Genomic DNA, 259,294 nt, shown 5'->3' on the forward strand with positions numbered 1-259,294 from the left:
CAATGTAATCGATTAATTGTGCCTTAACTTAAAATTCGTGAAAATTTCATAAAAATGAAGAAAGCGCAAAAAATTACAAACATATTCCACAAAAAATAAGCCTCTTAGTCATAACGTATCCAAAACAATGAATAAAATCTACAAAAAGTTATTAAATTCACCAACTCAAATATTTTTAGGTTATGAATATGGCGAGAAACCAAAAACCAATTGGTTGGCTATGGTATGGTTATGGCGTTGGCGTTATGGTATGGCACCATTAATCGATTACGTTGATTTCCATGGTTCAACTGTATGGTTGGCTCATCTGTACAATTCAAATTGTCAAAATCTGTGTATTGGTGTTGGTGTGAATGGTATGGAATGGAAACATAAAACTTATCAGTTTTTGTATGTGTAAGAAAATGTTGCCAATGTGTTGGTTTCATTTTGAGTTTGACATCTCCTTTTGACAATCCCATTCACCATGCAATGAAATAAATAAAATCAAGCGATGAGATGTGTAAACCATATAATTGAGCCATCACAAATCACACACAGAAGATTGTGCATTCACGAGTTTGAAATTGCTTCATTCTGAGCAACTATAGCACATTTGACTACTTGAGCGAATGAAAGAAAGAGAGAAAAAACAAGAAGTAAAAGAATATGACGTAAAAATTCCTCATAAAAAACAGCTGAACTAATGTTTACATGCGCAATGCGCCATAATTCCATCATGTTGAGCCATGGTTGATTTCCATAAGGTAGGTTCAATCAGCTGTTTTATCTGGTTGTGGTTATATAGTTACTAAGTCACCATTAATTGGCCCATTAACCTTTATTCGTATTGTGGCAAAATGTTGTATAAATTTGGCTTATATATGAAGTTGTTATGCTTTTTCGATACTATTTTTGCTGCGAAATTAGCACACATCTTTTGAAACTTTTGGCAACTCTGATTTTTAGATAAAGCGGAAGTCATTGGTGCTGTATGTCGTATCGCTGTAGTGGTATTCCTAACGTAATCAGCTGTTTATCGTTACGACGGTAAACCAAAAACCAATTGGTTGGCTACGATACGGTTACGACCTTAGCGGCACCAATAATCGATTGCATTGATTCCCATAAGGTTGGTCGAATCAGCTGTTATAAGGTTATACGGTTACCGATAAAATCCGTGGTTACTCACGAACGTACGTAGAAAAAACTTGTCAGCTGACACGACCTATCTTTTGAGTGTGCAATGTAAACGAAAACTCACCGACGTGCAACGCCCGTACGTACGTAGCCCGGAACGTAGAAATCAAAACAATTTAGATTTTTTCCGTAAGAACGTGTCAGCTGATCGCTCTCTCACTAGACAGAGTTGCCTAGTAAACTTTTGTGTGCTAATTTTAGACCGTTTGCAGTTTTATGCAAAAACACCTAATTAAAGTTTGAAAAATTGTGAAAATAATTCGAAATAATTATGTAAAAGTACAGATTATAAATATGTGATCTATTTATATTTATTTAATATTAATTCCAGCCTTTTACAACATCAAAAATTAAATTGGAAAAAGTTGATGTTTCCATAAGCATGCATGCAAAATGGTCAATGGCAACAGTGCTTATCTGTAAACAATACACACACAAATATGTTATGTACTTGTACATAGACGCACACATTGATTCCTACGGGCTTGAGGGTTCGCTCAAACGTGTTTCGTACGACAAACGTCCATACGTACGGCACACGTCGGTGGGTAATGGCCGCTAAAGCACCAATGTCTGCAGCTTAAAACCATTCAAGCATATGTATCACAAATCAAACCCTGAAGATTATGCATTCACGAGTTCAAAATTGCTTCGTTCTGCGCAAAAACGTTACACTTGACTGCTTCAGCGAATGAAAGAGAGAAAAAAACAAGAGCTGAAGGAAAATGACGTAAAAATTGCCCATAAAAAACAGCTGAACTAATGTTTACATGGGCAATGCGCTACCTTCAATAATTCCATCATGCATATGTATATAGAATTAAAGCATTGTTTACTATATAGTTTGGCAGCTTAAATTGAGCTTATGTTGCGAATAGAGTGGAAGGCAGTGGACTAGGCAGTCGAATGTCATATAATGAAGGAATTAATGTTCGGAGTTTTTTCAAAATTTGCCCGAAATCCTGAATCACAAAAGGGAGTGTAGTTAAGTACGAAAATAAAAAAATGTAGTTAGGTTTTGCTCCTTTTTTAGCAGAAGATTTTCATTTTAAAAATGTAATGTACAAACCAATGTTCATTCTATTACTTTTTAGCAGGAGGTTTTCATTTTAAAAATGCAATATATAAACCAATGTTCCTTCTATTACTCATTTTATCTATGGAGCTTCACATGCACTTTATAAAAACGTGCTTTTTATTTTTACGAACTTATTCCTCAATGATAATGGCGGCCACCGTGGTGTGATGGTAGCGTGCTCCGCCTATCACACCGTATGCCCTGGGTTCAACTCCCGGGCAAAGCAACATCAAAATTTTAGAAATAAGGTTTTTAAATTAGAAGAAAATTTTTCTAAGCGGGGTCGCCCCTCGGCAGTGTTTGGCAAGCGCTCCGGGTGTATTTCTGCCATGAAAAACTCTCAGTGAAAACTCATCTGCCTTGCAGATGCCGTTCGGAGTCGGCATAAAACATGTAGGTCCCCTCCGGCCAATTTGTAGGGAAAATCAAGAGGAGCACGACGCAAATTGGAAGAGAAGCTCGGCCTTAGATCTCTTCGGAGGTTATCGCGCCTTACGTTTTATTCCTCAATGAAAATAAATGAAACACATATTAATGTATTATTGTATGCAATTATTCTTAAATATTATAAATGTGTTAAAAGTAGCAGGATTAAAATAATATTGACAAATCTGATATGTCAAACTAATTTTATATAATAAAAAATGAAATACAACTATTTTTATAACATGAAGATAGATAGAAAATTTATTGGGGATTGCACTGCGACCGTTTATCTATTATACCCTCATCAGATAGCGTCACGTTCCAGGAGGATATGTCCCATTGTCTCTCCTGATCGATCACGAAATCGACATGAGTAAAAAATTATGTTCTTATTTAGTTGAACGGCGATAGAAAATCGCTTTTTTTTCTAAAATGCAAAAAACGTAAGTTTTTAATTATTTGTGTGTTGCTTTGACGTTGGCGTTGCGTTGCTTATGGATTGAAGCAATTAAAGCGCGTGTGTTCAAAGTCAGATGTACACGCAACGCAAGTGCCAAAACGACGCAAAAGTCACCTTAAGCGTATTTGCTTTAGGTGTTATTTATCAATTGTAATAGAATAAGTTATCTGAATGTAATTATAGTAATCTGGCAGCACGAAGTGTCGAGCAGGGTTTGGTGACTTCCGGTTCCGGAAGGTATGTAAAAAGAAGAGAAGAAGCCCAGCCAACGCGTTGCTTGCGATATCGAAGTACAATAAAGGAATCGATCATAATAGATCATATATCAGGTGTGGAAATCCCACAGGCCAATATTTTATTTAGTACATCAAGATATTTTAAATTCAAATCGAAATTTGAAGAAACTAATTGATAATGGCAAATATGCTGCCACGGCAGCAAATGATTAATACGCTGACGATGGCTAATGTTGTATTTGAGAAAGAGGCTACTCTTGTACAATTGCGTGTCTTGTACGACCAGGCTGTAGCTAGTCTACCAAAATTATTGGATGACGGTTCGCTGAATGGAAAGTTACAAAACGTGAACGTGCCAGATGAAAATGTACCGGACAAAAACGTGCCAGATGAAGGTGTACCAGAGGAAAATAGGCCACATGAAGACGTGCCACATGAAAGAGGGCCGGAGGAGGACATAACCGGTGTAGATGTGGTGAATGCTTCAAATGTTGATAATGATTTGCTACTTCCGTTGACCACTTTGACCAAGCCAAATTTACAGGCGAGTGGAAGCTCAATTGATAGCTTAAAGGCTGAAGAAGAGCACTTGGCGCGGATGCTAGCTGTTGCTCGCAAAAAGCGTGAACTGATTGAACTGAAGCAACAGATCAATCAAATTGATAGACGCAGAATTGATCTGCATGAGCTGGATGCGCTCATGAATAAATTCGATGGGTCAGAATTCCAAGATGTTGTTAAGTGGATTGCTGAGTTGGAGGCAGTATTTGAATTTCTGCGCTACAATGATAGACACAAGCTGATTGCTGCTCGACATTTAGTAACAGGCCATGCCAAAAAAATTCCTGGGCATTGCTCTAGTCCGTTCGTATAGTGACTTAAAGTCTGCTTTATTGCTGGAGTATCGACGAACGTTTTCGCTCCAAGATGTATTTAGCCAGTTGAAAACACGTAGTATTAAACCAGGGGAAACCCCTCGACAATACGTGGTGGAAATGCAACATATGGCTAGCCGAGCTGACATACCAGAAAGTGATTTAGTCGACATAATTATTGACGGACTCAACGACAAATCTACTTATGTGTCGATGTTATATGGTGCAACGTCAATCAGAAGTTTAAAAATGTCGATGGAGCGTTACGAAAAAATGAGAAAAACTGTTGTTACAGTGGATAATCGTGTCAAAGAGAAGCCCGCCGTAACTAGCCGTGTAGATGTCAGAGTGCATGTACACAACTCAGACGTCCACCTAATTCGTGTTTTATGTGCGCAGAAGTAGGCCATACTCGCCATAATTGTCCTCGTCGTGTATCATCAGCAAACAATCGCAACGTCGCACCTGCTGTAGGTGATGAGGAGATTCGAGAAATGAATAAATTAACTGAATGACTTCCGTAAAACAACATTGTAAGTGTTGCCTTCTATTATGGAGAAAAGTGTACTGATTAACGCCCCGATTCTGAGCGTTACCGGTAAAATAGTACCAAGAATGTTATGTAACCGAATATGTTTACCAGTTCTTTTATCCGCGATTCTGGCCCAAATGGTAACGCTGTCATCACCGAAAAACTCACCAGTGTCTGTGGAGAAATTTGAAAGGTAGTTTTCTTCGCTTTCACGGTTTTCACTTCGGTCCAGTTGGACCAAAAATGGTCCCTTCCAACCCCATTTGGTTCGCTGGTCCCTTTTCTTCAATTTTGGTCCTTTTTAGGCAGTAGCCACGATTGGTACTTTTCTTTCTTTTTCACTCAGGTAAAAATTCACAATATTGCCCCAAAAATTCGCCACACTTTCGTTAGCCCCCATATAATTTTGAATTTACTTCAATGGAACTCTCACCATAAAAAATTTCTCAGTCAATAAAATGTACCAGAACAATAACATTCACCTAGGATATAATTTATGACAGGCATTAAAAAGAAAAGTGTTGGCAAACACATTGTCGTTAATTGTTGATGAAATAACCGACTAATCAAAAAAAAAAACTCTTCTTTTATAATAATATTAATAACGGCTAGAAAATTCGATCGGTTATGCAACACTATGTAAAATATATGAAAATAAAAATTGCTTCTCGTCTAGCATAGCTTATAGCGAGCACTCTGCCGTGAGTCTAACGCTTTCAAAACTTATACGAAGAAATTCTATGCATTACTTCTCGTTTGGCACGTTGATATTTAAATCTTTCTCACCCAGCTCAATGAGTTCAAGGAGTTCCAGGACTATTGTGGTGTTAGGCCACGCAAGGTAATTGAAAACTAAGTATCTTGACACAAAAAGTATTTTAACTCGAAGACAGAAGGAAGCAAATGCAAAAGAGATTTGATTTCGGATGAAATTTTTGGTATAAAATTATTCCCGTAGGTGCTAGCAGAATCCCTAAGGCCTGGGATCAAAACTCACACTTACTGAATCTAGGCTCTGATATGAAGTTTAAACGTTAAGGAAAAAAGTAAGCATTCGGCAACACCAGAACGCAAATTTTGAACCGTTTCTTACTAAAACCTAACTGCACTATACATTTTATTTCATTACAATCAACAACATAATGCTAGAACCAAGAGCTTTGTGACCAAAACTAGGTTCACAACTTTTGGTTGGTGAAATACATAGACTTATCCTATGTCAAAATATAGTACCATTTTTGTGCATGCAATTTACATACGGGACAGCGTGTCGATAAATATGAACGTCCTGAACTTGTATTAGGTACATGAGTATTTGTGTAAAAAATGCATGGGTACCAATAGCTCTCATGGTAAACCTCAACTCATATCCAACATCAATCCCTCGCATTCAATTGTGGCACTGTACGCACTACATTGGGTTCACGTAGTATGGACAAGCATATTGTTGATTCCAGTGGTAAGGCCACAATTTGAAATGATGGGGCAACCATTATGAAACTATTGGATATTGTGAATCCAGCCGTAAAACTCTAGTAGACATCGCCAAATTTCAAAATGCTGAGGTAAGTTTTTTGTTATATTAGAATGTGTAGAATAAAAATGTTTCTCTTATCAGGTCGGCGATGGCACCACTTCAGTAGCATTTTAAGCATGTGAAATCTTAAAACAAGTTAAGCCAGATGTTGAGGAAGGCGTGCATGCACGTATCATTATTAAAGCTATACGTAAAGCATTACAATTATGCATGCTAAAATATGACATGGCTGTACATGTCGAAGCGCCAATCAAAGGAGCAACAAAGTGCTTTATTGGAAAAATGATCTGCCACGACAATGTCCTCCAATGTCCAAGAGTATCAGAAAATTGTTGATGATTGTTGTTGTTGAATGGCGTATTCTGTAGAATAAACTAGCTAAGTAAGACGCCAATGTTGTGTTTTCTAAATTACCAATTGGTGATGTTGCTACACAGTATTTTGCAGATTGTGATATGTACTGTGCTGTTCGTGTACCAGAAGAAGATTAGAAACGTAGAATGAAAGCTTGTGGTGGTGCTTTTATGACTACAGCTAATGATATTAATTCAAGTGTTTTGGGTCAATGTGATTACTTTGAAGAACGTCTGGTTGGTGGTGAACGTTTCAACATTTTCCAAGATTTGACATTAATTTCATTTTTATAGTTTATAATTATTTAAAGGTTGCGTTTATGCTAGAACAAGTACATTGATTTTACGTGGCAGTGTTGAACAATTTTTGGAAGAAACAGAGCTTCGTTACATGATGCTATAATGCTTGTGCGGCGTACAATTAAACATGATTCTGTTGTTGCTGGTAAGTCAAAATACAAATTGAAAAAAAAATCTTAGGGCCTCATTCTCTATTACGAAACGAACTTTCGATGCGGATCAGAGACGAATCGCTAGTGTATTTGCACTATGTTAAACAATGGCAACTTATCACTTGACACTTGATGGCCTGAAGGTTTAATGTGGCCACATAAATCGTTCCCGAGATGGTCGGGCTTGCACTTTAATGGTGCTGTGTTACCGGAGCGTACCGGATCTGTATCCGGCTAAAGGAACATCACATCGATAACACTCCCCAAAGCCTTCGGGGAGCAACCTTATCGCTACAAAAACAACAACAACATTGTGTCCAAATCCCGAAAAAAAAAACTATAAAATTTGTGTCAGTGAAATGATAATTATTGCTTTTGGTTGTTAGTTTTGAGGCATCGTCATCGAGTGCCTTCTGATCGTATATGCCGGTTCTTTTGCATTCTTTTACATGCATAAAGTGCCGTTGAAGCCTTCCTCACCCTCTCCTCCACGTTGAGCTTCCATGACAACTTACTGTCTAGGATCATTCCTAGATATTTTGTGCAAGGTTTCTCCCGTAGGGTCGCCCCTCCTAACTTAGGCCTGGTCCAATTAGGGACCTTGTACCTCTTTGTAAACAAGACCATATGCAACGTCATCTGCGTAAACCGTAAGTTTTTCTGGTCCCTCGTAGAATCCCCTAAGCAGTTGGTTAATGACCAGCGTCCACAGCAGAGGTGATAGCACCCCTCCCTGCGGAGTGCCCCTGTCCACTAATTTCGTGGCCGCGTACAATCCCCATTGCGATGTAATCTTACTGCAGTTTAACATGTAGTCGATCCATCTGGGTAAGGCTGGATGTACTTTAACGTAATTAAGACCATCAATAATCGCCCATTTAGAAAGCCCCGGCAATGCTTAAGAAGACTTCTAGAGCATATTCCTTATATTCCAGGGCTTTTTCTATGCTTATTACCACCCTATGCAATGCGGTGTCTACTGACTTGCCTTTGGTGTATGCCTGTTGTGTTGTGGAGAGCAGCTTTTCATCCACGTTGGACTTTATGTACACATCTATCAGCCTCTCAAAGGTTTTGAGCAGAAATTATGGTAAGCTATTGGGTCTATAATCTTTGGGATACACGTGACCGATCTTCCCCGCCTTTGGTAGGAAAGCTACACGAGCAGTTCTCCAAGAGCGCGGTACATGATTCAGTTTATGCACCCATCGAATATTATTTTAAGCCATCCCACGACCGCCCTACTTGAAACTTGTAGCATGGCCGGACATGTACCATCTGAGCCCGGCGATTTCACCACCACTACGAGGTCCTCAGTAGTGTAATTAGGCAGCATATATGAATGCAGCTGTTTCCTTACCATTACTACAGCTCGCACCCGTCCTTCCGTTTGCGCATAGTAAACGCCAAATCCGCGCGCGCTAAGTCCAGAAACCTTTCCTCCCGATGGAAGCCACGGCTCCTGGATCAGCGCGTTAGGAGGACGAGTTCGATCGACGCCACTTTACTGTGTTGGAGGTTTATCTGTAAGACTCGCAGCACCAATGAGCTGCTTGTCCCCCACCAGCACCTTCATCGTGACGTCGTCGTCCTCCCCTATCCCTTTTGGTTTAAAGTGTTCGAAGCTCCCTTCAGCCTCTTGTACCTGTTGTGCCGGGTGTTCCTCTGTGCGACTCACAGCACTATCTGGCTGTTGGTCCCCTTCTAACACATTCGGAGTGACGTGGGCTACCTCCACCTGTCTTTTTTCCCTTAGGCTTTTGAGGTCCTTTTCGACTTCGCCCACGTCCAGCATGTTAGGACTTTAATACCCGCGACTTCTTTTTCTGAGTCGCATATAAATTTTGCCTGTACCTAAGGACATTTTTCCAAGCTGCGCGTACAATATATCCTACGCCTGCTCGTTTATTTGGAAGATGTATACTGACCTTCCTCCGTAGGCCGAGATACAGCCTTCCAATCCTGTGTCGGTATGTTCGGATTCTGATTCTGCAAAAGTCGCAGTGTGTCCTCCGACTTCATCACGCATGGTATCCATACCTTAACTTTTGGTACCTTGGGGATTTGCGCTTTATCCACCATCTCAAAAAGCGCGTTCGTGCCCTGCCTTTGGAGGTTTGGAACCACTTCCTCCAGCCACCGCAAGCTCGCGATGTTGTCGCACGCTATCATCTTCATACCATTATACCATCCCCCGAATCAAAGGTTGGAAGGAGCTTACTTGGTTATTCCCGCATCATCTTAAGCATTAAGCTAATAAGCTCCTTTTCTACAGATCTCCACCTTTCACTAGTCATCTGTTCGAAAGGACTGCTACGATCAACCAGCGCCACAGTCAGTGACTGCTTTGCCACATCACTCATCTTCTCGGGAAAAGCCGGCGTCTTAGTGTTATTTCCCTTTGGCACCTCCGAGAAAGCCGGAGTCTTAGCTCCCTTTAGCACCTCCGAGAAAGTCGGAGTCTTAGCGTTATCTCCCTTTGGCTTATCTCCTACTTCCATAGTTGGAACTTCCCTCTGACTCGCAGCCTTCGAGGTAGTTGCTACCTCGCTATTGGGGCCCATCTGTCTTACAGCTTTGGGCCTACTTGTCTTGTCTATGGGACTGCCCTGCGTCGCGGCTCTGGGACTGGGCCCTTTCTGCTTCTTGAAAGCAGGCTTGTCGCCTTCCGCCGAACGTTGCCTTTTCATTCTGCCATTCGACGCTTCTTCCTTCTCATACCGGTTGCAGAACCGAGGATTTCCCGCAGCAAACCTTTTGAACTGCCTTCGACCTACTTCTACCGCCTCATGAGCCCATGCCAAACGCTCGATCTCCTCTTCTGTTGGGTCCACCACAGCTCCCAAGCGTTGTACAATTCTTAGTTGTGCACGGTACTTTGAGAGTGCTCTTTGCTCCGTACCCTTCTCCACTCTTCTCCTTTTTCATTTGTGTGCTTCTCCAACACGGAGTTCATTGAATCAGCACTACTCTCGCTCCCCGAGTCCGACGCATCGCTTAATACGTATTTGTCGTCCTTGGCTTGCGGCTCAGTCCTCTTCTTATCATCGTCCTTATGAAAATTAGGTAATGAGTCGTTCATCTTGGTCGTACGACCACCAGCCCGACAAGGCGGGCTCAGCGGTCCAGTATTATATACGTTATATACGGGGAAAGAACCGTCAGCCATAGCAGCGCCCCTTACTGTGGCAAGGCCGGTCCGGTATCGGGAAGGCTCCGTTCAAATACAGCCGAATTTATCCCCTGGCTACAAATCGTCCAATAGGCACGGTCCGCATAACACCCTGGATTAGGGGGTTGGCAGTTCTTGGTCACCGACATCCCGCCGCCCTCCTATGAGGCGAAACGGCGTAGATACCAGTCCTAAACAGCTCCTCCTCATAGTCAGGCGCTATGGAGATCGGCTAAGCCCTCACACCAACGACGATTTTCGTTACAATTGCTAGTGCATGTTCTCCAAGATGTAGATCCTGATCGAAAGTCACACCCAAAATTTTAGGGTGTAAGACAGTCGGTAGGGTAATGCCATATGGTCGACATTTGGCGCGGTCATGTTTTAAATAAGGTCACCGATGATTTGGTTGGTGACAATATCAGGTTTCGCGAGGCGACAAAACTGGAGAGATTGGGGAGATAGCTGTTTATTTTATTACAAAGCTCATCGATGTAGGAAACAATAGCATAGGCGTAGAAGCAATAGTGACTCCTGGTGGTAAAGGTAGCTATTGATATGTAGAAGTTAAGCAGAAGTTTGAATCTGATTTTTTTTAAGTTATAGCAAAAAAAGCGTTTTTTTTTTTTTTGATTTTATTAAATTTTATAAAATGTTTCTTCCTCTACAGTTCTATTTCGGTATTGGATGGTAAATATGGCTTTCGCATTTTCTCCATCAATAACTGTGAAAAGGTGGAAGAAATCTATGCGTGTAAATCTCACATATTATCTTGGTCGAGCGTTTCTTCAAAAGCTCTCTAGTGGTGATGGTGACAGCAGAGAAACCCAACTGTTTACAAATGTTACACTTCAAAAAGAATCAAAATATCTGCCATTGCGTCTACGGCTCAAATACCCACAGTATATGAATGAATCGATTGCACCTAATTGTCTGCCTAACGGATAGTATACATATTCATCAAATCGAAAATATTGCACCAAACGAACTGGGTCTGAATACTGAAACAGTACACATATTCAAAATCGATGAGGAGGCTGTGATGATGGTATAGGGTGAGTTGTTGAATAACATACGAAAACCAATTTAACCCATCTATATATTTGCATTACAGCTAAAGCTTTACAAACAGCAAAAATTGCTGGCACCAAGCAATTGGAAAAGGCAGTGAAGCATTCATCACACTGTACGGATGGTGTAAAGTTAGAAACTGCTGTTGTAACAGCTGCCACCGACACAACGGTCATCTCTACTTCGCCGAGTAGCGGCTCGTCCGACTATCTATCGAAGACAGTATAATCATATCTTTTGCCAACACAGGTTAGCGATGTGCTTGCACAGGAAAACATTTCAATTGGAAAACAAAAACCAATTAAGAGAGTTTATTTATTATTAAAGTATTTACTTTTCTTTATATGAACTGTATTAATTTAAGTTACAATTTCATGTGCATATATAATAAGGGATGTCGTGATACGATTGCTGTCGGAATTAGATTTGAAACCAATCAATACTCCTGCTAAGGGTTGCAGAATTATTGCTTGAATGATTAGATTTAGAACAATAATAAGTCTGACTCAATTAATAGTCGTACATTTTTAAGTTCTTCAATTACGACAGCAATCGGATCCACGACACCTTTGAATATTCTTGATCTGAATTTCTACTAAGCTTTAAGTTGTAGATTATTCAAATAATTGGGTTTTTTCTAAAGCTTAATATTATTTTTTTGCTCGCTTAGAAGAGATTTCAATTGGAAAACAAAAACCAATTAAGCGAGTTTATTTATTATTAAAGTTCTTCTGTTTTATATGAACTGGATTAATATAAGTTCCAATTTCATGTACATATATAATAATATTGAAAATAATAAATATTGAAAATTCAATTTTTTTGGTTCATATTTTATTCATATGGCTGCTCCAGGTAAAGTAAATCTACAGGTAAAATTCACGTTATATGGCGGTTATATAAATGGTAAAACCGCAGTAAAATTGATTGTCAAATGACTCGAAAATGTAGAGTGAAATGACGGAAAAATGACCGCCATTTGACGAGCATTGTGACGTGTGTGAGCAGCACAGTACTATGCTCACATCCTATAGGTGGGAGCGGAATGCACGATCACATTAATAGGAACGAAACGGAAAATTTGGTCACAAAACCTAATCCGCCCATGCAAAAATGACTATGAATATAACCGCTGCAGAAAGTCACAATGACCGTAAAATGACTAGTAAAATGACGTGGAGCGTTTTTGTAGGGTACTTGGTAGTATCAGTGCTTATATTTGTTTGGTCTTTTTAATTTTTGTTGTAAACACTTAAAATGACTTGATTGATTGCAGTTGGTTTGCTTTACATTATGGGAGCAACCTCCACCCTCGGTTTGTCAAAATGGTCTCGTAATTGTCTTTTTTGTATTTAATGTTATATTTTATAGGATTTATATTCACACTCATGTATGCATGAGCAACCTCCACCCTCGGTTTGTCAAATTGGTCTCGTAATTGTCTTTTTTGTATTTAATGTTATATTTTATCGGATTTATATTCATTCGTCATGTATGCATGATTGAAATGACTTTATTGATTGCACTTGGTTTGCTTAATTGTAGGAGCCACCTCCACACTGGTTTGTCAAAATGGTCACGTAATTGTCTTTTTTGTATTTAATGTTATATTTTATAAAATTTATCTTCACTCGTCATGTATGCATGACTGTACATTAAGTATATAGTGAGGGTATTTTCGATCGTTTTTTTTTTTTAATAAAATTTGCAGTTAGATGTATGCAATGACATTGCGTAGTATGTAAATTGAGCATGCTTTTTCAGCATCGATTATATACACTCCGTTAAATTGTCCCGTTTATTTTCGAGAATTTTTATTTTTCATTTGTATGTGTGTATATGAACATTTATTTTCAGTGGCCTGTTGCCAAGTGTCTTTCACGACCCGTTACGATCAATTATGTGTGTATTTAAAGCGAATTGGCTTTAATGGCGCCACGCCAGTTATTAAATATGCACGAGTTTTTGACTCCTGTTAGGAGAACCCGAAACCGCCCCAACTCCAGGTCAGGGAGGCAACGCATCTCCCAACCCCGCCAAAACGCCCGAGGGAAGCACCGCAGCCAACCTTGTGGCCTATTTTAATTTTTCACTTAACGTAAGAGGCCCGATAATTTACGTTGAGTGGAGGATGACCCGTACGACCGCTCGCGCGAAAAGACAAGACCGGAGTGCCAGGTTGCTTTCATAGAAAGACAAAACAATGTAAACTTAGAGATGTCAGAATTAGAGATAAGCGAGAATTGTTATCGTAATAATATCAATGTGGGAAAATTGATCGATAAAGATGTAAATGATTGCAATGAAATTATTTTATCTGTTGATGCAACTGAGGAAGAGAATGTTAGCGATTATATTAATATAGATCCAAAATTGAATAAAATAGAATCAGATATCCTTCGCGCTATAATATTGAATAAATGTAAAAGTACTAGCAGAGCGATTGTTAGCGGGTATTCGATGAAAATCAAATTGAAAAATGATACACCAGTGTACAGTAGTCCGAGGAGGCTATCGTTTAAGGAAAAAATTGAGGTCCAGAAAACTATTGATGAATTATTGGCTAAAGGTATTATAAGACAAAGTGAGTCACCTTATGCGTCGCCCATAGTTTTGGTACGAAAAAAGAATGGTTCATTGAGAATGTGCGTGGACTATCGGGCGCTCAATAGTTTAACAATACGTGATCACTATCCGTTACCTCTTATTGAAGATTGTTTAAGCTATCTAGGAGGAAAAACGTATTTCAGTACTCTTGATTTGAAGGATGGCTTCCACCAAGTACCAATGAGTGAGGAGTCCATACCACTGACGGCTTTTGTCACGCCAATGGGCCAATACGAATATTGTTATATGCCATTTGGACTGACCAATGCACCTGCAGTTTTCCAGCGCTTAATTAATAAATTTTTAAAACCACTTATTGATGCTGGTAGGATTGTAGTGTATTTAGATGACATTAATGTAGCTACCAAAACGTTTGATGAGCATGTTGAAATATTGAAGCAAGTAGTAGATCTATTAAGTGCTGCTGGGTTGCAATTAAATTTGTCAAAGTGTCGATTTGCATATAAAGAAGTTGAATACTTAGGATATTGTGTAAATGATAGGGGTATAAGTCCAAACGAAGCACACCTTAAGGCAATTAAAAATTATCCGATTCCTAAAAATGCAAAAGAGGTAAAACAATGTGTGGGCTTATTTTCTTACTTTAGACGCTTTGTCCCAAGTTTCTCCCGGATTGCGGCCCCTTTAAATCAGTTGACGCGTAAAGATGTAAAGTTTGAGTGGACAGATGAGTGTATGAGTAGCTTTGCAACATTGAAAGATAAATTGACAGAACCGCCTGTGTTATGTCTATTCGATCCACAACGTGAAACCGAGCTGCATACAGATGCGAGTGCTCGGGATATGGAGCGGTATTATTACAAAAGCAGGATGACAGAAAACTCCATCCGGTTGCATATTTTTCTAAAACAACTACTGAAGCGGAATCGAGATATCATAGTTTCGAGTTGGAAACGCTTTCGATTGTTATTGCATTGGAGCGGTTTCGTACATTTTTGGACGGGCTTCCTTTTGTGCTTGTTACGGACTGCAACTCGTTGGTGTTGACATTGGAAAAAAAAATTGTGAACCCTCGTATTGCGCGGTGGACCTTAAACTTCTCAAACTTTGATTTCGTTGTAAAGCAGAGGGGAGGGGATGAGATGTCACATGTAGACGCTTTGAGTAAGGTACCGGTGTGTTATATTGGGGAGAATAAGGTTGATCTGAATATTCAAATAGCACAGTCGCGTGATAGAAATATTCGCGAATTAAAGGAAAAGCTAGAAGGCGGGGAGGTGTCGGGATATGAGTTGGAGAATGGTTTAGTATTTCGCGTTAGTGGATGATACCAGCAGTTATATGTGCCATCGGAAATGGAGGAAAACGTATTGAGAACCGTACATGAGAATTATGGTCATCAAGGAATAGATAAGTGCTCAAATCAAATACAGAAGCATTATTGGTTTCCTTTGATGAGGAGAAAGCTGAATAAATTTATACGAAATTGCTTGAAGTGTATATATTATTCTAGTTTGCCTAGCAACAGAGAGCGAAATCTTTACAGTATTCCGAAAAGGCCGGATCCATTTGATACATTACACATTGACCACTTTGGACCATTGGAGTCGGTAAAATTGAAACAAAGGCATGTATTGGTGATCGTTGATGGGTTTACGAAGTTTTTTAAGTTATATGCGGTTAGACCAAGCTCCAAGGAGAGTATATGTGCACTTAAAAAGTACTTTGTAGATTACAGTCGTCCACGAAGAATCGTAAGTGATCGGGGAACAGCATTTACTTCCAATGAATTTGATAACTTCTGTAAAGAATGTAACGTGAGTCATATTTTAAATGCAGTAGCTTCACCCCAATCGAACGGCCAGGTAGAACGAGTGAATAGGGTGTTAAAAAGTATTTTATCGAAGCTAAAGGACCCAATATGTCATGCCGATTGGAGAAGGAAGTTGTCTAGGGTGGAGTTTGCAATAAATAATACTGTACACTGTGCAACTAAGCAGACTCCCAGCCAAATGATGTTTGGTTTTGAACAAAGGGGGGGAGCAAATTGATGAATTAACCGAATACTTGCATGAAATTTACTCTAAGCCCATTGAAAATTTAGAAGTGTTGAGAAATGAGGCTGATATTAACATTCAAAAATCTCAGTTGCATAATCAGAGCAATTTCGAACGAAGTCATAAACCGCCACGAGAATTAAAAATAGGGGATTTGGTGGTAATAAAAAATGTGGACACTACTGTGGGTCAAAATAAGAAACTAATCCCTAAGTATAAAGGCCATATGTAGTGCATAAGCAGTTGGGTTGTGACCGATATGTAGTTAAAGATATTGAAAATTTTCAAGTTACTCAAATACCACACAATAATGTAATTGATTCAAGTCGCATGAAGAAGTGGTTAGAGGCTGGTCAAGGTGTGGATTTGGAAGGCAACATTGATAGTCCTGATGACTCTATGTCAAATGATTATTGTACAGATTATGAGTATTTAGAAGAAGAAATTGCAAGTGATTGTACTGATTATGAATATTTGGATGAAATTAAGGATTGTATGGATCAATCGAGGTCGATTGATTGTCAGGTTGACCGAGCTGTAATAGAATAAGTTATCTGAATGTAATTATAGTAATCTGGCAGCACGAAGTGTCGAGCAGGGTTTGGTGACTTCCGGTTCCGGAAAGTATGTAAAAAGAAGAGAAGAAGCCCACCAACGTGTTGCTTGCGATATCGAAGTAAAATAAAGGAATCGATCATAATAGATCATACAATATTAATTAAAAATGTTAGATCTCCTAAAAAGTTGAACCTAGGCAAGATACACAAGCGGCGTAGCTTCGTAGACGCCTGCAAAATATAGCATGCAGCTAAGATCTCTCTACACCTCAAGATTGCTTATGCTGTGCATAATACGCGTCTATGAAGCTACGCCTCGTCTCCACCTTCTCTTGGATTATATTTTAAAGACATTTTTTTTAGCTTTAAACTTTGTTCATAATATTCATGTATATGTCTACTACTATGGCAGTCGCTTGCATACTACTATTTCATTATTTAAAAAAAAATTTAGTTCGGAAAAATGCAACCCTATCACGTACATTCTCAAACACGGTTGCCACACCATATTGCCATTTGGGACCAAAATTTATCGAAAAAAGGACCAGACCTCAAAAAAAAAGGACCAATTTTAGTTTTTTTTTTTTAATTTTAGTTTTATTTTATTGGTATACAAACAATTCGGCAAGTTACTAGAATATCGTATTTGTTGTAAAAAGGAAAATTGTACGATGTTTCAGGGGTGTCCTATATAAAATTTTTATAAAGGAGACACTTGGCTTTAGTTCAAACTGCACAAACAAAAATAAAGTGAACCTTTAGGCATCTCATTTTCAAATTTTTAGGATAAGACTATGTCTTTCACCAGTCTAACGTTGTGAACCTAGTTTTGCTTGATTGCAATGAAATAAAATGTATAGCGCAGTTAGGTTTTAGTAAGGAACGGTTAAAAAATTTGCGTTGTGGCAAACTCAATAAATCGTAAATGAAACTAAGCAATTGTGTTAATGCTATTTTTATAGATGCTTTCATTTTCACTCACAGTTTAAACTTCATACCAGAGCCTAGATTCAGTAAGTGTGAGTTTTGAACTCAGACTAAACATGAAGCGTCTTAAAAGTTTCAACTGTATAATAATTGAATGCCGATCGAAATATCTAAACACTAAAACAAGTCTTTTTCTGATAAGTTCGTTGTTTCATCAAAAATTAATGACAATGTGTTTGTCCGAACATTCAACACTTCATTTTTAATGCCTCGCCTAAATTATCTCCCAAGTGAAATGCCATTGTTCTGCTACATTTTATTGATAGAGCAATTTTCGTGGTAAGAATTCCATTGGAATAAATTGAAAATTATATGTGGGTAATAGATTTGCGGCAATTTTTTTAGCAGTGTTTTGAATTTTTGTTTCAGTGAAAAAGAAATAAAAGTACCAAAACCGTGCCGAGAAAGAACCAAAATTGAGAAAATGGTCCCTGGACCATATAAGGGTTGAAGGGAATGGACTGAAGTGACAACCGTGTTCTCAAATGCAAGCTTCCACAGCAAATACATATACATATAAGTACTTCGACATTACGAAAAACATTGACGCATTGTGAGGCTAAGTATTTTTGCATAAAAGCTTTTTGACCACCACAATACCACAGATTAAATATAAAATTTCACAAAAATAATACATTTTTTCGAAAAATCACACAGAATATCCGCAGTCATTGTTTACGAATTTAGAAACAATGAGAATGGCAAATACGAACGTGTATGAAATGTAATGTCAAAACGTATATGCACATGGTTGTATTTATATGCAAAAAAAATGCTTTAAAATCGCATGAAAAATTAAAATAAAGTTCAAAAATAAATGATAAAAACTTTAATATAAATAAAAAGATTCTTTTAGTAACAACAAAAACGCCTTATATATTTTATATATATATCAATTGGTAAGGATTATCTCACTTTAAAATTTAAGCTAAATAATCTAGTTTTTTTTTAAACTGAGTCGAGAACTGTGCGTGTGAATGTGCGAATTTCACCGATCCGCTGTTAGTTGTGCTACTTGGTAAAATTTACTATGATTAAAGTTTCTTGAAAATTTTCTTGTGCATTTATTTTTTTTGGTTTTTTCTAAGTGCTACAAGATACAAATTATCTATTTTATGGCTGAACAAAAGAGATATAAAGAGAAATTAAAACAAAGATAGACTCGTGGCTTTTTTTGGGGTGGGGATGGATGTGTATTTCTGCTTTGCTTAAAACAAAGGAATTTAAAATTGCCAGAAATAGTTTTCACAGCAGCATATAAAGTTATAGCGGTTGAGTCCGAGGTAGTTAAATCTGCTACTATCCAACGTCTAATTGAAATGTGAAATATTGAGGGTTGGAGTTTAAGAAGAAATTCCGACTTCCTCAATCCCAACGTAAACGATGTCAACAACTTCTCCAAATTCTGGAAATAGTAGTAGTAGCAACAACAACTCTACAAAAACTAAAAAACATAGTCAAATTGACGGCGGAGAATCGTATAGTGACAGTAGTAGTATCGAAGAAAATCTTGAAGCAGAGGAGAGGCGCCGGCGCATTTTAAAAAATAGGAATAGGTTATTAAATTATTTTGAAAGTTTAAAAATTTAATAATTCAATTCAGTTTTTAATTTCTGTAGAAGCTCTAATTATTTACAACGTAATCTTGGTGGTAAATCACAACATCAACACGCACAACAAAGAGCCAATATGAGTGCAGCAGGCGGTGCTATACCAAAACATGACACAACAAAGTCAAACGCACCATCAAACTCGAATGCAGCAGCCAGCAGTAGCGGAGGCCAAAATATCGGTGGCGTTGGAGCAGCTGCTATGTTATTTAGACCCGGAGATCGTATCGCTCTGTTAGTGGATAATGTACGCTTTGTTATCGAACAATCTCTCGTAACGGCTCATCCGAACACAATGCTTGGTACTATGTTCAGTTCTGGCTTTCAGTTTGTTCATCCCAATGAACGCGGTGAATACGAAGTAGCCGAAGGAATTTCACATACAGTTTTTCGTGCAATCCTAGATTATTATAAAACTGGTATAATCCGTTGTCCACCAACCGTATCTGTACCGGAATTGAAGGAAGCATGCGATTATCTTTTAATACCATTCGATGCAACAACGGTGCGATGCCAGAATTTACGTGAGTTATTCAAGCAGATTAAATTTGAAAATGTAGAGACTATATCATTTATTTTAATGAGTTTGATCAAGTTTTGAGTGCGAGTTTAAACAAAGGATCGATCACAATAAATAGTGATTGAAAAGACCTACATAAACAATCGCATGGCACGCATGGCACACATCCCACTCAGCATATAAATGATTAAATCAAAGAGGATAAATATAATAAAAGCCGTCACTTGTTATTTTTTAGACATTTACTCGATGTAAATTGTGAGGTAGTCGCTACTTTTTTTTTTGGGCGAGATGTTTATAAATGTCTTCTATACATTTGCATCGGTGGCCACCGTGGTGTGATGGTAGCGTGCTCCGCCTATCACACCGTATGCCCTGGGTTCGCACCCCGGGCAAAGCAACATCAAAATTTTAGAAATAAGGTTTTTCAATTAGAAGACAATTTTTCTAAGCGGGGTCGCCCCTCGGCAGTGTTTGGCAAGCGCTCCGGGTGTATTTCTGCCATGAAAAGCTCTCAGTGAAAACTCATCTGCCTCGCAGATGCCGTTCGGAGTCGGCATAAAACATGTAGGTCCCGTCCGGCCAATTTGTAGGGAAAATCAAGTGGAGCACGACGCAAATTGGAAGAGAAGCTCGGCCTTAGATCTCTTCGGAGGTTATCGCGCCTTACATTTATTTATCTTTTATACATTTGCATGGGGTATTTGTGTTTATTTTTCCAACTGTATTTAATTAATTATTTAATTCTCTTTCCAAGAAACACGTTTGCATAAAGTGACAACACCGCATGGATAAATTGAAGGCAATTCAAAAATGTCCCTCATAAAACAAAAGTAGCGACTACCTCACAGTTTACATCGAGTAAATGCTTAAAAAATAACGAGTGACAGATCTTATTATATTTATCCTCTTTGATTAAATTTTGAATTTACCTGCATATCAATACAATTTGATTACTCTTTCTGACTAAATAATGAGTTGTCATGCAATTGAACAAAAGAAATAATGAAATATGAATACTTTTGATCATGGTATAAATAATGGCGGAACGATAAAAGGTGGCAGCATGGTTACATACCTACAAACATAAATAAAAATTCAATGTACTTTGTTTTTGTAAATTCGATGGACAAATGTCAAAATTGTACTGCGCCGGAAGTTGATGTATCAAATCAAATAAAAAAACGTTTATAATCAGCTGATCCATGCTGCCACCTTGTATCGTTCCGCCAAGGTATAAATATTACCAGGTAAAACCATTTACTTTTCTTGACGGCCATAGTAGTTTTTTGATTTTTAAAAAAATTTTAAAATCACTCTTCTTTTGTTTGTTTTGGTCCTTTTCCTCGCGGTTGGAATATAAATTTTTAAATTGACGCTTAACCGTTTAGTAGATGCTGGTCGTTGCGTAACAAGTCACTCCAGCTAACCCTGTTTCACGATTACTGACGCCAACAGGGGGCACCAAGAGAGATCAAAGTCTTCCCCCACCCGCTTCTCCGAACCCAGTGGAGATCTTCCCATAACTTGCCCACGTCAGCAGAAACGCTGTAGCTTTTCGCAGCTTAGCTAAACATCATCGTCCGGTTGGAGTATGATAGTTCGTGGAGGCTGCATTTACCGGCTGAACGGTCAAAGTCTGCCGCCGTGGTGTAGAGCTAGTGCCTATACATCAAAAATATATAAGAAAATTTGTATAAATGGTATTGATTGTCCCTCAGCATTACCTTGGCACCAAATGTTCGTCCGAATTAGCAGATAAATTTTTGCGTCGGCACAAAACATGTATTTAGATGAGGCAGTTCGTAGAAAAACGAATACACGATAAGTAGCCTTCGAATTAGATGGAAAGCTAGACCTTAATCTCCTCAGATATATATAACACCAAATTGTTATTATTAGTAGATATGTATCTCTTCCGTACACCTTGGCGGTAAGTCGGGTTTTTCTTCTCGTCGCGCAGACGCTGGTACATTTCTAAATAATTTGTTGAAGAAAATTCCTGAGAAGAGGATCGTGGCCTGATGCTTGCTTTTGCGGGAAACCACAATGCAATTCTTGAATTGAAAATTCTAGAATGCGGTTGACCGTTGAGATTTCTTATTTTCTGGTTATTTCCACCAATAAAAAATTCGGTTTTGGATAAAATATAATATTAATGTTAGAACGCAAAAATATATGGAAATTCTATACGACATCATGACACTGGTAATAAGCATCCAAAAATACCTAGAGAGGTGTCAAAAGTCTCGTATTGACCTCGACAACAATAATCCGAAAGCGGAAAATAAAAATTTTAGATCGTTCAAAAGATATTGACGAAAAACCGAAAAATTACCACGGAGTGCTCCGAAACCGAGGGTGGGATCTATAGTATTTTTGCGCAGAATACCTTTCTGCATTGGCGGCCTTAGGCCGCGCTTATAAAAAATTACCCTGGGTGGGTGCAACACCGGTTTGGAGACCAAAACTATATCCGCGCAAAGCACTTGTGTTCACAATTTTTTTGTGGGTACTACAAAATCATCAAAATTACAACAACCACATGCAAATTTTCAAAATTTCTTTTGCAAATATCTCATGACAGACCCAAAATTTTTTACCTCCGCTTACGGATTCGCGATCCTGGATCCAAAACGCGTCTTTGATACCCCTCTTGATAGTTTTGGACGTGTATTAACAATGTTATGCTGTCGTATAGAATTACCAAATATATTACAGTTTGTTATATTGCTATTATGAAATCAAACCCAAAATAAAAAAATAAGAGCAGTGAGAATTTTAAAATTTTTTTAAACGTCATTTCGGCTCTCACCGGGTTTACCTTGTAATATTTATACCATGTTTTTGATGATCAAAAACTGAAAATCATTTTTCGATCACTTTTTGGAATCATTTTTTGAAGTCCTTTGATGATTAAATTTTTATATTTCTTAAAAAACAACAAAAGGAATAATCAAATATGCTTACCTTTGATGACCAAAAACTGAATATGGTTTTTCAATCACATTTTGGAATTATATTTGAATCAAGTGTGTTTACTTTAGATGATCAAAAATTTATAATCATTTTTAATTCAGCTTTCTGAATCTTTTATGAATATCGTTAGCTTAATGTGAAAATGTGCTAATTCACTTTTTTACGAATTTTACAGGAGACGAAAAAAATGAATAATTTTTGAAATAACCTCTTTTTTCAAAACTGAATGAGGATACCTTAGTTGCAATACTTTTGAGTGTAGAAGCTTCGAAAAAAATAAATAAAAATCATGTATGCTAACCCAGCAGCTATTTTATGACTTAGCACAATTTCCGCACTCAAAATAAATTTTTTCTCCCGACTTAGCACTTTTTACTCAATATGTTTCCCCATCACTCCTCCCCTTTAATGATTGAAAGATAACACTAAAACTATATATTTCACACAATTTGTCTTTATTATTCCTAACGGTTCTGATCTGGACTCTTTTGCCTGATGGTGCGCAGACAATAATTTATTTTTAAATTCAAACAAATGCTGTGTTGTTCCTTATTCCATAACGACAACTGCCACATACTTTATCTACAAACTAAATGCTAAATGTATTAATCGTTGTCAAGAGAGTAAAGACTTGGGTGTAATTTTTGACACCAAACTCTCCTTCTAGTCACATTGACTCCATTGTTTCAAAATTTGTTCAATAGACGTAATACCAGCGACTTTAAAGACCTTATGACGTTGAAGGCACTTTATATATCCTTGGTCAGAAGTAGTGTTGAATATTGCTCAATAATATGGAATCCTTTCTATGAATCTAACACCTATTAAATTGAGACAGTTCAAAAAATTTTTACAAAAATTGCTTTACGTATGCTTCACTGGCCAGACGGTCTCCCATCATATACCAGCAGGCACAAATTGCTTGGTCTTCAGGCTTTGAATGACAGAAGAACTTTTATCTCACTCATGCTTGCCTATAATGTAATAAACTTTAGCACGAATTGCTCTGATTTATCTAATTTGTCCATTCCAAATATTCCACTGCGTGATCTTCTGCGTAATAGATTATTTACAAAGAGCATACATAACAAGAGACGTCAGTTCGTATGTTTGGTATCAAACACTCGCTACAAAAGATTGTGGTTACTGACGACTTTGTTACTTCCCACTTTTCATTTTAATTTTTGCCGCATGTCAAAACACTAGAGCAGTGTTGCCAGAACTTTTTTGCAGAAAAAAAGCTATATGGACAAAAATTAAAGGCTAAAAGATGCGAAAGAAAATTTTCTAAAGCTAAGAATAAATATAAATAAATGTAAGGCGCGATAACCTCCGAAGAGATTTTAGGCCGAGCTTCTCTTCCAATTTGTGTCGGGCTCCTTTTTAATTTTTCCTACAAATTGGCGGGACTAGACCTACTTGTTTTATGCCGAACGACATCTGCAAGGCAGATGAGCTTTCACTGAGAGCTTTTCATGGCAGAAATACACTCAGAGTGCTTGCCAAACACTGCCGAGGGGCAACTTCGCTTAGAAAAATTTTCTTCTAATTGAAAAAACTTATTTCTAAAATTTTGATGTTGCTTTGTCCGGGGCGTGAACCCAGGATTTTCGGTGTGATAGGCGGAGCACGCTACCATCACACCACGGTAGCCGCCACTAAGAATAAAAGCTAAAAGTTAAAGGCAACTTGCCCACATTTATAAATAAGACCCAGAATATTTCAATATCACAGTGCTATTCATCATCTGATATTTGAAAATTAATGAGATAATTTCTCATAACAAAGTCGTGGCAGCATACAAATTGTGGCATAACAAAATCGTGGCAATATTTCTCACAGAATAAGAAATGGGGTACAAACTCAGCCATTTTGTAGAGTGACAGGTACCTAGTTCAAGTCGATTCGCTTGAATGCACTAAAGGTAAAATTTTCGCTGGCCATCTTATTGGCTCCATCAATGGCAAGCTTTATAAAATTACCAAGAGGCACACGTGATTTTGAAATAAATTTTTAATGTAATCGATGGAAATATCTAACCACCAAAACAAGGCCTCTCGTTCTGACAAGCAAAATCCGACATTACTCCTTTATGTGCCAGAATTGCCTTTGTTCTGCTACAATTAAATGATTGAACGATTTTTGAATCTGTGCAGTAGTGAAAAAGACAGAAATATCAAAATCGTTAATTTTGACATGTTTTATCACTATAACAAACATTTGTTTGACAAAAACTTACATACAAAGAAATAATTTAATACATATCTATAAAATCACAAAACAAAGTGATTATAAACTAAAAAAGATTTATCGGTACCACCATCTTTAGGTACACTTGTCGTACTGAGTGTCATAAGCATGCCAAATAGCTAGCAGCAATAAATTTTGTGTCCTCTTTTTTGTTCATTGTCCTCTCCCTTTTTGGTAATATGTGTAGACTTTCCAACGTGAATCTCGTTCTTTCCCTCTTTTCTATGTCTATTATTTTCGCGTTCTTTATATCAGCTGTGTGTCCATGTGATAATACGTGATGAGCAAGAGCTGTGCTGGTCTTGTTCTTCTTAATGTCAGCGTCGTGCTCTGCCAATCGGGTTCCTATTGCTCTTTTTGTTGTTCCAACGTAGATTTTGTCACAGTTCTCATTGTCTCTCCCCGTGCATTGAATCTCGTATACTACGTTGTTTTATTGTAGGGGTTCTATGGGCCTTTTTGTTCGTGTAAAAATAGTTGAAAGTGTGCTGTTGGATTTGTAGGCGAGGGATATATTTCGTTTTTGTTTCTTCATGTTATGGTTGAAGTTTTCAGTAAACTTGGGTATGTATGTGACACTGTGGTATTGCTTTGTCTCCGTTGCGATCTCTGTTGATGCTTTATTTCGTTTTCTATTTCCTTCTGATAGCTCTTGTTTTATTAGTGATGTAATTAGGTGACTCGGGTAATTGTTATTGGTGAGTATGGAATGTATTTTGGTTTTGTTTTTACCCCAGAATTTTTGGTGGCTTATCGTAAATATTTTGTGTATTAAATCTTTCGCTGTATTTATTTTATATTTTTTGGGTTGTGATGATATGAAATTTATAATACGTCCGGAGGCGATGGATTTGGAGTACCAGTCAAGTATGAGTTTGGAATTTTCCCTGTGGATAAGAACATCCAAAAAGGGTATAACCGAATTTTCCTCTTTTTCCATGGTAAATTGCAGCTTATTATGGTACTTATTTAGCGTGCTCAGAATAATATCCAGGTCGTTTCGTTTGACAATCGCAAAAAAGTCATCCACGTACTTACTATGAATTTCATCTCTATGTTGTGAAGTTATTTTAGTTCGGAGATGGTATTTTCCAGTAAATCATCCATTATTATATCTGCTATGGTTGGAGAAAGTGGGTTTCCCATTGGCATTCCATAGCTTTGTGTGAAAATTTTGTCATCGTAGATAAAGTAATTGTTGTCGTTCAGACAGAAATTCAAAAGTTTAAGGAACTTGTTTTTTGGGATGTTCGATTGCAGTTTGTTAAATTTGGTCATAATGATTTTTATGGCTAAGTACGTTGATATGTTAGTAAATAGCGATACCACATCGAATGACACTAGTATCTCGTCTTCACTAATATTTATGTTTTCCAATTTATCTTTTAGTATGTAGGAGTTTTTAATGTTGTATTCGTCCGAAGTTAAATTATTTAATATTTGACCAATGGATTTTGATAACCCGTAACATGGGACGCTGACAGATGATGCTATTGGACGTAAAGGAAGGTTTGGTTTATGGGTCTTTGGTAGACCGTAGAGTCTAGGCGCCGTGGCTGCGGTGCAGGTTAGTTGCCTTTTCTCTTTGAAACTTATTATTTTGTTTTTGTAAAGATCGTCGACTAGTTGGTTATTCTGTTTTTGTAGTGTGTGTGTTGGGTCATTTCTCGATGTTTTATACGTGTTTTTGTCTTCGAGTAACATTTCCATTTTGTGTTTGTAGTCAGTTTTGTACATTGCCACTGTCTTATTTCCTTATTTCCTTCATTACGTACTTAGCCATAAAAATCATTATGACCAAATTTAACAAACTGCAATCGAACATCCAAAAAAACAAATTCCTTAAACTTTTGAATTTCTGTCTGAACGACAACAATTACTTTATCTACGATGACAAAATTTTCACACAAAGCTATGGAATGCCAATGGGAAACCCACTTTCTCCAACCATAGCAGATATAATAATGGATGATTTATTGGAAAATACCACCTCCGAACTAAAACAACTTCACAACATAGAGATGAAATTCATAGTAAAGTACGTGGGTGACTTTTTTGCGATTGTCAAACGAAACGACCTGGATATTATTCTGAGCACGCTAAATAAGTACCATAATAAGCTGCAATTTACCATGGAAAAAGAGGAAAATTCGGTTATACCCTTTTTGGATGTTCTTATCCACAGGAAAAATTCCAAACTCATACTTGACTGGTACTCCAAATCCATCGCCTCCGGACGTATTATAAATTTCATATCATCACAACCCAAAAAATATAAAATAAATACAGCGAAAAATTTAATACACAAAATATTTACGATAAGCCACCAAAAATTCTGGGAAAAAAACAAAACCAAAATACATTCCATACTCACCAATAACAATTACCCGAGTCACCTAATTACATCACTAATAAAACAAGAGCTATCAGAAGGAAATAGAAAACGAAATAAAGCATCAACAGAGATCGCAACGGAGACAAAGCAATACCACAGTGTCACATACATACCCAAGTTTACTGAAAACTTCAACCATAACATGAAGAAACAAAAACGAAATATATCCCTCGCCTACAAATCCAACAGCACACTTTCAACTATTTTTACACGAACAAAAAGCCCCATAGAACCCCTACAACAAAACAACGTAGTAAACGAGATTCAATGCACGGGGAGAGACAATAAGAACTGTGACAAAATCTACGTTGGAACAACAAAAAGAGCAATAGGAACCCGATTGGCAGAGCACGACGCTGGCATTAAGAAGAACAAGACCAGCACAGCTCTTGCTCATCACGTATTATCACATGGACACAGAGCTGATATAAAGAACGCGAAAATAATAGACATAGAAAAGAGGGAAAGAACGAGATTCACGTTGGAAAGTCTACACATATTACAAAAAAGGGAGAGGACAATGAACAAAAAAGAGGACACAAAATTTATTGCTGCTAGCTATTTGGCATGCTTATGACACTCAGTACGACAAGTGTACCTAAAGATGGTGGTACCGATAAATCTTTTTTAGTTTACAATCACTTTGTTTTGTGATTTTAGAGATATGTATTAAATTATTTCTTTGTATGTAAGTTTTTGTCAAACAAATGTTTGTTATAGTGATAAAACATGTCAAAATTAATTTTTTCTATCATTTTTCGGTGCAGAATAAATATTTAACCCCTGATGATGCCAAGGAGTTTGGCGAAACGTTGGGTAAAAATGGAGGAAAACTAAAGTTTTTAGTGTTTTCGTTTCAAATCGAAAAGATCAGGAAAGCCTATAAACATTAAAATAATTAAAAACTGGTCAGAAAATTATAAGAATCAAAATCGTGACTACTTGCTTAAAAAGTACCAAAATTGACAAAAAGGTACCAGCGCACCAAACAGAGTCCGAAGTGGCAACCGTGGTTTTCGCCGTGTTTTTGCGGACAGCCTTAAAAAGAAATGTCAGTAACCACAATCTAAATCAGCGAGTAGTTTGGGTTCGAAGCAAACATGTTAAGTGATGTCTGTTGTTGATTTATGCTCTTTGTTATTTATCCAAATAATTCATAAAACGAATTATGCTATGACTGAACCTATAACTAGGACTATACATCTAGCAAATCGATTCAGCAGTGTTATTAATTTTAATAACAGCTTATATAAGTTTAAGCTTGAATTGTTTTCTATTTTTAACTAGTCTGTAAAAAAGCATGTAGTTATCGCCATGTAAGAACTGAAGTAGATTATGGTCAGCGCAAAGCATTTATCAAACACCAAAGGCATGTCTCAATTAGGTGAATCCAATTTCAAGAGGTTGTGTTCGCAAGCCTCTCAAGGGGTTGCCAGCGCAATATATAGTTTCTCCAACCCAATTGTCAACCTCACCTAACCGTGGCGAATCCTGTTTAATTGACAGCCGAGGCTCTGGCGACTCCAAGTTCCTCATGGAACTATGGGGTGGGGAGGGCGGTATGGCCTAGAAGGGTTAATGTGGTCATATAAATCATTCCCGAGATGGTCGCGTACCTTAATAGTGCTTTACCGAGACGTACCGGATCTACATATGTATATCCGGCAAAGGACCATCAACATCGGTAACACTCCCCAAAGCCTTCGGGTAGTGTCTTTATAGTTAATACAACAACAACAAAGCTTGCGCGCACAAAGAAATGACTAGTAATTCAGATTGATATTATTGACAGGACTTAGCACATTCTTTTTAACAACTGACGACTTAGCACATTTAGACATCATTGCCCAAAGCACGTAAAAATGAAAAATAAAAACATTTTTTTTTTTGTGATCGATGTATTTTGAATTCAGTTTTAAAACTGCATTAAAATACAATTTTTCAAAAAAAGTGACTTAGCACATTTTCACATTAAGCTAGCGAATATTTGTTGACTGAATAATGAAATTTATACTTGTTAAAATTTTACTTTTCAATGAAAATTTTATGTTTTTCACATACACATATTTTTTCAATCATGAAGCTCAGAAAAAATATATAAAATGTTTATTATTTATACAATTATATATATTCTTCGAGAAAAGAAATAATGTAAATGCTGCTCGTGACCGAAGATTTCCCCAACCATTTCTCCACCTTCGGCTTCCCCGAAAATTCATAATAGTTGGACAATACAAAGGTTGTGAGCTATTTGAACCACAGGTATGTGAAAATATCTTGACATACCTGGATACGGCTTCCACCGTATCGTATTTTAAGATATTGACGATCATAGCTGACTTTGGATGTTGTAGTCGCAGGTGTATATCGGTCAAGTTTGCTTGCGAGTGACCTGTGGTTCAAATAGCTCACTTTCGCATGCTTTATTCCCCTGATGAAATAAGATTATTATGTATTATCTTATTTTGAATGAGATATGAAGAATAAAAGCATCATAATGGCATTCAAAAATGATTCAAAAATCTCAACCAAAATGATTGAAATATGTTCACGAATATGATCAGAAAACGACTGTGAAAAGCAGTCAAATATTACTTTAAAACAATTAAAGCTCAATTTTACAAGGATATCAAATATGAATAAAAAGCGTTTCGAAATAGGAATCATAAATGATTATTTAAGAATAATCACATTTAAGGTACATTTTTCTCCCGACGATACAGTTATTTTCGAACAGAAAATCCTTTTAAATTTGAACGTTTTTAATCATCTTGGGGTATGATATTTAAATATTTTTTGATCAAAATTTTCAAAAAATGCTGGCTGGGATGGCCCTTGTACTTGTTTCAACCTTTAAATTATTTTAACTACCGGGAGTTGGGAATTTTACATACCGCATCTGGTTAGGGGGATTAGAACATACCCGCGGCAGGTATGCTTGTCGTAAGAGACGATTAAAATACCCAAATTATTGAAGGGGTTATGTAGCGCAACCCTTTCAAGGGGTTTCCAGCACAATTTATAGCTTCTCCATCGCAATTGTCAACCTCACCTTCCATTAGGGAATCCTGTTTCTTTAGCAGCCAACGTTCTGGCGACCCCAAGTTCCATGGAACTAAGGGGTGGTAGAGCAATGGCCTGCAAGATTCAATGTCATATTAAATCGTTTCGGATATGGTCAGGCTTGTACCTTAACCGGCTGTACCGTTACCGGAACGTACCGGCTCTATATTCGGCAAAAAACCAATATCGATGTGCCCTAAACTCCCCAAAGGTCGCTACAACAATAACGAGATTTCACATGGCTTTTATGAAACATTTATAGATGCATGTAGCTATAACTTCAGAATAACTGGTGAAAAAAATGAAGTATTGCCACAGTGATATTTTATTGAGACTTTATTGGACACCTCATACTGCGTTTGGCCCTCTAAACTTCAACAATAACTCGTTTATAATTTCGTAGTTAATTGTATTTGTTTATTCATTTGATTTCTTTTCATTATGATTCCGCTTATCACCCATTTTTTACAATTTCGTACCCAATGACCTTTCTTTTTACAGTAATGGCAAGTACCATCTGCCCTCTGCTTGGACATCTGTTGTTCTTGTTGTAGCAGTGCTTCGCCCATCCAATAGGTGCGACCAGTCACAAATTGTCATCAATATCATCTAACGCAAGTCTAAGGAAACTTGCTGTTTCAACAGAGGTGAACCATAATGTGAGGGGTGTTAGAGGCGTTGGTTCCACAAAGTTAAAGAGATGGTTGGTGTCATGTGGCGACACATTGCAAGCAGGACATATGTTTTGTATGTCGGGGTTGATTCTGGATAGGCAAGAGTTTAACCTGTTACAGTACCCAGATCGAAGTTGAGTTAGAGTGACGCGCGTTTCCCTACGTAGAGTGCGTTCCTCCTCTGCTAGTTTTGGGTATTGTTCTTTGAGTACAGGATTCACTGGGCGATTCCTGGCATAGAGGTCCGAAGCCTGTTTGCGGATTTCACTGATGACCTGCTTGTGCTTTTTAGCTTCATACTTGGACATCTACTGGTGACCTTCTTGCTTCTTGAAATTGCTTCTTGAAATTTCGCTCAAAAACACACCGTTGTTTAACTCAACTCGTCGAAAATTTTGTTTTCATCCTTTGACAAAAGCATCCAACTGGACCGAAACGATTCAAACTTGAAAGGAAGAGTTCTTATCATTAGCGGTTAAGCTATTGTCAAGCTCGTTCCACAGCCCTCGCAGTATTGCAACATGAGTAGATACATCTCGCCATACGTTAGTGTATCAGACAATTGCTCCGACGTGGTTAGCTTCCCATCAATCACATCCAAACATCCTTCGTGATAATCAAAAAGATTCCTTATTTTCCTTTTCCATTACCATGGGCAAATCTGCTTCTGTAGCCAAATTTTTATAATTCCGTAGTTAACTGGTTTTTTAGAATTAAATTTTTTGAATTAAAAAATATTAGACATAATTGAAAAAGTTGCATAGTGTTACAAAAGATCAACTGATCTAAAAAACTCAAGTATAATTTGGCAAAGTACATTTAACTATAATATAACTTCAAAACATTCTAAGTATTATTCCTTTCAGAAGGTCTGAAAAAATTAGAGCAATCCTAACTTAAAATTTATTAAATTAACGTTGAAACAATAGGGTATCCTACCCAACCTGCCATTCGCGCTTTGTTGTTGTTTATCATATAAAATTTTTGTAAACAAAAACACAATTCAGCTGCCTATGTGTACCGGGTTTGCTTAGTTAGTGTCAAAAAAATTATTAGCATACATGATTCAATCACAAGAGGTTTGCTCGACTGACACATTTTTTGCAAATTGCAGCCACTTTGCTCCCAAATCGAATTGACATCCGTTAACTGTGTTGTTTCTTTGCGATTTTTCGTAAAATATTAGTAGTAGAAATAGGAAGCAATCAGTTTACAAATACCCGATAAGTACCGAACTGCATAATTCCTTAGAACATTTTTTTTAATTTTATGGTGAATTTATTAACTATGCCATGATCTATTAGTGTGGCTGAACATAAGTTTTATGAAAAGTACGGACACCAAGAAATTGTTCACTTTCGTAAACCTATGAACATACGAAACCTGAACCAATTCATAATTCATCGTTCAACGTCAAAAACTGGACTAGCCACGATTCACGAGAAAATGTCATTAGTAAATAATGGAGATGCCATAACAAAATGTACTCTAGAACAGAACGCGTCCAAAAATATCGAGAGAGGTGACCTGGACAAAAATAATCCGAAGGCGGAAAAGAAAAGTTGTGTCTCTGTGTTTGCAGTTGACTATTTTCGTGTGGTTGTTGTAATGTTGTTGTGCACTGAAAAAGATTTTGTGTACAAAGGCATTTTGCGCGCATTTAATTTTGATCCCACCTCATTGGTTGACCGGCCAGGGTAATTTTTTATAAGCTCGGCTGAAGGCCGCCAACGAAACCCGGGTTAATTTTTCGGTTTTTCGTTAATATCTTTTGAACGAGATACAATTTTTATTTCCGCCTTTGAATTATTGTTATCGAGGTCAATACGCCTCTGTCGATATTTTTGGGCGCGTATTTGAAGTAGACCTTCGGCTTATGTGAACCTATGCTTATATAGGGAGTTTTTGAAACAAATTATGTGATAAGAGCATTTTTGAATAAATTTCTAACGCAAAACATTCTTCAAACAAATTCTGAAAGAATGACCAAGCCAACATAACTTTATCAGTTCACGAAATATTTAGTAGAAAATGAATTATTTCCCCAAAAACTTTTGGCGTTTACAAATTTACTATCACTACTAATACACTACCAAAGATACTTTTCTACTACAATTTTCGCTGAAGGGGATTGAATTATTCCCCGTTTTCCTTGCTTCGTAAAAGTAACCCGTCCAGATTTTTCACTTTGGGAGTGTCAAAGATATGTCATCATTGGAGAACAAACGTCTAGTAATTGAATCATGATTAGCATATATGTAATATTTTTATCATGGCTACTACAGGCTAGGTACACTCACAAACAATGTTAGAGTGTCGATATATTGCTGTTTAAATATTTGGTAATAGTCTAGTTGAGTGGTCGACTGCTAATACGCTACCAAAAATATTGAGAGAGGTGTCAAACGACGCGTCTTGATAATAATTATTTATATATAATTATTAATAATCCGAAGGCGGAAAATAAAAATATTAACTCGTCCAAAAGATATTAACGAAAAAAGACCCGCGGGTACCTCCGAAACCGGGGGTGGGATCCATAGTATTTTTGCGCAGAACACCTTTCTGAGTTGCCGGCCTTTGGTCGCGCTTATAAAAAATAACCCTGGGCTACGCCATGCCAAGTGGCTACCGCCACGGTGATGCACAATTTTTTGTGTGGGTACAAAAGAACAACAACCACATGGAAATCGCCAACTTCAACTGCAAATATCTCCGGAAATAGATAAAATTTTTCTTTTCCGCCATCGGATTATTGTTCTCGAGATTAAGACGCGTCTTTTGACACCTCTCGATATTTTTGGTAGCGTATTAGCAGTCGACCCCTCAACTAGACTATTACCAAATATTTTTGCATTCAATAATGGAATGTACCAAGTTTTAATTTTTTCTTGTCACACTTATGATACATTTTATTTATTGCCTTAATTTTCTATTAGCAATATAGCAGTATTACATATCGTTAGCTTAATGTGAAAATGTGCTATGTCACTTTTTTTGGAAAATTGTTTTTTAATGCAGTTTTAAACATGAATTCAAAATACATCGATCACAAAAAAAAAATATTTTAATTTTTACGTGTTGTGGGCAATGATGTGTAAATGTGCTAAGTCAACCTGTCAATAATATCAAACTGAATTAGTAGTAATTTCTTTGTGCGCGCATGCTTTGTTGTTGTTGTATTAACGATAAAGATACTACCCGAATGCTTTGGGGAGTGTTACCGATGTTGATGGTCCTTTGCCGGATATAGATCCGGTACGTTCCGGTAACAAAGCACTATTAAGGTACTAGCCCGACCATCTTGGGAACGATTTATATGACCACATTAAACCTTCTTGGCCATACCACCCTCCCCACCCCAGTCCCATGAGGACCTTGGGGTCGCCAGAGCCTCGGCTGTCAATGAAACAGGATCCGCACGGTTAGGTGAGGTTAACAATTGGGTTGGAGAAGCTATATATTGCACTGGCAACCCCTTGAGTGGGTTGCGAACACAACCCCTTGAAATTGTATTAACAAAATTGAGACATGCCTTTGGTGTTTGATAAATGCTTTGCTCTGACCATAATCTACTTCAATTCTTACATGTCGATAACTACATTTTCTTACAGACTAGTTAAAAATAGAAAACAATTCACGCTTAAATTGACATATTTATTAAAATTAATAGTAGTGTTATTTCGATGAATCGATTTGCTAGATGTAGAGTCCTAGTTATAGGTTCATTCATAGCATAATTCGTTTTCTGAGTTATTTCGATACATAAACTATTATGCCGAAGATCACGCAGTGGAATATATGGAACGATCACATTAGATAAATCAGAGTAATTCGTACTAAAGTTTATTACATTATAGGGAAGCATGAGTGAGATAAAAGTTCTTCTGTCATGCAAAGCCTGAAGACCAAGCAATTTGTGCCTGCTGATATATGATGGGAGGCCGTCTGGCCAGTGAAGCATACGTAAAGCAATTTTTGTAAACATTTTTTGAACTTTCTCAATTTAATAGGAGTTAGATTCATAGAAAGAATTCCATATTATTAAGCAATATTCAACACTACTTCTGACCAAGGATATATAAAGTGCCTTCAACGTCATAAGGTCTTTAAAGTCACTGGTATTACGTCTACTGCACCCAACCATTGCAACAAATTTTGAAACAATGGAGTCAATGTGACTAGAAAGAGAGTTTGGTGTCAAAAATTACACCCAAGTCTTTACTCTCTTGACAACGATTAATACATTTAGCATTTAGTTTGTAGATAAAGTATGTGGCAGTTGTCGTTATGGAATAAGGAACAACACAGCATTTGTTTGAATTTAAAAATAAATTATTGTCTGCGCACCATCAGGCAAAAGAGTCCAGATCAGAACCGTTAGGAATAATAAAGACAAATTGTGTGAAATATATAGTTTTAGTGTTATCTTTCAATCATTAAAGGGGAGGAGTGCTAAGTCGGGAGAAAAAATTTGTTTTGAGTGCGGAAATTGTGCTAAGTCATAAAATAGCTGCTGGGTTAGCAGACATGATTTTTATTTATCTTTTTCAAAGCTTCTACACTGTTGTTGGTGTTGTTGTAGCGATAAGGTTGCTCCCCGAAGGCTTTCGGGAGTGTTATAGATGTGATGGTCCTTTGCCGGATACAGATCCGGTACGCTCCGGTACCACAGCACCATTAAGGTGCTAGCCCGATCATCTCGGGAACGATTTATGTGGCCACATTAAACCTTCAGGCCATCAACCTCCCTGCCCACCCCCAAGTTCTATGAGGAGCTTGGGGTCGCCAGAGCCTCGTCTGTTAGTGAATAAGGTTTCGCCGCGGATAGGTGAGGTTGACAATTGGGTTTGGAGAAGCTATATTTTGCGCTGGCAATCTGCAGGGTTGCGCTACACAGCCCCTTGAATCTGGTATTTTAGTCGCCTCTTACGGCAGGCCTACGCGGGTATATTCTGACCCCCTAACCCGCAACTAAGGTATCCTCATTCACAGATTTGAAAAAAAGGCTATTTCAAAAATGGTTCATTTTTTTTCGTCTCCTGTAAAATTTGTAAAAAGTGACTTAGCACATTTTCACATTAAGCTAAAAAAAAATTTAAATTCAAAAAAAAAAATTAAAATTTCAAAGAATTTTCGCATAAAAATGTAAAAAAGAAACCATTAAAAAATAGCAAGTATCATTTAAAGTATTAGCGGTTTCATAAATATAGATTTTTTAATGCTTTTTGCGGATGGCTCTTCTTACGGATGTATTTAAATACAACATACAACTCATTGAAGTAGTATTGTACTGTTCGCAGGGGTACGCAGTAAAAACTTTCAAATTTATATACGCTTTTCGACACCTTTTCCAGTTTAAGTTCAGAAATTTACAATTCAAGTTCAGAAATTTACAATTCAAGTTCAGATTTTCCAATTCAAGTTCAGAAATTCCAGTTTAAGTTCAGAAAACTACAATTCCAGTTCAGAAAATTACAATTCAAGTTCAGAATTTTCATTTCAAGTTCAGAAAATTACAATTCAAGTTCAGAAAATTACGTTTCAAGTACAGAAAATTACAGTTGGAATTCAGAAATTTATAAGTAGTAGGGTGTTAATTTTCAAAAGTTATTTTAATTAATTAATTTTATACTTATATGTTACTTGCGGAAGTGTTGATGTTTCGTTGACCATGTTGCCAAAATGGTGCCTTGGGTATAGTGTACCTCAAGTTTTCTTCAAGGTGTGTACATCACGAACCTTGAAATCAAATAGAGGATATTTCTTTGCAACAAGTGCATGATGACGCTACGGCCAAGAAAGTACTACAGTCGAAACAGCAGTTTGGAAGCAGTGGAAGGAAGTTGCGAAGGTGGAGGAAGACTTGACCTCTCATGGTGCTCCCAATCGCCGCCATTTACCGCGAAACAAGGAAAGCTGGCATGATTTGTTACGAAACTGCCAAAATCGCGATTAAGTGCCAATTCATGATGAATGATGATGGCGGATAAGTTGAGATATTTTGACATATGCCGCCAAGATCTATGCAGACAGTACATATACTTTACTTCCGGGAGTGTGGACGCTCCGTTGACTGTATAAGTGGTCATATCTTCGTCATCACTGCACTCAGTGCAGATCAATGGATGTGACGCTAAGAATATAGCTGGATGGCATTGCAATTGCTTCTTATGAGCGAGAGTTTTTTTCTTCGTTATCTCGCAAAATTGATTTAAACGAGTTAAGATGTCCAATGCTTCCTTAAAACATAGATATCATCTTACATACATTTATTTCCATTGGATGGAAAAAAAAAATACCTGACAAATTTTCTGAACTTGAATTGAAAATTCTGAACTTGAATTGTAATTTTCTGAACTTGAATTGCAATTTTTTGAATTTAAATCGTTATTTCCTGAACTTGAATTGGCAATTTCTGAATTTGAATTGGAATTTCTAAATTTTAATTGTAAATTTCTGAATTTAAATTGGAATTTCTGAACTTGAATTGTAATTTTCTGAACTTGAATTGTAAATTTCTGAATTTAAATAGGAAATTCTGAACTTGAATTGTAATTTTCTCAACTTAAACAGGAAAAGGTGTAGTTATACATGTATATAGGGTATTTTAAATATAATTATAGTTATTTTAGTAGCATTTTTTCTCTCTTCCTTCTTTTCTCCCCAACTGCCTTTTATTGTTCTATATATTTAATACGAACTCATTTCCCCTTCCCTTATGTGCATACATACATACATACGTTATGTGTTTTGTATATTCATAAAACCATATGCTGCAAATTGGCGTGTCTCGTCTCAAAGGAGGTTTACTACATGAACTTAGCAACGAAGGTGCTCGCCAACAATTCGAAGTTTTCCTAGAAGACCTAATACTGCCACTAATGGTCGCGTCCGCACAACGTGGTGATCGTGAATGTCATGTTGTTGTTTTATTAGATGATGACGTTGTTGATTGGGATGAAGAATTTCCACCACAAATGGGTGAAGAATACTGCCAAAGTAAGTATCGATTTACGTAACAAATTACCTTTCACTTAACTTGATATATTTGCAAACGGGTCGGAAATTGAAATAGAGATACGGAATACAATTCGGATACTCACATTAGCCTGGTTCTAAAGCTATCTGGTTAAAAATAGCTTCTATCTAGCCAAATAACTTCTTGTTCTGTGAATTCATGAAATGAAAAAAAAAAATATCAAACAAAAATTGATTCAAATGTATGGAAAATGTGTTAAAAATAAAAGTCCGGAAATAAAAGTTAAATCCGGACTTTTATTTTTTAAAGCCAAAAAAAAGTCCGGCTTGATAACAAAGAAACGGCTTGTCCGAAATAAAAAAACTTTTATTTTGGCCTTAAAAAATAAAAGTCCGGATTTAACTTTTATTTCCGGCCTTTTATTTTTAAAAGCCCGAGTTTAACTAGTTCTATCGGACTCAGGTAATAAAAATAAGAAAATAATTTTTATCTTGATCCAAAGATATTAAAAGTCCAAAATTAATAGTTTTGCAAGGAATTATACTATAAAAGGAATAGCAATTTCCGCCCTTGGTTTAAACATTAGTTAAAGTTGACTAGAGTTGAACCTTTCCACTTTGTTCGATAAAATGTTGCTGCTTATCTCAGCCTAAGCGGCCGAAGTGACAGGGTTAAATTCTAGTCAACTTTAACTGGAGTTTAAACTCGCTCGAAAAACCCGGCATAAGTGCAAAAAAAAACTGTGTTATATTTCATAATAAAGGTATATTTATTGTAGTACTGAAAAATCCTGATTGGCAGGCTTTGATCACGTTGCTACGCTTTGAAGCTTTGATATCGCCTTGCCGCTTTTAAATTAAAATTTGATTGAGCCATGTCCGTCCGTTAACACGATAACTTGAGTAAATATTGAGATATCTTCACCAAATTGGGTACACGATCTTATCTAGACCCAGAATAGATTGATTTGCAAAAGGAGCGAAATCGGATGATAGCCACGCCCACTTTTTATATATACAACATTTTGGAAAACACAAAAAACCTGATTATTTAGTAAATAATACACCTAGAATGATGAAATTTGACGGGTGGACTGATATTGAGACTCTTGATAAAAATTTGAAAAACATTTTTAGAAAGGGCGTGGCACCGCCCACTTGTGATAAAATCAATTTTACAAATATTATTAATCATAAATCAAAAATCGTTAAACCTATCGTAACAAAATTCGGCAGAGGTTGCCTTTACTATAAGGAATACTATGAAGAAAAATTAATGAAATCGGTTAAGGACCACGCCCACTTTTATATAAAAGACTTTTAAAAGGGTCGTGACGAATAAAATAAGCTATATCTTTGCAAAAAAAAGGACCTTTATATCAATTTTACTTCATTTCCCAAGTGGATTTATAACAATAAATTGGAAAAACTTCAAATTTAAAAAAATGGGCGTGGCACCGCCCTTTTTATGAGTAAGCAAATTTCTATGTTTCGGGAGCCGTAACTCGAAGAAAAATTAACGGATTCTAATAAAATTGGGTACACAAATTTTCCGTCTAGCAGTAAAAATATTTCTAGCAAAAATAGACGAGATCGGTTAAAGACCGCGCCCACTTTTATATAAAATATTTTTAAAAGGGTCGTGGGCGAATAAAATAAGCTATATCTTAGCGAAAAAGGGCTTTGTATGAATAGAATTTTACTTTCTAAATTTAATTATAACAATAAATTGGAAAACACTAAAATTTTTGAAAATGGGTGTGGCACCGCCCCTTTTTTGTCTAAGCAGTTTTCAATGTTTCGGGAGCCATAACTCGAAACAAACAACAACAGCATTTCAAGTGTACAGCTGGGGATGTAATGTTTAGTTTCACCCGAGCTTAGACTTCCTTACTTGTTTCAATTTACCTAAACTCTCATATGCATTGTAAAGCTCGTAAATCGTGCAAACCTAGGAAGTTCATGGCTACCAAAAATTTGCGTGTTTGAGTGAGTTTATAATATAATATAGGTTATAGTTCTAGGTCTGTAAGTCATAATTGTTGTTTATAAGTAGGTGAACTCCATAAACAGGCGTCGGACCTTTATGCCGGGAATTGCCCGGTGAATCCAGTACTTAAAGAAAAGTATCCAAAACTCGCGGAAGAGGAACGCATATTCCCCAGGGAAACGCGTGTCACTCTAGCTCAACTTCGTTCTGGATACTGTAACAGGTTAAACTCTTACCTATCCAGAATCAACCCGACATACCAAATGTATGCCCCGCTTGCAATGTGTCCCCACATGACACCAACCACCTCTTTAATTGTAATCTGGATCCAACGCCTCTAACACCCCTTTCCTTATGGTCCACCCCTGTTGAAATGGCAAGTTTCCTTGGACTCCCGTTAGAGGATATTGATTACAATTTGTGATCGGTCGCGGCTGTTAAGTGGGGCGAAGCATTGCTACAACAACAACAACATAAGTAGGTTTAACCGGCGCACAGTGGGATTTGCCTTTCAGTGGACTTAGGGAAATGAAAAAAATATTAGTTAATAATACAAAAACTTTGATGAGGATCGATTTTAAGTCTCATTACATGACGTTTTTATATAAGAGTATTTTTTCATAAAGTCTTAAGCAAAAAAGTTATGGCAAATAAAAAAATTGTATGTATGGGAAAAATCACATTTTTACCGTTAACTAATTTTCCTCACATTTCCTCCAAACTTGATTAATTGATTTATATAGTTAGGGTTACATACTATGCAATGTACTCGGTTTCAAGGTTCGAAAAGGTTCGCGTTTTTTTTTTTGTTTTTTATTTTAGTATTGCGAATCACTTTTTAATTTTGGATAGAATTTAAAAACCAAAACTTTTTTTTTTGTTTTTTTTTTTAATGTTAGTATGTATTGCAAATCACTTTTTAATTCTGGGTAATATTTAAAAAAATATATATATGATAATTCATATTATACATAAAATTTTTTTATATTGAATTTACATTTAACAATCCAAAAAAGGTTAAAATCAAAAATTTCGCTACTCCAGCTTGTTCTTTAATTTTTTTTTGTTTATATGATGCTTATTATTCCAGCTTGTTCGTTAGTACCAAAAGAGTACTGAAAAGCAAAAATTATTCGATCGGTCAATATCCAAATATACATATAGGTGTATGACTAAAAAAAACAACAATTTTTATTTTTAAACTTAAGGCTTTTAAACTGTTCAAATTTTTACCATTAAGATGTATCAAAATTTTGGATTTAATAAAATTGTATAAAAATATATAGTGTCTAATATTGCCAAATTTTTTCAATTTTTCAAATAAATCAGAATTTGTCACTAAATCACAATCCATTTCGAAAACAGCGTGTCGTAGATAGTAAGTTAATAAGGTAGCCTTAAGCTAATGACTAATGAATGATTGATTTGATTCTCTGCTCTGAATTTGAACAACAATCTATTACTTGATTTGTTAAAAATATCGTTTATAGCAAAAAAATATATGTCACCGGATTAGGTTGCTTTATTGCAATTTAAGTTAGTTCGTCGCGCACTGCTTACTTTTGCTTCCACTTCCAAAAACTTAATGCCCAAAAACTTCAATAATTTTCTCGACTTTTGTTTCATGGCCTACTTTGTAACCTTTTTTATAGCAAATAAATCTCAGCGTACCTTTGATTTCATGGCCAACTATTAACTCTGTATAACCTCTAAGATACGTCGAGTTTTCGCGAATTTTGCACACATTTTTAAAATAAAATTGAGAGCTTCTGGGTTAGACCTTGATACATATCTTTATTGAGAAACAGTAAAAATTATTTTGGTGAAGCCAAAATTGCTGGAAATTGGAAAAAACCTAGATGTACACATACATATGCTCGTTAAGGTATGTCGATATGAAACCCGGTTACTAAAAGTGTCATAACTTTTTTAAATTAGGTTTTACGAAAAAATGTTATATGAGAATAAATTATGGAAAAAGATCACAGAATACGAAAATGTACATTTAATGTCCTAAGTCGCAACTTTTCAATTTCGGTCCACTGTGCGGCGTGTCTGTGAGGGCCTCATATAGACTGAATGGGTTTATAGTGTTTTGTTGATTAGTAAAAAAATTAATCCTTGAGATCTGTTATCTTTCACACATACAACTTTTCTATCTTCGTAACTTTTCGGAAGTGTTGACTTTAACTCCAGATTAAGCCGTTCCTAATATTTTTTTTTCGTTTTGGGAATTGAATCATCCAATTCCAATTGATGGCAAGAGGACTCTTAAATTACCTCTTAAAGCGCCAGGTTAACAAACGTATAAGTGTAATACATTTAACATTTAGAACATTTATTTATTTAAATATTTTCCTATCACAACAATTTGGTAAATTATTTTACAGTGCTAGTCAGGAATTGTAAATAGTTAAATTTAAAATGAATTAATATGACAAAAGAATTAACAACAAGTAATAAACAATACAACAATAATATTGTTACAATATTAGCAACACTAAGGGTACTGCCATCTCTAAGCCGATGCAGTCATGCACATCCATAATATCCACACACATCCATAAATAAATCATTATGTATCTACATAAACGAATCAATAATTGCGTCTACACCAGGCATCGGCGTTTCATACATCTTAAGATGGTGAGCAGCTCACACAGATAGCCTGCGCTCTTTGTTTAGTCAATGGTTCAGTCTGCAATGAGCAGTTGGCGTGTCAACATCGAGTGTTGATATCGCTAGTTGCGCAGCGAAAAATGTATGCACGTATTTACGTAAATACATTTTATTAATATGAATTAATTTAATATGAAAAAATGCAACTCTCCTCAAAAAGTTTTAATTTTTTTGCTGCATTCAACTTATTTAAGTTTTTATGCGAACTTTCAAAATGTCGTTTGATGTTATTTACATACGTCGCTGAAAATGTTTTGTTGCATAAACCCCATTGAATTTGCCCAAAGGCGTTGTTCAACATAAAATATTCGCTTGCCATTGTGCGTGCTTAGCCGTTGCAGTTTTACAAGCGAATGATCAGTGAATCAATTGGTTCGTACGATCAAAGCGCTCTCACTAATACATCCACACAACATTTTTGCCGACACTTGGTCTACACATATGTACATATACGAGCAGCGGAGAAGCAATGCACAAACAAATGCATATATCTTATCTGAGTTGTCACAAGAGAGGGCAATAATTTGTGCAAGTATTACTCAAATGAGAGGTTATAAACGAAGTTGTGGCTGGCAATTTTGTAGCTGATAACTAACTAGTAAGTTCTGGAATGGAAAAGCCTAGAAGTATGCAATGAGAAATCAAAAGGTATAAAAGGCGCGACAGTAGAGGCGAGAAATCAGTTTCATTTAAGCTGCCAGTCAGTTTGGTTATAAGCAAGCTAGTTGCAAAGTGTTATTGTGAAGTACTTTAATGAAAGGCTATTTTTCCATTATTCAATATTGGAGTTATTTATTCAACAGTTTAGCGATAAGAACGTTAGTAGAAGATCGCAAATAAGGGTAAATTCGTTACAATATTAGTAAAGATAAAAATAATACTTATACAAATATGATTATTAGAAAATAGGGAAAAAGAAACAATGAAACAAGATGACGAGATAATAATCATTTTTGAAGTGCCGAGCATTTCCTATTTGTAAGTCTTGCGTTCCAAAGGCGTATGGAAGTAACGAACAACTGCCGTCCAGAGGTTAGAAAACGGAATCTTATGTGCGTGGGAAGAAGCACTGATCTCGATGAATTGAGAAACGAAAGCCTCCGATATAAATAATCAGGTTCCTTTGTATATATAATTTTGTGAAGGATAGTCAGTGTTTTAACTTTTAAAAGATTGTGAAAATAAATATTTAGCAACCTTTCAGCGTGATGTGAAACGTGGTCAAGTCTTCAACCCAAATACATATCTAGCAATGTTATTGTAAGCAACAATAAGTTTATTCATACACACATTGTTACAATTTGAGTAAATCTCACATCCATAAAGGAGAACGATTTCGCTAGAAGTAGTCTAATATGTAGGGGAGTGAAGTATTGAGTTAGCCACAGTGTACGAAGCATTCCATACACTTCCTACCGTGATAAAAAAATGGTCTTTCCATGTTAAGGTCTTATTAAAAACTAGTCCTAGGTTTTCTGCAGCGTCAACGTATTCGATCACAGAATTGTCAATAACTATGTTGTCCAAAGTATGAGTAGAGATACGATCTAATAAGTGAAGTTGCATGACTCGAGAAATTAAATAAAATTTTCAGCTTCTTACAGTGTAGGGTGTGTTCGGCAGTCGAAGGCTTTAGAGTGGTCAAGAAGGGTCAGAAAAATAATCTGATTATCATCAAATCGCTCTCGAATGTCTTCTATCACAGATAGAAGTGCCGTTGTACAGCTTCTCTTTGACCGGAAACCGGACTGACAGTCAGTAATGAGCTTATTGTAATGAACATACCTCGTAATCTGTCCATGCAAAATTCCTTCAACGACCTTTGAAAGAAAAGGGAGTATGGCTATAGACCGTTACTCTTTATTTTGCTTGCGAATTGGGATAATCTTAGCAGCTTTCCAGCATTTAGGAAAAATACCAGTGGTCAGGATAGAGTTGACGAAATACCTTAAATGGGGAAGGATTATGGGAAGAATAATATTTAAGAATTTTGCATTTATACCATCAAACCCCATGGCATTCGACTTCACAGAAAGTAGAGCTTGCAGTACATCACAGTCATCGACACACATAAACGCGAAAAGACTGGAATCTATATTAGCACACTCAGGGTAGCTATATGTACAGATATTAGCGGCTGAAGTTGGTAGTCTTACGAAGCTAGCATTTAGTTCGTTAATGTTAACGTTAGCAAGATCAGACAGTTCTCCTTTGGACTTAACGATCCCGATTTTCTTGATGTGGCTCCATGTTTCTCTGGTACTCAAGGCAGCACTGAACTTATACTTATAATAATTTGCCTTGGCCGACCTTATAGCTTTGTTGACAGTAAGGCGGCGAATTGTTTTGAAGAAGGTAAGCGTTTCTGCAGTTCTGTACCTTTTCCAGTGAGAGTAGACATGGTTCTGTTGGTTTATTAAATGTTTTAGGGTGTCATTAAACCAGGGTCTACTTTTATGTTTGCATACTTTCAGTTTTACTGGAACATGATCGACAAACATACTTGCAACATTTAAATATGCCTAAGTAGCTAACACATGTCGCAAAGTAAAAACCCATAGCACAAAGATTTTTTCCTTATAAATATTAAGTCTCAATATATGGCTTGAGGCCATGTAATTTTTCAAGATTTCCGTTCCTTATATGTGTAAACTTGTTTACCAAATCGCACATTAAATGAAAAACAGTCACAACTCAAAAAATCTTAAATGTTCAGGAGAGGCAAAAAACTGTTTTTACAAACATTTTTGCGATTTAATATTCAAATTGAGTTCCCCAGTAAAGGTAATCATCTTAGAAAATGATTTAGCTAAAGATATTTTAGTTCTGTGCCGTTATTTATACAATAAAAGGTAATTTAGCTTGTGACTCTTTAGTTAAAATTTTTTCGTGAACTGGTTTGTATTATGTCAAATTTTGACGCTTTAAATATTCTTCAGATGAGCTACTTGTATTTATTTCGGAAAGACAAAACACAAAATCGCTATATATAATTGAGCTGCTGTCAGACATAGGACTATTCGAGCATCTTTATCTGGATTAAATATTTTCACAGCGTTTTAATAATTTGCAATATTTGGGCTATTAAATATTTCCTGCCGATTTTCTGCTGAATATTCTTCCATATTTCTGCATCTCTCTACAGAATTGCATTTGTATATTGGAATAATGTTCAATATATTTGGGTATGACATTTTTGAAAGCAATTTAAAAACTAAAACAATAAATTTTTGCATGAAATTAAATAAAAATGCCAATTGTCAAAATAATACATTCAAAATACTCACATTTTCTATTAAAAAATCGCACTTATGAATGAAACCAAAATATTTTTCAATAAAAAAAAAGCGTCCCAAATCAAAATAATACTCTTTACATCTGAATGAAAACAGAAATTCACAATTTTTCACAAGTCAAAATAATACTGTTTAAGAGCAAAAAAATACTCTGTTCAAGCGACGCAAGTAACATAAAAACAGGCATAGCGGTATTTTTTCAGTTAAGGAGGAATGTGATTGGCAAGAATTTTTTGCAGTCGTTAGAGATGTGTTCTGCCAACTGATTTATGGGAAAAAGCGATTTTGAAAAACTTTAAGTTGTGACTGTTTTTGATTTAGTGTGCGAAATGTTAAGTTTGCCGGGTGGAATATAATAAATTATGGGCTAAAAGTAAGCTGTCAAAAATTTAACTCGCATTGGAAAACTTTTACCGCTGCCATGTTACATTTGAAAATTTTCCAAAACCACTTGCATTCCGGGTGCAGCAGTTAATGTAAAATAATTGATAACCGTTAATTTGGTAAACATTTTAACGTGAAATAACTCAGAGAGTTAGATTACGGAGCTAAAAATAAGAAAAATGTATTCAGCCTGAGGTTTTGCGAAGTTATCTACTTTCAAAAAACAAGAAAACGTATTTTTCGTACCATTAAAAAAATTGCCAGTTTTTCATATAGAACTGCGAAAACGATTTTAATCCCATTAAATATATCCCTCCGCCCTAACCTGCCGCCATGTAACGCTTTTCAATAATAGAGCTTGATACAGGTACTATCAAAAGTAGTAGTTGATTATTTTTAAATATTGTTTTATCGCTGAAATTTCTCCTGACTCACTGTAACCAATAATCAGGTGAATTTCTGCAGTCCCGTACAAGCGCATGCTGATTTTGAATTTTTCACACACATGTACAAATATTTCAAAAGCATGTTTCTATTTTTGTTTGGGCATATACCATGTATGCCATTCGTTCTCAAAATTGTCCGTTAAAATATCTTGAATATCAATTTTTGTTGTTATATCGGCCTACTGATTTGTAAGTTCGCGGGTTTGAATCGAGCTCAAGGCCTAACAATAATTATTTTATCATTATTATTGTTATGATACATTTTTTCTTAATTGAAACAATTTTTAAATTAGAATAGAATAAAGAAAGGCCGATATAACAACAAAAATTGTTAATACATCCCAGAGCACTGGGAAAAAGTCTCAATAAAATATGACACTATGGCATCACTGCCATGAAAGAAGTCAAATTTTCACAGCTATTCTGCAACAGATGTCGTAGTGCTGTGAATATCAATTAGCAAGAACCGAATAGAAGTAGGAATAATAGGGCCGTTCCATTGGTTTATCGAGCTCTCGCTCTGGCTCAAATCTCATTGGAACAATCTGGATCAACTTTATGAGAGCTGGCAGCACTAATATAAAACATCTGTTTTGTTGAAAATAAGAAGTAGAAACGTACACACAAATTAAAGATACTGATAGAAAACGCAAAATTAAAAAAGAGAAAATGGAAGATCAATTCTTTGAAGTAAGTAATATCAAATATTTTAAAGGGATTACTATAATTTTTCATTTAATTATATATTTATAGCTGATGTGTGAAACGTCATCGTCCGAATCGGCAAACACCAGCGGGAGGACGGAGGAACTTCTAAATTGTTCTGCGAATACAGCAGACACTTCTGAAAATGAAGAGGAGCGAGATAAAATAACAAATTTTCTACAAGTTGTAGAAATTTATACTGACCAAGAATTCAGACGGCATTTTAGACTGAATCGCTCAACGGCACGCGTGTTAATTGGTAAATTTTACATAAAAAAGTTCTTTCATTATTTATACAATATCTTTTTATATAGATCGCTATAATACAAGCTCTTTTTATACAAACAAGGAGCATGGTGGTTTGCCTAAGGTTGGTGCATCCAAAGAAATATATATACTGCTATGTATATGGCAAACACGAATACATTTCGTGAGATTGCAAATCTTTTCAATATGTCCAAATCATCCGCATGGAGAGTATTAAGGAGAGTGGTCGAGTGGTTGTTGTCGATTGGCCACGAATATATTCAATGGCGAATGTTGTGGGATGCATTGATTGCTCTCATATTAAAATCAAAGCTCCAGTTTCAAATAAAGAGGCTTATTTCAACCGAAAGCACTTTTATAGTCTGCAGTTGCAAGCCGTTGTGGATGCGGATAAAATGTTTATAGATGTATTCGCCGGGGAACCAGGCTCGTTACACGACAGTCGAATTTTGAGACGTTCCAGCTTATATGAAAGAGCGACGGATGATATGGAATCGACCTTTTCTTTTAATTCGTTTTTCCTTGGAGACTCAGCGTATGGAAATTCCCAATGGTTAATAAGTCTCTTTCGTGATAAAGGATTTTTGACACCGGCACAGAGGCAGTTTAATTTTATACATTCTTCAACAAGAATTGTTGTTGAAAAGGGTTGGTGTCGAAATTCTGTATGTACAAAATTCTAAAACCAAAATTCGGCTTTTTTAAAATTCTGGTTTCTAAAATTCTGCTTTCAAAATTCTGTATTAAAATATATATATATTTTGAAAAAGTGCGCCATGCACAGTAATTCTGCGTAAAACAACTTTCTGCATAGGCGGCCTTCGGCCGCGCTTATAAAAAATAACCCTGGGCTACGCCATGCCAAGTCCGCGTGTGTGGTATAACCGTGGCTACCGCCACGGTGATGTCCTTCTGCGTAGTATACCCTTATGCGTAGGCGGCCTTCGGCCGCACTTTATATAAATAACCCTTAGCCGATCCAACACCGGCTACGCCATGCCATGATTCCGGAATTTTGACTTTCAGAATTAAACATGCAGAATTTTGAAAAAGCAGAATTTTAGAAAGCAGAATTTTTTTCAAGCAGAATTTTTTTGCAATTTACAGAATTTTGTCACCCAGAATTTTGTAATACAGAATAATGCGCGCTCCCGTTGAAAATGCATACGGACTGCTCAAAACAAGATTCCGACGATTACTTCACTTCAACGAAATTGTAGACTTAAGTTCAGTAGTCAAAATAATTATATGCGGATGTATTCTTCACAACATTTGCTGTTTAGAGCACGAAAGTATTGAAGATGAATCGTGGATAGAAGAAGAGGTTGTGAATATTGGGCGTTCACAAGACAATGATAATTCATCTGGAAATCGGCGTGGCGTAATTTTTCAAAAGCTTATAAATTTAAATGTTATCCAATTACACTAGCATTTCTCTTGCTTCAAATATAAACCATCTCTTTTGTTGAAAATTTTAATCCATATAAGAAAATAATGAGAATAAAGTTTTGTATGGTTCAATAAAAAAAATCCTCTTTGTTTTTATTTAAATAATTCAAGACAACAAAAGCTTTTGACTGTGCCGCAAAGTTTGCAATAAAAATAATACATATTTACAGTGTTAAAAATTCAACTTGAATTTGGTTTTACTAAGGTTACTTAAAATCCAAAACATAAATTTCTCTTTGGTTTGCATCAAATAAAAAAAAAATATCTCAGAATTGAAACTTTCGTAAAAGCATTCGATATACACAAAATAACAAAAATATCTCAGACTTTAATTTTGTTAAAACTATTATAAACGCAAAATAACTCAGACTAAAAATTTCTTAAAGCTATTCTATTTACACAATACAAAAAAACGAGACTTCAATTACTCTTATAAATACCTCCACTATATACAGACAAAATATCACATATTTACATTCTAACTAGATAAAAAAAGACACTTCAATTATTCTTATAAATACCTTCACCATATATAGATAAAATATCACATATTTACATGTTAACTAAAAAATTAATTTATCTATTAAAGAAATAAGTAAGGAAGGCTAAGTTCGGGTGTAACCGAACATTACATACTCAGTTGAGAGCTATGGATACCAAATAAGGGAAAATCACCTCGAAGTAAAATGAACCTAGGGTAACCCTGGAATGTGTTTGTATGACATGTGTATCAAATGGAAGGTATTAAAGAGTATTTTAAGAGGGATTGGGCCATAGTTCTATAGATGGACGCCATTTAGGGATATCGCCATAACGGTGGACCAGGGCTGACTCTAGAATTTGTTTGTACGACTTGGGTATCAAATGAAAGTGTTAATGAGTATTTTAAAAGGGAGTGGACCTAAGTTCTATAGGAGGACGCCTTTTCGAGATAAAGGTGGACCAGGGGTGACTCTAGAATTTGTTTGTACGATATGGGTATCAAATGAAAGATGTTAATGAGTATTTTAAAAGTGAGTGGGCCTAAGTTCTATAAGTGGACGCCTTTTCGAGATATCGCCATAAAGGTGGACCAGGGGTGACTCAAGAAATTTGTTTGTACGATATGGGTATCAAATGAAAGGTGTTAATGAGTATTTTAAAAGGGAGTGGGCCTTGGTTCTATGGGTGGACGCCTTTTCGAGATATCGCCATAAACGTGGAACAGGGGTGACTAGAATGCGTTTGTACAATATAGGTATCAAACGAAAGGTGTTAATGAGTATTTTAAAAGGGAGTGGGCCTTAGTTCTATGGGTGGACGCCTTTTCGAGATATCGCCATAAACGTGGACCAGGGGTGACTCTAGAATGCGTTTGTACAATATAGGTATCAAACGAAAGGTGTTAATGAGTATTTTAAAAGGGAGTGGGCCTTAGTTCTATGGGTGGACGCCTTTTCGAGATATCGCCATAAACGTGGACCAGGGGTGACTCTAGAATGCGTTTGTACAATATAGGTATCAAACGAAAGGTGTTAATGAGTACTTTAAAAGGGAGTGGGCCTTAGTTCTATGGGTGAACGCCTTTTCGAGATATCGCCATAAACGTGTACCAGGGGTGACTCTAGAATGCGTTTGTACAATATAGGTATCAAACGAAAGGTGTTAATGAGTATTTTAAAAGGGAGTGGGCCTTAGGTCTATGGGTGGACGCCTTTTCGAGATATCGCCATAAAGGTGGACCAGGGGTGACTCTAGAATTTGTTTGTACGATATGGGTATCAAATGAAAGGTGTTAATGAGTATTTTAAAAGGTAGTGGGCCTTAGTTCTATGGGTGGACGCCTTTTCGAGATATCGCCATAAACGTGGACCAGGGGTGACTAGAGTGCGTTTGTACAATATAGGTATCAAACGAAAGGTGTTAATGAGTATTTTAAAAGGGAGTGGGCCTTAGTTCTATGGGTGGACGCCTTTTCGAGATATCGCCATAAACGTGGACCAGGGGTGACTCTAGAATGCGTTTGTACAATATAGGTATCAAACGAAAGGTGTTAATGAGTATTTTAAAAGGGAGTGGGCCTTAGGTCTATGGGTGGACGCCTTTTCGAGATATCGCCATAAAGGTGGACCAGGGGTGACTCTAGAATTTGTTTGTACGATATGGGTATCAAATGAAAGGTGTTAATGAGTATTTTAAAAGGGAGTGGGCCTAAGTTCTATAGGTAGACGCCTTTTCGAGATATCGCCATAAAGGTGGACCAGGGGTGACTCTAGAATTTGTTTGTATGATATGGGTATCAAGTAAAAGGTGTTTTAAAAGGGAGTGGGCCTTAGTTCTATGGGTGTATCAAATTAAAGGTATTAATGAGGGTTTTAAAAGGGAGAGGTGGTAGTTGTATATGTGAAGGCGTTTTCGAGATATCGACCAAAATGTGGACCAGGGTGACCAAGAAGATCATCTGTCGGGTACCGCTAATTTATTTATATATGTAATACCACGAACAGTTATCCTTCCAAGATCCCAAGGGCTTTTGATTTCGCCCTGCAAAACTTTTTCATTTTCTTCTACTTAATATGGTAGGTGTCACACCCATTCTACAAAGTTTTTTTCTAAAGTTATATCTTGCGTCAATAGACCAATCCAATTACCATGTTTCATCCCTTTTTTCGTATTTGGTACATTATTATGGCATTTTTTCGTTTTTAGTAATTTTCGATATCATAGTCGGATTTCGGCCATTTTTTACACCAATATAAAGTGAGTTCAGATAAGTACGTGAACGGAGTTTAGTAAAGATATATGGATTTTTGCTCAAGTTATCGTGTTAACGGCCGAGCGGAAGGACAGACGGTCGACTGTGTATAAAAACTGGGCGTGGCTTTAACAGATTTCTCCCTTCTTCACAGAAAACAGTTATCGTCCTAGAATCTAAGCCTGTACCAAATTTTACGAGGATTGGTAATGTTTTTTCGACATATGGCATTAAAAGTATCTTAGACAAATTAAATGAAAAAGGGCGGAGCCACGCCCATTTTGAAAATTTCTTTTATTTTTGTATTTTGCTGCACCATATCATTGCTGGAGTTGAATGTTGACATAATTTACTTATATACTGTAAAGATATTAACTTTTCTTTTAAAATTTGACTTAAAAAGTGGGCGTGGTCGTTCTCCGATTTTGCTAATTTTTATTAAGCATACATATAGTAATAAGAGCAACGTTCCTGCCAAATTTCATCATGATATCTTCAACGACTGCCAACTTACAGCTTGCAAAACTTCTAAATTATCTTCTTTTAAAAGTGGGCGGTGCCACGCACATTGTCAAAAATTTTACTAGTTTTCAAGTCTGCTTCATAAGTTCAACTCACCTACCAAGTTACATCGCTTTATCCGTATTTGGCAATGAATTATCGCACTTTTTCGATTTTTCGAAATTTTCGATATCGAAAAAGTGGGCGTGGTTATAGTCCGATATCGTTCATTTTTAATAGTGATCTGAGATGAGTGCCCACAAACCTGCATACCAAATTTCATCAAGATACCTCAACATTTACTCAAGTTATCATGTTAACGGACGGACGGACGGACATGGCTCAATCGAATTTTTTTTTTCAATACTGATTTTGATATATGGAAGTCTATATCTATCTCGATTCCTTTATACCTGTACAACAAACCGTTATCAAATCAAAGTTAATATACTCTGTGAGCTCTGCTCAACTGAGTATAAAAATCACACAAAAAGATACATTCACCATAAACACGGTCACATCTTTCTCGAATCCATGAAAGCTTTTAACATGGCCATTTTTTCTTCATGGCGTTTCTGCTTAAGCTGCTGCGCCTGTTCCATTTTCTCCAGCTTCTTCTTGGTGTAATCCTCCAGCAGTTTCAGTTTTTTTCAGCAGCTTCTTTTTTCTGTTGTAACTTCATGGCCAACATTTTTTGTTTAAAATTGGGTCGGTGTCTGCTACCATTTGTTGGCTGCAAACTCGAAGAATCAACGCTTGAAGTGATTGGAATTATCTCCGAAATGGTTGACGTAGTCTACGAAGTGCTTGGTGTTTGCTGCGAATTTCGTGGTGTTGGTTGCGAACTGTTGGAATCCGAACTTGAGGTTTCATTAGGGCTCAAAGGCTTTCCATACAAATTTATAGAGTGCTTGTTGGAAATCACAGGACTATCTCCAAATATCTTGTCCAAAAGATTCGAATATGGCGCATTGCAAGGAGTAGCGCCGGTTCTTCTATTGTTGTCGCTGCTCTGTTTATACGCCCTCACCAGATTTTTAAATTTGGGTACTAGCATGTCGACAGTCGTGGGTTGGCTCTGTAAAAATAGTACAAAATAAAATGTTTTTATCAAATTGAACCATATTTTAAACATATTTTAAACTTATCAAAACACCTTGACTCTCCAAATCTAGCAGCACATTCTGCATTCCAAATTTCCTCTTGCGTGCATGGAGAAATTCATCTTTTCTCGCTATATATGCACTTAGGAACGCTCTAGTCTCTTCCATGGTCCACATTCTCTTTTCCCTAAAAGTGAAATTTATTTTAGTAACATTTAAATAGATTCGCACGTAAACAAACTATTTTCCTTAAATTTTCTTTAAGTTGTTTACCTTTCCGTGTTTTTGCTATTAAATATGGCGAAATCTTTTATGTATACACATATGTACATATATTTAATTCAGTGCTACCAACTCAAAAAATCTACTACAGAATACAAAACGAACAAAACTGCTATACGGATCAGAAATTGAACCAGATAAATATCAGGATCACAACGTTGTTGTTGCATTTGCATGTTAAATTTCTATCCGTATCTCGCTCAAGTCTCAATGGAACGTAACTAATGAAGATAAACAAACAATCGCTGTGTTAGCTGAATGGTTATAGCAGCGGCGCCTAAACGTTGCCGATGAAGGAATCTAGCAGTTCCCGAAATGGATCTATACAACGACCTTCGGCAGTTGTCTAAATTTTTTTCATATGTATTTAATTAGCGAGCTTTGCTCATATTGCTTTATACAATGGTTTTTGTAATTGATATTAGAGAAAAATTGTAAGTTTACAAACGGCGATGGGTACTAGGACATGTTTCTGAATTTCACTTCATCAGCTAGCTTTTCGGGAGCTGAGCGTTGAACTCGAATCTCCAACATTCACATCAGGGCAAAGGATATGATTTTAGGCGCGCTTTTGAAAGCTTAGTAACATTTGTTCGGGTTTTTGCTCTAATATCAATTACAAAAACCATTGTATAAAGCAATATGAGCAAAGATCGCTAATTAAATACATATGATCATATTGATATAATAGTAACAGCGGAAGTATTAAAAACAAATTTTTTTCTTTCTACTATTCTAATTTAAAAAATGTTTCAATTAAGAAAAAGTGTATCATAACAATAATAATGATAAAATAATTATTGTTAGGCCTTCAGCTCGATTCAAACTTGGGTATCTTGAATATCTTTAAAATGATGCCGAAACATTGCAGAACTCGAAAGTAGTGCTGAAATGGTACAAAACAAATCCTTAAATCATTCAATATGGAACCGAGTTAAAACCCGAACTTGTCGAAAAATCGTTGCAAACTAGTCACGGAGTGGGCCCGCTTTAGCACAATTTATTAAACATTATTTCTTAGGGCGTGTCGATTTAAAAATCGCTCATTGCTCTATGAAAATCGTATTCTAGGGATCAAAATAAGAAACTTTGCTGAAGGAACCATACCTCTAAAACGAATTCTGATATCCCCCCTTTGGGTCGAACTTTTGGGTAGGAGCAATTTCGATTCTACCTGCTGTGTCTTGTGGTGGCTTAAAAAAAACAACACAAGCAATTTTACGATCTGCAATTGTGTCACAGTGATACCTTCATTTTTTAAAACGGTTGAATAAAAAACTCACACAACTATGTTTATGACATGCAAATGCATCACAGTGATGCCTTGGTTTTAAAAGCGGGTTGTAAAAACGCTAATTTCTAATAATTTTTTTAGTTTCTTTTCTATTACTAAGTTAAATTCATTTTTTCATTTACATATGTTCTCACTAAATAAATTTCTAAAGAGAAAAATAAACTCCAAAAAGAAAAACCATAGGCATTTCAAAGTGGGATTTTTCAAAATTTGCCCCTACGACCCAAAGGGGGGACATGAGAATTCGATTTAGAGGTATGGTTCCTTCGGCAAGGTTTCTTATTTTGATCCTTAGAATACGATTTTCATAGAGCAATGGGCGATTTTTTTGCCTCCCCACAAATCGACGCGGCCTATTATTTCTAGTTTAAAAAAAAAATCCCCTCTACAAATGCAACGTTTAATGTAAAATGCATGTTGTTTGTTACAGCTGTTCACAGTACCGCTATGCATCGATTTTTCAAATATATCGAAAATCGTGACGTAGCTAAGCAAGTAATGAAAGATCGTGGCCTCAAGAAGATACGTTGTGGCATTGAAGGATATCCAACACACAAAGAGAAGATACGACGCCGGCCGGGTGGTCGTGCTGAAGTTATTTACAGTTACGTACAACGTCCTTTTATACATATGTCGTGGGAGAAGGAAGAAGCAAAAAGTCGTCATGTTGATTTTCAGTGTGTCAAATCCAAATCGGTTACAAATTTGGCTGAAGCTAATGCAGATCCACCATTGGAATTAGACGCAAGTGAGAAGCTTTTACAAATTATACACTTTTTAACAAACAAATTTTCTTATCAAAATTTTTTTCCTTCTGCAATATCTGCAGGTGGCAATCCAATACGCCCTCCAGAGGTTAATATAAATGCAGAAGCGCGTGTGCCTTTTGTAGCTGATGCTGATGGTGGTGTTGCTGGTGGTGGTGTAGTGGTCAATGCAGTTGCTGTTGACGAAGCAGCCGGTGGTATAATCATATTAAATGACCTTGAGCAAGCTGCTGGTGGCGGTACGGTTGAAGAGTCTGTTTAAACGTCGCCACAATGCAAACAACAAGATTCCTTTTGAATGCTGCACATGTCAAAAAAAAATTTTTTTAAAAAAGATAGCATTTTCGAACATACATTTACAATTTATATAGCTTATACGAATGAATCTTTTCTCCCCATACCAAACATTTTACTTACACATATGATATTAATATACATTTTCTATTTGCTAAACTAATATGTATTTTATAGTTTGATTTAAAGAATTATACAAACAACCCTATTTACATAGGCTCATTCCATTTCAAGACACCCGGTCCGCGCAGGACATGATTTTTGATTTCGATGAAATTTTAATATGTTGTTCTTTGGTCAAAATAATGAAACACTTTTTTTTGCCTCAAAAAAAAAATTTTTCGGATTGATCGACAATTGAATTCGATAAAATGCAATCGATATTTTATTCACCTATTTTTTCAACAGTCAATAACTTTGTAAAAATTAACCGATCCTCATGATCTTTATTTGAAATGTTCGTTATTACTTTTAATTTTATATAATTTTATAAACAATAGCATATAGTTAAAAAAATATGTTTTTTTTTTTAGTATTAGGCAAGGCATCAATATATGGGGGGGGGGAATGTTTAATATTCAAAAATTCATATCTCGAAAACAGCAAGTTTTGTCTAATAAGCATTTGGCCAAGTTGAAATATGAACTGTTCACTCGATATAGAAAAAGTTTAAACAAAAAGAAGATAACCTTTTTTGAGAAATAAATTTTTGAAAAAAGTCATAAATTTTTACTAAATACTAAAAAAAAATTTATTTTAAACTATATGCTATCGTTTATAATTTATATAAAAGTAAATGTAATAACGAACATTTCAAAGAAAAAATCATGAGAATCGGTTAATTTTTACAAAGTTATTGACAGTTGAAAAAATAGGTGAATAAAATATCGATTGCATTTTATCGAATTCAATTGCCGATCAATCCGAAAAAAAATTTGTTTGAGGCAAAAAAAAAACACGTGTTTCATTATTTTGACCAAAGAACATCATGCGCGGTTCCAGGGGGGAGCACCTGTCATGACCAACATGTCATCGCAAGAGGAAGAACAGAAGACATATCTCAACTGGAATCACAGGAGGCACGTATATCCGAAATTTCGGCACAAATTTCAGCGCAGATATCATCTCAGATCTCTACACAACTTGAAGAGCAGGAAGTCCGTATATCATCTAAGCTGGAAGCGCGCATGGAAGAGAAACTAACCCATTTTCATGAAGGTTTCAGCGGCAGACAGGACAAGATCGATTCCGAGATTGAAACAATGAGAGGTCGTATACAGGAGCTGCAACTAAATCGCCCAGCTGTTTTAGCAAGCAATCCGAAGGTAAAAACTCCATCTTTTGACGGCTCTGTTCCTTTCCAGGTCTTTAAGCTACAGTTTGAGAAGACCGCAGCAGTGAACAACTGGAATGTTGAAGATAAAGTTGCTGCACTGTTCATGGCGTTGAAAGGGTATGCAGCTGAGATTTTACAAACCATTCCAGAGGGCGAACGGAACTGTTATGAAGCATTGATGGGCGCTCTAGAGAGACGATACGGAACTGAGCATAGGATACAGATATACCAAATGGAGTTACTGAACCGCTTCCAGAGGCTTGGTGAAGCATTGCAAGAGTTTGCGTCGGATGCTGAAAGGCTGGCACATTTAGCGAATGCGGACGCACCCGCGGAATACACTGAAAGGGTAAAGATTCAGAGCTTTATAATTGGCATACGGGACGTCGAAACAAAGCGAGCTACATATGCAAACCCATAGCCAATATTCGCAGAAACGGTATCACATGCTCTGATTCAGGAAACAGCGTCGCTTCTGTGTAAGCCAGTTTTCAAAGCATGACGTGTGGAAGTAGAAAGGCCAGAGTGGGTAGACGCAATTTTAGAAGCTTTAAAAGGAACACAAGTTCGGAAACCCAGGTCACATTGCTCATCATTGCAGCACCGGTCCTGGTAGTTCCAACTCGGGCGGCCGTAAACGCAAAGCTGGAGGAGATAAGCAAGAGCGAGTCAGATGTAAAGATCGAAAACTTGCACCAGATATTGAATGTCCTGTGATATCTGTGTCGCAAATTGGAAGGAAATCAAGCAGTCTTACCGTCAGAGGGAATGTGGATGGCAAGGAGGGTGTACTGACTGTAGATACGGGCACATCTCATTCCATGATTCGATCTGATTTAGTCAACAGGAGAGTAAAACCGTTACCTGGAGCAAGGTTGCGTACGGTCACAGGCGAGTATAACCAAGTCCAGGGAGAAGTGATATGTGAAGTCTTAATTGGGAAGGTCATGGTTCTACGCAAATTCATTGTGGCGGAGATTGTTGATGAAGTCATATTGGGAATGGACTTCTTAGTTGACCATGACATCAAGATCGATATGCAGAGAAGGGTTATGCGTTATGAGAACCAGGATGTACCACTTTAGTTTGGAGAAAGGGTTCAGCAGTAATCGAGTACTGGTGGAGAAGACTCGACAAAGACCACGAAAGTCAAAGGTAAAGGTTGATGGATCGAATGGGCCAAATAAATCAAAACCAAAGGTACCTGCGAGAAAAACACTGGAATTGACAAACCCTAACGGACGCACTAAAACGACTGAAAGAATTTTCCAGAAAGAATGCAAGGGTGATTTCAAGCCAGCGCGCACTACTGTTGTGAAACGTCAAGACGATACTGATGATGCAAAGTCAATCCGTCAAGATCAAGCTCTGCGAAGGAGTTCTTCATTGGCCAAACAACGGAGTAGTACGATGAAACGCAGGTACGTGAGAACAATAATTCGGATGGTTTATTGGAGGGAGATTTGGTACTGTTATACAACCCTCACCGGCGGAAAGGTGTTCCATCCGAATTTCGGTGCAGTTGGGAAGGCCCGTGCAAAGTTGTAAAGAAGATCAGTGATACCATCTACCTCATACAAACCATTGGGAAACCACGAAGTAGAAGAGTGGTACATTTGGACATGCTAGCGGTGTTTAGATCGAGAGATTTGTCTGATCGGGACGATCAGACTTAGGTGGAGGGCAGTGTGACGAATATTAGCAACACTACAGGGATACTATCATCTCTAAGCCGATGCTAAGCAGTGACTTGTATGCACATCAATAAATCAATCATTATGTACGTACACACAGCGGAGAAGAGACGCACAAACACTGAGATGCTCCCAAAAGTAGGCAATTATAATTGTGGAAGTGTCGCTCACAAATACACGCGCATATGAGAAGCTGTACACGTGCATCTGTAGTTATAATTTTATAGCAGTAAATAAGTAAATTCTGGAAGCGCCTAGGAGTTTGATTTAAGACGCTATCTGGCGAGCAATAGTGTTATTCTGAAGTACTTTAATAAAGACAATTTTGCATTATTGAATAGTGAAGTTATTTACTCAACAGTTTAGTGATTCGAACGTTAGCAGAAGGTTGCAAATGAGCAGAACTGCACTAAATTCGTTACAGTACTAATATACATAGTAGTTTCTTATCACACAACGGATTTTTACCAATTTTTAATTTTTCTTGCTTCGTCTACTATTTTACGCTATCACTATATATATTTAAAAAAAATGTTCCCCCTAGAAGTGCTGCTGGAACCGAGCCTGACAACATTAAAATTTCATCGAAATCAAAAATCATGTGCTGCGCGGACCGGGTGTCTTGAAATGGAATGAGCCCATAGGTATTTATAATCACCCATACCACGAGTTTTATTTTCACTCGAAAATATTAAATTTTTGTTCACCCTATCGCAGAGGGTGGCGAAACATTTTTTCGTGTTCGAAAAAGATTTCACCTTATCGGCAACTTTGTTCGGGCGAAATGAATAGCGGGGAAACCCAAATTTATTCACTTATATTTTACAGGTGAACGAGAGAAAAACAAAAAGTACGTAATTTTTTGTTTTGAAATTTGATATTCTTATTCTTATTCATATATGTACTTTTATTATTAGGAGTAAATCAATAAATAATGCACAATCGGAAATATTGCTTGACAAGATGATCGTGGAAAAGTGCCGCACTTCTGGAAGCAGCTTACTTTATGTATATAGCCTTGGTCCGCCTGTTAAGAGTGAAGCTGAGTGGAAAAAGTAAAATTCCTTTATTGCTAAGTATTTAAATTCTGTTTTTTATGACAACGTATCTTTTTCTTGATATGGAATGACCAAAAAAGATATATGCGAACGGCGTATAAAAATGCAATTTATGCGAAGGGGACAGGAGGCGGCCCCAACATCCTACAACTCCTAGCATTCCGAACTTTTTATAATAATCGTGTGCAGTTTAACGTTGTTCTTTTAAAGTCGGCCAAAATATCCATTGTGGACAAAGCAACTATTCCAAAATGTTCAGCACTTCTGAAAGTACCTCACTGAATCAAGATTGGCTAAGACCCACCTCATGGTCGTTTTCAACGCCTTTTTGATGTCCTCCCTCTGCGAAAAAACGAAGACATGCCCTCAACTTCGCAATTGTTGGAACTCCAAATGTTTGTTTCAATGGTGGCAAGGAGTTATTAAGAATATCTAGCAAGTATTTGAATTAGTGATGTGCAGAGTCAAGCTGACTCGAGTACTTTAGAAGTACTCAGATACTAGAATATGCTAAATTTTTCGGATAATTATTCGGATACACGGACTCGAGTCCAGTACTCGAGTACTCATAGAATTCGAAAGCGGAGTACTCATAGAAGCCAAAAGCGGATAGCGATTTAATTATTGACTGTGTGACATAGAAAAATATTAACTTACGATATTTACCCTGCAAAAATTGTTGGATTACGTGTTCCATTTTCTTCACGTTGGAGTACTCTAACAATACTCCTTTGCAATGCGTTTGTGGACCACCATCAGCCGATCATTGCTCGTTTTTTAACGACCGTGATCAGGACACGATGACGATCGAACAGAGTTGCCAAAAGTAAAATATTGCATACAAATAACTGATAATAAAATTTTACTATGGCAACTCTGATAAAATGCAACTGCGCACTGGTTTTATGTATACTTACTATGGTATAGAGAAATATTAGTTTCTTTTTTCACGCAAATGCTAAATAACATAAGAATATTCGTAGTCAAAAATATAAAAGTTGTATTGCCCCTCTTCATTTACTTTCATTTTAAATTAAATTCACTCCGATAATTCTTTCCGACACAATTCCTCTTTAGTACTTTGGCATATGATCTTCTGTGGATGCTCCATGGAGTACTACAGTGAAAGTACTTTGGAAAGTACTCTCACGTATGTACTCTATGGAATACTCACAAACAAAGCGAGAGTGGGATCACCTACTCCTCTCCTAGGACATCGCAATGTTAATTGGAGCACATTTTTTGTATGAATACAGATTAGTTTTGGAACACTCCTATACTCCCAGAGGAGTATTCCTTACATTATTTATAGAGTACTCGCGTTTTTTGAAGGGTATGTATCATCAGCATTGGAGCTCAATCATTTACATTATTGACTGCAATTGTATTTTTCAAAAAAGTTTTCTTCGATTGCGTGTCACATGCGATTGAGTTAACAAAATCATGGCCCAAACGTTTGTCAGATATTTGGAGGTTTTATAATTAACTTGAAAGTAAGAAAATGGAAGGCACGGAATGTAAAAAACTTTTGTAGATTTTGGAAATACAACAAATTTGTTGAAGCCTTTTAGAAGAGTGCATTTCACTTCTATATTTGACATATGTATATAATAGAAAGAAACTATACACAAAATCAAAGCATGTACACCTTATGAAATATTTTTGATTTTATTTTTTATGTATTTTCGATTGTACTTTTAAAGTCTGAATTTTTTTTTTTTTTTTGTTTTATACTCGATAACTATATTTTTTATATTTTCTGGTCGAAATAATAAGCTCTAGTCATACTTTGGTCTGGTTGGTTGTTTTTTATAATAAAAAGTAATAAAAGATGAGAAAAGCTGTAATTTATTATTCCATGATAAATAATTTATATTATTTATAATATAAGTACATTAGGCCGGGTCGATTTGTGGGGAGGCAAAAAAATCGCCCATGCTCTATGAAAATCATATTCTAGGGATCAAAATAAGAAACTTTACCGAAGGAACCATACCTCTAAAACGAATTCTGATGTCCCCCCTTTGGGTCGAACTTTTGGGTAGGAGAAATTTGAATTCTACCTGCTGTGTCTTGTGGTGGCTTATTTTGATCCCTAGAATACGATTTTCACAGAGCAATGAGCGATTTTTAAATCGACCCGCCCTAAAGTACATACCTATATATATGTATCTAAGGATTCGATTTCCGGATAAAAAATTTATCGTTTCGGTTGAATTCGAGTATATAAGGTATTCGAGTACTGAAGTAGTCGAATACCAAAAATTGCCGACACGGCACATCACTATTCTGAATGCCGGCTTGTTTAGCCTGTATTATTGCTAAAAACTAATTGAAAACAAAAATTAACTTTTTATTCAAAAGTGCTGAAAATAAATTACAGTGGATCACTTAGCTGAAAAGGATTAGAACAGTCCCTTAATTACCTCCGAATCGCTTTCACATTTATATATACTAGTAACGCCTGTGGTCGAAATTCGACCAACTTGTATTTTTTTCAACTCAGACAATGCATGCAGTGTTGGGGGTAGTGCAATAATGCGTTAATAGTTGAGCAGTGAGTGGAAATATAGCAAAGTTAGACCAGTTACTTAAATTTCTCATTAAAATTTTGAATTTGACATAAGACGTTATACTTTTTGATTGCATTTCCTTAAATTTTCTACAAACCTTTCAAATGTAATTGTAACATTTTGGTATGGAGCTCCTTAAACAAAAATATAAAAAATATGTAAAATCAAACGAAATCGACATAGAATTGTGGTGAAATGACTTGAAATTGAATTGAAAATTTGCTTTTTCCACACCACCCGGGAGGTACGCCGTTGGCGCGCTACCGAAGTTAGGTTTTGGTGCTCGGTTCCCCAGTAGGCCTATATCACCCATATAAACTACATATACATATATCGCCCATTTACTTCAATAGCGTCATAATTCAAAAAACACGAATTTTTTGTTAAAAACGAAGAAATGTGCTAAAGGAATTTAGCCCATTTCACACCACCCGTTAGGTATGCAATTGGCGCTGTACCGAGTTTAATTTTATATAAATACATATGTAATATGTAAGTGTGACACAAAATGAAAATTTCGAAAAGAATTGAGGATACCTTCATAAAAAATAAAATAAAAATATAAAAAAATTATGTAAGGGGAAAGAAGGCAGAGTTTATTAAATTAAATAAAAGTTAAAGAAAAAAAATAAAGTACTTAAAGTGCAAAAAAATCTAGTGAAGTGAATAAACAGTTCCATATATAAACTCAATAAGTGTACTTGGACTTTTTCCGGGTTTTAATGTTATCATTGTGGAAATATGAAGATTCTAATGGTCGGATATTTAATGTTGAGATTCCAATTGAGATCTATGTAATTTATATTAAATTTGTAAAGTCTCCATCTCATAAATATATATATCCATATCTACCATAAAATATCGTCTGTGAACGATATAATACCAAGATATAACAAAGCAGAATAAACAAATTATTCACGCAAACATAATTACTAAAATAAAATTCATTTCATAACTTTAAGCGACATAAACAAATTAGGGTTATGGGATCTAAGCATCCGATATAATGGGCATATAATCCAAAAAAGTTAGCCTAATAATAAATATGTTAGGATAATATACGGCCTATGCAATACGGGCGCTATGATGACGGTTGCCGTTTTGACCTGAAATCAAAAACGTTTTTGGGACGTTTTTTCGTTTAATATGCAACGTGAAACTTTGCGATTCAGTCAAGTTGCATTTAAATAATAATAAACCAATTTGAAATATATAATAAAATAAGAATATATAATATATAATAAAATAAGAAGGAAAATAAGAAATAAAATAACTTAGCATAAAAGGCAATATAAAAAATTTAATGTTATGTTTTTGTAACTTTTTTTTTGTTCAGTATAAGACGTAATTTATCTAAAATGAGGATTAAATCTGCAAATGCAAAAACATTTTCGGGCAAATTTGCCATTAATTGTTATAAATAAATTAGTTAGTTTCAACAAAAGTTAACTCATTATTTGTGATTTCATGTTTTTTTGAAAACAACTAAAATAAAAAAACAAAGAATCTGTTAAATAAAGACATGTATTTACGTGTAAGTGAAATTTGCCACACAAATGTGCCGGTCAAAAATTAATTCTATTTAAGATTTTTTGGTACGCTACAAATTATTTTGGAACAATTTTTTAGGATTTTGGTAGAGGCTATTATAGGTAAGTGGCAACAATGGGAAACCATATTTGTATGTAGGTGAAACATTTGTGCTTTCGAATTTAGCGGGGATACATAAAGGTTTAGGCCTTTGAAATTCGCATTAGAACACTTAGATAATTGTTCCCAAAGATGGCGCGCTTGTGCACGAAAATGAATTTCGATATTTGGAGGAATTGCACGAATTTACAAACAACTTTTTCTATTAATTATAAATAAATAAATAAATGTAAGGCGCGATAACCTCCGAAGAGATCTAAGGGCGAGCTTCTCTTCCAATTTGCGTCGTGCTCCTCTTGATTTTCCCTACAAATTGGCCGGACGGGACCTACATGTTTTATGCCGACTCCGAACGGCATCTGCAAGGCAGATGAGTTTTCACTGAGAGTTTTTCATGGCAGAAATACACCCGGAGCGCTTGCCAAACACTGCCGAGGGGCGACCCCGCTTAGAAAAATTTTCTTCTAATTTAAAAACCTTATTTCTAAAATGTTGATGTTGCTTTGTCCGGGGTGCGAACCCAGGGCATACGGTGTGGTAGGCGGAGCACGCTACCCTCACACCACGGTGGCCGTAGAGTAATATTTGTTAACAAAAATAGGTCTATGCACTACGGCTGATTCATACGAATCGATTCATATATCTTTTATATGATTTTACGTATGCTAAGTATGCGAAACAGCCTGTCAATTGATTGTATGGAAATTTTGTTCGCGTATTAATATATACAGCTATGGACACATAAATGGCACAAATTGTCATATAAAGTCAATGTGAAAATTTTCCAACCGTAAATTTATTTAAATTTATCGTATTGCAAAATGCTTGTCCTAAATTCAAAAGTAGTTCTCACACTCGCGGCGCTTAAAAACTCGTTTTGTTTGCTTTGTTGTTTACCGTTATAGTTTTGTTGACAACTTCGCTGATTACAAGTGGACACATAAATGGCACAATTTACTTTTATATGCAGTAAAGGCGTAACATTCGTTAGAAGTGTACAATATTTTGCGTAGTTAATCATTTATTACTATTATTTAAAGTATTTTGAAAAAATTAACAGAAAATGGGGTCAGCTAAACACACAACAATTGAAGAAAGAAGGGGGATATGGAAAATGCATAAAGCATGGCAAAAAGTGGCAGAAATTGCAAAAATTGTGTGTTATTCTAGAAAAAAGTATACAATGCAATCAAATCGTGTGTATAAAACCCCGAAATATTGATGAAAGGCAAAACTCGGAAGCCAAGACCACGAAAGACCAATGCGAGAACGGATGATGCCATTATAAGGATGGTGAAAAAGGATCCATTTAAGTCATCGCGGCAGATAGCATCGGATATTAGTCAGTCAATGGGCACAGAAATATCCTATAGGCTTGTTGGAAGGCGGTTAAATAAGGCAAACTTGTTTGGACGCATACCAAGAAAAAAACCACTTCTGTATAAAAAATATTTCGAAAGGGTTATCCTTCGCTAGAACCAATGAGGGAAAATGTTAAAATTTTTGGAAAAACGTACTGTGGAGCGACGAAACAAAAATCAACAGGATAGGACCAGACGGGAGACTATTTGTGCATCGTCCAAAATGCCAAGAATACAATCCGAGGTTCACACAGAAGACGGTCAAACACGGCGGCGGAAATATCATGGTGTGGGGTGCATTTTCTTGGCACGGAGTAGGTCCACTCGTTCGAATTGATGGTAAAATGTACAAGTTTCAGTACTTAAACATTTTAAAAAACCACATGGAACCTTATGCCTTTGAAAACATGACCATTCAATGGTATTTTATGCAAGATAATGACCCCAAACACTCTTCGAAACTAGTTAAGAGCTGGCTTAGTGCGGAAAAAATTGATGTTTTGGACTGGCCTGCTCAAAGCCCTGACTTAAATCTAACCGAAAACCTCTGGAATGAAGTCAAGACGGAAGTGGCAAAGAAAAACTATAAAAATGTAGATGATCTTTGGTCTGCCGTTCAGGAATCGTGGTACGCCGTTCCTAACATCAAGTGCCAACAACTCGTAGAAAGTATGAGTCGCAGGTGTGAAACAGTAATCAAAAACAAAGGCTACAGCACAAAATATTAACCACTATTCTTTTAACTATGTTTTCATTCACTTTTTTAGGTTGTGCCATTTATGTATCCAGCTGACTTCGTTATTTTTCCGGAATTAAAATTTTTTTGTTTGTTAAAATTTAATTGAATATTTTTTTTTTTTTTATCGTTGAAAGTGTGAAGTAAACCTGTACAAGGAAACAAATGCTTGTTCGTTTTTTTTAATTAACGTTAGTATATCATATCAAATTTGCCTTTAAAAAATGTGCCATTTAAATGTCCATACCGTGTTACCGAATTACCTGAGTAGTAAAATAAATTATAATCATGAAATCCACAATTATGGAACTAGAAATTGCAATAATATAAGACTACCTAGAATAAGAACTGAGTTCGCCAAAAGGTCTCTAATATTTAGGGTATAAAATATACAATGAGTTACCTTCTGAGATAAAAGACTGTCAAAATATTAGTAAGTTCAAAGAAAAACTGTTTTTGTATTGTACGTCACTAAATGTGACATGAGTATTTGTGTTAATCTGTTAATTTTAACCTAAACTAGGTCTTAAAGACCGTAATAATAAATAAATAAACAAAATAAAATAGCTGTAGATAGTAGGATAATATACAATAAAATAAAATAATAAAATAAAATAAGAAATAAAATAAATTAGCATAAAAGGCAATATAAAAAATTTAATGTTATATTTTTGTAACTTTTTTTTTGTTCAGTATAAGACGTAATATATCTAAAATGAGGATTAAATCTGCAAATGCAAAAACATTTTCGGGAAATTTGCCATTAATTGTCATAAATAAATTAGTTAGTTTCAACAAAAGTTAACTCATTATTTGTGATTTCATGTTTTTTTGAAAACAACTAAAATAAAAGACAAAGAATCTGTTAAATAAAGACTTATGTATTACGTGTAAGTGAAATTTGCCACAAAAAATGGGCCAGTCAAATATTAATTCTATTTAAGATTTTTTGGTACGCTACAAATTATTTGGAACAATTTTTTAGGCTTTTGGTAGAGGCTATTATAGGTAAGTGGCAACAATGGGAAACCATATTTGTATGTAGGTGAAACATTTGTGCTTTCGAATTTAGCGGGGATACGTAAAGGTTTAGGTCTTTAAAATTCGCATTAGAACACTTAGATAATTGTTCCCAAAGATGGCGCGCTTGTGCACGAAAATGAATTTCGATATTTGGAAGAATTGTTCGAATTTACAAACAACTTTTTCTATAAATTATAAATAGAGTAATATTTGTTAACAAAAATAGGTCTATGCACTGCGGCTGATTCATACGAATCGATTCATATAACTTTTATATGACTTTACGTATAATAAGTATGCGAAACAGCCTGTCAATTGATGGTATGGAAATTCTGTTAGCGTATTAATATATACAGCTATGGACAAAGAAATTGTCATATAAAGTCAAAGTGAAAATTTTCCAACCGAAAATTTATTTAAATTTATCGTATTGTAAAATGCTTGTCCTAAATTTGGCGCCTCAGTAGTTCTCACACTCCCGGCGCTTAAAAACTCTTTTTGTTTGCTTTGTTGTTTACCGTTATCAGTTTTGTTGACAACTTCGCTGATTACAAGTGGACACATAAATGGCACAATTTACTTTTATATGCAGTAAAGGCGTAACATTCGTTAGAAGTGTACAATATTTTGCGTAGTTAATCATTTATTGTTATTATTTAAAGTATTTTGAAAAAAGTAACACAAAATGGGGTCAGGTAAACACACAACAATTGAAGAAAGAAGGGGACTGCTATTATAAATATGGTGAAAAAGGATCCATTTAAGTCATCGCGGCAGATAGCATCGGATATTAGTCAGTCAATGAGCAAAGAAATATCCTATAACAAGCCAGAAGACGGTTAAATGAGGCAAACTTGTTTGGACGCATATCAAGAAAAAAACCACTTCTGTCTAAAAAAAATATTTCGAAACGGTTATCCTTCGCTAGAACCAATGAGGGAAAATGTCAAAATTTTTGGAAAAACGTACTGTGGAGCGACGAAACAAAAATCAGCAGGATAGGACCAGGCGGGAGAGTATTTGTGCATCGTCCAAAATGCCAAGAATACAATCCGAGGTTCACACATAAGACGGTCAAACACGGCGGCGGAAATATCATGGTGTGGGGTGCATTTTCTTAAAAAAAACCACATGGAACCTTATGCCTTTGAGAACATGCCCATTCAATGGTATTTTATGCAAGATAATGACCCCAAACACTCTTCGATCTAGTTAAGAGCTGGGTTAGTGCGGAAAAAATTGATGTTTTGGACTGGCCTGCTCAAAGCCCTGACTTAAATCCAATCGAAAATCTCTGGAATGAAGTCAAGACGGAAGTGGCAAAGAAAAACTATAAAAATTTAGATGATCTTTGGTCTGCCGTTCAGTAATCCTGGTACGCCGTTCCCAACATCAAGTCCCAACAACTCGTAGAAAGTATGAGTCGCAGGTGTGAAGCAGTAATCAAAAACAAAGTCTACAGCACAAAATATTAACCACTTGAAGGCTTGTAATACAAAAACAAACAACATTCTTTTAACTATGTTTTCATTCATTCTTTTAGGTTGTGCCATTTATGTATCCAGCTGATTTCGTTGTTTTTCCGGAATTAAAATTTTTTTGTATGTTAAAATTGAATTCAATATTTTTTTTGTTTTATCGTTGAAAGTGTGAAATAAATCTTTACCGAGAAACAAATACTTGTTCGTTTTTTTAATTAACGTTAGTATATCACAGGCATGCTTAACCAACGAACCGATATCATTTCGTTACGATAATTAACGTTAATAAACGAAACAAAGTCATTTCGTTTCGTTTATTAACGTTAAGAACGTCAAATTAACGAAATGATTTCGTTTCGTTTTCTGCCATATCAAAACGAAATCAAATCGTTTATGTTGATTATTAATTTCAAACTATGCTGGCAAAGCTGATTGATGGCGGAGTCATTAAAGGTGAAAGTATTAGCCAAGCTGATTGCAACTTTTCTCATGAATTTTGACAGTACGAACATTTCTCAGAGTATTTTTGACATTACCACCAACGAATTACACAAACAAATTACATGGAGTTTGTGTGTGTATGTGCGCTCGTTGTTACCACCTTACGGCTTCACCATGGCTATAGCATTGCCAGCACAATTCAAACATAAAGTATCACGTTTTTGTTAACGTTTTTAACGTTAACGAAAGCTTTTCGTTTCGGTTAAAAACGAGATACAATTTATCTTGATATTTTCTTTATCGATAATATTTCGAAGTGTTTCAACGGAAACGGTGGAAATTTTTTGATAAACGATTAGCTTAACGTTAAGGTGCATCCCTGGTATATCATATCAAATTTGCCTTTAAAAAATGTGCCATTTAAATGTCCATAGCTGTAGATAGTAGGATAATATACGGCCTATGCAATACGGGCGCTATGATGCCGGTTGCCATTTTGACCTGAAATCAAAACCGTTTTTGGGACGTTTTTTTCGTTTAATATACAACTTTCCGATTCAGTCAAGTTGCATTTAAATAATAATAAACCAACTTGAAATAAGAGGATATATAATAAAATAAAATAAGAAATAAAATAAATTAGCATAAAAGGCAATATAAAAAATGTAATGTTATATTTTTGTAACTTTTTTTTTGTTCAGTATAAGACGTAATTTATCTAAAATGAGGATTAAATCTGCAAATGCAAAAACATTTTCGGGAAAATTTGTCATTAATTGTTATTAATAAATTAGTTAGTTTCAACAAAAGTTAACTCATTATTTGTGATTTCATGTTTTTTTGAAAACAACTAAAATAAAAGACAAAGAATCTGTTAAATAAAGACTTATGTATTTACGTGTAAGTGAAATTTGCCACAAAAAATGGGCCGGTCAAAAATTAATTCTATTAAAGATTTTTTGGTACGCTACAAATTATTTTGGAACAATTTTTTAGATTTTTGTAGAGGCTATTATAGGTAAGTGGCAACAATTGGAAACCATATTTGTATGTAGGTGAAACATTTGTGCTTTTGAATTTAGCGGGGATACATAAAGGTTTAGGTCTTTGAAATTCGCATTAGAACACTTAGATAATTGTTCCCAAAGATGGCGCGCTAGTGCACGAAAATGAATTTCGATATTTGGAAGGATTGTTCGAATTTACAAACAGCTTTTTCTATTAATTATAAACAAATAGATTAATATTTGTTAACAAAAATAGGCCTACGCACTGCGGCTGATCCATACGAATCGATTCATATAACTTTTATATGATTTTACGTATGCTAAGTATGCGAAACAGCCTGTCAATTGATGGTATGGAAATTTTGTTAGCGTATGAATATATACACCCTTATCGCGAATTTTTTTTCGCCCGAAAATATTCACAGTTTTTGTTCACCCTATCGCAGAGGGTGGCGAAAGAATTTTTCGTGTTCGAAAAAGATTTCACCTTATCGGCAACTCTTTGTTCGGACGAAATGAACAGCGGGGAAACCCAAATTTGTTCACTTATATTTTACAGGCGAACGAGAGGAAAACAAAATGTAAGTAATTTTTTGTTTTGAAATTTGGTACTCTTATAGTTATATCGTTAGCTTAATGTGAAAATGTGCTAAGTCTACTTTTACGAATTTTACAGGAGACGAAAAAATGAATAACTTTTGAAATAACCTTTTTTCAAAGCTGTCAATGAGGATACCTTAATTGCAATGCTTTTGAATGTAGAAGCTTTGAAAAAGATAAATAAAAATCACGTATGCCAACCCAGCAGCTACTTTATGACTTAGCACAATTTCCGCACTCATATTACAATTTTTTTATCCTGACTTAGCACTTTCTACTCAATATGTTTTCCCATCACTCCTCACCTTTAATGATTGAAATAAAACACTAAAACTATGTATATATTTCACAAAAAATACTATTTATTTGTCAAACTATTTCTAACGGTTCTGATCTGGACTCTTTTGCAGGATGGTGCGCAGACAATTATTTAAATTCAAGCATATACTGTGTTGTGTCTTATTCCAAAAATACAACTGCCACATACTTTATCTACAAACTAAATACTAAATATCTTAATCGTAAAGACTTGAGTGTAATTTTTAACTCCAAACTCTCTTTTTCTTGTACCATTGGCTTCGTTGTTTCAAAATTTGTTGCAATGGTTGGGCTCAGTAGACGAACACCAGTGATTTTAAGGACCCTATGACGTTGTAGGCACTTTATATATCCTTGGTCAGAAGTCGTCTTAAATATTGCTCAACAATATAGAATCCTTTCTAAGAATATAACTCGTATAAAATTGAGAGAGTTCTAACATTTTTTACAAAAATTGCTTTACGTATGCTTCACTGGCCAGATGGCCTCCCATCATATACCAGCAGGTGCAAATTGCAGAACAACTTGAATCTCACTCATGCTTACCTATAATGTAATAAAAGTTGGCACGAATTGCTCTGATTTATCTAATTTGTTCATTCCATATGTTCCAATACGCGATCTTCGGCATAATAGATTATTTATCTAAATAACTAATAAAACGAATTATGCTATGAATGAACCTATAACTAGGACTATACATCTAGCAAATCGATTCGGTAGTGTTCTTAATTTTAATAACAGCTTATATAAGTTTAAGTTTGAATTCTTTTCTATTTTTAACTAATCTGTAACAAAGCTAGTTATCGACATGTATGAATTGAAGTAGATTATGGTCAGCGCAAAACATTTATCAAACACCAAAGGTATGTCTCAATTCGGTAAATCCAATTTCAAGGGGATGTGTAGGCAACCCTCTCAAGGGGTTCCCAGCGCAATATATAGCTTCTCCAACCCAATTGCCAACCTCACCTACCCGTGGCGAATTCTGTTTCATTGACAGCCGAGGCTCTGGCGACCTCAAGTTCCTCATGGAACTAGGGTGTGGGGAGGACGGGATGGCCTAGAAGGTTTAATGTGGTCATATAAATCGTTCCCGAGATGGTCGGACTACTACCTTAATAGTGCTTTGTTACCGGAACGTACAGGATCTATATGCGGCAAAGGACCATCAACATCGGCCCAAAGGCCTTTGGGGAGTGTCTTTTTCGTTAATACAACAACAACAACAAAGCATGTACTTTTAGACTGAATGAATTAAATAAGTAAATAAAATGCGCCCACAAAGAAATGACTAGTAATTCAGATTGATATTATTGACTGGTTGACTTGCCACATTTTTTTGAACAGTTGATGACTTAGCACATTTACACACGTAAAAATTAAAAATTAAAATATTTCTTTCTTGTGATCGATGTATTTTGAATTCAGTTTTTAAACTGCATTAAAATACAATTTTTCTAAGAAAGTGACTTAGCACATTTTCACATTAAGCTAACGATATGTACTTTTATTATTACAAATAAATCAATAAATAATACACAATCGGAAGCTGAGTGGAAAAAACTGAAATTCCAGTATTGCTAAGTATGTAAATTCTATTTTTTACAACAACGTATCAGTCGGCCAAGATATCCATTGTGGACAAAGCAACGGTTCCAAAATGTTGAGCAACTCGCTGAAACAAGATTGGCTAAGACCCACTCCTTGGTCCTTTCCACATGTACTCAGTTTTACAATTGGTGGAACTTCAAATTTGTGCTTCAATGGGGGCAAGGAGTTGGTAAGATATCTAGCAAATATTAGAACGCCGGCTTGTTTACCCTGTAATATTGGCGAAAGCTAATTGAAAACAAGTAAGGAAGGTTAAGTTCGGGTGTAACCGAACATTACATACTCAGTTGAGAGCTATGGTGACAACATAAGGGAAAATAACCATGTAGGAAAATGAACCGAGGGAAAACCTGGAATGTGTTTATATGACATGTGTATCAAATGAAAGGCACTAATGAGTATTTAATGAGGGAGTGGGCCATAGTTCTATAGGTGGACGCCATTTAGGGATATAGCCATAAAGGTGGATCAGGGTTGACTCTAGAATGCGTTTGTACGATATGGGTATCAAATGAAAGGTGTTAATGAGTATTTTAAAAAGGAGTAATCCTTAGTTCCATAGGTGGACGCCGTTTCGAGATATCGCCATAAAGGTGGACCAGGGGTGACCCTAGAATTTGTTTGTACAATATGGGTATCAAAAGAAAGGTGTTAATGGGTATTTTAAAAGGGAGTAATCCTCAGTTCCATAGGTGGACGCCGTTTCGAGATATCACCATAAAGGTGGGCCAGGGGCGACTCTAGAATTCGTTTGTGCAATATGGGTATCAAACGAAAGGAGTTAATGAGTATTTTAAAAGGGAGTGGGCCTTAGTTCTATAGGTGGACGCCTTTTCGAGGTATCGCAATAAAGGTGGACCAGGGGTGACTCTAGACTTTGTTTGTACGATATGTGTATCAAATCAAATGTGCTAATGAGTATGTTTAAAAGGGAGTGGGCCTTCGTTCTATAGGTGTTCGCCTTTTCGAGATATCGCCATAAAGGTGGACCAGGGGTGACTTTAGAATATGTTTGTACGATATGGGTATCAAATGAAAGGTGTTAATGAGTATTATAAAAGGGAGTAATCATTAGTTCCATAGGTGTACGCCGTTTCGAGATATCGCCATAAAGGTGGACCAGGGGTGACCCTAGAATTTGTTTGTACAATATGGGTATCAAAAGAAAGGTGTTAATGGGTATTTTAAAAGGGAGTAATCCTCAGTTCCATAGGTGGACGCCTTTTCGAGATATCGCCATAAAGGTGGACCAGGGGTGACCCTAGAATTTGTTTGTACAATATAGGTATCAAAAGAAAGGTGTTAATGGGTATTTTAAAACGGAGTAATCCTCAGTTCCATAGGTGGACGCCGTTTCGAGATATCGCCATAAAGGTGGGCCAGGGGTGACTCTAGAATTCGTTTGCGCAATATGGGTATCAAACGAAAGGAGTTAATGAGTATTTTAAAAGGCAGTGGGCCTTAGTTCTATAGGTGGACGCCTTTTCGAGGTATCGCAATAAAGGTGGACCAGGGGTGACTCTAGACTTTGTTTGTACGATATGTGTATCAAATCAAATGTGCTAATGAGTATGTTTAAAAGGGAGTGGGCCTTCGTTCTATAGGTGTTCGCCTTTTCCAGATATCGCCATAAAGGTGGACCAGGGGTCACTTTAGAATATGTTTGTACGATATGGGTATCAAATGAAAGGTGTTAATGAGTATTTTAAAAGGGCGTGGGGCTTAGTTCTATAGGTGGACGCCTTTTCGAGATATCGCCATAAAGGTGGACCAGGGGTGACTCTAGAATGTGTTTGTACGATATTGGTATCAAATTAAAGGTATTAATGAGAGTTTTAAAAGGGAGTGGTGGTAGTTGTATATGTGAAGGCGTTTTCCAGATATCGACCAAAATGTGGACCAGGGTGACCCAGAACATCGTCTGTTGGATACCGCTAATTTATTTATATATGTAATATCTGCCAAGATTTTAAGGGTTTTTTATTTCGCCCTGCAGAATTTTTTCTTCTACTTAATATGGTAGGTGTTACAACCATTTTATAAAGTTTTTTCTAAAGTTATATTTCGCGTCAATAAAACAATCCAATTACCTTACCATGTTTCATCCCTTTTTTGGTATTTGGTATAGAATTATGGAATTTTTTTCATTTTTCGTAATTTTCGATATCGAAAAAGTGGGCGTGGTCATATTCGGATTTCGTTCATTTTTCATACCAAGATAAAGTGAGTTCAAGTAAGCACGTGAACTAAGTTCATTAAAGATATGTCGATTTTTGCTCAAGTTATCGTGTTAACGGCCATGCGGAAGGACAGACGAACGACTGTGTATAAAAACTGGGCGTGGCATCTACCGATTTCGCCCATTTTCACAGAATACAGTTAACGTCATAAAATCTATGCCCCCGCCAAATTTCAAAAGGATTGGTTAATTTTTGTTCGACTTATGGCGTTAAAAGTATCCTAGACAAATTAAATGAAAAAGGGAGGAGCCACGCCCATTTTGAAATTTTCTTTTATTTTTGTATTTTGTTGCACCATATCATTACTGGAGTTGAATGTTGACATAATTTACTTATATACTGTAAAGATATTAAATTTTTTGTTAAAATTTTACTTTAAAAAATTTTTTTTTTTAAAGTGGGCGTATCTTTCTCCGATTTTGCTAATTTTTATTAAGCGTACATATAGTAATAGGAGTAACGCTCCTGCCAAATTTCGTCATGATATCTTCAACGACTGCCAAATTACAGCTTGCAAAAGTTTTAAATTACCTTCTTTTAAAAGTGGGCGGTGTCACGCCCATTGTCCAAAATTTTACTAATTTTCTATTCTGCGTCATAAGTTCAACCCATCTACCAAGTTTCGTCGCTTTATTTTTTTTTTTGTAATGAATTATCGCACTTTTTCGGTTTTTCGAAATTTTCGATATCGAAAAAGTGGGCGTGGTTATAGTCCGATATCCTTCATTTTAAATAACGATCTGAGATGAGTGCTCAGGAACCTACATACCAAATTTCATCAAGATACCTCAAAATTTACTCAAGTTATCGTGTTAACGGACGGACGGACATGGCTCAATCAAATTTTTTTTCGATCCTGATTATTTTGATATATGGAAGTCTATATCTATCTCGATTCCATTATATATGTACAACCAACCGTTATCCAATCAAACTTAATATACTCTGTGAGCTCTGCTCAACTGAGTATAAAAATATAACTTGTTATTCAAAAGTGCTGAAAATAGTCACCTCTATTCTGCATTTCGATTACGTTCCCGTTCTCCGCTCCGCTTTAATCGAAGTTTGGTATTCTGCATTACGACGGAATCGTAAAGAGAAGAGGAAGAGCAAATGATTTTTCGAAATCATCTGTTGGTACGGAATGTGTGAACATTGGAACAAATTAAATTAAAGCAAATTTGTAAACAACACTGAAAAACGTTTATATTTTATTATCCACGCCATTTTGTACAAAAAAAAGCAATAGAATATATTGCCGCAGTGTTATATTTTTTGAGTGAAGTGCTTTCATAATTGTAAGTGTGTTTTTGTCGTTCTTTTGGCCAATTCCCTGCCGTGGCCACCAAGTTTTGTTAAAACGGATTCCTGCACGTATATAGTTGACATTTTCTGAGTTTTAAGGATGCTAATTTCATTGCACTGGCCTAAAATACTTTATAAAGGTTTATTTATTCCTTCAGCAAGGATTGTTTACGTTTTCGCTTCACCTTCCTCTACGCCGGCAGCTTGCTTTGGCATATAACTGGACCCAACGAACAGACACAAATTATAACTGTCTATTATAATAGAATCAATAGCCGCGGGCATATTTGTGGAGTTGGAAAGCAATGCATACGAAAATGGCCAGACGAGAATGGAAAGGCAAATATTGCGACATTTGTGTAATCCATTTGAGATGAGTGACGAATTGTAAGAAATTGAACTTAAAAGTGGTAAAAAAACTCTCGACTTAACAAGGATGCTTTCAAGTATGTGTTAGATACTTTTGCGGGGCAAATACGTCCAAGGACTTCGACATCGACATGTTGTTTTCACCTGGAAACATATAAAAAACAATCATCATCAAGCCTTCTACGTTTCTTAACAAGTTTTACTTACATTTTTGTTAAAATTCTGTTATAAATTAATAAAAAAATAAAAATAAAATATTTTTCCGCCAACTAATTTGCAACTTAGAAAAACGGAACTACGATCGAAATGCAGAATACAAAAAATCGAACGATTCGAAGTTGGATCGAAAGAGATTGGAACACAGAATACCAAAATTGCCAAATCGAAAAAATTCCAATCCAAGTCGAAATGCAGAATAGGGCTGAGTAATTAACACGCTTTTATTAGCTTGGCCTGTATCTATGTATGTAACGGAATCTTTGAGCTTAATTTTAACCGGTTTCTAGAAGTCTGATTGATTTGAAACTTTGCATACGTATCAAGGATCGATGACAATGCATTAATGTGGTGGTGTGGTGACATAAGGTCAACGGCCATATGGTCAATTGGCCTTATTACCACTTTGAATGGCCATAAGTTTGATTGAAACTTTGCACACGTATCAAGGCTCGATGACAATGCATTAATGTGATGGTGTGGTTACATAAGGTCAACGGCCATAAGGTCAATTGGCCTTATTACCTCTTTGAATGGCCATAAGTTTGATTGAAACTTTGCACACGTATCAAGGGTCGATGACAATGCATTAATGTGATGGTGTGGTGACATAAGGTCAACGCCATAAGGCCAATTGGCCTTATTACCACTTTGAATGGCCATAATGCACATAATGCGAAAAACGCATTCCTTTATTAATGATAGAAGTGGATGTATGGCACATCTACGAAAGAGCATACTGGAGCCCTTTTTAACACGGTTTTATTAGCTTGGCCTGTATCTTTTTTTTTTTTGCGGGGAGGCTGAAAAATGCCTAATGCACCATAATTCCTGCCGTCGCAGCAACCGTGTGTCCGTAGACTAAAAAACAGCCGCGCTTTGGAACCGTCGCCACCCCGACACCACTTTCGCATTACCTCAGGGTGGCGTTCCATATTTCTCATTTTTTAAGAGCCTACTGTTGTCCGTGCATCCAGGTTCCCGCTATTTGCCCTGACTGTCCATTCAATCGCCACTGCTTCGCATGCGCATTTCTCTGCGCTCCCTCTCAGCATCCATCAGGCGTGTCATTACTATAAATGCCATTTTGCTCACTGCAGTCCAGCACTCTTTCCTGTTGCACATATGCGGTACTCAATTTCTCGTGGTAGGTTCCTCCCCAAAGACTCCATGCAAGGCGAGTCTTTCTTCGTGGAAACGGGGGCAGTGGAACATGACGTGTTCTGCGTTTTCTAACTCCGTGGTACACATTGGGCAATGAGGATCTTCCTCTATCGTACGCTTCCATAAATACTCCTTGAGACCGCCATGTCCACTCATTATCTGCGTGAGATGGTAGTTCAGTTCGCCGTGCTTCCGCTTATTCCATTGAGCTACGTTCCAAACTAGCGTGAAAGTCCAACGCCCTTTAATCGAGGCCTCCCACCGTTCTTGCCACTTAGCTATTGTTTGTGTCCTTGCTATTTTCTTGTCTTCTTCAGATGGTCGCTCGATATTAGTGTTATACAGATCGGCCATTTCGCTTGCCAGTAAGTCCACTGGGATTTTCCGGGTTAGAACCAGGATAGCGTCGTCGGACACCGTCCAATAAGCACTTGTTATTCTTAAAGAAGCAAGTCAGTACGCTGCTAATATCTATTTTTGATGGGTCTGTTTAGATCCATACCACACTGGTGCTGCGTATAGTATTATTGAGGTGGTTACTGTGGACAATAGCTGACGTGTAGCTTCGCTCGGACCACCAATGTTAGGCATTATTCGCATAAGTGATCCATTAACTTTGGTCATTTTCTCCCCCACCGCTCTGAAGTGCTCTTTGAAAGTTAACTTAGAGTCAATGTGCACTCCTATACATTTTAAGGAATCCTATGAAGTGATTTGATCCCCGACAGTTAAGACTAACTCGTTCGCCGACCGCTTGGAGCTTACTAATACCACTTCCGTCTTTTGGCTAGCCAACTCCAGTCCCATTTTGGTCAGCCATTCCTTTATTCTTGCTACGGCGTCAATATATAATGCTTGAAGCAGGTCCAGTTTCTTGGCCACTACTACCACTGCAATATCGTCAGCATATCCCACAATTTGCGTGTTTTCTGGTAGATCAATCTTTAGCACCCCGTCATACATTACATTCCAAAGCGTTGGACCGAGAACAGATCCCTGTGGGACGCCTCCTGTGATTTTGTACTCTTTTGCTCCTTGATCCGTGTCAAAAAGAAGTACTCTGTCTTTAAGATAGCTACCTATTATTCTACGTAAGTAAGCTGGAGTGCCGAAGCTTTGAAGCGCTGCCATTATCTCCATCCAGTTCGCAGTGTTAAAAGCATTCTTGATGTCCAACATAATCAGTGCACAGAACTTCCTTTTATTTTGGCCTCCAGAGATAGCTTCTCTAGCTATATTGACGACTGTTTGTATTGCATCTACGGTGGATCTTGATTTGCGAAATCCATACTGACTATTCGATAAGCCACCTGGTCTTTCTAGAGTCAGCTGTAGGCCCTCACTAATTATACGCTCGAAAATCTTCCCAAGGGAATCCAGCATACAAAGTGGCCTATATGAGGATGGTTGGTCCGGCTGTTTACCACGTTTCAGCAATAGGACAAGTCTTTGTCGTTTCCACGGGCGAGGGAACAGTAAATAATGTAGCCCTAGTTGTGATCGCGGCTTTAAAGGCTATGTTTGGTACTTCGTCGGGTCCTGGGGATTTGTTATCAGCAACTCTTTGCAGCGTCCAGCACCTCTTGCTCTGTAATTTGCGGAATTTCCGTTCTTTCTAGATCCTCGCCTGGCCTGTATCTATCTATGTATCCATGTATTTATGTAACGGAATCTGGAGTGGAGCCGAGAGCCCCGGTAATGCAGAGCTCCGAACTCCGTTGCACCTTTTTAAGCATTTTAAGATAGGTACTTTTAGCTAGTGCAGGCCACCAGACCAAGGCACCATAAAGAAGAATCGGGCGCACAATGGATGTGTAAATCCAGTAGGTCACCATAGGGGAGAATCCCCAGGAGGTACCAGTTGTCCTCTTGCAGGTGAACAGCTCTGCTGCTGCCTTCTTGGATCGCTCCACTATATGGTCACTCCATAATAGCTTGATATCCAGAATGATTCCCAAATACTTGACTTGATCGCTAAACGCTAAGAACGTACCCCCAATTCTTGGCGGTGTAAGATTTGGTACTTTGTACCTCCTCGTGAAGAGGACAAGCTCGGTTTTATCCGGGTTGACTTCCAAACCTGTGGCGGGTTGTACTCCTGGAGCAGCTCCAGGATGTCAGCTGGGTCCGTTGGCGTCACTGGAACCCAGGCTATAGCCCTTGGTCGTGAGGAGATATCACGCGCCTCCACTACCTTGAGACGCGCACCCGGATATACCACCCCTATCAGCGTGACGGCGGCCCTATAGAGGTTTACCGACCTGGCGTCGTCACAGGCAATTTCGGCGAAAGACCGCGTCCAGCCTCCCTGTGTCTTGGCCCTTTTCGGTGCCGTGGGGTTGTATTCATCCATGGACCGCTGGTGTTTCGAGGTTTCATCACTCTCGACTAAAACTTTTAAAATTACTTGAACTAAAAAATTAAAAATAAATAATAGTTTAAAAAACTAAAAAAACAGGCTTTTATAGCTAACCGAACTAAAAAATAGAAAATAATTTTCAATTAAAAAGAGTTTATATAACAGTAGTAGAAGGTCAAACAATCATTTATAGTTAATCACCTCAAAATAAAATTATAATAAAATTTAAGTTATTAACAGAAGAATTTAATTCAGATTAAAAAGCGGTGCATTTGACTACATTTCATATCTTTCCTCTCAGATAGTTGCCAATAGAATGATTGTAACATTCAATATCAAGCACCCCACGATTTTTACTGAGAATTAAATTATTCTGTTAATAACTTAAATTTTATTATAATTTTATTTTGAGGTGATTAACTATAAATGATTGTTTGACCTTCTACTACTGTTATACAAACTGTTTTTAATTGAAAATTATTTTCTATTTTTTAGTTCGGTTAGCTATAAAAGCGTGTTTTTTTAGTTTTTTTAAACTATTATTTATTTTTAGCTTACAGTGAATCATTTAGCTTCAAAGGGTTAGGACTGTCCCTTAATTGCCTCCGAATCGCTTTCACATTTATATTCTCCTCGCGCTCAATCAATACCAACCTAAGTGCAATACTAAACATTATTTTATACATTTTTTATCTCTATTTTTGCTGTCTTTTAAGGAAATATGTGCTTGTTTACAAAATTTACACAATTGCAAGTAAATTATTTGTTCACTGCTAGTTCGCAATAGAGCATCAGCTGTTTCGAAGTGAACTTTTGTTCGCCCGAAATTGCCGATAGGCGGAAAAAGTTGATTAACTATAAATTAAATTAAATTATTCTGTTAATAACTTAAATTTTATTATAATTTTATTTTGAGGTGATTAACTATAAATGATTGTTTGACCTTCTACTACTGTTATATAAACTCTTTTTAATTGAAAAATAGTTTCTATTTTTTAGCTCGTTAGGTATAAAAGCGTGTTTTTTTTTTAGTTTTTTTAAACTATTATTTATTTTTAGCTTACAGTGAATCATTTAGCTTCAAAGGGTTAGAACTGTGCCTTAATTGCCTCCGAATCGCTTTCACATTTATATTCTCCTCGCGCTCAATCAATACCAACCTAAGTGCAATACTAAACATTATTTTATACATTTTTTATCTCTATTTTTGCTGTTTTTTAAGGAAATATGTGCTTGTTTACAAAATTTACACAATTGCAAATAAATTATTTGTTCACTGCTAGTTCGCAAAAGAGCATCAGCTGTTTCGAAGTGAACTTTTGAAATTGCCGATAGGCGGAAAAAGTTCACCCGAACAAAAAAAGTGAAGGAGAAACTTTTCCGCGTGAACTTCACGATAGGGGTGAATATGTTTCCCCATCACTCCTCACCTTTAATGATTGAAGTAAAAAATATTTTTTGGGTTTTGGGATTTGTTTTGGTCGAAAAATTTACCCTTTCGTCATTTTTTTTTGCAGGCTCGAAAATTATTTTTTTGGGTATGCGTAGTGGAACTTTTTTTCCTGAGCCCAAATCCTATCGAAAAATCGATGGCGCGATATCGGTTAACTTTCGTCCATACAAATCGACCCAGGCTAGTATGCATGCTGTTCCTCTGAAACTGAACTGAAAATGGCCAAAGGTATTTGATATTTCTCATTTCAATTAATTCCTAAAAATCCCAATGTGTGCCTTTGAAAACTTACCCTAAACCCTAATATATATTTACATTGATTTTTATTTATTTTAATTGTATTAAAAATCAAGTTTCGCAGAGTATGGCTCAATAGTCTGGAATCCGCGTTTTCAAGTCCATACTGACAGGCTCGAATCAATACAAAAACAGTTTTTACTATTTGCCTTAAGGAATTTTCAATGTGACTCTCCATTTAATCTTCCACCTTATACTAATCGATTAAAACTTATCAATCTTCCAACTCTTGCTAGTCGTAGAGAAATGCTTGGCGTAATATTTATGACAAAATTACTGAATGGATCGATTTCAAGCTCATTTCTTCTGAACGAACTGAACTTTAGTGTTCCCTGTCGCACTACGAGACACTACAAACCTCTTCTATTAAAACAATGTAGAACGAATTTCGAACTTAACGAACCTTTACGGTGTTTGTGCCAGGATTACAACTCTCACTCAAACACATTTGATATATCGGACTAAATTTTTTCTATAAAAAAGACTGTCCTTATCTCTCTTAATCGTTAATGCTGTATCTTTTTGTTTCTATATTCTATTAATTTAGGCTTTACCCTCAGCTGATGATATTTCTTCTGTAGCTGAGCAGTTTTAGATCTCGACGCTTGACAATGACTCGGCCCAAAAAAAAAAAATATATATATCTATCTATAAATCTTATAAAATAAAGTCGCTAAATGCCATGTATGCACATAACTTCACACAGAATGCTCCAATTTTAAAACGGTTTATTGCATTTGAAAGCTTAGCTACGGGAGATGGTACAGTTAATATAATTTGAAGATATGTATTATAGGGGCGTGGCAAATTGCCAAAATGTAGTAAAAAATCATATAATTTTTGTTTACACAGCTATAGCTCATAAACGGATGGTGGATTTAAAAAAATCTACTTTTCAGTAAAACTTTGAACTATTTACCTTCGATCTGCATCAAAAAAATTCTTGATTCCTTTCTTATATCAGCCAAATTGTTTAAACAAAAGTAACATTTTTACCAAAAAATGTGTTTGTGTGGTTGTTCGCTGTGAACTGTTCGCACTAATTGCTTTTGAGTGAGGATGATGCAACACATTCATACATACACAGCATTCGCTGCGTTATTTAACTTCGGGCTATATCGTATTTAATAAATACGATAATAACGTTCTTTATTTTTCAATAATTATTTAACAACTAAAATTTATTTAGAGAGAAAATATTTTTTTCATTTTGATGTTTTACAAAAAGATATATAAAAAAATTGTTTGATAAAATTAAAATAAATAAGTTGTTTTTTAACAAGTGCATGTCCTACATATTTCCCCCTCCAAAGACTTTGTTTAACGATGAAGTCTCGATCTAAAGCGTAGATGACGTGGAATGCGACTTCTTACATGAGGGTGTATTGGAACACAAATCGTTCGAGGATATTCACAAATATCAGTATTAAATACGAATGCTGGGTTGAGTCGATCAATTGATATTGATTTGGTACAATTATTAATATTGACGTTAAAAACTTTATCATTTCTGTTCACAACTAGATATGGACCATCATACGGTGACTGAAGAGACTTTAACAGCGTCGCGACGAACATATACATGAGTGCAAGTAGCAAGATCTTTGTGTACGAAAACAGAACGATTTGATTTATACGAAACTTCAATTGGACGCAGCGAGTTCATTGAAGATTTCAGTTGCTTGACAAATTCATCGGAAGGAGACAAATCATTCTTAGCGTCGAAAAAAATCACAAGGAAGCTTTAAGGAAGTTCCATAAACCAGCTCAGCAGGACTAGCATTTACATCTTCACGTAAACTTGATCGCAGTCCTAACAGCACAATTGGTAAAATTTCCATCCAGTTTTTAGTGTTGTGACACATTAAAGCAGTCTTCAGCGAACGATGCCACCGCTCAATCATACCGTTGGTACAAGGATGATACGACGTAGTACGTATTCGTTGAGAACCAAGAAGCTGTGCAAGTTCCTTAAAAAGATTGGATTCAAATTGACGACCTTGATCCGTTGTAATTTTTGAAGGAACTCCAAACCGAGATATCCACCCATGAAATAAAGCGTCTTGTCACTTGCGAAGCGAATATATTTGGCGAGTCGAACAGATTGGCGAATTCACATCAAATTTGCATTGTGAGTGGCGAATGAACTTATTCGACTGTCATGTGTCATTGCCATTCAAACAAATTTAATTAGTTCATCCGAATTTGCCGTTTCTGTCATCTGTTTTTATTATTTATTTGTGCACAAACAGAAATGTAAAAAACAAGTTTATTAAATAGTAATAAATAAAGTTAAAAATGTTTTATAACGTTGATCTTTTTTTCGAAGACAATTACAATGTTGAGCCGCGAGTTGATCTTCTTCGTCAGCGGCGTTTTATAAGAGATTACTCCAATCCCATGGAGCTTCCGTCCACAGTGTAAGTGCAGTGCATATTGGATATTCAAAAGATCTAAAGTTTTTGTGTATTTTTAGATTCATAGCAAATTTCCGGCTAAGCAAAGATGCATTTATGTATGTGCTGGAGAAAATCAAGGACAGTTTTCACTGCCGCTTGTCATCATCTGTAACGCCAATGCTAAAATTGTGTTGCGCACTCCGTTTTTTTGCCCATGGAAGTTATCAGCAAGCTGTAGGGAATGAGTTTCATTTGGGACTTGCGCAACCCACAGTTTCCCTCATTTTAAAGGAGATACTACCAATTTTGCGGAGAGAAATTTGCAGGGCGGCGATAAAAACCGAAATGACAGAAGAGGAAAAGCAACAGGCAAAGAGCAAATTTTTCATTAGGTCAGGAATACCCAACGTGATTGGCTGTGTTGATGGTACGCATATTGCGATTTATGCTCCCAGCGCAAATAGACACCTCTATCTGAATAGAAAAGGGTTTCTTAGCATAAATGCGATGATTGTAAGTTTTCAAGACATGGATACATAAAACATTGTTGTTAGTAAATTGCATATTTGAGGCTTGCGATCATGACATGAATATCCGGTTTGTGGACGCTAGATATGCTGATTCAACACATGATTCGTTTGTGTGGAATAATAGTTCATTAAAGTCATTTGGAAAATATGTATCTTAGCGGCGATAACTCTATTTATTTAGGTAATTTTGCTAGTTACATCAACACAAATATAATCGGGGTATTAAGACTTAGCTCGTTACTCAAAACTATGCGTTACTCAAAAAATGCACTACAATCCTGACAAAGTTAAATCGATTATAAACATATGTTGCGCTTTGCACAATATTTGTAAGAAATTTCGAATCAGTGATCCAGACGAAGCAGAAATTTTTACTGACGCCATTGTATCGTCGGAGCCAAGTAATGAAGATGGCAACGGTACACCAGGAGAGCGTCGCAGAAGACAAATAGCTGATGCTTTACTGTAAAACGAGTAGGGCCGTTTTAATGGCGTTTTCTTTTGTAGAAAAAAGTTTACCCTCGTGTCACCTATTGAACTTTTGACCTAGGTTGATTAGGAATTAGTTAGGTTTAGAAGAGTTATCGAGGCCAATGCCCCACTAGGGGAAATGGACAACAGTATTAATTTGTACCTATATTTTGTATTTGAGTACAGTGATACTAGTGAACTAAGGAATGTACTGAAATTACTTTTATTGTCCGTAATGAACTTTAAGTTTTATTAGCTGTATTTTATTCCCAAGCTAAAAGCAAAAAAATACAAATTTTAAAATATGAAGATTTTATTGAAATTCCTATGAATTAAATTGAAATAAGATTAAATTGAAATCATAAAAAGGACATTTGCTTAGTTTTTATTTCATTTATTTAATAAAAATCAACAATTAAATTCAGACTTATAAAATGATGAAGGTACATATATATTATTACTACAAGTAAATAAATAAAAATCAAATATTTATTTCAGACTTTTTAGTTGACGATATGCATATTAGGTTATTGCTGCTTATTTCATAAGTATAAGGCCACTCATATTAACATGTTCTATTTTTTTGTATTATTTCGTTTAGTTAATTTTTTTTTGCTAATAGAATACCAAAATAGGAGTCGTGTACAAATATACGCTCTAAACTTTGTGGATGTTTTTAAAGGTTAAAAGACGTTTTTAGAAATGTTGAAATTTCTTTTTAATAATTCAAACCTCAGAACTGAAAATATCTTTTTGTAGCCCATAGATCTGACCCGTTCGGCGAGACGGCCTTAAGAGTTACAATTTAATGGGATACAGAAATATAACTTCGGTTCAGACGTTTGAAATATTTGAAAAAATTTTGAAGATATTTCAAAACCTTTTTAACTTTTACAATATGTTCACAAAGTTTCGAGTGTCGATTTAAAGGGTCTTAATTTGGAATCCCATTAGAAAAAATTAAACTAATACGAAATGTTAAAAAAAATTAGAACATGTCAATATGGGTGATCTTATAATTATGAACTGGGGTATATTACACTTAAAAACTAGTTTAAAATAATTACATATTAATTCAGTACTTCATTAGAAAATAAAATATATAAAAATAAACACAAATTCAGTCACATAAAGAAAAAATAGAAATGAAACTGAAAGTAGTTGGACGATTTTATTATTTCCTTAGATTATATTTCAAGGTTTTCAGTTCCAACTCCTTCATTTTCATCTCCATTTTTTCTTTGTGTTGTCTTTTTCTTTCAAACACTTTCTTCCTTTTTTCTCTCTTTTTTCTTTTTCAATAGTTTTATTTGGTCTTTTTTGAGTTCGTACGTTTTTCTAGCATATCTTGCCATTTCGTCTAATTTTTCCGTCATTTTTGTAATTCCCTCGCAAAGGGTTTTTTGCATTTCTCCCTGCTTTTCAAGTGCCTTCAAGCGCATATTTTCGCGATCCTCCAGTGTCATCCTCGGACGGGGAGTCGATGAACTTGGAGTGATATTTAAGTCTCGAGGATCTTCTTCACCCTCGGTTTCGCTCTCACTCGTGTTGTCACTCTCACCCCCGTTATTACCCGGATTATTGGTTCCACGCCCGTTATCACCCAGATTATTGGTTCCAAAGGACTGTCCTATCGGGTTGGCGGCTTCTTGGAGGTTCAGTAGCTCATCCACGGATCTCTCTAGCGCAGATAAACTTCGCTGGGCGTACTGTCCTCATCCAGTGGCTACGGTCTCGCTGCGGTTTGTAGAAACCTTTTTTTTAAGCTTCAACTTATAATCTAACCAAACCTAGGACAAATATATTGACACGCAGAATACAATTCAGTTACTACTAGAGGCCTGCACGGATACGATGGTTCGGGTATATAACTAAGTAACGCTTCTGACGATTATCACGTTGTGAGTTACTTTGGAAACTTGCATCGTGATATCGTACGGTTACTTTTGAAACTAACTGGTTAAGTATCTTATCGGGTATTATGAGAAAAATAGTAGGTGGTGGCTCGGAGCTAGGATCTAACCAAACCTAGAGCCCATCTCTGCACCCTTCACAATGCCAGTAACATATCCGAGTAGATACGTTAGCAGGTAAAGCTGCCTTACTCGAGTCGATTTCCTGGTAAATTTTCTCAAACAAAGTGCCTACTTGTATATGATGGTTGAATTGAGTTGGGAGTCAAAAAAACCATCAGTAATTCGACTCATGTAAAACAGCCTTTAGTATCAAAAGTAACTCCAGTCAGTAAACGTACGATGCTACGATGCCACGATTCTGCGATGTATACTTTTGTATTATTCGTGCAGGTCTATTCTTCTTATCTTGTTCCACTCGCGCCCTGCTCCTCCTGGTCTCTCCAAAATTCCCCATGACTCTGGCGACGTCTGGATTATTTTCCATCAGCTCGACCAGCTTTTGGAATTGCTGCGGCGTTGTTCTTCTCATTCTGAAAACTTCATTTATTCAAACCAATAACTCAATTTAATTAAATGAATTACTCACTTTTATTTATTTATTCAATTTATTTACTTTTTTCAAGTGAAAACATTCAAATAAATGCCAATGCGTCCTTTTCTATTTTCAAGCGCGAACAAAATAAGCATTCGACAAATTTTGACAGATTTGGCGAAGCGAATATGATTTTTTCGCTTGTGGCAATTCGACAAATTCATCTTCGTCACTCATCGACTTTTTTTGGCGAATTCGCTAGCGATTCGCATCTCGCAATTCGAGACCGCGAAATTCGACAAAATTTTCATTCGCTTGGCAAGTAACAATATGCGTATAAGTTTGAATTGTTTTCTATTTTTAACTAATCTGTAACAAAGCTAGTTATCGACATGTATGAATTGAAGTAGATTATGGTCAGTGCAAAACATTTATCAAACACCAAAGGTATGTCTCAATTGGGTGAATCCAATTTCAAGGGGATGTGTAGGCAACCCTCTCAAGTGGTTCCCAGCGCAATATATAGCTTCTCCAACCCAATTGCCAAACTCACCTACCCGTGGCGAATTCTGTTTCATTGACAGCCGAGGCCCTGGCGACCTCAAGTTCCTCATGGAACTAGGGGGTGGGGAGGACGGGATGGCCTAGAAGGTTTAATGTGGTCATATAAATCGTTCCCGAGATGGTCGGACTACTACCTTAATAGTGCTTTGTTACCGGAACGTATAGGATCTATATGCGGCAAAGGACCATCAACATCGGCCCAAAGGCCTTTGGGGAGTGTCTTTATCGTTAATACAACAACAACAACAAAGCATGTACTTTTAGACTGAATGAATTAAATAAGTAAATAAAATGCGCCACAAAGAAATGGCTAGTCATTCAGATTGATATTATTGACTGGTTGACTTACCACATTTTTTTGAACAGTTGATGACTTAGCACATTTACACACGTAAAAATTAAAAATTAAAATATTTCTTTCTTGTGATCGATGTATTTTGAATTCAGTTTTAAAACTGCATTAAAATACAATTTTTCTAAGAAAGTGACTTAGCACATTTTCACATTAAGCTAACGATATGTACTTTTATTATTAGAAATAAATCAATAAATAATACACAATCGGAAGCTGAGTGGAAAAAACTGAAATTCCTGTATTGCTAAGTATGTAAATTCTATTTTTTATAACAACGTATCAGTCGGCCAAGTTATCCATTGTGGACAAACCAACGGTTCCAAAATGTTGAGCACCTCGCTGAAACAAAAACTCGGAAGCCAAGACCACGAAAGACCAATGCGATAAGGGATGCTGCCATTATAAATATGGTGAAAAAGGATCCATTTAAGACATCGCGGCAGATAGCATCGGATATTAGTCAGTCAATGGGCACAGAAATATCCTATAGGCTTGTTAGAAGGCGGTTAAATGAGGCAAACTTGTTTGGACGCATATCAAGAAAAAAACCACTTCTGTCTAAAAAAATATTTCGAAACGGTTATCCTTCGCTAGAACCAATGAGGGAAAATGTTTAAATTTTTGGAAAAACGTACTGTGGAGCGACGAAACAAAAATCAGCAGGATAGGACCAGGCGGGAGAGTATTTGTGCATCGTCCAAAAAGCCAAGAATACAATCCGAGGTTCACACAGAAGACGGCCAAACACGGCGGCGGAAATATCATGGTGTGGGGTGCATTTTCTTTAAAAAAAAACCACATGGAACCTTATGCCTTTGAAAACATGCCCATTCAAAGGTATTTTATGCAAGATAATGACCCCAAACACTCTTCGATACTAGTTAAGAGCTGGCTTAGTGCGGAAAAAATTGATGTTTTGGACTGGCCTGCTCAAAGCCCTGACTTAAATCCAATCGAAAACCTCTGGAATGAAGTCAAGACGGAAGTGGCAAAGAAAAACTATAAAAATTTAGATGATCTTTGGTCTGCCGTTCAGTAATCGTGGTACGCCGTTCCCAACATCAAGTGCCAACAGCTCGTAGAAAGTATGAGTCGCAGGTATGAAGCAGTAATTAAAAACAAAGGCTACAGCACAAAATATTAACCACTTAAAGGCTTGTAATACAAAAAAAAAACATTATTCTTTTAACTATGTTTTCATTCATTTTTTTAGGTTGTGCCATTTATGTATCCAGCTGATTTCGTTGTTTTTCCGGAATTAAAATTTTTTTGTATGTTAAAATTGAATTCAATATTTTTTTTTGTTTTATCGTTGAAAGTGTGAAATAAACCTTTACAAAGAAACAAATACTTGTTGGTTTTTTTTTTAATTAACGTTAGTATATCATATCAAATTTGCCTTTAAAAATGTGCCATTTAAATGTCCATAGCTGTAGATAGTAGGATAATATACGGCCGATGCAATACGGGTGCTATGATGCCGGTTGCCGTTTTGACCTGAAATCAAAACCGTTTTTGGGACGTTTTTTTCGTTTAATATACAACGTGAAACTTTCCGATTCAGTCAAGTTGCATTTAAATAATAATAAACCAACTTTAAATAAGAGAATATATAATAAAATAAAATAAGAAATAAAATAAATTATCATAAAAGGCAATATAAAAAATGTAATATTTTTGTAACTTTTTTTTTTGACAGTATAAGACGTAATTTATCTAAAATGAGGATTAAATCTGCAAATGCAAAAACATTTTCGGGAAAATTTGTCAAAAAGATTTTTTGGTACGCTACAAATTATTTTGGAACAATTTTTTAGGATTTTGGTAGAGGCTATTATAGGTAAGTGGCAACAATGGGAAACCATATTTGTATGTAGGTGAAACATTTGTGCTTTCGAATTTAGCGGGGATACATAAAGGTTTAGGTCTTTGAAATTCGCATTAGAACACTTAGATAATTGTTCCCAAAGATGGCGCGCTTGTGCACGAAAATGAATTTCGATATTTGGAAGGATTGTTCGAATTTACAAAAAACTTTTTCTATTAATTATAAACAAATAGAGTAATATTTGTTAACAAAAAATAGGCCTATGCACTGCGGCTGATTCATACGAATCGATTCATATAACTTTTATATGATTTTACGTATGCTAAGTATGCGAAACAGCCTGTCAATTGATTGTATGGAAATTTTGTTAGCGTATGAATATAAACACCCTTATCGCGAATTTTTTTTTCACCCGAAAATATTCACAGTTTTTGTTCACCCTATCGCAGAGGGTGGCGAAAGAATTTTTCGTGTTCGAAAAAGATTTCACCTTATCGGCAACTCTTTGTTCGGACGAAATGAACAGCGGGGAAACCCAAATTTATTCACTTATATTTTACAGGCGAACGAGAGGAAAACAAAATGTAAGTAATTTTTTGTTTTGAAATTTGGTACTCTTATAATTATATCGTTAGCTTAATGTGAAAATGTGCTAAGTCAACTTTTACGAATTTTACAGGAGACGAAAAAAATGAATAACTTTTGAAATAACCTTTTTTCAAAGCTGTCAATGAGGATACCTTAATTGCAATGCTTTTGAATGTAGAAGCTTTGAAAAAGATAAATAAAAATCACGTATGCCAACCCAGCAGATATTTTATGACTTAGCATAATTTCCGCACTCATATAAAAAAATTTTTATCCTGACTTAGCACTTTTTACTAAATATGTTTTCCCATCACTCCTCACCTTAATTGAGACAAAACACTAAAACTATATATTTCACAAAAAATACTATTTATTTGTCAAACTATTTCTAACGGTTCTGATCTGGACTCTTTTGCCGGATGGTGCGCAGACAATTATTTATATTTAAATTGAAGCATATACTTTATGTATGTATGTATGTATTTATTTGAAAATTTGTTCCTAGCACAACAATTTTGGCAAATTATTTAACAGTGCTAGTCATGAATAGCATGAGCTATAAAAATTGAACATTTATAATAATAATAAATTAGATTAATCAAATTAAATTAAATATAACAGATAATAGTGAAATATTTATGTATGTAAATGTAAATCTTAAAACTAAAGAAAAGTAATTAATAAATATTAAAAGACAGCAGTAGTGATGATAACCTTTGGCTGGTTATAGATCGAATAGTATTTAACAAATAAAGGAAGAAGACACAGAGAAAGGAAAAGGACTTAGAAATGAACACTTTAACAACAACAATTTGAGATCCAGTTTAAGAGTCGTTAAAAAATGATGTTAGCTCTTTTTTGAAGTGCAGAGCATTACTTAAGAGTCGAAGACTTGTAGGTAGGGAGTTCCAAAGACGTATTGCAGTAACAAAGAATTAGCGCTCAGAGGTTAGCGTGCGGTATCTAATGTGCTTAAGAAGAAGCACCGATCTTGATGATTGCAGAAAAATAAGCTTACGATATAGTAAGGTCCTTCGTGTGCATCAATTTATGGAGGAAGGACAGTGTTTTGATTTTTAAAAGATTTTCGAAAGAAATGTTTAGCAACCTTTCAGCATGTTGTGATACGTGGTCAAGTCTTTTCAACCCATAAACATATCTAGCAATGTTGTTGTAAACAACATTTAGTTTGTTCTTGCACAGATAGTCACAGTTTGAGTAAATCACACAACCATGGAGTAGCGTAGGTATTAAGTACGCTTTAGCCAGAAGTAGCCTTATGTGCAAAGGCGTGAAATACTGTGTTAAGCATAGTGTACGAAGCATTCCATACACTTATCCAACCGTTCTAAAAATATGGTCTTTCCATGTCAATGTTTTGTTAAAACTTACACCTAAGTGTTTCGCCGTATCTACGTATTCTATAACGGAATTGTCGAACACTACATTCTCTAAATCATTAGTGGGGAAAGACCTTCTATAAATAACAATACATTTTGACTTACTCGGGTTTATACATAAGCCATTCATATTAGCCCATGAAAATATTTGATTCAAATCGTGGTTTAAGTTACTTATGCACAAGCTAGTTTGATCACGAGGACAACACGTAAACAACTCCACATCATCAGCGTAGATATGAACATAATAATACTTAAGGACATCGGGTAAGTCATTGATATTCAGAACAAATAACAGAGGACCCAGGATAGAGCCTTGAGGGACGCCTCTTACGACATGTAGGAAGTCAGACTTTTCACCATCTATACATACTGCTTGAGTCCTATCGCCATGATATGATCTTATAAGGGCAACTGCATGACCAGAGAAGTTAAATAAGTTTACCAGCTTCCTACAGAGCAGAGTGTGGTCTACAGAATCAAAAGCTTTAGAGTGGTCAAGAAGTGTTAAGAAGGCAATGTAACTTTCATCCACTCGCTCACGAATTTCTTCTGTCACAGATAATAGTGCCGTTGTACAGCTCCGCTTTGACCTGAAACCAGACTGACTGTCTGACAGGAGCTTGTATTCATGTACATATGATACGATTTGCCCATGTAGAATACGTTCAACGACCTTAGAGAGGAAAGGGAGTATGGCTATTGGTCGATACTCATTATTTTGTTTACGGATTGGAATTACTTTTGCAGCTTTCCAGTATATTGGGAAGACACCGGTCGTCAAAATTGAGTTGACCAAGCAAGTAATGTGGGGAAGGATTTTGGGAAGAATGACTTTTAAAAACTTTGAACATATACCATCAAGCCCCATTGCATTAGACTTCACAGAAAGTATGGCTTGGACAACATCACAATTATGGACACAAACAAACTCGAAAGGGCTAGTGTCAACATTAACACGCACGGAGTAGTTATCAATACACACATTGTCGGCTGAGTTTGGTAGTCTTACAAAAGTATTATTTATTTCGTTGATGTCGACATCAGGGGGATGAGACAGGTCACTTTTGGGCTTACCAATTCCTATTTGTTTGATTTTGTTCCACTTTTCTTTTGTATTCAAAGCAGAACTAAACTTATACTTAAAATAATTTGCCTTAGCCAGCCTTATGGCTTTGTTTGCAGTAAGCCGAGCTGTTTTAAAGCAGCTATGCGCTTCGACTGTTTTGTACCCTTTCCACCGTGAGTAGGCTTGGTTACGAAGGTGGATAAGGTGTTTTAATGTAGCATTGAACTACTACTATTCTTTTATTTAGGTGTTTTTATTTTTAGTGGAACGTGATCATCGAATAACTTATTTATGTTATCCTACAAAAACTTTGTCTGGTCATCAACCGATGTTAACGTACGAATCAAGCTCCATTCAACCGACTCAACGGACTCAGCAAGAGAATAATAATCTATACTTCTGTAATCGCGATACGCGAACGAACTTGGCCTATATGATGTTTGGAAGTTGTAGTTTAGGAATATCAGGTCGTGTTTTGAGAAGCAGGAGGCGGATAGTTGCGTGTAGTGAATAATTTTATGAAGATCATTGACAAAAAATAAATCTAATAGAGAAGAGTTAGTATTTGTGAAATGCGTTGGTATAGCACAGTTTGTGGGAAAAAGTCCCAGAGATTCCATGAACTAAACTTATACTTAAAATAATTTGCCTTAGCCAGCCTTATGGCTTTGTTTGCAGTAAGCCGAGCTGTTTTAAAGCAGCTATGCGCTTCGACTGTTTTGTACCTTTTCCACCGTGAGTAGGCTTGGTTACGAAGGTGGATAAGGTGTTTTAATGTAGCACTGAACTACTACTATTCTTTTATTTAGGTGTTTTTATTTTTAGTGGAACGTGATCATCGAATAACTTATTTATGTTATCCTACAAAAACTTTGTCTGGTCATCAACCGATGTTAACGTACGAATCAAGCTCCATTCAACCGACTCAACGGACTCAGCAAGAGAATAATAATCTATATTTCTATACTTCTATACTATGTTATACTATACTATACTATGTTATCCTACAAAAACTTTGTCTGGTCATCAACCGATGTTAACGGACGAATCAAGCTCCATTCAACCGACTCAACGGACTCAGCAAGAGAATAATAATCTATACTTCTGTAATCGCGATGCGCGAACGAACTTGGCCTATATGATGTTTGGAAGTTGTAGTTTAGGAATATCAGGTCGTGTTTTGAGAAGCAGGAGGCGGATAGTTGCGTGTAGTGAATCATTTTATGAAGATCATTGACAAAAAATAAATCTAATAGAGAAGAGTTAGTATTTGTGAAATGCGTTGGTATAGCACAGTTTGTGGGAAAAAGACCCAGAGATTCCATGCTTTGTTTTAAAGTGGCATCCACCAGTAGGTTACTATTAAAATCTCCAGCGATGATAATATTGTCATAGTCTAATAGTAACGATTGAAGAAATTCAATAAACGCGGAAAAATCTACTAGTCGATTCGGTCTGTATACACAGCCGATAAGAAGCCTACTATTATTCTCAGAAAACATATGAACAAACACATATTCCACAGGATCACCTGGACTAGAACAACAACACAATTTACAGGACATACTACTTTTTACATATATCGCAACACCACCACCATGACCACTTCTATCAACTCTGAAAAGTTGGTATCCATTTATCTTCACCATATCATTTTTATGAAACGAAGAAAACCATGTTTATGAAACACATATGACATCAATATCGGAGCCTTCTGACAGAAACCTCAACTCGTCAAGCTTTTTATAAAGGCTTTGCGCATTAATATGAACAACTTTCAGCCCGTTGGCTTTTTTGCTGACTATGCGCAACAAAGTAGATAGACAGTCTTTGGAACTCGGGGACTCACTATCGGAGACCAACATTATAAAAATAATTAAGTGAATGATTTACACTGAATTTGGCTAACAACATAATTAAAGATTTTGTGATGTTGTAGGTGGAGAAAAAGACAGGGAAGGAATAGATTAGAAGAGAGCAAAGAGAAATATTTATTAGCAGGAGGCTGTTAGTTAAGCCTTTGGTGGCCCTCCAGGGCGTTGTTCGCAACCGGCGTGTCGTCTTCACGAAAGGAAGTATTGTTTTCCGGGTCGAAACTGTCGAGAAAACTCAGGCTGGGGACTGCTTCGGGTCGGTCGCTGATTTTTCGCTTTATATGCACCATACCCCGCATTGTGAAACCTTTTTCCTCTTCTTTAGATGGATCGCAGCCTTGAAGATCTCATAGTTGTTTTTGGTCAGCGACGCATTAACAAAGATAGGCTCATTGGAATTTATTCCCACATGCACGAGTAGCAGCCCTTTGGTGTAATTGTGGCGCCTGAAGCTCGCAATCGTTTTCAACAGCGTATTTCGGTCCGCGGGTGTGTAAAATTTAATGATAACGGCCGGATCAACCGTACCGTGGGGTAGTTTACGTTTCGGCCGAAAAACACTTTTTAGGGGGGGGGGGTGGCTGTAAGTTTAGCGTGAAGCAGAGGTGGTGGAAAATCTTTTGTAAGTTTTCCCCTTCCTCGAAGGGAATCCCATGAACTCGGACGTCGCATGCAGCAATTTGGAGTTCTTGCTTAGATATAAAGTTTTCCTGCATACATACTCTCTGTTTTAGTGTGGCTATTTCATTTTCGAGGTGCCCAATCCTCTCAAACATACCCTCCATGCGATTAATTCTACCACTTAACTCGTTTAACTCCTTCTTCAGGCCTTCAAATTTATCTTTCAGTTTTCTGCATGTAAACTCCATCATACGCTTTTCTGCTTCCATAATTTTATTGGACAACGAGTCATTGTACTTTATCAGTCGTTGGTCGATTGTACGGATGAGGTTAGGAGATGAATCCTTAGACGAGGAGCCTTTTTAATTATTTCAGCTTCATTGCCCAAGGTCTCGCCACGACGCTTTCCAGAATTTTGAGACATGGTGTTCCAAAAAAATACTCCGAAAAATAGATGAGTTGGAACCAGATGGCAGCACAGGCGTAGCTGGTATAATTTAATTTTAGGCTATCAACCGATAGATGGCGCGAATGCGAATGTTAAATTACTGAAAGCTTTCAGCACAGAAATTGGCGGGAGATTTTCAGTTGTTGGTAGCTATATTATATTAAACTTTTGTACCACTGTTGTTATTGTATTATGACAAATATACTTGTGATTCTCATTAAATTCACTACAAATGATGAGTTTCAGGTGCACTCCGTGCACACTTTGGGAGTTGCTAGAGATTTTGATACTTTTGAAAGTTTATCTTAAATTATCGACAGAAATGATAAAATTTTTGAATTATTTGCGCGCTCACTTTAAAACAATACTTCACACGAACAGAGTTGCCAACTTTTTTGTGTTGTGTCTTATTCCAAAAATACAACTGCCACATACTTTATCTACAAACTAAATACTAAATATCTTAATCGTAAAGACTTGAGTGTAATTTTTAACTCCAAACTCTCTTTCTTGTACCATTGCCTTCGTTGTTTCAAAATTTGTTGCAATGGTTGGGCTCAGTAGACGAACACCAGTGACCTTAAGGACTCTATGACGTTGAAGGCACTTTATATATCCTTGGTCAGAAGTCGTCTTAAATATTGCTCAATAATATAGAATCCTTTCTAAGAATATAACTCCAATAAAATTGAGAGAGTTCAAACGTTTTTTACAAAAATTACTTTACGTCTGCTTCACTGGCCAGATGGCCTCCCATCATATACCAGCAGGTGCAAATTGCAGAACAACTTGAATCTCACTCATGCTTACCTATAATGTAATAAACGTTGGCACGAATTGCTCTGATTTATCTAATTTGTTCATTCCATATGTTCCAATACGCGATCTTCGGCATAATAGATTATTTATCTAAATAACTAATAAAACGAATTATGCTATGAATGAACCTATAACTAGGACTATACATCTAGCAAATCGATTCGGTAGTGTTCTTAATTTTAATAACAGCTTATATAAGTTTAAGTTTGAATTCTTTTCTATTTTTAACTAATCTGTAACAAAGCTAGTTATCGACATGTATGAATTGAAGTAGATTATGGTCAGCGCAAAACATTTATCAAACACCAAAGGTATGTCTCAATTGGGTGAATCCAATTTCAAGGGGATGTGTAGGCAACCCTCTCAAGGGGTTCCCAGCGCAATATATAGCTTCTCCAACCCAATTGCCAACCTCACCTACCCGGGGCGAATTCTGTTTCATTGACGGCCGAGGCTCTGGCGACCTCAAGTTCCTCATGGAACTAGGGGGTGGGGAGGACGGGATGGCCTAGAAGGTTTAATGTGGTCATATAAATTTTTCCCGAGATGGTCGGACTAGTACCTTAATAGTGCTTTGTTACCGGAACGTACAGGATCTATATGCGGCAAAGGACCATCAACATCGGCCCAAAGGCTTTTGGGGAGTGTCTTTATCGTTAATACAACAACAACAACAACAAAGCATGTACTTTTAGACTGAATGAATTAAATAAGTAAATAAAATGCGCCCACAAAGAAATGACTAGTAATGATATTATTGACTGGTTGACTTAGCACATTTTTTTGAACAGTTGATGACTTAGCACATTTACACACGTACAAATTAAAAATTAAAATATTTCTTTCTTGTGATCGATGTATTTTGAATTCAGTTTTAAAACTGCATTAAAATCCAATTTTTCTAAGAAAGTCACTTAGCACATTTTCACATTAAGCTAACGATATGTACTTTTATTATTAGAAATAAATCAATAAATAATACACAATCGGAAGCTGAGTGGAAAAAACTGAAATTCCTGTATTACTAAGTATGTAAATTCTATTTTTTATAACAACGTATCAGTCGGCCAAGATATCCATTGTGGACAAAGCAACGGTTCCAAAATGTTGAGCACCTCGCTGAAACAAGATTGGCTAAGACCCACTCCTTGGTCCTTTCCAACGCCTTTCCCTATGCGAAAAAACGAAGACATGTACTCAACTTTACAATTGGTGGAACTCCAAATTTGTGCTTCAATGGGGGCAAGGAGTTGGTAAGATATCTAGCAAATATTAGAACGCCGGCTTGTTTACCCTGTAATATTGGCGAAAGCTAATTGAAAAAAATATAACTTGTTATTCAAAAGTGCTGAAAATAGCACGCTTTTATTAGCTTGGCCTGTATCTATGTATGTATGTATGTAACGGAATCTTTGAGCTTAATTTTCACCGGTTTCTAGAAGTCTGATTAATTTGAAACTTTGCATACGTATCAAGGATCGATGACAATGCATTAATGTGGTGGTGTGGTGACATAAGGTCAACGGCCATATGGTCAATTGGCCTTATTACCACTTTGAATGGCCATAAGTTTGATTGAAACTTTGCACACGTATCAAGGCTCGATGACAATGCATTAATGTGATGGTGTGGTCACATAAGGTCAACGGCCATAAGGTCAATTGGCCTTATTACCACTTTGAATGGCCATAAGTTTGATTGAAACTTTGCACACGTATCAGGCTCGATGACAATGCAATAATGTGATGGTGGGGTGACATAAGGTTAACGGACATAAGGTCAATTAAACTTATGACCACCCCAAATGGCCATAGATTTGAAACCTTGCACATAATGCGAAAAACGCATTCCTTTATTAACACGCTTTTAGCTTGGCCTGTATCTATCTATGTATGTAATTATGTACATATCTAACGGAATTTTTGAGCTTAATTTTCACCGGTTTCTAGAAGTCTGATTAATTTGAAACTTTGCATACGTATCAAGGACCGATGACAATGCATTAATGTGGTGGTGTGGTGACATAAGGTCAACGGCCATAGGGTCAATTGGCCTTATTACCACTTTGAATGGCCATAAGTTTGATTGAAGCTTTGCACACGTATCAAGGCTCGATGACAATGCATTAATGTGATGGTGTGGTGACATAAGGTCAACGGCCATAGGGTCAATTGGCCTTATTACCACTTTGAATGGCCATAAGTTTGATTGAAACTTTGAGCACGTATCAAGGCTCGATCACAATGTATTAATGTGATGGTGTGGTGACATAGGCTCAACGGCCATAAGGTCAATTGGCCTTATTACCACTTTGATTGGCCATAAGTTTGGTTGAAACTTTGCACACGTATCAAGGCTCGATCACAATGCATTAATGTGATGGTGTGGTGACATAAGGTCAACGGCCATAAGGTCAATTGGCCTTATTACCACTTTGAATGGTCATAAGTTTGATTCAAACTTTGCACACGTATCAAGGATCGATGACAATGCAATAATGTGATGGTGGGGTGACATAAGGTTAACGCACATAAGGTCAATTGAACTTATGACCACTCCGAATGGCCATAGATTTGAAATCTTGCACATAATGCGAAAAACGCATTCCTTTATTAATGCTAGAAGTGGATGTATGACACATCTACGAAAGAGCATACTGGGGCCCTTTTTAACACGCTTTTATTAGCTTGGCCTGTATATTTTTTTTTTTTTTTTTGCGGGGAGGCTGAAAAATGCCTAATGCACCATAATTGCTGCCGTCGCAGCAACCGTGTGTCCGTAGACTAAAAAACAGCCGCGCTTTGGAACCGTCGCCCACCCCGGCACCACTTTCGCATTACTTCAGGGTGGCGTTCCATATTTCTCATTTTTTAAGAGCCTACTGTTATCCCTGCGTCCAGGTTCCCGCTATTTGCTCTGAGTGTCCATTTAATCGCCACTGCTTCGCATGCGCATTTCTCTGCGCTCCCTCTCAGCATCCAAGAGGCGTGTCATTGCTATAAATGCCATTTTGCTCACTGCAGTCCAGCACTCTTTCCTGTTGCACATATGTGGTACTAAATTTCTCGTGGTAGGTTCCTCCCCAAAGACTCCATGCAAGGTGAGTCTTTCTTCGTTGAAACGGGGGCAGTGGAACATGACGTGTTCTGCGTTTTCTAACTCCGTGGTACACATTGGGCAATGAGGATCTTCCTCTATCCTACGCTTCCATAAATACTCTTTGAAACCGCAATGTCCACTCATTATCAGCGTGAGATGGTAGTTCAGTTCGCCGTGCTTCCGCTCATTCCATTGAGCTACGTTCCAAACTAGCGTGAAAGTCCAACACCCTTTAATCGAGGCCTCCCACCGTTCTTGCCACTTAGATATTGTTTGTGTCCTTGCTATTTTCTTGTCTTCTTCAGATGGTCGCTCGATATTAGTGTTATACAGATCGGCCATTTCCGGGTTACAACCAGGATCGCGTCGTCGGACACCGTCCAATAAGCACTTGCTATTCTTAAAGAAGCAAGTCGGTACGCTGCTAATATCTATTTTTGATGGGTCTGTTTAGATCCATACCACACTGGTGCTGCGTATAGTATTATTGAGGTGGTTAATGTGCACTCCTTAGTATTTTAAGGAATTCTTTGAAGTGATTTGATAATCCCCGACAGTTAAGACTAACTCGTTCGCCGACCGTTTGGAGCTTACTAATACCACTTCCGTCTTTTGGCTAGCCAACTCCAGTCCCATATTGGTCAGCCATTCCTTTATTCTTGTTACGTCGTCAATACATAATGCTTGAAGCAGGTCCAGTTTCGTGGCCACTACTACCACTGCAATATCGTCAGAATATCCCACAATTTGCGTGTTTTCTGGTAGATCAATCTTTAGCACCCCGTCATACATTACATTCCAAAGCGTTGGACCGAGAACAGATCCCTGTGGGACGCCTCCTGTGATTTTGTACTCTTTTGCTCCTTGATCCGTGTCAAAAAGAAGTACTCTGTCTTTAAGATAGCTACCTATTATTCTACGTAAGTAAGCTGGAGTGCCGAAGCTTTGCAGCGCTGCCATTATCTGCATCCAGTTCGCAGTGTTAAAAGCATTCTTGATGTCCAACATAATCAGTGCACAGAACTTTCTTTTATTTTGGCCTCCAGAGATAGCTTCTCTAGCTATATTGACGACTGTTTGTATTGCATCTACGGTGGATCTTGATTTGCGAAATCCATACTGACTATTCGATAAGCCACCTGGTCTTTCTAGAGTCAGCTGTAGGCGCTCACTTATTATACGCTCGAAAATCTTCCCAAGGGAATCCAGCATAGCTCTAGTTGTGATCGCGGCTTTAAAGGCTATGTAGCCCTAGTTGTGATCGCGGCTTTAAAGGCTATGTTTGGTACTTCGTCGGGTCCTGGGGATGTTATCAGCAACTCTTTTTACAGCGTCCAGCACCTCTTGCTCTGTAATTTGCGGAATTTCCATTCTTTCTAGATCCTCGCCTGGCCTGTATCTATGTATCCATGTATGTATGTAACGGAATCTGGAGTGGAGCCGAGAGCCCCGGTAATGCAGAGCTCCGAACTCCGTTGCACCTTTTGGAGCATTTTAAGATAGGTACTTTTAGCTAGTGCAGGCCACCAGACCAAGGCACCATAAAGAAGAATCGGGCGCACAATGGCTGTGTAAATCCAGTAGGTCACCATAGGGGAGAATCCCCAGGAGGTGCCAGTTGTCCTCTTGCAGGTAAACAGCTCTGCTGCTGCCTTCTTGGATCGCTCCACTATATGGTCACTCCATAATAGCTTCATATCCAGAATGACTCCCAAATACTTGACTTGATCGCTAGCTAAACGCTAAGAACGTACCCCCAATTCTTGGCGGTGTAAGATTTGGTATTTTGTACCTCCTCGTGAAGAGGACAAGCTCGTTTTATCCGGGTTGACTTCCAAACCTGTGGCGGGTTGTACTCCTGGAGCAGCTCCAGGATGTCAGCTGGGTCCGTTGGCGTTACTGGAACCCAGGCTCTAGCCCTTGGTCGTGAGGAGATATCACGCGCCTCCACTACCTTGAGGCGCGCGCCCGGATATACCACCCCTATCAGCGTGACGGCTGCCCTATAGAGGTTTACCGACCTGGCGTCGTCACAGGCAATTAGCTTGACATAGCCCTGGAACCACCCTGCATCGGTGTAAGATGGCGGTGGACAGGGTTGTCTTTTTTAACCTTAACGGCCACCGTAGCGAGCGCGCCTCGATCCACTTCCACTGTTGTTTCGGGATCCTGCCATCTTCGCTGCTCTCGTCTGTGAATTAAATTATTCTGTTAATAACTTAAATTTTATTATAATTTTATTTTGAGGTGATTAACTATAAATGATTGTTTGACCTTCTACTACTGTTATATAAACTCTTTTTAATTGAAAATTATTTTCTATTTTTTAGTTCGGTTAGCTATAGAGGCGTGTTTTTTTTTTTAGTTTTTTTAAACTATTATTTATTTTTAGCTTACAGTGAATCATTTAGCTTCAAAGGGTTAGGACTGTCCCTTAATAGCCTCCGAATCGCTTTCACATTTATATTCTCCTCGCGCTCAATCAATACCAACCTAAGTGCAATACTAAACATTATTTTATACATTTTTTATCTCTATTTTTGCTGTATTTTAAGGAAATATGTGCTTGTTTACAAAATTTACACAATTGCAAGTAAATTATTTGTTCACTGCTAGTTCGCAATAGAGCATCAGCTGTTTCGAAGTGAACTTTTGTTCGCCCGAAATTGCCGATAGGCGGAAAAAGTTGATTAACTATAAATTAAATTAAATTATTCTGTTAATAACTTAAATTTTATTATAATTTTATTTTGAGATGATTAACTATAACTGATTGTTTGACCTTCTACTACTGTTATATAAACTCTTTTTAATTGAAAATATTTTCTATTTTTTAGTTCGGTTAGGTATAAAAGCGTGTTTTTTTAGTTTTTTTAAACTATTATTTATTTTTAGCTTACAGTGAATCATTTAGCTTCAAAGGGTTAGAACTGTCCCTTAATTGCCTCCGAATCGCTTTCACATTTATATTCTCCTCGCGCTCAATCAACACCAACCTAAGTGCAATACTAAACATTATTTTATACATTTTTTATCTCTTTTTTTGCTGTCTGTTAAGGAAATATGTCCTTGTTTACAAAATTTACACAATGTTACGGTCTGCTGCTACGGTCTACGGCCATGATCCACTTGGGAGCGTGTTCACGCGAACACACCTAGCGATGTGGTGAAAGTGGCGATAAAAAAATATCGAAAACCGGAAAAAGACAGACCTGCCATCACCAGCGAAAAAAAGCAAGCATAGAGTTTCCGGTCGTATACACACCCATAAACACAGAAAATTTTGGAAAAAACTTAAAAGGAAAAGGCCACGATTGTCCGGCCGGGGAAAAAAACAAAAAAAAAAAAACGCAAGAATTAGTCCTGCGTCATTTTCGCTATTGCTTACATCAACTGCACATCCCCGACTATATTCAACGCCTCGCAAAACACCCTCGCCGTGCTGTGCGCATATTCAACGAGCATTGTGGAAGAACCAAAAGGCTGCAACGAGGAATTGCAGGCCCAACTACTAGAAGTACGAACAAGTGGGAATAGACCTTATCACGGTGGTGTCGTGTTGACACAAGCGCAACGTAAATAATATCTAGTGAAGTAGGTCGGCGTTTCACAGCCACCCGCAGTGAGGAAAGGTTAGTGATTCCGATACGGATTCGGACGGCACTGAACTAAATGTGATGAGAACCATTGGTATCCGAAGATACACCCCTTTCTCTACGTTCACGAAGTACAATATCACCTTTGGAAAAACATCCAACACCACCTCCGCCTCCAGGGCCAGCAGTACGCTGCAGCATAATACAACGAAAGCCGGAATTAGCGCCAGATCACCCAGCGGTTTCATTGCCACCAGGTTCAATCGATCACCTCGGACCAGAGCGCAGCAGCCACCAACAGTACCAGCACAGCCCGCCCAAGACCGCGCACCACAACCAACATCAGCGTCAACTTCACCGGCAAGGTCGGCTTCACCAGCGACAACACGCCGGCAGAGACCCATGGTACGTACTCTGTCGGCCATGTAAGTACCAGCACGGTATAAATTTAGATGTAATTACCCTACAAAAAATTCTGGTCATGAAACTTACCCACGCCATGCAAATGTGACTAAGAACATAACCTATGACTGTATAGTAACGGGTCAAACGGCGTGGAATGACTAGAGCATTTTTGCAGGGTAGTTAAACGAACTTCCAAGTGGTACTTAGAGGGTTTCATATAGCCCGGGTAAACCATTCGACAAGGATCGAATTTTTTTGTCAAAATTACATTCCTTTTTTTTTGAATTATAAGCATACAAGATGAACAGATAGTTTAACGTACTATAGAAGAAAAGTTACATATAAATGATTGCCACTATTTAAATTTGGCTTGTAAGATTTATCTAACCAAAAGAATTACCAAATGAACACTCATGTTTGCAACTTAACAAGATATTAAAGAATGTAACCACAGTTTAGTATATTTACACATTTTAAAGGTTTGTTCACAAAGAAACAGGCAGTTTTGTCTCAGTCAGTTCAAGTAGCACCTGCCTGTTAGAACGCGTAACACTAATTCCGACATACGCCGTTTATTTGTGAATGCACCTTTTTTACATTATATTGAACCAAGCTCTTTAGATATAACCAAGGTTGTGTTCAGCAACTTACGAGAATAATTCCATTTACCTAATACCTACCTAAGCCTTAGCTTTACATAAAAAGAAAAACATACATTTTTTTTTCCGATCATTTTTAGAATATATTTTGTCACCTTAAGATGTCTAAATTTAGCTCTATACATTTTATAAATAATAAGCCGGCGCTATCACGTGAAACGTCTTAGCGATTCATTTTGGAGCTCACCCATAAAATGTTAGAAAAAAAAAAGGAAATTTTATGCACGAATCGGCTAGAAGATTTAAACTTTCTTTTCTTATATCATTCAAGTACAATATATATATATATATATATATATATATATATATATATATATATCTACAGATATGAATTACTATTGCTAGCAATATTGTTCGAACAACCAGAAGAAGGTAATATACGTGCATATAATGCATAGCGCTATATAAAATTCATCTTTATTGCTTTTGTAACAAATTTTCTTAGTACATATTACATATTATTATTATCATTATAATATGCGCATTATACCAAATTGATATTTAAGTACACTCAAAAAAATAAGTTTTACCACAAAGCATATAATAAGTGATTATTGTAACAACGTACTAATGTAAGGGCAAAATGAGTAAGGGGCTAAACCATATAACACTAAAATAGTATGTGCATAGATCAAGTATGTATGTATGTAACTTATATACACTCGCAACCAACAACACCAACACAATCACCAACCCCCTACGATGATAACCAAAACTAGCTAGAACTTTATCTATATTTTTTTTCTATAATGAATTGTGAATAAATATTGTTATAAAAATGGGAATGTTGACTACCCTATTCTTTTAGAAGGCACTTAGGGCATACAGGTAAGAGGCCACCGAAATTTTAGGTGCGTCGGTGGCCATGGATTTTGAGGGTGGGACAAAGCACCGGGCATCGCAACAACACCTGCGGCGCCCCCTATGTATATTCGGCCCTTTTCTTTTTTATTTTTTTTTAATTTTCAGCTTTTTTTTTTTGCAATTTTATTTTTCAACAGTTTTTGTTGAATTTGATTTTCAGGGTTAGTAACCGGCCATGTCCGGTTCGGTAGTTTTTTTGCGTCAGTTTTTTTTGAATTTGAATTTAAATTTTGAATGTTAACGGTCTGTCCGTGACATCCGGTTCAGCCGGATGTTGTTTTAGTTTGAATTATAAGCGTTTTGAGTCGGTCTCTGCGCTTCTGTCAGTTCGTTTTGAATTCGACAGCTGCTCGTTTTGATAGGCATGATAGGAACATTTTTCTGTTTATGGCGCAGGAACAGTAAGGTTGGCAAGGACCCGCCCCAGCCGACAATGACTAGCCACTGTGCACCAACACATCATGCCGACCGCCTTCCTTACTGCTTCCATAGTAAATACGAGTCCATAACAACAATTTCAAATAAATTATTGCTAGTTCGCAATAGAGCATCAGCTGTTTCGAAGTGAATTTTTGAAATTGCCGATAGGCGGAAAAAGTTCACCCGAACAAAAAAAGTGAAGGCGAAACTTTTCCGCGTGAACTTCGAGATAGGGGTGAATATGTTTCCCCATCACTCCTCACCTTTAATGATTGAAGAAAAAATATTTTTTGGGTTTTGGGATTTGTTTTGGTCGAAAAATTTACCCTTTCGTCATTTTTTTGCAGGCTCGAAAATTATTTTTTTGGGTGTGCGTAGTGGACCTTTTTTCCTGAGCCCAAATCCTATCGAAAAATCGATGGCGCGATATCGGTTAACTTTCGTCCATACAAATCGACCCAGGCTAGTATGCATGCTGTTCCTCTGAAACTGAACTGAAAATGGCCAAAGGTATTTGATATTTCTCATTTCAATTAATTCCTAAAAATCCCAATGTGTGCCTTTGAAAACTTACCCTAAACCCTAATATATATTTACATTGATTTTTATTTATTTTAATTGTATTGAAAATCAAGTTTCGCAGAGTATGGCTCAATAGTCTGGAATCCGCGTTTTCAAGTCCATACTGACAGGCTCGAATCAATACAAAAACAGTTTTTACTATTTGCCTTAAGGAATTTTCAATGTGACTCCATTTAATCTTCCACCTTATACTAATCGATTAAAACTTATCAATCTTCCAACTCTTGCTAGTCGTAGAGAAATGCTTGGCGTAATATTCATGACAAAACTACTGAATGGATCGATTTCAAGCCCATTTCTTCTGAACGAACTGAACTTTAGTGTTCCCTGTCGCACTACGAGACACTACAAACCTCTTCTATTAAAACAATGTAGAACGAATTTCGAACTTAACGAACCTTTCCGGTGTTTGTGCCAGGATTACAACTCTCACTCAAACACATTTGATATATCGGACTAAATTTTTTCTATAAAAAAGACTGTCCTTATCTCTCTTAATCGTTAATGCTGTATCTTTTTGTTTCTATATTCTATTAATTTAGGCTTTACCCTCAGCTGATGATATTTCTTCTGTAGCTGAGCAGTTTTAGATCTCGACGCTTGACAATGACTCGGCCCAAAAAAGTAAAAATTTATATATCTATCTATAAATCTTATAAAATAAAGTCGCTAAATGCCATGTATGCACATAACTTCACACAGAATGCTCCAATTTTAAAACGGTTTTTTGCATTTGAAAGCTTAGCTACGGGAGATGGTACAGTTAATACAATTTGAAGATATGTATTATAGGGGCGTGGCAAATTGCCAAAATGTAGTAAAAAATCATATAATTTTTGTTTACACAGCTATAGCTCATAAACGGATGGTGGATTTAAAAAAATCTACTTTTCAGTAAAACTTTGAACTATTTACCTTCGATCTGCATCAAAAAAATTCTTGATTCCTTTCTTATATCAGCCAAATTGTTTAAACAAAAGTAACATTTTTACCAAAAAATGTGTTTGTGTGGTTGTTCGCTGTGAACTGTTCGCACTAATTGCTTTTGAGTGAGGATGATGCGACACATACATACATACATACACAGCATTCGCTGCGTTATTTAACTTCGGGCTATATCGTATTTAATAAATACGATAATAACGTTCTTTATTTTTCAATAATTCTTTAACAACTATAATTTATTTAGAGAGAAAATATTTTTTTCATTTTGATGTTTTACAAAAAGATATAGAAAAAAAATTGTTTGATAAAATTAAAATAAACAAGTTGTTTTTTAACAAGTGCAGGTCCTACATATTTCCCCCTCCAGAGACTTTGTTTAACGATAAGTCTCGATTTAAAGCGTACATTACGTGGAATACGACTTCTTACATGAGGGTGTATTGGAACACAAATCGTTCGAGGATATTCACAAATATCAGTATTAAATACGAATGCTGGCTTGAGTCGATCAATTGATATTGATTTCGTACATGATTAATATTGACGTTAAAAACTTTATCATTTCTGCTCACAACTAGATATGGACCATCATACGGTGACTGAAGAGACTTTAACAGCGTCGCGACGAACATATACATGAGTGCAAGTAGCAAGATCTTTGTGTACGAAAACAGAACGATTTGATTTATACGAAGCTTCAATTGGACGCAGCGAGTTCATTGAAGATTTCAGTTGCTTGACAAATTCATCGGAAGGAGACAAATCATTCTTAGCGTCGAAAAAATCACAAGGCAGCTTTAAGGAAGTTCCATAAACCAGCTCAGCAGGACTGGCATTTACATCTTCACGTAAACTTGATCGCAGTCCTAATAGCACAATTGGTAAAATTTCCATCAAGTTTTTAGTGTTGTGACACATTAAAGCAGTCTTCAACGAACGATGCCACCGCTCAATCATACCGTTGGCACAAGGATGATATGACGTAGTACGTATTCGTTGAGAACCAAGAAGCTGTGCAAGTTCCTTAAAAAGATTGGATTCAAATTGACGACCTTGATCCGTTGTAATTTTTGAAGGAACTCCAAACCGATATATCCACCCATGAAATAAAGCGTCTGCAACTGAATGGGCACTTATGTCAACTAAGGGAATTGCTTCCGGCCAACGAGTGAACCGATCAATGCAAGTTAAAATGTACGAATATCCATGTGAGGAAGGCAATGGTCCAACAAGATCAATGTTAATATGCGAGAAACGTGAACTTGGGTTTTTATAACTACCTATCACACTATGATTATGACGATGAATTTTTGATCGCTGACAATTGGCACAAGCTTTTGACCATGTCCTAATATCTTTTTTCAAATTCGGCCATATGATACGCTGTAGAATTATTCTAGCTGTCGCATTAGCTCCTGGATGAGACATATTGTGAATAATATGAAAAATGTCTCTCCTAAAACCAAGTGGAATGTATGGTCTTGCATTGGATGTGGATATATCACAAAATATAGGTTTCGACGACGATGGAATTGTTATAGATTTAAAAATTAAAGATGAAGAGCTTGGATTTTTAATTAACTCTTTTAGTTCTGTATCTTCTTCTTGAGCTTTTGCTAACTCTTCATAATTGATTAGATTCGGAGAATCAATAGTCGAAATTCGTGAGAGAGTATCTGCTATAACATTTTCATTTCCTTTGATATGACGTATGTCGGTGGAAAGTTGCGAGAGAAAATCTAGTTGACGAAACTGACGAGGCGAAGCTTTTTCAGGTTTCTGTTTAAACGCAAAAGTAAGGGGTTTATGATCCGTATAGATTATAAAATTACGACCCTCTAGCATATATCGAAAATGCTTTACCGTAAGGTATGCCGCAAGAAGTTCTCTATCATAAGTACTGTAACGTTTCTGGGTGTCATTTAGCTTCAATGAATAGAATCCCAGAGGTTTCCAAACCTCATCAACTTTCTGTTGTAGAACACCACCAATTGCTTCATCAGATGCATCAACCATAACAGATATCGGTGCAGAATCTATAGGATGAGTCAACAGAGTACCTCGAGACAATTCATTTTTACATTTTTCAAACGCAGATTGAGCTTCAGGTGTCCATTCGATTTCAGATTTGTCATTCTTCTTATTACCTTTCTGATAAATAAGAAGTGGAATTTGCATCTCAGCCGCATGTGCCAAAAATCTGCGGTAAAAATTCAACATCGCAGTTAAACGTCGCACTTCCTTGACAGTTTTCCGTTGTGGAAAGTTTATAATTGCATCAACTTTCTCAGGAACTGGCTGAATGCCTTGAGCAGACACTAAATGGCCGAGAAATGTTACTTTATCTTGTCCAAAATGGCATTTCGCAACATTTACTGTTAGACCGTATGACTGAAGGCGATTAAACAATTGCTCAAGATGAAATAAGTGTTGTTCAGAGGATTCAGAAGCAATTAAAACATTGAAAAGCTGGCTTTTCATCACCAACCATTTTCGTTATGGATTAGATACTCGCCCTAGCGGGTATGCAGCCCTTTCGCACACCTGGACACACAAACCTTCTTTCCTTTCGTTTATTTCCAAATTAGTACACTCAGTTCAGTTTTTCGTTTTATTTAGTCTTTATTTAAGTGTAACTTTAGTTTCTTTAAATTTTTCAATAAATTCGCTTATGTTTCATTTACAAGTTTCTGTGTTTCATTTCTTTACGTACAGCAATATAGTTAATATAGTTAAACTTTTAGTTCTCACTCAGTTACCGAGCCTTATAACTTTTTAGTTACAACCGCACAACCACCACTTAGTTTAGTTCAATTTACTTTTCTTTTTCTTTTTTTCAGTTTTAATCCCTCGCGCGTTCTTATGGCTTGGCCGGTTACCTTGACTGTCGAAACGAAACTCATCGGGTTCGTTTTTCCAGCCAAGCTCAGCGGCCATCATTTTACATCGCTGAATGTTATTGCCACTGCTCAGTGCAATTGGCATTGCTTTTCAGCAACAGCTGACGGCGATGCCACTTGCACGCAGGGGTGCATTTTGTTACGTAAAGCGTGTAACGCAGTGCGGTTATACCACCCTTCCTTAGAAAAAGAAGAATCTGACAAGTTGATCGGATTTGTCATATTCTTCTTGTTCTCTGACTTTCAAATTGTTTTGGTTGAATGAATGTATGATATTAGGGTGTTCCTCCCCTTTTTTCTCATTCGTTCAATCAGAACAATTTTTTCCTTTCACATATGAAATTTAGTTAATATTAATTTAATTACTTACATGTAATTTGTTTTCTAATTTCTATTGCACTAAATTATTGTATTATATATTTATTACAAATAGTGCGTGCATATTAATTTTTGATTTTGTATATTAATATTAATATAAATTTTAATTTGATATTTCATGCTTTAATAATAAAGTAATGAAAATTTAAAATTAGTTACAAGCTAGTTTGTAAATTTGTATGAGAAAAAAAATTTTTAATTTACCTTATTGATTCGGTTTTTGTGAACGGTTTTTTCCTTTTTATTTACTTCATCAAAAACCGTAACATTAACTCCATCAATTTTTGTGACTATATATGGTCCTTGGTAAATGCTTTCATGCTTATTTCTAGGTTCTTTTTGTATTACTACCTTATCGTTTATATTAATAGCTAACGGACGCGCTTATCATAAAGATCCTTATTTTTAATTTTATGTTTATTAATTAAATCTTTTGCTAATTTATGCGTTTTTTGTAGTCTATATTTTACTTCTTTTGCATAACTTTCAACATTGTAAATTGGATCGATTTGTTCCTTTTGAACTTCATTTGGTAAGGTAACATTTCTACCGAATACTAATTCGTATGGAGTAAGTCCATTATCAAAAACTGTATTAGGAGTTGTATTATGCAAAAATGTAAAATATTTTAAATAAATGTCCCATTCGGGGAAGTTATCATTTAGAAAAGCTCGTAAATATTCATTAAATACCCGATGATTTCTTTCAATTGTACCTAGGGTTTCATGATGGTAAGCTGTAGAAAAATTATGTTCGATCTTTAGGAGTTTAGTTAATTCAGAGAAAATTTCGTTTTTATATTCGGTTCCTAAATCGGTTTTAATTGATTTCATTATGCCATAAATGAGGATGAAACCTTCAAAAATGGCTGTTACAATTGTTTTTGCTGTCTTATCAGGGATTGATATGGTAACTAGGTATTTGCTAAAGTCGCACATAATGGTAATCGCGAACCTATTTCCATTATTCGACTCAGGCAAAGGTCCTATTGTATCTACAACTACGACATCGAAAGGTTTGCAGGGTGTTGGTGTAAGCACCAAATTTTCTTTGGTTTTTGGCTTGACTTTATTTAAAAGGCATTTTTGCAATTTTTGACGTATTTGGCAATGTCACGGGTCATACCTTTCCAATAATATTTTGTACGTATTTTTGCGTAAAGCTTTTTATTTCCGCAGTGACCTCCTGATATCGGGTCATTGTGGTAAATTTCCATTAATTTAAGTTTCTTGTCGTTGTCGTAACTGTTCCGACAGGTTCTATTAATAGTATTTTTAAATTTTTTAAAATTGAATTTCCTGTATTTTTAAAATTTGAAATAGAAAAATATTAAAATATTTGATCATCTTTTTGCCATTCTGCTTTCTTAATGTTGTATTTACCAGCTTCTTTTTCAAGCTTCAAAAGTAATTCATCTAATTGCATTATTTTGTTAGTACACACAATATTAAGTAACTCGAGTTTTTTATGTTTTAAATGCGCATATATTTTTAAATTGATTTTATTATTATCGTTGTCATGACATATTTGGCTTTTTATCCTATGGATTTTCTTGGAAAAATTATATGAAAACTTGTCGAATACCTGTAATATGACATTTTCTTCGTTTATGTCTTCAGCCGATTGTTGTAATTGTTCGTGACGTTTCGTCATAGACCTCGTCTGTACCGCTAAAATTTGATTATTGGACTTTTTAAGTTCTTGATTTGAAATTCGCGATAATGCGTCTGCACCTACGTTAGATTTTCCTTTAATATATTCTATGGTAAAATTATATTCGGACAATTCCAAACAGATTCTGGAAAGTTTCGACGACGGGTCTTTCATATTAAATAGATAAACTAGTGGACGATGATCTGATTTAACTTTGAAGTGAGTGCCATAAATATATGGACGAAATTGCTTTATTGCAAAATATATTGCCAAAAGTTCTAATTCTATTATTGCTTTATTTTGTTCTGATTTGCTAAAGGATTTTGAAGCAAAACAAATTGGCAAGTCGTTACCATTATGATTTTGACTCAGTATCGCACCACAACCTAACTTTGAAGCATCAACCGTAATTAAAAATTCTTTGGTGAAATCTGGATATTGTAAAAGTTTTGGAGAAATCAGACTTTTTCTTAGTTTTTCGAAAGCTAACTCACATGCCGTATCCCAATTAAATTCAACCTTCTTTCTACTCAAACGATTCAATGGAGCTGTTAAAGAAGCGAAATTTGGAATGAATCTCCTATAATAATTTGCAAATGCCACGAATCTTCGTACAGCGTCTTTATCGCGTGGCTTAGGATACCTTTTAATTGCTTCAATTTTTGAATCGTCTGGTAGCAAACCATTTGCTGAGCATTTATGCCCTAAGAAAGTTACTTCAGGTCTAAGAAAATTACACTTTTTTGGATTAAGTCGCAAGTTGAACTTCCTACAAGTTTCGAAAACTTTTTTTAGATTATTGAGATGATGTGCTTCGCTACATCCAATTACTATTATATCGTCTACATACATAAAGGCTTGGTTGGGTGAAATACCAGAAAATGCAATTGACATCATTCTTGAAAATGAATTTGGAGCTACGTTTAGACCAAATGGTAAAACCTTCCATCGAAAAGCTCCGCGGTCAGTACTAAAATATGTTATGTCTCTTGAATCTTTGTGAAGTAGGATTTGGTGAAAACCCGAAAAAAGATCTAATGTAGAAAAAAATTTCGCACGGCCAAGGTTATCTAAAATATCGTCTACACGTGCCAAAGGAAATTTGTCGGCAATTAACTTTTTATTTACAGCCCTAAAGTCAACGCACATTCTATACGATTTTTGGCCATTTAGGTCTTTTTTTGGTACCAAAATCAAGGGACTGTTATAATTCGAACAACTATTTTCGATCAGATCGTTTTCCAATAATTTATTAACCTGTTTATTTATTTCTTCGCGCTGCGAATACGGTAGGCGGTAATTGTTAATGTATACTGGCGTCGTGTCGTTTAGGCTTAGTTTTTGTTCATAAAAATTGTTTATTGTCATTTTATCATTGTCTAGTGCAAAAATATCGGAATATTGTAAACATAAGTTAATAAGCTTATTTTCAGCATAATTAGGTATTTGTTTTTCTAAAATGCTTTTAAGTTCTTTGATACGACTATCTTGTTTTACTGGTTTATTGATTTTATAAACGTTATAACTAGAGAGTTTTTCGGTTTGAATGTTGCAATTGTTTACGTATTTTACGCTATTTGTGGTATTTATTACCTTAATGATCGGATTACTAGTATCAACTATACATTTCGCTGTGAAAACACCGTCAGAAATCTCTTGAGAATCCACGAAAAGTGGTTCTGAGTCTTTTTCCAAGGCAAAAATTCTATAAACTTCGCAACGAGGTGGAATAACAAATGTATCGCTTTCCATTCCGTGATGGATGGGAAGTGCGATCTTTTCATTGCCTATCCAGAAGGAAATGCAATTTGTTGCATAGCTGATATCGCATTTATTTGTTTTCAGGAAATTCTTACCAAGTATTCCATCTGATGGAATGTTGAAATCATTGCCTACCACGTGCAACGTATGTTTGATATAAAAATTTGAAAAGTGTAAGTTAGTTGTAAAAGTACCTAATGTAGAAACTGCATCTGTAGTTACTCCGGTAATATTAATTGTATCATTGTTATTAATTGACAAATTTTTATTAAGAGAAGAAATTTTAATTAACGAAATGTCGGCTTGTGTATCGACTAGAAATGTACAAAATTTGTTAGAACCAGTAATATTTATTTGTATAAAATCGGAATAATTTAAGTTAAGACAATAAACGTTTTTAGAAGAAAAATTGTGAGCTGAATCAGTTAGTAATTTGTCTCGTCCTCCCTCAGTGTTCGCTCCTGAGGGGCTTCCCTGTTTAAAGCCCGAACGCTTGCATTTCTAGCTCTATTATTGGAAGTGTTAGAACCGCTATTATTGCTAGTACGACTTTTGTTGATATTATTATTATTGGTAGGCTGATTCCGATTTCCGCCGCTGGAACGGAAATTTTGCCTTTGATTGCCGCGATTGAAGTTGTTGCCATAGTTACTGTTACTAAAGGATGGTCTATTTTGTCTGCTCTAAAGCATCAGACAATTCCTCAACGCGTTTGCAAAATCGGTATAATTATTATTATTAGCTTACAAAGCTGCAATTTTTCCGGACACAACTTTGGAGTTGTCGGGTTTTATACGGTTACGTAGTGCTATTTTTATATCGTTAACTGAAAGTACTTCAGTTGGTATCGCTTCTCGAGCTTTACCATCGAGTTTGGATTTAATATATGAAATACAAATGTCAGTCAAATTTTCGTCGACAAATTGTTCGATTAACTCAATTTTAGTAATAAAAGATTCGAGGCCTAGGGGCTCACCGCTATAATTTTCACGCATAATACCAGCACATATGCCGATAAACGTTCTTTTTTCTTCAGGAGTCGCCATATTTATATCGGAATTAGAAGGATTTGAAATATTTGTTTCGGGCAATTCCTCGAATCCGTGAAATTCTCCGGACAAAGACAGTCTAACAACAAGGTTTTTGATTGTACTGGGCGAATATGTGGTTGAGCCTTCAGAAACTGGGCTTTTAAAATCAAGATTATCAGAATCGGAACTTTCGGAATTAAAATTTTTGGAATTGGAATCTGAATTTTTGGAATTACTATCGGAATCTGAGTCTTGCTCTGAAATTCTGGGAACCACTTTTTGGTTTCTAAGGAACATATGTAGTAAGATAGGATAGGATAGGTTAGGTGGTAGCTGCCCTGATAAGGATAGCTCACTTGGACAACACGAAGGTCCGTTGTGATACCACATACACCAAAAATAACGGTGACCTAGATCCAGCTACTTAGAGAATCGTTGGGTAGCAACGATAAAGCTCCGAATGATACCGATCTCAACTTTGGATATATCCTCGGGAGATCCAAGTGAGTCGCGACCGAAGTACTTTCGCCTAATTCTGGCAAAAGCTGGACAATCAAGCATAAAGTGATTTGGTGATTCCACCTCATCATCCTCCATACAGTTGCAGCAGGATGGAGTTTCCAGTATATTGAGACGTACCGCATGGATACCCATGGGACAGTGCCCTGTCAAAACCCCAATGACCATTGATAGGTGAGCCTTAGTGAACCCAATTATTTCAGCAGACCTCCTGCCATCCACTTTCGGCCAGAAAGATCTTGCTACCCTGCAAGACGTGGTATCCGCCCAACGTTTGCTGAGCTGATTCGAGGCCCAGCTATGGAGGAGCAATCCACAGGTGGCCAGCGGGATCCCGAAGTCCCTACAGCCATCTTCATCCGGTTCAGTTGTACCGATGCGGGCTAAGAGATCCGCTTGACAGTTACCCGGGATATCATTATGGCCCGGGACCCAGATAATCTTAATTTTAAAATAATTCGATGCAATCGCAAGCGAGGTCAGGCACTCCCAGACCACCCTCGATCGCACTGTAGTTGAGCTCAAGGCCTTGATAGCCGATTGGCTATCAGAGTAGATGTTAAATTCCCTAACCGTGGTAGCACTGGATAGCATTCCATCCACCGCATCCTTAATCGCAGCAATTTCCGCTTGGAATACACTGCAGTGATCAGCCAACTTAAACTTGCGGCTTAAATTTAGCTCTTGACAAAAGACCCCCCCACCAACCTTTCCATCCAGCTTTGACCCATCCGTGAACAAGTTAACCGGTCCCATGCCCCAGATAATTCCTCTTCCCCAATCCTCTCTCTCTGGAATAACTGGGGTGAAGGTTGTATAGGGAGCTGTTATCGGCATACAGTAGTCCGTTCTGTCCGGGATGAAGTCGAAACTGGTAAGAAGGCTAGAGTGTCCGCGGTCAGAAAGTCTATATCCAATATCACGAAGCCTGACCAACGACCTTGCCGCGGCCGCCTTTCCCGCAATATCTACTGGGTATATGTTCAGCATGACGTTCAGTGCCAAGGTAGGCGTTGTTCTGAGAGCGCCACTGATACCGATCAGCGCCGTCCGTTGCACTGACACTAACATTTTGGAGGTGCTCGCCGTGTCCAGTGCTTTCCACCAGACCAGCACCCCATATAGCAGAATCGGTTTGACCACCATCTCATAAAGCCAGTGTACTATTCTTGGCGAGAGTCCCCATCTCTTTCCGATAGCTCCTCTGCAGCAGTACAAGGCAATGGCGGCCTTCCTGGCCCGATCTTCCACATTGGGTCTCCAGGACAGTTTCTTGTCCAAAACAATCCCCAAATATTTAACCCTATCAGAAAGTACCAACGGTACCCCTCCAATCGAGGGAGTTCTGAAATCGGGCACCTTCTTGTGAAAAGGACCAATTCCGTTTTTCCCGGGTTGACCGCCAATCGACATGGTTCAGCCCACCTAGCCACAGTATCCAGGTAGCCCTGAAGAACATCGCGCAGGGCGCCCAGAAATTTGCCTCTGACTAGGATAGCGAGGTCATCTGCATAGGCAACCACCCGACAACCATGGGCTTCCAGCTCCACAAGAAGCTCGCTGACTACCACAACCCAGAGGAGAGGAGATAGGACACCCCCCTGTGGCGTGCCCCTGCACACCTTCCTCTTAATTATGGCCCCTCCCCACTCCGCTGCGACAATTCTGCCGCATAGAAGTTTGCTAATAAATTCAACCAGAGCCGCCTCGACTCCTAAACCCACCAGAGCTCTTTCGATTGACCCCGGTAAGACATTGTTAAAAGCTCCATCGATGTCTAGAAAGGCACCCAGAGCATACTCTTTGTGTTCTAGGGACCCCTCTATTTGCTTTACAATCGAATGGAGAGCCGTTTCCGTCGATCTGCCCTTGCAGTACGCATGTTGTGAAGCCGACAGTAACCCCCGAGGTATCCTTTCCCGTAGGTACAGGTCAATCAACCGCTCAAACGTCTTAAGAAGAAACGACGAGAGACTGATTGGCCTGAAATCCTTAGGTGATACATGAGAGCTTCTGCCGGCCTTCGGAATGAAAAAAACCCTAACCGTGTGCCAAGACTTCGGGATATAGTTAAGCCTGAGGCAGTTAGTATATATGATGGCCAACCAGCGGCAGGAAATCCCCAAAGACCTTTGAAGCTGCGCAGGAATGATTCCATCCGGGCCCGGAGACTTATAGGGCTTGAACGACCCTATAGCCCAGGTTATCTGACTTTCCCGTATTGGAATGGCAGGCACTTCTGCATGGCCAACGACCGCCGACCATGCAGGCGAAGATCCCTGCGCAACTGGGACATCGGGAAAATGATTGTCCAGTAAAAGCCTTAGGGACTCCTCGCTACTCATCGACCAGTCCCCACCATCATCTCTCAGATACCCCAGAGGAGCGGGGTTCCTAGAGAGTATTTTTCTAAATCTCGCGGATTTATTGCAGCCGTCTACGTTTTCGCAGAAGCTTCGCCATGCATCTCGCTTGGCTATCCTTATTTCATATTTATAAATCCCCAGACTCACCTTATAGAGCTCCCAGTCCGAGGGTAATTTACTCCTCCTGGCTCTGTTGAAGAGCCGCCGACTGGACGCTCTTAGGTCGTCAAGAGAATCCGACCACCAGGGCGGCTTGCCCTTCCCCCTGTAAGTTTTCAATGGGCAGGACAGCTGAAAGGCGCTATTGCTTGCCGAGGTGAAGTTTTCCACCAGAACGTCTATCTCAGATTCGGACAGGCGCGAACTAATGATAGGCACCGCAGGCAGTAGCTCTCCCAGCTTCCTACAATGCAAGTCCCAGTTAGTACTTTTAGGGTTCCTAAAAGATATTTTACCGGGACGTTCTTCGTTCACTGAGAACTGAATATATCGGTGATCAGAGAAGGAGTGCTCGTTGAGAACCCTCCATCCAGATATCCGACCTTCCAGTTCTCTACTAACCAGGGTGAGGTCCAGGACCTCCTCCCTTAACGCAGTAATAAAAGTCGGGTCATTCCCCCTATTACATATACAAAGTCCCTCATCTACAATAAAAGTAAATAAAGACTCACCTCTAGTGTTGGTATCCGAGCTTCCCCAAATGCTATGATGGGCATTTGCATCGGCACCGATGATCACGCCAACACCTCTCCGCCTTGCTTCAGCGGTGATTTCACCCAGTATCGCAGGTGGTGGTCCCACTACGTCCCCGTGGGGCATGTACGCTGAGACCACCCACATTTCATTACTTCCTCGCTCGAGGCAGACCGTGGTTACGTCAGCATTGCTGAAATTAGAGAGAATAAAAGCTTTAATCTCTTTTTTAACAAGCACACGGGATCTAGGCCTACTTGCCTCCCCATGCACCAAGGTGTTGAATTTTCCAGTCCTTAATCCAGAAATCTTACTGCCGTTACTACTCAGCCACGGCTCCTGGACAAGGACTATATCCACTCCGCCTTTTTCAAGGCAGAGCAACAAATTTGCGGAAGCCGCCTTAGAGTGCTGAAGATTGATTTGACGGATTTCCATCAAAAGCGCTCTTCTTCCGCACCCCATCCTTGGCGGATTCGAGTAGTAAGAAGCAAAGGAGAAATATTTAAACTGATTAAAGTCGAATTTGTAGAAATTGCTTACGAAAATTTAACAGAAATTGAAATTGAATTGAATGTTGATTTGAAATTGCAAGAATTATTCGGCAATTTAATGAAAGACTGAATATTTAATGATAAATTGAATGTATATTGAAGTAATTTAATTTAAATTTATTTCAAAGGAAAATATTTTATTTTGGTAAAAGGACTTGGCTGTTGATAACGGACGCACCGCTTTATTAAAAAGATCTTAATGTGTTTGTGTTATTACGGACGCACCGTTTTTATTAAAATTGTATGGTTTTATTTTTATAGATACGGGCGCACCGCATCTTTTCAAATTTATAATACGAAGATCCTCGGACGCACCGGGATTAAAAAAAATTTCATTGGTTGTTTACGGGACCACCGTTTACGCAAAAAAAAAATCTTTTTGGTTAATTACGGAACCACCGTTTTATGCAAAAAAAAATATTTTTAATGTTATTTTTTCCTCTTTGATGGAGCCCACTGTGGGGCAGAGTGGGACTAAAACTCTAAAACTTTTAAAAATGTATTTAATTTCAGCGGTTGTTATACAAGTCAAAAACCAACAACGCAATTAATGATGATTAAAAAAAAGTTTCAGTTTTTTGTCCGACCCTGTCCCACAGTGCCTACCTTCACACATTTTGCACACATATATATGTGTATGTATACGTCGGGAAATAAAATTTTTTTTTTTTTTTTTTTTTTTTAATAATAAGAATGGTAATATTGAAAATTTGAAGTATAATTTAAAATGTATTATTTTGTAGTGGAAAAAGGTTAATATGAAATAATTTTTTTTGATAGAAAATATAAGAATGTTCATAGGAAATTGACAAAAATGTAAGTTTAATTTATTTATTGTAATTTATGTAAGTCAAAAATTATTTCATACCAACTGCTGCTGTTTCGATACCGCTTGCTCGCTTGCCGTTATGTTGCTGCTGCTGCTGGACTGCTGCTTCGGTTGCTGTTTTGCTGCAGCTGCTGCGCTTGTGCTCTGCCATGTACCGCTCTTATGTACCATGCAAGGTGTTTGTTTGTTGCTTTTTGGGCTTACGGTGGTTTGCCGCTATGCTGGGTGCGTGGCTAGGGCCGTTATAAGTGGCGTGGCTAGTGCCGTTTTTACAGAACCAAAAATTTTTGGTACAGTCTTCAAATTATGTGTTTTAATTTTGTGTGTTTTTGTTGTTTTTCTTTCCACGATTATATTATTTCTGCTGCCGTTTAGTTCGTTGTTTTATTATAATAGTTTATATGATCTTATTATTTCTGTATTCTATTAAGTCTTTTTATTATATTCTCTGTTATGTACTTTTATTTTTCTAATTTTTCTGCACTAGCCACCGGCACCAACACCACCATGAACTCCCACCAAGTAGTATAGTTATTCGAAAATATTTCTGTTTTCAAACTTTTCAAAATTTTGTACATTTGTGTTAATTTTGAAATTTTTTTTTTGATTTTTAGATTTTGTAAAAATTTTTTTGTAAGTGTTTTTTTTTTTCCTCAATTTTATAATTTTTTTGTAATTTTTAAACGTTTTTGATTTTTTTTGTAATTTTCCACATATTTGTAGGGGTTTTTCTAAATTTTTGTAAATAATTGTTTTTGTTTTTATCGGCCTGTTGATAAATGAGTCAAGGTTCGATTCGAGCTCAAGGCCAGAACAATAATTTTTTTTCTAATGATAATTATTGTTATTTTTTAATTTTTCTAAATTTGAAAAATTGTATTTTTGTTTTTGGAATAGTAAGTAGAAAATTTTTCAGACAACCTGCCATAGCTGCGCAGATAGATCCATTTCGAAGGGTGCTAAGCCTTCATCATCAGTACGCTTTAGGCATGCTGTGCTAACCATTTAGCTATACAGCGGTGGTGTGTTTGACTGGCAAATTTGCTACTTCTATTCCTTTTTACCAACCATATTTATTCAGCGTTGCGCCATCTGGTGCAAATCACTGATAATGTTGGATTTTTGTTTATTGTCAATTACTTTGTTTGACATTCCCAAGTGCTCATGGTTTATTAACAATTGTTTTTGTTTTTATCGGCCTGTTGATAAATGAGTCAAGGTTCGATTCGAGCTCAAGGCCAGAACAATAATTTTTTTTCTAATGATAATTATTGTTATTTTTTAATTTTTCTAAATTTGAAAAATTGTATTTTTGTTTTTGGAATAGTAAGTAGAAAATTTTTCAGACAACCTGCCATAGCTGCGCAGATAGATCCATTTCGAAGGGTGCTAAGCCTTCATCATCAGTACGCTTTAGGCATGCTGTGCTAACCATTTAGCTATACAGCGGTGGTGTGTTTGACTGGCAAATTTGCTACTTCTATTCCTTTTTACCAACCATATTTATTCAGCGTTGCGCCATCTGGTGCAAATCACTGATAATGTTGGATTTTTGTTTATTGTCAATTACTTTGTTTGACATTCCCAAGTGCTCATGGTTTATTAACAATTGTTTTTGTTTTTATCGGCCTGTTGATAAATGAGTCAAGGTTCGATTCGAGCTCAAGGCCAGAACAATAATTTTTTTTCTAATGATAATTATTGTTATTTTTTAATTTTTCTAAATTTGAAAAATTGTATTTTTGTTTTTGGAATAGTAAGTAGAAAATTTTTCAGACAACCTGCCATAGCTGCGCAGATAGATCCATTTCGAAGGGTGCTAAGCCTTCATCATCAGTACGCTTTAGGCATGCTGTGCTAACCATTTAGCTATACAGCGGTGGTGTGTTTGACTGGCAAATTTGCTACTTCTATTCCTTTTTACCAACCATATTTATTCAGCGTTGCGCCATCTGGTGCAAATCACTGATAATGTTGGATTTTTGTTTATTGTCAATTACTTTGTTTGACATTCCCAAGTGCTCATGGTTTATTAACAATTGTTTTTGTTTTTATCGGCCTGTTGATAAATGAGTCAAGGTTCGATTCGAGCTCAAGGCCAGAACAATAATTTTTTTTCTAATGATAATTATTGTTATTTTTTAATTTTTCTAAATTTGAAAAATTGTATTTTTGTTTTTGGAATAGTAAGTAGAAAATTTTTCAGACAACCTGCCATAGCTGCGCAGATAGATCCATTTCGAAGGGTGCTAAGCCTTCATCATCAGTACGCTTTAGGCATGCTGTGCTAACCATTTAGCTATACAGCGGTGGTGTGTTTGACTGGCAAATTTGCTACTTCTATTCCTTTTTACCAACCATATTTATTCAGCGTTGCGCCATCTGGTGCAAATCACTGATAATGTTGGATTTTTGTTTATTGTCAATTACTTTGTTTGACATTCCCAAGTGCTCATGGTTTATTAACAATTGTTTTTGTTTTTATCGGCCTGTTGATAAATGAGTCAAGGTTCGATTCGAGCTCAAGGCCAGAACAATAATTTTTTTTCTAATGATAATTATTGTTATTTTTTAATTTTTCTAAATTTGAAAAATTGTATTTTTGTTTTTGGAATAGTAAGTAGAAAATTTTTCAGACAACCTGCCATAGCTGCGCAGATAGATCCATTTCGAAGGGTGCTAAGCCTTCATCATCAGTACGCTTTAGGCATGCTGTGCTAACCATTTAGCTATACAGCGGTGGTGTGTTTGACTGGCAAATTTGCTACTTCTATTCCTTTTTACCAACCATATTTATTCAGCGTTGCGCCATCTGGTGCAAATCACTGATAATGTTGGATTTTTGTTTATTGTCAATTACTTTGTTTGACATTCCCAAGTGCTCATGGTTTATTAACAATTGTTTTTGTTTTTATCGGCCTGTTGATAAATGAGTCAAGGTTCGATTCGAGCTCAAGGCCAGAACAATAATTTTTTTTCTAATGATAATTATTGTTATTTTTTAATTTTTCTAAATTTGAAAAATTGTATTTTTGTTTTTGGAATAGTAAGTAGAAAATTTTTCAGACAACCTGCCATAGCTGCGCAGATAGATCCATTATCAGTGATTTGCACCAGATGGCGCAACGCTGAATAAATATGGTTGGTAAAAAGGAATAGAAGTAGCAAATTTGCCAGTCAAACACACCACCGCTGTATAGCTAAATGGTTAGCACAGCATGCCTAAAGCGTACTGATGATGAAGGCTTAGCACCCTTCGAAATGGATCTATCTGCGCAGCTATGGCAGGTTGTCTGAAAAATTTTCTACTTACTATTCCAAAAACAAAAATACAATTTTTCAAATTTAGAAAAATTAAAAAATAACAATAATTATCATTAGAAAAAAAATTATTGTTCTGGCCTTGAGCTCGAATCGAACCTTGACTCATTTATCAACAGGCCGATAAAAACAAAAACAATTGTTAATAAACCATGAGCACTTGGGAATGTCAAACAAAGTAATTGACAATAAACAAAAATCCAACATTATCAGTGATTTGCACCAGATGGCGCAACGCTGAATAAATATGGTTGGTAAAAAGGAATAGAAGTAGCAAATTTGCCAGTCAAACACACCACCGCTGTATAGCTAAATGGTTAGCACAGCATGCCTAAAGCGTACTGATGATGAAGGCTTAGCACCCTTCGAAATGGATCTATCTGCGCAGCTATGGCAGGTTGTCTGAAAAATTTTCTACTTACTATTCCAAAAACAAAAATACAATTTTTCAAATTTAGAAAAATTAAAAAATAACAATAATTATCATTAGAAAAAAAATTATTGTTCTGGCCTTGAGCTCGAATCGAACCTTGACTAATTTTTGTAAATTTTTTTTTTGTAGATTTTATAATTTTTTGTTTTTAAAGAAAAAAAATTTTTTTTTTGTGTAGTTTTTAGTTTTTAAATTTTTTTTTTGTAGGGTTTTTGCATTTTTATATATTTTTTTTGTAGGGTTTTTATAAGTTTTATATTTTTTTGTAATATTCATAGTTTTTTTAAAGAACATTTTTTTTGTATAGTTTTTGGAATTTTAATATTTTTTTTGTAAAATTTTTGCATGTTTATATTTTTTTTTGGATTTTTATTTGGTTTTATGTTTTTTTTTGTAGATTTTTTTTAATTTTAAACTTTTTTTGTAACTTTTTTCTTTTTGTATGTGTATTTTCTTGTAATTTATTAATATTTCATTTTGCTTCGTTTTGTAATTTTTGTAGGTTTAATTATTTTCAATTAAAAAAATTTTGATTTTAAATTTTTATTTGAGGTTTTTTTTCTCTAAGAGGCCTGCCTCTTCGCCACTATGGCCGCCATTTTGAGGCCCGGCGTCACGGTCGCCATGAAAAGCTAGCTTTTCATCACCAACCATTTTCGTTATGAATTAGATACTCGCCCTAGCGTGTATGCAGCCCTTTCGCACATCTGGACACACAAACCTTCTTTCCTTTCGTTTATTTCCAAATTAGTACACTCAGTTCAGTTTTTCGTTTTATTTAGTCTTTATTTAAGTGTAACTTTAGTTTCTTTAAATTTTTCAATAAATTCGCTTATGTTTCATTTACAAGTTTCTGTGTTTCATTTCTTTACGTTACAGCAATAAAATATAGTTAAACTTTTAGTTCTCACTCAGTTACCGAGCCTTATACCTTTTTAGTTACAACCGCACAACCACCACTTAGTTTAGTTCAATTTACTTTTCTTTTTTTCAGTTTTAATCCCTCGCGCGTTCTTATGGCTTGGCCGGTTACCTTGACTGTCGAAACGAAACTCATCGGGTTCGTTTTTCCAGCCAAGCTCAGCGGCCATCATTTTACATCGCTGAATGTTATTGCCACTGCTGAGTGCAATTGGCATTGCTTTTCAGTAACAGCTGACGGCGATGCCACTTGCACGCAGGGGTGCATTTTGTTACGTAAAGCGTGTAACGCAGTGCGGATATCGTCGAGGTAAGGGAAACAAAAGTCTAACCCTCGAAGAACCTCATGCATGAACCGCTGAAACGTTTGAGCGGCGTTACATAAGCCAAAAGTCATAAATCGGAACTCAAATAATCCGAACGGGGTAATTATAGCCGTTTTTGAAACATCGGCAGGAGCAACCGGAATTTGATTGTAGGCACGAACTAAATCAATGGTAGAAAAAACTGTCTTTCCTGAGAGCCCATAAGCGAAATCATGTATATGCGGAATGGGATAACGATCAGGAAGAGTTTGAGCGTTAAGACGACGATAGTCTCCGCACGGACGCCACTGGCCATTTTTCTTTAATACCATATGTAACGGACTTGACCAAGAACTTTTACATGGGCAACAAAGTCCTTGATCGACCATAAATTGAAACTCTCGCTTTGCAATTTTGAGCTTGTCCGGTGCTAAACGACGAGGCCTCGAAAATATCGGAGGACCTTTTGTCTCGATGACATGCTCAACACAATGAGGAACTTTTATCTGATGCAACGAAGGATTCGTTAAATCCGGATATTTGTCATCAATATCCTCTAACGGGAGTCCAAGGAAACTTGCCGTTTCAACAGGGGTGGACCATAAGGAAAGGGGTGTTAGAGGCGTTGGTTCCACATTACAATTACAAGTGTCTTTATCGCTGGTAACTCTGTAATTCACATAACTTACCGGAAGAGCTCAGACCAGTTTCGCAATCTACCAAACAGCCTTTTTTCAAATCCACCAACAATCCAAAATGTTTCAAAAAATCTGAGCCAATTATAGGACTGCTAACATCAGCAATAATGAATTCCCAAGCAAAGGAGCGACGTAAATCAAAAGTTGGGGTTAAAAGTTGAGTACCGAATGTGTTGATAGCTGTACCATTAGCAGCAAAGTGTTTGTATTTGTCTTGCTTTTTGTTAGATATACCTGCTGATGGGAGAACCGACACATCCGCTCCAGTGTCTATCAAAAACTTTTTGTTGGTGCTTATCAAAGATATGTAAACGATTAATTGTAGAGTATCGGCCACTAGCTTCATCTAGTGACCGACCGGCGAGTTTCCCTGATGGTGTTGCTTGAATGAACACGGCTGTCAACAACTCCGAGCTTGAGACCTAAATCTACGATGGTAATAGCACCACTCGGTTGTATTAGCAGACTTAGTTGTGTAACGCCCATGCGAATTTGAGCGACTTCTGCGTCGAAAGCGTTGTTTTTGAAGCTTGTTAATAGCTGTGCTCAAAGTTGTTATTTGTTGCTGAAGATCCGATAGATTGGGGAACGATTGTATTGCTGCGACAGTTGATTGTTGTTGTGCTGAAATTGCTTGAATTTTATCTGCCATTACTGCAAGTTTATCCAACGTTTCAGAAGATGTTGCCAAAACAGCTTGCGTTTGCGAAGGTAGACGTTGTAGCCACAATGTTCGCAGGAAGTCATCGGTAACTCCACCATGCGAGAGACCACGTATTTCCCGCAGAAGACAACTAGGTTTTTTGTCCCCTACGTCCAAATCGTTCAACAACTCTTGGATTCTCTTCTCCTCGGAAATTGAAAAATGATCGATGAGACGTTGTTTAAGCTGCGTATATATATTCTGAGGTTGTGCCAGAATAATATCGCTTACCTGACTTAATATATCAGAGTCTAATTCAGGAAGAATCGTGAAATATTTTGTTTTCTCCGACACAATTCCGTGATGTTCGAACTGTGCCTCGATTTGTGCAAACCATACCAATGGGTTTTCCTTCCAGAATTTCGGAATTCGTAGATGAATTCCTCCTTGTGAAAATGAATTTGAGTTGTTTGACGATGTCAGAATCGTGTTGCTGATTGTGGATGGTGGATTCATGTTTATTGTGGTTGATTGCTGTGATGAGGCGGCATTGTCTCCGGAGCGTGTATTGGGCATGATGCATATGAATATGTTCACTGGTTCGGGGTCAGCAAATATATCGTATTTAATAAATACGATAATAACGTTCTTTATTTTTCAATAATTCTTTAACAACTAAAATTTATTTAGAGAGAAAATATTTTTTTTCATTTTGATGTTTTACAAAAAGATATATAAAAAAATTGTTTGATAAAATTAAAATAAACAAGTTGTTTTTTAACAAGTGCATGTCCTACAGGGTGTAGGTTTATAGGTATGTATGGATGTACATCACTACATATTATAAAACAAAGTCGCTTTTTCTGTCCCTATGTCCATTTGAATGCTTAAACCCTTAAAAATACGAACGGATTTTGATGCGCTTTTTTTAATAGATAAAGAGTGATTGAAGAGGAGGAACGGATGAACATATTTGGCTGAAAATTGGTGGAGGTGTAGCTTAGAACCAGGAGACAGACATAGGGAAATTTGTATCCCGTTCTGGCTACGGTCTTGAGATCAAAACGTGGACCTAGGTAATCCTGGGATATATTTGTACAATATGGGTATCAAATGGAAGCTGTTTATGAGTACTTTGATACGGGGTATTTTTCGTACCCGCGGGTAACTAGGGTCTCGAGATATAAGCGAAAACGTAGACGCTGGTACCCCTAGAATGTGTTTATAGAATATGGATAACAAATGAAAGCTGTTGATGAGTGCTTTAGTACAGGGTAGTTTTCATACTTATTGGTGACTAGGGTCTCGAGATTGAGGCCAAAACGAGGACCCGGGTACCACTAGAAAGTGTTTATACAATATGGATAACAAATGAAAGCTGTTGATGAGTGCTTTAGTATAGGGTAGTTTTCATACCTATTGTTGACTAGGGTCTCGAGATATAGGGAAAAACGTGAACCCGGGTACCCCTAAAATGTGTTTATACAATATGGATAACAAATGAAAGCTGTTGATGAGTCCTTTAATACAGGGTAGTTTTCATACCTATTGGTGACTAGGGTCTCGAGATATAGGCCAAACGTGGATCAGGGTAACACTAGGATGCGTTTTTACATTATGGGTATCAAATTGAAGCTGTTGATGTGTGCTTTAGTACAGGGTAGTTGTCATACCTACTGGTGATTACTGTCTCGATATATAGGCCAAAACGTGGACCTGGATACCCCTAGAATGTGTGTGTAATAAGGATATCAAATGAAAGCTGTTGCTGAGAGCTTTAAAGTAATTTTCATTGTGATATTCGATTTAGTCGCATCAACCTGGCAATACTGATAAATATGCATGCGAAGCCGAAATAAAGACATGAAATAATAATACCCACATACCTATTTACATACGTACTATTCGATTTGCCTGAAATTTGGTATATAAATTTGCCTATTTACGATCATTTTTTCGGGAAGTAGACCAGAGACGGACTGGGACTGAGACTCGGAGTGGGCTGGGACTCGGAATGGGACTGGAACAAAATAGATACCACCCTCTTGGACTGGTAGTAAATGATAAAGAAGAATGAGAAGAGTTTGAGATAAGAGGGAAGTAGAAGGAGACTGAGAAAGAGATAGAGTGAGACGAAGATAGAGATAGATGAAGCGAAAAAGACGGAGGGAGAAGAGAATAAAAGGATTAAGATAAAGTGAAGAGGGGAGGGCAGAGTTAGATGGAAAAAGCTTATTAAAATGTATGAAGATAGACTAAATTTAGGGCAGAACAATGTCTGCCGGGTCTGCTAGTATATATATATAAATATGTAATAAAATTAATAAATAAAAACAATAATGAACAGGATTAGCCTGGTGTCATTGGCCCACTTGAGGGCAGTGCGCTGCCACAACGTCCAATTATTATTCCGTTATTGACGATGTCTCCCAATTCATACAACGCTCTATAGCCATCTTCCACTTCTTATAACGCATATTTCGTTCATGATTGCCAATTTTTGGTTTGAAAACGCTGTCTTCACCGGTACTACCAACAAGTGGGGCGGCAATATTAAAAGACGGCTCTACCACCATATATGCAGCTAGTGCAGCACCCTAAATAGTATGGATAAAATACGTCAAAAAATTGTTAGCTTTCAGAAATTGAATGAATATTTACCAATGCTGTTGTTTCCTGCATCTTTGCGCGCACCACATTAATACCAACCAAATCGGCTTGAATTTGCAGAAATAAATTGTTAGCAGTCATACCACCATCGACCATTAGTTTTGACATTGGTATACCACAATCTTTGCGCATAGACTCTAAAATATCACGAACTTGAAAGCAAATCGCTTCTAAAGTAGCACGTACAATGTGTTCATTTGTCGTTTCTTCACTGAGACCACAAATGGCGCTGAGGGAGTAAATGGGATTATTGAATTAATCAAAGGGTACGCGGTTGACCGAGATTACCTCGGCTTAAGTTAAAAGGTTCCCTGTCCCATATAACAATACCCATGAAGTGCTCCACCCTCGACGATTTTTTTCAAGATTCGTAATTACGTTGGAACAAATATTGAAGAGCTAAGCGAATTTTTAGGAAGTATTTGAAAATCACCTAATTTTTTTTAAGTTTACAGTTAACAAAGTCTATACAGCCACGCCCCATACGAAAAACAGAAATAGCTCACTATGTTTAAGTAATTTCCATAATATAAGGTATATCTAATGTTGCTCATATATAATGCACGAGCACATAGGACATGATACAAAATTGCTAACATCGATGGGACAGGAAATTCCACAGTTTCACGATATGGCAATCCTACTCAAAAGTATTTTGATTGAAAAACTTTGAGAATAAATTCACCTTCTTTCCTATTTCTACAAATTGTGGCGAATGTTGACATCACTAGGCTGTCACCCAACAATAAAAACATGATGCAGCCACTCTTATATACATGTACAGTTAAAGCTAGCAACACTTATATAAAAGATTAATGGTATTTCATTTCCCAAGTGGATTTATAACAATAAATAGAAAAAACTTCTAATTAAAAAAATGGGCCACGCCAACTTAGATATAATCTACTCTAAACGTATGTTTCACCTTTATTTTGGTCAAATGTCAAAGCAAAGTTATAATTTGAAGTAAGGAAGCACGTCTAAGTTCGGGTGGCGCCGAACACTATATACCCAGTTTTGTGCTTTTGATTTACGTCCTGCAAAACTTTATAATTTTCTTCCACTAAATGTAGGCAGTGTCACGCCCATTTTCCAAAATTTAACAAAGTTTTCATTTTGCGACATGAGGTCAACCCATCCACCAAGTTTCATCACTTTATACGTCTTTGGTAATGAATTATCGAATTTTTTCCGTTTTACGAAATTTTCGATATAAAAAAGTGGGCATGGTTATCATCCGATTTCGTTCATTTTAAATAGCGATCTGAGATGAGTGCCAAGGAATCTACATACCAAATTTCATTAAGATACCTAAAAATTTACTCAAGTTATCGTGTTTACGGACAGACGGACGGACATGGCTTAATGAATTACTTCTTGATAATTTTGATATATGGAAGTCTAAATTTATCTTGATTAGTTTATACTGTTACGGAATACCGTCATGCGAACAAAATTAATATACTCTGGGAGCTCTGCTCAGTGCACGGACTTTACCAGTTTATTGGTAGATCTACCAACTTTTTAGCCCATTTTCATTTTCTACCACTTCTACCACCAAAGCAGAAAAATCTACCAACATTTCAATATTTTCGCATTAAAACCAAAACTGCGATCATTATTACGAAGTTGTGTAACCCCAGATTACAACTCCTATTAGAAATACGACGTAAAATATTTTTCAAAATTTGATTCAAAAGCTTTCAAACTACATATAAACAATTTTTTTCCAAATCCGAAAGAAATTCTTTCCAATCGAGTTACATAATAAAGTCCAAGGACATTCGATATGAAGATTATCTTGCAGATGCTGACCTAAATTGGGTAATCCCAAAATGCTTTCATAGGAAATTGTCAGTCAATTGTTTCGTTAAATGTTATGCCAGCTAACCCCTGTACGTCTATTGGGTCCACAACACTACAACTTCAACAACAGTATTTCAAAAAAATTCAACTGTATTTCAGAAACATGCAAATCATGATTCAATCACTTGTGAAAAGCAAAACAAATTCAGAAAAAAAGCAAAAGACATTCAGAAACCCATAAATGCATTTCGGAAAACGACAAGTGTATTTCAAAAACACAAATGGGCTTAACTAGCAGTTTTCATGCTGCCATCGAATATTCACCTTATCGGGTACATCTGGTGTGTTAAGAATGGACCCGCAGCGTGGATCATTTAAAATACAGAATCAAGCAGAGTGGGCCAGGGGAGTTCTAGATATATGGACGATCATCGGAAATAGTCACGTCATATGGGAATTGAATTGGTGGTTGGCGTGTTCCAGCTGCGGAAGCAGCAGGGGTAGCGGAAAGGGGCTCCAGTACATGTTGAAAATTATTCAGCAAGCAAAAGTCGCAGTATCTACTAGCAAAAGTCGCAGTATCTACTGCAGATTGTGCCCGTGCTATTCTGCATGCTTCTATTTTCTCTCAGATGTCTTTGCATTGCGCGACATGCCCTTTGGCGTGTAAAAAGTCACTACTCGTTTTAACTGTTTATTGGAATCATTAACAAGAAGACGAAGGAAGGAAGGAAAGGAGTGCCCCTGATGCTTCAATGTTGGAATTTACGATATCTTCCTTATATATCTTCACACAGTTTTGTTTTTGCATATTTTAAGTCTCTTTTGTATTTCGCTCTTTTAACATTTTGTACAACTTTATGAAATTAGTACTGAATTCAAGCTCACTGAATAAAGATCAAATTATATCAATATTCCCATTTAACCTTCATTTAAAACACTACCCTCAATAGGTTATGGGCCCAGGTGCTTAGAGTGATTTACATATAGTTATTAAATTTATGGACGAAACGAATATTTTTGTAATTAATATCTCCGGCGTCGAAAGAAAAATTTCGGTGGATAATTTACCCGAGAAAGAATATTCTGAGTGTGTACAGCAAATGCCCACAAATATGGCAGAATCAAGAGTATATCAAATTCATCGTTTTGATGGTACCAACTATCAGCTTTGGAAGAGACAAATGAAAATTTATATGACGGAAAGTAAGCTTAAACCGTACATATTGGGTACAATTACACGACCTACCACAGATTCAGCGGCCTGGGATGAAAAGGATGGAGAGTCGCAAGCTTTCCTAATGCGTAGCTTGCAGTTGGAGCAGTTCAAGCACTTAAGCGATTGCTCAACTGCTGCACAAATGTGGGCAAGGCTGAAAGCCGTACATGCGGAAAAAAGTTAGCAATCAGCCCAAGTACTCTTAGGAAAATTTATGAATTTGAAAATGGAAGAATCGGAACATGTTTCCGATTTTATTGCAAGCATAACTTCGCTGGCACAACGACTAAAAGATTTAGACTTGGAGCAGAAAACACCAATGGTTATTGCTAAAATGTTAAGCAGCCTACCTCCAAAGTTCGATCACGTGAGAACTGCATGGTATGCAGTGCCAAGTACCGATCAAAGCATTGAAAAATTAACGGATCATCTTATTAACGAAGAAGCTTTAATGAATTTAAGGAAAACAGAAGGCAGTTCAACTCAAGGGCAAATAGGTAACACCGGTACGGCATATGCAATAAGCAGAAACAAATAAAAGCAACAACGGAACCAAGAGACCAGGCAAATGCAATTATTGTAACAAGTCAGGCCATTGGGCGCGAGAATGTTATAAAAAGGCGCGAGATAATTCGGACCGCTATGACAGCGAACGCAATCATACATCGAACCGCATAAAAAGTGATAGCCAAAATATGATGATTGAAAAACAAACAACAAAATCCCATGATGTAAAAAGGAATAAAGAAGAACTGTTTACTCTTCAGTCGCTTTTAATGAGTACGTCGAATGACAACGCTAAAAGTAACTGGTATGCTGATTCGGGCGCATCAGATCACATGTGCTTTCAGAGGGAGTTCTTTAAAAATTATACAACCTTCCCAAAAGAATTTTGCAAAGTTCGAGTTGGTGATGGCAGAAAGTTAAATGCAGTTGGCCAAGGTGATATCGTCATGCGCGTTTTAAACCCGGTTAAGGCCGCCGCTGTTTATATACTCAAAAATGTACTCTACGTTCCCGAATTGGATAGAAATTTCGTGTCAATTTCACAAGCTACAGAAAAAGGTATTGATGTAGTTTTTCTGAAAGGTGGTCAGCGCGTTATATTTAAGAAAGGTGATAGTATTTTGGTCGACGGATATCGGGAAAATAAGTTGTATAGGATGAACTTGAAACCTGAGGATGTAGCTGAATTAAACACTGTACGTTCAATAAAGATTTGGCACGAACGTCTAGGTCACGTCAGTTATGACACTTTACGTAAAATGAACAACAACAACATCGTCAAAGGGCTGGATATTGGCACTGTAGATGGTGATAACCCATTTTGTGAAGGTTGCGTTTTTGGTAAACAAAGTCGTTCACGCTTCAACAAATTTAGTACAAATCGATCCAAGATTCCTGGTGAGACTTTTCATGTGGATTTATGTGAAAAAATGAGCTCGCCTTCGATTGGTGGAGCGAATTATTTTATGTTACTAAAAGATGATTATTCTAGATATTGCTTCGTGTGTTTTCTGAAGGAGAAGACTGACGTTTTGGATGCATTAAAGCAGTTTTATGCTGACGTTCGAGCAGATGGCCATATCATCAAGAAACTTCGATCTGATGGTGGTTTGGAATTTCACAACAATGCGGTGAAGCAGTTCCTTCTATCAAAAGGTATCAAACAAAAATTCTCCACTCCCAGAGCGCCTGAACAAAATGGTTTTATAGAAAGACAGAATAGAACTGTAGTGGAAACTGCTAAGGCTTTACTACATTTTAAAGATTTACCATTGTATTTATGGGGCGAGGCTACAAATACGGCTGTGTTCCTTAGAAATCGAATATCGTCAGAAGTATTTGGTGGAGTCTCTCCGTTTGAGCTATGGTTCGGACGCAAACCCTGTGTTAAGCATTTGAAGGTTTTCGGCAGTGAAGTATTTGTGTATATACCAAAAGACCAGCGAACAAAATGGGAGAAAAACTCAATGAAATGTATTATGGTTGGTTATAACGATGATAGTAAAGCATAACGAGTCTATGAACCTGTTTTCAGGAAAATGTATATAAGACGCGATGTGATTTTTAATGAAAAGCAAAATGATTTGCATGAAACCACAGAAATATATACCCAAAACCATTTTCCACAAAATCAAGCCGAAGAACCTAATTAAGAAGGTCAAAGTAGTGACAACGTTGGGATCGCAGCAGATTACAGACCCACATTACCAAGAAGCCCGTATAACACACGTTTGAGTAAGAAATTCAATATAGAAGATGAAAAACTTAATTGCGCTGAGGTCTATTTGGCACAACTTGAGCCAAATAATCTCAGAATAATCAGAATAAGCTAATTAGTTTCTGCGATTCTGATTGGGCTGGAGACCTACATACTAGGAAAAGCACCACAGGCTGCGTTATTTTGTTGAACAAAAGTGCTGTAGCATGGAGTTCAAGAAAGCAAACACTGACAGCCACGTCAACCACTGAAGCCGAATTTGTGGCTTTATGCTCAGCAGCTAAAATTACTATTTGTTTAAGGAAGCTCATGTCGGATTTGGGTATTGCACAGCGTCAGCCAACAACGATTTTTTGCGACAATCAGCAAGCAATCATTTTAGTATTGAATCCACATTCATCAAAGCGTATGCGACATATTGATACACAATATTTTTATACATGCGATATGCAGGCCCGAAAAGAAATTAATGTTCTGTATATACATACTGATGAACAGCTTGCAGATCAGTTAACCAAGCCGTTGTCAGTCGAAAAGCATGCAAATCTAGTATCCAATTTTGGAATGTCAAAAGATAATTAATTATTTGTATTTAGAAGATATCGAGAGGGAGTCGATAAGTGCTTACAGGAGTCCCTGTCTTCGTAGACCTACCTCCGGTGTAAAACACAGATCAATGTCCGTTGATCTTCGGCCCAACAAGTTGGTACCAATCGGTGAGCTGGGGTGTTTAAGTCAACCAGCCTTGGTTTGGCCGAGGAGGACTATCCATCCTCCCTTCCATTTTCAGGTCATGGCACCCGGTTGCACGGCAACTCCATCGCGAGTTCCGTGCTTGCCTCAGTTTCCCTCTTTCATTGATTTTATAATCTCGGGTATCTAATTGTCAGGTCAATCAGATCGAGATTTGTGTTTTGTCGCAATTTAGGAATGTGACCAACCTTTTCTGTCCTGCAGTGTTACAAAAATGTATAATACATTGTTAACGACGGAGCTGATTTTGCTCAGACATTGCTTGAGGGCGGCACCTCCCTCCAACGCTATGCACCACATGTTATGATCAAAAACGACCGTTCGCCGTGAACCAACTACCGATGTAATCTATCAGCGCAAGTGTCTTTCCTTAAGCATGAATAGCTACTTAAATGTTCCATAGAGTGAGAGCGTCATATAATTCCTTGTGAATAAAACTATCTGTTGTCAAGGCAACAGACAGTGATGCTGACAAGTACTTACGACACAAACACTCACAAGGTACATCTTCACTAATCATGGTACTAAACCACTTGCGCAACAAGACACATCTCGCTAGTCACAAACGTTCTATTCAGTTGTATGCAACTTTATTCTGCATTATTTGCTACTTTATATATGCCCACATATTCATCGTTATTTGCTACTGTGGTATACAACTTCTAATAACTCGCTTCGTTGTATAATCTTCCTCATTATTCTTCAAATTCCGCTCCGTTTTATTCCACAACTTAGGGCTGTGGCCAACCTTTTCAACCATAGACCTGTGTGGGGGGCTTTCCCGCCCCAGCAATATCTTTGCATTAGCAGCTCGCCACACTTCTCCTGCTCCCGCGGTAGCAGTTTTTATAAAGACCTTGCCTAGGGTCCCACAGGGTGATACCCGCGTCCACCCTGCTACCTTTCGAGTAAAACACCTTACTCATGGATTGGGTACCCATGGTATTATGGTCGCCTTTTACGACCGGTATACCTACCGTGGGTATATTCTTTCCCCTAGCCCACAGGGGTAATCGAGAGGGAGTGTTGGAATTTACGATATCTTCTTTATACATCTTCACACAGTTTTGTTTTTGCATATTGTTACGAATATTAGCAACACTAAGGGGTGCTGTCATCTCTAAGCCGATGCTAAGCAGTGACTTGATGCACATCAATAATTCAATCATTATGTCTACACATATGTACGTACACGCAGCGGAGAAGCAACGCACAAACACATGCAGATATCGTATCTGAGATGCTCCCAAAAGTATGCAATTGTAATTGTGGAAGTGTCGCTCACAAATACACGCGCATATGAGAGCTACACGCGTGCATCTGTAGTTATAATTATATACCAGTAACTAAGTAAATTCTGGAAGCGCCTAGATAATGCAACGAGGAAATCACACAGTATAAAAGCAGTAACAGTAGAGGCGCGATAATCAGTTTCGATTAAGCACGCTATCTGTCGAGCAATAGAAGTGTTATTTTGAAAGTACTTGAATAAAGGCCATTTTGCATTATTAAATATTGGAGTTATTTATTCAACAGTTTAGTGATTCGAACTTAGCAGAAGGTTGCAAATAAGAGGATTTGCAGTAAATTCGTTACAATTGGTGTCAGAAGAGGAATTGTTGAATAAATTCCGAAGACTTCGAATACAACTTGGACATGGGAAAGTGGGGTGAATTGAAGATCCAACAACTGAAGAAGGAGTTGGAGAGCCGTGGATTGAATACAACCGGCAATAAACTCGAACTTCAGGCACGACTACGAAAGGCAATGGAATTAGCGTGGAAGAGTGTGTCTTTCCTCTTGATGTCGAGGAGACAACAAAAATTGAAGAGAAAAATGAAACATCGCAGACAGTTACGAGCACAGACTTGAACATGATTTTAGCTGCAATATCTGCTCAAACATCGACAGTGTCATCTCAACTGGCAAACAGAAGATATATATGGAATCGCAGGAGAACCGTATAACATCCAAGATGGAAGAACAGAAGACACGTATTGCAGAAATGTCGTCAGAAATAACATCTCAACTGGCAGAACAAAAGACAAGTATAGCATCCCAACTGGAACTAGAAGAACAAGAGGAGCGCTTATCATTGCAGGTGGCACAAATGTCTTCGCAGTTAGAAGCACAGGAAGCAAGGGTAACATCAAAGCTGGAAGCGCAGGATGCAAAAATCGCTAAGTTTCAGGCAGAAGTCGATGATTTAAAAGGTCGTATGGAGCAGTTGCAACTAAATCGCCCAGCAGTTTCAACGAGTAATCCAAGGTAAAAACACCATCCTTTGACGGTTCTGTTCCTTTCCAGGTCTTTAAGCTACAATTTGAGAAGACCGGAACAGTGAACAACTGGATTGCTGAAGATAAAGTTGCTGCACTCTTCGTAGCAATGAAAGGACCAGCTGCTGAAATCTTACAGACTATTCCAGAGTACGAACGGAACAGTTATGACACATTGATGGCTGCTGTAGAACGACGGTACGGAAGCGAGCATAGGAAACAGATATATCAAATTGAGTTATAAAATCGCTACCAAAAAGTGAATGAGACTTTGCAGGTGTTTGCGTCGGATGTCGAAAGACTGGCCCATCTAGCAAATGCGGACGCACCCGTGGAATACACCGAGTGGGTAAAAATCCAGAGCTTCATAAATGGCATACGAGATGTGGAAACGAAACGAGCTACATATGCGAATCCAAAGCTAACATTTGCTGAAACGGTATCGCATGCACTGACTCAAGAAACAGCCTCACTTTTGAGTAAGCCAGCGTACCAAGCTCATCGCGTGGAAGTGGAAAGGCCAGACTGGGTAGACATAATTTTGGAAGCACTGAAATTGGAAAAAAATCGAGTAGTCTTAACGTCAGAGGAAATGTGGATGGCAAAGAACGTGTACGGACTGTCGATACGGGCGCATCTCATTCCTTGATCCGATCTGATTTGGTCAACAGGAGAGTAAAGCCATTACCTGGAGCAAGATTGCGTACGATTACTGGCGAGTGTAACCAAGTCCAGGGAGAAGTGGTATGTGAGGTATTAATTGGAAAGGTCATGGTTCTACACAAATTCATTGTGGCGGAGATTGTTGATGAAGTCATATTGGGAGTGGACTTATTAGTTGACCATGACATCAGGATCGATATGCGGCGAAAGATTATGCGCAATAAGAACCAGGATATACCACTTAAATTTAGTTTGGAGAAAGGGTTCAGCAGTAATCGGGTACTGGTGGAGAAGACTCGACAAAGACGACGAAAGTCAAAGGTAAAGGTTGATGGATCGAATGGGCCAAATAAATCAAAACCAAAGGTACCTGCGAGAAAAACACTGGCATTGACAAACCCTAATGGACGCACTAAAACGACTTAAAGAATTTTCCATAAGGAATGCAAGGGTGGTTTCAAGCCAGCGCGCACTACTCTTGTGAAACGCCAAGACGATACTGATGATGCAAAGCCAATCCGTCAAGATCAAGCTCTGCGAAGTAGTTCTTCATTCGCCGAACCGAACAACAGAGTGTGAGGGAACGGCCCAGGGTAATGCGAAGTAAGATGAAACACAGGTACAACAAGAAAAATAATTCGGCAGGTTTCTTGGAGGGAGATTTGGTACTGCTATACCACCCTCACCGGCGGAAAGGTGTTCCATCCAAAATTTTGTGCAGTTGGGAAGGCCCGTACAAAGTTGTGAAGAAGATCAGTGATACCATCTACCGCATACAAACCATTGGGAAACCACGAAATAGAAGGGTGGTACATTTGGAGATGCTAGCGGCGTTTAGATCGAGATATTTGTCTGATCGGGATGCAATTGTAATTGTGGAAGTGTCACTCACAAATACACGCGCGTATGAGAGCTACACACATGCATCTGTAGTTATAATTATATACCAGTAACTAAGTAAATTCTGGAAGCGCCTAGAAGATGCAACGAGGAAATCACACAGTATAAAAGCAACAGTAGAGGCGCGATAATCAGTTTCGATTAAGCACGCTCTCTGTCGAGCAATAGAAGTGTTATTTTGAAAGTACTTGAATAAAGGCCAGTTTGCATTATTAAATATTGGAGTTATTTATTCAACAGTTTAGTGATTCGAACTTAGCAGAAGGTTGCAAATAAGAGGATTTGCAGTAAATTCGTTACAATATTTTAAGTCTCTTTTGTATTTCGCTCTTTTAACATTTTGTACAACTTTATGAAATTAGTACTGAATTCAAGCTCACTGAATAAAGATCTAATTATATTAATATTCGTCCATTTAACTTTAATTTTAAACACTGCCCTCAATATTCAAATTTTCTCAAATATGTTTGTGTTTTTCTGAATTTCATTTGAATTTTCTGGTATACTGTTGGATAAGGTGTAGACTTCACAACTTAACTCACCCACGTGCTTCTTGATTCCAATAAGGCGCGTACAATCCACTAAATGCAGGAACAAAATAAACATCCAAAGAATTATCAACATTGCTCGCCATCTCTTCTACTTGATTAACAGTTTCGAATAATTCCAAATTATTTTTCATCCAATTTATGGCAGCACCAGCTATGGCTACACTACCTTCTAAAGCATACATTAAAGGTGCGCGTGGTCCTAATTGATAGCCGACTGTAGTGAGTAATCCATGTTTGGATTGTACCATTGATGTTCCAGTATTGTAGAGCAAGAAGCAGCCAGTACCATACGTAGACTTAGCTAGACCATGACTCAAACATTGTTGCCCCACAAGTGCCGCCTGCTGATCACCCAAACACGAAGTTATTGGAACACCTTTTAATATACCAACACTCATTTCACCATATAGTTCTGCACTTGAACGAATTTGCGGTAACATAGAAGCTGGCAAGCCGAAGAAGCGCAGCAAATGTGTATCCCATCTCAATGTTTCGATATTCATAAGCATAGTACGTGATGCATTTGTTACGTCGGTTAAATGTATACCACCATGCGGACCACCGGTCAATTTATAAATTAACCATGTATCGATAGTGCCTATTTGACAAGTGTCTGCATCCATAGCTCTTTGAACTTCACCAACATGATCTCGCAACCAACGCATTTTCAATGCTGAGAAATACGGTGAAATAGGTAGGCCACATAATGGTTTTAAATAATTGATATTACGAGATTTATTTGGTATTGTTTCGAGCAGTTCATCGACCGTACTAGATGTCCGATTGTCCAACCAAATAATGGCATTGTGTAATGGTTTACCAGTTGCGCGATCCCAGATAATAGTTGATTCACGTTGATTAGTTATGCCGATAGCAACTATATCCTTTAATGAAAATAAAGTATGAAGATTTAAATTTTGAAGCATTGCCCTTATGGATTTAATTATTACAGCGCCCGTTTTATTAACAATGTGGCGAATTTTAGCGTCACTAAGCTGTTAGTAAATTAAGGCACAGCAACAAAAACATTAAAGCAATCTATACTTGCGTACATAAAGACATCAATCATCATTTATACACATACATAGAAGGCGACGAAGAGATAACTCACTCACACACATGTAGTCATCAGCCGAAGATGTTACACACATACACACGCATATAGCTCAATTACCAAGCAGAAGATACAAGAGTTCTAGAAGGCGAAACGTCTATGTAGACCTTAGTAGAAATATGCGGACGAGGCAACAGAGTATAAAAGCAGCGCAAGCTGAGGAATGATGAATCAGTTTTGATTTAAACACGCTATCGGTTGTGAAGTACTACTCCCAAAGTAATCTAAATTAAATTTGTAATATGAAATAAAGCAAAGAACGCTGTAACAGAGCCCTAATAAATAATAAAATGTCACCCTGTGTTCAAGTGGCTGCAACACCCGTTGTCTACCCACGGGTGTGGAACAACTTGAACACAGAGCAATTCGGCTCTGAATAATTATTAAAATTTGGACAACACAAAACGCAACACGAACATTGGCGCAAGAAACAAAAACTAAAATAATCGAGTGTTCAAACTAAAGTTAATAAATAAAAATAAGTGAAAGATAATTAAAAGACATTAGTATACAACCACTTAATAAAATAATTAAAACCAAAAACACTGCGTTTTTGGTGTCTTGTGTGTGGAGTGCGTTGCGTATGCAAAGCGCACGTCCATTTTTCGGAGGTTCATAAAATGAACCTTATATGGCGACCATGACAAAGGTAGGTGGTGGAACTTTTTATGAAATATGTGGAAAGTGGCAGTGGCAGTGAAGATGCATAGTTCGATAAAACAAAGTAAAGAAAGCGTTAACTTAATAAAATCGACTTAAGACTACAACGGGTATAAGGCCAAAATGGAGAATTTTCATACAACAACGCTATTAATTAACGGACTTTAAAACCCACGCCACTAGCCAACTGTACAACACCGCCATTTTTAAAGTACACCACCACCACCAGCATTAACATCGAGACCAGCAGCGGCAGCGCCGGCGAAGACCGCCAGAAACAACTCCGACATCAGCAGCATTGGCGACGACAGCGGCAGCGTTTACGGCAGCGGCAGCATTTACGGTTGGAGCAGCAGTAAGTATAATATATATATGTAGTTAACAAATTTTTGCCTACGTTTTTTATAACACATATATGTATGTATAGAAAACATAAAATTTCTTTCTATGCGGTGCGTTATAATATATATACATTTTGGATTTTTTTTTTAAGTGGTGCGTTCTATATTTAACTACTTCGGTTTTCAACAATTTTAAATTTTCGAAGACTGTTGAACTTGATAAGCAGTTTGTAACGTGTAAGTTTTGGATTTTTGATATTACGGTGGTCCGTTAAAAATCAATAAAAATTTTTTTTTGATACATGCGGTGGTTCCGTGAAAAACCAACTAAAATTGTTTTGATATAAGCGGTGGTTCCGTGAAAAACCAAATTTTTTTTGAACAAAGCGGTGCGTCCGTGATTACATTTTGAGATTTTTACCAATTCATACCTATATACTTTTGTGACATTTTAAATTCAATTACTTTTTACGGATTTTTCATACAAATACTGCAGTTTTAATTAATTCTTCCAATAAATAGTTAAATACTCCTTTAGTGACTATTCACCTGCAAATCAGTTCCCTTTTATAAAATTTTTTTTTCTTCTCTCTTTTTCCTCAACAATTCAACTTCAAATATAAATGCAGACATTCAAATAAGTACTTCATTAATTTCATAGTTTGAACTGAATTATTTGTGATATCCTGATAACTACATATGTACCTTAGAAGTGGTAAGCAAGTGCACAAAAAATTCAAACACAGAATCCGATTCCGATAATTCAGCCTCAAGCTACGAAAGTTTAGCTTCATCCTCGACCGAAGAAGTCACAAACCAGGAAAATAGATTTTCTTTGTCAACAGATTTTCCAGGCTTCGAAAATTCTTCCATTAAAAATTCCACTTCTAATTTAGATTCAAATCTTAACGATTCAAATAGTGCAAAACTAACTTCAAGTTCCTTTACTTTAAAATCAGATCTTAACGATCCAAATAGAATAAACGTGGCCTCACCTTCTGTTAATTCAGCTCCAGATCTTAACGATCAAATCATGGCAACACCAGAGGAAAAGAGAATTTTCATTAACACATGTGCTAATTCTATTAGAGAAAACTACAGTGGTGATCCTCTAGCACTTGATTCTTTTATAAACAAAATCGCATTACTTGAACAATTCGCTACTGCAGATTTAACTGATACTTTCATAGCGTTCTTAAAATCAAAACTTGAGGGTAAAGCCCGTGAAGCAATACCCACACAAGTAACTTCACTCAATGAAATTAAAACAGCTCTACGTAATAGGATCAAACCAGACAACTCGAAAGTTGTAGCAGGGAGAATTGCAGCGTTGCACGTTAACGGAAACAATTATACAGATTTTGCCAAAAAAGTTGAAGATTTAGCTGACTCACTTGAGCGGTCTCTTATTATTGAAGGGATCACTCAAGCGAAAGCTCATGAAATGGCAGTTGAACAAACTGTTAACGTGTGTCATCTAAATGCAAAATCAAATTGAGTAAAAACCATTTTACTGATCCGAAAGACGTAGTAGCAAAATTAATTGTAGAACAAAACAACGAAGTAACTGAACGTCAGGTTCTAGCTTTTCAATCACGTGGTAACAGTACATTCAGAAATTTACGTGGTAGTTATCGAGGTTTTTACCCAAACCGCGGCTATACTGGTTATAGAAACAATAATTCATTTGCATACAACAGCAACTATAACGGCATTATAATAATCAAAGATATAGGAATTATAACGGAAATATATACCAGAATAACAACAATAATAATACGCGTCCAAATACAAATTCCAATTCAAATACAAATAATAGTAACAATAGAAGCAACAATTCAAGATCGTCAAAGGGTAGAGGTCGAAACGCAAACGTTCGCGCTTTAAACGCCAGGGCCCCTCAGGAGCGAACACTGGGGGAGGACGAACTAAGCCAGTAAGCAAACTTCCCTCACCAATAGGCATCTATTGTTTAAATTTAAATTACTCTGATTTCATTGAATTACAACTTAACGAGTCACAAAAATTTTGTTCTTTCCTAGTAGACACTCAAGCGGACATTTCTTTAATAAAGATATCATGTTTAGACAGAAATATTGCCTTAAATACGAACGAAATTATTAACATTACCGGTGTCACTTCTAATTCAGTTTCTACTTTAGGTAAAATTACAGCAAATTTAAAATTTTCAAACTTTTCTATTAAACATACTTTACATGTAGTAAATGAAGACTTTAATATTCCATCCGATGGCATACTGGGTAAAGATTTTCTGAAAATTAACAAATGCTTTATTAATTATGAAAGAAATAGCATTTCCTTTTGGGTAGGTAATGAAAAACTCGCGATACCAATCCTACACGGAATAGAAAGCGACAGTTGTATCATTCCTCCAAGATGTGAAATATTCAGACTTTTTGATTTAGGAGATTCACCCGAACCACTTTTCGTGGACTCGCAGGAAATTGAAAAAGGCGTTTTCACAGCTAGATGCATTGTTAATTCCAGTAACCCAATAATTAAAGTCATAAATACCACGGATGATATAAAGTATGTGAAAAGAAACAGTATTCGGACAGAAAAACTTTCAAATTATAATGTTTATACAATTAACAAGACAGAAACAGAAGACAAACGTACGAAAAAACTGACTTCAATTTTAAAAAATCAAATACCTCAACATGCTCATAGTAAATTAATTGACCTTTGCATTGATTATGCCGACATTTTCGCTCTTGACACGGACAAAATGACTTTAAACAACTTCTACGAGCAAAAATTAAGATTGACAGACAACGAGCCGGTATATGTTAAAAACTATCGATTTCCATATTCTCAACGCGAAGAAAGAAATCGCCAAGTAAATAAATAGTTAGACAACGATTTGATTGAACCCAGTTATTCCAATTACAATAGTCCTTTGATTGTAGTCCCAAATAAAGATACTAATGGTCAAAAAGCTTATCGTATGTGCGTAGATTTTCGCGCAGTAAACAAAAAACTCATTGCTGATAAATTTCCACTAGCTAGAGTTGACGATATTTTAAACAATCTCGGTAGAGCAAAGTATTTTTCCACATTAGATCTTTTTTCAGGATTTCATCAAATCCCCTTCCATCCTGACTCACGTGACATTACTTCTTTCAGCACCTCGGTCGGCGCATTCAGATGGAAAGTGCTTCCATTCGGTTTAAACATAGCACCAAATTCATTCTAGCGAATGGTGACTATAGCTTTTTCGGGTATACCACCCAATGTCGCATTTTTGTACGTCGACGATATTATCATAGGTTGTAGTGAAGCACACCACATTAAAAATCTTTCAAAAGTTTTCTATACTTGTAGGTCTTTTAATCTCAAACTTAACCCAAATAAATGCAACTTTTTACGACCAGAAGTTACATTTTTAGGTCATAAATGTTCAGCCAAAGGTTTGTTGCCAGACGACTCTAAAATAAACGCAATTAAAAAGTATACAAAACCGACTGACAAAAACGCGGTACGACGATTCGTCGCATTTGCAAACTTATACAGACGGTTTATACCTAATTTTCTCTCTGGCAGCGCCTCTGAATCGATTAAGCAGAAAAAGAGTTGAATTTGTATGGGATGTAAAGTGCAAATGAGCATTTCTATCTTTGAAAGCAGCGTTACTTTCACAAAAATTATTTCAATATCCAGATTTTACTAAACAATTCATTATTACCGTTGATTCTTCCACAACTGGATGTGGCGCTATTTTGAGTCAAGAACAACGAGGCAGTGATTTACCAATTTGTTTCGCTTCTAAAGCATTTAATAAAGCCGAACAGAAAAAACCCATTATAGAATTAGAGCTTTTAGCTATTTACTTTGCAATCAAGCAATTTCGACCATACGTTTATGGCACCCATTTCATTGTAAAATCAGACCATAGACCTCCAGTATACTTATTCAATATGAAAGACCCATCTTCAAAACTTTCAAGAATAAGATTAGAACTAGCAGAATATAACTTTACTATAGTTTACATAAAGGGTAAATCAAACGTTGGTGCCGATGCACTATCGCGTATTACAATCGATGAGATTAAAGAAGCTAACAAACAAATTTTAGCAGTACATACAAGATCAATAACAAAACGGCAAAACGACAATAATATTCATATTAAAACAGACAAAAACGACGAAAAACAAATTACTTTACATGTCTACGAGAAATTTTAATTTAATTTTTCAAAAAAGATTCCACGAATAAGATCTGCAATTACGTACGATAAAAATAATAAAACAACAAATTTAAGAATTTTTGCGCATATTAAACATAAGAAACTCGAGTTACTTAGTTTTGAGCTTGTTAACGAAATAATGACTTTAGAGAAATTACTTTCGAGGCTTGAATCAGAAGCCGGCAAACACAAAATTAAGCAGATTGAATGGCCTAAAAACGATATTTTGTTCGAACATTATACTATTACAAATTTCAAAAATATTGGAAATAAAATTTTAAAATCATTAGAAATTATACTAACAGATCCAGTGGAGACAGTAACAGATGAAGATACAAAATTAAAACTTATGAAAATTTACCATAATGATCCCATTTTTGGTGGACATTGCGGAATGAAAAGACTTTACGCAAAACTACGAACAAAATTTTATTGGAAGAACATGACTCGTGATATATCGAAATATATCAAACATTTTAAGGATTGTCTTTTAAACAAGGTTAAACCTAAAACAAAAGAAAAATTTGTTTTAACACCAACTCCTTGTAAACCATTCGATATACTAGTAATTGACACAATAGAACCCCTACCTGAGTCCAAATATGGTAACAAGTTCGCACTTACCATGATTTGCGACATGACTAAATACCTGGTAACAGTCGCTGTGCCAGACAAATCGGCAAAAACAATCACTTCAGCAATCTTTGAAGGCTTCATTTTAACATACGGCACAATGAAGGCCATAAAATCAGATTTAGGTACAGAATTTAAAAATTAGTTATTCGAAGAATTAACTAAACTTCTAAATATTGAACATAATTTTTCAACTGCATACCATCACGAAACTGTTGGCACGATTGAACGTAATCATAGAGTTTTTAATGAATACTTACGTGCATATTTAAAAGATACTTTTTCTGATTGGGATGTTTATTTAAAATATTTTACTTTCCTACACAACACTACGAGTAGCACAGTTTTCGACAATCAATTTTCACCTTACGAGTTAGTCTTTGGGAAAAAGGCAACTTTGCCTAATGAATTAACAAAAGAAAAAATTGACCCAATTTATAATGTCGAAGACTATACCAAAGAAGATAAGTTTAGGATGCAGAAAATGCACAAAATGGCACAAAATCTGATTAATAAAAATAAATTACAAAGTAAAAATCTGTACGATAAAACGACACGACCTTTAATTGTAAAAATCGGAGATAAAGTACTTTTACAAAAAGAACCACATCATAAACACGAAAATATTTATCAAGGTCCGTTTATTATAACCAAAATTAACGAACCTAATGTAACTATTTTGGATGAAGTTAAAAACAAAGAAAAAGTGGTACACAAAAGCCGCCTAAGTAAAGTAAACTAACATTACTTCAATTTAAATTTGATTGAAAAACAAATCCAAAATTTACTTACAAGCATTTAAGCACCCACGAAGGCTTAAAAACTGTTAAAGCGAAACAAAAAAAAAGAGAAAATAACACAAATTATGTATATTCAAAAAAAAACTTTTTTTATAAAAATTTTTCACAAAAAAAAATACATATTTAATATGTAATAGAAATGTAAAACTTTAAATTGAATATGTAAAACACAAATATTTAAAAAAAAAACATTCAATATATTTTGTCGTAAATTAAAATATTATTAATATTTATACTTTTTATTTAATTAGGTATATATTTTATTTACAATTTGAGTATTCGATGTATAAAATCTTTTTTCAATTAATAATAAAAATAGTTCCGAACCACCGAATTATAAAGGGGAGGTACACCCTAATATAAATATATATTCGTTTGTTCGCAACAATTTTTATAAGTTTTTGGCCAAAGAAGAATGTGACAAAATTGATCACTTTATCAATTCTTCTTTTCCCCAAAAAGGATGATGTAACAGAGCCCTAATAAATAATAAAATGTCACCCTGTGTTCAAGTTGCTGCAACACCCGTTGTCTACCCACGGCCCTGCAAAAACGCTCTCGTCATTCCACGTCATTTGACTAGTCATTTTACAGTCATAGGTTATATTCATAGTCACATTTGCATGGGCGTGGGTAAGTTTTGTGACCAAATCTTTTGTAGGGGTGTGGAACAACTTGAACACAGAGCAATTCGGCTCTGAATAATTATTAAAATTTGGACAACACAAAACGCAACACGAACATTGGCGCAAGAAACAAAAACTAAAATAATCGAGTGTGCAAACTAAAGTTAATAAATAAAAATAAGTGAAAAATAATTAAAAGACATTAACAAATAAAATAATTAAAACTAAAAACACTGCGTTTTGGTGTCTTGTGTGTGGAGTGCGTTGCGCGTGCAAAGCGCACGTCCATTTTTCGGAGGTTCATAAAATGAACCTTATAACGCTAAACCGCGAAAATACTGTTCAACCCTCTACTTCAAATATAAAAGTACCAGTTATTGGAAACTTGATCATTATTTTTAAATGTATGTACTCAAATTTATTTTGTTTAAATTTAGTATACTATTAATTTGCTCTATTGTTGTCAATTTTATAATTCTCGTGTGCCCCTTCCGGGAAAACAGCTCCATCATCCAGTACTCCAGTACTCTGTGTGAGGTCTTTTTGAGATACTTACAAGAATTCATTCACTACGTTTTAACTTCTGCTTACTTCTAAGTTTTGTATTTGAAATTGTCAAGCGTTTAATTAAATACTGTTTAAATATTATTTTAAAATATATATCGTACATTATATCTTTAAACTAAGTGTATGTATATTTGGTCTGTATGATTGTTTAATTTGTAGACTGATAAATAAAAAAAATTAAAAAAGGGAGGCTAAGTTCGGATGTAACCGAACATTACATACTGAGCTGAGCCCTTTAGAGGCGAAACGTCTATGTAGACCTTAGTAGAAATATGCGGACGAGACAACAGAGTATAAAAGCAGCGCAAGCTGAGGAATGATGAATCAGTTTTGATTTAAACACGCTATCGGTTGTGAAGTACTACTCCCAAAGTAATCTAAATTAAATTTGTAATTTGAAATAAAGCAAAGAACGCTGTAACAGAGCCCTAAATAACAATAAAATGTCACCCTGTGTTCAAGTGGCTGCAACACCCGTTGTCTACTCACGGGTGTGGAACAACTTGAACACAGAGCAATTCGGCTCTGAATAACTATTAAAATTTGGACAACACAAAACGCAACACGAACATTGGCGCAAGAAACAAAAACTAAAATAATCGAGTGTGCAAACTAAAGTTAATAAATAAAAATAAGTGAAAAATAATTAAAAGACCTTAACAAATAAAATAATTAAAACTAAAAACACTGCGTTTTGGTGTCTTGTGTGTGGAGTGCGTTGCGCGTGCAAAGCGCACGTCCATTTTTCGGAGGTTCATAAAATGAACCTTATAACGCTAAACCGCGAAAATACTGTTCAACCCTCTACTTCAAATATAAAAGTACCAGTTATTGGAAACTTGATCATTATTTTTATATGTATGTACTCAAATTTATTTTGTTTAAATTTAGTATACTATTAATTTGCTCTATTGTTGTCAATTTTATAAATTCTCGTGTGCCCCTTCTGGGAAAACAGCTCCATCATCCAGTACTCCAGTACTCTGTGTGAGGTCTTTTTGAGATACTTACAAGAATTCATTCACTACGTTTTAACTTCTGCTTACTTCTAAGTTTTGTATTTGAAATTGTCAAGCGTTTAATTAAATACTGTTTAAATATTATTTTAAAATATATATCGTACATTATATCTTTAAATTAAGTGTATGTATATTTGGTCTGTATGATTGTTTAATTTGTAGACTGATAAATAAAAAAAATTAAAAAAGGGAGGCTAAGTTCGGATGTAACCGAACATTACATACTGAGCTGAGCCCTTTAGAGACAAAATAAGGGAAAAACACCATGTAGGAAAATGAACCTACCTAGGGTAACCCTGGAATGTGTTTATATGACATGGATATTAAATGAAAGGTATTACAGACTATTTTAAAAGGGAGTGGGCCATAGTTCTATGGGTGGACGCCTTTTCGAGATATCGCCATAAAGATGGACCAGGGGTGACTCTATAATGTGTTTGTACGATATGGGTATCAAAATCAAGGTATTAATGAGGGTTTTAAAAGGGAGTGGCCCTTAGTTTTATATGTGAAAGCGTTTTCGAGATATAGACCAAAATGTGGACCAGGGTGACTCAGAACATCATCTGCCGGGTCCCGCTAATTTATTTATATATGTAATACCACGAACAGTATTCTTGCCATGATTTCAAGGGCTATTGATTTCGCCCTGCAGAACTTTTTAATTTTCTTCTACTTAATATGGTAGTGTAGCATTATACGTCATGCCCACCTATGCAATACATTTGCGGCATTACGCATCATGAACTTCTATGCCAATACATTTTTGTAATAGCATAATCATATTACAATATTATGCGACATAAATTACATTGACCTAACACAGCGGTAAGCCAACATCAATGGAAGGCCGAATATGAAACCCTTGTCAGTTCACACATTACAAATTCTGCTCAGTCACTCATCCCGGTCAATACACTTGCCGATCGTCAATGTTAGTTTGCCACCAAAATATTTACATACAACCAATAATGTGAATTAACCAAATATTCACATACAAACATTTTACATGAATAGCAATCTGCTGACTTTGCATACAAATCTACATGTATGCATACCGTTTATACAAATCTACATACATATATGCATACTATTAATACAAATCTACATATCTTTAGTTCGTATGTATTAGAATAATTATGATTGTATAGGTTAAGAAATTATGTATAAAAGGGAAAGAATTTCTTTTAATAAAATCAATCACTATCTGACATTCAAAGTCTCCTAATCTTTTATTTGAACATTTCATGGCGATCCTGCCAGTTCAGATCAAATCAGCACAACTGCTAAAACGATCTGACTGGAAAAGATCCTGCAAGTTCAATCTTTTAATTAAAAAGTTGCTGATCAAGCAACGCTAAAAATATTTTATCGGTAAAGATCCTGCCAGTTTGAAAAAGCAGGACATTAAAGAAATCCTGCCAAATTGGCAAAACAAATACTTTGGAACAAAGGATAAATAACGCATCTGAATACCCAAATGCAAACACAAACCAAGGAATTATTTCCAAGCAACCAACAAAAATCAATTCAACGCATACGCATATACGCAAACGCAATTGCAAACACAAACCACAGTAATTATGTTCAACCACCTAATAGAATGCATTAATTTCAAACAACCAACATATTAGCAATTTTGACAGGCGATATTTACATCTTTTACAACGCATTAAGGGTGGAATAAATCTGAGCAATTTAGCAGCAAAACAGGAAACAACTGGCAGCATGACTGGCGAGCGGGCATAAAGCAAGTGGGATATCTACAATAACAATAGATCAGCACTAAGACTGGCAGCGTAAAATATGAAGATTGGTAACCAGCAACATTGTAACTAGCAGCAATATAAAATATAAGTAGGTATAAAATTTAGAAACAAATTGGGCGGCCTTTATGGACGCTAAACTATGAGCAAAAACGAAACTTTTTGCTTAGGATTTTTTTTTCTCTCTAAGTAGGAATTGAAAATAATTCATTGTAAAGAAAATTTAATAAAATAGAAACAGGAAGAACATATGCGTTAAACGTTGAACAAAATTTTTTTTTATTTGAAAAAAAAAAAAAATAATAAAGAAGCTCAGTTATCTCTCTAGTATGCAAGAAATAGAAACGGAAGAAGAATTTCACAGAATTTTTAAAAAGTGTGAAGACACTATAAGAGAATTCATAAAAATTTCTGAGGAAGTTCTTAAAACCCGTAACACCACTAAACACCAATTACTATAGAAGAGTATTGGCGACAGAACCAGTCTATAAAAAAGGAAGAAATACCCAAAATACCTACCCCAAAAATCCGAAAAAGAAAACGGGGAGGTAAACAATTTAAAATAAAGAAAGAGATAGCTGAGACCTTTGAACAATAATGAATATAATGAATAATAATGAATATGAATATATATATTGTCACGGATATTAACAGCACTAAGTTATACCATCACTAAGGCGATGCCAAGGCCACGATAGGCAGTATTTACGTCAATAATAAAATCATGTATACACATATATAAGGCAGCCGAAAGATGTCACACACATATGCATTTACTTATACGCCTATGTATGCGCGAGAGACTGTAAACTACAAACATTCACATAAATAATTCAATCATTATGTATCTACATAAACGAATAAATAATTGCGTCTACACATATGTACGTATACGAGCAGCGGAGCGGCATTGCACAAACAGATGCATATATCTTATCTGAGTTGTCACAAGAGAGAGCAATAATTTGTGCACGTAGTTGTGGCTGGCGATTTTGTAGCCGAACTAACTAGTAACTTCTGGAAATCGAAAAGCCTAGAAGTATGCAGCGTAAACTATAAAAGCGGAGCAGGCGAGTAAGAAATTCAGTTTGATTTGAGTTGTCAAGCAGTTGCGATTAAGACGATATCTAGCGAGCAATAGCAGTATTATTTTGAATAGTAGAGTTTCATTGAGCTATCAATCAGTGTGGTTATTAAGCAAGCTATTCGTTGCACAGTTTGAGTATATTGTGAAGTACTTTAATAAAGGCCATTTTGCATTATTACAAATTGGAGTTATTTATTCAACAGTTTAGTGATTCGAACTTAGCAGAGGATTGCAAATAAGAGGATTTGCAAGCAAATTCGTTACAATTGGTGTCAGAAGAGGAATTGTTGAATAAATTCTAGAGGACAACAAGGACATGGCAAAGTTAAGTGAATTGAAGATCCCGCAACTGAAGAAGGAGTTGGAGAGCCGTGGATTGAATACAAGCGGCGTTAAACTCGAACTTCAGGCACGGCTACGAGAAGCAATGGAAGCAGAAGGAATTGATGTGGAAGAGCATGTCTTTAATCTTGATGGCGACGAGACAACAAAAATTGAAGAGAAGAACGAAACATCGCAGACGGTTACCAGTACAGACTTGAACATGATTTTAGCTGCAATATCAATGAAATGTCATCACAAATATCCACAAATATGTCATCACAGCTGGAAGAACAAAAGACATATATGGCAACCCAACTGAAAGAACAAGAGACACGCATAACAGTACAACTAGAAGCACAAGAGGCGCGTATATCATCAAAACTCAAAGCGCGCATGGACGAAAAAATAATGCAGTTTGAAGGAAAATTCGAGGCAGAGGTGGATGCGTTGAGAGGTCGTATACAGGAATTGCAACTTAATCGGCCGGCTGCTTCAGCGAGTAATACAAAGGTAAAAACTCCATCTTTTGACGGTTCTGTTCCTTTTCAGGTCTTTAAGCTACAGTTTGAGAAGACCGCAGCAGTGAACCAATGGAATGCTGAAGATAAAGTTGCAGCTCTGTTCGTGGCACTGAAAGGGCCTGCCGCGGAAATCTTACAGACTATTCCAGAGTACGAACGGAACAGTTATGACGCATTGATGGCTGCTGTAGAACGGCGATACGGAAGCGAACACAGGAAACAGATATTTCAAATAGAATTGCAAAACCGCTACCAAAAAGTTAACGAGACTTTGCAGGAGTTTGCTTCGGACATTGAAAGATTGGCTCATCTTGCAAGTGCGGATGCACCCGTGGAATATACGGAAAGAGTGAAGATTCAGAGCTTTATAAATGGCATACGGGACGTCGAAACGAAGCGAGCCACATACGCGAACCCAAAGCAAACATTTTCTGAAACGGTATCCCATGCATTGACTCAGGAAACGGCGTCATTATTGAGTAAACCAGCATACAAAGCTCATCGTGTGGAAGTAGAAAGGCCGGAGTGGGTAGATACAATTTTGGAAGCTCTGAAGGGATCACAACAGAAAAATGCCGGAGTTATGAAATGTTTCAAGTGCGGTAACCCAGGTCACATTGCACGTCATTGCAGTAGCAATTCCAATAGTTCCAACAATGTGGGTGGCCGTAAACGCAGAGCTGAAGGAGACGAGCAAATCTCCAAATCCACTCAATCGTTAAACTAAAGCGAGTCAGCCGCAAGGGGCGACAGCTGGCTCCCTCAATTGAATGCCCCATAATCTCTATCTCGCAAATTGGAAGAAGGTCAAGCAATCTTACTGTCGGAGGACATGTGGATGGAAAGGAACGTTTACTGACTGTAGATACGGGTGTATCCCATTCCATCATTCGATCAGATTTAGTCAACAAGAAGATAAGACCATTGCTTGGAGCAAGATTACGTACAGCCACGGGAGAGGACACCCAGGTTATTGGAGAAGTAGAATGTGAAGTAGCAATTGGGAACGTCACGGTACTTCACAATTTTATAGTGGCAGGTATTGTTGATGAAATCATAATTGGAGTGGACTTCTTAATCAACCAAGGCATCAAGATCGATATGCAAAGCAAGACGATGCGATATAAGAACATGGATGTGCCACTTAATTTCGGCTACGAGAGAGGCTACAGCAGTAAACGAGTGCTGGTGGAAGAGAGTCAGCAAATACCACCAAAATCAGAAGCAGTCATCTGGGCAAAGGTTGATGGAGATTGTGGGACAAACAAATTGTGGGTTGTCGAAGCAGCAAATAAATCAGCACTGAACATACTTGTAGGAAAAACCCTGGCTATGACAAAACAAGATGGACGTATTCCGGTAAGAGTACTCAATGAGTTCAAGTCACCATTCAATTTGACCAAAGGAGCTATTTTGGGAAGATGCCAAGAGGCCGAAGTAGTTATTAACTGTGAACAGCTCCAGGAATACGTTTCATCTAGTAATACTGATCTTTCAAATGATATCACGGCATGGACGCATGGGCTAGAGGAAGCCTATCAGAGTAAGGCAAAACAACTGCTCATAAAATACGCGAACATATTTGACCAGGATGGTTCCAAACCAGGCCGCACCAATGTTGTGAAACATCAAATTGACACTGGAGATGCGAGGCCGATCCGTCAAGCTCCACGTAGTGTTCCACTGGCGAAGCGGGAAGCTGTGAGTCAAATCATACAAGAAATGAGTGACAGCGGCGTCATCGAACCATCAGCTAGTCCATGGAGCTCACCGGTAGTACTTGTAAAGAAGAAGGATGGAAAAATGAGGTTTTGCGTGGACTACCGAAAGTTGAATGACGTTACGGAAAAGGATAGCTACCCGTTGCCAAGAATTGACGACACTCTGGACTCGCTATCTGGTACGAAATGGTTTTCCACACTGGACTTGAAAAGCGGTTACTGGCAAGTTGAGGTGAAGGAGGAAGATAAAGAGAAAACAGCCTTCAGTGTCGGTGATGGTCTTTGGCAATTTACAGTGATGCCTTTTGGACTTTGTAATGCACCAGCTACTTTTGAGAGACTCATGGACCAGGTACTGAAAGGACTACATTGGAAAACATGCTTGGTGTACCTGGACGACATCATCGTATTGGGCGAGAGTTTTGATGAACATCTTAAAAACTTGGAGGAAGTTTTCCAGAGAATAGCTGGCGCTGGTCTGAAGTTAAGTCCCAAAAAGTGTACGCTGTTTAAAAAGGAAGTAAATTATTTGGGCCACAAGGTAACGACAGAAGGTGTCTGTACAGCCAATGAAAAGATAGAGGCAGTAAAGGATTGGCCAAGACCACAAAATCTGCATGAATTGAGAAGTTTCCTTGGGCTGTGCACATATTACCGCCGATTTGTACCAAATTTTGCCAGCGTAGCCCATAGTCTCCACGAGCTAACAAGCAAAAATAAAGCTTTTGAATGGAAGAAGGACCAAGAAGTAGCTTTCCAAACATTGAAAGAGCGGTTGTGCACTGCCCCAATGTTGGCATACCCGATTCCAGGAGCAACGTTTATTCTAGATACAGATGCGAGCGGATATGCTATAGGAGGCGTTTTATCACAACTGGTCGACGGACAAGAGAAGGTAGTTGCATATTACAGCCGTTCAATTGGAAAACCAGAGAGGAACTATTGCGTTACACGGAGAGAGCTGTTGGCATTGGTAGAGTGCATTAAACATTTTCACAAATACCTCTACGGCCAGCGATTCCGTTCCAGGACAGATCACGCAGCGTTGAAATGGCTTCTGCAGTTCCGTAATCCGGAAGGACAATTGGCACGGTGGATCGAGCGACTACAAAGCTATGACTTTTCCATTGAGCATCGAAAAGGTAGTACCCATGGAAATGCTGATGCAATGTCACGAAGACCATGTAGTCTGGAATGCAAACACTGCTCAAAGGCGGAGGCTAAAGAAGACATTATAGATGTACGGCTAATTACTATAACATGTACGGATGAATGGGACAAGGAACAACTAAGAAAGTGTCAGCTAGAAGATACAGATTTGTCACATGTTATGCAAGGGCTCGAACGAAACGAAAGACCAAGCAGAGAGGAGATGTCAGCAGAGAGTCCCATTGCGAAGTCATATTGGGCACAGTGGAACAGTTTAGAATTGATATCCGGTTGCTTGCATCGAGTATGGGAGAGTGAGGATGGTCAATGCAAGAAGAAACTGATAGTTGTTCCCAGGAAGAGGATTCCTGACGTGCTCAGCGAGCTGCACAATGGTCCAAGTGGAGGTCTTCTTGGAATCACGAAGACACTCATGAAAATTAAGCAGAGATTCTATTGGGTTGGTTGCCGTCAGTCGGTCACCGAGTGGATTGCCAACTGCGAGGTATGCAACAGAGCGAAAGGGCCCAAAACCCGAAGTCATGGCCAGATGAAGCAGTATATTTCAGGTGCACCATTTGAAAGGATCGCCATGGATGTCGCAGGTCCATTTCCTACTAGCAACCGCGGAAACAAATACGTACTGGTGGTTATGGATTATTTCAGTAAATGACCAGAGGTATACCCAATCCCAAACCAAGAAGCAGAAACAGTAGCAGAAGTGGTTAAAAACGAATGGGTTGCAAGGTATGGTGTACCAATGGAATTACATTCTGACCAAGGCAGAAATTTTGAATCAGCTGTGTTCCAAGAAATGTGCAAGAAGTTGGGCATTCGAAAAACACGGACAACTGCATTGCATCCTCAGTCCGATGGTATGGTGGAACGCTTCAATAGAACATTGGAGGAGCATTTAAGGAAAGTAGTAGACAAGTACCATAAGGACTGGGATACACACATATCATTATTCTTGATGGCCTACCGATCGGCAGTACATGACACAACGGGCCAAACTCCCGCAAAGGTAATTTTTGGCAATGACCTTCGACTGCCAGCTGATTTGAAGTATGGAATAGATGCCGATGCGGAGAGGAATGTCAAGAAATCCACTGGTGTCTTGGAAGAAGAGCTGAGAGAGATACACGATCTGGTAAGGCAACGAGCAAAGATTATGAGTGACAAGATGAAAGCGAGGTACGATAAAGCAATTAATTCGGAAGGGTTTCAGGAAGGAGATTTGGTGCTGCTATACAACCCACAGCGAAAAAAAGGTTTGTCCCCGAAATTGCAGTGTAACTGGGAAGGCCCATACAAAGTTGTAAAACGGATCAACGATGTAGTGTACCGCATACAAACCACTACCAAACCACGAACCAAAATGAAAGTGGTTCATTTGGAGAGATTAGCAGCGTTTAGATCGAGAGATTTGTCTGACCGGGACGATCAGACTTAGGTGGAAGGCAGTGTCACGGATATTAACAGCACTAAGTTATACCATCACTAAGGCGATGCCAAGGCCACGATAAGCAGTATTTACGTCAATAATAAAATCATGTATACACATATATAAGGCAGCCGAAAGATGTCACACACATATGCATTTACTTATACGCCTATGTATGCGCGAGAGACTGTAAACTACAAACATTCACATAAATAATTCAATCATTATATATCTACATAAACGAATAAATAATTGCGTCTACACATATGTACGTATACGAGCAGCGGAGCGGCATTGCACAAACAGATGCATATATCTTATCTGAGTTGTCACAAGAGAGAGCAATAATTTGTGCACGTAGTTGTGGCTGGCGATTTTGTAGCCGAACTAACTAGTAACTTCTGGAAATCGAAAAGCCTAGAAGTATGCAGCGTAAACTATAAAAGCGGAGCAGGCGAGTAAGAAATTCAGTTTGATTTGAGTTGTCAAGCAGTTGCGATGAAGACGATATCTAGCGAGCAATAGCAGTATTATTTTGAATAGTAGAGTTTCATTGAGCTATCAATCAGTGTGGTTATTAAGCAAGCTATTCGTTGCACAGTTTGAGTGTATTGTGAAGTACTTTAATAAAGGCCATTTTGCATTATTACAAATTGGAGTTATTTATTCAACAGTTTAGTGATTCGAACTTAGCAAAAGATTGCAAATAAGAGGATTTGCAAGCAAATTCGTTACAATATATATAACTTTTTGAGAAAATTGGAATGCCCGCTAAATACTGGGAACACCCCATTGCATGGGAAGATAAAGTAATGATAGATAAGGGAAAGGTAGATTATGAAAGAAAACTGCAATGGTTAAAATCATTTTGGAAGAAAATAGGAATGACTAGGGAGCCTGCAATAGAAGATGTGAAAATCCCTACAACAAGGAAGAAGAAACAGCTAGGATGTTACGAATGGTCTTCCCAAATGAAAAATAAATTTTTTAAAAATACAAAATTCCAAATTTTAGAATTAAAACATATGATCGTTGATAAATAATTACATTAAAAAAAATAATTATTAAATACAAATTTTCTTTACTAATTTTTAAACATGGCATGGTGGAAAACCATATTAAATGGTATACTAATAGGTATCGCAGGATACGAAGTTGGTAAGGAAAATAGCGAAATCAACTTTGAAAATACATTGGTCAAGCGTGAACCAAAAGCGAGTATAGAAAATAAAGAAGAAATTTCTGATAAATGGTTAACTATCTTTGTTTGTGTAACTACATTGTTGATTATCGCAATAGCAATTTTAATAAAAAATTACATAAAAAACAAATTGAGACAATTAAATAATGTACAAAGAGTTTAAAGGAAATATCAAAGAGAAATGAATACATGGCAAGAAATCCATGATAAATTAACAGCAGAAAAGTTAAAAGCCGATAAATCATACAAGTGCATAAACAAAAATATTACCATAAAAACAGAAACGATAGTAAAACATTTGAACATAATTTTAGAAGCCTTAAATGTTATAAAAGAGTTGATCAGTAAAGTAAATCACATACTTACTAACGATCACGAAAAAGGGGCTCCACAAATTTTTTCAACAGTACGGGATAAATTAGTATCTTCATTAGCAAGATATAACATCGAAATCCCCATACCAACTACTATAGAAGAAAGTTTCGAAATTGACTTTAACTCCGTTCTAACCGAACCTTCAAGAAACCGTACCCCTTCACCATCATTGAGTCAAACTTCATCAGGGGAAGAACATTAACCACTACATATACCCCTCATAAACGTCACAATGGCGCAAACAGTAGTAGAATTTATCAAAACTGCCTCATCAGTGCTACCAGAGTTCGATGGCAAGCCTGAAAATTTGCATAGTTTCTTAGATGCTCTTGATATTCTAGACCAAATCAAGGACAATCATGAAGCTTTAGCGATAACCATGATAAGACCAAGCTAAAGGGCACCGCAAGAAATTTTACTAGCACCGAAACTAAAATGGAGCAAATAAAATTAAAATTAAGAACAGCAATAAAAGGCGAATCAGTAGAACTTTTGACAGCAAAACTACTAAATATCCAAGAGGGCAGCAAAACTACAAACCAGTATACTGCAGAAATAGAAAAGATAACTAGGTCATTGGAGGGAGCCTATATCTCGGACGGATTAAACCCAGACTTGGCAACGAGATATGCTACCCAAGCAGCAGTCAAAGCTATGTGTAAGAACTGCTCCAATGAAAACGTGAAAATGATTATGCAGGCGGGAACGTTCACAACAATGAACGAAGCAATCTCAAAGTTCACAAACAGCTGCACGGAAATCACAGGCAGCTCGAACACAATTTTAAATATACGTCAACAAAAGCAATACCGAAGTAATTTGCGTGCGTTACCGAGGTAGGAGATTTAGACCACAGCCAATATATAACAATAACTTTAGAGCGAATACTAACAATAATAATAATCCTCAAGGAAGATTGCAAAACCAAAATAGATCTTATAATCAAACACGCAATCAGACACGCAATGTACGTAGCTGTAATCATCAGGAAAACCAGGAAACTCCACTTCAAAATCAGTAGATAGGAAAATATGTGTACTAAATCTACACTTAAATAGTTATATATCTACAAAAACATCTTTAAATAACTCAATTTCAAATTTCTTAGTAGACACAGGAGCTGATATCTCCATTATTAAAAAGAATCAAATAATTAATCATACAAAAATAAATACAAAACAAATAACAGACTTAAAGGGCATTGATCAAGGTACAACCAGTACATTGGGCACTATCAAAGCTGATTTAAAAGGCGATGACCTTCTAATTTATCATAAATTTCACGTAGTAGAAAGGTTTGGATTTTATAAAAAAATATAATTGTATTCTAGATTATGGCAAAACAGAGGATAAACTAATCCTAAGACCATATGATTTTCCCCAAACCATCACAATGTATCTAACAAATTACCTAACTGCTAACACAATTACAATCCCTGCTAGATCTGAAGTCATTAGACAGGTAAGAGTAAACACTGATAATAAATACATATTCATACCCCATCAACAACTGGCTGAAGGCATTTTTGTAGCAAACACAATCACAAATAAAGATCAAACTTTCGTCAGAATTATTAACAACACACATAAAAATACAACTATTCAAAATTACAAAATACATACTGAAAACTTAGATGACTATAATTTAATTAAAACAAAAACACACAATAAACAGAGTAATGGCACAGAACAATTAAAAAGATTAACCAAAAATGTCCCAAAATTTGTCAATGCACAATTAACTTCATTATGCACAGAATTCATAGACATTTTTGCACTAGAAACAGAACCAATTTCCACTAATAATTTTTATAAACAAAAACTACGCATGAAAGATGACACACCAGTATACATAAAAAACTATAGATAACCCGAGTCACAAAAAAGAGAAATAAGTAAACAGGTTAATAAATTGATTGAAGATGACATTATAGAACCTTCAATATCAGAATACAACAGTCCAATTTTACTGGTACCTAAAAAATCACTACCAGGTAATACAGAAAAGAGAAGGAGACTGGTAGTTGACTAGAGACAAGTAAAAAAAAACTAGCAGCGGACAAATTCCCACTTCCAAGAATCGATGATATTTTAGACCAACTTGGAAGAGCAAAATATTTTTCATGCCTAGACCTTATGTCAGGTTTTCATCAAATAGAATTACACCCAGACTCTAGAGATATAACCTCATTCACAGCAGAGAATGGTACATATAGATTCAAAAGACTACCCTATTATTAAAAGTAGCACCAAATTCATTCCAAAGAATGATGACACTGGCATTTGCGGGCCTCAAACCATCCCAAGCATTTCTCTATATGGATGATTTAGTTGTACTAGGGTGTTCAGAAAAACACATGCTGAAAAATTTAAAAGATGTTTTCTCGACTTGTAGGAAATACAATTTAAAATTACATCCAGATAAATGCCTATTTTTCAGTGAAGAAGTAACTTATTTAGGACATAAATGCACAAGCAAGGGAATACTACCTGACCCAAGCAAATTTGAAACAGTTCAAAACTACCCAACACCAAGCAGATGAAGTTAAAAGGTTCGTAGCGTTCTGCAACTATTACAGAAGATTTGTACCGAATTTCGCAGAGTCCTCAAGAAAATTAACTAGGCTTTGCAAAAAGAATGTTTCCTTCGACTGGACAGAAGAATGTCAAAAAGCTGTCGTCTACTTAAAGGAAGCATTAATCAGCCCACAACTTTTGCAATACCCCGACATCAATAAAGAATTCTGCATAACAACAGGCGCTAGTGGTTATGCTTGCGGAGCAGTCCTTAGCCAAGAGCACGATGGCAAACAGTTACCAATTGCTTACGCCTCTAGATCATTCACAAAAGGTGAAACAAACAAAGCTACAATAGAAAAAGAATTAGCAGCAATCCATTGGGCAATAACCTTCTTCAGAACATACGTTTATGGCAGGAAATTCCTAATTAAAACAGACCATCGTCCTTTGACATACCTTTTCTCGATGAAAAGTCCTTCATCTAAGTTAACAGGAGTAAGACTTGAGTTAGAAGAATACGATTTCGAAGTGAAGTACATTGCTGGAAATCATGTAGCGGACGCATTGTCTCGCATTAACATTACAAATTTAAAAGAAATGTCAGTGGAAGCATGCAAAATAATGAAAGTCACAACTAGATCAGCAGCTAAAGATATCAAAAATAATGTAAAAACTGAAGAAAGTCACACAGAGAAACCCATAATATATGAAGCGCTAAATAAATTTGAAGTAATAAGACATGTTAGGCTCATTTTCAATCCTCCGAAATTATATTTCAAAAAGAGAAAGAAAATCTGTAGCACTATAAACACAAGCAACCTAATTTTAGATGATAAAATTGACTTAGGACAATTCTTTATCAGGCTCGAAAAAGAAGCCGCCAATTTAGGACTTGAAAAGATACAGTTGTCCTTAGGGGACAAATTGTTTAAAAGTAATTATAATCGAGTAGGCAAATTTATTGAAATAGGAAATAGGGGTTCTCAAAAAACTAGCAATTGCACTAACCCCAGAGGTTATGTACGTGACTAACCCCGGGAAAATTAAAGAAATTCTGCAGAAATATCATGACGATCCTATTAGTGGTGGCCACCCAGGAATAAATCGTATGATAAAGAAAATCAAACAAAGCTGTAGCTGGAAAAATATGCGAGGTGACATAAAGAAATACGTAAATAACTGCATCCACTGCAAGAAAAATAAAATAAATAAGCATATAAAGGAACCAATGACAATAACGGAGACACCTCCGAAGGCTTATGATATAGTACAGATCGATACGGTCGGACCATTACCGAAATCAATAAATGGAAACGAATACGCAGTGACCATCATATGCGATCTCACCAAATATTTAGTAGCAATTCCAGTTCCGAGCAAACACGCGATAACAGTTGCTAAAGCTGTATTCGAACACTTCCTTCTGATTTATGGTTGCATGAAAACAATCCTAACAGACATGGCAACCGAATACAAAAATTGCTTATTCGAAGAACTATGCAAACTGTTAAAAATTGAGCATAAAACCTCAACACCATACCATCATCAAACTTTGGGCACCGTAGAACGCAGTCATAGAACGTTCAACGAATATGTACGTTCATACATATCCAGTGACAAAGATGATTGGGATGAATACCTCAAGTATTTCGCGTACTGCTACAACACGACCCCATCGACCGCACACGGGTATTGCCCTTACGAGCTTATATTTGCGAAAAATCCACCGAAATACGAATTCCTAGATGAGAATAAAATAAACCCAGTGTATAATCACGAAGCATATGATAAAGAAGTTAAATATAGACATCAAATAGCACAACAAAGAGCTAAAAAATTAGTGAAAGAAGCTAAAGAAAAATAAAAAGTTAATTATGATAAAAGTAGCACCAGTAAGGAAATAAAAATAGGTGATCTAGTATTAGTTAGAGAAGAAGCTAGCCATAAGCTAGACAGTAGATATAAAGGAAAGTATAAGGTAAAGGAAATGGACAAAAATAACAATTATACTTTAATACCACATAGAGAAGAAACTAGTAACAGGAACCATAAAGATAAGGAATTAATAATTCATAAGAATAGGCTTAAACACATTTGAAACAGACAGTCAGTCCGGTTTCAGGTCAAAGCGAAGCTGTACAACGGCACTATTATCGGTGACAGAAGAAATTCGTGAGCGAGTGGATGAAAGTTACATTGCCTTCTTAACACTTCTTGACCACTCGAAAGCTTTTGATTCTGTAGACCACACTCTGCTCTGTAGGAAGCTGGTAAACTTATTTAACTTCTCTGGTCATGCAGTTGCCCTTATAAGATCATATCTTGGCGATAGGACTCAAGCAGTATGTATAGATGGTGAAAAGTCTGACTTCCTACATGTCCTAAGAGGCGTCCCTCAAGGCTGTATCCCGGGTCCTCTGTTATTTGTTCTGAATATCAATGACTTACCCGATGTCCTTAAGTATTGTAATGTTCATATCTACGCTGATGATGTGCAGTTGTTTACGTGTTGTCCTCGTGATCAAACTAGCTTGTGCATAAGTAACTTAAACCACGATTTGAATCAAATATTTTCATGGGCTAATATGAATGGCTTATGTATAAACCCGAGTAAGTCAAAATATATTGTTATTTATAGAAGGTCTTTTCCCACTAATGATTTAGAGAATGTAGTGTTCGACAATTCCGTTATAGAATACGTAGATACGGCGAAAAACTTAGGTGTAATTTTTAACAAAACATTGACATGGAAAGACCATATTTTTAGAACGGTTGGAAAAGTGTATGGAATGCTTCGTACACTATGGTTAACACAGTATTTCACGCCTTTGCACATAAGACTACTTCTGGCTAAAGCGTACTTAATACCTACGCTACTTCATGGTTGTGTGATTTACTCAAACTGTGACTATCTGTGCAAGAACAAACTAAATGTTGTTTACAACAACATTGCTAGATATGTTTATAGGTTGAAAGGACTTGACCTCGTATCACAACATGCTGAAAGGTTGCTAAACATTTCTTTCGAAAATCCTTTAAAAGTCAAAACACTGTCCTTCCTCCATAAATTGATACACACGAAGGAACCTGACTATCTACATCGTAAGCTTATTTTTCTGCAATCATCAAGATCGGTGTTTCTTCTTAAGCACATTAGATACCGCACGCTAACCTCTGAGCGCCAATTCTTTGTTACAGCAAATCGTCTTTGGAACTCCCTACCTACAAGTCTTCGACTCTTAAGTAATGCTCTGCACTTCAAAAAAGAGTTAATATCATTTTTTGACGACTCTTAAACTGATCTCAAATTGTTGTTGTTAAAATGTTCATTTCTAAGCCCTTTTCCTTTCTCTGTGTCTTCTTTCTTTATTTGTTAAATACTATTCGATCTATAACCAGCCAAAGGTTATCATCACTACTGCTGTCTTTTAATATTTATTAATTACTTTTCTTTAGTTTTAAGATTTACATTTACATACATAAATATTTCACTATTATCCGTTATATTTAATTTAATTTGATTAATCAAATTATTATTATTATTATAAATGTTCAATTTTTATAGCTCATGCTATTCATGACTAGCACTGTTAAATAATTTGTCAAAATTGTTGTGCCAGGAACAAATTTTCAAATATATACATACATACAAACACCTTTTGATAATGTAAAGCAAATAATCGTAAAATAAGCATACCAATTTACTCGGTTATTTAATAAAAACTAGAAACAAGAGGATTTTAGGTGGGTCGACACATTTAAAATCCGGCTGTAAAATAAATAAAATATAGAAAATAAATAAAATAAGTAAAATAAGTAAAATAATCGTTAAATTTAAAATTTTGAAAAAAAAGATTTGTACAAAACATTGTTAAGAAAAAAATATATATAAAATGTAAAAATAATAGAAGTATCAAGGTCAGCAAATTAGAAGCAAACTCTTTCACTATAATATCAAGTTACAGTAAAATACCAAAATCATTTAAAATTCGAACAAAGAGTCTTATACAATTGTTCACAAAACAATTATATAATCCTCTTTTTCTAAGGCGGATGGTGTAGCATTATGCGTCATGCCCACCTATGCAATACATTTGCGGCATTACGCATCATGAACTTCTATGCCAATACATTTTTGTAATAGCATAATCATATTACAATATTATGCAACATAAATTACATTGACCTAGCACAGCGGTAAGCCAACATCAATGGAATGCCGAATATGAAACCCTTGTCAGTTCACTCGTGTGCAAATTCTGCTCAGTCACTCACCCCGATCAATACACTTGCCGATTACCAATGTTAGTTTGCCACCAAAATATTTACATACACCCAATAATGTGAATTACCAAATATTCACATACAAACATTTTACATGAATAGCTATCTGCTGACTTTGCATACAAATCTACGTGTATGCATACCGTTTATATAAATCTACATATATGCATACTATTAATACAAATCTACATATCTTTAGTTCGTAAGTATTAGAATAATTATGAATGTATAGGTTAAGAAATTATGTATAAAAGGGAAAGAATTTCAGATCGTGGGTTCGAATTGAGCTCAAGGCCTAACAATAATTTTTTATCATTATTATTATGATAAATTTTTTCTTAATTGAAAAAAGATTTTCAAATTAGAATAGAAGAAAGAAAAAAATTTGACAACTGCCAAAGCTCGGTGTATAGATCCATTTCGGGAACTGCTAAATTCCTTCATCGGCAACGTTTAGGCGCCGCTGCTATAACCATTCAGCCATCACAGCGGTTTTTTGTTTGTCTTCATTAATCCTACTTCTATTCTGGTTCGTGCCAATTGATATTCACAACACTGCGACATCTGTTGCAGAATGGATGTGAAAATTGGACTTGTTTGATGGCAATGCTGCCATAGTGTCATATTTTATTGACAGTTTTTTCCCCGTGCTCTGGGATGTATTAACAATTTTTGTTTGTTATATCGGCCTACTGATTTTCAATTAAGAAAAAATTTATCATAACAATAATAATGATAAAAAATTATTGTTAGGCCTTGAGCTCGATTCGAACCCACGATCTTACAAATCAGTAGGCCGATATAACAACAAAAATTGGGAAAGAATTTCTTTTAATAAAATCAATCACTATCTGACATCCAAAGTCTCCTAATCTTTTATTTGAATATTTCAGTAGGTGTCACACCCATTTTACAAAGTTTTTTCTAAAGTTATATTTTGCGTAAAAAAACCAATCCAATCACCATGTTTCATCCCTTTTTTCATATTTGATATAGTATTGTTACGAATATTAGCAAAACTAAGGGGTGCTGACAACTCTAAGCCGATACTAAACAGTGATATCATGCACATCCATAGATCAATCATTATATATCTACTACATAAACGAATCAATAATTGCGTCTACACATATGTACGTGTACGAGCAGCGGTGAAACAATGCACAAACACATGCAATAATTTGTGCAAGTATTACCCAAATGAGAAGTTATAAACGTAGTTTTGGCTGGCGATTTTGTAGCTGGAACTAACTAGTAAGTTCTGGAATGGAAAAGCCTGGAAGTATGCAATGAGAAATCAAAAAGTATAAAAGGCGCGACAGTAGAGGCGAAGGGAGAGTTTCATTTGAGCTATCAATCAGTTTGGTTGTTAAGCAAGCTAGTTGCAAAGTATAAGTGTTATTGTGAAGTACTTTAATAAAGGCCATTTTTCCATTATTCAATATTGGAGTTATTTATTCAACAGTTTAGTGATTCGAACTTAGCAGAAGGGCAAATAAGAGGATTTGCAAGTAAATTCGTTACAATTGGTGTCAGAAGAGGAATTGTTGAATAAATTCCAGAGGACAACAAGGGCATGGCAAAGTTCAGTGAATTGAAGATCCAGCAACTGAAGAAGGAGTTGGAGAGCCGTGGATTGAATACAAGCGGCGTTAAACTCGAACTTCAGGCACGGCTACGAGAGGCAATGGAAGCAGAAGGAATTGATGTGGATGAGTATGTCTTTTATCCTGATGGGGACGGGACAACTACAAAAATTGAAGAGAAAAACGAAACATCGCAGACAGTTACGAGCACAGACTTGAACATGATTTTGGCTGCAATATCTGCACAAACATCGACAGTAAAAGAAATGTCGTCAGAAATAACATCGAAGATTGAAGCACAAGAAACGCGTTTGTCAGAAATGTCGACACAGATTACATCCAAGATGGAAACTCAACTGGAAGAACAGAAAACGTATATGTCATCACAGATGGAATCACAGGAGACACGTATAGCATCTCAACTGGAATCGCAGGAGAACCGTATAACATCAAATATTGAAGCACAAGAGGCACGAATATCCGAAATGTCGGCACAAATATCAGCGCAGATCTCTGCACAACTGGAAGAGCAAGAAGGACGTATTTCTTCGAAGATGGAGACGCAAGACACAAAAATTTTGCAACTTGAGAACAAAATCGATGCCGAGATTGAAACATTGCGAGGTCATATACAGGAGTTGCAACTATTTCGCCCAGATGTTTCTGCAAGCAATACGAAGGTAAAAACTCCATCTTTTGACGGCTCTGTTCCTTTCCAGGTGTTTAAGATTCAGTTTGAGAAGACCGCAGCAGTGAACAACTGGAGTACTGAAGATAAAGTTGCTGCACTATCCGTTGCATTGAAAGGATCTGCTGCTGAAATCCTACAGACTATTCCCGAGGGAGAGCGGAACAACTACGAAACATTGATGAGTGCTCTAGAGAGGCGATACGGAAGCGAACACAGGAAGCAGATACACCAAATAGAGTTGCAAAACCGCTACCAAAAAGCTAATGAGACTTTGCAGGAGTTTGCGTCAGATGTCGAAAGGCTTGCACATTTGGCGAATGCCGACGCACCCGTGGAATACACCGAAAGAGTAAAAATTCAGAGCTTTATATATGGCATACGGGACGTCGAAACGAAGCGAGCCACATAGGCAAACCCAAAGCCAACATTTGCAGAGACGGTATCACATGCATTGACTCATGAAACTGCCTCACTATTGAGTAAACCAGCATACAAAGCTCATCGTGTGGATGTGGAAAGACCAGATTGGGTAGATACAATTTTGGAAGCACTGAAGGGATCACAACAAAAAAATGCCGGAGTTATTAAATGTTTCAAGTGCGGCAACCCAGGTCATATTGCACGACATTGCAACACCAACCCTAACAGTTCCAACAATGTGGGTGGTCGTAAACGCAGAGCTGAAGGAGATGACCAAATCTCCAAGTCCACTCAATCGATAAACTAAAGAGAGTCAGCCGCAAGGGGCGACAGCTGGCTCCCTCAATTGAATGCCCCATAATCTCTATCTCGCAAATTGGAAGAAGGTCAAGCAATCTTACTGTCGGAGGACATGTGGATGGAAAGGAACGGTTACTGACTGTAGATACGGGTGCATCCCATTCCATCATTCGATCAGATTTAGTCAACAAGAAGATAAGACCATTGCTTGGAGCAAGATTACGTACAGCCACGAGAGAGGACACCCAGGTATTACCCCCAGCGGGTAAGGGGGTAAGAATATACCCGCGGTAGGTATGCCTGTCGTAAGAGGCGACTAAAATACCAGATTAAAGGGGTGTGTAGCGCAACCCTTCAGGTTGCCAGCGCAATATATAGCTTCTCCAAACCTAATTGTCAACCTCACCTATCCGCGGCGAATCCTGTTTCACTAACAGGTACCGGAGCGTACCGGATCTGTATCCGGCAAAGGACCAGCACATCGATAACACTCCCCAAAGCCTTCGGGGAGCAACCTTATCGCTACAACAACAACAACACCCAGGTAATTGGAGAAGTAGAATATGAAGTGGCAATTGGGAACGTCACGGTACTACACAATTTTATAGTGGCAGGTATTGTTGATGAAATCATAATTGGAGTGGACTTCTTAATCAACCAAGGCATCAAAATCGATATGCAAAGCAAGACGATGCGATATAAAAACATGGATGTGCCACTTAATTTCGGCTACGAGAGAGGCTACAACAGTAAACGAGTGCTGGTGGAAGAGTCAGCAAATACCACCAAAATCAGAAGCAGTCATCTGGGCAAAGGTTGATGGAGATTGTGGGACAAACAAATTGTGGGTTGTCGAAGCAGCAAATAAATCAGCACTGAACATACTTGTAGGAAAAACCCTGGCAAAACAAGATGGACGTATTCCGGTAAGAGTACTCAATGAGTTCAAGTCACCATTCAATTTGACCAAAGGAGCTATTTTGGGAAGATGCCAAGAGGCCGAGGTAGTTATTAACTGTGAACAGCTCCAGGAACACGTTTCATATAGTAATACTGATCTTTCAAATGACATCACGGCATAGACGCAGGGGCTAGAGGAAGCCTATCAGAGTAAGGCAAAACAACTGCTCCTAAAGTCCGCGAACATATTTGACCAGGATGGTTCCAAACCAGGCCGCAACAATGTTGTGAAACATCAAATTGACACTGGAGATGCGAGGCCGATCCGTCAAGCTCCACGTAGTGTTCCACTGGCGAAGCGGGAAGTTGTGAGTCAAATCATACAAGAAATGAGCGACAGCGGCGTCATCGAACCATCAGCTAGTCCATAGAGCTCACCGGTAGTACTTGTAAAGAAGAAGGATGGAAAAATGAGGTTTTGCGTGGACTACCGGAAGTTGAATGACGTTACGAGAAAGGATATCTACCCATTGCCAAGAATTGACGACACTCTGGACTCGCTATCTGGTACAAAGTGGTTTTCCACACTGGACTTGAAAAGCGGCTACTGGCAAGTTGAGGTGAAGGAGGAAGATAAAGAGAAAACAGCCTTCAGTGTCGGTGATGGTCTTTGGCAATTTACAGTGATGCCTTTTGGACTTTGTAATGCACCAGCTACTTTTGAGAGACTCATGGACCAGGTACTGAAAGGACTACATTGGAAAACATGCTTGGTGTACATGGACGACATCATCGTAGTGGGCAAGAATTTTGATGAACATCTTAAGAAATTGGAGGAAGTTTTCCAGACAATAGCTGGCGCTGGTCTGAAGTTAAGTCCCAAAAAGTGTGCGCTGTTTAAAAAGGAAGTAAATTATTTGGGTCAGAAGGTAACGACAAATGGCATCTGCACTGCGAACGAAAAGATAGAGGCTGTAAAGGATTGGCCAAGACCACAGAACCTACATCAATTGAGAAGTTTCCTTGGGCTGTGCACATATTACCGCCGTTTTGTACCAAATTTTTCCAGCGTAGCCCATAGCCTCCATGAGCTTACAAGAAAAGATAAAGCTTTTGAATGGAAGAAGGAGCAAGAAGTGACTTTTCAAACATTGAAGGAGCGTTTGTCCACTGCCCCAATGTTAGCATATCCGATTCCAGGAGCAACATTTATTCTAGATACAGATGCGAGTGGATATGCTATAGGAGGCGTTTTATCACAACTGGTCGATGGACAGGAGAAGGTAGTTGCATATTATAGCCGTGCGATTGGAAAACCAGAGAGGAACTACTGCGTTACGCGGAGAGAGCTGTTGGCAGATCACGCAGCGTTAAAATGGCTTCTGCAATTCCTTAATTCGGAAGGAAAATTGGCACGGTGGATCGAGCGACTACAGAGCTATGACTTTTCCATTGAGCATCGAAAAGGTAGTACCCATGGAAATGCCGATGCAATGTCCGAATGACCATGCAGTTTGGAATGCAAGCACTGCTCAAAGGCCGAGGCTAAAGAAGACATTATAAATGTCGGGCTAATGACTATAACGTGTACGGATGAATGGGACAGGGAACAACTAAGAAAGTGTCAGCTAGAAGATACAGATCTGTCACAAGGGCTCGAACGACACGAAAGGCCAAACAGAGAGGAGATGTCAGCAGAGAGTCACATTGCGAAGTCATATTGGGCACAGTGGAACAGTTTAGAATTGATATCCGGTTGCTTGCATCGAGTATGGGAGAGTGAGGATGGTCAAAGAAAAAAGAAGCTGATAGTTGTTCCCAGAAAGAGGATTCCTGACGTGCTCAATGAGCTGCATAATGGTCCAAGCGGAGGTCATCTTGGAATCACGAAGCGGCTCGAGAAGATTAAACAGAGATTCTATTGGGTTGGTTGCCGTCAGTCGATCACTGAGTGGATTGCGAACTGCGAGGTTTGCAGCAGAGCGAAAGGGCCCAGAACCCGAAGTCATGGCCAGATGAAGCAATATAACTCAGGTGCGCCATTTGAAAGGATCGCTATGGATGTCGCCGCTCCATTTCCTACTAGTAACGGCGGAAACAAATATGCACTGGTAGTTATGGATTATTTCAGCAAATGGCCAGAGGTATACCCAATCCCAAATCAAGAAGCGGAAACAGTAGCAGAAGTGTTTATAAACAATTTAGTTGCATGGTATGGTGTACCAATGGAGTTACATTCTGACCAAGGCAGGAATTTCGAATCAGCTGTGTTCCAGGAAATGTGTAAATCATTGGGCATTCGAAAAACACGGACAACTGCATTGCATCCTCAATCCGATGGTATGGTAGAACGATTCAATAGAAAATTGGAGGAGCACTTAAGGAAAGTAGTAGACAAGTACCATAAAGAGTGGGATGGATACCCGCATACCATTATTCTTGATGGCTTACCGATCAGCAGTGCATGAGACAACGGGCCAAACCTCTGCAAAAGTAATTTTTGGCAATGACCTTAGACTGCCAGCTGATTTGAAGTTTGGGATAGATGCCAATGCGGAGAGAAATGTCAAGAAATCCACTAGTGATTTGGAAGAAGAGCTAAGAGAAATACATGATTTGATAAGGCAACGAACAAAGATTATGAGTGACAAGATGAAATCCAGATACGATAAAGCAATTAATTCGGAAGGTTTTCAGGAAGGATATTTGGTGCTGTTATACAACCCACAACGTAAAACAGGTTTGTCCCCGAAATTGCAGTGTAATTGGGAAGGCCCATACAAAGTTGTAAAACGGATCAACGATGTAGTGTACCGCATACAAACCATCGGTAAACCACGAACCAAAATTAAAGTGGTCCATTTGGCAAGGCTGGCAACGTTTAGATCGGGAGATTTGTCTGATCGGGACGATCAGACTTAGGTGGAGGGCAGTGTTACGAATATTAGCAAAACTAAGGGGTGGTGCCAACTCTAAGCCGATGCTAACCAGTGATATCATGCACATCCATAGATCAATCATTATGTATCTACTACATAAACGAATCAATAATTGCGTCTACACATATGTACGTATACGAGCAGCGGAGAAACAATGCACAAACACATGCATATATCTTATCTGAATTGCTCACAAGAGAGGGCAATAATTTGTGCAAGTATTACCCAAATGAGAAGTTATAAACGTAGTTGTCTGGCGATTTTTTAGCTGAAACTAACTAGTAAGTTCTGGAATGGAAAAGCCTGGAAGTATGCAATGAGAAATCAAAAAGTATAAAAGGCGCGATAGTAGAGGCGAAGGGAGAGTTTCATTTGAGCTATCAATCAGTTTGGTTGTTAAGCAAGCTAGTTCCAAAGTATAAGTGTTATTGTGAAGTACTTTAATAAAGGCCATTTTTCCATTATTCAATATTGGAGTTATTTATTCAACAGTTTAGTGATTCGAACTTAGCAGAAGGGCAAATAAGAAGATTTGCAAGTAAATTCGTTACAGTATTATGGCATTTTTTTTTCATTTTTCGAAATTTTCTTATCGAAAAAGTGGGCGTGGTCATAGTCGGATTTTGCCCATTTTTACTACCAAGATAAAGTGACTTCAGATAAGTACGTGAACTAAGTTTAGTAAAGATATATCGGTTTTTGCTCAAGTTATCGTGTTAACGGCCGAGCGGAAGGGCAGACAGTCGACTGTATATAAATGGTTTTAACCGACTTCGCCAATTTTCACAGAAAACAGGTATCGTCATAGAATCTATGCCCCTACCAAATTTCACAAGGATTGGTAAATTTTTGTTCGACTTATGGCATTAAAAGTATTCTAGGCAAATTAAATAAAAAGGGCGGAGCCACGCCCATTTTGAAATTTTCTGTTTTTGTACTTTGTTACATCATATCATTACTGGAGTTTAATTTTGACATAATTTACTTATATACTATAAAGATATTAAATTTTTTGTTAAAATTTGACTTTTAAAATTTTTTTTTTAAAAAGTGTGTGTGTTCGTCATCCGATTTTACTAATTTTTATTTAGAACACATATAGTAATAGGAGTAACGTTTCTGCCAAATTTCATCATGATATCTTAAACGACTGTCAAATTACAGCTTGCAAAACTTTTAAATTACCTTCTTTTAAAAGTGGGCGGTGCCACGCCCATTGGTCAAAATTTTACTAATTTTCTATTTTGCGTGATAAGGTCAACCCACCTACCAAGTTTCATCGCTTTAGCCGTCTTTGGTAATGAATTATCGCACTTTTTCGATTTTTCGAAATTTTCGATATCGAAAAAGTGGTCCGATTTCGTCCATTTTAAATAGCGATCTGAGATGAGTGCACAGGAACTTACATACCAAATTTCATTAAGATACCTCAAAACTTACTTAAGGTATCGTGTTTACGGACAGACGGACGGACATGGCTAAATGAATTTTTTTTTCTTTTTTCGCTCAGATCATTTTGATATATAGAAGTCTATATCTATCTCGATTAGTTTATGCCGTTACGGATTACCATTATGCGAACAAAATTATACTCTGTGAGCTCTGCTCAGCTGAGTATAATTAAATAAAGACCAGTTTGCAATACTGAATATTGGAGTGATTTATTCAACACTTTAGCGATTCGAACGTTAGCAGAAGGTGCATAAATATCAGAAATTCCCAGAATTCGTTACAAAACTTATTTGCTTATGACGTCAAAATCTTGCTTGCGGACTTTATTGACAGGGTGAGGAAGGGGCGCAGCGGTGTAAGTGAGCTTACAATATAGCCCCGTTAAGGCTGTACTGTCGTAAGATGCAACTAGGACCAGAAAACCCGTATTCGCGTTGCAAATCACAACGTGAAAATCTCCACCAATGAAAAAAGTATATAAAATGCGATCTATACAAATACAAATTGCCACTGCAAACGTTTTAAGGACTACCCAAGTGTTCTAATCTAAGACGTGTTGTTGTTGCACGACCACTCACAAATTGTCATCAAAGTCCTCTAACGGAAACTGGCTGTTTCAACAGGGGCGGACCATAGGAAAATAGGTGTTAGAGGCGTAGGTTGCACATTCCATTGAAAAGATGGTTGGTGTCATGTGGGGACACATCGCATGTAGGACATACATTACGTATGTGGGGGTTGGTTCTGGAAAAGTAATCGCTTCCCACGGCAGCCGGTTCTATGTACCGGGCTGTCATTTCAGTGTAACCCCATTTAATCTGTTGCGTCCCTCCCACAAATTGTCATCCTCGGAGCAGCTCCTGGCAGCTGGACTGCTCATAACCTCGTGCTCCGGGAAGGTATTGAACCTAACCCCGGGGCCAGGCTGTGGTTCTGCTGCATATGTCAGAAAAGGATTTATCTCAGTGTAAAAGATGGTTACATCGTTCGGGCTGTTCTGGGTAAGAACCCAACGTTCGTGACCCCGGAAAATTCTATAAAACCTTTGTGACTCCGTGCTATTCACGTCCAAGGACGTCCCGCGGTTCACTCTCAAACGTACCTCCGCCACCTTCTAGCAGCGATGCTGCTCAGCAGGACACATCAACTGTCCACTGTTTCCCGCGCCAAATGGCGCCTCCAATTAACGCGGCCGCTATAACTCACCCCTCCCCTCCTTTTCCAACATTCGCACTCGCGTAAGAAGGAGTCATCAACTCCTAGTCCCCCACACCGTGTGTTCCGTATGCCAGCTCAGAATATTTACGATCGCGACATCGGTCCAATGCAGTTCATGCCTTGGTCGATGCCACCTTCATAAGTGCTCTGGGCTTAGAAACGGCAACCGTCCGGCCGGTACATTCGTTGCACCTTACTGCCAAAGCACTAGTACCAACCATCGACACCAGATATCCTATATCCTTCAAGGCATAAATTGCGATGAATGGCAGCCGATGCTTACTATAGCTTCTGACCACCTTCTAATCTAAGACGTCAAAACTCGAATCGGACCACTACTTTGTGGCATTCAAGATATGACACTGCCTCTGTGCAGCGAACAAAGTACATGCAGTGATCCAAGGTAAGTTTGTCGTCGAGAAGCTACTCACTACACTATGGTCTTACACTAAGACCCGGTTTTCAGTAGTTGGTTAACTAAAGCTTAAACTAAGCTTGCTTAAACTCTAGTCAAATTTAAACTCCAGTTAAAGGGCCAATTAATGGTGACTTATAACCATATAACCATAACCAGATATAACAGCTGATCGAACCTACCTTATGGAAATCCATGTAATCGATTAATGGTGCCATAGGAGTGCATTAGGAGTCGAGGCGGCTCTGGTTGAATTTATTAGCAAACTTCTATGCGGCAGAATTGTCGCAGCGGAGTGGGGAGGGGCCATAATTAAGAGGAAGGTGTGCAGGGGTACGCTACAGGGGGGTGTCCTATCTCCTCTCCTCTGGGTTGTGGTAGTCAACGAGCTTCTTGTGGAGCTGGAAGCCAATGGTTGTCGGGTAGTTGCCTATGCAGATGACCTCGCTATCCTAGTCAGAGGCAAATTTCTGGGCACCGTGCGCGATGTTCTGCAGGGCTACCTGGATACTGTGGCTAGGTGGGATGAATCATTGGCGGTCAACCCGGGAAAAACGGAATTGGTTCTTTTCACAAGGAGATATAAGTTGCCCGATTTCAGAACTCCCTAGATTGGAGGGGTGCCGTTGGTACTTTCTGATAGGGTTAAATATTTGGGGATTGTTTTGGAAAAGAAACTGTCCTGGAGACCCAATGTGGAAGATCGGGCCAGGAAGGTCGCCATTGCCTTGTACTGCTGCAGAGGGGTTATCGGAAAGAGATGGGGACTCTCGCCAAGAGTAGTACACTGGATTTATGAGATGGTGGTCAAACCGATTCTGCTATATGGGGTGCTGGTCTGGTGGAAAGCACTGGACACAGCGAGCACCTCAAAAATGTTAGTGTCAGTGCAACGGACGGCGCTGATCGGTATCAGTGGCGCTCTCAGAACAACACCTACCTTGGCACTGAACGTCATGCTGAACATATATCCAGTAGATATTGCGGGAAAGGCGGCTGCGGCAAGGTCGTTGGTCAGGCTTCGTGATATGGGATATGGACTTTCTGACCGCGGACACTCTAGCCTTCTTACCAGTTTCGACTTTATCCCGGACAGAACGGACTATTGTATGCCGATAACTGCTCCCTATACAACTTTCACTCCAGTCATTCCAGAGAGAGAGGAGTGGGGAAGAGAAATTATCTGGGGCATGGGACCGGTTAACTTGTTCACGGATGGGTCGAAGCTGGATGGAAAGATTGGTGGGGGGTCTTTTGTCAAGAGCTAAATTTAAGCCGCAAGTTTAAGTTGGCTGATCACTGCAGTGTATTCCAAGCGGAAGTTGCTGCGATTAAGGATGCGGTGGATGGAATGCTATCCAGTGCTACTACGGTTAGGGAATTTAACATCTACTCTGATAGCCAAGCGGCTATCAAGGCCTTGAGCTCAACTACAGTGCGATCGAGGGTGGTCTGGGAGTGTCTGACCTCGCTTCCGATTGCATCGAATTATTTTACAATTAAGATTATCTGGGTCTCGGGCCATAGTGATATCCCGGGTAACTGTCAAGCGGATCTCTTAGCCCGCATCGGTACAACTGAACCGGATGAAGATGGCTGTAGGGATTTCGGCATCCCGCTGGCTACCTGTGGATTGCTCCTCCATAGCTGGGCCTCGAGTCAGCTCAGCAAACGTTGGGCGGACACCACGTCTTGCAGGGTAGCAAGAACTTTCTGGCCGAAAGTGGATGGCAGGAGGTCTGCTGAAATAATTGGGCTCCCTAAGGCTCACCTATCAATGGTCATTGGGGTTTTGACAGGGCACTGTCCCATGGGTATCCATGCGGTGCGTCTCAATATACTGGAAACTCCATCCTGCTGTATGGATAATGATGAGGTGGAATCACCAAATCACTTTATGCTTGATTGCCCAGCTTTTGCCAGAACTAGGCGAAAGTACTTCGGTCGCGACTCACTTGGATCTCCCGAGGATTTATCCAAAGTTGAGATCGGTATCATTCGGAGCTTTATCGTTGCTACCCAACGATTCTCTAAGTAGCTAGATCTAAGTCACCGTTATTTTTGGTGTATGTGGTATCACAACGGACCTTCATGTTGTCCAAGTGAGCTATCCTTATCAGGGCAGCTACCACCTAACCTATCCTATCCTATCCTATGGTGCCATACCATAACGCTAACGCCATAACCATACCATAGCCAACTAATTGGTTTTTGTTTTCTCGCCATATCCATAACTAAAAATATTTGAGTTGGTGAATTTAATAACTGTTTGTAGATTTTATTCATTGTTTTGGATAAGTTATGACTAAGAGATTTATTTTTTGTGGAATGTTTGTAATTTTTGGCGTTTTCTTCATTTTTATGAAATTTTCACGATTTTTAGGTTAAGTGCCATAAATCGATCACATTGGAGATGGTTACGACTATGACGTTAGGGTTAACGAAGTTTAATTAGCCATTTTACTACTGAGCAGTTTTTCAGTCTTAGTTTAAGGCCGCTCTTGGGGTATGCTTTTTTGTGCGGCAACATTGGTTTTTTCATTATCTAAATAATTTGTAGATACGGATTTTGTTTACCCAACAAACATGGAAAAAAATTCTCCAGCAAATAATATATATAGTTCCGGAAGTGATATCCAACATCATTATTTAATTATTTTTAAAACCCAGCGGCCGCCTTGGTGTGATGGTAGCGTGCTCCGCCTACCACACCGAAGGTTCTGGGTTCGCGCCCCGTGCAAAGCAACATCAAAAATTTTTTCAGAAATCCGAGTGTATTTCTGCCATGAAAAGTTCTCAGTGAAAAGTCATCTGCCTCGCAGATGCCGTTCGGAGTCGGCATAAGACAAGTAGGTCCTGTCCCGCCAATTTGTAGGAATAATTAAAAGGAGTACGACACAAATTGGAAGAAAAGCTCGCCCTTAATCTCTTCGGAGGTTATCGCGCCTTTCATTTATTTTTTTATTTATAGTTCTCGAGTTGATATCCAATTAATATCCTAATTTCGAGAGATTTTGAGAGATGTACAGTTGCATTATCGAGTTGAGATGGAGTTGAAAAAAATCTCCAAGGTGGTACCACCAAAACCAACAGCTGTTTATTGTGAGAAATAAACAAGAGGTTGATAGCAGTAATGAAGCGTAATTTATTAAAAATAAATTATATAGGCGGCTGCACTGGTGTTATGGTACCGTGCTCTGCCTACCACATCGAAGATCCTGGGGTCACGCATGTTTTTCAATTAGTAGAAAATTTTTCTAAGCGGGTCGCACCTCGGCAGTGTTTGGTAAGCACTCCGAGTGTATTTCTGCCATGAAAAGCTATTAGTGAAAACTCACCTGCCTTGCAGATGCCGTTCGGAGTCGGAATAAAACAAGTAGGTCCCGTCCCGCCAATTTGTAGGAAAAATTAAAAGCACGACGCAAATTGGAAGAGAAGCTCGGCCTAAAATCTCTTCGGAGGTTATCGCGCCTCACATTTATTTATTTTTTAAATTATATAATTTCATTTTATTTTCGTGGAAATACTGTAGTATGGAATCTTACATTTGAGTTCAGTTAGAGAACCACAAGTTTTTAATTAAATTTTTTCAACTTGAGTAATAGCATTTTTTGCTTTATAAAAAATTCCCTCGAGTTGAGCCACTAGTTAGAATCAACTCTTGAGATTTTAGAAGTATGCCCATTTATCCACATGAGCTCTAATGGTACTGAAGCCCAAATGCTTCTTGGGTCTATTCGACGCCATTTCGAACGAACGCAAATAAATGATAGGTTAACTAGAGTTTAACTCTGCTAGATGGGCCGCGTAAGCTCAACTATGCAACTGAGGAACTATGGTAAAATTATAAAACTAATTGGTTTTAATTAAAAATTCGTTCATCAAGTTTTACAATTAATTCGAAACTGAAAATAATTATCAAATATTTCAAAGCTTGCTTATTTTTCTTTGATAAAATCTCTAGATCGATTTACAGTAGATCAGTTTACAGTTGATTTGCTTATATATGTATGTCCGATCCAACATTTTATAACCATTGTGATTTAAAATATGAGTTTCGGTCACGGATCGTAAAACGTAATGCGGGCCCTGAACTTGTATGGCCCGTGGTCCCTCGAAACGAACTCTTTTACCCAAGGCGAATCTATACCAGGTGGTGTCGAAGCGAATTCAACCAATTCGCCGTGCAGAAAAATGTTAAATCAAAAGAAAATTTTCATTGATTTCGATCAAGGCGAATCCATACAAGGTGATGGCAAAGCAAATTCAACCAATTCGCCTTGCAGAAGAATGTCAAGTCAATAGAAATTTTTCATTGATTTCGATTAACTGACATTGTAGTACCAGGCGTTGTATGGAAAATAATCAAGAAGAAGCAATGAGCTGTTGGGATAACAATACCTGGTACTGAATTCGCCATGCTTTTACCTCTTAAAAAGTTCAATGCGACAGCCCTGGAAAGTGGAAATTTTTACAGCTGAATTTTTTGACATTTCTTATCAATAAAATTAGGAATATATGTTCCTAGATATCTTTGGTGAATTCTGATGAATTGCAATAGCTAAACGAAAGAGGCTAAAAGACAAAAATACACAAAAAGTGCGTGTATCAATGCTTTTTCATAAACAATTAACTAAGTTCGGAAGCGGAGCTCTATTTAACAAATTGTTTCGCAAGCTTAAAACATTTGCCAATATGTCGTTTCAATCAACAGCCAAAGTTATTGCTATCGGCCAAATGCGTGCCACAAATGATAAGAACGACAATATGAAACAAGTTGAAGAATTATTTGCGAAAGCAAAGCAACAACAAGTTGGATTTCTATTTCTGCCAGAATGTTGCGATTTTGTTGGCGAAAACAGAAAGCAAACGTTAGAGCTTTCAGAACCTTTAGAGGGACCAACTATGAGCCAATACAAAGAATTGGCTAAAAAGCATGAAATGTGGTTATCACTTGGTGGTCTACACGAATCCATACTAGATGGAAATTGTAAAACTGAAAAAATTTACAATGCGCACGTACTGATAAACGATTGTGGTGAAGTGGTTAAAGTATATCGCAAGCTACATCTCTTTGATGTGGAAACAGAGGAAATGCGGTTTAGAGAATCAGATGTTGTAAGACCGGGACCACAGTTGATAGCACCTGTTAACACGCCTATCGGTATGTTGGGTATGCAAATATGCTATGATTTACGTTTTGGTGAAGCTACTACACTTTTACGTAAAGCAGGTGCACAAATCCTATCATATCCATCAGCGTTTGCATATTCAACTGGTAAAGCGCATTGGGAGATTCTGTTACGTGCACGTGCTATTGAAAATCAATGTTACGTTGTGGCTGCAGCACAAGTTGGGCCGCACAATGCGAAACGTACAAGTTGGGGTCATGCTATGATAGTCGATCCTTGGGGTAGAGTATTGGCCAATTGTGAGGAGAATGAGTTGGCTATTGCAACGGCTGCAATGGATTTAAATAAAAATATGGTGGTACAAAAGAGTATGCCAGTACACCAGCATAAACGTAATGATATCTATGCATTGACTGCATATGGTATGGGAACAACAGAAATTACACAAGACCGTCTATTTGCCAATAATACAATAAAGAAAGAAACAATTTTTTTTGAAACCGAACATTGTTTTGTGTTTACAAATCTACGCTGTGTAGTAGAAGGACATGTTCTGGTCTCAACAAAGCGTGTGATAAAACGTCTAGATGGGTTGTTATGCTATGAAATGTGTGATTTGTTTAGCACTGTTTGTAAAATACAAGGAATGCTGGAACGTTTTTATAAAACGACATCGGCAACGGTAACTGTACAAGATGGTCCTGATGCTGGTCAAACTGTGCCACATGTACATTTTCACATTATGCCTCGCCGTCCACATGACTTTAAGGAAAATGATCACATTTACACTCGTATGGACGATCGTTGTTTAGATCAACCTGATCGCTCTATAGAAGATCGTGTAGCAGAGGCGCAAAAATATCGCGACTTCTTAAATAGTGAATAAATTTATTTTTGTGATAATTGTTGTTACATACTTTATTAAAAATCATAATAATAAAATTTAAGCTAAATGAAATTATTGTACCTGAATGGAATAACTAATCAGTATATCCGTGGCAATTTGAAAAAAAACCTAATTCGAGTTAGGATAATGGCGATACATAGACCTTTATCTGAAAAGCTAGCCACAATTCACCATTGTAACTTTCTATATTTTGTAGCAGCCATTTGGCGCAAGGGCTATGAGTAAGTAACACAGGGAGATCTGTAACGGATTTCTGTTATGAAGCCAGAATATCACTTTTATCCTTACTCGAATTAGGTTGTTTTTTCCAATTGCCACAGATATAATCAAGTATCATTTTAATGAAATTGAAAAAATTAATATTTTTATACTCAGTTGAGCAGAGCTCACAGAGTATATTAACTTTGATTGGATAACGGTTGGTTGTACAGGTATAAAGGAATCGAGATAGATATAGACTTCCATATATCAAAATCATCAGGATGGAAAAAAAATTTGATTGAGCCATGTCCGTCCGTCCGTTAACACGATAACTTGAGTAAATTTTGAGGTATCTTGATGAAATTTGGTATGTAGGTTCCTGAGCACTCATATCAGATTTAAAATGAACAATATCGGATTATAACCACGCCCACTTTTTCGATATCGAAAATTTCGAAAAACCGAAAAAGTGCGATAATTCATTACCAAAGACGAATAAAGCGATGAAACTTGGTAGGTGGGTTGAACTTATGACGCAGAATAGAACATTTGTAAAATTTTGGACAATGGGCGTGGCACCGCCCACTTTTAAAAGAAGGTAATTTAAAACTTTTGCAAGCTGTAATTTGGCAGTCGTTGAAGATATCATGATGAAATTTGGCAGGAACGTTACTCCTATTACTATATGTATGCTTAATAAAAATTAGCAAAATCGGAGAACGACCATGCCCACTTTTAAAAAAAAATTTTTTTTAAGTCAAATTTTAACAAAAAATTTAATATCTTTACAGTATATAAGTAAATTATGTCAACATTCAACTCCAGTAATGATATGGTGCAACAAAATGCAAAAATAAAAGAAAATTTCAAAATGGGCGTGACTCCGCCCTTTTTCATTTAATTTGTCTAGGATACTTTTAATGCCATAAGTCGCACAAAAATTTACCAATCCTTGTGAAATTTGGCAGGGGCTTAGATTCTGGGACGATAACTTATTTCCGGGAAAAAGGGCGAAATCGGTTGAATCCACGTCCAATTTTTATACACAGTCGACCGTCTGTCCTTCCGCTCGGCCGTTAACACGATAACTTGAGCAAAAATCGATATATCTTTATTAAACTCAGTTCACGTACTTGTCTGAACTCACTTTGTATTGGTATAAAAAATGGCCGAAATCGGACTATGACCACGCCCACTTTTTCGATATCGAAAATTACGAAAAACGAAAAAAATGCCATAATCCTATACCAAATACGAAAAAAGGGATGAAACATGGTATTTGGATTAGTTTATTGACGCAAAATATAACTTTAGAAAAAAACCTTGTAAAATGGGTGTGACACCTACCATATTAAGTAGAATGAAATGAAAAAGTTCTGCAGGGCGAAATAAAAAACCCTTGAAATCTTGGCAGGAATACTGTTCGTGGTATTATATTTATAAATAAATTAGCGGTATCCAACAGATGATGTTCTGGGTCATGCTGGTCCACATTTTGGTCGATATCTGGAAAACACCTTCACATATACAACTACCACCACTCCCTTTTAAAAGCCTCATTAATACATTTAATTTGATACCCATATCGTACAAACACAATCTAGAGTAACCCCTGGTCCACCTTTATGGCGATATCTCCAAAAAGGCGTCCACCTATAAAACTAAGCTCCACGACCTTTTGCAATACTCCTTAACACCTTTCGTTTGATACCCATATTGTATAAACGCATTCTAGAGTCACCCCAGGTCCACCTTTATGGCGATATCTCGAAAAGGCGTCCACCTATAGAACTAAGGCCCACTCCCTTTTAAAATACTCAATAACACCTTTCGTTTGATACCCATATTGTACAAACGCATTCTAGAGTCATCCCTGGTCCACCTTTATGCCAATATCTCGAAAAGGCGACCACCTATACAACTACCACCACTCCCTTTTAAAACCCTCATTGATACCTTTAATTTGATACCCATATCGTACAAACACATTGTAGAGTCACCCCTGGTCCACCTTTATGGCGATATCTCCAAAAGGCGTCCACCTATAGAACTAAGCCCCACGCCCTTTTAAAATACTCATTAGCACCTTTCGTTTGATAGCCATATTGTAAAAACACATTCTAGAGTCACCCCTGGTCCACCTTTATGGCAATATCTCGAAAAGGCGTCCATCTATAGAACTAAGCACCACGCCCTTTTAAAATAGTCATTAACACCTTTCGTTTGATACCCATATTGTACAAACGCATTCTAGAGTCACCCCTGGCCCACCTTTATGCCAATATCTCGAAAAGGCGACCACCTATACAACTACCACCACTCCCTTTTAAAACCCTTATTAATACCTTTAATTTGATACCCATATCGTACAAACATATTCTAGAGTCACCCCTGGTCCACCTTTATGGCGATATCTCGAAAAGGCGTCCACCTATAGAACTAAGCCCCACGCCCTTATAAAATACTCATTAACACCTTTCGTTTGATACCCATATTGTACAAACGCATTCTAGAGTCACCCCTGGTCCACCTTTATGCCAATATCTCGAAAAGGCGACCACCTATACAACTACCACCACTCCCTTTTAAAACCCTCAATAATACCTTTAATTTTTTTTTTTTTCTTTATTGACAACAAAATTTGATTTGCTTTACAACAATTTGATACCCATATCGTACAAACACATTCTAGAGTCACCCCTGGTCCACCTTTATGGCGATATCTCGAAAAGGCGTCCACCTGTAGAACTAAACCCCACGCCCTTTTGAAATCCTCATTAACACCTTTCGTTCTTTCGTTTGATACCCATATTGTACAAACGCATTCTAGAGTCACCCCTGGTCCACCTTTATGGCGATATCTCGAAAAGGCGTCCACCTATAGAACTAAGGCCCACTCCCTTTTAAAATACTCATTAACACCTTCCGTTTGATACCCATATTGTACAAACGCATTCTAGAGTCACCCCTGGTCCACCTTTATGCCAATATCTCGAAAAGGCGAGCACCTATGGAACTAAGGATCACTCCCTTTTAAAATACTCATTAACACCTTTCATTTGATTCCCATATCGTACAAACAAATTCTATAGTCAACCCTGATCCACCTTTATGGCGATATCTCTAAATGGTGTCCACCTATAGAACTATGGCCCACTCCTTCTTAAAATACTCTTTAATACCTTTCATTTGATACAAATGTCATACAAACACATTCCAGGGTTACCCTCGGTTTATTTTCCTACATGGTTATGTCCCTTATGTTGCCACCATAGCTCTCAACTGAGTATGTAATGTTCGGTTACACCAGAACTTAACCTTCCTTACTTGTTGTATTTAAACAATTACTGAGACACACTTGAGGGAGCAAGTATACAAAGGATGAGTTTAAGATCACCCCTATATCGGCTAGCAGTTCAAAAGCGAGTCATATCAAAATACTTTTTCAAAAGCGAACTCGATGACTTATGGCCGAGGCACAATGAATTTTCCATATAGATGTGTTCAACGCCATCTTAAGCATTCTAGTAACATCGCCACAATCAACCAAGATGCGTATGTAAATATTAAGGAACTTCAGACTTGGCAATTGAAGTTTGTTTAGCCTTGCCCATTAACAAAAAATTTCGCATGGCACTGTTATAAACACTATAGAAGAAAAATACTTGCTAACATTTTTTGTGTTCTATTCATTTGTTAAATTGCAATTTTAGCTTTGAAAAATTTTATAAAAGTACCAACAAGTGGGAAAAATAATATCATTTGCAAAGTGCGAAAACACCCTTAGCCAAATCAAATGCCAAATTCTTCTTATGCGTTGCTTGCAAGAAAAGTTGGAAGACGACTACTTTTTCATGTCAGATGGTGCTAGTGTCGCTCGATCTGTCGGCCTCTTTAAAAATTCGTGCAATCTACTCATAATGAATAAGATTGTATTAAACGCATCTATCTGAAAAACTGCTTATGTGGCAGGGCTTTTACAGCGATCGGCGTCAGCCGATATACATAGGTGAAAAAACATGCCGTTGTTTTCACCGCGAAAAAACTTCCCAAAGACATCAAATAAATACAGATATTACAGTCCTTTGCCGGATTGAATCTGTTTCCCTTCGGTGTTAGCACCTTCTGGAACTAACCCCCCCCCCCCCCCATTGTAACGGAAACAATTTTTTGTACACCTTAAGCCTTAGAGTCGCCTCATGCATCAGGTATGCCTGCTGGGAGAATTGTTTCAGCCCCTTCATGGAACTTGGGAGTAGGGAGGGAGGGATGGCCTCAAGGTTTAATGTGGCCATATAAAGCGTTCCCCAAATGGTCGGGCTATCATCTTAATGGTGCTGTGTTACCGGAGCGTACCGGATCTGTATCCGGCAGGGGACCATCACATCGATAACACCCCCTTCGGGGAGTAACCTTATCGCTACAACAACAACAACGCCCTCAACACCTTAAGTAGATATAAAACTATGTAATGCGAAAGGAAAGAAATCCGATCACTTGTCCTGTTTTGGTATAAGTGAGAAAAATCGATGTAATTCTTTAATACATAAATACAAAGAATAAGCGAAAGGGCGCGAAAAGGGAATGGTAATACTGGTAGCAGCAAAATACAATGCACCCGGCCCTAAGGAAAAGAAAATCAGTCGCCACCTGTAACTCCAGACAGTTCCAACAACAAATGTCGCTGGAATTCGGTATTTTCAGCCTATATTTACTGTTGCTGATCGGGATCACTCGCATTCCGACAGCATTAATATAACAATAAAATTATATGATGTGTAACCAAAATAAGGTCAAACAAAAGTTGGAGCAGGGGGATTGGAAACACATCCTTTTCAACCTCCCAATATATTTTGAGATGTGCTGATCGGAATCTTCATGCGTTCCGACAGCGTCTTTACTAAACAAAGTTGAGGGGTGATTGGGTACACTTCAATTTCCAATATCCAAAGACATGTTTAGCTGTGTTGATCGGAGACCAATACATTCCGACAGCTTAAAATACAAATATAATTGAAAAATATAAGTTCCAAATTTTGTTGCCTTAAGCTGGGAGCCCTGGAGGATTGGAAACGCGTCCTTTCCAACCTTCCTTAAATGACTGGCTCCCAGACTCGTCCGTTTGTTACGCCAGTAAATATGCTGATCGGAATCACATGGCATTCCAACAGCATATTCAATAGAAATAAATGATATAATAATGAATTGTACTTAGTAGTTTAAGTTTTAGGCCTAAACAGCCGTAATAATAAATAAATTAAAATTAAATTAAATTAAAATTAATATAGAGACATGTGGAAACGTTTACAGAATATACTGTATAGGTGTGAAATAAAATAATTGTCTGGGCAAATGCAATAATAAAACGACGCTACTTGCTCTAATATCAGAGAGCGTGTAAATGAATAAATACATAAATTAACGTCTCTGCTATATTATAACTTACCTTAGGGGATCCCCCCAACTTTTCCAATTTTTTAACTGCTTCTTCAATACATTCTACAATTATATCATATATGACCACAGGATCCTGCTCCACCCAACCTTCCTACAAAACGAAAGGTGATTATTTAACAACATAGTATTTATGTTTATATATTATATGTATATATATTTGTTTCCCAACGCACCTGTGGATAAATGGATGGCACTGAAATTTGATGGTAACAAACGACATTATTCGTACCAGCGCGAAAAATCATAAAGCGGGCGGATGTAGTGCCTTCATCGATTGATCCAACAAGTTTTCCCAAAGACATTCTAAAATCAGTTAGTTCTCCTAAGACTGACATATCGAGAATGTAGCTTTTGCTTTCTTTAACGCTTATTTTGACTTATAATTCTTACCTTTGACCTTTCAACAAAACACCAAAAAATATTTCTTTTGATTGCAATAAAATATTGAACTCAATGTTATTTAGCGTTGTTCAATAATTCATTATCAAGATTTCAAAAGATATGAAAATTGCTGATACTTTTTTTTATTGATTTGATAAGACAACTGTTATCTGTTTATTTTGGGAAGTTAAAAAAAATTGGCAGCAAAAAAAAAAAACATTTTCACCACAATGATTTTCACCATATACAGTCATTCACCATTTAGGCCTCGCACAATAACGTTTTTCATTATGCGTTTAACACAAGCTTATAGCTCCGCACATAAGCAGTTTTTCATAATACTCTTCGCTTTGTGACGTCGTCGCGTCAAGTTCGGTTTTCCCCATAACTCAACCGTGTGTTATTAAGGGACTCTACTCACGCGGTTTGAGAATAATATGGCGGATAGTGCGGGAGTCGAAATGAAAAAAATTTAATTAAAAATACTTACGAATGGTGCCCTTTATCAGTTCATCATAAAAATATGCAAATTGTGCAAAAAATAAGATTCATTTGCTATCGGGCAAAAATCCTAAAAAACATTAAAATAAAAATATGCACTTTGTGCAAAAATATACATATAATTGCTATCGGGCAAAATCAAATTTAACATTAAGATGTTAATAAATACATGCAACATATAAAAAAATCTAATTAAAAATTAAAAGAAATAAAAGCATATAAGTAAAACTTTCGTTTTACACATATACATAACTTTTATGACATCATCATCAAAGGGCAATAAACGGAACATGTAACGGGATGGAGAATACCGTATATATAAATTACAAAAATACATTTTACTGCACCGAAGACAAACAACGGGATAGAAAATATTCTCATATTTTAATGTACAGTCATGTACATATTACAGGTGAATATAATTTCTATAAAATATAACATTAAATACGAAGGAAATCCTTTTACAAAAATAATAAAATTGAAAAATAATTACCATAATTTAATGGATAATTAACAACTAAAGACAAATTGAATATAACCTGGCGTGGTGCCATAAAAACCCGAACCAAATTGAAAATAACCTGGCGTGGTGCCATTTTAAATACCATTTTACAAAGCACGGAGAGTTAAATACAAATAGTAAGCTGCTACACATGGTTCTGGCCATTTGGTATTACCATTGTTTACAAGTGGAGCCAAAATTACATACACACTTTGGAAAGTTAATCCAAAAATTAATAATTTTATGCATTGGACAATAACCTGGAACTGGGACTTTCAAAGATAAGAAGGTCCTCCTCCATGCAATCAAATCTCAAAAAAAAAAAGAAACAAAAAAGTTTCATAATGTTTGTTGTTTTGTTGGAAGCGTTGCCATACCGTTAGTGTTTAAGGCGAAATTGTGGTTTTTCGGGATGGAAAGTTCCTTCAGGTTGAAAATGCAATGATCATCTGAGACAATAATCAGCCCTATTCTGCATTTCGACTTGGATTGGAATTTTTTCGATTTGGCAATTTTGGTATTCTGTGTTCCAATCTCTTTCGATCCAACTTCGAATCGTTCGATTTTTTGTATTCTGCATTTCGATCGTAGTTCACGTGAGGGGGTTATGGTATGTACCGAATGGCTATTACTTTCTGCTGGTAGGCTAGCTTCTGGGTAATCAATTTTATATGTGGATATGCCCTTCGTGATCTTATTGGTGTTCGTGCCACAGCTCCAATGTTCAGAGATTTCTGGGAGGTCTGGTTTTCTAATGTAACATCTCCATAGGATAGCAGCGACCACGATTATTGCGCATATTGTTAGGGCTTCTGTAACGATAGAAAAATTGATCTTCTCATTAACGTATCCTAGATACTTAACATTCTCCATCGTGATGTCGTGCACATATTCTAGGTTGACCTTCATTGTGTGATTCCTGACATTCGAAAGGACGGCTGGCAATGCCTGCGCTGTCATTACCTCGTTGCTGGAAAATACTTGGTCACCTATCTTGACTGTTTCGTTGCTTAGTTGGATGATGTAGGTGCCATTAATAGTGCTTGAGGCATTGCTGCTACTGATCATGCCTTGTTAGTTTGAGAGGAATATTGTGTTGTCGTTTACCAATTCTATAATTGATCCGTTTCGTCTGGTGAACTGGCAGCTAGCGTCTCCACCTTTTAGTAGTCGTGGAATGCAGCTGTCCTCTTCCAATTTCGACAAGGATTCTGACTTACATATTGTAGATGAACTGATTACCATGCAATTTCCCGTCACTCCGTATGTTTCCTCTTGGTTTACGAGCATCCTGTCAAACGGTAGATCAAGTTGCTTATGTTCGTAGATGCCAGCGCGAGTGATTAGAAAATTATATTTGTTAGCTGTTACTTTTGGCATCGAGAGCACGTAGCGGAGAAATGCCCCATTCGTGTATACTGATGGTTGACCGTATTCAATAGCCTCGATTACGTTCTGGTATGGAAGGGTCTCTACTTCTGACAGTACCTGGTTGACCTCATCTGTGTCAAGTAGATTCGTGTTGACAATGCCCCGTTTTGCCAGTTGACATGCCCGCACAATTTCGTTTACCTCTTCGCGAATGAGCAGGATGTTGTGTAGTGCATTTCGATCAAATTCCGTTGCCTCATTTTCTTTCGCTATGTAGTTAGTGCGATTCACCACCTCGTCGATTTACTTTAGGACTTCCTGGGTGGCAGCGAAGAGTTTTTCATTGATCTTATATTGGTGGTTATTGCTTTGAATGACTTCATTTTGGCTGTGGAGAATGTAATTCCAGTCGGTTGCATCTGGTGATCCTGCTAACCATTTCCATGCTGAGCCTATCCAGTCTATAGAGCGACTGACCCTTGCTTTACCTGTGCTACGCGTAAGTTCTTCAAGTCGTTCCAATGTTTGGTTGATGTAGACATGCGCTAAAATCTGGTCGTCAGCGGTTTTCATTAAACGGTTTGCCAAACTTTCCATTTGCGTCATAATTGTAACATATTGCTGTAGATTAATAACGTGAACCAGCTTGAAGGATCCACCAATGATCCATCCATTCCCGTTTTGGATAGTTATGATTGGGGTTTTATAGTGAAATATATGGAGGGCGCTAATGGCTGATGCCAGCAGTGGGAATCTGGAAGGATGTTATTAGTGTTAGTGTGTTAGTAATTGTTAGCTTAATCACAAATATTTGTTTTACAAGATTGTTTGTATTTTTTCTTTTTTCTTCTAAGTTTAAAATTGAAGTTAATTTCAAAGGAATATGTTTGTTTCGGAATTTTAGTGTTATCACATTGTAAGAGAGCAACAATTTTATGTTTATTTATTTTTGATTATACTTTACATTTTATGATTGTTAATTGCTTTAGTTTGGGTTAGTGTGTTAGTGTTAATTTAAATAAAAAGAAGGAGAAAAAAAATTTTAGTTAGATGCAAATAACTAAATAAAAGGTGAAAAATTAATTAAAATAAAGTGAAATGAAAATAAGTAAATCAAAAGCAAGAAAAAACAATTTTTTTTCCTGCGGATTAGGCGCAATGAGTATCAATATGTGTTTTGCGGATTATATTTATCTTTTTCTTAGCGGATTAGGCGCATAAGCTTAATATTTTTTTTCTTTCTTTCACTCAACGGATTAGGCGAAGAGGATACTTTTTTTTTTTTTTCACTCAACGGATTAGGCGAAGAGGATAATTTTTTCTTTCTTTGACTCAACGGATTAGGCGAAGAGGATAATTTTTTCTTTCTTTCACTCAACGGATTAGGCGAAGAGGATACTTCTTTCTTTCTTTCACCCAACGGATTAGGCGAAGAGGATAATTTTTTCTTTCTTTCACTCAACGGATTAGGCGAAGAGGATAAAATTTATTTCTTTCTTTTTTTTTAGGCGCAAGCTTGCAAGTACAATTATTCTTTCATTGCTTTCTTTCTTATCAGTATTTTTTATAAAATTTTCTTTTTTCATCGCAAGGATTAAGTACCAATATATGTTATGCGAATTAGGCGCAAAACTATTTTTCTCTTTTTTCTTGCGGATTAGGCGCAAGTTTGCAATAAAAATTATTCATATTTTGTATTCTTTTTTCTTCTTTGTCTTTTTTTTCTTTTTTTTTTTTTCTTTTTTCATCCTCCGGATTAGGCGAAGGATTAAGTATCAATATATGTTATGCGGATTACGCGCAAAGCTATTTTCTCTTTTTTCTTGCGGATTAGGCGCAACTTTGTATAGATTCGGTTTAAATTATTTTGTAGGATAGAGGTCCATACTGTTCTGGAACTAGCTATGGGGGATCGTGTGATCCGTTTTGAAGGCAGCGTAGCCATTTGTCAAATTCGATGGCGCCACCCGCTACTAAGGCACGATTTGTCCCACTAATAAGCCGGGCTCTTGTAGTAATGAACATGTCCTTTGTTTCAATAAAAAAAGGTTTTTCTGAGAATTAATTTATCTCTGTATCTTTGGTTTTTTTAATGTATTTTTTTTTTTGTTTTTTTTTTTTTTTTTTGTTTTTTTTTTGTTTTTTTTTTTTTTTGTTTATTCAAACAAATAAATATCATTTTCAGTTTCAAGTGCTAGGATGTGTATTCCTGCGGTTGACATTTCTAATGTGGGTTTTGTGGATTTTTTTCCCACTAACTGTGGTTACGGACACCTTGTTGTCTTTTGCGGCAATTTCTTTTTTGTATATGGGTTTTTGTTTTCCCTTGAAATGTTTGTCCTTCACGTATATGATATCATTTTCATCATAACGCTCCGGTAGAGATCTTCTTTTATTGTGCCGTTCAATATACTCTAGTTGTTTCTGAGTCAGTAAGGTTTTTAAATATTCATTTGTTTTCTTGCTTTTTTCGAGGAGTTCCTGGTAATTAGCCGCTTTTGCGCGATTGAAAAATACCTCAGCGGGTTTCCGGTTTATAACGGAATGAATGGAGTTATTATAGCGATCTACTGCTATATTTACTAGCTCTTTGATTTTTAACCTAGGGCTATCTATCTTCAGGCATCTGATAATTTCGATTAAGGTGGAATGAAGCCTTTCGACTTGACCGTTCACCTCGCTTCTCTGAGAAGGTGTACGATACAACATAACTCCCAATGACTCTAAAAGATTTTTTATTATTGGGCAAATAAGACCGCGCTCGTTGTCGGTCACGAGGATATCTGGGGTCGTAAAGTAGTGCAAGAGTTGACTATTTTGTCCTTGAGGTGCAAAGTGGACTTATTTCTTAGGTGAAAGAGTTTTGCGAACTTAGAAAATTTGTCAATGCAGCTCAAAAATTTTTCTCCTTGTATTTCGAATATATCGACGTGAATTATTTCGCAAGGATGCGATGGGATAGGTGTGTTTTGTAACTCCGGTTTATTGGGACGTCTGTCATATTTACTGATTTTACAAGTTTCGCAAGACGAGACATAGCCCCTGATTATGCTGCTCATTCTTGGAAAGTAGTACCTCTCTTTGTTTTTTATTCTCATTGGCGTTGCGATGAGCTCTTTTGTGCTCCACCCATTCTACTTCACAGATTCTGTCGGGATCTCTCAGATCCTCTACAATGCACTGAGCTAATCGGATCTTATATTGCATGACATTTTCCAGGTATACTTTCTGAAGAGGTCCTAATTTACTCTCTGGTATTTTAATTCCGTTAATAACGTTTGGCCTAAGTTTTTCCTTCAGAACATTAATGAGCTCCTCTTCGACGACTCCACCTATCTTTAAATAATGTCGCGAGTAACCTGGATGGGGTTCTTCAAATATTTCTAGCCTACCCCCAAATAAAATCTGGTTTCTAAATACGTTTATGGGAACTTCAACGAAGGGTATAAGGTCGGAGTTGTCCTGTTCTGCACTATGTACGGTATCACCGGCCTCGCTACCAGAATCCGCTGTTGACCCTGTGGTTGCATTTTGACTAGCGGCATCGTATGTGGACGTTGTAAGGGGGTTTGCATGAGTTTTGAGTCGGGACAGTGCGTCAGCTACGACGTTAGATTTGCCAGGTTTATAAATTATTTCGTAATTATATTCTTCGATCCTGGCCTTCCAACGTTTTAGCTTGGCGTTGTAGTTTCGGTTACTTAAAGAGAAGGTTAGGGGTTGGTGATCTGTAAATATTCGTATTTTTTTTGCTCCATACAGGTAGTTCCGAAGGTTATCCAAAGCCCACACGATAGCAAGCATTTCTTTTTCGTTTGTTGTGTACGCCTCTTCTGTAGTAGTTAGGCTTCTCGATATGAATGCTATAGGCTTGTCTTTGCCGTCATAGTCCTGTGATAGCACCGCTCCAATAGCGAAATCGGAGGCATCGGTCGTAAGGTTAAAAGATTTGTCGAAGTTAGGGAAAGTCAGGACCTCGGAGGTCGCCAGTATCTCTTTGAGATTCGCGAACGCTTCCTGTGCTTCCTTGTTCAAGTTAATGGGTACAAGTTCGATTGTGTTCCCCTTACCTGTGCGTGTTCTCCTCGTGTGAGGTTGGTAAGAGGTTTTGCAATTTTTGCGTAATCTCGAATGAATTTACGATAATACGATGTTAGTCCTAGGAAGCTCTTAAGCTCCTTTAAGTTAGACGGAGGCAGCATGTTTTTAATGGAATTTACTTTCTTTGGGTCAGGAAGTATTCCCTCAGAGGTCACAATATAGCCAAGAAATTCTACGCTTGTTTTTAGGAAGTGCGTCTTCTCAAGGTTAACCTTGAGACCCGCGGCTAGGAGCCTGGCAAGGATAGTCTCAATGTCCTTTAGATGAGTGGTTTCATCCTTACTAAAGATTATAATGTTGTCGATGTATACAAAGCAAATACGACCTATAAATTCTTTTAACACGTCGTCTATCATGCGCTGGAAGATAGAGGGTGCATTTTTGAGACCGAAAGGAAGCCGCAAAAATTCGTATTTTCCATTCATGGTGGAAAATGCCGTTTTTAGTATATCACTTTCTTTCATTGGGATCTGGTGTAATCCCGAAGTTAGGTCAAGTGTCGTAAAATACTTTGCACTACCGAGACTCGCAATGGTGCCATTAATGTCAGGTATGAGATAGGTGTCAGGGATGGTTACGGCATTTAGCCGTTTGAAGTCTATCACCATTCTATACTTTTTTCCCCCATCTGCCTGGGATTTCTTTGGGACAATCCATATGGGTGAGTTGTAGGGACTTTTTGAAGGACGAATTATGCCTTCTGCTAGTAAGTCTCGGATTTGCTTTTCCACCTCCTCGCGCATATTAACGGGGTAGGGGTAGCTTTTAGTGTAAATGGGGTTTTCGGTTGTGGTTCTGATTTCTGCCTGGACATTGGTTTGGATTTCCATGCCTCGGTCAACTGGGCCGAATAAATTTTCATATCGATGTAGGATCTCGTAGAGTTTATTTTTTGTAAGGTTCGTGATATCATTGCCGAAAGGAATGTTTAAGATAATGCTGTTGACCTGCTGCGCCTCCTTCCGCTTAAGAGGCAGCACAATATCTGGTTTTAAAATGAGTGTTGAGCTCCCTATCTAGGACTGCTTTAATTTCCGACAGCGTGTCATCCCCTATTATCCCATCAAATGATCTAAGCCCTGGAAGAACAAAAAATGTGGTGGGAATATCTATTCCTACGAATTTAAAAAAATGTCCGCATATTTTCCTGTCTACATTTATAGTTCCTCCTGCGGAAGTTACTTTAAACGGTTTTTCTACTGGCGTAGTATTTTGAGCGACGCGTTCGCTTATATAATTTTTGTTCGCCCCTGTATCCACTAGAGATTCTAAAATACCTAAATCCTGCGTTGCGTACTCTAGATAAGGTACGCCGGATACGAGGCTCCCATGGTAAAATTTACTTGGTCCCCCGTGGTTTGTTCTTTGTTGGTTTCGATTTGTTCTTCATCAACCGGTACTAGATGGAAAAGTTTCTGCTGCTTGCTAGGGTTTCTGTCTGAATATCCTGGGGAACTTGTACCCCTCTTGGCGCTGTCATATCTTGAAAATCGAGTGCCACCTGTCTGGCGGGTTTGAGTTGATGGTTCTGCTTCTGCTCTTGCCACCGCCAATGGGGTGCTGTTGCTTCTCCAATTTTGGGTAGACTGATTGCTTATTCGGGTTTGCGCTGATCCTGAGTAGGAAGGTCTAGGCCTTTGTTGGTTGCCATTCTGCCGCACGCGGTTGCCATTTGGTTGAACTGAATTTCTTTGAGCGGGATAACCCTGGTCGTGGTTGGAATAATTCCTTTTAAAAAATTTTGGGGCTGAAGGTTGGTAGTTGTCATTAAAATTTTTATTATCCCTGTGAAAGGGTGGGCGGTAAATAGAGTTCTTGCAGTCTACATTTAAAATTTTCAGACATGCCGAATATGCTTCGGGTAGTGTTTTCAAGTTCTGAACTAGGAGAAGGGCAGGCAGATCCCCGTTTAGGCCCCTAATGAAGACATCTAATGCTCTTCGACGATGTGCCTCTGCCAATGCCTCTACTGATTCCCCGTGTGCATACTTTTCGGCCTTTATGGTATTAATCATTAGGGACAGTTGTTTTTGAACCTGCGCATAAAAGTCGGACATCTTCTGACGCCCTTGTGACATTAACGTCAATTGGTGCTCCAACGTTTCTATATCCCTTATATCAGCGTAATGCAGGGAAAGAATTTCCTTTACCCTGCCCCAGTCGGAATCTAGTATATTGTGCGCAAGTAATGCAGAGTCTGCTGCTCCCCTAATCTTCCCCCTAATGTGCCTCAAGATGGCTGCGTAAATCGGCTTATGCCGCACTATTTCGTAATCCTTTATTACCTGTTCTACACTATGGACCCAGGAGCCGTAGTGTTCCCGTGATCCATCGAATACCTGCAACTCTTTTACGCAGTCCGGCAGTTTAGCCACCTCCGCTAGCTCGACCTCCGTCCGAGGACTAACTAGCGGTTCTACAGCCGGCTCTGGCCTGCTATCCGATGACTGCCTGCGCACTTCCTCTACTTGGGCTTCTAGCCTCTCCAGATTACTACTGAGCCCTTACAAAGACTCATCGTTATTTTTCGACTCGACGCTTTTGAGCCTTTGGTCCATTTTCTTCAGTTGGGAGAGAATGGCATTGATAGCCCCATTCGTCTCCGTTAGTGACTTCCTGATTTCTTCAGAGTCCATGATTTTATTATTGTAAAAATAGGAGAAGAAAAGGGAAATATAATGTGATTAGATTATACTCACAAAAGCCAGTTTCTCATTGGATTAAAACTATTTGCTTTTTTATATTTCTCTTCTTGAAGGGCTTTTGTTCCTTTTTTCCAAAATAGTTCACTTAATTACTGGGCTTTTAATTTATTTGCCCTTTTTTGTTTTTCTCCACTTAAACGCTTTTTTGAAAAACATTTTTTTTTTTTTTTTTTTGAATAGTTCACTTAGTTCTTTGGGGATTTAATTTTTTGTCTGCTCTCAACTGAACACTTAAACACTTTTTGTCCACTTTGCACCCGCTGTCTCGGGCGCCACGTACAGTTCTCGAAAGGGGAACTGTTAAAAAATGAAAGTTGCGGTGAACTCACTGTTCACCGACCAAAGGAAATACACAAATTTAGTTAAGTTGATACTGAGCTAGATTTATTGTGCACTCGTTGCACTCACTAATGCGACTAATCTAAAACATATTCCTACGTTGCAGATCCCACCACCAGCCGACATTTCATAATCGATGAGTTGAGTGTATAGGCCAATGCTGCTTATGCTGCACTTCTCACGCCTTATTGGTTGTATTGTGTTACCGATCGCTTGCGCGTGTACGGAGTCAGCGAAAGTGCTATTTGGGGCAATAAAGAAGTCACATGCACGGCAACGTGAGTAAAGGGTGCGCCATTAGTTAGTATTGGGATTACAGGTGTGATAACTTGCATAAGATTTTTCATAGCTATATTGTAATTTATTCTGTGAAAGTACATAATGTAAACAAATATATAATATATAGCAAGAGGCAACACTTTTTTACTATTATCTTTACTTACTTGCGCTTACAATTCTTTATTTTTCAGTTTTGCCTTTTTCTAAACAACAGCTGTGGGTGATTATTTCGATGTAACCACCTACTTTTGTGGGTAAAAAATTATCCGGCTACTTTCGTGGATAGAATACCAAAAGGGTGTAAAAGTTTCCACATGATTTCGTTACCGTGGTGAAGAATATTGTTACCACACTAGAATCGGGGCGTAAATGGAACTACCTCCATTTTTTGTACCATGGTTTTTTATAGCATATCTCCACTTACGGGCCGATTCTTAGCGTTACCGGGAAAATAGTATCCAGAACATTATGTATCCGAAAATCGTTACCAGTTCTTTTATTCGCGATTCTGACCAAAGTGGTAACACTGTCATCACCGAAAAACTCACCAGTGTCTGTGGTGAAATTTAAAATAGAATACATACATATATGTGTGTAAACAAAGAATTAAAGCAGCAAAATGGAGATGAACAAGTAAGTAAATTCTGTGAATAGGGGGACTCATGTAACCGTATAAATGCCTTATAAAGTGTGTAAACGTATAAATTTATCTAGTTTACGCACGAGCTGTCAAATTTTGTATGAAAAATCATTTACACAATTTGTATAAATTTACGCGCACATTTCATTGTGTAAACGCGGTAAACTCAAAGGAATGCAACCTTGCAGACATTACAGACGGCATTTTCATCAAAAATCTCCAACATCAGCGAGTAAAGGCGTTTTAGTTTTGATTTTTCACTTAGTCTTGGCATTTTTTAATTTGTGTAACAATCAAAAAATGTTGTTCGGCAATAATACAGCTGATAAACAAACAAGTTTATCAAGAGTATTACTAGGTGCGTTCATATAACAGCGTGTGTAAATGGATATAATTTTACACCTTATAAGTTTATATGCTATCATGAGCCCCCAGAATATTTTTGAAAGTTCTCCGTAAATTAATAAATGCATATAATTATAGGAAGTATGCACGCACTACACAAGCCAAGCTGCGATGAAAACTGCCCCAAATCGCCGAACCAAATTCAAGATTTGTGGAAAGAGATTTCCACAAATTTGAATTCAATGGTCGGGCCAGCAAGGACTCCTGACGATTGGCGAGAGGTAAAGAAATTTAAATAATTAATATATGTATACGTACTCCGCTAAATTGTGTTAAATAGTATTTATGAGAGTTCTAAATCTGTGCTATTTGCGGAGTTCCGGAGTTTTTCCGACTGATTTAATATTGCCTGCGGCATTTGTAGTATTTTTGTGGAAAGTGCGAAATTGAACAACAAACTATTATGCTCCTTGTTTTAAATAAACCATATGCATCAAGGCTTGTTTATTGTTAAAATTTTGCACTGACCACAAAAGCAGTAGTTGGATCGTAGATACATATACCTATATATCAAACGTTGTATATTTTCAGAGTTTGCGAAACTGGCGGAAGCAGTTGCGTGCTCGGGCTCGTAAGCTCATTAGTGAGCGACGACGAACTGGTGGAGGAATAAATCCTGTGGCTGAGCTGACGGATTTCGAGCAGCAAGCGTTAGAGACTTTTGGAATTGCTGCTGTAGAAGGTCACTCAAACTCGAGGCTTGGATTTGACGTATGTACATAAAGTGCTTTCAACATGTGTAATATTTCTATTATTGATGCATTGCATTGTCTCCCATGAAATGCATATGTACACATACACATCGGTACATTGTAATTTATTTTGAGAAGGTACATGATGTAAGCAAATATGTATGCATAGCAGGGGCAACGCATGTCTACCAATTTGTAATAGGTATATAGAAATATTGCATTGGTATAGATAGTACTATTATTATCAAAAATATTTATGAAATACATTTTATTTTTTACTACAGAACGAAAGTAATGCCGCACCGGAAGTGGGACCGAGCTGTACTGATCTCGAGGAGTTGATTGGTGATGAAGATGCGGCAGAATTTCAAACTTTTGCATAGTGATGTGTGAGTCACCTAGTCATGCTCCCCTAAGTCCTGCTTCTACAAATCCTGTGCCCAGTAGCTGTACATTATTTCCTGTCACTCCCAATCCTGTGCGCACCAGCAGTGTTTTTAAAAGTCGCGCCTCCCTATTCCCTACTACTCGCAATGATGTGCCCACCAACCGTGCCTCCTCATCTCCTGCCACTACCAATCCAGTGCCCAACAGCGAAGCTTCCTTAGAGTCGGGAACTTCTAATCTTGCTTCCTCCAGCCGTGCTGCCTCGGGCAATGCTATTCCCTACTATGCTTTTCCCAGACAAGTTTCGCAGCCGAGAGAACGCAACAGGAAGAGAGATGTACGGGATGAGATTTTGAACACCGTGCAACAGGACATGAGAGAGAGACGAGAAGAGCAGGCACGACTAGCGCAATCCCTTGACAATTTAGGGAATAGGATAACATCGTTGGCTGGGGCTATCCAAGAGCTGATTGCAATGCAACGCCGGGATTAATTTACACAAACTTGCTTAAGTATTCATACAAGAACCTTTTTGCAGTTTTAACCTAGTTTTGTTTAATGATTTTTTTTTCGCTATTTTTTTTATAAAACATGTACAGATATGTATTAAAATTAATATATACCAAAGTTCAAAATTTTATTAGAAATTCGCGAAATTTGGAATTAAAAACTTCGTGTCTTCAGAAAAAATTTGAAAAATTTCTACCAAAACGTTTTGAAATTTGTCTGAGTATGCAGGTTTGTAGGTCATTGAAATTTGGTAGAAAGAAGTTTTAATCTTTATCCTCTAAAACAATTTCGTGATTTTTTAGTATTTTTTTTTTTCTCAGATGCGTGAAACTGCTCAACTCATATGAAAAAAGATGCTAAAAAATCACGAAATTGTTTTAAAGGATAAAGATTAAAACATCTTTGTACTACATTTCAATGACCTACAAAACTGCATACTCAGACAAATTTTAAAACGTTTTGGTGGAAATTTTTCCAATTTTTTCTGAAGACACGAATTTTTTAATTCCAAATTTCGTGAATTTCGGAGAAAATTTTAAACTTTGGTATATATTAATTTTAATACATATTTGTACATGTTTTACAAAAAAATAGCGAAAGAAAATTCATTAAACAAAACTAGGTTAAAACTGCAAAAAGGTTCTTGTGTGAATACCTTTTTTTTTTTTTAAATATAGTACAAATATGAATAATTTTTTATTTTATTTCCATGAATTTAGTTTAGCTTTTAATAAGCAATATGGAATGTGATGAAATTTAAGTAATACCAATGTTAAAATATGAAATATTTTTTATTTTCTTTTGCATATTAGTTTTAAGTAACCAAAACTGAATGTGATGACTTACATATAATTAGATAACTGTTTCCTTGTATGCCTTGAAATTCTTGTTTATTACAAACTTTTTATTCGAACTCTAGGCCACACAAATATTGGTATAAAAATTCTAAGAATGGCTTCAAAGTCATTCTTTGAGTTTTTATACCAATATTTGTATAGCCTAGAGCTCGAATAGAAAGTTTTTAATAAACATTATTAGATAACTTAAACGAAAATATGAATTTTTTATTATTATTTATTTTAGTTTCTAAGCAAGCATTTCGGAAGATAGCAGTGGCAATTTTTGGCAAATTTCATCAAAGAAATTGTTTCTTGTTTTATTTTTGATATCTAATTTAAGAAAAAAATGCATGAATTGTGCAACTGAAACTATACATTTCATCTCAAAAACGTTTTTGAAAAAATTCTAGGAAATTTCGTGAAAATTTTGAATTTTTTATTCAGAGTTCTATTTTGAGCAAGCAGTTTTATAGTCAAATCAGTTTTGTTATAACAAGGTACAAGTTATAAGTCTCTTAAAATTTGCATTGATTTTTGAAAGTTTTTTGAGCCTATAATTTATTATCCTAAGCCTATTAAATGGCTACAAAACTTCATACTGAAAAAAATTCTAAACATTCCTACTGAAGAGTTGAAAATTTGCATGAAAATTTGCGAATTTTCCCGAATTTCCTAAAAAGTTTTAAGTTTTGATCTGGATTGTGGGTGCTATGATATATTTTTTTTTAATTTAGCGAAAATAATTTAGGTCCAGCCAAACTCAGTAAAAAATTTGAGTGATGATGACTTTTGTCCAGGAGAGTATATAATTTTATGAAAATATAAACATTGATAAATAATTCAAAATAAACAGCTCTTAAATTAGGAAATCGCTATGAAGTATTAGGATAAATAGTTTATCAATTGCTGCCGAATCCTTTCGCCCTCCCGGTGAAGACTACTGTTGGTCGCATTTGCTGAACCAATACTTTCTTCGCCAACTTCATAATTTTCAAATTCCACTTCATCACACGGCCAACGTTTCCTCATAATATTATGTAAAATAAAACAGGCGTTTACAATTTTCGTAACCGTTTCAGGGCTATATTGAAGAGTGCGATGTTGCGCCAAGCATCGAAATCGTGATTTAACACAACCGAATCCTCTCTCAATTAAATTTCATGCTTTGCAGTGCACTTTGTTAAATTTTTCCTCCCGAGGAGTTGCTGGTTCAGCTAAGGGTGTAATCAGGCACGGTTCTAGTGGATATCCCTGATCGCCTATAAGCAAACTTCCTCTCTGGTCGCTCATAAATGCAAGCACATTTGAAGTTGTCCATATACCTGAATCATGGCATGACCCAGGAAAAGTAGCATCAACTGACAAAAACCTAAAATTTTCGTCGCAAACAGCTTCAACATTAACGCTGTAGTATCCTTTCCGGTTCATGTAAAGACTACAAGGTCTTGACGGATCATTTTTTTGTGGACAAATGAGCGCCACATGTGTGCAATCATTGCACCAATAACACCTTTCAATCCGAACTTTGTATAGAATCTAGACAAGTAAAAACAAATAATATGAGTGCATGCTGTATGTTAAGATGTACGTTCACCCTTACCTTGCTTTTATAGCTAATTGCTCCTCATTTGTGGTCGGAAAACTTACTTCGGACGATTTTTCTCTGACAATCAAGTTCACTAAGTACTTGATTGCTCATGAAGCAGATGGCTGACTGAGTGCAGCATACATATTGTTAGCAACACATTTTTGGTAGGAACCATGCGCCAAAAAAGTGAGGCAACAAAAAAAAAAATCGCACGCCAAATGGAAGCCAAGTGGCTTGGTCATCCTTTGGCATCAAATCTTCTATGAGCAACTTACACGCTTCCTTGGGCAAACTAAAATGATGCTTGAATGTACCAGAGGATCACTATTGTCCCGAAGGCTCCTCAAATTGTGCCTTCTCTCCAAAATTTCATCCTCTTCGTCTTCAATGATTAGCAATAATAATAAACTCGACATTTTGTTATAAATATATATATTTTATTGTTTACGTTCAATTTTCACAATTCTGTTTTGCGCTTTCAACAGCTGTTTTGTGTGGTTACATCTATGTTACCATCTATTTTAGTGGGTAAACAATTATCCGGCTACTTTCGTGGGCAGAATACCAAAAGGGTACAAAAGTTGCCACATGACGAAAGTTGCCGTGGTGAAGAAAGTTGCTACCACATTAGAATCAGGCTGTTAGAGTTTTATTCGAGATTTAGGTAGCTGAGGGAATTTAACGTTATATCTTACAAGTTTTATCATACAAATTTAAATCTCGAAACGCATAAGATTTAAGCTAAATCTCCATTAAATCTTCAATCTTTTTCTCAATAATTACAAATATTTCAGGCACAGCAACCTGCAATTCATATGTCATGTAATTTTTGGATAGGAAAATATTTAAAGGTTGGAGCAGTTTTTAAATTCATGTATGATTTTATGACCAAATGTGAATAAAATAATCAAATGTACCAAGATGGAATATTTAGATATGTTTTTGCTATGAAAATATATGTGTTTAATTCGAAAATGTAAAACTATTTTTGCGGCTGAAAAACTTCACAAAAGTTGAACCTGTGCCCGTGGCCCCACTTTTTAAATTTTCAATACGAAAAAATTAAACGTCAAATAAGACTACAGTGGAGACAGTGCAGGTTAAAATAGCAATTTAGCAGATGAATAGGACACAAAATATGTTTATTTCTTGTATAGTGGCCATTTTTATAACAGCATAATATTATATGTGAATGGGGAAGGCGAAATAATCTTCAATTGCCAAGTCTGAAGTTACTTCATATTTACAAACGTAACATCTTGGTTGAAGGTGGAGATGTTATTATTATACGATTTTTTTGAATAGCCCGATCCTTGCACCTCCTAGCGGCAATTTTTTTCATAGGTCGCTTTCTATTCATGTATGTATTATGCAGGGATGCACCTTAACGTTAAGCTAATCGTTTATCAAAAAATTTCCACCGTTTCCGTTGAAACACTTCGAAATATTATCGATAAAGAAATTATCAAGGTAAATTGTATCTCGTTTTTAACCGAAACGAAAAGCTTTCGTTAACGTTAAAAACGTTAACAAAAACGTGATACTTTATGTTTGAATTGTGCTGGCAATGCTATAGCCATGGTGAAGCCGTAAGGTGCTAACAACGAGCGCACATACACACACAAACTCCATGTAATTTGTTTGTGTAATTCGTTGGTGGTAATGTCAAAAATACTCTGAGAAATGTTCGTACTGTCAAAATTCATGAGAAAAGTTGCAATCAGCTTGGCTAATGCTTTCACCTTTAATGACTCCGCCATCAATCAGCTTTGCCAGCATAGTTTGAAATTAATAATCAACATAAACGATTTGATTTCGTTTTGATATGGCAGAAAACGAAACGAAATCATTTCGTTAATTTGACGTTCTTAACGTTAATAAACGAAACGAAATGACTTTGTTTCGTTTATTAACGTTAATTATCGTAACGAAATGATATCGGTTCGTTGGTTAAGCATGCCTGGTATTATGTGTTCCAAATATGGACCCAATCTGCCCACATATGCGATTTCTCGGTTTCTATTCACGTATGTATTATGTGTTCCAAATATGAACCAATTTGGACCACAAATACGATTTTTTGAAATATTTCGATCCATGCGCCACCTATCGGAGTTTTTATATCTTATTATTGCATTGTCATCGGGTTCTGAACTATATTCCAAGTTTCAAGCGTGTAGCTTAATTTTAATTTAACATTGTTATCTAGTCTGTAAGGGCTTTAAATGCCATAGACTGAAATAAAGAAATATGAAATATGAAAAAAGGAAGTTACTTAGGTTCACAACGGCCTTGCAGCCTTGCGATCGGCCTGTCAAGTTAAATAAAAACGTTTAAAAACTGATTATGTGTCGGGGCTCTTATTGATCCCTAGATTTTCATCACGTCACCCTCCATCAAATATCTTACTCAACCACAGCTAAGCTCAATTACCGAAAATTGTAAATTTTTTTGTTGGGCTTTTCATCATTGAAGTTGCAGAAGCTATTGTGAAAATACACAGGAAAACTTTCGTAAGATATATTCCTTTAAGGAATAACGTGCATTTATCCTAAACTTTATGTCTAAAGATTAAAACACAACAAGAAAATGTCTAGCGAGGAAAATAGGTAAGTTTCTGTGATCCGAAATTAATGAGGTTATGATTGATTCACTATTAACATGGGCTTCCGAGCACATACAAATATAAACGCGTTTTAAAAACTCAATTTATTCAAAGCTTCAACACCAGCGAATCTTCAGAGGAGAAACGATTGAAAACGTCTTCGAGTTCACACAAAAAGTCTAAAAAACATAAAAAACATAAAAAATCATTTAAAGGCGATAGATCCCATAAGAAGCATAAGAAATCAAAGAAGCGTACTCATAAACAAAGCGAGTCATCAATGTCCGAAGATGTGGGTGAAAAGCGACACAGTTGTGGGTTAAATACTAAATTTACAGAAATAATGCAGAAGGTTATCAATGAACCAATTATAATTCATCGTGATGACCAACTTGCCAATGGTAGTAGATTCGTTATAACAAAACCCAATATGCAAACGGACCCTTTCAGCCTGGTCCAGGAAATTACTAAGACTATACAAAATAATATCATGCCCACCATGGAGGTGGTCTCATCAGGAAGTGAAAGTGAAGTGTAAGTAATTAGCAACATTACGTAACCTAAATCTGTAAGCTTTGTTTCAATTTCCTTGATTTTATTTTATTTTAGCCCCATCGATGTTGCCAGTCCAGATGTGGCTATTATAGAGGACGATATTAATTTGGACGAGTTAATGAAACAGAAAGCTTTACTGCAGGCAAGACTAGGAGCTTACTTATCCGAAACTGATGGCGAAGACAGCGTTTCCGATCATGTACCTATCGTAAAACGTACTATTATTAACGAAAAAGCAATCGCCCACGGACATGATGAGAAACAGACAATAGAACCTGTCTCCTCTAATAAAAAACGTTCTTTGTCATCCTCCTCACCAACTAGTAAAAATAGTAGTAAACATTTTAAAAATAATTTATCAACTGAATCCGATGTAATATTATTGGATGATTCTAGTGGTGGTCATCGTACTCCAGAAAATCGAAGGAAAACAGCACGCTCTTCACATGGTGTTAGATACGAACGTATACTGTCACCTCCCCGAAGGTCAACAACTGAACATTACCATCAACATGAACATTACCATCGGTATCAACACAAGGATACACATCATATAACACATAGACATAGTTCGAGTGACAGATATGCACAACCTGCTAGACGTAGTTCTTCTCCTAGCCGCTCCCATCGACGAAATTCAGATGCAAATATTCATCGGCGTCGTGACGACAGTCATAGTCGGAGTAGACAGCGCTTACATGACCAAAATAGAAACAAAGAAGATCTTCGTGTGGAAATAAACAGAGATAAGCTACGGGAAAACGAAAGCAGTCGCGACCGTGACCGGCATGTACGCGAAGACCGAACAAGGCTGCCAGAACGTAGTGGTGGCGGATCATTCGGTAATATGCGAGGACGAGAACGCGAAAGAGATCGGGAAAGAGATCGTGATCGAGATCGCGACCGTCGAATGCGATCACATAGCCGAAGTAAATTTGAATCCGATAGACGTCGTGAAGAACGTGATCGCCAACGTAGAGATGTATGGCGCGGCGATGATCGTGATCGCGGACGCGAAAAAGATCGCTATCGCGGCTCTTTAAGTGAAGGGCAAAAGGCCGATACAAAAGAGACTAGTAGTGAAGAAGATGGTAATCTAGATATTGATATCAATGAAGATGAAGATGATGAAGAAAAAATTATTGAAATGAGAAGAAAACAGCGCGAAGAGTTACTAAAAGTACGTGTTACCAAGATGATTTGGTAATAAATTTTTAACGGAATCTTAATTTTTACCAATATGGTTTCTATTGGGATTCCGAAATTTATTAGTGTCCATTTCATACATACAATTATAGAGGTATAATTAGATCTGTAAAAAATTATTAACTTCCTAATTACAGAAATTAGGTGGTATAAACGAAATATCTCCCCCGGAAAAAAATACGCAATCACGAAAAGCAACAAGCCCTTCCCTGAGTGAAGCGAACACTGATGATGCTGCGCCTTTAGCAAATAGAACTGAAACACAAAAGCATGCAACTAAACGTGACGATACTAATAACGACATGGAAGATGATAAGAAAGCAAAAAGTGGTGCGAAAGAAAAACGTCCTGAATGGGATATGTTTGCTGAAAAAGATGTTGACTCAAATTTTGATGTGAGTCGGTTTATCGTAACTGTCTACCATTTTATGCTGAAATAAATACAGAAAAAGCATATAGCTCAATCAAACTTTTATTTATTTACAGTCACCTAATGCAATTGTGTTGAATAAAATACAAAATGAGAATCCTGCATTGACAGATAATTGGGATGATGCTGAAGGTTATTATCGCGTACGTATAGGTGAAATTCTTGATAATCGTTATGTTGTGAGCGGCTACACAGGTCAGGGTGTATTCAGTAATGTGGTGAGAGCGCGTGATCAAGCGCGGGGCAATGCTAATGTAGCAGTTAAAATTATACGTAATAACGAAATTATGTAAGACTAAAGAGGGTAGTTTTTTATATTTAGTTTGCACATACAAAACAATAATAACGTTTTCAGGCATAAAACCGGTCTTCGAGAGCTAGACATACTAAAGAAGTTGAATGATGCCGATCCTGAAGATAGATTCCATTGTTTACGACTATTTCGACATTTTTTCCACAAACAGGTTCGTAGTTCATGTTAATTAACATAAAGACAAATAAATATGATAACTAATTATTATTTATATAAAGCATCTTTGCATGGTGTTTGAACCATTATCAATGAATCTACGTGAAGTGTTGAAGAAATATGGTAAAAATGTTGGTCTACATATAAAAGCGGTACGCAGCTACACTCAACAACTATTTTTAGCTCTTAAGCTGCTTAAAAAAACGGGTATTCTACATGCTGACATTAAGCCCGATAATATTCTTGTAAATGATAATAATTTGTGCCTAAAATTATGCGATTTTGGATCTGCTTCTGCAATCAACGACAACGAAATAACACCATACCTAATATCGCGTTTTTATCGTGCTCCGGAAATTATTTTGGGTATACCATATGATTATGGAATTGATATGTGGTCTGCTGGATGCACAATTTATGAATTGTATACTGGTAAAATATTATTCAGTGGAAAGAGTAACAATCAAATGCTGAAGTTTTTCATGGATTTAAAAGGTAAAAACTCAGTAGCATTTTTTTATGTATTTCGGCCTATAAATATGTTTTAAATGAAGTCATATAGAGAGGGGTTGGATGGTGAAGGAACGAGAACCTTTTTTGTTTGTTAGTTTTTGTGGCTTGGGGTTTTGTCCGGTTTGAACAACGCTTTTGGCTCCGACTACGGCTTAGATTTCAATTCTGGTTTCTGTCGCGGTTTGTTTTCCGATTTTGGTTCGGTACTTGTTTCTGGTTTCAGATCCCATTTCGATTTGGTTTTGACTCCCATGTTCCGTTTCGCGTTTGGTTACGATTTCAAACGTGCAGACATGCAAAGATGTTTAATAACAAAGGACATAAAAAAGATGAAATAAAAATCAAAGGAGTAGCTGGTGATGAAAGAATGAAAAAGGGAACAGGAAAGAGATTAGGAATCGTAGAACGGGAACCTTTGAAGCCTTTCATTGTAGCTTGTTGCTATGTAATTTTTATTATATAAATAATTTCTTATCCACTTTTTTTGTCTAAAGGGAAAATACCAAATCGTATCATACGTAAAGGACAATTCAAAGATCAACACTTTGATCAGAGTTGTAATTTTCTCTATCATGAAATCGATAAAATTACAGAAAGGGTAAATAAATTATTTATGTACGAACATCTGTAAATATATTTCACCTCAATTTGCGTTCTAGGAAAAAATCGTTGTAATGCCTGTGGTCAAACCATCACGTAATCTGCAGCAGGAACTTGTGGCTGATCAAAATTTACCAGATGATCAACATCGTAAAGTAACACAGTTAAAGGATTTGTTGGATAACATCTTTTCTCTTGATCCATCAAAACGAATTTCTTTAAATCAAGCACTAACACATTCTTTCATTCAAGAAAAGATGTAAGCAATCCTGGTGGTACGTGTGCTGCCGGTGTGTGTGCTGTTGCATTTCAATATGGAAATAGTAATGATTGATGAAAGCCACCAAACCAGACAAATATACAATGTAATTCTTTCCTAAAAATGCTGCTAGCTTTGTATTATCTTGTACATACTTGCAGTATACATATAGTGGTTATTAATTTAATTACAAATATTTATATGGTACAAAAATATTATTTTCTACTAACGAATATTGCGTAAGTCAGGGCGTATAAATAATGTATGTAGTACATATTTAGCAGGGCCTATTTGACTTCTCGTGCATTTTTTTTAAGTTTGAGTATATTACGCTTTATAAAAAAAAATAATATACATAAGTGAGCTTGACAAATTAATTTGTACTTAAATTAAATTTGCTAAAGTATAAGAAACAGTTTTTTCATTAAAAATCTTTGAAAATTACTTAAAAATGCGCAGGAAATACCCAGCTTTAAATATTCTTGCTCAACATATGAAATTGGAATGTAGAAACTTGAATATATTAGTTATTCATTGTGTTTTAAAATCACGCTACAACACACAAGCCTAGCAGTTTTATAATATTAAACGGATTTAGTTGGTGTGTAAAATATTGCAAAACCAAAAGAAAAATGTTTTCATTTCACGCGTATAGTATAAATCAATAATTTATTTATCGTTTTGCTGTAACCCATAGTTAAGTTTTAATTATTCTAAAACATTGATGAAAAAATATGGGATGTAGCAAAGAAGAGGTATAAAGAAAAAAAATATGCGCGATAAATATAAAAGAGCATATGCACATCAATTCTTGTTGCTGTAAATTAAAGAATCAAAAAGTAATTTATCGCGCATGTTCCTTCTTTTTACCAAAAAAATATATTTTTTCAATACATTATTATAGAGCTTGATTTAATTTCAGAATGTCGATGTGCTTCATATAATAAAAAACAGAGCGCAACGGTACGTGCCACCGATGATCCTTAACTTCATTCCGCGAAGTTGAACATGAGAACAGCTTGATGTTTTTTGTTGTTTGCTCTGGTAATAATTATTTGGGTTTAAAGTAAACTTTTGAATCAAAATTATATTTCGTAAAAAAACAAACACAATTGAATGAAAAGGCGTTTATGAGGAATATATTTGTTGTATGATTAGTGCGGCAAATAATTTTCTCTACGTCCATTTTAACATATTTTGAGTGGTTTTTCAATTAAAATGTTTTATTGTTTTTCTCTTAACTTTCCAGGATGGCTGTTATTTCACAGCGACGGTAAAAACTAAAAATTTTAGTGTCGGTAAAAAAAATATAATATGAAATTGGCAGTAAGTTGTTAAAAAATTCTGCACTCAAATATGTTTTATACTTTACAAAGACATTATTTTTTGTTTTTACTTCAAGGTGGTAGAGAACCGAAAAATTAGCTGATTGTGCAACACAGGGCAACCACTGGTGGATGAGGGTGACTGGAGTTAATGGTTGATCAGCTACATTCAAGAGTAGAGTTCAGGTCTACAGGTAATTTTATTGGACAGTTATAAAAAGTTAATGAAGTAGCCTATTTTTGTTCTACTGTTGTCTGAAGTTGCAATGAAACAAGTAAGCTCAAAACTCGTTTAATCGGATAGTACCGTCACAAAATAGTTGGTGCTGTAATCCCAAGGTAACGAGCTTAAAACGACATAAATTTCTAAATAGTTCTTAAGTTGTCTAAAAACAGTCGTACAACTAATCTGGAAATGGTTTGAACACTTCATAGCAAATTTGGGCGCTGCAAAAGCAAACTATTGGCCTTCTTAAGGAAACATAAGGTGATTATGGTGTTTCGTTTCAACAAAAGATGCGCATTTTCATTGCGCTGCCAAATTTACGTGCTCTTTTATCCATATTGATACCCGGAAACTCATTGATGGGAACACATTGCTAATTTTTTTTTGACGATTTGGTTTGCTTATTAGCTTTTCTTGCAGGCTTCGATATGGCAGATAAGTGAGGCTTCATTGTTTTGTATTTTGGACCCTTTTTGTTTTTAAACGGATTTATTTAGCTTGACTTGGTTGGCTGGTTGGCACGAATTTTGTAATTGAAATTTAAGTAACTTCCCGAAAAGCTACAAGCTTGAAACTTGGAATATAGCTCAGAACCCGATGACAATGAAATAATAAGAAAAAACTCCGATAGGTGGCGCATGGATCGAAATATTTCAAAAAATCGTACTTGTGGTCCGATTTGGCTCATATTTGGAACACATAATACATACATGAATAGAAAGCGGTCTGAAAAAAAAATCGCCGCTAGATGGCGCAAGGATCGAGATATCCAAAAAATCGTATTTCTGGTCCTAATTGGCTCATATTTGGAACATATAATACATACATGAATAGAAAGCCGCTAGGTGGCGCAAGGATCGAGATATCCAACAAATCGTATTTGTGGTCCTATTTGGAACACATGAATAGAAAGCGACCTATGATGTCCGATTTGGCTCATATTTGGAACAAATATTACATATAGTCCGGTAGAAGTGACATCAAAATATTTTGGAATTCGATGCCCCTCCACGATACGTGGCGCAGAGTCGAATAAAGTCTTTGGAAGGGTTATGTATTGAGGACTTAGATTGTAACAAATTGTCAGGAAAGAATCCGTGTAATAATGAGTCACTAAATGAACTAAATAGAATGAGAAATAATAGGCAATTAAATAACGACAAAACTTGAAAATAAAATAATAAAAAAAATTTTAAGTTAAACGGTTTTATTGAAAACTATTTACATGAAGTAATAATAATACTAAAAGCTAGAAAATAATTAGGAAGGTCCTAGGCACTAGTCATTATAGTCCTCATCAATCTAGGGCGTTGATAAGACAATTAAATAAAAGCGTTGGACGCGTCAAATTTCTATTGATAGTCATAAGTAAGACCAACTGGACCTTAATCAGATTAGGTTTTAGAAATTTCACGCGCCCAACGCTTATATTTAATTGTCTGATCAACGCCCTAGATTGATGAGGAGTGGTATCTAGGACTAGTACCTAGGACCTACCTAATTATTTTCTAGCTTTTAGTATTATTATTATTTCATGGAAGTATTGTTTTCAATAAAACCGTTTAACTTAAAAATTATTTTAAATTATTTTATTTTAAACGAAATCGCCATTAGGCCGCAACGGAAACAAGAAATTAGAACGAAAATATAAATGCGCGGGAGGCTCATCATTAAGTACTCCTTTTCGTTGTTGTTGTTGTTGTAGCGAAGAGAACACTCCCCGAATGCCTTGGGGAGTGTTATCTCTGCTGATGGCCCTTCTCCGGATGCATATCCGGTGACCATCTCGGGAACGATTTGGTATGGCAACATGCAACCTTCTAGCCCATCCCACCCTCCCACCCCCTACATCCATGAGAAAATTGGGGTCGACAGAGCCTCGGCTGTTAATGACACAGGATTTGCTACGGGTAGGTGAGGTTGACAATTGGGTTGGAGAAGCAATATATTGCGCTGGCAACCCCTTCAAAGGGTTGCGCTACAGAACCCCTTGAACCCGCTGGGGTTGTTGTCAAGACTGATAGTACGTTGGAATTATTAGCATCGTTTTTGGTATTAATGCTAGCATCGAAATTTTTATAATTCTAATCGATGATTACGGCTCATAAAATGATTTTGTTTTTAGGATTATTTTAGGACTATATTCGTATAATTTCGGAAATATTTGGTGACCGTTCCGGCATAGTTCCGAAACTGTTTCAGAAAGTTTTGGGAGTTTTGCGGTATTGTTTTCGTAATATTTCGTTGTTGTCCTCGAGATCAATGCAAATGCGTTTTGGACAGCTTGAGGGCTATTTTGTGATTGTTTTCAAAATAATTTCGGCAATATTTCGGAACCGATTTCGGATTTTAACAGGGCTCATTCGGGGCTTGTGAATATCCTCGGTAATGTTTGAGGTAAATTTCAGAATTAATTTGAATCGTTTCGGGTTCTATTTCCGCAACATTCCGGCATAAATTTTGAGTTAATTTGTGGATTTTTATGGGATTTTAAAGATATGTAATTTTGAAAAGGATTTTACCTTTTTTATTTGTTATGAATACGGGGCTAAGTGGAAAAAGGATACTCTTTTGAAGATACAATTTATTTAGCTATCCCAACGACTAATCGCCAGCTGAGGGGAAGATCGTATTATTTCGGCTGCAGGTTCGATAACGCTCCATTAACCTAGGGACACATTAATCTTCACTACACCACCAGGGGCTTAAGGGGTCATCTCCGTAAGCATTATGAGGAAATACGGCCCTTTAGAACACAGCCGTATGAAGCAAAAAAGCACAAGCAGGTCCTCAGTAATATCCACAAACAGGCGTCGGACCTCTATGCCGGGAATTGCCCGGCGAATCCAGTAATTAAAGAAAAATACCCAGAACTAGCAGAGGAGGGACGCATTCTTCCTAGGGAAACGCGCGTCACTCTAGCTTAACTTCGATCTGGGTACTGTAACAGGTTAAACTCTTACCTATCCAGAATCAACCCCGACATACAAAATGTATGTCCTGCTTGCAATGTGTCCCCACATGACACCAACCATCTCTTGTATTGTATTGTGGAACCAACGCTTCTAACACCCCTCTCATTATGGTCAACCCCTGTTGAAACAGCAAGTTTCCTTGGACTCCCGTTAGAGGACATTGATGACAATTTGTGATTGGTCGCATCTATTGGATGGGGCGAAGCACTGCTACAACAACAACGCGGTAAAATATTCTTTGCATGTAATATGGAGCAATTCACAAATTTAGAAAATTTCAAAATACCCTCTATTTCAGAAATTGCATGAGGAACGTACTACTTCAAAAATTTGTTCAAAAACATTCTTTTTCAGAATTTGTTTCAAAAACGCCCTATCCGAGCGTTAAAAAAAATGTAAAATTTTGAATTTTTTAGTGAATTTTTTGAGCGAATTCTGAGATATGAGGTTTTTGAAACAAATCCTGAGCTGGGCCGTTTTTGAAAAATATTCTCAGCGTTCTTGAAGTAGCAGCCGAAATAGGATGATTTCGCGCAACAGTTGGCATATGAAAACGGTTTCGAAATTCAAAATAACATTAGAAAGAATATACAGATTTTCAACGCCTTAATTATAACGATTTTGAGGATCGCTTAATAACAATGGCCACTGTTTTTAGAGGATACAATAAAAACAATTTATACCGAGATAAACCCAAAAACCCTACACAGACAATTCGTAGCTTGGTCTGATGTTAATATCATTCAGATACGTAGTCATGTATATCATGGTTATCTGTGAAGCCAGGGGTGTTAACGAGGCCATGAGAGGAGTTGTTTGGTTTTTATCAACTTCGGTTTATCCACATTGTACTTATCTCACCTTGTACTTTACCAACCCTACTCCTAAAATTTATCGATTAATCTTAATATCAATTATTCATCAGCACTACTTGTTAATCATCACTACTTTGAACAAAACAAAAGATATAGCAGCAAAATTCAATCGTGTTGAGTATTTATTTATTTTCAATGCACTAAAGTCAAGGTAGTGAGTTCTTTTTTCTATTAATGTATCCAACATTGCCGAAACCCGGGAATAACTGATTCTACAATCATCCCACATCAATTGCCAAACTTAGCAGCTGAGTAAAGTAAAGTAATCACGTGGATTACCTAACCTCTTTTATATCTATACACTTTATAAAAATTTCTAAAATGGCCACCGTCGATTCGATGATCGAGGACCAGCGAAATACATACAAGCACCTACAATGGTTCCAAAAAAACTTTGACGAAAAACCCGCTGCATCAAAAACTGCGGGTCTTATACAAGGCCTTCTTACAGAAATTGAATTGCTGTTCCGTACTTTTAAGCAAGGCCACGACGACATCTGCGCGGAAGTACGAGCAAACTCTATTGCTGATGCCGACGTTCCTTACCTAAAAGATGAGACCTTTTACGACTGCTATGATCTTTTTATCAATTTCAAAGCAAAACTGTTAGACTTACAATTGGAACTTGCTTTGCCTACGACACCTGGTACAAACAGTACATTCACGGCCCCTACTTCACGCAACGATACCATTTCAGCTGCCGCTCGCTTGCCTAAAATCGATATTCCTACGTTCTTAGGGGACTACTTGGAGTGGATTCCGTTCCGCGACATGTTTCTCTCGCTCGTATACAACAATACCAACCTAACGCAGGTGCAAAAATATTTTTATTTAAAGGTTTCGTGTACTGGAACTCCCAAAAAAATGGTAGAGGAGTATCCAGCTACAAATACCAGTTATGAACCAGCTTGGGCTGCGCTCGTGAATCGGTATCACAACAAACGCAAACTCGTTGACCAAATTCTAAGAAAATTGGTTAATGCTGAAAACACAGACGGACGTCTTCGTACTATACAACAATTGCTAGACATAACACGCAATTGCTTGGCGCTTTTAAGAGCATTAGAGGTGGACACCTCGAACTGGGATCCAATTCTTATGTTTTTGTTAACCCAAAAAATTGACAAGCAAACTCGAAAGGAATGGGAGCAATCACTTCACGGCAGCACTGACATCCCACAAGTGAAAGAATTTCTTAAATTTTTAGATTCCACTTACAAGGCATTAGAGTTTGTTGAAGAAGGGCTTCCTATTGCGAAACTGGCAAAACCTTCTGTCAATTCCCATAAAGATTTACGGCGTGGTGCTTACGCAAAATCAGTACTTACAGCAACAACTGCCACTGCCAATAACAGCTGTTCCTACTGTCAACAAAACCATTTTCTTTATAAATGTTTTAAATTCGCTGCATTGCCAGCAGTGGATAAAAAGGAGTTCGTTAAACAAAACAAACTGTGCATGAACTGTTTAGGTAAGGGTCACACCTACAGTAACTGTACAACAACATCACGATGCAAAGTCTGTGGAAGCATGCATCATACATTACTTCACAGCGATTCCTCAATTGGAAACTCAACTTACAACTCTCACCAATCTGGCGTATCTAACACCTCTAAAGCTGCGACCGTGCAGTCAACCCACGTTCACACTTTGTCCACTAATATTAGTACACAAGTACTCCTAGCTACCGTTCGCGTAATAGTCGAAACGCCCAGTAGGAAATTTTGTTTCAAGGCTCTTGTAGATCAAGGAGCTCAAGCGTCTTTTATATATGAGGATGCAGCTAAATTGCTAAGATTAAATACACGTAACGTTACTGCAAATATTTCGGGTATTGGAGGTTCACAATTTTTTACAACAAGAAGGGCTGCCCACATAAGTTTGCGGTCAGCTTACAACAAGCACTTTAATCTAGAATGCCAATTTCTTTTACTTCCAAGGGTTACAACATCCTCCTACTGCAATCGATCCCAATTACCTGAAGGATTTACCAAACGTATTCCTTGCAGATCCAGAATTCAATTCTCCATCTAATGTCGATTTTATTTTGGGTGCTGAGCTTTATTGTAACATTTTGCTCCCGGGAATGATAAAATGTGAAAATGGTTTACTACTGCAAGAAACCTACTTTGGGTGGATTATTTCAGGTCCTGTAAAAACCAATTTTAATGAGTACAATCTCAGTCACACCATTTTTAACGCCCTTCGAAGACTGAATCAGCTCGAAAAACGATTCAGAGCTCAACCTGAGTTTTCGAGGCTTTATAGAGACTTTATGGAGGAGTACGTTCGTTTAGGTCACATGAAGGAAATCGGAAACTATCCGCAAGATCTTCCAGCTAACTCATATTTCCTATGTCATCACGGTGTCTTGAGAGACAGCAGCAGTACTACTCAGTTAAGAGTAGTATTCGATGGCGGAAATCATCATCAAAACCAAAACTCCCTTAACCTGGAACTCGCTGCAGGAACTGCTTTACAAAATAGTTTGCCGCTTATATTGTCTCGATGGAGACTACATCGCATAGCCTTTACCGCCGACGTAGAAAAAATGTTTTGACAGATCAATATCTGTGAAGAACACCAGCTGTTCCAATGTATACTCTGGAGAGACGCTCCTACAAAACCAATAAAAATATACAAACTCTGCGCAGTTACTTATGGTACTACTTCAGCGCCTTTCTTGGTCATACGTGTGCTACATCAGCTAGCAAATGATGAGCGGAGCTCATATCCTCTTGCAAGCAAGATCCTCTTAACTGACAGCTACGTCGATGATATACTTTCAGGTGGAGACTCTATTCAAGAGGTAACCGAATTATACCAACAGCTGACGATGCTTACCAAAAGTGGTGGTTTCAGCCTAAGGAAGTGGAACTCTAACTCGGCAGAGTTGCTGGAATCTATTCCACTAGACCACATTGATAAGCATCACTCATTCGAGGTAACTTCCGAAAATTTTGTTAAAGCGCTTAGACTTCATTGGGAAACAAAAGATGATAATTTCTACTTCAAAATTAACTTTGAATTTTCTGCCACCGTAACTAAGAGCAGCCTTCTTTCTGAAGCGACCAAGCTCTTTGATCCACTTGGTTGGCTAGCACCTACCATTATCATTGCAAAAATTATATTTCAAAAATTATGGTTAGAAGGACTGGATTGGCAAGATCCGCTTCCACCTCAACTTCATTCAGAATGGGTTCGATATCGTCACTCATTGAGAGAACTAGAGCAAATCAAGATTTCAAGATGGATTGGCTGCAAACAAACAAGTACAGTCGATTTACACGGGTTTTGCGGCGCCTCTCAAGCCGCTTACGGGGCTGTAGTGTATGCAGTAGTATGTACAGATGGCGTTCTCTCATCAACATTAATACAATCGAAAACAAAGGTAGCGCCGCTTAAAGCCGTATCAATTCCTCGACTTGAATTATGTGCAGCAACACTTCTGGTAAAACTAATGGCCATAGTAAAAACTTACTTCACGTCAAATCTTAGAACTACTTATTACTGGACCGACAGCACCACTGTTCTAAGTTGGATTCGAAGTCATTCGAATCGGTGGGCAGTATATGTCGCGAATAGGGTTGCTGAGATTCAACGGCAATCCAGCACATCTCAATGGAAATACGTTTCAACTAGCGAAAATTCCGCCGACTGTTTAACACGAGGTCTAACACCTTCGAAACTTCGCGCACATGTGCTGTGGTGGAATGGACCACCATGGATAGCAACTCCATCTCGCTGGCCGACATAAAATTTGAATTTACATACTGAGCTTGAAGAACGAAAGACTAAGGTCAACTTTCACAACACTGCTGTAACCTCAGATAAGCATGAATATTTTTCTTTAATTACTAAATACTCTACTCTTTCGAAGCTTCTTCGCATTACAGGTTACATTCTTCGGTTTTATAATACGCTTAAATCAGTTGTGAACAAACGCAAACAGCAAATGCAAGAGAATGTAAGCCACGAAACAGGTTTTTTTAAAATCGTACGAGTTAAAGCGAGCACTTATCACTATCGTTAAAGTAGTCCAGCGTGTCGACTTTGCAATTGAAATCGACTGTTTATGAAAGAAGAACACGTTAGGCAAAACCAATCGCCTCCTACAACTTGCTCCATTTCTCGACGACAACAATATACTTCGAGTCGGAGGCCGACTGTCTAAGGCCAACATTGCCTACGACAGTAAACATCCAATAGTGCTAACTAAGCAAAATCCAATATCGTTACTCATATTTAGAGATTCTCACAATCAACACTTCACGGTGGAGTGCAACAAATGATGGCATACGTTATGCGTCGATTTTGGATCTTATCTGCCCGAAGCCTGGCTAGATCAGTACTTCGACACTGCCTTGTGTGTTTCAAATATGTTGCGAAAATGCATGAACAAAAGATGGGTGATCTACCAGCAGTGAGACTTCAACCTACCAGACCATTCAAACACAGCGGACTAGACTATGCTGGGCCCGTTTTAATAAGAAATTCTACATCACGTAAAGCGCCAGCTGTTAAGGCTTATATCTACATTTTCGTCTGCATGTGCACGAAAGCTATTCACCTTGAAGTAGTATCCAGCTTAACTACGGAGGCCTTCATGGCAGCTTACCGAAGATTTATTTCAAGAAGAGGACGTTGCACAGACTTGTATTCTGATTGCGGCTCAACGTTCATTGGAGCCGAAACAGAACTTAAAATTTGCTTCGAAATTCAAAAATTAGAGTTACCCGAGTATTTGGCAGCTGGACTGGCTAACGAAGGAACCACCTGGCATTTTATTCCGCCCGGCTTACCTAACTTCGGTGGTTTATGGGAAGCGGGTGTAAAATCCGTAAAGCATCATCTGCGACGTGTTATGCGTGATCAAAGACTTACATTTGAAGAATTAATCACGCTTTTAGCCCAAATTGAGAGCTGCTTGAACTCACGACCACTGTTTCCTTTATCCGGCCAACTTGCCGACAACCACGCGCTAACTCCCGCACATTTTCTTGTTGGTGAACCAACAACCTGTGTATCTGAATATTATCTACTAGCTTACGAGGAAAATTCTTTAAGCCGCTGGAAGTTAGTTGAACGACTTAAACAGCATTTTTGGAAGAGATGGAGCAGTGAGTATATTCACACCCTACAAACACGTTCCAAATGGCCTCATACTAATCGAAACCTAGAAGTTGGCGACATTGTTTTACTGCAGCACGAACGAAGTGCACCAGGGTACTGGCCCTTAGCGAGAGTACATCAAACCCATCCTGGGACAGATGGACTGGTAAGGGTGGTTACAATTTCACTCAACGGTAAACTGCTGAAACGTCCGATAACCAAGGTATGTCTGCTACCAATATTGGAGTCTACCAACAAGGACCAGGGACAACCTGAACCACAAGATAACACCTAAGCAATTCAAGAGCAGTCGTTCTTAGTGGGGGAGAATGTTTGGTTTTTATCAACTTACTTCGTTTTATCCACATTGTACTTTACTAACCCTACTCCTAAAATTTATCGATTAATCTTAATATCAATTATTCATCAGCACTACTTGTTAACCATCACTACTTTGAACAAAACAAAAGATATTAGCAGCAAAATTCAGTCGTGTTGAGTATTTATTTATTTTCAATGCACTAAAGTCAAGGTAGTGAGTTCTTTTTTCTATTAATGTATCCAACAGGCACCTCCCTTATAGGTAATAATACCGATATAGAACAGAAGTAAGTTATCCGTCGGCTACATCTTCAGCAACAACGAGACCAGAATGGGATGGAACGGTCATGTTGGCATGAAAACCCATTCTGAAGGATGCCACCGCGACATGTGTGAACCAAAGATAGGGTACAGGCAAATCAGGGTACCCACTCATTTATATTAATGGAGGTTCACACCAAAACGTAACGTTACCAAAATTTAAAAAACTTGTTCTTTAATTTTTAATATTACAATGAGAACGGAACTATAACAACCTGCCAGTCTCTGGGAGCCAGCATATGGGTACTATTATGACTAGTAGGACAGTATTAATCACCATACTACTAATGCTGCGAACCTTGGTCTTATATAAATTTTTAAAAAATTTAATTTTTTATTAGGCGACCGCCGTGGTGTGATGGTAGTGTGCTCCGCCTACCACACCGGCGATCCAGGGTTCACGCCCGGGACGTTTTTTCAATTGCAAGACAATTTTTTTAAGCGTGATCGCCCCTAGACTGTGTTTGGCAAACACTTCGAGTGTATTTCTGCCATAAAGAGCTCTCAGTGAAAACTCATCTGCTTTGCAGATATTGTTGTATTAACGATAAAGACACTCCCCGAAGGCTTTGGGGAGTGTTATCGATGCTGATGGTCCTTTGCCGGATATATGTAGATCCAGTACGATCCGCTAACAAAGCACCATTAAGGTACTAGCCCGACCATCTCGGAAACGATTTATATGACCACATTAAACCTTCAAGGCCATCCCTCTCTCTCCACCCCATAGTTCCATGAGGAGCTTGGGGTCGTCAGAGCCTCGTCTGTTATTGAAATGGGATTTGCTGCGTGTAGGAGAGGTTGAAAATTGGGTTGGAGAAGCTATATATTGCGCTGGCAACCCCTTGAGAGGGTTGTGCTACACAACTCGATAACACCCCAAAGCCTTCAGCCTCGGAAGAAAAGCAGAAGATTGACAACATGGCGCGAAAGCAGCTGGCAACGGATTTCACAACTAAATAAAACATATTTTCTCACCTAAATTTAAATATGTACGAATATACGATTTTCAAATCTTTAACTGATGATTTAATGGCTTTTTCTCAGTAACCAGCAATATAGATTTTCCGGATCTTGAAGCAAACACATCAATTCCAAAAAAATTAATTTATTAAATATATGAAAAAACGCAAAATAAAACAATAAAATATATTTTCCTATACAAAACAACTCTACGTTATTTCACCCTCCGGAATCGGTAAAAGCAGCGCCTCAACGAGTGTTTCGCTATCGCATAAGCTGGGCATTATGGCAGCAGATTGACTACGTAATACACATTGCATGGTTTTTACTTTCCAATTATTTTCCGAAAAAGGATCTCGCAATAATCCAAATGTACACTCAAATACGCCCACACAATTTTGTTCTGTATGTAGTGTGCCGCAAGCTAATACCAATACTAAACCGTGTACATTCATACGTCCCTGCACGCCATTATGTGTAAGATTTGGATTGAAATAGAAACCAAATTGCTCTTTCGAACGTAAAAGATTTAAAATTACTTCACTTGCTCCGGCACATTCATAATCCTTTATTTGATCGGTTGCAGTTATTCGCAATTGTAATTGAGAGTCTGACCAAAAATCCTCAACTTTTAAAACATGGTTATTAAGATTACTGAAAAACCATTCAGTAAATTTTCGTGCTAGCAAATGTATGGGATATTGTTGTGATGCATCGTTGCGATTCGATTCACTAGAATTATATGCGATGTTAGGTATAGCGGAGTTTGTGTCGCTCCATTGTGTGGAATTTGAGTTGTTAACCGCAACTGAAATATTACTAGACTTCTTTTGGTCAATGTTAAACTCTAATCTAGAGTTCCAATATTCTATAATTTTACTAACTAATGCGCCTTTTGTAAAATCTGCATTCACTTGAATTTTGCGTTGATGCAAATATTTAAAGATCATTTCCTTTGTTATTAAACGTTTATTAAGCAATGCTAAGGTATCGCCAATTTGTATGTACACATAATCCAGCGCTTCTGTAAATAAACTTATAATTGATAAATCTGTAGTCTTCGTAGTATTTTCGTACTTGCCTTGTGTTGTCGTCACATCGCAAATGTTCTTTGTCACGCTTCTGGCCACTTGCAACAATACTGGTACGTTCTGCTCTTCCTCTACTAGAAAATCTGCAATGCCCAATTTTTCCTGTTCAGTGATTGGCATGTTTTTTTTATCAAAACCGTGGATTGTCAAAATGTCCATTAAATTGTTAAAAAAAAGTGAAGTTTACGCCAGCTGTTTACATTAAGCATTGGTAACACTGCGTTACGCGGCGTAATTGAGCTCAGACCTTAAGAGCCAATTAATGATTTATAACCAGTTAAACAGCTGATCGAACATACCTTATGGAAATCAATGTAATCGATTAATGGTGCCATACCATAACGCTAACGCCATAACCATACCATAGCCAACCAATTAGTTTTTGGTTTCTCGCCATATCCATAACCTAAAAATATTTGAGTTGGTGAATTTAATAACTTTTTGTAGATTTTATTCATTTTTTTGGACACGTTATGACTACAAGACTTATTTTTTGTGGAATATGTTTGTAATTTTTTGCGTTTTCTTCATTTTTATGACATTTTCATGATTTTTAGGTTAAGGCACCATTAATCGATCACATTGGAGGTGGATATGGATATGGGTATGGTTACGACTATGGCGTTAGGGTTAAGGAAGTTTAATTTGGCCTTTACTCGGAGCTCGCGGCGCTGGCGACAAGAATGCTACTTGCCATATCCATATCCATATAATATGCAACGAACCTTATGAAAATCATTACAATCGGTTATTGGTGATATATATCTGTAGTGAACATTTATTGAAAAATTAGGGGGAATATTTTGAATAAGGTGCCACGATTTTCCAACTTTTTTTTCGAGGAGTGAAGGGGGTCCTAAAAATCAAAAAATTATCGTCCGCAACTCTAGGAAACTCTTAGTTTATGAAATATACACCCCTATTCTGCATTTAATTACGTTCCCGTTCTACGCTCCGCTTTAATCGAAGTTCCTGCACGAATATAGTTGACATTTTCTGAATTTTAAGGATGCTAATTTCATTGCACTGGCCTAAAGTACTTTATAAAGGTTTATTTATTCTTTCCGCACGGATTGTTTACGTTTTCGCTTCACCTTCCTCTACGCCGGCAGCTTGCTTTAGCATATAACTGGACCCAACGAACAGACACAAAATATAGCTGTCTACTATAATGGAATCAATAGCCGCGGCTTTATTTATGGAGTTGGAAAGCAACGCATACGAAAATTGCCAGGCGAGAATGGAAAGGCAAATAATGCGAGATTTGTGTAATCCATTTGAGATGAGTGACGAATTGTAAGAAATTGAACTTAAAAGTGGTAAATTTTAAAGACTTATTTTCTTATTTAGGTTCAAAAAAAACTTTCGACTTAACAAGGATGCTTTCAAGTATGTGTTAGATACTTTTGCGGGCAAATACGTCCAAGGACTTCGATATCGACATGTTGTTTTTGACCTGGAAACATATAAAAAACAATCATCAAGCCTTCTACGTTTGTATTTGTATTTATTAGGCAATTCATCCCAGCACAACAATTTGACAAAAATTATTTTACAGTGCTAGTCGGTAAAAGGCATAAAATAGGAACAATCTAATTGTTTCTTAACAAGTTTTACTTACATTTTTGTTAAAATTCTGTTATAAATTAATAAAAAATAAAAAGAAAATATTTTTCCGCCAACTAATTTGCAACTTAGTAAAACGGAACTACTATCGAAATGCAGAATACAAAAAATCGAACGATTCGAAGTTGGATCGAAAGAGATTGGAACACAGAAGGGGAATATTTTGAATAAGTTGCCACAATTTTCAAACTTTTGTTGATTTGTAGGGGTAGAAGGGGTCCTAAAAATCACAAAATTATCATCCGCAGCTCTAGGAAACTCTTAGTTTATGAAATATAAGCTTTTTCATTTCCAAATTTAGTAAAATTTCAACTTAAGTCCTGCACTTAAAATTCGGGTCGCACATGTCGATAGCGGTATCAAAAGACGCGTATTTGTGTCAGAATTCAGAATCCGAAAGCAGAAACTATATTTCTTATCTCGTTTAAAAGTTATTCGCGGAAAACACGTCGGTGCTATTGTCCATTGTTTACTATATAGTTTGGCAGCTTAAATAGAGGTTATGTTGCGAATAGAGTGGAAGGCAGTGGACTAGGCAGTCGAATGTCATATAATGAAGGAATGGTGTTCGGAGTTTTTTCAAAGTTAAAAAAAAAAAATGATAAAGATTTAATATAAATAAAACTATTGTTTTAATAACAACAAAAACGCGTTATATATTCTATATACATAAATTCGTAAGGATTATCTCACTTTAAAATTTGAGTTAAATAATCTAAAGTTTTTGTTTGAAACTGAGTCGAGAACTGTGCGTGTGAATGTGCGAATTTTCACCGATCAGCTGTTAGTTGCGCTACTTGGTAAAATTTACAATGCTATTGTCGCTTTTTTCGTTGTTGTAATTAAGGTGGTGAATAGAGTTGCCAGCTCCGCAGCAATATCTTTTTATCTTGGTAGAACATTATAAGGTGGTGGCACGTCGACATAAATGCAAACAAACATACACTATCAATGTATTTTGTTTTGTAATTCTCTGAATAATTTGAAATTAATGTATTTAATTGGAACAAGTGCAGAATACATACACTTGTCAAAAAAAAAAAAAAAAAAAACGGACTTTATAGAGATTTTTATGCTGATTCCAACGGTAATTCTCCGTAGAACACCTTTCTGCATAGGCGGCCTTTGGCCGCACTTATAAAAAATGACCCTGGGCTACGCCATGCCAAGTCCGGGTGTGGTGTAACCGTGGCTACCGCCACGGTAATGTCCTTCTGCGTAGTACACCCTTCTGCGCAGCACCCCAAGTAATATTAGACTACAAATTATTAAAAGTGTTTTACAAAAACAAAATACATTGATAGTGTAAGTTTGTTTGCATTTATGTCGACGTGCCACCACCCTATAATTTCTACCAAGATAAAAAGATATTGTTGCGGAGCTGGCAACGCTGTTCACCACCTTCATTTGTTTTCGTTTGTTTAATTGCAACAACGAAAAAAGCGACAATAGTACCGACGTGTTTTCCAAATTTAATAAAATTTCAACTTAAGTCCTGCACTTAAAATTCGGGTCGCACATGTCGATAGCGGTATAAAGAGACGCGTATTTGCGTCAAGATATAGATTCCGAAAGCAGAAACTATATTTTTTATCTCGTTTAAAAGTTATTCGCGGAAAACCCGTCGATACTATTGTCGCTGTTTTCGTTGTTGCAATTAAACAAATGAAGGTGGTGAATAGTGCTGCCAGCTCCGCAACAATATCTTTTTATCGTGGTAGAACACTAGGGCCGTTGCATTGGTTTATCGAGCTCTGGCTCTGGCTCAAATCTCATTGGAACGATGTAGATCAACTTTTTGAGAGCTGGCAGCACTAATATAAAACATCTGTTTTGTAGAAAATAAGAAGAAACGTACACAAAATTTTAAGATACTGATAGAATTATTACCATTTTAATAGTTTCGCACGTAAGCAAACTGTTTATTTTCCTTACATCATCTTCAAGTTGTTTACTCTTTCAGTGTTCTTGCTTTTAAATATGGCGAGATCTTTTATGTATACACAAATGTACACGTATTTAGTTCAGTGCTACAATGGCTCAACTATATGGTTGGCTCATCTCACCAGCTGATTTTATTTTTTTCATTTCACTGGAGTAGGGATTGTCAGAAGGAGATGGCAAACTTAAAAAGAAACCAACGAATTTACAACATTTTCTTACTACTTACAAATGCTGCTAAGTTTTATGTTTTCATTCCATTCGTCTAACACCATCACGCTAATTTTGGCAATGTGAACAAAGGTATGTTATTTCTGTAGAGATGAGCCAACCATATAGTTGAGCCATGAGTGCTACCAACTCAAAAGTGGTTAGCTGTCAAAAAATACTACAGAAAACGAAACGTACAGAACTGCTATACGGATCAGAAATTGAACCAGATAAATATCAGGATCACAACGTTATTGTTGCATTTGCATGTTAAATTTCTATCCGTATCTCGCTCAAGTCTCAATGGAATGTAACTATTATAAGGTGGTGGCACGTCGACATAAATGCAAACAAACATACGCTATCAATGTATTTTGTTTTTGTAATTCTCTGAATAATTTGAAATTAATGTATTTAATATACCGGAACGCGATATTTTTAAGTAAATATTAAAATTTTTTATGATAAGAATTTAGAAAAAGGGGCTTAAGTGCAGAATACATACAATTGTCAAAAAACAAAAAATAACAAATCGGACTTTATAGAGATTTTTATGCTGATTCCAACGGTATATTTCTATTTTGGTGCAAATGAAAGGTTTGGGGGTAAATCCATTTCAAAAGGCGAAATTATGAATTTTTCAAATCAAAATATCTCCGAAACTACATACTAAAGTGTGAAAGCCCTGTCACATAAGCAGTTTTTCATATAGGTAGATGCGTTTAACTCAATGCTATGCATTATGAGTTGATTGCAACATATTTTTATGGAGAACGGTAGATTAAGTTACACTGGCTCCATCTGACATGAAAAAGGAGCCAACTTGCAAATTTTGTTGCAAGCAAGGCATTATGAGAAGAATTTTACCATTGTGAATCAAACTAAGTGTGATATCTTATCTGTCAACTGCCTGACAGGATGTTCAATATGGCTACTTTTTAGCGCTTTGACAGCGTGTTCAATATGGCGGCGCCTATACTGCTAATAGAAAATGCTCGCAATGTGTTTTGAATTCGAAATCAAAACAAGACAGCCTATACAATTTTTGTGATTGTAGCAGCATAAGTGTGACAAGAAAAAATTTAAATTTAGGTACATTCGATTATTGAATACAAAAACAAAAACGTTTAAACAGCAGTATATCGGCACTTTGATGTTTGGGAATGTACCTATCTTTTTGTAGCAATATAGGAGTATTACATATATGGGGCCGGCTATCTTCAGCGGGTGATAGAAAGAGATACAGAATGAGACAGCGATAGTCAATTACAAATCAGGTGATGGAACTTTGACGTCTATGCAGAAGATACAACACTTAGTTTGATTCACAATGAATTTGACATTCGCTTTTGCCAAAGGTGCTAGCACGCTTTCCAAGTGAAATTATTTTTCCAACTCGTTGGTAACTTATCTAACATTTTCACAGTTATAGCCATCGTATAAAATATAAGGTAGTTCCACTCAAAATTTTGTGACGTATTTGGGAATTTTTGAAGTTTCATACTGTTTCACACAGAAACTTAATGATCTCATTTCACCTTCTAATGAAATCGTAATTTTTTTGCTTTCACACAGAAGTAACTGTTCGATTAGTATGAAGAATGAATGGTCAAGCGAATAAAATGACAACGCTATATGACAGACAATCATGGCGGAACGATACAAGGTGGCAGCATGGTGACATACCTACATACATAAATAAGAATTCCATGTACTTTGTTTTTGTAAATTCGATGGACAAATGTAAAAATCGTACTGCGCCGGAAGTTGATGTATCAAATCAAATAAAAAAGGTTATAATCAGCTGTTCGATGCGGCCACCTTGTATCGTTCCGCCATGCAGACAATGACATTTACTTTGACAAATGACATTTTTAAGGACTGAACACACCAAAAACTAAGAAACTGAACGCTCCCAACAGAGTTGCATTGTGCTTTTGACTTCATTAGGCATTCGATTAGCTACTAATGAAATAATTATAGATTCGAATTTTGTAGGGAAGATTGAGCTCAATAAGCGTCTTAATATAGAAAACTGCCTTTATTATTCAATAAGCCGTCTGTGTGAAAACAGTATCATAATGTTTGTTGTTTTGTTGGAAGCGTTGCCATACCGTTACTGTTTAAGGCGAAATTGTGGTTTTTCGGGATGGAAATTTCCTTCAGGCTGAAAACGCAATGATCATCTGAGACAATAATAATAAGCTTTAGCACGATTAATGTGCATTCATATCTATTGGGAATACAGTAAAACATGCAAATTTATTGAAAAATAGTGGATAATGACTCATACATTGGTTAATGACTCATATCTTTATGGCAGCTTGACACCTAGATAGAAAAAAAAAAAAAAAAATTATACAAGAAAAATACTGTTTTTCTAGCATGGCCCTATTATCATGCCTCTACAGTGGATATTTCTTAAATCATCTTGAGAAAAAGTGTACCTCCAAAATCTGCAGTGAGTGGTAGGTGTTTAATTTGTTACGTTTGCCGGACGCCACACCCATGTCAATGCTAAAAGCGCACAGAATGTGTATAGGCGGGGTTGCCCCAAGGTGACCCCTGGTACAACGGGCAAACGAACTCTCATAACTAGTGGAGAGCTACAGGGCAGCTTCCTCCCTAAAAAACGGTTTAACAATTCCCTCCTTAAGCGCTACGCTTGAATAATACCGCAAATAAAAAAGTGGACTTGTGGCCAATTTATCACCATTTCATAAAAATTGCGTTTAAGTATGATAAACTCTTTAGAAATTGCAGTATCGGTTTATAAGGACCTCCTTTGGGCAATCGACAAACGTGTATGTTTTGTCAAAATGTTCTGAGCAAACGTACGGACAGTTAAGACGGCTATATTCCCTTGCTTTGTATACTTCGATCCATGTTTCTTCCACCAAAGCAATTTTCGGGAGCTCGAAAAACTTATTAAAACCCTTCTTTTTTATGCTGATACTCCGAATTTAAATATTTCCAACGTAGGTAGGTAGGTTGAACTGGCCGGTCCATGAGGACCTCACATAGACTGATTGAGTCCGTAGTGTTACCAGAAGTTTTTTTTAACGACCAAACTGAAAAACCCTATCAAAAACCAGGACCTATGTTATAAAATAACTCCGTCCTCTTGGCAAATACTAGAAGCTTCCTAGGACTTAAGCCACTTGCTGCTTCTAGATCTGACAGCTGTATCACTCCTAATATCTGGAGTCTTAGCCTGGCAAGTGCAGGGTACGAGCACAGAACGTGCTCGATCGTTTCCTCCTCCAGCCCGCACTTCCTACACCTGCTATCACTGACCAAGCCTAATTTAAAGGCATGTGACGCCAGAAGGCAGTGTCCAGTCAGAATACCCGTCATGAGTCTACAGTCCTCTCTTTTTAATGAGTCTAAGGTTGTAAGACCTACACATAATCTTCGACACTTTACAGCCCCGCGCTTGAACCCACGCCTTTTCTGCTTGGTCGATCATGTGCACCTCTCGCATTCGCTTAATATCGCCCAATCTAATTGGGACGTCTACGGAGCAAGCTTCAAGGGATGCGCCCTTTTTAGCTAATTCGTCCGCTTTTTCATTCCCATCTATTCCCATATGCCCTGGGACCCAATATAGATGTATGCTTCTCCCTGTCCCGATTCTCCCCAGAGACTGCTTACACTCTAACACGCATTTAGATGCTGTGCTATGCGAGATTATTGCCTTAATTGCTGCTTGACTGTCAATATAAAAGTTAACACGGTTGCAGCTTAAGCTATTCTCTTCCAGGGTTTCTACTGCTTTGGTTACGGCTAATATTTCCGCTTGGAAAACGCTACAGTAATCCGGCAGCCTGTAGGATCTGCTTAATTCCGGATCAGCGCAGTATACCGCAGACCCTACTCCTTCCACTATTTTGGAACCATCGGTGTACACATGTATCGCCTCGTCCGCCATTTGCGCACCCTTGCGCCAACCGTCCACCTCTATTGTGGCCTTAAGATCTCCCTCAAAGTGCAGGTAGGGAATCATGTAGTCTGTTCGTCTTGTGACTGAGGACGCTATACTACTATGGCCATATGGTCGGCGCTCAAGCTGCCCCGAAGCATCGAGCCTGGTTGCGGTCGTTAACGCTTTGTTCTTTGCTACCAGGTCTACAGGTGGAATGTGCAGAATGGCATACAGTGCAGCCGTCGGGGTTGTTTTCAGGGCTCCCGTAATGCAAAGCATCGATAGTCTGCATACCCCCTCTAATTTTTTGAGGTATGTTGTTTTTTGTGTGGCTTTCCACCAAACAAGAACTCCATAGTATAGAATAGGGCTTACAATCGCTGTAAAAACCCAATGAGAAAGAGAGGGCGATAGGCCCCACGTACACCCCAGCATTCTTTTACATGCATAAAGTGCCGTTGAGGCCTTCTTGACCCTCTCCTCCAAGTTGAGCTTCCATGACAGCTTACTGTCTAGGATGATTCCTAGATATTTTGTGCAAGGTTTCTCCTGTAAGGTCACCGCTCCTAACTTAGGCCTGGTCCAATTTGGGACCTTGTACCTCTTTGTAAACAAGACCATATCCATCTTCTCCGCATTGACTTTCAGCCCGACATTAGATGCCCAGGTATGAATATCCCGAAGCGCCCGATCCATCAAAGAACTAATCGTTGGAAGGCATTTTCCACTTATGACAATTGCAACGTCATCTGCGTAAGCCGTAAGTTTTACGGGTCCCTCATCGAATTGCCTGAGCAGTTGGTTGATGACCAGTGTCCACAGCAGAGGTGATAGCACCCCTCCCTGCGGCGTGCCCCTGTCCACTGATTTCGTGGCCTCGTACAATCCCCATTGTGATGTAATCTTTCTGCAATTTAACATGCAGCCGATCCATCTAATTAAGGCAGGATGTACTTTAATGTAATTAAGACCATCCATAATCGCCCATTTTGCAACATTATTGAAAGCCCCGGCAATGTCCAAGAAGACTCCTAGAGCATACTCCTTATATTCCAGGGATTTCTCTATGCTTATTACCACCCTATGCAATGCGGTGTCTACCGACTTGCCTTTGGTGTACGCATGCTGTGTTGTGGAGAGCAGCTTTTCATCCACGTTGGACTTTATGTACACATCTATCAGCCTCTCAAAGGTTTTGAGCAGAAATGATGTTAAGCTAATGGGTCTATAGTCTTTGGGATACACGTGACCGATCTTCCCCGCCTTTGGTAGAAAAGCTACACGAGCAGTTCTCCAAGAGTGCGGTACATGATTCAGTCTTATGCACCCATCGAATATTATTTTAAGCCATTCCACGACCGCCCTACTTGAGAATTGTAGCATGGCCGGGAATATACCATCTGGGCCCGGCGATTTAAACTTAGAAAACGTCTTCACTGCCCACTCGATCTTGGTATCGGTCACCAAGCCCGGCACCACTAGCTCCGTGATCGAAGTGTGAGTGATGTCTGCTGGTTCTTCTAAACCGTCTCCCGATGGGAAATATGTATCGAGAAGCACCTCAAGGGATTCCTCACTATCACGTGACCATTCCCCGTTCTCTTTCTTTATTAGTCCCTGGACTATGTTTCCCTTTGCTAGGACTTTTTTCAACCGTGCTGTTTCACTGGAGCACTCTATGTCCGTACAGAAACTTTTCCATGAGTTTCTCTTCGCCCTGGTAATTTCACGCTTGTAGATCCTCAGTAGATCCCTGTACTCGTCCCGACACGCTTCGCTTTCCGCGGTCTTTGCGAGTTTAAACATTTCTTTTACCTGTCTTCTTAGAAGACTCAGCTCATTGCTTCACCATGGTGGCTTTGCTTTTCCTCTGAATCTTCTTAGAGGGCAAGCTTTGTTATACGCAGTCATAAGCGTCCTTGTTAGGAATTCATTCGACTCCTCCAGTTCCTCTACATTAGCAACCTCTTTGGGTTGTCCCAGTTTCGTTTCTACATGTTTCTGGAATTTAGTCCAATTCGCTGCCCTAGGGTTTCTAAAGGTTCCTCCCTTCTCTACCCTCTTTAGTGGGATGCTGAAGCTTATATACGCATGGTCGGAGAAGGATGATCTATCGAGAACCATCCAATCATACCTTGATATATCACGCTCGGAGCTCAATGTAATATCCAGAATATTGCTGGATGTTGGACCAATGTATGTAGGAATATTTCCCTTGTTGGCTATCTGCAAATTGGTTTGCAGGATGTAACAAAATAGAGATTCGCCTCTCTCGTTCGTATCTGCTCCTCCCCACGCATTGTGGTGCGCATTTGCATCTGCGCCTACGACCAACCGCCCTTTGCGCCCTTCCTCCTGTACTAGCCTTTTGCACTCCATCGGTGGAACCTCCGCAGCATGGGCCATGTAGCAGGACGCCAGGATAAATGCCTGCTTATTCTTTTGCTCAACGGCCACCGCTACGAGATCCTCGGTGGTGTAATTAGGCAGCATATATGAATGCAGCTGTTTCCTTACCATTACTACAGCTCGCACCCGTCCTTCCGTTTGTGCGTAGTAAACGCCAAGCCCGCGCGCGCTAAGTCCAGAAACCTTTCCCCCCGATGAGAGCCACGGCTCCTGGATCAGCGCCACGTCAAACGAACCCTCCTCAAGGGTTAGGAGGAGTTCGCTCGACGCCACTTTACTGTGTTGGAGGTTTATCTGTAGGACTCGCAGCACCATTGGGCTGTTTGTCCCCCTCCAGCACCTTCGTCTTGACGTCGTCGTCCTCCTCTTGCCCTTTTGGTTTAGAGTATTCGAGGCCCCCTTCAGCCCCTCGTGAATGTTGTGCCGTGTGTTCCTCTGTGCGAGTCACAGCACCATTTAGCGGTTGGTCCTCTTCTAGCACGTTCGTGGTGACGTCGGGGACCTCCACCTGTCTTTTTTCCCTTAGGCTTCTGAGGTCCTTTTCGACTTCGCCCACTTCCAGCGTGTTAGGATTTTTATCCTCGGGACTTCTTTTCCTGAGTCGCATGTAAATTTTGCCAGTGCCAAAGGACATTTTGCCAAGCTGCGTGTACAAAATATCCTCCGCCTGCTTGTTTATTTGGAAGATGTAGAACTGACCATCCTCGGTAGGCCGAGATACAGTAAGTACCTTCCAATCCTGTGTCGGTATGTTCGGATTCTGATTCTGCAGAAGTCGCAGTGTATCCTCCGACTTCATCACGCATGGTATCCATACCTTAACTTTTGGTACCGTGGGGATTTGCGCTTTATCCACCACCTTAAACCGCGCGTTCGTGCCTTGCCTTTGGAGGTTTGGAACGACTTCCTCCAGCCACCGCAAGCTCGCGATGTTGTCGCACGCTATCATCTTCACACCATTATACCATCCCCCCGAATCAAAGGTTGGAAGGGGCTTACTTGGTTGTTCCCGCATCATCTTAAGCATTAAGCTAATAAGCTCCCTTTCCGCAGATCTCCACCTTTCAGTAGTCATTTGTCCGAACGGACTGCTACGATCAACCAGCGCCACAGTCAGTGACTGCTTTGCCACATCACTCATCTTCTCATGAAAAGCAGGAGTCTTAGTGTTATCTCCCTTTGGAACCTCCGAGAACACCGGAGTCTTCGCGTTAACTCCCTTTAGCGCCTCCGAGAAAGCCGGAGTCTTAGCGTTATCTCCCTTTGGCTTATCTCCTACTTCCGTAGTTGGAACTTCCCTCTGACTGGCAGCTTTCGAGGTAGTTGCTACCTCGCTATTGGAACCCATCTGTCTTACAGCTTTGGGCCTACTTGTCTTGTCTATGCGACTGCCCTGCCTCGCGGCTCTAGGACTGGGTCCTTTCTGCCTCTTGAAAGCAGGCTTGTCGCCTTCTGCCGAACGTTGCCTCTTCATTCTGCCATTCGACGCTTCTTCCTCCTCGTACCGGTTGCAGAACCGAGGGTTTCTCGCAGCAAACCTTTTGAACTGCCTTCGACCTACTTCTACCGCTTCATGGGCCCATTCCAAGCGCTCGATCTCCACTTCTGTTGGGTCGACCACTGCTCCCAAGCGTTGTACAATTCTTAGTGCTGCACGGTACTGCGAGAGAGCTCTTTTACTTCCTCTGCTCCGTACCCTTCTCCACTCTTCTACTCCGTTTTCATTTGTGTGCTTCTCCAACACGGAGTTCATTGAATCAGCACTACTCTCGCTCCCCGAGTCCGACGCATCGCTTAATTCGTATTTGTCGTCCTTGGATTGCGACTCAGTCCTCCTCTTTACATCCTCCTTATTACATTCAGGTAATGAGTTGTTCATCTTGGTCGTACGACCACCTGCCCGACAAGGCGGGCTCAGCGGTCCAGTATTATATACGGGGAAAGAACCGTCCGCCACAGCAGCGCCCCTTACTGCGGTAAGGCCATAACTACTTCCCGAGATGGCCCGGTATCGGGAAGGCTCCGTTCGAATACAGCCGAATTTATCCCCTGGCTGCAAATCGTCCAATAGGCACTGTCCGCATAACACCCTGGATTAGGGGGTTGGCAGTTCTTGGTCACCGACATCCCGCCGCCCTCCTATGAGGCGAAACGGCGTAGATGTCAGTCCTAAACAGCTCCGCCTCATAGTCGGGCGCTATGGAGTTCGGCTAAGCCCTCACACCAACGACAAGGTGCCTACCCTAGTGAGGGATATTTCCAACGTATGCGGCTCATTTTTTTTTCTTTTTATTTAAAATAACTATCAAAGTAATTTAGTCGTATCCGTTAAGTTGAAAAGATATGTTTTTGCTATGAAAATGTATGTGTTTAATTCGAAAATGTAAAACTATTTTTGTGGCTGAAAAAGTTCGCAAAAGTTGAAACTGTGCACGTGGCCCCACTTTTTAAATTTTCAATACGAAAAAATAAAACGTCAAATAAGACTACAGTGGAGACAGTGCAAGTTAAAATGGCAATTGATCAGATGAATAGGACACAAAATATGTTTATTTCTTGTATAGTGGGAATTTTTATAACAGCAAAATTTTATATGTGAATGGCCAAGGCGAAATAAACTTCACTTCCCAAGTCTGAAGTTCCTTCTATTTATAAACGCAACATCTTGGTTAATTGTGGCGATATAGGCGCATAATCATAGTCAAAATAAAATAGGTTTTAAATTTAGTTGCAGCTTTTTGACATAATTTTCTGTCTGTCAAAAAAGTTGCAACTAGATTTAAAACCTATTTTATTTCGACTATGAATATGCGCCATAGCTTCATAAAAAAGAAAAAATGCGAAAAATTAATAGCAAATTGCACAGCTAATAAGTCTGAAGCAAAAATAAAATATCTAAAAGTAAATAAGTTCATCAAGTCAAATATTTATAGGTTATGAATATGACGAAAAATTTATATGAGCAATCTAGTTAATTAACTAACGATTAGAAGTTGAGTACGAAAATGAAGACAATCTTGTTATATGTAAACTAGTTCTAAAGAGCCAGTTAATGGTGATATAACCATAACCAGATAAAACAGCTGATCGAACCAACCTTAAGGAAATCAATGTAATCGATTAATGGTGCCATACCATAACGCTAAAGCCATAACCATATCATAGCCAACAAATTGGTTTTTGGTGTTTCGCCATATCCATAACCTAAAAATATTTGAGTTGGAGAATTTTTTAACTTGTTGTAGATTTTATTTATTGTTTTGAATACGTTTTGACTAAGAGACTTATTTTTGTGGTATATGATTGTAGTTTTTGGCGTTTTCTTCATTTTTATGAAATTTTCAAGATTTTTAGGTTAAGGCAACAATAACAGATGCCAATTTGATATGGATAAGTAAAAATATGGTTATGACTATGTCCACTTTAACTCGGGCTTAAAGGCTAATTAATGGTGACTTATAACCATAAAACCATAACCAGATAAAACAGCTGATCGAACCTACCTTCTGGAAATCAATGTAATCGATTAATGGTGCCATACCATAACGCTAACGCTATAAGCATATCATAGCCTAAAAATATTTGAGTTGGAGAATTTATTAACTTTTTGTAGATTTTATTTATTGTATTGGACACGTTTTGACTAAGAGATTTATTATTTGTGTTAAATGTTTGTAATTTTTTGCGTTTTCTTCATTTTTATGAAATTTTTACGATTTTTAGGTTAAGGCACCATTAATCGATCACATTGGAGATGGATATGGATATGGGTATGGTTACGATTATGGCGTTAGGGTTAATGAAGTTTAATTTGGCCTTTAAGGGCCAAATAATGGTGACTTATCCATAACCAAATAAAACAGCTGTTCGAACAAACCTTATGGAAATCAATGTAATCGATTAATGGTGCCATACCATAAAGCTAACGCCATAACCATACCATAGCCAACCAATTGGTTTTTGGTTTTTCGCCATATCCATATTCCATTAATTAATAAATTTGGCTTTTTTCGCTCTCCACTAACACATCGACGTTTCAAGCTGTCATCGAAATGACAGTGTCATTTTTAATGACAGTTCATTAAATATTCTGGAGAACTTTAAAACCATAGTACAGGTCTACAAGTAGGATATGTAGCAGCACGCACATACACAGCCACGCTCACTTGATAAAATGCTTGTTCTTGTTCGTATTTTTTGTGGATGTTATTTGGCACTGTTGTACTTCTTAGGTCCAAGAAAAGTGTAGTAGCTGCTAACGAAAACTGCTTAAAATTTTTATTGTAAAATTACAAAGAAATATCCTTATTTACTTTTAAACGAGCACTTAATTACATATCTCTTAAATCCATATGTTTTGGACAATTTTAATTAACAAATTGTGATACTTTATTACCGGGGACGATTGCTAAAACACTACCAAAACCGTCGGGGAAGGTATTAGTACACACGGTTTTGCCTCGCTTCCAATAACTCGAATACTTTTTTCGCCTTTGGACTATTGATAACATGACAAAACGCGTCTCTTCATTTCTCTTTCCACATTTTTGGACGGGTTATTGTACTAGACCTCGGTTTAAAACTGTTTTTCGCGGAGAACTTTTGAACGGGTAGAAAAACTTAGCACCCGTGTTTGTATTCTTAATACTGGAATAACTACGCGTCCTCAGATACCCCTATTCAATACTTTTGTATACTTTTCTGTAGGACCCATATATGTGCACTACATTTTCATACTAAATTCGTTCAAAAAAATTTACCATCACAGCAACCCATATCTAATATTCCGCTCCTTTTTTTGTTTCCCTGCGTCGCTTTCAACGACAGCAACCCCGGTAATTTTGACACTTCGTTCAGTGTCAAACGCATGTTCCACGCACGTTCCACTGAGTTCCATAATAGTTTGACACTGACCGAAGTGTCAAACGGCAGTGTGTTAGAAAGAGGAAGGAATTGTTTCTCATACATATCTCATACATATCATACTTTTAAACCTGTACTATGCCCCGTTGCAATGTGTCCCCACAACCACCAACCATCTCTTTAATTGTAATGTGGAACCAACGCCTCTAACACCCCTTTCATTATGGTCCTCCCTTGTCGAAACAGCAAGTTTCCTTGGACTCCCGTTAGAGAATATTGATGACAATTTGTGATCGGTCGCAGCTATTAGGTGGGGCGAAATATTGCTACAACAACAGCAGGCATACCTACCGCGGGTATACTCTAAGCCCCCTAACCCGCTGGAGCCATGAGAAGCGTGAGTGACCTTGGGTGTCCCAAGGCAAGTTCCGTCGTGCCTGGTGTTGTTGGTTGAGCGGCCAGGCAGCAGCGTGCAACAAATGCACCATTCAGGAGGATACCCTTGCTGAGCCCAGAAAATCTAGGAAAATTGGATGTACTGGTCGGATGCAGCAAACTGCACATCCATACAAGAACTTCGGATAATGAATTAAACAGTCATCTGCATTTGTTTGTTTATATAGCACGTCTAATTTACTTCGTAACATTAATCAATTATCCCTTGTTATAATGTTGTGTTCTCTATGAATGCAACAGCGAAGTATCTTCGGGTACCCCTGATTCTAGTTATCTGAAATCTCCTTGAGTCCCTTGTACCTTGGCCTCTCAGAAAAGAGCTAATTGTGGAGCCCTATTTATAGAACACTTTTCGGGTTAAATATATTAAAAACTTTAATCTATCCTTATTGATATTAGTTTCTTTCTCATTCTAGGTAATTTGATTTTGACGATGTGCGCATAGCAATATTCCAAATATTCCAGCTGTGGCTGAAGGAAGAACATAAATTTGCTCAAATTATAAGAAAACTGCTACAACTATCCCTCCGCCTTTTTAGTACCACATATAAGGCGCTAACAAGCATACTGTGGGAAAGGGTCAAGACCAAAGGCTCAATATCACCTGTAAATCGACTTTAATAGCACGAATTGGGGCTTCCGGTATTATGCATACAAAACTCATATGGCTCTGCATACTGATGTTGAACAACACCACCAGTGCAGGAAAAATTGGGCATCATCAATGAGCTTCGAAAGTTTCAGAAAGGGCACAGCTATAAATAGACGTTAATGTACTTAATTAGCTTGTACATATCAATATACACACATGTAAAGTTCACTAGAGTAATAAGGGAATAATTTAAATTGAAAACAAGTAAGGAAGGCTAAGTTCGGGTGTAACCGAACATTCCATACTCAGTTGAGAGCTGTGGAGACAAAGTAGGGGAAAATCACCATGTTGTAAAAAGAACCTAGGGTAACCCTGGAATGTGTTTGTATGACATGTGTATCAAATGGAAGGTATTAAAGAGCATTTTAAGAGGAAGTTGGCCATAGTTCTATAGATGGACGCCATTTAGGGATATCGCCATAAAGGTGGACCAGGCCTCACTCTAGAATTTGTTTGTACGATATGGGTATCAAATGAAATGTGTTAATGATAATTTTAAAAGAGAGTGGGCCTAAGTTCTATAGGTGGACGCCTTTTCGAGATATCGCCATAAAGGTGGACCAGGGGTGATTCTAGAATTTATTTTGTACGATATGGGTACCAAATGAAAGGTATTAATGAGTATTTTAAAAGGGCGTGGGCCTAAGTTCTATAGATGGACGCCTTTTCGAGATATCGCCATAAAGATGGACCAGGGGTGACTCTAGAATTTGTTTGTACTCTATGGGTATCAAATGAAAGGTGTTAATGAGTATTTTAAAAGGGAGGGGGCCTTAGCTCTATAGGTGGACGCCTTTTCGGAATATCGTTATAAAAGTGGACCAGGCTTGACTCTAGAATGCGTTTGTACAATATGGGTATCAAACGAAAGGTGTTAATAAGTGTTTTAAAAGAGAGTGGGCCTTAGTTCTATGGGTGGACGCCTTTTCGGGATATCGCCATAAAGGTGGATCAGGGGTGACTCTAGAATTTGTTTGTTCGATATGGGTATCAAATGAAAGGTGTTAATGAGTATTTTAAAAGGGAGTGGGCCTTAGTTCTATAGGTGGATGCCTTTTCGAGGTATCGCCAAAAAGGTGGACCAGGGGTGACTCTAGAATTTGTTTGTACGATATGGGTATCAAATGAAAGGTGTTAATGAGTATTTTAAAAGGGAGTGGGCCTTAGTTCTATGGGTGGACGCCTTTTCGAGTTATCGCCGTAAACGTGGACCAGGAGTGACTCTAGAATGTGTTTGTACGATATGGGTATCAAATTAAAGGTATTAATTAGGGTTTTAAAAGGGAGTGGCCCTTAGTTGTATATGTGAAGGCGTTTTCGAGATATCGACAAAAATGTGGACGAAGGTGATCCAGAACATCATCGGTCGTGTACCGCTAATTTATTTGTATATGTAATACCACGAACAGTATTCCTTCCAAGATTGCAAAAGCTTTTGATTTCGCCCTGCAAAACTTTTTTATTTTCTTCTACTTAATATGGTAGTGGTCACACCCATTTTACCAAGTTTTTTTCTAAAGTTATATTATGCGTCAATAGACCAATACAAATACCATGTTTCATCCCTTTTTTCGTATTTGGTATATAATGGCATTTTTTTCATTTTTCGCAATTTTCGATATCGAAAAAGTGGGCGTGGTCATAGTCGGATTTTTTACACCAATACAAAGTGAGTTCAGATAAGTACGTGAACTGAGTTTAGTAAAGATATATCGATTTTTGCTCAAGTTATCGTGACAGACGGTCGACTGTGTATAAAAACTGGGCGTGGCTTCAACCGATTTCGCCCTTTTTCACAGAAAATAGTTATCGTCCTAGAATCTAAGCCTCTACCAAATTTCACAAGGATTGGTAAATTTTTGTTCGACTTATTGCATTAAAAGTATCCTAGACAAATTAAATGAAAAAGGGCGGAGCCACGCCAATTAAAAGTGGGCCACACCCATTGTCCAAAATTTTACTAATTTTCTATTCTGCGTCATAAGTTCAACTCACCTACCAAGTTTCATCGCTTAATCCGTATTTGGTAATGAATTATCGCACTTTTTCGATTTTTCGAAAATTTCGATATCGGAAAAGTAGGCGTGGTTATTGTCCGATATCGTTCATTTTAAATAGCGATCTGAGATGAGTGCCCAGGAACCTACATACCAAATTTCATCAAGATACCTCAAAATTTACTCAAGTTATTGTGTTAACGGACAGACGGACGGACGGACGGACATGGCTCAATCGAATTTTTTTTCGATACTGATGATTTTGATATATGGAAGTCTATATCTATCTCGATTCCTTTATACCTGTACAACCAACCGTTATCCAATCAAAGTTAATATACTCTGTGAGCTCTGCTCAACTGAGTATAAAAAACATTGTATATATGAATTATTTATAATTAAATATTATCTGAGCATAAAGGATGCGTTTCATTCATGCAAAAAGCGATTTGACAGAAGGTAAACGGTACGGGTAACCGGCAAGCAGTTACCCGTGTTGTTGTTGCATGTGTTTTGGTTAGCGATAACGAAAACATACCTAAAGCTGCATACCATTGTGAATGATAACTAAGTGTGATATCTTCTGTATAGACGTCAAAATTCCAAAGTGATTGGATCACCTGATTTGTATTTGACTATCGCTGTCTCATTCTGGATCTATTTCTATCACCCGCTGAAGATAGGCGCCGCCATATTGAACACCCTGTCAAAAGGCTAAAAAGTAACCATATTGAACATGCTGTCAGGCATTTGACAGATAAGATATCATACTTAGTTACCATTCACAATTCTGCATACATTACACAATTTACCAAGTAGCGCAACTAACATCTGATTCGCACATTAACACGCACAGTTCTCGACTCAGTTTCAAAAAAAAAAAAAGGACGTGTGGCACTCGGGGACTGCCGCGGTAAAGCTATTGCATATTATCAACTTATGCAATTATAATATTTATGCAACATTTTGTTTTCTTTGATATTAATTCTAGTTTTGTCTTTGATATTAATTCAAGTTAACCTTTTTAAGCGTGGTGACCGATAAGAAAACAATTTTTTTACTTTTATTGAATAAATGAGAAGTTAAAATTTAACTTTCACTTTAACTTTAACTTTAACTTTAACATTCACTTTAACTTTAACTTTATTTTTAACTTTAACTTTAACTTCAACTTTAACTTTAACCTTAACTTTAACTTTAACCTTAACTTTAACTTTAACGTTAACTTTAACTTTAAATTTAAATTTAACTTTAACTTTAACCTTATCTTTAACTTTAACTTTAACTTTAACTTTATTTTTAACTTTAACTTTAACTCTCGCTTTAACTTCAACATTCACTTTAACTTTAACCTTAACTTTTACTTTTACTTTCACTTTAACTTTATTTTTAACTTTAACTTTCGCTTTAACTTTAACATTCACTTTAACTTTAACTTTCACTTTAACTTTAACTTTATTTTAAATTTAACTTTCGCTTTAACTTCAACATTCACTTTAACTTTATTTTTAACTTTAACTTTAACTTTAACTTTTACTTTAATTTTAACTTTAACTTTAACTTCAACTTTAACTTTCACCTTAACTTTAACTTTAACTTTAACTTTCACTTTAACTTTAAATTTATTTTTAACTTTAACTTTAACTTTCGCTTTAACTTCAACATTCACTTTAACTTTAACTTTAACTTTAACTTCAACTTTAACTCTAACTTTAACTTTAACCTTAACTTTAACTTTAACTTTTACTTTTACTTTCACTTTAACTTTAACTTTATTTTTAACTTTAACTTTCGCTTTAACTTTAACATTCACTTTAACTTTAACTTTAACTTTATCTTTAACTTTAACTTTAACGTTAACTTTACCTTTAACTTTAACTTTAACTTTAACTTTAACTTGAACTTGAACTTTAACTTTCACTTTAACTTTAACTTTATTTTTAACTTTAACTTTCACTTTAACTTTAACATTCACCTTAACTTTAGCTTTAACTTTCACTTTAACTTAATTTTTCACTTTCACTTTCGCTTTAACTTTAACATTCACTTTAACTTTAACTTTAACCTTAACTTTAACTTTGAATTTAACTTTATTTTTAACTTTAACTTTCGCTTTAACTTTAATATTCACTTTAACTTTAACTTTATGATCCGGGGTGGGCGTGAGCTTAGCACCTGCTAACAAGCCAACCTAATATAAACGCACGCAAGTCATTTTCTGTCAAAAATGTCTCATGCACATACAACTTGTATAAGAGCAACTCAAATTGAATTTGCTGCGTGAAAACCTAACTCGATTTCCAATTTTTTTCTGCGTGACATTTAGATTTGACGTTTGCACACATGCTTTACATTGTCGCAACTCATGCTTATTTGGGTTAGGGCAAAAAACGCCGGTTGTTTGCGTGCGCTAAAAAAACGCAGTGCGGTTTTATTAGGTTGGCTTGTAAGCGACCATATACGTATACGATAAGCGATAGCACAATGGCTACTTCGTGAAAATCAACGACAGCTCTTTTAGTTTGATTTCGATGGTCGTACGTTGAGGAATTGTCGCACTCGCGCTTAAAACAGAGTACCAAAGAGTGCGTGTGACACGTGTTCACCGTTCAAGCATTGAAATCAAACTTAATAAATAATTGATTTTGCTTTCGTGCTCGCTACGCGTTCGTGTTTACTAACACATTCTCAATTTGGTAACCGAGTAAATGTAGTGGTGCCCACCGCTGTTTATGATAGAGATCCAATTTTATGTATTTGGCCTGTTGCTAACACCGAACCTTTACGAACCTTTTCGAGCTTTTTCGGATCTTTTTTGACAAATATCCGTTACGGTTTTTTTCATTTAGTCGCCAAGCCCGCGATAAAATCTATGCAATATCTTAAAAAAACTTTAGATTATTTAGCTTAAATTTTAAAGTGAGATAATCCTTACCAATTGATATATATATAGAATATATAATCTTTTTATTAATATTAAAGTTTTTATCATTTATTTTAGAATTTTATTTTAACAATTTCATGCGATTTTAAGGCATTTTCGTGCATATAAATACAACCATGTGCATATACCTTTTGACATTACATTTCATACACGTTCGTATTTGCCATTCTCATTGTTTCTAAATTCGTAAACAAGAACTGCGGATATTGTGTGATTTTTCGAAAAAATGTATTATTTTTGTGAAATTTTATACTTAATCTGTGGTATTGTGGTGGTCAAAAAGCTATTATTAGCCTCACAACGCGACAATGTGTTTTGTAATGTCGAAGTACTTATATGTAGATGTATTTCATGTGGAAGCTTGCATTTGAGAACACGGTTGCCACTTCAGTCCATTCCCTTCCACCCCTATATGGTCCTATGGTCCCTTTTTCTCTATGGTACCTACTTCTATTTCTTTTTCACTGAAACAAAAATTGAAAACACTGCTAAAAAAATTGCCGCAAATCTATTACCCACATATAATTTTCAATTTACTTCAATGGAATTCTTAACACGAAAATTGCTCTATCAATAAAATGTAGCGGAACAATGACATTTCACTTGGGAGATAATTTAGGCGAGGCATTAAAAATGAAGTGTTGAATGTTCGGACAAACACATGATTTGATTTGATTGAAACAACGCACTTATCAGAAAAAGACTTGTTTTAGTGTTTAGATATTTCGATCGGTATTCAATTATTATACAGTTGAAACTTTCAAGTGAGTTCAAAACTCACACTTACTGAATCTAGGCTCTGGTATGAAGTTTAAACTGTGAGTGAAAATGAAAGCATCTATAGCATTAACAGAATTGCTTAGTTTCATTTACGATTTATTGAGTTTGCCACAACGCAAATTTTTTAACCGTTCTTTACTAAAACGTAACTGCGCTATACATTTTATTTCATTGCAATCAAGCAAAACTAGGTTCACAACGTTAGATTGGTGAAAGACATAGTCTTATCCTAAAAATTTGAAAATGTGATACCTAAAGATATACTTTATATTTGTTTGTGCAGTTTGAACTAAAGCCAAGTGTCTCCTTTATTAAAATTTTATATAGGATACCCCTGAAACATCCTACAATTTTCGCCTTTTACAACAAATACGATACTCTAGTAACTTGCCGAATTGTTTGTATACCAATAAATTAAAACTAAAATTTGGTCCTTTTTTTTTTTGAGGTCTGGTCCTTTTTTCGATAAATTTTGGTCCCAAATGACAACATGGTGTGGCAACCGTGTTTGAGAATGCGCGTTATATATAAGGTTGCATTTTTCGAACTTAAATTTTTTTAAATAATGAAATAGTAGTATGCAAGCGACTGCCATAGTAGTAGACATGTACATTAATATTCCAACAGGCATTTCTGTAAATATTTTTCAAAGTAGCTTAAAGTAAACTTGCTTTGTAAAACGATAAAATAGCGTTTTCAGTATTAAATATTACTTAACTTCTTAAATGCGCACCCGCCTCAACGCGGCTAAAACCAAGGAACAAAAAACACAAGGGAAGCTAGACGTCGAAAAGCTTCAATCACAATGATTTCGAAACTCGACTCTCACACCTGCTCTCTGAGAGCACAACTCATCCTGAAGGAATAGAGGAGCAGTGGGAGCATATTTCCAAAGCACTTCGTACTGCCGCCGAGGAAAAAATTGGTTACCGGCGACCACGAAAAAACAACTGGTACGATGAAGAATGCCGCGTTGCAACTGAAAGAAAATACGCTGCCTACAGGGCTACGTTAAAAGCGAGCGCGACAAGAGGAGTGTGTGAACGCTATCGTGAGTTGAAAAAGGAAGCGAGACGCCTTTTCAGGAAGAAAAAAGCAGAAGCCGAAAGGCGTGAGTGCGAGGAGCTTGAGCTGCTAGCCACCAGGAATAACGCCCGAAAATTTTACCAAAAAATACGGCGACAGACGGAAGGTTTTAAGGCCGGGGCAAACTCCTGTAGGAACGAAAACGGCGACCTTGTAACTGATGTCCAGAGAGTGCTTAGATTATGGAGGGAACACTTCTCTGTTCTCCTAAATGGAGGCAGCAATTCAGCGCGCAGAGATGAAGAACCCGATCCCGCAATCGATGATGATGGAATATATGTCCCCCCGCGCGATTATGACGAAGTTAGAATAGCAATAACCAGATTGAAAAACAACAAGGCCGTGGGCGCTGATGGATTGCCCTCGGAGCTATTCAAGTACGGCGGCGAGGAGTTGGTAAGGCGCATGCAGCAGCTTCTTAGCAAAATATGGGTGGAAGAGTGCATGCCCGACGGTTGGAATCTAAGTGTTCTTTGCCAGTCCACAAGAAGGGGGATACTGCAAAATGCGCTAACTATCGTGGAATCAGCCTTCTCAATATCGCATATAAAGTCCTTTCAAGTGTATTGTGCGAAAGATTGAAGACCACCGTGAACCGGATGATTGGACCTTATCAGTGCGGCTTCAGACCTGGTAAATCTACCACCGACCAGATTTTCATAATGCGCCAAATCTTGGAAAAAACCCGTGAAAAGAGAATCGACACACATCACCTCTTCGTCGACTTTAAAGCCGCCTTCGACAGCACGAAAAGGAGCTGCCTATATGCCGCTATGTCTGAATTTGCTTTCCCCGCAAAACTTATACGGCTGTGCAAAATGACGTTGAGCAACACCATCAGCTCAGTCAGAATTGGGAAGGACCTCTCGGAGCCGTTCGAAACTAAACGAGGTTTCAGACAGGGTGACCCCCTATCGTGCGATTTCTTTAATTTGATGCTGGAGAAAATTATACTAGCTGCAGAACTTAACCGCACTGGAACAATATACTGTAAAAGCGTGCAATTACTGGCATATGCTGATGACATTGATATCATCGGCCTAAACACCCGCGCTGTTAGTTCTGATTACTCCAAACTGGAAAAAGAAGCGGTAAAGATGGGTTTGATGGTGAATGAGGACAAAACGAAGTACCTGCTGTCATCCAGCAAAGAGTCAGCGCATACGCGCCTTGGCAACCGCGCTACTGTTGGCAGCCATAATTTCGAAATAGTAAAAGACTTCGTTTATTTGGGAACCAGTATCAACACTAGCAACAACATCAGCACTGAAATCCAGCGAAGAATCAATCTTGCCAATAAATGCTACTTTGGACTAGGTAGGCAATTGAAAAGTAAAGTCCTCTCTCGGCGAACGAAAATCATTCTCTACAAGTCACTTATCGTACCCGTCCTGCTATATGGGGCAGAAGCATGGACCATGACAACAGCAGATGAAGCGGCTTTGGGAGTGTTCGAGAGAAAAGTTCTTCGAAAGATTTATGGACCTCTACGCGTTGGCGATGGCGAGTACCGAAGAAGATTTAATGATGAGCCGTACCAGCTATACGCAGACATCAACATAGTCCAGCGAATTAAAACGCAGCGGCTGCGCTGGCTAGGCCATGTTATGCGAATGAAAGATGATGCTCCGGCCAAGAAAGTGTTTCTATCGGAACCCGCCTAAGGAAGCAGAGGTAGAGGGCGGCCCCCACTCCGTTGGAAGGACCAGGTGGAAAACGATTTAAACTCCCTTGGTGTGACCAGTTGGCGCCGGTTGGCGGAGCGAAGGAGCGACTGGCGCGCCTTGTTGGACGGCCATAATCGTTTAGACGGTTAAGCGCCAATTAAGTAAGTAAGTAACTTCTTTCAGAAAACGTTTTGTAAGCGTTGGACGCAAAAGTTTATAAATAATTGAATTCTGAAAGCAAATTATAAATGTTTATAAAAAACACGAAAAAACTATTTGTCAATGTGCTTTAACTTGGAAAGCTTCAAATAATTTTCTAAAATGTTTGTACATGGAAGCGAATGGCTGCTTTATCCCGCTCCTTAAGTTGTGCAAGAACTTGTTGGAATAGCAGCTATACTTCCTTTAATGAATATATGAAATTAGGAATTTATGTTTGCATATACATATATTATTGCATGTACATATATAATATTGAAATTGTTACGGTCTGCTGTTATGGTCTACGGTTACGATCCACTTGGGAGCGTTTTCGTGCGAACACACCTAGTGACTGGGGATGGGACCAAAAAGTTGCGATGCAAAAGTATCGAAAGAAACAAAGAAAAAATCGGCGGTCACTAGGTGGGAGATAACCACGAGTTTCCGGCTGTGGTAGGGAAGAAAAAAAATTAAGTCGAGCGAAAAAGAGGAAAAAACCACCAATGCACGAGTTTCCGGCTGGAAAAGAAAAAGCCAAGAACTAAATTTAAAACGAGAGGGTTAAAAAGGAAATTATTACAGCCCTTGCAGCAGCCATTCCATTCGATACCACAAACCGCAGCAGCAAAAAGCTCCGCAAATTTAGCGGCAAATATATGTAAGAACTGGAAATAGGGTACATCGAATGATGTGCGGCATCACCAGAGCAATGGATGCAACCACATTAGTAGCAACCGCAATAGTAATAGTCGCGGCCAAACGCAATTGCCACTAATGCGTCGTACACAGCAACGAGTAGGTGGCGTAGGAGCAACGAATCGATAACTCAGCAAATAAATGTTAAACAACCACAGAAGCAACAAGCACAAAGGAATAACCAGCAACAACAAGAACAACAACGTCACCAGTAACCACGGCGGCAGAGGCCCACGGCACGTACTCTGACCGGCTATGTAAGTACCAGACACTGGGAGAGTCCGTTTTTTTTTCTTTCTCTAAAACGCGCACACATCTTTGGGCGTTGATACTTTGCCTTTTGCTTGTGGGTCGTGCGTTATGTACCCTATTGTATGAAGTCCTATCAGAAGGCAACCCATCATTGTCCTATTTGTGATGCATTCATTGCCACCTATTCAAATTGGGTTCCAGTAAACTAAAACCGAAAAATTCTAACATGTCCTCTCCAAAGCCAGAGCAGGAAAAGTTTCTGTCTTAAACAAATCAAAAGACAGCGCGGGTATAACTCGGGTGGAGGTGATAGCTTTCACATAACAACCTCCCAAGGACGTGCCCAAAATGTATTTAGACATATACGCGCCCATACTTGCTATTATATGTATTCAATCCAAATACGACACCAGTAATTATTATTTGTAATGTGTCACATTCATAATACGGCAGCATTAACGACTATAAAATTGAAATAAATTTCCTACAAATATTCACTTGCATGGACACCCAACAAAAAAATGGGTTGCGATTTTAAGTAAAATTTCGGAAACATGATTCAATGCAATTTCTATTTATGTATATTTTTCTCTGCATACTACCATGCTGTGTATGTGCATAAGCCAATTAAAAAAAGGAACATTGGAGTTATCTGCCAGAAAATAGATTGTCATATCAAGGCGGTAGACTTCGCTAAATCGTAAATATATTTTCAACATATAAATCCAACTAAATTATATATTAATGCAATCAACTTTATCCTTAAAACGTAGATTATGATTGAAAAGAGTACTTAAATGTTTTGAGAAGCGTAAATAGTTACGGTATACCTAATTTGAAAGTCTCGGATTATTAAATTTTAAGCCAAAGTTTAATAATAACAATGATCAGCTAAATGAGATACTATTACGCACTTTTAGTTTATAGAACGGTTTTCTACTGTAGTATTTACATTAAAAAAAAAAAAAAAATTACCATTAAATACATAACTACTCTATAAGATATCTTCTGAATCACTGTCCAATATTAAAGAGTTTGGAAATTTGCGTTCAATTTTTTCTGTGCGTTAAGTAGACTAGAAACACAAGCCTGCAAAACAAATCAAGCATACAAACAAATGTTAATTAAAGGAAAGAAAACGTAGCCATTTTATGACTATATATTCTGTGAGAAATGAAATCAAATCCATATACTCTTCCGCCCCCTTTATTAATTATTAACAATTGTACTTACCAATAAGCTTACAACTAAAATCTACAGCTAAAAGCGTACAACAAGAATTTAGGCTCTGTTTCGCTAGTAGAGTAGATAGAAAATTGAAATGACCATGATTATTTTTTAATGTATCTTAAATAAATTGTAATTAGAATAGGAATGCTGACGTCTCCCTTTATTTAGAAGGCATAGGGTAAAACAGGTAAGGGGCCACCGAAATATAGGTGCGTCGATGGCCATGGTTTTTGAGGGTGGGATCAGCACCGGGCGTCGCAACAACACCCGCGGCGCCCCTATGTATGTTCGGCCTCTTTTTGTTTTCTTTTAATTTTTCAGCGTTGTTTTTTTGATTTTTGATTTTAGCGTCCGGTTCGGTAATTATTTTTGCGTCAGTTTTTTTTTGAATTTTAAAATTTTTGAATGTTAACGGTCTGTCCGTGGCGTCCGGTTCGTTTTAATTTGTATTGATAAGCGTTTTGAGTCGGTCTCTGCGCTTCTGTCGTCTAAAGTATAGGGTGAAAGGGGGTGGATTTTAACTTTGTTTTTTCCTCTAATCCCTAACTGCCTTACGTGGCAAAAGTTTTTTTTCGATCTACTACTTGACCACCTTTTTTTGACTATGTCGCGCGACCAGTCTTTTGGGCAACCGGGCCGGAATACTCCGTTCGGGAGTGCGGGAAATTTTAGGGGTAACCAGCGCCGGGGTGGTAATAAGAGGGGGGCTTTCCCCAAGGCCAAGCGTCCCTTGGTGGTACATACCCCAGTAGGTGGACCATATGGAGATCCCGCGGGAACAAATATGGGCTCGTGAAGTGTTAGAAATTAAAAGACGTTGCACGTTTGATGGTGCGACATTCTTCTCTTTATTAAATAAATTCTTGTCTTTTATAGTAATTGACTTAACCTATACATTCATAAATATCTTAATACTAATAACTAAAAATAAGTACATAGGAAATGGAGTATGCATACATGTACGTTTGTATACAGTCTTTGTATACATGTAGTTTTGTATGCATGGCTCCATACATGTAGGTTTGTACATGTTGTTTAGCAACGTCAGCAGATCAATTTGAGTGTTTTGGTATTTTCCCACAATGGGTTGTATGTTTGTATGTATACTCAAAATTTATTAGCTGTGAATGGATATGGGTCTCGTATTCGGCATTCCATTGATGTTGGTTAACCGTCTGGGTTAGTTCAATAATTTATGTTGGACAATATTGTAATATGATTATTACTAAAATATATTTGGAGTTTATGATGAGTATTATTGCAAGTGTGTTACAGTGGGTATGAAGCATAATGCTACATTACATTGGGTATGACGTATAATGCTACACCATCCGCCTTAGAAAAAAGAGTGTTGTATAATTGTTTTGTGAACAATTGTATAAGACTCTTTGTCATATTTTCAATGATTTTGATATTTTATTGTTACTTGATATTGTAGTGAAAGAGGTTTTTGCTTTACTTTTGATCTGCTGACCTTGATGTTTTTATTGTTATATTTTAGTGCATATCTCCTTTTTGTTTTTTCAAAAATGTTTACTTTTTACATATATTTTTTCTTTTGTTTTGGTATAAGTTCATTTTTTCAAAAAAAAAATTTGTTTGAGTTTTTACATATAGAGAATTTTTTAATTTGTTTTTGCATAGCCGGTCTTTAAGAGCGTCGACTCACTTAAAAATCGGCATGTTTTTACAAATTGAGTAAATTGGAATGATTATTTTAATTTAACAAAAAATATTTTAAATGGGTTTAAGTCTATCATTATTTCTTTTGTTTTGTTTGTACTATCTCTATTTTCTAAATTATACCGCACTATTTTCTTATAGAAATTTTCGATGTATATGATTTACCGTAAAAAATTTTTTTTTTTTGTTTATCTATCTACCGAGGGTTAGAGTAACTATATTTTCCTATTAATATTTTTTAATCTATTGGGGTTAAAGTAAACTATTTTCCTAATATGTAAAAATATGACCTTATTAGACCTAGGCAATAAATGAATGTATTTATTGTATTTTATCAAACTAATTCCGCATATTATTCAAGGAAAAGATTTTTTTTTTCGCTTGACATTTTTCATTCATAATAAGGTAAATCTATAATAATTGCATAAAAAATAGAGGGGTTGCTGATGGAAGAGCGGGCAGTTATGTATTGGTAGTGGCTCCATTAATGGATAAGTGGAAGGTACAGTGGGTATTTTCCATAATTTCATATTTTCCAGCTATTTCTTTGATCTTATTTGTCATGCGATTTCTGCGGCGGCCACCAAGACAGAATCGTCATGACTTTTATGAAGAATTTATTTTTATACCGGGATTTGTCACTTTCACAACCTTTTTGGGTTTGTGCAATTGTTTGATCTTAGAGAATTTGGGTGCCTACTTTTATTATTTTAAATTTGCCTACTCGAGTAAATAATCATTTTCCACCAATTTGTCCCTTAGGACAATTGTGATTTTCTTATAAATACCAAGTCCTAGATTAGCGGCATTTGTACAACGTGTGCCCAGCCTGATAAGTAATTGTCCTAAGTCAATTTTATCATCCACAATCAGGTTTCTTGTATTTCCTACGCTACCATTTTTCTATCCTAAGATGAAAACGAGCGCGACATGTCTTATTGCAAATTTGTATAGCGCTTCACTTATATTTTTATAGGTTTTCTTTGTGATTATTCTTCATCATTTTTTTTTTTTTTGTTGTTATGGGCTGGTTTTAAAAGTTTCTTAGTTTTTGCCTATTTCCACTGTCCTAAAATGTCCTATTGCTTCATGACCATTTTTGTCAGGAGCCATCAAAGGAATTATGCTAATTTTTGATTTGCTGTTCGCTTTAGGCAGGGTTGCCTTTACTGTCGATTGTGACATTTTTAGGTTTATTATTTGAGATTTATTTGAATTTATCGCTCTTCCTCAGTTTTGGTTTGGTACTGGTAACGGGTTAGATACGAGTTGTGGAGGGTTTTACCTGCCTAAATTTGTGCTTTATATAGTTTTTGAGCATCATAGCTATTGTGATGATCAATAGCATGAATACACAACCTATAATTGCTAACCAAACATCTGGGATGTTCGGGGTACTTTCTGTATCTACCCTAGTTGATGGCTCATACTTGATTATTTTATTATCTCTTATTTCAGAGCTTTCTTTTCCTACTTCGTAGCCAGCTATGGCTACCATAATGCCTTGGGCTATTTTTGTCCACCAAGATATTTTGAGATTTTCCTCTACTTTTATGAGAGTTGAACTAAATTGAACTTTTAATAAAATTTTTGATTGTATTCTTTATCTTAAGTATTCCTTTTTATTTTTATTATTTTTCCTTATTTAGTTGACATAAAAGTTGTTGGAAAAATTGTACAATTTTTTAAAAATTAGTTTTTATGCCATTTTTGCCATATTTATTTGACATTATAAAGATCTAAGAGTAATTTTGTTGATATTATTTTTGTATTGTTTATATTATTTTTGTATTGTTTATTGTTATTATTTTTTTTTTCTACGCCACATTGGGCTTCAATCTTTTTCCTAATTTTTAGGTTGAAAATGCGCTTTTTTTTATTTTTTAAATTATTTTTTTTTTGGATGCTACTTAGCATTTGGCATTGTTGGGAACACTTTCCTCATCATACGCATTATTTCTTCTTCTGTGGTAGTGGGATTTATAATGTCCTCAATTGTGGGTTCCCTTTCCATACCTATTATCTTCTTTGGGCAGGTACCTAGTGTGTCGGGTATTTTCGTCCCACCAATAGAGAGGAAGATCTGAGGAGTTTCTTTGCATTTTAGTAGTTATGGTGATTTTTAAAAATGTTATATGGGCTTTCTTTAGAGGATAGGTGGACGGTCTGAAGTTGATTTACTATTTTACAGAGGTCTCCTAAACATTCCAATTTACTTGAATTTTTTTTTTTTTATATATATGTTTAATTTAGGATTTTTAGCATTTTAGCTTTTTTTTTTTTGAATAACAAATTTTAACTTTTTTTTTCAATAAGTAGTTTTAATTTTCCTCCTAATTTAAGTTTTAACAATTTAGATTTTTATACTATCAATTTTTTTTTTCGAGGTCCAAAGAAGTTATTCGTACATACTTTTGTTTAAATTTTCCCTTTTTTTTCAAAAAAAAATCCTAAGCAAAAACTCTCGTTTTACTAATGGTTTAGCGTCCCTGAGGCCGCTCAATTGATTCTAAATTTTATATACATACTTATTCTAAGACATTTTTATTTAATTGTCCAGCTTGTTATTCACGTCCATTGCCGGGATCCTGTGGTATATATTTCACTTCACGCCTAATGCTTTTATTCTTGGTGTATATTCCACTTCTCCTGCGCGCTCCTTTCACTTCATGATTAATGCTTTTATTCTGTATATTCCACTTCACCTAAGCGCTCCTTTCTCTGTTAATTTAAGCTGTATAATTTTTTGTGTTGTCCTTTTGCTGGCCTTGTCTGCAAGTATGACCCTTTGCCCGATTTTTGAACGTGGCAATCAAAATTTCTTAAAAAGGAAATTTGTTCCTTTTGCCTTATTGGCAGAATTTAATGAATTTACTTTTTGTTTAAATCTTGCACGGTCTCCTCCAGCTAGATTCTTAGCAGTTTTGCCAATTTTAAATCTAGTCTGGCAGGATCTTCCATTCAGCGAGATCTAGCGAATTTTGCTTAAGAGCAAATTTTCAGCTAATTAAAGATCAGGCTGGCAGGATCGCCATGAAGTGTTAGAAATTAAAAGACGTTGCACGTTTGATGGTGCGACATTAAATCTTCTCTTTATTAAATAAATTCTTGTCTTTTATAGTAATTGACTTAACCTATACATTCATAAATATCTTAATACTAATAACTAAAAATAAGTACATAGGAAATGGAGTATGCATACATGTACGTTTGTATACAGTCTTTGTATACATGTAGTTTTGTATGCATGGCTCCATACATATAGGTTTGTACATGTTGTTTAGCAACGTCAGCAGATCAATTTGAGTGTTTTAGTATTTTCCCACAATGGGTTGTATGTTTATATGTATACTCAAAATTTATTAGCTGTGAATGGATATGGGTCTCGTATTCGGCATTCCATTGATGTTGGTTAACCGTCTGGGTTAGTTCAATAATTTATGTTGGACAATATTGTAATATGATTATTACTAAAATATATTTGGAGTTTATGATGAGTATTATTGCAAGTGTGTTACAGTGGGTATGAAGCATAATGCTACATCACAGTGGGTATGACGTATAATGCTACACTCGGACCTGAATGACCTTCGCGATAAATTGGACAGACCTGGAAGCACCAGTAATCCCAATGCGCCCCTATTAAACGCGCATGATATCTCGGGGCTAATGACCAATGTGTCGACCTACGCACCGGATGGAGCTGGTGCCTTACCATTACACCAAGGAGTTGGAAACTTTGGAGACGCTGCAAGCGATAGGGCAAATGCCACAGGAAGGCGTAACGAAGCTAATCATGGAGACTCGTGGGTGGAAGTGCTACACCAGCTGTTCCAGGCTTCGCAGGAGGAAATGCGGAGGGAGATGGGATCGATCCGAAACAATATGGCCCTCGAATCTGCGTAGCAATCAATAAGTCAGAACCGGAACGCGAATAGAATGGACCGTAACCCACTTCAAACAGTAGTACCACCAATGTACCCTGCTCCGAGCAACATGGTAGTGAAACCGCAGGAGTGGAAAATCTCGTTCGACGGCACTGGAAGCGTGGCAGATTTTCTTTTTAAGCTGAACACCTTGTGTGAGCGCACACAATGCACGGACGAACAAATAATGGCTAGTTTCCACCTATTTCTTTCCGGGCGGGCCGAAGAATGGAAACAAAACCCAAATGCGACCTATGCCTTTTTGTGCTACTCATTAAAAAGAGAGTTCGGTACTTTAAAAACTGACCACGAGACCATGATGGAGATCTCCATGCGGAAGCAAAAAGCAAGTGAGTGCTATGACGTCTTCCACACGGACATAATCTCCTTGAACGCGCGCTTAAGAGAGCCAATGTCGGAGGTTCTACTGATTGACATAATAAAAAGAAACGTGAACAGTAGCCTCAAGCTGATGCTTTTCAACGCAGATGTAAGGACCCTTCATGATCTACGCGATGTAGCACGCAGAGGGGAACAAGTGCTGAAGGAAAGCAAGCTGTTGGGAGCCACTTGCCCAGGACGGCATGTAAACGAAGCACGCGTTACAACCCCAGACATGAGGATGGAAGGCGAGGACGGCGAGGACGGCGAAATGGATCCGCAGATAGAGGCGCTGGAATATCGACGCAACAGGAGACCGGAATATTCGGGAATTCAATGCTGGAATTGCCAGGCAATGGGCCACTCATACATATACTGCGAGGAACCCATTAGGAATCCGTTTTGTTTCAAATGCGGAGTATTTACTCCTAAATGCCCTAGGGACCATCGCAGGCAGGGAAACCAGTACCCGAGCGAGAAGGCGGGGGAACCTCGTTCGGCTTCATAGCTCCCACACCAGCCGGTGCTCGAGGTGTCGTCCCGTGCACCGAACCAGAGGGTGAATCTCTGCATGGAGGTGGTGAGCTTCCGAGGTGCAGTAGTACCCTGGCAGAAGAACCCTCAAACGTGATAATAACTTACCCTGACAGTACGGACAATTCGAATAGTTCTGAATCCGAGAGTCAAACGTCCTCATCCGCGATGGGCGAACCGATCAAGATTCTGCGACGCCAGCACAGGGATGTCGCTTGCCAAACGCAATTTCCGCCAAACCTAGAAGAAAGGGAACATAGGTACGAACCAATAAAGCATACCATTTTTGAGCAATACCTGGTATCAGAAAATATTTTGAAGTGCAGGAATAGATACCACAGGAGAGTACAGGAGCGTAGACTGCTGCAAGCCACCACGTTAACGCTTACAGAGGATGAAAGGCCTCTTGTAAAGACTAAAATTAAAGATAGTTTTCTTGTAGGGTTGTTGGACTCGGGAGCCAACGTCTCCATCTTAGGAAAAAATGGATTAGAAATCCTAGAGGATAACGGCTTCGATTATCAGCCCTTACATGCTTTCGTATATACCGCGGGCGGCAACAAGCAAAAAATTTTAAGCTCAGTATCTCTACCCGTCACCTTCAAAAATATCGCAAAGGTTATTCGTTTTTATCTTGTTCCTTCACTTCTCCAAGAAGCGTACTTCGGGGTAGATTTTTGGAGAGCATTTGCGTTAGCTCCCGAAATATTCCCAAGCGTAGAGTGCATAGAGATTAGACCTGAAAAGGAAGAAGAACTTAACCTCCATGAATTGTTACCAGCCCGGAAATTAGAATTACAAAAGGTCATCGAGACGTTTCCTTCGTACGAGAAGTTAGGCCTAGGGCAAACTAAATTAGTGGAGCATCACATTGACACCGGTGATGCAGTTCCCATAAAAAGCAAACATTTCCCTCTTTCGCCACCGAGGCAAGCCGAAGCTTTTAGCGAACTAGACAGGTTTCTCGAATTAGGAGTTATAGAAGAATCAAACCCTCCGTGGTGTAGTCCTGTAGTACTGGTCCGGAAACCAGGTAAAGTTAGGCTGTGCATATATTCCAGGAAGGTCAAGGCGGTGACTAAGAAAGACTCGTACCCCCTGCCTCATATCAACGGCTTATTGAGCAGACTCAGGATACTCATTTTATTAGTGGCATTGATCTGAAGGACGCATTCTTCCAGATCAAACTGACAGAGTCCTCCAAGGAAAAAACAGCTTTCGCAGTTCCGGGGAGGCCTCTGTACCACTTCAAGGTAATGCCCTTTGGTCTGTGCAATGGACCGTAGACTATGAGTAGGCTTATGGACAAGGCAATCCCTTCGCGTCTGCGAGAGAACGTCTTTGTCTACCTGGACGACCTGATGGTATGTAGCACTAATTTTGAAGACCACCTGAAATTGCTAGCGGGAGTGGCCAAATGTTTGAGAGACGCAGATCTGACAATAAACGTGAAGAAAAGTAAATTTTGTCGGAAGGAAATACGCTACTTAGGGTACTTGATAGGCAGCGGGTGTCTGAAAGTGGATCCGGGAAAAATAGAAGCAATGCAAAACTTTCCGATCCCTAAATCCCCTCGGCAGGTGCGTAGATTTGTGGGCATGGCGAATTGGTACAGGGCGTTTATTACCAATTTTGCTGACTTGGCAGGTCCCTTGACCGACTGTCTCCGTAAGTCATCAGGCCCGTTCAAGCTTACCTCTCAAGCTATAGAGGCCTTCGAAAAACTAAAAGTAGCCTTGAGTTCCGCTCCTGTCTTGGCCCAACCAGACTTTTCCAAGGAATGTGTAATACAATGCGACGCTTCCAAAATAGGTGTTGGCGGAGTGTTGTTCCAGGTCGATGATGAGGGCGCTGAGCATCCAATCGCGTTCGTGTCGAAAAAGCTGAATAATGCTCAGCGCAATTATACGGTAATCGAGCTGGAATGTCTCGCCGCCATAATCAGCGCGAAGCGTTTCCGACCCTATGTTGAGGGATTACCGTTTCGGATTATCACGGACCAATCTAGTCTCAAGTGGTTAATGACCCAAAAGGACTTGAGTGGGAAGTTGGCGAGGTGGTCGCTCTTACTGCAAAGATACGACTTTAAAATGGAACATCGTAAGGGCACCCTAAATGTAGTACCAGATGCGCTTTCGCGGTTTGATGCCGATGAGTTGACTTTCACTACCACACCCGGGGAAATAGATTTAGTCTCTCCCGAATTTAGCAGCAACGAAT

At 37.3% G+C, this 259,294-nt stretch overlaps 7 protein-coding genes, 2 long non-coding RNA genes and 1 pseudogene across 20 annotated transcripts; 7 read left to right on the top strand and 3 right to left on the bottom strand.

The window, feature by feature from the left end:
• The first annotated feature begins 6,056 nt into the window (after nt 1-6,056).
• LOC137254606 (uncharacterized) lies at nt 6,057-12,188 on the top strand. 3 transcript variants are annotated; one of them, XR_010954040.1, is made up of 6 exons: nt 6,057-6,351; nt 6,405-6,705; nt 6,761-6,913; nt 6,971-7,121; nt 10,971-11,355; nt 11,415-12,188. It is a non-coding gene; the product is annotated as an uncharacterized lncRNA (long non-coding RNA). The 3 variants fall into 3 exon arrangements; XR_010954041.1 differs by having other exon boundaries at nt 6,771-6,913; XR_010954039.1 differs by having other exon boundaries at nt 6,405-6,913.
• Nucleotides 12,189-18,502: 6,314 nt separating this feature from the next.
• On the top strand, nt 18,503-56,366 carry mri (mrityu). Of its 4 annotated transcripts, none has more exons than XM_067792435.1 (5): nt 18,504-19,096; nt 19,160-19,674; nt 37,839-38,033; nt 55,573-55,890; nt 55,972-56,366. In XM_067792435.1, the coding sequence occupies exons 1-5, from the start codon at nt 18,924-18,926 to the stop codon at nt 56,169-56,171; spliced, it is 1,401 nt and encodes a 466-aa protein (XP_067648536.1). In that variant the 5' UTR covers nt 18,504-18,923; the 3' UTR covers nt 56,172-56,366. The 4 variants fall into 4 exon arrangements, with proteins under 4 accessions (XP_067648538.1, XP_067648536.1, XP_067648535.1 ...); XM_067792434.1 differs by having other exon boundaries at nt 18,506-19,096; nt 37,836-38,033; XM_067792438.1 differs by having other exon boundaries at nt 18,959-19,096; nt 19,144-19,674; nt 37,836-38,033.
• LOC137254626 (uncharacterized) lies at nt 47,201-201,956 on the top strand. Its single transcript, XM_067792439.1, has 5 exons — nt 47,201-47,497; nt 199,363-199,706; nt 199,832-199,974; nt 200,285-200,464; nt 200,730-201,956. The coding sequence occupies exons 2-5, from the start codon at nt 199,523-199,525 to the stop codon at nt 200,826-200,828; spliced, it is 606 nt and encodes a 201-aa protein (XP_067648540.1). The 5' UTR covers nt 47,201-47,497; nt 199,363-199,522; the 3' UTR covers nt 200,829-201,956.
• On the top strand, nt 84,721-86,956 carry LOC137253106 (putative nuclease HARBI1; annotated as a pseudogene).
• Gk1 (Glycerol kinase 1) lies at nt 128,134-189,125 on the bottom strand. Of its 2 annotated transcripts, none has more exons than XM_067792433.1 (6): nt 188,920-189,125; nt 188,703-188,851; nt 188,519-188,620; nt 140,544-141,436; nt 130,149-130,386; nt 128,134-130,084 (listed from the first exon to the last, which is right to left on the bottom strand). In XM_067792433.1, exons 2-6 carry the CDS (start codon nt 188,829-188,831, stop codon nt 129,893-129,895), a joined length of 1,554 nt encoding a protein of 517 aa, XP_067648534.1. In that variant the 5' UTR covers nt 188,832-188,851; nt 188,920-189,125; the 3' UTR covers nt 128,134-129,892. The 2 variants fall into 2 exon arrangements, with proteins under 2 accessions (XP_067648534.1, XP_067648533.1); XM_067792432.1 differs by having other exon boundaries at nt 188,703-188,857.
• On the top strand, nt 181,275-182,917 carry NitFhit (NFT-1 protein). The gene has a single exon (XM_067789494.1). The coding sequence runs from the start codon at nt 181,444-181,446 to the stop codon at nt 182,848-182,850; it is 1,407 nt and encodes a 468-aa protein (XP_067645595.1). The 5' UTR covers nt 181,275-181,443; the 3' UTR covers nt 182,851-182,917.
• A 1,002-nt stretch (nt 201,957-202,958) lies between the features above and the next one.
• Nucleotides 202,959-204,223, bottom strand: LOC137254627 (uncharacterized). Its single transcript, XR_010954049.1, has 2 exons — nt 203,782-204,223; nt 202,959-203,717 (listed from the first exon to the last, which is right to left on the bottom strand). It is a non-coding gene; the product is annotated as an uncharacterized lncRNA (long non-coding RNA).
• Nucleotides 204,224-206,173: 1,950 nt separating this feature from the next.
• Nucleotides 206,174-221,408, top strand: Prp4k (Pre-mRNA processing factor 4 kinase). Of its 6 annotated transcripts, XM_067792451.1 has the most exons (15): nt 206,174-206,378; nt 206,489-206,908; nt 206,984-208,109; nt 208,273-208,530; nt 208,622-208,854; nt 208,921-209,029; nt 209,097-209,529; nt 210,042-210,145; nt 210,207-210,512; nt 211,329-211,450; nt 211,656-211,732; nt 211,809-211,925; nt 211,993-212,070; nt 212,128-212,218; nt 217,748-221,408. In XM_067792451.1, the coding sequence occupies exons 1-9, from the start codon at nt 206,359-206,361 to the stop codon at nt 210,408-210,410; spliced, it is 2,907 nt and encodes a 968-aa protein (XP_067648552.1). In that variant the 5' UTR covers nt 206,174-206,358; the 3' UTR covers nt 210,411-210,512; nt 211,329-211,450; nt 211,656-211,732; nt 211,809-211,925; nt 211,993-212,070; nt 212,128-212,218; nt 217,748-221,408. The 6 variants fall into 6 exon arrangements, with proteins under 6 accessions (XP_067648552.1, XP_067648549.1, XP_067648553.1 ...); XM_067792448.1 differs by having other exon boundaries at nt 211,809-212,070; XM_067792452.1 differs by having other exon boundaries at nt 211,962-212,218.
• Nucleotides 213,444-221,408, top strand: LOC137254631 (uncharacterized). The gene is made up of 2 exons (XM_067792454.1): nt 213,444-215,176; nt 215,231-221,408. The coding sequence occupies exon 2, from the start codon at nt 216,129-216,131 to the stop codon at nt 217,839-217,841; it is 1,713 nt and encodes a 570-aa protein (XP_067648555.1). The 5' UTR covers nt 213,444-215,176; nt 215,231-216,128; the 3' UTR covers nt 217,842-221,408.
• A 1,245-nt stretch (nt 221,409-222,653) lies between these two features.
• LOC137254632 (uncharacterized protein C3orf38 homolog) lies at nt 222,654-223,810 on the bottom strand. The gene is made up of 2 exons (XM_067792455.1): nt 223,606-223,810; nt 222,654-223,548 (listed from the first exon to the last, which is right to left on the bottom strand). The coding sequence occupies exons 1-2, from the start codon at nt 223,772-223,774 to the stop codon at nt 222,734-222,736; spliced, it is 984 nt and encodes a 327-aa protein (XP_067648556.1). The 5' UTR covers nt 223,775-223,810; the 3' UTR covers nt 222,654-222,733.
• Nucleotides 223,811-259,294: the final 35,484 nt, after the last annotated feature.

The sequence above is a fragment of the Eurosta solidaginis genome, chromosome 5, assembly GCF_040869045.1.
Source record: "Eurosta solidaginis isolate ZX-2024a chromosome 5, ASM4086904v1, whole genome shotgun sequence".
Taxonomy (NCBI): domain Eukaryota; kingdom Metazoa; phylum Arthropoda; class Insecta; order Diptera; family Tephritidae; genus Eurosta; species Eurosta solidaginis.

Excerpts from the sequence above, each read along its gene's own strand:
- NitFhit (XM_067789494.1), top strand. The coding sequence starts at position 181,444 with ATGCTTTTTCATAAACAATTAACTAAGTTCGGAAGCGGAGCTCTATTT.
- LOC137254631 (XM_067792454.1), top strand. The coding sequence starts at position 216,129 with ATGGCCACCGTCGATTCGATGATCGAGGACCAGCGAAATACATACAAG.
- LOC137254632 (XM_067792455.1), bottom strand. The coding sequence starts at position 223,774 with ATGGACATTTTGACAATCCACGGTTTTGATAAAAAAAACATGCCAATC. Across the intron at positions 223,549-223,605 it reads CGATGTGACGACAACACAAG|AAGCGCTGGATTATGTGTAC; the intron begins GCAAGTACGAAA and ends GTTTATTTACAG.
- LOC137254626 (XM_067792439.1), top strand. The coding sequence starts at position 199,523 with ATGCAACCTTGCAGACATTACAGACGGCATTTTCATCAAAAATCTCCA. Across the intron at positions 199,707-199,831 it reads TTTATCAAGAGTATTACTAG|GAAGTATGCACGCACTACAC; the intron begins GTGCGTTCATAT and ends ATATAATTATAG. Across the intron at positions 199,975-200,284 it reads CTCCTGACGATTGGCGAGAG|AGTTTGCGAAACTGGCGGAA; the intron begins GTAAAGAAATTT and ends GTATATTTTCAG.
- mri (XM_067792434.1), top strand. The coding sequence starts at position 18,924 with ATGTCAACAACTTCTCCAAATTCTGGAAATAGTAGTAGTAGCAACAAC. Across the intron at positions 19,675-37,835 it reads GGTGCGATGCCAGAATTTAC|GAGGTTTACTACATGAACTT; the intron begins GTGAGTTATTCA and ends CTCGTCTCAAAG. Across the intron at positions 38,034-55,572 it reads GGGTGAAGAATACTGCCAAA|CTGTTCACAGTACCGCTATG; the intron begins GTAAGTATCGAT and ends TGTTTGTTACAG.
- Gk1 (XM_067792433.1), bottom strand. The coding sequence starts at position 188,831 with ATGTCTTTGGGAAAACTTGTTGGATCAATCGATGAAGGCACTACATCC. Across the intron at positions 188,621-188,702 it reads TGCCATCCATTTATCCACAG|GAAGGTTGGGTGGAGCAGGA; the intron begins GTGCGTTGGGAA and ends TTCGTTTTGTAG. Across the intron at positions 141,437-188,518 it reads AGTTGGGGGGATCCCCTAAG|GATATAGTTGCTATCGGCAT; the intron begins GTAAGTTATAAT and ends TTTTCATTAAAG.
- Prp4k (XM_067792448.1), top strand. The coding sequence starts at position 206,359 with ATGTCTAGCGAGGAAAATAG. Across the intron at positions 206,379-206,488 it reads ATGTCTAGCGAGGAAAATAG|CTTCAACACCAGCGAATCTT; the intron begins GTAAGTTTCTGT and ends ATTTATTCAAAG. Across the intron at positions 208,531-208,621 it reads ATGTTGACTCAAATTTTGAT|TCACCTAATGCAATTGTGTT; the intron begins GTGAGTCGGTTT and ends ATTTATTTACAG.